Source organism: Cynocephalus volans, chromosome 10 (genome assembly GCF_027409185.1).
Source record: "Cynocephalus volans isolate mCynVol1 chromosome 10, mCynVol1.pri, whole genome shotgun sequence".
Classification (NCBI taxonomy): Eukaryota; Metazoa; Chordata; class Mammalia; order Dermoptera; family Cynocephalidae; genus Cynocephalus; species Cynocephalus volans.
The window spans coordinates 44,976,258-45,242,660 of record NC_084469.1 but is presented as its reverse complement, the minus strand read 5'-3'; the positions used below and the strand labels follow the sequence as shown (position 1 = coordinate 45,242,660).

The 266,403-nt window shown below is 47.3% G+C and overlaps 5 protein-coding genes, 2 long non-coding RNA genes, 3 other non-coding genes and 2 pseudogenes across 12 annotated transcripts; 5 read left to right on the top strand and 7 right to left on the bottom strand.

The window, feature by feature from the left end:
* The first annotated feature begins 9,752 nt into the window (after window positions 1-9,752).
* LOC134387365 (uncharacterized) lies at window positions 9,753-13,796 on the top strand. The gene is made up of 2 exons (XM_063109852.1): window positions 9,753-9,920; window positions 11,430-13,796. The coding sequence occupies exons 1-2, from the start codon at window positions 9,753-9,755 to the stop codon at window positions 13,794-13,796; spliced, it is 2,535 nt and encodes an 844-aa protein (XP_062965922.1).
* A 3,039-nt stretch (window positions 13,797-16,835) lies between these two features.
* On the top strand, window positions 16,836-17,700 carry LOC134389249 (uncharacterized). The gene is made up of 2 exons (XR_010024691.1): window positions 16,836-16,969; window positions 17,114-17,700. It is a non-coding gene; the product is annotated as an uncharacterized LOC134389249 (long non-coding RNA).
* Window positions 17,701-23,919: 6,219 nt separating this feature from the next.
* Window positions 23,920-31,941, top strand: ALDH3A1 (aldehyde dehydrogenase 3 family member A1). Its single transcript, XM_063111130.1, has 11 exons — window positions 23,920-23,932; window positions 26,326-26,492; window positions 26,873-27,104; window positions 27,971-28,056; window positions 28,301-28,509; window positions 29,295-29,412; window positions 29,705-29,846; window positions 30,427-30,593; window positions 31,005-31,104; window positions 31,538-31,668; window positions 31,761-31,941. The coding sequence occupies exons 2-11, from the start codon at window positions 26,331-26,333 to the stop codon at window positions 31,773-31,775; spliced, it is 1,362 nt and encodes a 453-aa protein (XP_062967200.1). The 5' UTR covers window positions 23,920-23,932; window positions 26,326-26,330; the 3' UTR covers window positions 31,776-31,941.
* A 1,868-nt stretch (window positions 31,942-33,809) lies between these two features.
* Window positions 33,810-34,836, bottom strand: LOC134386850 (uncharacterized). Its single transcript, XR_010024558.1, has 2 exons — window positions 34,678-34,836; window positions 33,810-34,054 (listed from the first exon to the last, which is right to left on the bottom strand). It is a non-coding gene; the product is annotated as an uncharacterized LOC134386850 (long non-coding RNA).
* Window positions 34,837-46,365: 11,529 nt separating this feature from the next.
* LOC134387364 (multidrug and toxin extrusion protein 2-like) lies at window positions 46,366-78,524 on the top strand (annotated as a pseudogene).
* A 1,431-nt stretch (window positions 78,525-79,955) lies between these two features.
* On the bottom strand, window positions 79,956-107,124 carry ALDH3A2 (aldehyde dehydrogenase 3 family member A2). 2 transcript variants are annotated; one of them, XM_063112175.1, is made up of 11 exons: window positions 106,772-107,124; window positions 104,989-105,220; window positions 104,136-104,221; window positions 100,605-100,813; window positions 99,290-99,407; window positions 97,166-97,307; window positions 95,004-95,170; window positions 93,458-93,557; window positions 87,033-87,268; window positions 85,980-86,104; window positions 79,956-81,794 (listed from the first exon to the last, which is right to left on the bottom strand). In XM_063112175.1, the coding sequence occupies exons 1-10, from the start codon at window positions 106,922-106,924 to the stop codon at window positions 86,021-86,023; spliced, it is 1,527 nt and encodes a 508-aa protein (XP_062968245.1). In that variant the 5' UTR covers window positions 106,925-107,124; the 3' UTR covers window positions 79,956-81,794; window positions 85,980-86,020. The 2 variants fall into 2 exon arrangements, with proteins under 2 accessions (XP_062968245.1, XP_062968246.1); XM_063112176.1 differs by lacking the exon at window positions 85,980-86,104 and having other exon boundaries at window positions 106,772-107,120.
* Window positions 107,125-115,569: 8,445 nt separating this feature from the next.
* Window positions 115,570-174,589, bottom strand: LOC134387363 (multidrug and toxin extrusion protein 2-like). The gene is given in 19 exon segments (XM_063109851.1): window positions 115,570-115,808; window positions 116,093-116,147; window positions 117,172-117,266; window positions 123,585-123,717; window positions 124,583-124,651; window positions 131,981-132,060; window positions 133,204-133,312; window positions 138,818-138,885; window positions 139,821-139,934; window positions 164,819-164,916; window positions 166,653-166,668; window positions 166,671-166,749; window positions 167,736-167,777; window positions 167,923-167,927; window positions 168,339-168,385; window positions 169,279-169,336; window positions 169,339-169,426; window positions 170,180-170,248; window positions 174,422-174,589. Coding segments are annotated over 19 exon segments (1,632 nt in total).
* LOC134389733 (U4 spliceosomal RNA) lies at window positions 130,109-130,220 on the bottom strand (annotated as a pseudogene).
* TRNAV-GAC (transfer RNA valine (anticodon GAC)) lies at window positions 132,875-132,947 on the top strand. Its single transcript has one exon. It is a non-coding gene; the product is annotated as a tRNA-Val (tRNA).
* Window positions 174,590-175,291: 702 nt separating the features above from the next.
* Window positions 175,292-203,543, bottom strand: SLC47A1 (solute carrier family 47 member 1). 2 transcript variants are annotated; one of them, XM_063110904.1, is made up of 17 exons: window positions 203,388-203,543; window positions 198,768-198,869; window positions 197,201-197,269; window positions 196,120-196,268; window positions 195,255-195,297; window positions 194,212-194,256; window positions 190,247-190,344; window positions 189,897-189,994; window positions 189,679-189,792; window positions 189,525-189,592; window positions 186,505-186,613; window positions 186,314-186,389; window positions 183,245-183,314; window positions 182,855-182,987; window positions 179,004-179,098; window positions 178,203-178,281; window positions 175,292-175,891 (listed from the first exon to the last, which is right to left on the bottom strand). In XM_063110904.1, the coding sequence occupies exons 1-17, from the start codon at window positions 203,487-203,489 to the stop codon at window positions 175,665-175,667; spliced, it is 1,677 nt and encodes a 558-aa protein (XP_062966974.1). In that variant the 5' UTR covers window positions 203,490-203,543; the 3' UTR covers window positions 175,292-175,664. The 2 variants fall into 2 exon arrangements, with proteins under 2 accessions (XP_062966974.1, XP_062966973.1); XM_063110903.1 differs by lacking the exon at window positions 189,525-189,592 and having other exon boundaries at window positions 189,593-189,792.
* Window positions 203,544-235,630: 32,087 nt separating this feature from the next.
* Window positions 235,631-235,702, bottom strand: TRNAW-CCA (transfer RNA tryptophan (anticodon CCA)). The gene has a single exon. It is a non-coding gene; the product is annotated as a tRNA-Trp (tRNA).
* Window positions 235,703-238,366: 2,664 nt separating this feature from the next.
* On the bottom strand, window positions 238,367-238,468 carry LOC134389797 (U6 spliceosomal RNA). Its single transcript, XR_010024769.1, has one exon. It is a non-coding gene; the product is annotated as a U6 spliceosomal RNA (small nuclear RNA).
* Window positions 238,469-266,403: the final 27,935 nt, after the last annotated feature.

Here is a 266,403-nt window from a genome sequence, read left to right as displayed (position 1 = left end):
AAGTTGAGTTGGAGACAGTGGGCATGAGGGCATTGAATGTGTGCCCCAAACCATGCATCTTGAAATGTCTGAGTCCCCTGCCTCCACTAGGTATGGCTACGGTGCCCTGTGGCAGCAATCCTGCGACTTCCCAGGGTGTCCAGGGAAGGACGGCATCTCTCCCTGCAGCTCTCCCACCTGCTGAGGCTTTCTCAGACTCTGTACTCAGCCATTGGGAATAGCTTCTCTCCTGGTACTCGTCTGAGAACATGAAGTTTAACAATCATGACACCCGATTTTGAGAATTTTAGTTGAAAGAAACAATATTCAGTGAAGACTGATAACTTATTTCCCATAGTCCTGTGTCCCCACCAAGAGTAATTAACAGGGCAACAGTGGCTTTGCCTTTTCTAGAGTCACCTCAGGAGGAGGTTACTGTTAGGACCAGGCCGCCCCCGTCTCCAAGGGTAATGTTTGTGTTGAACATGAGGGCAGTGACTCGATGCCTGGAACATCTCTGAGCTGATCTTAGTGGTTTGAGCACAGGCTTTGGAGGAAGACCTCAGCTTTCAATGTATTCTCCCTCCTTGTACTTTGGGGATTAAAGCAAGGTTGATGGACAGTCCTCTAGGAGGATTACTCGGCAGGGAGAACTTGATATCATTACACCATTGAAGTGCACGTCTTAGAAGCATCTGTGCTTACCTCTAGGTGGCCATAGACCATTTACTTCTGGGTTCTAGACCCTTGAGTCTGCAGCCATGCAGGCTCTTGGGTTCCTCCCGAGTTATCGTCTTATTTTTCAAAGCCCTTGTGATAATACTTTCTTTGGGGGTGAAGTCAAGATGGTATTTTTCTCACCTGAATCAGAGGAAACCACATCAGAAACGATCCACCTAAAAAAGCATTGCATGCAGGAAAACCATGACAATCAGCCTGAAAATCGCAGCATTTGTGCAAGAGGCAAAGCCAAACTGGCAAAGCATCAAAGGGAATTCAGTGATCAACCTACACTCACTGGAGAAAGGAGTGGAGGCTGAACCGCTGCTGCCAGTGCAGCCTCACACAGCGGCCAGCAGAGGCCAAGTGGGAGACGCGGCCACGCGTGGTGTGAGTGAGGCTGTGTCTGGTCTTTGTGCAGGTGGAATTAATCTGTGGGTTTTCCCCTTGTCGTAGAAGTCTTCCTTGCCCAGCTTTTAATTTGCCCTGAAGACCTTTTGTTGTCGTTGGGTGTGTTTTCTGCTAACAGCTCTCCAAAGGTGCCTCCTGGAGTGGGTCCGGGGCAGTGGAGGCTGTGTAGGTGCCGAAGCACTGAGTGCCAGGAGGGCTGTGGGCTCAGCTGTCCTCCATGCGTGGCATGGAGGCCCCTGTGAAGTGCGCACATGTGAGAGGTGCAGGGCGGGCCACCGCTGCTCTGAGACAGCCCTCCTTGTGTCACCAGGAAACACCAACTGAGCCCTTGGTCATTGAACCTGTGCCATGCCTCCTCTGGGGGTTTGCAACTAAATTTGGCAGCACAGCTTAGCGGTCCACTTGGTCTCAGACTCCAGCTCCAGCAGGTACGGCTTGTGTCTGTGGGCAGTTACCTGCCCTCTCGTGTCTGTCAGGTGGAGGAGAGTGGAAACAGTGACCGCGCTTCTGTCACCGCGCGTTTGTCTTGCGTTTGTCTGGGGCTAGGCCTGGGTTCAGGGCTCACTGGAACTGTGTGTGCTCTGGCTGGGCAGCTTCTGAAAGGACATGGTTCTTGTATAAAAGCCCCCTTTCCCCAGCTTACCCACCGGGCTTTCTTTAAAATGCCTTCTAGGTCAATTTGGCTGTTTTAATGAAATGTTGGTATCAGTCTAATTTTCATTAATCCATTTGATCTTCATGCGAGTCCTTACTTGTCTCATTTTGCAGATGGAAAAGGCAGACTTGGAGAGTGATTTCCCCGAGAGCAAAGCCACACGGCTGGATAGTGCTGGAAGCAGGCCCGCAGGCGCTGGCGGGCATTGCGGTGCGCAGTGAGCTGCCTCTGCAGGGAAGTGTCCTGCGCCAGCCCAGAGCCGCAGGCGACGCACCCTTAGAAACCCCAGATGTGCCTGTCACTCTCTTTTTGATGATGTATGGGAAGGGGAAGGAGCTTTGCGCTGTTTGGTGCCAGGTGCCTCCTGCTGGACCCGTCTTCTGCCCAACAGCAGGCGGCACAGTTTCAAGAAGCAGGTGAGGGAGCGGCTCTGAGTAGCCCCCCTGGGCCCAGCGCTGGAGCCCAGTAGCCACTGGTTTCAGAAACCATCCTGAATTCCCCATGCAGAGGGCTGCTGTGGCACATGAATAAACTCAAGCATGTGATTGGCCCACGTGGAAGGCTTCTGTTGGCTGGCTTGCTTGTTTTTACATCTGGCAGTGGGATTGAGTGGCAGGGAATTGTTGCAGGAGGTGGGAGAAGCCTGAATTCCACGTGTGCCGGGGACCTCCCCAGCCCTGCCACATCCTGGGGCCAGTTCCTTCACTGATGGCCGCAGACATAGACCCTTTCTCTAGTGGCACCTTTAGTACACCTGCCGTGGCTGTGTTCCCTCCTGCTCTCAACTCAGACTACCCAGCGTAGGGTTCAGTGCCTGCTGCCCTGGGCGGCCTGACTAGGGGAGTGGATTTGCAAGGCCTTGTCGTGGCCCTGCCACGTGCCCCTGTGCCGGCTGCCATGTGCCCCTGTGCCAGCTGCCACACGTACTGACTCAGCCTCCCTGGGCTTCGCTCTCCAGTCTGTAAAGCTGAGATGTCAGGTTTCTCGTGAGGGTTAAATGAACTGCTACGTGGAAGTGCACCCCACGGCTCACCTGTGTGCTCAGGAGCAGCCGCGGCAGAGGACGGCCCCAACCGAGGCTGCGCCCAGAGGGGACCTCTGGTTTTCCCCCTCCCTCAGTCACGTGCTGCTGCTTCCTTGTTGTCACATTTAACATTGAAATGTGCCAAATAACATTTCTGAGACAAATTGATCTTGAGCGTGTATGGTTTATTAACTCAGTAACAAAGGATCCAGCAGTGTGACAAAAAGGATGTGAGTTCAGAGCAGATGTGAGGACGGATGTGTTTGGGAAGCAGGACGCTTAGTACATAAGAAGCTTGTTGACAGGAAGCAGCTTGTTGGTAAAGGTCACAGTTCCCTTTTACATGGTCATAAAAATGTTATATGTGTTGTTACAGAGGGAGTCTGGGGCAGGATGGTCCAAGATACCAGGTGTATAGACCAGATTTGGCAAACTTTTTCTGTACAGCACCAAATAGTAAATATTTTAGGCTTTGAGGGCTGTGCAGTGTCTATTGCAGCCACTCAACTGTGCTGTTGGACCGTGAAAAGCAGCCACAGACACGTACATAATCAGATCTGGCTGTGTTCCAGTGAAACTTTACAGGCACTGAAATTTGAATTTCATACAATTTCCATGTGCTGTGAAATCTTCTTTTGACTTTTTCATCCATTTAGAAACATAAAAACCAGTCTTATGTGTCGAGTGTACAGCAGGCAGTGGACCAGACCTGGCACCAGGCAGTGGTTTGCCAGCCCCTGGCATGTGGACTAATAGCAGAAGAGACAGACGTCCAAGATACATCCCTGGCTGCACCCCGGAATCACACGTTCCTGCCCCGTTCAGTGTCATGTTGATCCAGTTAACATGTAGGTATGAAGTAGTGTCAGAAGCAGAGCACGGGACGACAAATTCTGTTTTTAAGCAGGATTTATTTATGAAACTGTTTGTAAACTTACACAGTGCAAATTTTGTCCAGTTAGTTTTGGAACATTTTTTGGAAACGATTTTGCTTTTCTCCTTGTTTGAGTGATCATGTGCTCTACCTTTAATCTTGCTGTGTGGTTTTGGGCAGATCACATCACCATCCTGAGCCTCAATTTTTTTCATCCATTAAAGAAGATAAGAGTACTTTCTAATACAATTTTTGTTGGGAAAACGCTCTTTGCACAATGTCTGGCACTTAATAAGTGCTCTATAAATGGTAGTTTTGCTTTTATTACTGAAGGTAAGTAGAGCCAGGCTCTCCCTCCTGGGCTCGGCTTCTTGCCCCTGTGCCTAGAGGCAGTGCCTGGAGCAGCTCCCAGAGGTGGAGTGAGCGTCAAGCCTGTCATTAGGCCGTGCCCTTCTCTCCAGCGGGGCTGACAGAGAACCGTGAGGCTGCTCCTCCATAAACATTTTAGCTTTATCCTCTTGATGTTTTTAAAATTGAAATAAATGTGCATCTTAACCCTCATGTATCTGTAAATTGAAGCAAGTAATTTCCTTTGAGGTCACGTCTCTGGAACCCCACGGCCACACACTCTGTTGGTGGCAGGCCCCTCCCCTGGGACTCATATCCCCACCTCGGTGCCTTCTCTGGGCTTGAAGAAGGAGCTTGAGCCAGAGCCCACCAGCCTGCCTGTCCCCCCTGGTGCTGCCCCCAGGGCTGAGACCCGACCTAGGTCCCGCCCCCAGCAGTGAGGCTTCCTGCCGTGTCTTGAACGGGAAGAGGAGGGACAGCAAGGTGACTTCTTCCCAAGGCGTTGCCATCATGGGTCTCATTGAGAGTCTGAGGAAGCCTTCAGAAAAGGCACAAGCTCACACAGACACAGCGTGAGCACTGCCCCCTTGGCACTCACCTTGTCCCAGGATGGGGACTCGCAGCTCCCAGAAGCCCATCTCCTTCCTAAGGGAAGCTGGAAGATGAGGTGAAGTGAGTCCCCATCACCCCTTTACCCCAAGGAAACTCCACTCTCCTGCCCCAAAGGTTCCTTGACCCCTCCTGGCGTTGGTTGGATCAGCCTTTGCCTGAGGATGCAGGTGCTGAGGACAGCCCTAGACAGGCCTTTGCAGGTGGGAAGACGAGGCTTCTGACCAACCAGGGCACAGAGGAAATCCCATTCGTTCCGAAAGAGGATGTAGGGGGAAAGCCTAGGACTTGCAGAAGGGGCCTGGGGTGAAGGGAGAGCTGCAGGACGTGCTGGAGGCAGCGCTCCTGCCGCCGGGAGGCGTGTCCCATGCCAGAGGCTGGTGATGCTCAGCCCTGAGTCCGGTCCTTCTCCGAGTTCATCCAGTGCGTTCAGAACTGACCGTTAAGCAGCTTCTATGTAATTGGCACTGTGCTAACCACGGGGGATAGAGCAATGCACAGAGGAGGCCTGCCTGCCCTCGTGGCCTGTGCACTTCAGATGGGACCATTGCGACGAATGCCACAGAAGAGAGGGGGGTGATTTATGAGGACTTGGATGGGGGAAAGGGACCAGTCAGGAAAGTCAGGAAAGGACAAGGGAGCACCACCAGGCTAAGGGAGGAGGGGAGAGTGTCCTAAGGGAGGGACTCGTGTGCGAAAGGCCCGTGGCAAGGGGATGAGCACCGGCGAAGGAGATAAGACGTAGTAAGGTCTCCCGCTGTCCCAGCACTGTCTTGCTCTCTGCGTGCAGTAATCAGTCTCTGAAACGATTTACTTTATATTTTTAATTGTTTACTATTCTAATCACCTCACTCAAGTGTCAGCTCTCTAAAGCCAGGAGCCTTACTGTCTTCTTGTGTCCCCAGCTCCTAGGATGGTGTCTGGCAAATAGTACGTGGGAAATGATGACGACAATCAGAATGGCTCACGTGCACTGTGTGCATTCTCTGTGCCAGCCACATTTCTCAGCATTTTACATATATGGACTCAGGGAAACTTCACAGCCACCCAGTGAGGACACTGGCCTCAGAGAGGCTAAGTAACTGGCCTAATTTCTTACAGGTGGGAAGTGCGGGAGCCAGGATTCTGACTCAGGCAGGCTTCCTCCAGAGCCCACAGTGTCCCAGCTGCAACTGAAGCCGATGAATTCTGCTTTGTGCATGTGCTGTTTTAAGCATCTCTGTGTAAATGCGAGCAAGAACATCCCACCCCATGACAGTACACAGGCTCTCAGCACTGTCACTGTGCTACTGAAGGTCAGTGGCTGGGCAGGGAGAGGGAGAGGTATGGGGCAGGTCATCTTACAGCCTTTAAGAGGTTTTAAGCAAGAGGTGTGGCCTGATCAGATTGGCAGGTGGGAGAAAAGATTCGAGGGGGTGCAAATGGAGGCAGGGAGACCACATGGAACTCATTCACATGAGAAAGATGGACAGTTTTAAGAGGTAATGAGGAGTTAAAATCAAGACGCCTTAGAGATGAATCAGATGTGGGAGTGCATCAGGTAGGGTTCTCAGTTGGTAGAAAGAGTGTATGAGTTAGTTTTTGCTGTGTAACAAAAAACCTTAATGGCTTAAAACATTAAACAGGTATTATTTTTCATAATTCTGTGGGCCAGTTAGGTAGTTCTTGTGGCCTGGCTGAGCATAGTCTGTGCTCAGTGGGCTAGAAGGGCCTCACTTGGGTTGCAGGTTTGCTTGATGTTTAGCTGGGGTATCAAGGATGACTTGGCACCTGTCTGTCATCATCCAGCAGGCTAGCCCAGCTTCATTTACATGGTGGTTTCCCAAGGGCAGTTGCAGAGCATTCACCAGACACAGGCACAAGAATTCTACAGCCTCTGCTTGAGTTGTATTTGCTAATGTCCCATCCACCAATGCAAGTCGCATGGCCAAGTCCAGATCTAGGAGGTGGAGAAGTACACCCCATCTCATGGTGGGACGTATGGCAAAAGACACATTACAGAGCTGTGTGCACACGGGGATGGGAGGGTTCCTGTGGCCACTTTGCAGTCTATCACAAATAGAAACAGCTCTGGCTATTTCTAGCAGACAGATTTAAGCAGAAAGAAATTTGGTGTTTTTTTTTTTTTAAGAAAAAAAGGTATTTGTAAAAGCAAATTTTTTGGAAGCCTCAAGAACTGGGGACAAAGGGGGGGATCAGAAATCAGGCTGCAGAACTGGAATAGGAGAGACATCATTGCATTGCAATGACGCTGTGTCCACCATCACTGGAGGAATTTGATCTTATGGAAACCTGCTATCAGGCAGGAAACCCCTGAGGTCCTCACTTCCTGGCTCCTCTTTTAAGGTCCAGTGTGGTTCTTTTGGATTGGTGGAGCTAGGTCACATGCGAGACCCTGTTTGCAAGGTGGGCAGAGCTTACAGCAGTGTGCCTAGCCGTTGCCTTTGTGTAGAGGGAGAAGAGGTCTTGAGTGAGGACACACATAGACACGTGGGCAGTGGGGAATGGCTTTGCTGATTGCCCAAGGGCTTAGAAGAAGCAAGACTGGAACATTGGTGTGGAGGAGATTTGGGAAGAGGCACGTGGATTACCTATGAAGTGGACACAGAGTATCGTATTTCATGTCAGTGCCCCACAGGGGCACTGGACAAGCCAGGTGGACAGGATGACCCATCCAGTGGTGGTCAACCAGCCTCCGTCCTTGGCCATCCCCGTGCTTGCACCATGAGCCCATAACAAGCTGGTGACAGAGTTGGAGGCTATCCGTGGACCGACCAGCAGGCTGATTTTGCTAATGCCCAATCTGCCAGCAGCAGAGACCAGTGCGGAATCCTCAATGTGCCACCATCTCTTGAGACCAGCCACACTGGTCCTCAGATGGTCCCGCAGAAGTGAGCAGCCAGGACCCCACTCAGCAGTGCACCCTTCTGTTGTCTCTCCTTCCCTGTGTTAGCCTAAAGAAAGAAACCGAGGCAAAAATATATAAAACCATAGGTTTATCTGGGCCGGGGTTGAAGACTGCAGCCCAGGAGCCACAAATTCAAGTTGCCCTGATTATGTACTCCACTCCTCAGCAGTTACAAATAGATTTTGAAAGGGAGAAAGGGAGCAGTTAGGGGACAGTTCCAGAGTTGTTTGCCAAGAACTTAACATTGGTTCACTAAAATATCATAAGCTACTATGGGCTACACATTGCTCTTTGCACCATAAACTCCAGGAACTTAGCCACAAATGAAGAGTGAGGGTCGCACTGTACAGCTCGTGAGGACATTTGGGTGATGTGTACCTGTTGATGGTGGCAGCTAGTCTGGACCCTATTGCCGAAATGTACATTTTTGGCAATTATTCTGCACACGGGTGAGGGGGTGTGACTGCAGCCCCATGCACACTGCTCTCTGGGCTGGATAAGTGTGGCAGGCCTCACATCGCTTAGGTTTCTCTGAGCTATGTTTCTCTCCCACTTGTCTCTCTCCTGCTCCTCTGGAACCACAGTCTCCAGTGAAGCCCACGCACAGCAGCCTTTAGCTTGGGCTCTGCTCGGAGGGACCCTGGGCCAAGACTGTGCTCTGTGTGCCCCCAGAGGGAGGGCTGAGGCTGCCGCACCTCTCTTCAGCAGCACCTTGGGGAGAACTTGTATATGTATCTGCTGATGCTTGAGGCATGTTCTAAATAGGCATCTGTCTGACACCTGAAAAATCAAATGGCCAAGAGTTCACATCCGCCAGCTGCTCCCAAACACTTTGTAGGGCCAGAAGGGCCTCGGGGGCCGGGGGCCTGGCAGTGAGAGCTGGGGCTCTGTCCAGTGCACCTGCTCGAGGGGTTGGTGTCAGGGGGCCTTGGCAGAAAAACGGGGGGGTGTCTGCTAGAGGCTAAAGGAGGAGCACAAAATGTGGTCTATATGGATAATGGAATATTATTTGACCTTAAAAAGTAAGGTAGTAGTGACACACACTACAACATGGGTGAGCCTCGAGGACATTATGCTGAGTGAAATAAGCCAGACACAGAAGAACAGGTATTGTGTGATCCCACTTAGGTCCCTAGAGCTGTCAAATCCGTAGAGACAGAATGGTGGCTGCCAGGGAGGGAGGGGATGGGGAGTTGGTGTTTAATGGGTGCAGGGTTTGCACTGGGGAAGATGAACAGGTTGTGGAGTTGGACGGTGGTGACGGCTGCACAACACTTTGGGCGTAGCTAATGTCACTGAACTGCACACTTAAAACTGGTAGGTGGCAAATTTTATGTACATTTTAATTCAAAAATAGGGAAAAAATAGGTATACACTGAAAAATAGGGCACTGATTTGCCAATGGTGGGTCCTTAGCTCCTGTGCAGACCCGACTGGTCCCCGACAGGCGTCATCAGTTAGGAGAGAACACAGCTTCTCTCATTCGCAGCGCTTTCATAGGAGAACAAACAGTCCAGACCGGCTCTGGGGTCAGGCAGGAGGAGGTGGCCGTGCTCCAGAGGCTCCCTCCCTGCCTCCGTGGGGCACAGTCCAGGTCCCTCTTACTGAGAGCACGCCGGGGCCAGGGACTCTGTACTCTGTGCCTTCCCTCTGAGTGTGCGGAGACCAAGGTCTGGTCGGCGGCTGCCGTGAGGCTCCTCTGCACTTGAACGGGCTCCGCCGGGCTGTCACCTGCAGTGGAACCGAGCACCACGCCTCTACCTCGAGGCAGAGTCCGGGTGTTGCTGCGTCTTGTCTGGGTTCCCCGGACGGGACGGGCCTGCCGCAGCCTCTTCCCCGACTTCTCTTGAGATGCCCCCATCGCCCCTCCACTGCCACCCGCCCCGCAGAGCTCCCCCGGCCTCCTCCTTCAGCGGCCGCCTCCCCTCACGGTCATCCCCCACCTGCTCCCCCACCTGCTCACCCTGTTCACATTCGTGTGTACCCCGCATTCTCCCCAGAAACCTGCTTACACACAAATGAGCAAAAAGTCAACAACCCCCCGCAGCCCCAGACACGATGTTAGCATTTCAGTTCATCTTGCCCAGATGATGTTTCTCCTGTGCGCACAAGATCTTTTACCAAAATGGGATTGTAGAAAACACACTATTTTAAAGCTCCTTTTCTGATCTATCTGTCTGTTGGAACATCTGCCCTTTGTCAAGGACACGAAGCCTTTGGTCGAATGCTGCACCTCATTCATTGCACCAGCCTGGTCCTGTCGGCTGCGGGCCGCCCCAGTTTTATGCTGACCTGGTTGAGGCTGGCAGTGAAGCTGCTCGTGCCTAAACAGGTCCCACTCTCTGCCTCTAAGTCCGGAGGCGCCCATCGCAGCACGCTCCACGTCTCACAGGCACCTCAAAATCTATGTTTTTCTCCTTTAAAAAAAACCAAATGTTTCTGGCATATAAAAATGTATACAGTATATTTAACAAACACCCGTGTTCCCTCCACCCAGCTGTAGAAATTAAATACATGAAAAGTCCTCTGTGCATCCCCCCCCCAGGCCGTGCTCCATCCTGCCCCCGCCCTCGTTACCGCTGCTTTGACCTCGGCCTGATCATTCTGCATCCCTGGCGCTCCCCAGGTCCAGCCTTGCACACACAAGGCTGGGGCTGCTGCACGGACCCAGGAGCACCTCCCCACTCTCGTGCTTCTCTAAGAGCCACCCCAGCCTGGCAGATCTGGTCCTCCCAGTTCCTGCGAGCCCCTGCCCTGCTCACTGCAGCCGCCTCTGCCTTCCCTGCTGGTGGGAGCCCCATGAGGACAAGGGCCACCTCTCCCTTTTGTTACCACTGTAGCTCCAGCACCACACCCAGTTAGGCTCAGTAAATGGCTGTAGTTGGATTTACTGTATTACTGGGGCAATGAATTTAGAAAAATTTTTTTAATTTTAATAAAACATATATAACAAAATTTACCATTTTCAGTGTACAGTTCAGTGCCACCAAATACATGCACATTGTTGTGTTACCCCATCACCATCATCCATCTCCAGAGCTTTTTCTTTTTTTTTTTGTCCTTTTTCGTGACCAGTAAGGGGATCACAACCCTTGGCTTGGTGTCGTCTGCACTGTGCTCAGCCAGTGAGCGCACTGGCCATCACTATATAGGATCCGAACCCACAGCGGGAGCACTGCTGCGCTCCCAGCGCCACACTCTCCCGAGTGAGCCACAGGGTCGGCCCATCTCCAGAGCTTTTTCATCTTCTCCAAATGAAACTTTGTACCCATTAAACATCACTCTACATTCTCTCCCCAGGCCTGGCAGCCACCGTTCTGCTTTTTACCTTTGTGAATTTGACTACCTCAAGTACCTCGTATAAGTGGAATCACAGAGTATTTGTAATGTGGTGACTGGCTTATTGCACTCAGCAATAATGTCCCCAAGGCTCGTCCATGTTGTTGCATGTGTCTGAATTGCCTTCCTCTTTAAGGCTGAATAGCGTTCCTTTATATGGATATTGTGAATGAGGCCAGCCACTCTGTAGGTACCTCAGTGGTCCTGAGAGCGGTTGCCAGTCCCTCTCCAGTATCACCAAGGATGGGCCCAGGCTAAATGGCTTGTGCTTCTGTCTGGGAAGCATGGACTCAGAGGACTCACCAAATCTCACCCCCCACCAAGGGTCTCAAGGCCTGAAAAGCCACCATCATCTTGGGTTCTGTACTCCCTTTGTGTGTTCTGGGCTCTTTGCTCCTGTGGGGACCCTTCCCAAGAGTAGGGGAAGAGAACTGGCTCTTCCATCTCTTCCAGCATTTCTCTGCCAAGTAAACAGAACACTAGAAACTGCAGAGTTTGTAAGAGTGGAGGGAGTCATGAGCCTAAGGAGGGGGGACCTTTTCCCTTCCTCTCCCCAACGCAGACGGACTCCCCGCCAGCGCAGACGGACTCCCCCCCAACGCAGACGGACTCCCCGCCAGCGCAGACGGACTCGCCCCCAACGCAGACGGACTCCCCCCCAACGCACAGGGACTCCCCGCCAACGCAGACGGACTCCCCCCCAGCGCAGACGGACTCCCCGCCAACGCAGAGGGACTCCCCGCCAACGCAGAGGGACTCGCCCCCAACGCAGAGGGACTCGCCCCCAACGCAGAGGGACTCGCCCCCAGCGCAGACGGTCTCCCCGCCAGCGCAGACGGTCTCCCCGCCAGCGCAGACGGTCTCCCCGCCAGCGCAGACGGACTCCCCCCCAGCGCAGACGGACTCCCCCCCAGCGCAGACGGACTCCCCCCCAGCGCAGACGGACTCCCCGCCAACGCAGAGGGACTCCCCGCCAACGCAGAGGGACTCGCCCCCAACGCAGAGGGACTCGCCCCCAACGCAGAGGGACTCGCCCCCAACGCAGACGGACTCCCCCCCAACGCAGAGGGACTCCCCCCCAACGCAGAGGGACTCCACGCCAACGCAGAGGGACTCGCCCCCAACGCAGAGGGACTCGCCCCCAACGCAGACGGACTCCCCCCCAGCGCAGAGGGACTCCCCCCCAGCGCAGAGGGACTCCCCCCCAACGCAGAGGGACTCCACGCCAACGCAGAGGGACTCGCCCCCAACGCAGACGGACTCGCCCCCAACGCAGACGGACTCCCCCCCAGCGCAGACGGACTCCCCCCCAGCGCAGACGGACTCCCCCCCAGCGCAGAGGGACTCCCCGCCAACGCAGAGGGACTCCGTGCCAACAACGCAGACGGACTCCCCCCCAACGCAGACGGACTCCCCCCCAACGCAGACGGACTCCCCGCCAACGCAGACGGACTCCCCGCCAGCGCAGACGGACTCCCCGCCAGCGCAGACGGACTCGCCCCCAGCGCAGACGGACTCGCCCCCAGCGCAGACGGACTCGCCCCCAACGCAGACGGACTCGCCCCCAACGCAGACGGACTCCCCCCCAACGCACAGGGACTCCCCGCCAACGCAGACGGACTCCCCCCCAGCGCAGAGGGACTCGCCCCCAACGCAGAGGGACTCGCCCCCAACGCAGACGGACTCCCCAGCAACGCAGACGGACTCCCCCCCAACGCAGACGGACTCCCCGCCAGCGCAGACGGACTCCCCGCCAGCGCAGACGGACTCCCCGCCAGCGCAGACGGACTCCCCCCCAGCGCAGACGGACTCCCCGCCAACGCAGACGGACTCCCCCCCAACGCAGACGGACTCCCCCCCAACGCAGAGGGACTCCCCCCCAACGCAGAGGGACTCCCCGCCAACGCAGAGGGACTCGCCCCCAACGCAGACGGACTCGCCCCCAACGCAGACGGACTCCCCCCCAACGCAGAGGGACTCCCCCCCAACGCAGAGGGACTCCCCCCCAACGCAGAGGGACTCCACGCCAACGCAGAGGGACTCGCCCCCAACGCAGAGGGACTCGCCCCCAACGCAGACGGACTCCCCCCCAGCGCAGACGGACTCCCCCCCAGCGCAGACGGACTCCCCCCCAGCGCAGAGGGACTCCCCCCCAACGCAGAGGGACTCCCCCCCAACGCAGAGGGACTCGCCCCCAACGCAGAGGGACTCGCCCCCAACGCAGACGGACTCCCCCCCAGCGCAGACGGACTCCCCCCCAGCGCAGACGGACTCCCCCCCAGCGCAGAGGGACTCCCCGCCAGCGCAGACGGACTCCCCCCCAACGCAGAGGGACTCCCCGCCAACGCAGAGGGACTCCGTGCCAACAACGCAGACGGACTCCCCAGCAACGCAGACGGACTCGCCCCCAACGCAGACGGACTCCCCCCCAACGCAGACGGACTCCCCAGCAACGCAGACGGACTCCCCGCCAACGCAGAGGGACTCGCCCCCAACGCAGAGGGACTCGCCCCCAACGCAGACGGACTCCCCCCCAGCGCAGACGGACTCCCCCCCAACGCAGACGGACTCCCCCCCAACGCAGACGGACTCCCCCCCAGCGCAGAGGGACTCCCCCCCAGCGCAGACGGACTCCCCGCCAACGCAGACGGACTCCCCCCCAGCGCAGACGGACTCCCCCCCAACGCAGAGGGACTCCCCGCCAACGCAGAGGGACTCCGTGCCAACAACGCAGACGGACTCCCCCCCAACGCAGACGGACTCGCCCCCAACGCAGACGGACTCCCCAGCAACGCAGACGGACTCCCCGCCAACGCAGACGGACTCCCCCAGCAATGCAGACGGACTCCCCGCCAACGCAGACGGACTCCCCCCCAGCGCAGACGGACTCCCCCACTACTCTAAGCCAACTGAGGGGACTCCAAGATAATCCCTTTTGGGGGTACCTGCAAGAAGGGGTGCATTTCTTTGCTGTTGGGGTATCCTCTTATGCAGGCGACTTGCTGAACTACCCCCCATGTCATCTGAGCTGGTCGAGCTAAAAAAAAATAAAAGGACAAGAAAAGCAAAAATCATAGAGAAACTGAAAGTCATAAGCCTGCCTGTATGAGTCGAGCAAAATGGTGGTTAAGTACGCAAAGAAAAGCTACTAGAATTGTAAGGAGATTTTCATTTTCAGGGGGAGATTTCAATACACATCTCGCCGCATGAGACAGACCAAGTAAATAAAAGGAAACGATATGGAGGACTAATCAATACATGTCATTTGGGAGGTGGAGATTCTTACATCCATAAACAGAAAACAGACATCTTAGGGCCGAGCCCGTGGCGCACTTGGTAGAGTGCTGCGCTGGGAGTGCAGCGACGCTCCCGCCGCGGTTTCGGATCCTATATAGGACTGACCGGTGCGGAAAAACGAGAAAAAAAAAAAAAAAAAAAAGAAAAGAAAACATACATCTTAGTCACATGTCCGTGGAATTGCTACAAAAGTTAATTATATGTTCGACCACAAGAAAACCTTAACCAATAGAGAAAAAAGCCATATTTTTATCATAATCTGATGATTGGTAATAAAGTGTGACCCGTAAAATATTAACTATCTGAAATTAAGAAACACTTCTAGAAAGCACTTGGATTAAAGAGGACTTCAAGAGGGAATTTAAGAACTATTGAGAAAGCATAAGCACACTCGATTCTCCAGCCCCTGGGACACAGCAGACCTGTATTCAAAGGGAAGTTCAAGACTTCCATGCCTTCTGTATGGAAATACACAGCCGAAAATGTAAGGACATAGTAGCCTAAATACCAGAATAACTAGGAGGAAGGAACTGACAAAGACAAAAACAGAAATCAATGAACTAGAAAATATACATTGACATTCACATTTATATCAGAAAGGACAAGCAACCGAACGCATAAGTTGGTCTTTCAAGCGCTCCACGAAGCAGAAAACCCTGAGCTCATCGTGACTTGCACTTTCGTTGGTAACGGAAAAAGGGGGTAGCAGAGACATCCGAGCTTAGGGACAAGGCGGGAGACATACAGCTTCAGGAGAGGTTCAAAGAATTCTGAGGAAACCACACTCAGTACTCTGGCCACAAGTGTGAAGGCCTGGAGGACGTGGATTTGGCAGAAGGGTGCCAGGTGGGTGCTGAGATTGGATTCCTCGGTGAAACCAGGCTCTTTGTCACTTACTAGCTCTGTGACTTTAGGCAAATAGCTTAGCCTCTCTGTACTTTAGTTCCTCATCTATAAAGTGGAGATAAGAATAGTTATTGCCTCTTGGGTAGTTGTGAGGATTAAATGAGTTAATACAGGGAAGGTGCTCAGAACAGTACCTGGCACACAGTGAAGACTAGGTAAGGGTGGTGTGGTTATTACCTGTTGGTACAACGGGCTCCCCATCTGCAAGAAAACAAACATGGACTTCCATCTCCATGCATAAAACAAATCCTGGATAGATTCAAAGTAAATAATAAAAACAATAAAAATCTTACAAGAAAATCCGAGAATTAGTGGAACACTATAGGGGCAGGGAAAAGCCACCTAATCCAAAGTAAAACCAAGAAAGTTCTATGTGGCCGTATGCGGTGCCTTCAAAAAAGTTGTGCAAGGATTTGTATTATCTTTTCATTCAACTCTTCCATGAACTTTTTGAGGTACCCTTATATAAAAACTTTTCTGCAGGGCCAACCCCGTGGCTCACTCAGGAGAGTGCAGCGCTGGGAGCACAGCAGCGCTCCTGCCACGGGTTCGGATCCTATATAGGGATGGCCGGTGCGCTCACTGGCTGAGTGCGGTGCAGGCGACACCAAGCCAAGGGTTGCGATCCCCTTACCGGTCACAAAAAAACAAAAAGGAAAAAAAAACTTTTCTACAGAAAAAGATAACATAAAGTTTGTGGACAAAGATTGAGGAAGGTACTAGTAATGCAGATAGCAAAGATAGTCAGAGAGCTCTTAAACACTGACGAGGAAAACACAAACCCAGCAAGAAACGGGAAAGGACGGCGGCTCCCGGAGCACAGGTGCAAAGTGCTGGTGCCTGTGTGAACAACGCTGCAGCTCACCGGGGTCAGGGAAACGTGGGCCAAAGAAACACCGGAGAGCACTTTGCTCTTAGGGGCAGCCTTTGTGCACCATCTGGAAACATCTATGAAAATTAAAAATGCAAACATTCCTGGGAATCTATTATGTAGAAGGAAAAGCATCAGTAAGTTCAAGGGAGTTTAGGGAGCATTGGTCAAAATCTGGAAGCAACGTGGTTTCCCATCAACAGGGACCGTGGTGGCCACGTGCATAGTCAACATCATGAATACTGACATCAAACTGCGTGAGAAAGAACAGGCACCGCCTGTGCGGCTGCCCTGGAGGGGCTGTCCCCACACACCCCTGTGTGGAACCAGCAGATGCAGAAACGTGTGTGGATGAGACCCCGTTTTTAAAACAGCGACAACTCCCAGTGTGTCCCATACGTTTTTGGTATTTTTCGTATATTATATAAGCATTGAGAAAAACAGGAGATTATTTGTGGGATGCTCCTATTAAGAAAGGGCGAGACAAATAAGTATGACAGAAAAAGACGGAGCTAAAAAATGTTTATCGTGTTTATGTGTGTTTGTGAATTACATTTGTGTGATTATTGTGAAGAAATAAAACTTGAAAACTTTTTAGAGTAAACGTTATATGTCGTGTGATGAGGGTGCATTCAATTTGTTTGTTATGATCCAGGGTGGGGCTTCCCAAACCCACAGCAGTGCCAAGCAAGCATGCCCAGGCCTGCCCTCCCGTGTGCCAGCTGTGACCCCTCCAGGGCGTGGCGGCTCTGCAGAAGCTCTGTGACTGGCTCCAGGCCAGGCAGTGATTCAGGCGGGCTCTGCCTGGGCTGGATGGGCCCGGGCATTCCTGCTGCCAGGTGGCTGGTGCCCAACTCACAGTGACTTGCACTTTCTTCTGCCCTGCCTGGAGGGTCGACTTAGCCAGGACGGCCTGGCACTGCACCTCCAGCCTTCTGCTCCGCTGGGCTGCCCTTGCCCTGACTCAGCCTGGGGTTTAAGACCTCGGAGCTCTGGCTTCCTAGGAGGGGCAAAGTCCGAGGGAGCAGGTGAGGACTGGGGACCCCTGCAGCAGCCTTGGGGGAGGCTCCCTCTTGCTCCCACTTACTCCCTGGGCTGCAAACCTGCGGCTTCGCTGCAGCAGATAAGGAGAGATGAAGAGGCCCCAGGACCCTTTCCTGTGTCTTCCCCAGAAGGTGCAGCTGCAGCAGGGAGGAGAAACCAAGTGGGGACCCCTTCTCGATAAAGCCCCCGAGAAACTTAGATGAAGGAGAGCTGTGGCATTGGTCCCCCCAAATTAAAAGTGCTTGAGGATCTGAGAACTGACCTCTCCAGTGAAGGAGCTGAGATTTACAACTAGCAACTGAGGAGGGAGTAAGAGAAGGCAAAACAAGACGTTACCCAAGTAATAGAGACAGCCACAAACCAGGCTCCTAGGATCGAATGCATCATCTTGACACGAACCCTTGAGATGTTTTTACAGGGACAAGGACTCAATCAAGTGTCCCAGCCCTTGGAATGTGCTGACCAGATGTGGAAGAAGGACCCCAGGCTGACGAGCCAGGAGAGTGCTAAGCAGAAGCCAGGGCCGACTCTTTGTCCTGTGCAGGCTGCTTGCACGTCCGCACCCCCTTCTGCTCTTCCCACCCACCAGTCTCTCCCTTAACCTTAAAAATCCTTGCTTGCAAGCTTTCAAAGAGCTCGGGTTCTTGTTCAGCATTAGCTGCCTGACTTCCAATTACTTGGCCTCGTAATTAAAGCCTAATTCCCCTCATTGCAACCTGGTCTCAGTATCTTCGCATTAGCTGCGTGTTGGGTGAACGGACCCAAGTTTGGTTCAGTTACAGAAGGAGCCCTGGGCATGGCCAGTTCTGCTGACTTCATGCCCCTCCAAGCAGGGGCTCTGTAAACAGTAGCTGGCTGACAAATATCAGTGTCCTCTTGCAGCTCACCCTTGGCCATTAAAGAGTTGTTGGCCAAGACCCCACCTGCTGAGTGCTGGGATTGGACAGGGCCCGGAAGGGTCCTCCCTAGGTCAGAAGCCACGTGCAGGTGGTGAAGCCGAGCCCGGCCCTGGGGCCGTAAGCCCCACCGTCAGTGTCTCGTCCTCAAGTTTATACTTGTACGTGAAGGACCCCCAGCCAGCCCAAGGGTGCTATAGTGGATTTCAGTGGGGAGGTGACACCCGTGGGTGGGAGGAGGAGGGATGGCTCACCAGGCAGTGGGAGGAGTAGAACGGAGGAGGAACCACTGATGGGGACCCGGCCCAGAGAGGATGTCTTTCCTGGGTCACACGGCCGGAGAGCCCGGGAGCCGGAGCCCATTTCACTCCACGCGATACATCCAAATGGGCTTTTAAAACAAGCTATTTTAGAAACTTTTAAATTTTAGGTCTACAGAAAAGCTGCAAAGACCAGCATGTCCCAGCATCCCATCCAGGACCCCACATCACATTTAGCTGTCACGTTTCCTCCTGGCTCGGACCTCCTTTGTTCCTGATGACCTCGACAGTTTTGAGGAGCACTGGTCAGGACTTTTGTAGAATGTCTCTCCGACGTGTGTGTCTGATGTTTCTGTCGTGGTTAGACTGGGGTTATGGGTTTGGGGGAGGAAGACGACAGAGGTCCTGCCTGCCTGTCAAGAATACACACGATGAACGTGACTCATCCCTGCTGATGGTCACCTGGTCAGCTGGGTGTGGTCCTGCTTGTTGGGTGTTTCCACTGGACAGTTACTCCTTTCCCTCCTGTGCGTACTGTCCCCTGTGAAAGGGGGTCACTGTGCCCAGCCCATGCCTGACGAGTGGAGCGTCAGGCTCCAGCTGGCTGATGGTGGGGGAGCTACAGAAAGTCTTTAAAATTATTCTGTACAGGAGGTTCCAAAAATTTTTTGAATTTGTTTTCCATTTTTTTAGAGTGAATACACTGAATATAATTGTAAATTTTTGTTTTTTATTTATTTATTTATTTATTTTTAAATTTTTTATTTTTTATTTTTTTTAATCTTTTTTCGTGACCGGCACTCAGCCGGTGAGTGCACCGGCCAGTCCTATATAGGATCCGAACCCGCGGCGGGAGCGTCGCTGGGCTCCCAGCGCCGTACTCTCCCGAGTGCGCCACGGGCTCGGCCCTTATAATGTAAATTTTTAAATAGCTTTATGGAGATATCATTAACATACTACACAATTCACCTATTTAAAGTGTAGAATTCAATGGTGGGGGTTTTTTTGGTTTTTTGGTTTTTCGTGCAACCACTGTCACAGTCTATTTTTCAACATTTTCATCTCCCCTAAAAGAAGCCTTAGACCCATCATTCACTCCCTGTCCTCTGCCCCCAACGCCTGCCCCACGCCGGGGAGTCGCTGCGCTACGGTCTCTATGGATTGGCCTTTCCTGGACATCTCACGTAAGGGAACCTGCCACGTGTGATCTGTGCGTGTGACTTCTTTCACTTGTCGTGCTGTTTCCAGGGTGCGCTTGTGTTGGAGCCGGTAGCAGTACTCTATTCCTTTTTAGGGCCGAGTACTGTCCCTCGCATGGTGAGGCCACATCCTGTCTATCCATTCATCAGTTGGTGGGCATTTGGGTTGTTTCCACTTTTTAGCTATTATGAATAATTCTGCTATGAACATTTGTGTACAAGTTTTTCATGGCCATGCACTTTCATTTCTCTTGGGCGTGTACTTAGCAATGGATTTGCTGGGTTACGTGGTAACTCTATGTATAACTCTTTGAGGAACTGCCAGACCATGTCCAAAGTGGCCACCCCATCTTACATAACCCCCAGCATAGCAGGAGGCTCCTGACTTCTCCACATCCTTGCCACCACTTGTGACTGTCTGTCTTTTTTACTGTGACAAGAATAGCTGCCAAGTCAATGGTACCAAAGCACCTTCTCCCTGCTTGCAAATGGCTGGGGGGCCCGGGTGTGGGAAGGCAGCTGGGGTGCGTGGGATGGGAACCAAGGCATCCCAGCAGTTGCCAGAACTGTCAGCGCCTCACCCACGGTGAGGGGGCACCTTGTGTGGTGGCCTCCTGCTTAGTGGCGGCTCCAGGAGGGACACCGGCCTGGACGTGGCTCATCTAGGATAGCAGCCCTTCCTGGTTATGTGATCTTTCTCCAAACGAATGACCATTAAGGCTCCACCTACTGGGGTCACCTGCCAGGCCTTCGCTCAGAGAGTTCTGTTCCTGAGCGTTCCCATCACGGACTCACAGATGGCCTCTGGCCACCACGAGAGGTGCTGCACGTGGGCTCTGTTCACCGTGCAGCTCGACATTTCTGGAGCGTGCCTCAGGGCTTTGTCACAGGCTTTGTTCTAATTCCAGGGGCTTCTCTCCTTCCCCTCAAAACTCACCTCTGACGCGGGGACGTTCAGCCCCCGCGTGGCATGGAACCCGAGCCCCTTCTCAGCCGGTTCTCCCGCAGCACGTTCTGGGTCTCTGGGTCTCTCCTGCCTCCCTCTCTCCAAACAGAAAGGAGAGATAATCCCCCAGACTCACTAAGTTTTTTCCCTTCTCCTCTTAAAAAAAAATAGTGGCTTTCCTCTCCCAACAGCTATTCCTAACCTAAATGTTCCTTGAAATTTAAGTAAACTCACTTTTCATCCATTCACTCAACACCCTTTTGCTAGCGTTAGGTGAATTTGCTGGCCATCATCTTGCTAGATGATTGATAATTTCACCTGGTCTTGGCTTAGACCACACCCGCACCCACTGGCATGATTTGGCACATTGGGCTAATTCTACGTCTTCTGAGGTCTTCCTATGGGTCAGCACTGTGCTAAGCGCAGGGGATACAGTACTGAACAAATGTTGGGACCACTGCCTTTGTGGAAATTCCAGTTAATGGAGGGACAAGAAGAGAAGAAAACCAATCAAAGCAGTCACACAAACGAAAATATGACTGCCAAATTGTGACAGGGTCCTGGAAGTAAGAAAGGTATTATTTTGGAAGGGAGAGATCAGGGAAGCTGAAATCTGAACAGTTAGCCAGGTGCAGAGTAGGAGAGAAAGTGTCCCAGGGTGCGAGAATGGCATGTGCAAAGGCCCTGTGGTAGGACGTCACCTGGCCCATTCGAGGAATGCTAGTGGACTGGGAAGTAATGAGAGTGGTGGGAGGGGTACAAAGCGAGGACAGGAGGCGGCCAGGAGCCAGGCCACGTGGAGACTCAAAGGCCACAGAAGCTTATTTCCTAAGGACAATAGAAAGCCACTGAAGGATGTTAATTAGGGGAGAAACAAACTGAGATCTTCATTGCACAAGCTTCCCTCTGGCAGCCATGTGGAGAAGGCATCATGGGAGGTGAGCAGGAGGAGGCGTGATGACAGTGGCCCAGGAGAGAGAGAGTGACATCCTGGGCTGGGATGAGGCGCTGGGGATAGAGTATCAGGGCTTGCAAAGATTGCAATCCGAAAGGCAGGTATCCGCAAGAGTTTCTGTTACATCCCAAGCATATGCAAGAACTGAAACTCTAACCCAAACCAAAACAAACAGGAAAAGATTTTGTTCTCCATAGATTTAATCTGCATCCAGGCTCCTTGCTCTGGCACTCCCACCGCTACTGCTCGCGACAACAGCCAGGCCACCTCGTGTTTCCATGGTGGCCACTGCACGCCGGGCACTGTGCTGCCCCTTCAGGCATTCCTTGCCACCCTGGCTTGCTCTTGCCACTTGCCTGCATGAAATTGACCTCAGAGGTTAGGGAGGTCAATTTCAGGTTGAAAGATGAAGGAAGACATAATACGGATGGAGGCGCCTTAGAAGCAGTGAAAACCGCAGCAGAGGTTTGAGGAAGGCGGGGAGGACCCCAGGACCAGAGAAGCAGGGGCTGGGGGCTCCTGTCAGCCTCTTCCCACTGGACCGTTTTTCAGATGAAGAAACAGCCACCCGGAGAAATGAAATAACTTGTCTACGGACACACAGCCCGTAGTGTTCAGCAGTCATTTCCACTGAACTGAAGAGGGGACTGAAGAATCCGACCTCAGCAGGGCCCGCGAGCGAGATGGTAAGCTGCCCGGAGCCACTGTCATGATGAGTCAGCTCCGCCCGGTCTCGGGCCCTGCATCCTGCCCTCTCCTCAAGATACAAGTCCCCAGGAGAGTTGGAGGCCTGGCGGGGGGCCCATGCCCACCCCCAGCTAGGCTGGAGCAGGGCATCTGGTTGACCACCTCGCCAAGTCTACCAGCAGAGGGGAAGGGGTCGTCTGCAGAGATAATCAGGTGCTCCCACCTGAAGACAGTGGGAGGCTGGCACGGCAGGCCTGGCCCATGCACCTGGTCTTCCCCATCTCGGGGGATGCCTCCCAGACCAGGCACCCAGGCACCATGCGTTTCTGTTCCTGAAATGTTTCCCATTCTGTCAGTCTTGTCTGGGGTCTTGTGATTTGTGGCGTGCATTGCTGAGAGCCGAGCTTTCGGTCTAGACCCCTCTAAGACTGTGCCTTATCCAGGGAATTCTCTAAAACAAAAAACATCAGACACATGTCTGCATGATAAGCTCCTCGGTGCCCCTCATCTCCACGGCACGCCTGGCCACAGACCTCCGTGAGCCCTCGCCCCAGAGCACCATCTGCCTCCTTACCCGTGTGCCGCAGCACACACACACCTCGTTAGTGACAAACTGCAGTGGACACGTGGCTCTGCTGCCTGCCTCTGCTGTTCCAAGCCCCCTTGCTGTTCCTCGTCTGCACGCCACCCACTCGGATCAGACAATGCTCCCCCCCATGGGACCCTCATCTGAGCGCCCCCAGCATCCTCTGCAGATGCTGTCTCACTCCAGTTTTCATATTGTTTTGAAATTTTCTGCTTATTCCATCATTCAGTAAATATTAGTTGAGCATCTGCTGTATGCCTGACACTAATCCAGGTACTGGGGATTGTGGCAGTGAACAAATTCTAGCTGCTGGTGGTGGGGGACAGGTAGCACACAACATAAGCAGACCCAGCAGGTCAGAGGGATGCAGATGCTCTGGAGGAGGAGGCAGATGATGACTGGGCTTGGGTGCTGTTTGACGTCACATTTGAGAAGAGCCATGTGGGTGGCGATACAGCTCAGGGCATTCCAGGTGAATGGAGGAAGGGGGCAAGAACACATCCTTAGGGGCTGGCGGCATCGTGCTGGGGACCTTGGGAGGCAGGGACGCATGGATGCTGGGAGGGCGGCTGCAGGCAGGTGGGGGCAGTGGAGGCGCCTGGCAGGGGGAGGCGGCAGCGCTGGCGGTGGAGGCAGAAGCGACCAGATGCATCGCTCCACGGCGGCCTCCTTCCCCACGGCGAGGTGCAGAGCAGGAGCCCAGCAAACAGCTGTTGAACGGCGGAAGAAGGGGCTTTGCAGATTCCTTCTTTCCCAAGCATCTCGGTTTCCTGGGTGACCACACAGAGGGAGATTCCAGGCGGTTCTCGCTGGACTCAGGCCTCTTCTCTGCTATTCAACAGGAGGGCAGATCCACACATCAGCAAAGAGCCCTGTGGAAAGCCCCCAGCCTGCAGCTCCCCGGGCTTGGGGTCTCTGCCTGCATGGGCCCTGGCAGCTGTGCATGAGGTGGGGGATGAGGACAGGCCCGTGCACGGTGACTTGTAGCTGCCCTGCTGCCGACTTTATGTAAGCAGGGCACTTGGAGAACAGCATCTGGCAACCAGTCTTGGGAAGTGTGCAGGCGCTGCATGCCACATTGAATCAATCAGCGGCCCCCACGCCCAGGGCAAAGACAGAGGCCCCTTTTGAAGACTGGCTGTGAGCCCTGCCCAAGCCTTCACACACACATTCTTGCATTTCAGAATAAAACAAAAGCAGACAACCTGGGACCTAATCCCCAAAACCCAGTCTGGAGGGAGCGGAGGTCCGGATCACGCTACACCCCACATTTGAATATTGTTTTTTGTCTTGTCACGCAAACTTCCTGGGCAGGGACTCCAAGGGCCAAGTGGGTGGGAAGGAGGGTCCTTAAATACATCCCTTGTGGCTCCTGCTTATTCCAGGAGCTCCAGCCACTGGCAGAAGCTGTGTCACAGGTACTCCCTGTCCCCCGTTCCTTATTTTTTTCTAGGCAGGAATATCTAGGTGGAGCCTGCACTTGGAGCAGGGGCCCTACGGGTCAGAGGTCCTCTGTGCATCTCTGAGGGCTGCTGGTCCCCACCCCCACGTGCACCATCTCCTGAGCCTCCTGCCGGGTGGGTGCCCTGGGGGTCCTACACCGCAGCTCTGCCATCCCCAGCACCAGGAGGTGGAGGTCCCGGGGATCCGTGGAGCGGGCGGACCAAGGTGGCTGTGGGCTGAGAGGCCTGACCGGCCATCAGACAAAGCTGAGCAGCTAAAGGCGTGGGTGCGATGGAGGCGGACACAGGCTCAAATCCTGACCATGCCACCTGCCAGCTGTGAGAACAGACACAGGGCGGGCAGTGCTTTTCGGTCTCGCTTTCCTCATCTGTAAATCGGATGCATAGCTGTTCCTCCTCTATGCATGGGGCTACTACAGAGTGTGTGAGGACGGACGGGGACGGGGATGGGGACGAGAACAGGCACTGCCCAGGCCTGCCCGGGCACAGCGTTACGCCTGCAGTAATCTTTCCACAGTTCTGGGAAGTGGCACTGCTGCTGGCTCCGTGTCACAGGGAGGCCCAGGAGGCCACAGTTCTGAGTGGTGATGCTGGGGTGCCACTCCCACCCCGCCTCCCTCCCTCAGCCCTTGAGCCACCTGCCTTGGAGGCTGCTGCCCTCGTTTGGCCACACAAGGCTTGGGAGGGAAGCGGGACCTTCCTGCAGGGCTGTGCGGCTGGGGTCGTGGTCAGCAGGACGGGCCTGGGTGCCAGCAGGGTCCCTCCCTCCTGTGCAGAAGGCCTGGGGCTGGGGGTCAGCACCATGGGGAGGGGAGGTGGTGGAAGGTACCAGAAACTACCTGCTGGAATTCAAGCAGGATCATATATCTACATATAGGTTTGTTATGGGATTTTTTTGCAAAATGGAAATAGCCTTATTTTTTCCCTCTGATGTTAAAAGTTATGCAATATCAGTAAGTGAGTTGAACGACTCTGGAAGGAGAGTCAGGAATTGGTAACGGTGCCGCTTTTGCAGAGCAGAACCTGACTGAGGATGGAGAAGGGAGGAAACTGACTTTTCACTGTGCTTCCTTTTGTATCTCTTAAGTTTTGTGCCATGAGCATGTACTGCCTGTTCAAAAATGTAACAAACATTTCAAAAATACAAGCTCATTGCAAAAAGTCAAACACTATGTAAGATGAAACCGTATATCTCCAATAATTCCCCCCGTCAATAGTCCCATCATGTGACAGCTACACTTTGGGTCTTGTCTGGCACGTGCGAGGACACACGGGTGGCACAAGCCTAGCACACCTGTTGTTCTGCTGTAGCCTGTTTTCTTATCCTGGGTCCCTGGGCCACATGTGGCATGAGAGCCCCGATGAATGTGCTGAATAACGCTCTGTCTCATCCCTGAGTCCTGGGCCACGACCCCCACACGGGCGCGTCTGAACTGTCCCCTCCTGACGGCCTTTGCGGTGTTTCCAATATTGCTCTGTTATATCTGAGGGCACTTCAAAAAGTCTGTAGAAAAATAGAATTCAAAGATAACACGGATCGGTCCGTGAGTTTTTTGAAGACCCTCATACAAACTGTGGTGACTTTCTTATTCGTGAATGTTAAGGATCGCCGTAATACTACAAACCGCTGAAATGGAGTGTGTCTCCTGTGTCACAGGACACAGGATTTCTCTGTGACAAATAGGATGGAAAGGCTTTTGCTAGATGCTGTCAAACTGCCCCCAGGAGAGCCGTGCTGATCTGCCAGTGCGGTTTCTTGTTCCAGGAGGAGGAATCGCCTCCACACTTCTGCACAGAAATCTGGAGCTCTGACATGCCACCTTTGCTGGCACTGGTCCGTGTCTCACAGGCGTGGCCCACGCTGATTTAAAAACAGCCTGGTTCGGTTCTGCCAGGTCGCCAGTGCTTTTGAGCTCAATGGTTGAGCGGAAAGGCTGTGCTGGTACTTTGGGGCTCGGTTTTCCTTAATCAGCGTGGGTGTGGGGTCCTGACCTGTGTTCAGCTGATCTAATCTGGAGAGGGCAGAGCTGGTGGGGCGTTTGCCTGGGAGCGTGTGGCCAGCTCTGCAGGCAGGTGGAGGCCGCGCTGGACTGCAGGGTGCCCTGCCCAGCACAGCGCCACCAACCACCCTCAGCCGTCACGCTCGGGATCGCGTGGTCGCTGCTTCCGGGCCCCCACTGCGGATGCCCGTCATCTGCTCAGGGTGACAGCCGGAGGGGCCCCGAGGTCCGAGTTAGGGAGCTGCCCAGAAGGCACCAGGCAGAAGCGGGGAGCTTCCCCGACGGCGAGCGGGTGCCCGGGCGCGCGCCCGTCCTCCTCCCGCGCTGCCAGGCGCTCTCTGTCCCCAGGCACCATGAGCAAGATCAGCGACGTGGTGAAGCGCGCCCGGGCCGCCTTCAACTCGGGCCGGAGCCGCCCGCTGCAGTTCCGGACGCAGCAGCTGGAGGCGCTGCGGCGCATGATCCGCGAGCGCGAGCAGGACATCGCGGGGGCGCTGGCCGCCGACCTGCACAAGGTGCCCCGCGCCCGCCCTCCCGGCTCGCTCGGGCAGGCTCCCCCCTGCACCCGCTGCTTCGAGGGGGTCTCCCGAGGGCTCCCTCCTGGGCTCACGTCTCATCCTGGCCCATAAGCGTTCCCAGACAACCCTTCCCGCGGTCCCCGCACCCCCTGGGGACCTCCCCTGCAGGGCCCCACCCAGGCCTGCAGCCCTCTGCGCTGGGGGCTCCCTCCGGCTCCTCAAACTCCGCACGGCCCACCCTGCCTGGCCCCGGTGGCGACGGCTCAGCTCTGCCCCCCACCCCGGGCTGGGCCCACAGTGAGCGGCGTCGGTCACCGGCACTGGGCCCCGGGCCCCCCGCCCCCGCCCCGCCGCTCACGCCAGCCGTGTCCCCGCAGAACGAGTGGAACGCCTACCACGAGGAGGTGGCCTACGCCGTGGAGGAGCTCGAGAACGCCATCAAGAAGCTCCCCGAGTGGGCCGAGGACAAGCCCGTGGAGAAGACGCCCCAGAGCCAGCAGGACGAGACCTTCATCCACTCGGAGCCCCTGGGCGTGGTCCTCGTCATTGGCACCTGGAACTACCCCTTCACCCTGGTCGTCCAGCCCATGGTGGGCGCCATCGCTGCAGGTGCTGTGGGCTCCGCTCCGGAGAGGGACTTGTGACTGAGCACTGCCCCTGTAGGAGGAGGGGGCCTGGGGTCGGGTGACGGTTTCATGAGTCTGTCCCAGGAGGCTGCCGGGACCAGACTATTCAGCCAGGCCTCCTGATGCTGGAGGCCCGCCAGGCTCAGGTGTCTGCCCGCCTGTCTCTCCCTGTGGGGAGCATGTGGGGCGGGAGCTGCTCTTGATGACATGTACCAGGGCTTTCTTACCAGGAGGGCCCGTGCTGCTCTCCCAACCAGGCCCAGAGACCTTCCCTCCTCTCCAACATCTCAGCAGCTGCAGGGGGCCGGGTGGCACAGCTCTAGCCAGCACGTGCCCCTGTGTGCGCCTGTGTGTGCTCCTGAGCTGTGTGCTCGCCTGCGTCCTCGTGTGCTCCTGCAGCACGTGTCCATGTGTGGGCCTGTGTGTGCTCCCGTGGCATGTGCTCGCCTGCGTCCTCGTGTGCTCCTGCAGCACGTGTCCATGTGTGGGCCTGTGTGTGCTCCCGTGGCATGTGCTCGCCTGCGTCCTCGTGTGCTCCTGCAGCACGTGTCCATGTGTGGGCCTGTGTGTGCTCCCGTGGCGTGTGCTCACCTGTGTCCTCGTGTGTGCTCCCACTGTGTGTGCCCCCACTGTGTGTGCCCCCACTGTGTGTGCCCCCACTGTGTGTGCTCCCACTGTGTGTGCCCATGTGTGGGCCTGTGTGTGCTCCTGAGCTGTGTGCCAGCAACTCTTCCATCCACTCTTCCAAGGACACAGCCCATGCAGGGGCGACTCCAGGCTTGCTCACTGGGAGGGCAGAGCCTTTGGGTGGGTAGCCTGGGAGTAGCCCTAACTCCACATGCTCTGCAGGGAATGCAGTGGTCCTCAAGCCCTCGGAGGTGAGTGAGAACATGGCGAGCCTGCTGGCCACCATCATCCCTCAGTACCTGGACAAGGTGAGGTGATCTCCAGGGCTCAGGGGTAACAGTGTGGGCAACTGGGTCTTCAGGAGTTAAGTGGTGAATTCTCACAGCAAGGGGCCAAGCCAGGGATGGGATCTGGGGCAGCCGCCAGCAGCTGTCCCCTCCCATTGGGGTGAGCAGAGCCCCTGAGCCAGAAAGGGGCCTGTTGCCCGCACACGCGTGCAGGAGTGGGGAAGGCCTCGCTCTTTGCTGAGCCTCCCCTCTACTTGCATGGAAGGATCTGTACCCGGTGATCAGCGGGGGTGTCCCTGAGACCACGGAGCTGCTCAAGGAGAGATTCGACCACATCTTGTACACGGGCAGCACGGCTGTGGGAAAGATCATCATGACGGCTGCTGCCAAGCACCTGACCCCCGTCACGCTGGAGCTGGGAGGAAAGAGCCCCTGCTACGTGGATAAGGACTGCGATCTGGAAGTGGCCTGCCGGTAAGGAGGCTCTGGGCTGTCTGGCTGCAGCAGCCATTCGTCTGTGCCATGAGCTGCCGCCCGCACAGCCTCCACCCTCATGGAGCCCGCAGTCCTGGGCAGAAGCCCCGTGGAGGGGTGGGGCGTGGAGTGCGGGACCACATAGAAGAGGCTTGGGGAAGTCCAGGAAGGCTTCCTGGAAGGAGAGAGGTCTAGGTTGAGCTCTGACTGCTGTGTGGCATCACTGGGGCAGTGGTGCTCCAAGCAGAGGCTGCAGGAAGAGCGAGTGTGGGAAGTGCAGGCCCTGGAGAACTTCACGTGTCCAGCCTCTGCCGGGGCAGGGGCTGATCTGAGATCTGGAGAAGGGCCACCGCTGTTCAGGGTCTGAGGGTCCGAGGGTCTGAGGTGGGACTCACATCTATACCTCCCGACCCTAGCCAGGGCTCTGGCCACCTCCATATACCCCGTGTGTGGCCCTCCAAGACTTGGGGGCGGGGGGTAGAAGTGACACCTGACCGTGCTGGGCCCTAGGAGTGCAATCAGGGGGACACAAAGGCAGCCCACCCCAGAAATTCGCCCCCATCATGAGGAGGTTAGGACACCATGGTCAGGGGCATGGATCTGCTCAGTCCAGTGTCTAGAAGCCAGTGGTTGCTTAGGAGGACTCACTGGGGGCAAGCTCAGGGCCTGTGCCGAGTCCTCCAGCACTAAGTCTGGACCCTGAGCAAAGGGAGTAAGACCAGAGGGGTGTCCCCAGGGAGCTCCCCATGCCTTGCAGAATGTCGTCCAATTTGGGATTTTCACAGACGCATTGCCTGGGGGAAATTCATGAACAGCGGCCAGACCTGTGTGGCCCCCGACTACATCCTCTGCGACCCCTCGATCCAGAAGCAAATTGTGGAGAATCTCAAAAAGTCAGTGAAAGTGAGTGTTGTCCCTCCTCCCCCAGGTGTGGTGAGTGTCTGGGGCACGAGGTGGGCGCGGCACCATGGCTGACTTCTAGGACTTTAGGAGATGCTGGATTTCTTTCCTTCTGTGCATAAAAGTAATACACACTCACTAGATAATTGGGAAAAGATTAAAAAGCATGAAGAAAGAAAAAAGCTCCAGCTAGAATCCTATCACGAAAAGGCAGTCACTGCTGACATGTGACTGCACAGCCTTTGGCCACGCAGCAGGTCCCATCTCAGCCTGAAGCCCCACGTCTTCTCCGCAGGAGTTCTATGGGGACGATGCCAGGAAGTCCCGTGACTATGGAAGGATCATTAGCGTCCAGCACTTCCAGAGAGTGATGGGCCTCATAGAGGGCCAGAAAGTCGCCTACGGGGGAACAGGGGACGCGACCACCCGCTACATAGGTACGTGCCCTCCCCTCAGGAGCACGGCCCGCCTGGCAGGGCTGCTGGTCCCAGCAAGTTCACAGAAAGTGAGCACGGATGCCCGCCAGCAGGTGCCACCGTGGGGTGCAAAGGCTCCCACCAGTGGGCCTGGGGTAGACGCTGGGGCCCTCGGCAGGCAGGGACTGGGAAGCCCCCTACCCCCAGGAGCCCTTCTCCCCACAGAGGCCCAGAGAGAGGGGCTTCATCTGTCCCCAACCTCTGCAGCGTCAGCAGGGCCATGAGAGCCCCAGATGTGCCCCGGCATGAGGGGCCCCCCGTGCCCAGGCTCGTGGGTCACCAGAGGAGGCCTGCGTTGCCCCCAGTTTGTTGGGGACAGTGAAGAGCTTCAGTGGATCTTGGGCCCCCCCAACGCAGTTTAAGCCACAGTTGTCCCCCGCCTGCCAGGATGGAGCCCCGGTTGCGGGTGGGGGCTGAGGCAGAGCTCTCGGGGCCTCGTCCCCGCGCCTTCTTGGGGCTGACACGGGCGTCTAGTCGCTCGCACGTGCCGGGCAGACGGTGTCCCCCGCAGCCACTGACGGTGGCTCGTCTCGCGCCTCAGCCCCCACCATCCTCACCGACGTGGACCCGCAGTCCCCGGTGATGCAGGAGGAGATCTTCGGGCCCGTGATGCCCATCGTGTGTGTGCGCAGCCTGGAGGAGGCCGTCCAGTTCATCACCCAGCGCGAGAAGCCCCTGGCGCTCTACGTGTTCTCCAACGACAGCAAGGTGGGCCCGGGGCCGCCTGCCCACTGGGGCCCTGGGACGTGCACCGCACGCGACAGGACCTAGAGTCCACGGCCGGGTTCGCACTGCAGCTCCACACTCATCAGCCTGGTGACCTTGGGCGAGTCCCTCAAGCTCTCTGAGCCCCTTTTGCCTCTAAGATCAGGACGGGGACATGACCTGAGAGCACTGAATGAGTGCCCGGCACCGCCATGGGGGTGGTGGCTGTTACTATTTCCTCACGTGCTGCCGAGGGCCACGTTATGGGTGGGGAGGACAAGAGACCCCGGCTGCGGCTGCACCCCCAGCAGCTTGTGTCCTTGTGGCTCTGGGACACGGCCCGGCAGGGTGGGAAGGGAGGCCCGGGCGTCCTGAGGGCGGGAGCCCGAGGCCAGCGGCTGGCTCTCGCTGCAGGTGGTCAAGAGGATGATCGCAGAGACATCGAGCGGCGGGATGGTGGCCAACGACGTCATCGTGCACGTCTCCGTCAACTCTCTGCCCTTTGGGGGCGTAGGTGAGCTCCCTGCCTCCCTCCAGGTGTCCCTAGGGCTGGGCACACTCACCCAGGGAATTCGGGAGGGGCAGAGGAGCCCGGGGCCCCAGACTCCCTGTGACCTGTCCTGTGGGGCTTCTGGCCTCTGCCTGCCCCGCATCAGCCACATCTAACTTGAGAGCCCTTTGGGTCCTAGGGACACCTGGTGCACCTGGCTTGTTTCATGGAGTCCTTGAGAGGGGCCACCCAGACCAGAGATCACACAGCCATTTGGTGGCATGGCTGGGGTTAGGCTCTTCCTCCGCACTCTCTGTTGTCCTTGGCATGGGTGCCCTGGCGGCCACCCCCAGGAGGCTCAGAAAAGGGGCACATGAGGGTTGTAGGCACAACCTGGGGTGGGCACTGTGTCTGTGGGTCTTGGGCCACCTGGGCCCTGAGCCGGCTCCTCCTGCAGGCGCCAGCGGCATGGGGTCCTACCACGGCAGGAAGAGCTTCGAGACCTTCTCTCACCGCCGCTCGTGCCTGCTGCGGTCTCTGCTGAACGACGAGGTCTACAAAGCCAGATACCCCCCCAGCCCGACCAAGGTGACAGCTGGGGACGGGGGGCTGCGGGAGACCGGGCTGCGCAGAGCAAGCGCTTGGCCTGGGCCTCACCTGCCCGCGTGTCCTTCCCACAGATGACCTGGCACTGAGGAGGGGCCACCCTGCCGGGCCCCCATGCTGAGCGCCGCTTCTGGAGCCCGGGCCCCAGCCCCCTGCTCCTCTGCCAACCCGAACTGGCCCCCGACCCCCAGGTGGACCTCGTGCCTCACCCCTCCGTGTCCCCAAACCTTGCTAGACACACAGAAACCAATAAAGTTCTGCAGCTCAGCACGTGGCGTGTGCGAAGCTCCTTCAGCCCTCACCCCGCCGGTCCAGCCCGGCCACTGTCCCTCGTCCTTTTAGACTTTGGGGTGTCAGCTCCATTTCTGGTGTGTCCAGCCGAGGAGAGACCGAGGAGGTGGAGCCTTGGTGACAAAGTGGCTCAGACACGGGAGGGCAGGGGTCACTCCATGAGACGGTGCCCTGGTCAGCACGATACCCCGGTGATCTCAGAGCCAGGGCGGTGCTGCCACCCGCAGTGCCCTCCTCGGCTTCTCGGGAAGTGGCTGGCCCAGGGCTCCCGCGTGGGGCTGAGGAGCCAGGACAGGCCGGTGAGGGCGTCCAAGGCAGCACATGGGTCTGTGTGACAGGTGGTCAGAGGGCCGAGGCGTTGGGGACAGGCTGGCCGAGCTGGGCCCACGCTGCCGGGGCTTCCTGCGCAGACCCTGCCCGTAGAAGCAAAGCCCGGGTGGCCGGGACCCGCCGTGAAAGCCATCAGCAGATGTGCTGGCCACCCGGCCGGGCCCCCGCCGGCAGCAGGTCTCCCCTCATCCTGGGTGGTTCCTGTCACCCAGCACCTCACACCTCATTCACAACCCCAAACACACAAAAGCAAATGAAACAGCCCTCAGCTGTTACCAGGGCCTCCCTCCCGCTGGCGAGGGGCACGGTGGACAGAGGGCACACTGCTCCTGTGGCTCGCCCGTTCCCATGCGCACCTGGGACTTCTGTTCAAATGGCCACATAGCTGGACAGTAACAAAAACACGATCTTGCTGCCCGCTCCCCCTCGCTTCTGCCTCATTTCTCTTCTCTCCTTCCCAGCGGGACTTATCTTTCTGTTCTAGAACAGCCTTCCCCCTTCCACCGCCCTCACCTCCAGCCTCGGGGCTGCTCCATCCAGGGCACCATCGGGTTCTGCAGGCGGGTCCCCCAGCCCCGGCCATGCTCTCCTCCCAACGCTCCCGTCTCTGGACCCCAGAGCTTCAGTCTCCTTCCTCCCCAGCTCTTGTGCCCAAGTGAGTCTCCAGCCCTGACCCTGAGCCCCTGGCTCATTGACCCAACTGCCTCCTTGACATGTGAGCGGGGATTTTAACAGGAGCTCAACGCGTATGTGCCCAAAGGAGGACCCTCGACTCCTCCAAGCCATTCCTTCCTAGTGGGCATCACCCTGCAGAGAGTTGCAGAAGCCGGACCCTCGTGGTCGTCCACGAGCCCCTTCCCTTCACAGCCATGACCTCAGCAAGCCCTGGGGAGCACCTTCGGCTGTCGTGAAAACGTGTCCAACTTCACATTTCCAGCCCTACCCCCAGTCTGAGCTTCCCACGTGGCCGTGGCCGTGGCCGTGGCCGTCTTTCTTGTGCTCTCACTCCCCCGTGGTTCATTCTTCACTGCACACCCAGGTGATATTCCTAAAACAATAATCAGGTCGTGCCACTGTAAGGGCAAAATTAAAATTTGAAATAAGAGGCTTAATTCTCCCTGCAGAAAATAAGGGAAAAAATTTCCCTTCCTTTTCTCAGAGGACTTACTTTGGAAAACTTGTAGGTTCCTTCTCTGTCTCTTTGAGATGTGTGTAAATCTTTTTATAAGTTAAACAAGTCTCTCATCAACTTCAAAGCCAGGAATGTCTCTCGAGGGCCTGGAGGTCATCTCTTTGAAATGCAAACATCTGGGCCGAGGGCACCCCCATCTCCCAGTCCGGGGAAGCCTGGCTTTCAGTGGGCTCCTCTCCCTGTTGCAGAACTGCCTCTTGTCATAAAGACAGGAGAAGTCTGGCTTTCCTCTGGATAAAGCCAATTAGCTAACACAGATGCTGACCCCAGCTAACAGGTAAAGTGAGTGTATTGGTTATTCCACAGACGGTGGCTTAAACAGCGGAAGTTTATTTTCTCACAGTTCTGGAGGCTGGAAGTCCAAGATCCAGGTGCGGGCAGGGCTGGTTTCTCCTGGGGGCTCTGGCTGAGGCCTGCAGATGGCCGTCTTCCCCTACATCCTCATGGTCCTCCCTCTAGCGGGCGCATCCTGGTATCTCTCTGTGGGTTCATGTCTCCTCTTCTTATAAGGACACCAGTCAGATTGGCCCAAGGCCCACTTACGTGACCTTACACCTGTTTAAAGAACCTATCTCCAAATCTAGGCACGTTCTCACGTGCTAGGGGTTAGGGCTTCAACATATGAGTGGGGGAAGAGGGGCCACAATTCAGCCCATATCAGTCAGGATGAACTATGTGTGACAAGTGACGTGGTCAAGTCCTCTTACTTGAGGACTGGTTGTTTATGTTGCACACGTGTGTACTGGGTTATACCCGTTTGGTTATGAGGAGGTGAGATGCAGATAGCGGGTGACGTGCACCGCGTTCTGGTTTAAGGCTTATTCAGTGACAAAGGTGCCCCTTCCTGCACCTGAGGAGAGGTTTCCTGGGTTGGGAGATTTTATTTTTAATTATATTTCCCCAGCATCGCCCTCGGTTTAAAATCTTCTGATGGCTTCCCATTGCACTTGGAATAAATCCTCAAGTCCATAAATTGCCCAGCAAGGTGCTGTGGGACGCGGGCCCCGCTGACTCCCCGCCCTCCGCCCGGCCACAGCCCCCGTCCAGCCCCGCGGCCACCCCCAAGCCGCTCCCTTCCCCGGAGCCCAGCAGCCTCTTCCCCCGGGGCTGGTCGTGGCTGCTTCTCACACCCTCAAGCTCAAGCCTCACCCCCTTTCCCCATTCACCCTCTCGCTTACCCGCCTTGTTTTCTTCCCCCTTGTTTATCTGTTCACTGCCCGTCTCGGCCCATTCATGCGTTTCCGCCCCATCCCAGAGGTTAGATCAGCAAGTGCTCCACGACCAGCGCTCCAGTAAACGAAGCGGTGAGTGAGTTGAAGCGGTGTCTGGTGTTTGTCACTCTGGTTTCCCAGCAGCCCTGTGCCTCCTCTCATCTGAAGTGGTGTTGTTTTACTTGATGACAAGTGTCACATGAGCCGATGGTGGGATAAAACAGCCCAGAAGTTTGACACCACATTAACGACAGACAGCATCCTGATGATGTGTCCTGATGTCCTCACCAGAGCCACTCTGGGCCTGTCCCAGGCTGCACAGACACCACTTTGATAAGTGACAGCTGCTCTCAGGCAGGGGGAGGAAGGAGGGAGCCGTGGCTGGCACCCACGGCCTTTGCTCCCTGCCCTGAGCCCCAACAGCCCCTGCAGTAGGAGCGTGAACCCGTTTACAGATGAGGAAGCCCGGGCTCGGGGAGTGAGGTCACTTGGCCAAGGTCTCACTGTGCCAGTCACAGGCACCGGGGCCCCGAGGCACTGCTCTTTCCTGACACCCTGTGGATCCTCAAAACCTTTGCATGTGAGCTGTCGAGAGAGCTGGAAACACAGCTCAGAGAAGAGGAGGCTCAGAGCTCCCGAGGACTTTCCCTGCGTGTTCCAGAGGCGAGAATCAGCGCGTGTGAGTAGAAATCGTAGTCGTCTCTCTCTCTGTCTTCCTCCTCCTCCTTTTTCTATTTATTATTATTATAACAGAATTTGCTATATAATCATCTATGTTATTCATTATGTCCCAAACCTGATCTGCTCTGGACTAATCCTATTTCTAAATTAGATTTGAACTCAAAAGAAAACAATAAAAAAACCTTGGTCAAGCACCAACACCGTGATTCAATCTTTTTCTTTCCATTACATGGATTAAGAAATGGGCTAGAAAAAAATATTTGCACAATTATCATTTATGCTTTCTAAATAATGGCTGTTGTCCAAAACATAAGTGGCCAAGAACTGTCACCACTCATAGTAACCAGGGGGGACTGGCTTACTGGGTTGCTGGGTTGCTCATCACAATCCAGGGCACACCGTGCACAGGGCAGAGGGATGCCTGTGACATCCCCGTCCACAGCTCCGTGGCCACAGCCTCAGCAAATCATCCTTCAGTCCCATTGTTTGGTGGCTTCTAGTGTTAGATTCTCAGAGTTTGAAAAACCGGTGTAATCACAGTCTCTTTCAGATCATAAACTAAAAGGCAAAGCTTCAATCCATAGAAGGCTCTTATCCTTGTTATGTTTGTGGATGCCCTTTATCTTTTGTTGTTATGTGACAGAAGGGAAGATTCCATCCACTTATCTGTTCATTCAACAAATATTTATTAAGTGGTGATGGGGATGATGGTGAAAGAAATGGACAAGGGCTGTACTTTTGAGGAGCTTGGATTGGAGTGTTTTAGTTAGTATAGGCTCGGTTATGCTGCAGTAACAAGTTAACCTCAAAATGCTGCTGTTTAACATAGCAAGAGATGGGTAGAGGTCTGTTTCACAAAGTCAATCAGAGACTGCCATCTTAATGCAGGGCTGGGGTTTCACCCAAGCAGGGGAAGGGAGAACTGGGAGGGTCCACCCCAGATCACCTCTGCACACACCCCAGTGGGTGACAGCAGGATGGCTTCTTCTCTGAGGCCCCTTCTTTCCCAGAGTTTCTCTGGAGTCCCCTTGACTGGCTTGGACTGACCGTCTGCACCGTGGGCGGTGTGGCCCACTTGTCCACTGAAGCCGCCGAGTCTCACACACGTGCATCTAAAGGACAGATTTGATTCTCACCTGGAACCCTGGCTCCAAGAGCGCCTGGGGAAGTGGTTCTCAGCTCTCCGGACTCTGCCGCACAGAAAGCTGCCGGCAGGACGTGGAAACGGCTGCCAAGAGCCGACTGACCACATCCAGCACTGTGAACATGGGTGGACAGCTCAGACCCTGGAGCCTGTTTCTTGATGTGCAGATTGGTTATAATATCAGTGCTGACCGTGTAGGGCTGGTGTGAGGGTTAAAGTAAATCACACAGGCAAAGCCCTCGGCACTGTGCTTAGCAAGGGCTAATTAATGTCAGTAATATTATTCGGACACTTCCTCCTTCTAGCTCTGTGGATCTCTGAGCCTGAACTCAGTCCTTATTAAGAAATAGACTCTGGAGGTCCCTCGGCTGGTGGAGAGTTTGCAGAAGGTTTAGGAAGAATGGCCCTGAGATGGGTGACCAAGACCCTCTGTCAGCCCCAGCCTCCCTGGACATGCCACTCTCTGGGCTCCTGCTGGCTGCTCAGTGGTGCCAGGCGACTGCTGACTCTCCAGCCAAGAGGGTTATGTAAGCTGCATCTTGTCCTTTGTTTGTAGGAAATTTTGAAAACACCAACTGGGCTTGGCCTAAGCTGCTTAATTCCTAAAGGCAACAGGAATTGTCTGGGCAGATAAGGCTGCCGCACGGGAAGCAGCTGCCCAGGCCCTGAGCCAGGTCTAATGGTGCAGGCAGCTCACTCTCATCACTAAGGTCTGGGACCGAAATGCTGGGGGAAGCCACGTACTCTTGGAGGCACAGCTTCCATCCATACTCACTGGGGGACTGGGCCCTGTGCCTCAGTTTCCCTGCTTGGCACTGAAGTTCTCTGCCATGATGGCAGCCCTCCACTCCACTAGAACTTGCCTCTGGGAGGCTCAGAATGATCTGGAGCTCATTCTGGGCTTCTGCCAACACTTTGGACGGGCCTCAGCCTCTCACACAGGGGAGGGTGGGAGGCTCCTCGGCCTGGGCAGGAAGGCGAGATCGCCTCCTCTCTGCTTTGACCCAAGCTTCTGAGTGGATGGACGGGGAGAAAGCTCCTTTTGTTTCCTCACATGACGCTGGGGTTGAGCAGGTGCTGAGGTGCTGAGCTCCTGAGCGACCACCGTGTCCCCCACATGGACTCTGCCCAGGCCTGGTCCCAGGGTGCTGGATTCACAGATCATCTTCCCTTTGAGACGGAGCCAGACACGATTTCACAAGTCATCACGTGACCCTCTGGGAAACAAATGTCTGTGCTGGTAACCACTGTGGTGAGAAAGACAACAGCCCTGTCTCCCGAGGCTGGCAGGCCTGACGGGGCTCACAGGGCTGGGGACGGGCGGAGACGGCAGCCACACCTTCCCCAGCTCTGGTAGGTGAGGGGGCGAGGCCAGAGAAGACCCCACCCCAGCTAGGTGCCCTGGCAGGAGGAGATAGGGCCTTCCTGAGCATTCTGACACTGAGTTCTTTTTCAGAAAATAGGCCAACAGTTGCTAGACAAACAGAAAACATTTTCTTTCTATTTCTGCTCCCAAACCTGTACTCAGTGTCACTAGGTTGGAGAGGCCACTGCCTGGGCTGCGTGCTGCTGCTCCTCCACCCCACGCCCACGGCAGACTCTCTCTTATGCAGAATCGTCAGAGGCCACCACACAGCACTGCAGGACAGCTTGACCAGTCGAGCAGAGCTGGCTGGCTGGAGAAAAGCCATCTGCCATCCCAGAGGTAGTAGAAAGAGCGTGCCTGTGGCATGTGCGACAGACCCAGCCTCGTATGTGGGCCTTGCCACCTTTCAGCAGTGTGACCTTGGGAAAGTACATACTGTCTTTCTCTGAGCTTTGGTTCCGTCATTTGTAAAATGGGAATTCGTGCATCTGCCTGAAAAGTTGCACACAACTGAATGAGGTGTGTCTAATGTTGCTGGTCAGGGTAGCACGTGATGGACACACCTGTCCATACATGGACTATTCCATGAACACAAGCACCCTACACTCTAGGCAAACATACGCTACAGGAAATTTGCAGGGACGAAAATGCCATGAGATGAGATAGAGTTTCCCTCGAATCATTTTCTCCTTCCTCCCCTTCTTCAAAAAGACTTGCTATGCAGCAAAATTTGTTATGCAGATTATTTAACCTACTTAAGAAAAGAAACCCAAGAACTTCTGCAGTGTCCACTGACATGTAAGCAATGTCTGGGCTTTTGACAAGCGAGTCTCATCTACTCTATGTCTTTCCAGCATTAAGAGTCAAGGACCCAGAATTTTAGGAAGAAAGAAAGAAAAAAGACCCTAACATCTAGTAAATGTCTACCATGTTCCAGACATTTCCATATATGTTAGCTCATCATTCAATACTCAATGTCAGGTTTAAAAATTTTTTTAATCGTGATAAAATACATGTAACATAAAATTTACCATCTTAACCATTTTTTTTTTTTTTTTTTTTTTTTGTCTTTTTCGTGACCGGCACTCAGCCAGTGAGGGCACCGGCCATACCTATATAGGATCCGAACCCGCGGCAGGAGCGTCACCGCGCTCCCAGCGCCACACTCTCCCGAGTGCACCACGGGCTCGGCCCCCATCTTAACCATTTGTAAGTGTACTGTTCAGTTGTGTTAAGTAATTCACACTGTTGTGCGGCCACCACCACCTTCCATCTCCAGAGCTTTTTTCAACTTGCAAAACTGAAGCTCTCTCCCCATTAAACAACTCCCCACCTCTCACCCTCCCCCAGCCCCTGGCAATCACCATGCTACTTTAGGGACCTCATATAAGTGGAATCACATAGTACTTGTCCTTCTGTGACTGGCTTATTTCACTTAGCATAATGTCCTCAGGATTCATCCATGTTGTAGTGTGTGTCAGAATTTCCTTCCTTTATTGGCTAAATAATATTTTATTGCATGTATATACCATATTTTGTTTATCCACTTATATGTTGACACTGGGGCTGTTTCCATATTTTGGCTACTGTGAATGCTGCTGCTATGAATGTGGGTGTACACATACCTGTCTGAGACCCTGCTTTCCACTCTTTGGGGCACACACCTAGAGGGAGAATTGCAAGATCATGTGGCAGTTCTACCTATGTCAGGTTTTATTAAAATGGAGGAACAAACTAAAGGAAATAAGTGACTTGCCCAAGGTCAACACAAGAATGTGGCAGAATCAGAATTTAATCCAAGTCTATCTGAGGTGAGCTGAAAATGATGTATTTCCTTTCTCCTATGAGCAGCCAGTTGGGTTAAACAGACAAATTACCTCATCAAAAGGTGTGCAGGTATGAGTGACAAGTGGAGGGTGTCCTCTTCCCCCAGGCTGACATGTGAACTGATGGGTCAAGAAGTTTCCTGCTAGCTGGTCTGAGAGCTCCCCTGCCTCCTGCTAGGTGGCCTGCCTCCCAAGCAAGGCCCATGTGGAAGGACAGTAAGGCCAGGGTTTGTTTAGTGGGTCAATATGAAGACAGTGAGATTGTGGGTGGGGAGAGAGCTGGAAGTGCAGACCTCCCCACAGGCCCCGCGTAGTCAGGGGTCAGGGGCTGCAAGGAATAGACGCCCACTCAAACCACCTCAGGTCTAGAAAATGAGGATGGAAGGACGGGGCAGCCATATCATAGGGAAGAGGATGAGCCAGGCCATGCAGTGACCAGAAATGAAAAGACAAAAAGACAGAAACACTGAATGAGAGAGAGAGAAAGAAAGAGGAGTCGGAAATCTGGAAGAGAATCAAGATGGTGGAATAGACAGTCCCCAGCATCACTCTCTCCCACATATCAACTAATTTACAACTATTGAAAAGCAACGACAGCCAAGCTGGGGCTGCTGGAGCTCAGAGGAAGAGGAGAAGGGACCTACCAAGTTCATGAAGACAGGAGAAGCCACAATGAGAGAAAGAAGGGACCACTCCAACCATTTCAGGCTGTGGCCGCTTCCAGGCTGGAGCTGCTGAGCAAACGGAGCAGGAGCTGGCAAAAGCCACAGCTGTGTCCTTCGGATGAAGTTGCTTGGAGGTGGCAGGGGAGAGGAGGACCTTGGTGGCCCTCAGGACAGCAAGACCACAAATAGGGTTCCTGTGGACCCACGCAGGAGTGAGGAGCCAGAACAGCTGAAAAAAGAGCCACTCAGAGGCTGGACAACGATGACCAAGCCACCATGGAAGTCCCCGGGCTCCTGGGGGGGCTCCCTAAGGAACTCAGCCATGCCCTCCCCAACCAGGCCAGCCCCACCTGCCTCCCTCCACCTCTGTTTCCCTCCCCCTCCCACTTCCCCCCACTGCTCTCCAACATCTTTTAATGTAAAAAAAATTAATAAATTAATTTTAAAAAAAGAAAGAAAGGGAAAGAAAGACTGGATGGATGAATGGCATGGTCCTGTCTCCCAGGAGGCGGCCACAGGCCTCCCAGCTCTGCCTCTCTCAGGGTCTGCTCTTTCTCCTTCCAAACTGGCCGCCCCCAGCCTCGTGCCTCCAAGCTCCTCCTGCTCGGGATTCCAGAAGCTTCTCCCGGCCTCCCTGGCTCCCAGGTGCCCGCTGAGCCACGCACACGGTGCCCGCCCACCCTCTTCTCACCAACCCTCCCACAAGGCCCGGGAGGGAGCCTCTGATTGGCCCAGCCCTGGCGGGGCAGCTGTGGCAGATACACTGGGGAAGCCCCGGCATGCAGGTGTCTGGGCAGGTGGTTCTCACCCAGCTGCACATGGGAAAGGCAGGTGCAACGAGTGCCTGGCGAAGCAATGCTTTTGGCGGGGGGTAGGCCTGGAGGGGGACACGAGGGGGCTATGGGGAGGCTAGTAAACTTCTGTTTCTTGATCTGTGTGCTGGTTCCCATGGTGCATTTAATTTGTGAAAATCCGTGGAGCTGTACATTTGGGATATATGTGCTTTTCTGTATGAATGATAGACTTCAATAATAAATTAAGAAAACAGGCAAAAATAGCTGTCTGGGCCCCTTTCAGATCAATTCAATCAGAATGTCTGGGGTGGGACCTGGGTAGTGGTATTTTTTCAGAAGCTTCCAGGTGACTCTAAAGTGCAGTCAAGGGTGGTGCAGGTTTAAACTCAAATTTTGTAATCCCATTCCCTTGCCAGAGATAGTGTGGGTGTATGTAATATTATGGGAAGTCTGCTGGTGGGCTTCTGGGAAAGTTATCTTGCTCCAAAAAGGGGTGCTAGAGAAAGAATTGAGCATGGACATTGTCACAGGGAGATGAGATATATGGTTGGGGCAGCTGCAGCCACCTTGCAGTCATGAGGAAAAAGCCCAAGGAAGTACAGATGAGCTGACCCACAACTCATTGTTGAGCTGCTGTTTCCAATCCTGGCTGATCCCTGGAAACATCCGGGGAATGCCTTAAAAATGCAGATGACTAGGCCACACCCCAGGCACACTTAAAAAAAAATCTCCCCAGGTGATTCTAGTGTGCAGTTTGCTTTGAGGTGGAAACATCGTCATACAACCACTGAATGGCTCGCTCCCTGCACCAGTACAATACATAAAGCCTACATTTTCCAGTTGTCCTGACACTTGGGCCTCCCTGACTCTGTCCCCACCTTTGCTGCATTGCTACGAAGGGCAGATGCCATGCACATGACAGTCCCCCTTTACTTCTTGCCCAGGACTTTCTTGGTGTGGATAGAAATACAGGCAGGATACGCTGATAGCACACCTTGGCCACCTCATGGCAGCAAGTTTAAGGAAAAACTTTACCCCCAGATCTAAGGAGTGAGTTGTTTCTTTTGCCATCTGTCTCACGATGTCCAAATCCCTGAGTTTCTTCTGGGCTGGAGTGGTTACATGGAAGAACCCCACAGGAGCCCTGCCAGCCCCAGCCCCACTCAGGCCCATGTGCCGAGAGGCCTGACCTCAGCTCCGACTCCTGTTCAAATCCAGAGGAAGCAGATGCTGTGGGAATGTCTCCCAGGCACGGGTGCAGGAGTCCCGCCCCCAGCTTCTGCAATTCCCTAAGTTTACACCTGAGGGGTCCCTGGGCAGAGCAGACAGGCCTCGGTGCGGTCGGACACGGTGGGGAGTGGAGGCGTAAGGTCCCTGGGCTCAAGCGCCTGCCCCTCACTAACCAGGGACTGCCACCCGTCCCTTCACCGCAGCCTCCTCAGCTGTGCCCCTTTGCAGCCCCTCAGGGTACCAAAGTCTGATGACCCCCCTGCCCCATCGTGGGGCATAGTCCCTCCAACCTCGCATCCCCCTCATTCAGGATACTGGTCTCGCCTTCTTGACCCAAGGCGGCTCCTGGAACAGTCCCAGGCACATGGGACGTACTCGATGCAAAATGCGCTCGTCGGCAAATGTCCCTCTGCAGGCTCACAGGACACATCCTGGTGCCTGAGGCAGGGAAAAAAAGACAACTTTCACCTCCTGAGGGTGCCTGGTTACATAAAGAAATGACAGAAATTTCTAAACCAGGAGGATGCAGGTGAGTGAGAGGCAAAGGAGAAGCCTGGGTTCCCAGGACCACCCCTGAGGCCTGGGGTGCTGGGGAGGAAGGCAGATGCGAGGGGCTCTCTCCCCGCCCTCCCTCCTTCCTGCTTCTGGAAGCTTCCTGTCTCCTGGAAGCTGCCAATCACGAGGGTGCCCGCTGGCTGCGGGAACATCCCAATGCCTGGGTCTGCCTTCTGCGGCCCTCTGCCAATGCAGCGCTCCCCTGCTCCCCAAGCTCACTGTCCCCGTGTCCCCCAGCACTGCCCTCTCCTGACCCACGGCTCCTCTCGGTTGGCTGGTCTGGGATGCCTCCACCCACCCAGTCTCTATCCTTCGGGGGCCCCCAGCATACCAGCAGGTCCCTGTGCTTTGAATCCAGCTCAGCCTGGGCAGGGACATAACCATCCTGACCCCACAAGTGAGCCTGCCCCTGCTGGGTCTGGAACCTTCCCTGATGCAACCCTCTGTGGGTTGTGCCACAAGCTAGAAGACCAGGCTGGGACAGCAAGCCCCAGGGATTTATGCCCCTCCCCTCCATGCCCCCAGCCAGGGGCAGGTGACAACAGTGCAGTGTCCTGTTCCCCTGGACATGTGGAGGGCCACTAGGCTCCTGAGCTGGGCTGTCCTGCATGCCAGCCTGTGACCCGCCCAGCCAGCCCACTCAGTGCACCCACAGCGGCCCAAGTCCAAATTCCAGGCCTCTCAGTCCAAGTTTCTACCACATGAAGTGAGGCGATGGGCTTCTTTCAGCCAGATGTTCAGGCTCGGGACAGCTGCGGGGCCTCCAGCGGGGCCGGGCGCTCGGGGGTGGCAACTCCTGCCCATGCGTGTGGCGAGGCGCAGAGACAACCTGTCCCCTGCCGTCCTGGCCGGCTCGCGGGGCAGCTGCTGGTCCACGTTCCATGTGTTTTTCCCAGACTAGAAAATCTATCTTTCCTTGTTATCTATCCTTGTCACCATCACTACACAGAGGTGACCTGGACGTGTGAAGAGCTTGCCTCAGCTTCCTCCTTTCTCCCATCTTTAGTAGCTTTATTGAGATACATTCACGTACCATATTCACTCTTTTCGAGTATACAATACATTTAGTACATTCACAGGTTTGTGCAACCATCATCACAATCAACTTTGGTGTAAGACCCGTGCACTTTGCACAAATCCCACACGCCACGGGTGGCTCACTTCACAAAGACCATAAGACAAGAGATGCTGCAATCAGGCAAGAGGTATTTTATTTTCCAGCTAGCTGGGGCCCTTTGCCTTTCGGAAAAGCGCCCCCCCCTTTACGTTGGAGTTTTTATACACTTTCTTTGGACAAAGACTTTATTCATGGTCAAGCTTAACAGGCTAGCACCCCGATAAGGGACTGTTCGATTTTTTTTTTTTTTACTCACTTGGGCTCTGCCAGGTGTCCTGAAGATAAGAGGGCTGGTTAGTCCTTGAGACTGGCTGGCCCCTGGAATGTGTGTCTAGTTCTGCTTTGACCTCTAAAAAGCTGCTTCACTTAAAATATCTTTAGATATGTTTTCCTCAATTTTAGTAAGTGCTTACAGGAATAATTTGTGCAGGTTAAGTTAAAGTTATACTGTGCAGGCTAAAGTTATACAGGCAACAGTGCAGGTTAAAGTTACATTTTTCTATTACAATTTCCTACATTTGGGACATGTTCATCACCCCCAGAGAAACACTAGACCCCTTAGCTGTCACCTCACTCTGCCCCATCCCCAGTCCCTGAATCGCTGTCTCCGTCTCCATGGGCTTGTCTGTTCTGGACATGTCATATACCTGGAATCATACACCGTGTGACCCTTCGCGTCCGGCCTCTTTCACTGAGGCTCCTCCACGTGCGCTCAGGACGTCATTCCTTTTTAAGGCTGATACACCCCATTGTGTTCATCCTTTTATCAGCTGATGGACTCTGCGGGTGTCTCCACTTTTTGGCTACTGTGAATAGCGCATTCTTTTTAAATTGAAACATAGTTGATTGTACATGTCTGTGGGGCACAGCATTGAATATCAGTACCTGTGTGTAAGATGTGATGCTCCCATCAGAATAATTAATATATTCAACACGACACAATGCAATCATTTTCTGTGGCTCTTTACCCGTTTCTTGCTAACCGCCCCCCGCCTTCTCTCCCTTTCCCACCTCTGGTGGCCTCAGTTCTATTCTCTCCTTCTGAAAGTTCAACATAACTAATCAATGCATTCTTGAACCAAAGTGAACCCATGTACTAGAGGAAGGCGTTTTCCTTAGAAACCTTCAGTAAATGCTATTCATTGTTATTGTTTTGTCTTCCATGCATAATAGACTTTACTTTTCGAGCAGTTTTAGGCACAGAAAGTATAGAGAGTTCCCATGTACCCCTCACTTCCCGGCCAGTTCCTCTATTACAGCAACTTGCATGAGGTGGAGCTTTTGTTGCAACTGACAACCCAGTATTGATACATTATCATCAACTAAGGTCCTAGTCTACACTGGGCCTCACTCTGGGTGCTGCACATTCTGTGGGTTTGGACAAACATATGCTGACCTGTGTCTGCTCTTGTAGTATCACATGGAGTAGTATCACTGCCCTAAAAACCCTCTGTGCTCTGCCTGCTCCTCCGTCCCTGCCCCAACCCCCGGCAACCCCTGGTCTTACCGTCTCCAGAGCTCTGCCTTCTCCAGAATGTCACAGAGCTGGAATCATACAGTGTGTAGCTTTTCAGGCTGGCTTCTCTCACTTAGCGGTGTGCATTTAAGTCTCCTCCACATCTTTTCATGGCTTGGTAGCTCATTTCTTTTTATCACTGGATAATATTCATTTTTATTCCTTGTAAACTTTTCCCCAGATGGAAAAGCCCCACTATCTTCTGGGCTTTGGGAGCCCTGGTACTTGGCAGGTATCATTTGGGGATCTTGTTGTCACTGCTGGGGTTTTGTCAGCTGGCTCTGTCCCTCCACTCTCCTGCAGGACTGGGAGTGCCTGATGTCATGTCAGGGACTGAGCCTCAGGCATTTCTCAGGGTCCAGGGCCTGGGCCTACAAGGTGCCCAGTGAGGCCTTGTGGGGCAGGGAGGGAGAAAAGCAGGGAGGGGTGAGGGGCAGAGGGAGGAGATGTTGGGGTGGAGGCAGAGACAGAGGGGAGCCGCTGCCAAGATCTAAGAGGCAGTGGAGCAGGGAGAACAGGCGGGCTGGTCAGCACTTGGCAGGAGACCTGGGGACCAGGCAGGAGGCGCACAGCTCAGTCCTCCCCAGCTGTCCTTTGCCCTGAAGCTGTGTGGAGCCAAGTGACCAGCAGGCCAGAGTCCCCACCCTCCTCTGGAGAATCAGCTGTTTTGCAGTCACAGGACAGCGCGGAGGGACGAGAGAGAGGACCGCTGGCCCCCGGGCTGGAGGTGCACGTCTCAGGGCATCCAAAGGGCAGTCGCGATGGCTGCAGGCCTGATGAAGTGTAACCAAGTGCGGAAAGGTGAACAGAGGCCCCAGCCCCGGAGTGCACGGCTGGGGTGTGTGGGGAGGTGGCGGAGGGGCCTGGTCATGGCTCTCCCTCCTCTTCCCCCTCGCCCTGCCTCCTGCCATTCCCAGGATTTTGTACCTTGGGGTCACTCTTCCCTGTGGGGGTCCTGGGCAGGCCTATGTCCCCTCGCCACTGAGTTCAGTGTCTTTATCTGCTGTCCCTCAGGGCAAGGCACAGGCAGCAGGGAGGATGGGAGACAGTGGGACAGGGAGACACAGAAAGGAGGAGGAGAGCGTGCAGTGGATTAAAGAAGCTGCAGATTCCTGGCCGCTCCATCCAGCAGTGGAGGCTGTAGGCCGGCTGCTTAGCTTGGCTGGTTAGACTGCAGCCTTGTAACCCCAAGGTTGTGGGTTCAGATCCCCAGACCGCCCCCTGCCAAAAAAACAAAGTGGGGACTGTTCCCCCTCCTGTTAAATCTGGGCAAGCCCGGTGGTCAGCTTTAGTCAACAGAACGAGGCAGAAGGGGTGTGGTGGCTTCCCAGGCTGGGTCCTACAGGTTCCCCTTGAGAGGTTCTGCACAGACAGGTGCAGATGCTCGTGTGCTGTCTCAGCCGAGCATCCAGTGGGCCCCCCGCGCAGCCTGTGAGCGAGCTTTGGGACGGCCAGCCTGGGTGAGCACTCGGCAGCTGCAGACCCAGCCGGACCAGTCAGCCCAGAGTCGTGATATAGATGAGACTGGATTTGGGACAGCAAGTTATGGGGGCGTGTATAATAGCACCAAGTTATGGGGTAATAGAACACAGAAGTAAGACACGCAGGTGATGGCCTTTGGGGGGCCACCATGCCCCTCTCCAGGTGGCTCCCAGCTCTCCTCCTTCCCCCCATTTCTACCTCCATTCCCATCACAGGCTGGGTTTGGAGCTGAGTCATCACGGGGCTCTCTGGGTAATCTGCGAGTGCACAGGTGCCCTGACAGCTCCCTTCCAGAGCACCGGCAAGAGCTGTGCCAGCGGCTGAGCTGGTGAGAGTGCGGCCCTCTCACCCCAAGGCCGTGGGCATGAACTGTGCCAGCCTGCCGTCCACCCTGTGGCATCACCCCACAACAGGTCCACCTGCTTCCACCAGGGAACCATGACTAACACAGAAATTGTCATAAGGGAGAAAATCATGGGCCACGTGCCCCCGGGAAATGAGGTGGCGCGGGAACAAGCTACCTGAGAAGGGAAGGTTCGGGAAGTCGTGGGGACTGGCTTTCACATTCCGAGGAACTCCCAGCCCCTGCTACCGAGAGGTGAGCTGCGGCTCCCTCGCCCCTGTGTGGCATCTGAGACCGCAGAGGACGCGGGGCTGGAGGCTGCTCCTCAGAGCACGGGGTGACTTGGAGGGAGGCCAGAGGCTGAAATCTCCACGTTCTTGTCCAGCCACGGGTGACTCGGGGCCCGTCTGCAGCTCTGCTCAGAGCCCATTTCAGCTTCCACTGGCTGAAATCCCCAAAAACCAAACCTGGAGGCCGAGTCTGCAGACTGCTGCCTGGTGGTGCCGACTGAATTTGCAGTCACCACATAAACGTAGGCATTCACTGGAAAAGTGACCCACACCACTTGTAAGTCATTACCTGGGAGGATCTGGAGCACTCAGAGAGCCCTGAAACCGCACACCTGGAGGAAGCCGCCCACGGGCCCACCTCTGCCCCAGGCAGTGGCCGCTGCCCAGGGTCGGACCCCGCCACAGGCCTGGGGACTGAAATTCTAAAAGGAGCTTGGGAGGGTGAAGTTTCATCCCGAAGAAAATGTAGGTGTGCAGTAGCTCATGTCACAAAAGTCCTGTGGACACCTGTGGGAGTGGATTTTGAAGAGGCTCAGACAAGCACTTGCCTCAGGAAGATGCCTGTGTCCAGCACCCTGAGAAACCTTGACCTCGAGCAGCGCCACCTTGCAGCAGGCGCCCTGCTCCTGTGCCCATCGCGCGGCTGCCACCAGTACCGCCGCTGCAGCGCTCACTGCCCGTGACAGGAGGGGGGCCACGGCAGACGACCACTCTCCCGCGTGCCCCATCAGGGAGCCCACCAAGGCTCAGGTCCCCTGGGTGAAGGAAAGCCTGTGGCCACACTTTCAGAAGAGGGAGCCGCAGCAGCTGGGAGCCGGCCGGGCGAGAAGGCCGTGGGAAGGCGCTGGGGTGAGGGCGCGGTGCCAGTGGCCTCCCACCGCAGGGCTGCAGCGGCGTCCCATCGGTGTTTGCTCCCTGCTGCTGTCCTGTCGTAACAACAGTCACAACGGTGATGACATGTCTTCTCTTTCCTCTTGCAGCCGGTAGTCAGATGCTATTCCATGCCCAGGCTGGAGAACCCTGTGATGGGCACTGAGCAGAGCAAGGGAAGGGTGCGCACGCCGGTGCGCCTGGTGCAGAGCCCGGTGCAGTGCCCGGTGCAGAGCCTGGTGCAGAACCCGGTGCAGCCTGCGGGAGCTCTGCGTGTGGAAAGGAGGTCGCATGGGGGGCGGGGGTGACGGCGGAACAGTGCCTGCCTTGGTTGCCTTTTGTCTTCACTCCTTTCCTTACGGACCTGCCCCTCCCGCCCTCCCCTGTGTCAGGGAATCCTGCTGGCCACTCCCTCACTGCAGGGGTGGACGTGGGAACTGGGCTGGGCAGACGGGAGTGCCGGGCAGTGCACCCCATGGCTGCTGGTCCTGCCTGCCCTCCTCCTGGCCCCTCTTCCTCCCTCCTCCTTCTTGGGGCTGAACTCACAACCCAAAGCCTGAGCCAGGACTGGGCCAGGAGACCGGGTAGCTGTGGGTCTCTCGTGTTGCCCATTGCCAGGCCAGCCCCGCACGAGAGGGCAGAGAGGAACCTGTGGGACACTGAGACACAGCCTCACTGGGCAAAATGCAGGGTGAGAGGGGGGAGCTGCTTTTCCAAGTGGGGCCACCCCTGACTCTCAGGGATGTTGCTGCAAGGGCTGGTGGGTGTGGGCAGGCGAGGGGACTCTTCCCAGGTATACCAGCTCTGGTCTCCAGTCCCAGGCCCCACTAGCACAAAATGACCAGGCCCCTGTCCCTCAGGAAGTGGCCCCTCCCAGGCACAGTAGGGCTCCGGGGGCCACTTGCCTGAAAGGAACAAGGGGTCTGCCACCACCTGCTCCATAGCCTCTGAGAAACGGGAGTCATCATGGGCTTATACCAGGCACAAGATGCCCAGGCCCCTGCTGCATCAGCCAGGCCTCCCCACACTTCTGCGCAGCCCCAGGAGCAAGCCCCAAACCTTCTGCTGACATCACAGTATGGCTCCCAGAGCCCAGGCCTCTGTTCTGTCCTCTGTGGGGCCGAGGCCAGTGGGCTGGGCGGCAGGACTGCAGTGCCCAGGGAGGCCGGGCACGTCCCACGGGTGAGCACAGCAGCCCCCCCTCCTGTGCCTTACTCTTTAGCCAGGCATTAAGTGACACGGCCGGCTGGGGTGGGCAGCTTGCAGGACAGAGCTGCCATGAGAGAACCTGTCGGGCTATATCACAGACTCCTCTGCCCTGTCCCGTGAAGGCTGCGAGTCAGGGAGTTGCAATCTGGCAGCCGATAGCCGGGTAGACACGCTTTGTTCCGACATGAGCTCTGCCGGCCAGTGGCTCAGAGCTGTTGTCTTTTATATCAAAAGTGCACAGTAATGACAACAAGCCAAGGAGTATGTGGGCACATGCGCAGTCACAGCATCTCACATAACACGTTTACAACGGACGTGCTGAATCATACCCAGCCGGATACGAGGTGAGGGGGCCTGACTATACAAACTCCATTTGCCTCACACCCACCACTTCAGTGTCCCTCACCGTACAATCAATCTGTGTATCTCAGATCTTCTGTGACGTTCCCTTAGCGAGGACAGCTGACCCTTGCATCCACAGGCCACAGCAGCAACACAAGCTGCAGCAACATGCCACCAAAACACAGGCGCTCCCTCCCAGGACACCTAATACCCATCTCCAGGAAGACGACATATTGGCCCCGCATTCCTGGAGGGGGTCTCAGTCATTTTTTGAGCAGCATGAATCTCACTGGTTAGTTGGTATAAAGCCTCAGTAACATTAGGGTGACAGTCAGGGATGATTTTCCATGGGAATCCTGCAGCCCAACTGGTGGGGAACTTGGTGCAGACCCAGCAAGCTGACACATGGGCCACATGAGCATACATATGTGCCCAGTCGACTATGGTGTTGGCAGCCACAAGACTATGGGCGAAAAGACAAAAGAGTTATTGGCACCAGTATAGGGAGTTCTCACCCCTCTGGCAAAATACATGCCAGTTTATCATCCTGAGAAAGGTGGTTGCAGGAACAGGTGTCTTACCTGGCTTACGACACCACCCATTATCAGCTAACACTGCTGGGTCTGTAGGTTCTACATGTACCAATATAGGGGACTCAGAACTGGCCATAATGAGAGTACAAATGTGCCCTTTAAGACAGAGCGTTTTTCTGTTCCGGGCGAAGTCACCTTTACGTGGGGAGGTCAAGTACTCGTCACCCAAGGTGACAGTTGTCAATCTCCTTACCCTCTCCCCTGGGGTCCCATTAGGCCTCCCCAGTGTACATGGGGGGCTTCTACTTTCCAAGGCCATTCCCATGGTACTGGCTGCCCTTGTCGTAAACAGGTTGGGCCAGAAAGAGGATACTTCCCTTCTTACCATATCCTGGCTTCAGGAGACCATCCTCGGCAGTAACGCGCGATTGGACAGGTGCCGTGGCTCCACGCGACAGAGCCTCCACCGGACAGGTCCCACCTTTCAGGGTCTCTGACTCACGATTCTGACTGTTGGCCACAACCGCTGTGCCCACCCCTTCAGAGAGGGGGGTTGGGTAGGTATTGTTAGTCCCTTTTTCAGAAGACCATTGTACCGTTCAGGCATTCCCGCTGCCTGGGGATGACATGGCACATGTAACTTCCACTGAATAGACAACTGGGAGGCCCACTTCATGTTCAGTAAAGTGGGTTGCATTATCACTATGACCAGGGCCTGACTGTACGTGGCTGCAAGGCTATTTAATGCCTTAATGGTGTTTACTTGGTCTGGGGCCTTACAGGGCCATATAAACAGAAGCCTGTAGCCATATCAATGGCTGTGAAGATGTACCTGAAGTTCTCTGATGTGGGGAGTGGTCCCCTAAAATCCACTTGCCATCGAGTCAGGGGCACCCTTCCTTGAGTTATCTGTCCATCGGTCTGCAGCAGCCGCTGGGGTGTGGACTCTCTTGAGCACATACTGGACAAGCACGACAGACACTCACTACATCTTCCCATTTTATAGGCAGGGCCCATCTTCGAGCCGCCATCCACGTGGTCTTGCAGCCAGCATGCTGCATTCGTCGATGTAACCACTGGGCTAGGTCAGCAGCTGGGGCTCTCTCCAGCATCATACCTTAGCCAGGGCATCAGCTTCGTCATTGCCTGGACTGGCTAAGGGAAAGTGTCCTGTGACATGGAAAAGAGTTACTTCTTTTGCCTGTCCTACTTCCCATAACTCTTGCCACATGGCTTGTCCCCACAGGGGTCAGTGGCCTACCATCCACCGCTGATATTTCCAAGTAGATATATGAAGGGTAAGACCCTTATATATGACCCAGCTGTCACTACAGAGGTGGTTATTGGCCCAGGCTCATTTTTTATCTCCATCTAAACTGCTCTCAATTCAGCCCAGTGGCTGCTTTGCCCTCTGCCATTTTCATACCATGTGGTATCTGTTGAGGGTTGGATGGCAACAGCCGTCCATGATGCTGAGGGGCCCATGCTACAGCCATCTGTATACCAGGCCTTCATGAGACGGTGTGGCCTCTACCTCCAAGGCTAGGGGTGGCGTCAAGGTCTCCTCCACTACTTTCACGGGTCCTAATTCAGTCTGTAACTCATTAAAAAGAGGACTTGTTGACACAGTGCTTCTCGTTCTATATATGCACCCCATTTGGACAGAGTGGGGGTTTAAGCTACATCCGTTTTGGGGGTGGTTGCCCATGTGTGCAACTAACCCAGCACGTGGTATGTCATCCTTACTAGGGCCTTGGCAGTTCCTGTGACAGCTTCAGTAGCCGTGAGGGCAGAATACACAGCTGCTGTTTCTCTATCGGGGAATAACACACTTCAGCGCCCTTCCAGAGCTGAGAACAGAATCCTATAGGTGTTCAGAATCAGTCTTATCTTTGCCACAAACCCCACTCTGATGCTTCTGGGGTTATATGCACATCTAGTTCAAAAGGCTTTGTGGGATCAGCCACTCGTAAAGCCTGTACTTGCTGTATTGCCCTGTTTGTAGCCCGATAAGCTTGTTCTACTTCCTCAGTCCAATCCCAGGGGGCTCCTTTCTTTGTCAGTGCATATAGTGGGCATGCCCTTTGGGCCATATGGGGTACAAAAGCTCTCCAATACCCCAATAGTCCTAAATATGTCTGCAGCTGAGCTACAGTTGTGAGCCGAGGGTATGCCTGTATCTTATCTATAATAGCTTCTGGGATGACTCATGTCTTACCCAACCAAACAATTCCCAAGAGTTTGGCAGACAGCCCAGATCCTTGCACTTCAGTTGTGTTCACCACCCACCCACATTGTGCCAAATGGCCTAGCACTGTTGGAGCTGCCTTGGTTAAATCTGTATCACAGGTTGGTAAGACATCATCAGTATAATGCAACATTGTAACCGTGCTGGGCCTAGTCCACTTGGCTAGGTCCCCAGCCACTAAACCATGACAAATAGTTGGGCTACGCAGATAACCTTGGGGCAGTACTTGAAAGGTCCACTGCCTCCCTTCCCAGGTGAAGGCAAACTGATCTTGTCTATCAGCCAAGATTGGGATGGAGAAAAAAGCATTTGCAAGATCCAATACATAATGATAAGTCCCCAGCTGAGTCGTCAGCTGATCCATCAAGTCATGAAGTGAAGGCATGGCTACATGCAAAGGAGGCACTACTTTGTTTAGTTCTCAGTAGTCTACAGTCATTCTCCAGGTACCATCAGGTTTTTTCCACTGGCCATACCAGAGCATTAAATGGGCTCTGAACTGGACGAATAATGCAAACTTTCTCTAACTCCAATATAGTGGCACCTATCTCTGCATGTCCTCCCGGTGGGCGATACTGCTTTACATTAACCACACGTCTCGGCTGGGGTAACATCTGTGGGTCATGTTTAGCATATCCCCACAACACAGGCTTTATCGTCTATATTTGTAGCTGAAACTCTCCAACTGTTGTTTGCAGGTGCAAACCATAAAGTACATCCATACCCAAGATGTATTCAGCTCCTGGGGATATATAAACAATATACACACGAGGGGGCAATCGTCCTGTGCTTAATGGCAGTGACACAGCTTTGACTTCAGTAGTATGTCCTCCATAGCCATCTATATGAACTGTGGCCCCTGGAAACTTATCTGGATTACCATATATCAGGCTACATTCTGTGCCCATATCCACCAATGCCAAAACACGCTGCACATTAGTCCCTGACCAATGTATTGCCAATTCAATGTGAGGCCTCCAGTCCTCACCTGCCCTCAAAAGATGAGTACCGTGGCCTGCTCCCTAACCAAACCAGAACATTTCATCTGCCTCCTCAGAAACAATAAAAAAATCCTGCAAGTCCACCAAGCACACTTTGCTACCTGTTTCTGGATGTTTAGTGAAATGCTGTTCAGGGAGCAATTGCTGCCACAAGGCAAACTGGACCGCATTTGGCTGCCGGTCAGTTTTCTTGCTATCACCCCCTGCTGCAAGCAAGTCAGGCCACATCTGCTTACGGCTGGTCCTGCTTGGTCCCCTCAGGATAAGATCCTGATCATTCCTTAGGGGTTGGGTCTTGGCCACCTTCCAGACCTTTTTTGCTATTCTCCTCTACTTCACCCAGGCTAGCTATCATGGTCATTACTTCATGTATACGACGACCAATGTATGGGACCGGTATGGCCATCAGTGACCCAAAGGATGTTGACGGGGCATTCTGCAGCACTGTGTTTCTCACGTTTCCTGAAAAACATTCATCGTCCGGGCCACGGGTGTTCACATTAACCATGGACTGCTGCATCCCCAGCTCCTGAATGATTTGGACCAGCCTGGCATACGTTTGCCACCTACTCACAATCTCGGGCAGTTCTCCGGCATTTGTCCACGTGGTCTGGATGGCTGCATTCACCCGTTCCATCAAGGAGTGGTCACCCTGTCTCGGTGCGTATCTGTGGCTATTCTGTAGCCACTGCCACAGGGGTGGGTGTGTGGTGATAGACGCTAACTTTTCCATCTCGTCACCAGAGCACATCACACTATCCACCCCTAGGTCCCACAACCACAGGAGCCAAGCAGCCAGGGGCTCACCCTGTTTCTGGCAAAACTGTTTCCCCAAGTCAACCAACTCAGCTTGAGAATAGGGGACATAAGTAGTAAATTGGGTCACTTGTGGGTTGCCTCCCAGTAGTCCACCTGGCCCCACAGGCTGCTCATGCTTCAATTTGTGATGCACAACAGGTCGTGCCAGGAAGAGAACAGTTTCCCCCAACTCACCATTGGGTTCACCATCATCCCTGGTGTTGAATGCAGCCGTGAGCCCTGGCTGTACTTCAGCCTCCAGAACGAGCCCCCGTGCTTCCAAATGTCTGCTTTCTGCTGCAAATCTCGAAGCCACGCCACTTCATGGAGTGCCTGGTCCATTATGACTCACAGTACAGTTAGTAACAGCTGGACCCTGGTCAACAGGAAAGCAGCCACCAGGTACCACATACTCAAGGGCACATTTCCTCCCCCTCCTGAGGGACCAGTGGCTCCCTTACCTGCTTGGAATCCTGCCGACTGCGCCAATTGTCAGGCTGGATCACAGACCCCTCTGCCCCATCCTGTGCAGGTCATGAGTTAGGTAGTTAAAAAAGATTCTGGCAGCTGATGGCAGGGTAGACATGCTTTACTCCGACACAAGCTCTGCTGGCCAGCAGTTCAGAGCCATAGTCTTTTATACCAAAAGCACACAATACTTGCAGTGAGTCAAGGAGCACATGGGCACACACGTGTAGTTACACACTCTTATATAACTTGTTTACAATGGATGTGCTGAATCCTACCCAGCCAGATATGAGATGAGGGTGCCTGACTATACCAACTCCACTTTCCTCACAGAGCCCTAGGCTGGGAATCGACGGCCTCCAGGATACGGTCCCCTCAATCCAAGTGGGCTGCTGCCCTGTCCTCTGCAGGCTAGTCCCCAGAGGCTTTGGGGCCAAGGCATGGACACTCTGCCCTTTTTGGACCCCTGGTAAGGAGGCAGGGCTGGAAGGCAGGCACGTGGGGGAGGCTGGAAGGCAGCTGATGTCCAGGCAGGACGCAGGGATGTGCTCACAGCCACTGACCCCAGAAACCATCTGTGTTGATGACTGGGCTGTGTCGGGCCACTGCCTGGAGCCTGGTGACAGCAGGATGGCTCCTCAGTGCCATCCCTGGACCATCCCCAGGGTGGTTGTGGGGCTTGACTGGGCTCAGCAGCAGGCAGCCCGACCCAGAAGGTGCAGGTGTGTTCTCATTTGGAACCCCATGGCAAGGCTGGGTAGAAAGATGGTGCCACAAAAGATGGGAAACACCCATGCCCACAGCCCATGGTCTCCCCCCCAGAGCCTTGACAGGGGAAGAAGGGGCCCACTGTGCCCATTTCATTTCCAAATGGAAAATAGGTTTATAAACATTTTTTTCTAACCAGAAAGAATAATAAATAGGTAGTCCCTGTAAAAGTTTCAGACAAAATTGAAAGTTACAAAGAAAAAAGAAATTTGTCTCTAATCCCACCAGCTGGAAATAGCCATTATTAAGGTATTGGTGTATTGAGCTCCTTTTTTTTTTTTTTTTTTTTTTTTTTTTTTTTTGCATATGGCCTGGCCAAATTGCTATTACACTAATAACAGTAAAAGCAGACCAAATACAGGGGTGACTGTGGCTGTAGACAGCAGGACAGGAGTGGGGACTCAGGTCTCCCAACGTCCTGCCCTGGCTCCCCCAGGTATGGCAGGTCTGCCCAGTGGCTGTAGGCATTGGTTAGAGGCCCCAGGGCTCCTGGAGAGACCCATCGGTGCAGGGCTGCACTGTGAGCAGTGCACGTGCCTGCGGGTGCCGGGCTCGGGGTCTGGCAGGTGGAGGCTGGGCTGAGCAGGCCAAAGTACAGAGTGTCCCTGAGGTGGCAGCAGGGATATACGGGGCCTGCTCTGACCCTGGCTGCCATCCTCTAGTTCCTGCTCAAGCTGCTGACCTTTATGATCTACATCATGAGAAGTGTTCTGTGGGCAACTGGGCAAGGTGGAGCTGGTGTCGGTGACCCTTGCAGTGGCTGTGAGGACTCAGCCTGGCCCTGCACCAGATGTTCTCTCCCTGGGCTCCCAGGTGGGCCTGTAGTCTGGTGGCCAGGTGGGGCCTGGAAGACACAGACCATGTGGCTGGACAGCTGAATTCACAGCTGGGACCTCAGGGCCAGAGATGGGGAAAGGCTGGCCCAGAGGCACACAGTCCTCAAGGGCAAAGTGGGAGGAAGAGGGTCTCTGGCCTGCTGCAGAGCAGAGCTGCCTCCACCACCAATTCCCTGCTGGGTGGCCTCCCCAGAGGCCCGACCAACCTGACCTCACCCCAGACAGATCCCCCCTCAGGCCTTGCCTGACAAACCTTTGTTTTCTCCTGTGTGCGGCTTCAGTTTGTCAATATCTATGAAGTAGGATTTGGTTTGTCCTTGGCATGTGACACCTTGATGTCCCAGGTAGGTGGGCCTCCTGGAGCTGGGCAGGAAGCTGGGCCAGGGCAGAGCCAAGCCCATGTGTGCTGCAGAAGCAGCGTGAGCAGGGAGTCCTCCGAAGGTTGCTTGGTGCCCTCCTAGATCTGGGAGCCTGTCAGCTGGGCCCTGGGCAGGGAGGGACAGTGCCCCTGCCCCACCTCCAAGGGCTGGATGCCTTCAGGGAAACAGACCCTCTTTGAAAGGGTCTGGGCCATGGAGGAGATGGGGGTGGAGACAGTCTCACCCCCAGGGGAAGTCACCAAATAGAGAAAAGCAGTTGGGACCCCAACGTTGCCTCACTCACCTGTTCACTCCTGTGTTCAGCTGCCTACATGCAGGCGTGTGTCAGAGGCCGAGGGGACACAGATGGGACCTCTCTGCCTGCAGGGGCCCACAGTCCTGCAGCCACTAAACAGTGGGGCCTTGGTGCTCCCTGCAGGTTTTGGCCTCACAGTGGACCTGGGATCCTGGCTGTCTCTTCCCAACAGATGACATGGCAAATGCTCAGAGCCCCATGTGCCTCTGCTGTAACAGGGGATCACTAACACCTTGCTGTTGGGCACAGTGGAGACAATGGTGGGCGGAGGTTGGCAGGGCCTGTTCCAGTCCAGAAGCAGGCTGCTGTGTGAGGGCACCTCAGGTCCTCTGGGGCACGTACGGCTGCCCGCCTGTGCTGGCACATGCTGCTGGAAGTCCAGGGCACGGTGGGGAGTGGGAAAAGAGTGGCCTGACAGGCAGCTGTTTTGCTGGCTTCGGGAGCTCCAAGAAGCAGCACGTGGGTGTCATCTTGCAGCGAGATGCTTGTCCTCAACACCCAGCACCTCCTGCTGTTCTTCAGGCAGGACCCGGCCATGTCCAGACACTGCTTGGCTCCTGCGGGGGAGTGGGGCCTGGCCAGGGCTTGTGAGGTCCTGGGAAACCCGGGCCAGGGAGGGAAACCCTAAGAAGCCCACCCTTGAGGTCCTGTGCCTCCCTCGGCCGCAAGTGCAGCAGCACCTGTCAAAGGTCCAGGGTTTGGTTTGGGGGGTTCTCCTGCATAGCATGCTGCTCCACCTGTGACCAGCAGGGGGCACTCAAACGGCCAGTTTTAATTCAGGAGGAAAGAACATGGGATTGCGTTTTACTTGCATTTCTGTCCTGGCACATAGCTGGAGCTTCATAGGTAGCTTTGAAGAAATGAAGGGTGTGCACTACCCCATATTCCAAAAAGGAGAAAGACGACTGAACCCATCTCTGATGAGTTACACAGTTTATTGTTAAATTTATGAGGGCATTTCTTTCTCGTTTTGTTCATTTTCTATATATGTACAGTTCCTTTGGTTATCTCTTGATAAGATACAAGCTTTTCTTCTTATAAACCACTTGTTACTCTGAATTTAAGTTTCCTAGTCACAAGGTCCCAGGCAGCTGGGTCCCTGGTGTCAGCCTCCCGGCACCCGGTAGCATTTGGTAGCAGTGACCCCCGATGCTGAGGTTTCACTGTCCCAGTCGAGATCTGCAGGGCTGGTGAGGTCACCCCTCAAACCTGGGTGCCCAGGACATCCTGGGCTGCAGCTCAGCCCCCGGTCCAGGAGGGCACGCCGAGAAGACCCTGCCTCTCCTGGGCCACGGCCTGGTCGGCTCTGCAGCTCCTTGCTTTCTTGCAGGGTAGCCCAGGACTACGTGCTGATTTTCATGCCAGGACTTGCGGTAGGTGCCCCAGTTGGCTGAGCATGGAGGAGGGTAGAGTTACATCCCCCCAAGTTCTGCCTTTCTGCTTTTCTACCCCATCTGCTGGGGAGGGGCACTAGCCCACAGTGATGTCCTGCCAGGCCATGAGGATGGTTGACAGGCAGGTGAGGAGATGCGATTCCAGTCGATACAAACTGAATTTTTTAAAAGTAGGATTTTTTTTCCTGATTCAAAAACTTCCTCAGAGAAAATGTGGAAAGCATGGGACAGAAAATTTTTAAATCACCTATGATTCTGCCACGCAGAGAAGAACATATGTTACTGCATCTTTCCACAATTATTCTATTCGCACAGACACACACATATTGCAACGGGGTCAGTGTGTGTGTATTGTATCATCATAATCTGCTGTTTCTCTTTAAAATACGTCCTTAGTCTCTTGATATGATTTGACAGCCTTCCATAAATTGATCCAACAGCTACCTATGACCCATAGGTACACCATAATTTATTAACCAATCCCTATTTATGACACTTACTATTATAAATGAGTTTATGATTAACATTCTTGTAGAAAAATCTCTGTGCTCATCTGTCATGATTTCCTTAAGATGCGTTATTGGAAGTGGAGTTGCTTGGTCGATGGCTTTTCACACATATTGCTGACCTGTGCCACTTTCCACCCCCTACCCCCCACAGCAAAAACCTCATTAGCATAGAGCATTGTTATTAAAAACGTTTTCCAATTAGAAATACATTGTTTTAACATTCATTTATTTTATTGCTAATGAAGTTGAACATTATTTCATGTGTTTATTGGTCATTTGTTTTTCTCCTGCGAATGGTCTATATCCTTTGCTTATTTTAGTGGTCAATCTTTTTCTAATTATTATAATTCTTCTTAGATAATATCTTAATCCCTCGTCATATGTCACAAACATTTTCCAGTTTGTCATTTGCCTCTTATTGTTTCAAAGTGTTTGATTTAAAGAATTTCGAATGTGTAGGTCAATCCTATCCCCTGCAACGTCTGTGATAAGCTTAAAAAGACTTAACCCACTTCAAGATTATATGAACATTTGCCTATATTTTTTTTGAACCCTTTCAGGGTTTCCATCTTTACCTTTACAGTGGTGATCCATCTAACTTAAAAATTTTCTAACACCAGTCATTGCATAGTCTCTCCTTTCTCTATTCATTTATTAAATACCAAATTAATAAGTACCACTTCTATCCTGGTCAGTTTCTGGCATTTGCAGCCTGTCCCTGTGATCTGCAGGTCAGTTCCAGAACCCAGCGCTACACTATTTGGGTTGTAGCTCAGTGGTTCCCGTTACCACCCAGTGGTGCTGGATGCCAGGCGGCCTGGCCAGACCAAGCTCATCTTCTGATACCAGGAGCCTTTAGTTTCCGTGGCACCAAGTGGCAGAGTTTCTGGGGAGGGGGCTGGGTGACAAATGGGCCAGAGTGAAGCCCAAGCTGGCTAGAGTGAGCCCAAGAGCGAGCCCAAGCTGGCAGGGTGTACCCAGCCACACCGGTCTCTCTGTAAGGACAGTGCCATGACCTCTTTGGGGCCTAGCCAGCTATGGATTTCTTCCATATCATGGAACCACCTGAAAGGGCTGCTCCTCCTCTGAGTCTTCCCTATAAACCATACTTTGACTCTCCATGCCCAGGTGATGGCATCTTGTCAAACAGGACCATGGGGCTGGGTTGGGAAAACAATGTGGTGTCTCCTCTGTCAAACAAAGCGAGGTCTGTTGCTTTGTCGCTTTGCCCCCCCATGGATTTGTCACTCCACTTCCCCTGGGTGACGGAGACACAAAGGATTACTCAAAGCCCATCTCTTCTGAGCAGTGAGAAGCCCCGAAGTGGTTAATCTCCCCCAGAACCCTCAAGTGAGAGGCAGCCCTTCCTTGGGAAATTAACCCCAAATTGGGGTTCTCTTCCTGCATTTATTTTCCAGACCAGGAAGTTACAGGAAGAGAACATAGGTGGGGTTATAGGTTAACAGTATAGGCTGGTAACTCTCAGTGAAACAAGCCAGATGACATTCCTGTAGACAATTCAGTGATCTTACAGCAATCTCTCAGTATCTTTACATAACAGTCAGTAACTAGTCTGTCCTTGAGCCAGCAACCTTGCTGTGCCACAAATCTTTATCTTACACCAGAGACTTATAGCCTGCAGGAAATTTCCAGTCCTCCGCAAGGTCAATATTTGAAACTGCAAGGCTTTGGAAAACCAGGCCCTGTGAAATACATTTGCTTTATAGTATATTCCACAGAGGTCCTTCCACAAAATGCTCCAGAACTTAACTACCTATAATAATAATAATAATAATAAATGAGTAATACTGCTTGCATAATGCTTGTCTGACACTCGGACTGTCTGCAGCACTTTGCAATGTTAACTTTACAACTCCTGCCACCCCCATGGGTCTCGCAGCTGCTCAGTAGAGACTGATCCTAGCCCCCTGCTGTTTCTGCCACACCCTCATCCAAGGCCACCCCCTCCAAATCCTTGTCTCCAGAATCCACAGCGCATGCCCTGTGGATTTGGGTTCTGGAGGGCCCTTCTGTGACCAGGCCCCTGGGTCATCTTCCTGATCTGATGGAGGCCTGGGTTCACACCAGAAGCCTGCCAAGCTCTGTACCCACATGCCTGCGAGCTGCAGTGTGCGTTCTCAGAGCAACACGTCTGCTCATTGCCCCAAGCCAGAGCAGGCCCCGAGGACCTCCCCTGTAGGAAGTGCTCGAGTACCTGTCCACATGGCCACGTGGGCCTCAGCCCCACCTGAGGGGTCCCAGGGATCTATGTCCTGGGAAAGAATATAGAATCTGTTCATGTTCGTCTGATTTTTTGGGGTCGTCATTTATTTGTTGTTTGTTTTGTTTTGCTTTTTATACAGAAGATTTTCTCTACAGTCTGCTGGCAAAATTTGCAGACTCAGGTACAAATCTCTGGCTAAAGGGGCAGCCCTTACCCCCAGCACACTGCCCAACTCACCCTCTCCCCACTGTCTATGAGCCACCTCCTGAAAAGGGTCACTTCCATGCTGTGTCCTGACCTCCGGCACAACACGCCAGCGGGAAGCTGCGTGTCCCAGCCTCTTCCACCCCCTGTGTGAGGACAGCTGAAGGGCAGGAGAGTGGTTCCCATTCCAATCCCTACATGTTGCTGGGTTTCCAACACTCCCTCAGTCCCACCTGCACCATCGCAAGGCCAGTTTTTAACTTATTTTAGGGGATCACCTGGCCCCAAGTCCTCAATGGTGTGGTGGGCAACTGTGTCAACCGGGTGGCCAACCATGCTCTGATTTCTGTGCTGAACCTGGGGGTCAGGTGAGCCGGGGGCTGTGGGATGGAGGGGAGTGGTCAGAGGACACTGCCTGCCAAGCTCCCCACACTATCCTGCCTGCACGGTCCAGATGCCAGGGGTCATGGGGAACTGGGGGAACCTGCTGGGCCTTCGGGTTCTGAGAGCACCCCCCAGCACCTCAGTTTTGACGCAGTCAGATGGGAGGGAAGCCACTCTGGGGTCAGCTTGTGGCACTTTTGTTCCTAGGGTGGTCCCGCCAGTGCCTGCAGGACTGGGCCCCTTCTCCCCAGCCATCCCCAGCCTGCTCGTGATGTGCATCGAGTGCTGGGCCTACGAGGTCGGGAACTTCCTCCCAGGATGGGCAGTTCCCCCCTTCCGGTTCCACAGGCCAGGACCCTGGGCACGGCTGGCAAGCTCGGCCTGGCCAGGGGTATATACCCGTCGCTCGCCCATCTCCCCGCCAGGCATTGAGTGCCCAGAAAGCAGGCCTGGGGCTCTGGGGCCTGGACTCCAGCACTGCCCAGCATGGACCAGGCAGGGGTGGGCGCCCATGGGAGGAGGCCGAATGACCTGGTGCACAGTGACCCGGGCTTGGGGTGTGTGGGGCCCCTGCCAGGCGCTTCCTATGTGCTCATTAGAGTGCTCAGAGCAGGGTCTCAAAACAGCCGAAAATCAGAAGGCGGGGCTGGAATGGCCCCAAGACATCTTCTAATCCAACCCCTGTCCCCACGTGCAAATGAGAAAACTGAGCCCCAGGAACAAGAGAAGCTGTCCAGAGTCACACAGCAATCAGTGGCGGGGCAGAGGCCAGACGCGGGCGGGCGGCGCCTGGTCCACTCTCCTTCCCTCCCTTTCCCCGCCCTGTGCACCGAGGAGCTTGTCTAGAAACACAACCCCCCAGGCAGCTTGCAGGGAGTTCCGCGAGGACCAGGCAGGATCTTCCCGGCCTGCTGACGGCCAAGCAGGAAGGGCTCGTTGCTGCTGTCACAAACCTGCTGCTCGAAATTGCTTGCCCTTTGTCCCAAAGCAGAACAGCACTATCAGCCCAGGTCTGGGCTCATAGGCACCTCTTCCCACAGGCCTGCTCAGTGCGGTGGAGCTCTCAGCCTCGCTGTCATCTACACATGACTTACACGGTGAGGCCTGGGGGTGTCATAGGAGGGGGGCGGGCTGTCACCCCAAAGACCTTCCAGACCTCCTGTGGCCACCCCACTCCAGCTCTGCTTGGCTTTTGCCAGGGCTCTCACACAGGTGCCCACAGCCCAGCCACCAAGGATTATATTTTACTCACAGATGTTAGATTTTTTTTGTTTTGTTTTAGCATTATTTAAGAATTGGGAGATTTCACATGATAATCTGGATTTTTGAATTTTCTCAAAAAATGGGACACCCATTTAGCAGCAGGCCTATGTTCCTGCACACTGCAGTTGGCCAGAGCTGGGTGACAGTGTCCCTGATGGAACCACGGACTCCTCCACCACAGTCCCCACTGCTCTGCCTTCTCTCCACAGAGACATGGGCTGTCATCTTTATGCTTGGCCCATGTCACTCGGGTATACATCTGCCTGGTCCTGGGGCATATCATTTGTGGCACCAGCCTTAAGCAAAGCAGTCACAAAAATCTATAGTTTGTAAGTTGCTTCTTATTTCTACAGATGGTTTCCAGTGAAATTTTCTTTTCCTTACAAGGAGCCTTTCTGGTTTACTTAGAACCACACTCACCTCTTTAAAATCCGTTTACTCATTTGACTTTGGCCCCACTGATTTCAGTGCAAGGCCTGCCTATGCCGACTCTGATGGAGTGGGTGGCAGCAGGACTAGTTGGTTCACTTAGGGAACCCCCGCCCCTCTCCCGGTCCCAGACTTCCCTGCCACCCTGGGGTCCATCCTGCCTTCCCGCTCTCTTCCCTCTTGGCCCAGGCTGGGGGGCTGCTCCACCTCCGGGCCTGGCCTCTCCCTGGCTCAGGACCCCCCATCCCAGAGCCTGCAGGGTAGCCCCACTGACAGCACCTTCTTACCTCATCCCAAATCCCCATGGGGCTCAGCATCACAGTCTGTGTCTGAGTGGGGACGGCACTGGGAGCTAAGGACACTGTGCAAGCAAAGTGATTGGCCATCTCGGGCGTGCTCTGCCTGGGTATGTGGGAGCCCTCTCCCGGGGGCCGTGGAACATTGGCATGAGTGTCGAGGGCCTGGGCCCCAGAAGGGCCCTGCACATTGGAGACTGGCCTCGGGAGCTGGAAGGTTTACCCTCAAACCTGCCATACCTGCCAAACCGAGCAGCCCCTGCTGCTGAGTTGACAACTGCCCCTCCCTGAGCTGCAAACATCTCTCCTGCCCACCTTTCCCCTTCCCTGATGCTGGGATTCTGGGACTCTCCTGGAAATAGTCTGGCTTCCACTGCTCACCCTAGATAAAAGCCTGACTCTTTCCAGCTGTCCAGGGTCCTCCACAAGCCTGGCCCTCCCGGCATCCCCACGAACTCGGGAGCTGCACATCCCACCCCTCAGGATGAACCACCGTGTCCCCTGACATCAGGGATCTGCTTTCTGAGACTGGCAGGTCCAGATGGGCTCCTCTGTGGATAGCAGTGGTTCTCAAGCTGTAGCCTGCATCAGGATCCCCTGGAGGGCCTCCCCCAGCAAAGTTTGACTCAGTAGGTCAGAGACAGGGTGTGAAAATCTGCATTTCTAACAAGTTACAGTGACGCCGCAGCTGCTGCTCCAGGGAGCCCACTCTGAGAAGCGCTGGTGAAAGCGTTTTCCATGTCACCCTCACTGCGTAGGAGACTGCAAAAGAGTATCTGATCCAAATGAGGGACTAGTGCAGGCGCCTCCGGGCCCAGGAGCAGAGGTCCCTAGGTGTGGAGGGCTGGGGTCTGTCAATGATGCTTCCTTTTGTCTCTTCCAGTTGGCACTTCACTTGTCATGGGCGTCCTGTTGGGTATCCTGAAAAATCAACTGGGGCATATTTTTACCAACGATGAGTAGGTAATCAGTTTTCCTCACTGATCTCTGGAAAATGTCAGAGTGGCTCCCAGCCAGTCCTCAGAGACTTGTCACTTTCCTGGTTTGGCAGTGGGTCCAAAAGAAGCAGGAATAGCCCAGGCTTGGCTCTCACTGGGAGGAAGCCAACACCTGCGTTGTCCGTCGTCCACTTGGCCACCCCAGCCAGGCTCTCACTTGCTTGATCATGGACAAGACGCTAATTTAAGGGCAGCACGAAATTGAGGGGGCTCTTCTGGAGTTTAAGATGCGGCCCATAAACACACAGAAAACTCATGGCTAGGAGTGCCAGTTACCTTTGCGTGGGGTAACCACGTGTATCCCACACAGGTTTTGGGGGTGGGGAAATAGAAAGGATATATAAATGGGTCTCTAAGGATATGGTCATGTCTTAGTGCTCCCCATGAATGTCCTTTCCCATCTGTTCTGCAGAGATGTCACTGTCCTGGTGGACCAGGTCCTGCCATTTATACCGTCTGTCAGCTACTCGGGGCTGCCTGTGTGAGCACCGCTCTGACCCACAGCCGGACTCCCCACCACGTGCTTCACGCTCACCTGCCCTCCCTGGGACCTCACAGGGCTGTGAGGATTAACTTGCTGATAAACGCAAAGGGCTAGCTGTATAGTAAATGCCCAAAGTATTTGCTGATATTAGTTCCATTATTATTCCAAGCAATGGCTCCCCTCCTCTTCTGCAATTCCCACAAGCCCAAGAGTGAGTGGAGGTTAACAAAATCAGAAATATGGCACCAGTGTAAACTCACAAATCTTTTCCTTTCTGATTCCTCGTGAGCTGGGGCATGGGCGCTGACTCTTGCCCCACATCCGTCAGGAGCTCAACAACAACCACACCCTGTCGCCAGAGCAGAGGGACATCTGTGAGGGAATGAGTCAAGCCAGGATACAGAAGGACCTGGATTTTCTGCTCCTTAATCATTAAAGGACAGGTCCCATTTAACACAGATTTGAATTATGTGAACTTTAAAAAGCAAAACAACCCCCCCCCCCAAACACTAAAGTCTCACTAAATAAACAGAACGTGAATTCATGTGACTCCTACTTTGCATATGGAGTCACGCAAATTCTTCAGGAATTGTGTAAAATCCTGCAGGTCTTCAGAGGCCTGTGCCCTCAGTAAGCAACAGAGAACGCCTGCACTCCAGGCCTTTCCTTGCCTGGGGAAAAACGCCTGTACAATAATTGTTATCAACTCACAAAAAGTAACCCGTGGAGAGAAATTATATTTATGGAGGATTTTTCCAAATGTCTCTGGGCACTCCATCCAGGTGCAATATTCTAGGATTTGCTTCTGAACCAAGCTGGGCAATCGGAAAGCACACTCGGGCCGCCTGTTCGCACGCTCAGCAGAACTGCGCTCTCTGGGCTCTTCTGGCATCATAATCATAGCCTTTATCAAGGAACATGAATGGAACTGTTTTATGAAGCCCATTATTGCTTCTGTCGTCGGATCTTGAGGAGCACACACTACTCATACGTCTTCTCTAGCCCTGGCTGAGGCGATCCCCGAGAAAATCCTCTCGCAGTTCGGGGCTGGGAAGAGCTGTGCGCTTCTCACGGCGCTCAGGGCACCCCTCTCACGGGCAGCACCCCCGCTGCTCACTTTGGCTACAAGAGACACAGAAGCAGATTTGCAGAGACATTCGTGTGGGGCCTGACGGCTTGTGCATCTGTATCCCATTGTCTTTCCTCCTGGCTCGTCTATTTCGCTTTTAATTTATGTTTTCCATGGACCGTATTTTTATTTTATATTTTGTACACCTTTATTGAATTATTGACATACCATAAAATCCATGTATTTTAAGTGCACAATTCAATAATTTTAAATAAATTTAGAGTTGTGCCACCATCACCACAATATAGTTTTAGACTATTTCCATCAGTGCCCTCCCAATTTCCTGGAGCCTGTTTTGCAGCCAATCCCTGCTCCTAACCCCTGCCCCAGGCAACCCACTGATTTGCTTTCTGTCTGTACAAACTGCCTTTTGTGAACATTTCATGTAAATGGAATCATACAATATGCAGTCTTGTGTGTCTGGCTTCTTCCAAGCAGCATAACATTTTTGAGGTGCCTCCATGTTATAGCATGTATCAGCAAATCATGCCTTTCTGTGGCCGACTAATGTCCATTTTTTGTTTATTCATTCTTCAGTTGATGGACATCTGGGTTGTTTCTAGCTGTGGCTATTATCAACAATGCTGTTTGGAACATTCACGTACAAATCTTTGTGTGGATGTTTGCCTTCATTTCTCTTGGTAGAGTCCTAACAGTTGAATTGTTGGGTTGAATGATGTATTTAACTTTTTCAGAAATTGCCAAACTGTTTTCCAAAGTGGTTGTACCGTTTTACATTCTCACCAGCAATATATAAGGACCCCAGTTTCCCTATTTCCTTGCCAATTCTTGGCATTGACATTAAAAAAACAAAATTAGTAGACTTTATTTTTAAGAGCAGTTTTAGATTTACAGAGAAACTGAGGAAAAAGTAAAGTCCCCATATACCTCCTCCCCCGCTCAGCTTCCCCTATTGTTTACATCTTGTATTAATGTGGTACACTTGTTACAACGGAACCAATATTGATAATTATTATTAACTAAAGGCCATAGCTTACAGCAGGGTTCACTCTGTGTGGTGCCTTCTCTGGGTTTCGACAAATGTGTAATGACACGCAGCCCCCGGTACAGAAGCACACGTAATAGTTTCGCTGCCCTGAAACCTGGTGCCCCTTCCCTAACCCTTGGCAACCGCTGTCTTCAGCTGTCTCTACATCTGTCTTCTCTAGAATGTCAAACATAGTACGACAGCCTGGCTTCCTTCCCTTGGCAAAGTGCACATAAAGTTCCTGCATGTCTTCTTACAGCTTGGTAGCTCATTTCTTTTTACCACCATGTCATACCTCATTGCATGGACATACCCATTTGTTTATCTACTGACTGGAGGACATCTTGGTTGCTCCACATTTGGGCAATTTATGAATAAAACTGCTATAAATATTCACGTGCAGGTTAAGTTTTCAACTCATTTGAGTAAATATGTGGGAGTGTGACAGCTGGATAGTATGGCAAGACTATGGTTAGCTTTGTAAGAAATTGCCAAACTGTCTTCCAAAGTACGAGAGGTCTTCAAAAAGTTCATGGAAAGATTTTTTTTTTAAATTCTATTTTTCCATGAACTTTCTGAAGTACCCTCATAGCTGTACCACTTTGCGTTCCCACCAGCAATGGACAAGAGTCCCTGAGCTCCACACCCTCGCCAGCATTTCCTCCTGCCAGTGGCTCGGGTCTTCGTCACTCTAACAGATGTAGCGGTATCTTGTTTTGATGTACAGTTCCCCAGTGACATATAATGCTGATCGTCTTTATGTTTATTTGCCATCCATGTACTTTCTTTGGTGAGGTGTCTTTCCAGATCTTTTGAGCAATTTAAAATTGGGTTGTTTTCTTATTGTTGAGTTTTAGAAGTTTTTTTGTGTACTTTGAATACCAGTCCTTTATCAGATCTGTGTTTTGCAAATATTTTTTCCAGTCTGTGGCTTGTCTTTTCATTCTCTTAACAGTGTCTTTCACAAAGAAGTTCTTAATTTTAATAAAGTCCAACTTATCAATTTTTTCTTTCATGATTCTGCTTTTGGTATTATATCTAAAAAGTCATCACCAAACCCAAGGTCCCCTAGATTTTCTGTTTTTTCTAGGAGTTTTACAGTTTTGCATTTAGGTCTATAATTTTAACTTTGGTAAAAGATGTAAGATCTATGTCTAGATTCATTTTTTTTTTAGATGTGAATGTCCAGGTGCTCCAGCACCATTTCTTGAAAAAACTATCCTTTCTCCATGGACTCGCCCTTGCTCCGCTGACAAAGCTCCGGTGACTCCATCTGTGTGGGTCTATGTCGGCTCTCTGTTCTGGTCCACTGATCTATTTGTCTGTTCTTTTGCCAGTACCACGCTGTCTTGATGATCGTAGCTTTATAGTAATTACTGAAGTAGGTCGTGTCACTCCTCCAACACTGTTTTTCTCCATTAATACTGTGCTGGTTATTTTTGGTCTTTTGCCTTTCCACATAAGCACAAAATAATTTGCTGAGATCGTTTCTCCTCTTTACTGCCGCTGTCCTAGAGGGAGGTACTGGTATGTCACTGTGGCTTTAATGTGCCTTCCTCTAATGACTACTGTTCAGCTCCTTTTTTGTGTGCTTCAGTGAAATGTCTATTCAAATCTTCTGCCCATTAAAAAAACTGGGTTAACTTGTTGTAATAGCTTGCTAAAGCTGCCATAACAATGTACTACAAACTGAGTGGCTTAAATAACAGAAATGTTCCATCTTACAGTTCTGGAGACCAGATGTCCTAAAGCAAGGTGTTGGAAGGGCCACACAAGGCACGAGGGAAAGATCTGTTCCAAGTCTCCCTTCCAACGTCTCGTAGCCTCTTGACTCATAGATGGCCGTCTTCCCTCTGTGGTTGTCTGTCTCTGTGTCCAAACTCCCCCTTTTTATAAGGACACCAGTCAGATTGGATGAGGACCCACCTTAATGACCTCATCTTAACTTGGTCATCTGCAAAGGCCTTATTTCCAAAACAGGTCACAGTCACAGGTTCTAGGGGTCAGAACTTCAACATCTTTCTGAGGGACAGAATTCAACCCATAACACTTGTTATTGAGTTGTAAGGGTTCTTTATCAGATATAGGATTACAAGTCCAGCCTGTTGCTTGCCTTTTAAGAAATTTTTTAGACGAAACTGATATTTATGGTGCACAATGTGATGTTTTGAAAAATGTATACATTGTGGAATGGCTAAATTAAGCTAATTAACATATACATTACCTAAGATACTTAGAGTTCTTTTGTGCTGAAAACTCTTAAAATATATTCTCTTAACAATTTTCAGATATACAATATATTAAAAATTTAGTCACCATGATGTACAATAGATCTCTCGAACTTACTCTTCCTAACTGAATCATTTTCTTAACGGTATCTTTTGAAATGCAAATGTTTTCACTTTTAATGTAGTCCAGTTTCTTAATTTCTTCTCCCTTATGACTTATGCTTTTGCTGTTGTATTTAAGAATTCTTTGCCTAACCCAAGGTCATAAAGTTTTCTTTTAGAAGTTTTATAGTTTAAGGTCTTTCTTACCCTTAAATTTATGATCTGAGTTCATCTTTGTGTATGGTACGAGGTAAAGGTCTAAGTTCATTTTTGCATATGGATATCAAATTGTCCCAGCACCATTTGTTGGGGCGTGAAAGGCTATCATCTCACCAGTGAATTTTCTTGACCCCTTTGCTGAAAATTAATTGACCACAAACGTGGTGGTTAATTTCTGGATTCACAATTTTGATTCACTGATTTCTATGTTTATCCTATGGCCGTACTACGCTGTCTTAATTACTGTAACTTCATAGTGGGTTTTGAAATCAGTTACTGTGAATGCTTCAAAATTTTTTTTCCAAAATTGCTTTGGCTCTTCTAGATCCTTTGCATTTCCATATGTGTTTTAAAAACAGCTTGTCAATTCCTACTAAAAAGCCTGTTGGAATTTTGAAAGAAATTGTGTTGAATCCATAGTATAAATCAATTTCAGGACAGTTGTTATCTTAACAATATTGAGGCCTCCAATCCACAGACATGGAAATCTCTTCAGTTATTTAGATCCTCTTTATCTCAGCGATGTTTTTATTTTAATTAAAAAAAATTTTTTTTAACAGCTGGCCAGTATAGGAATCTGAGCCCATGACCTTCGTGCTACAAGGCTGTGCTCCAACCAGCCATCCCCTTTTAAATTTCTGACACATTTGTACATATTTATGGGGTACTGTGGGATATTTCGATAAATGTATACAATGTGTAATGATCAAATCAGGTCAATCAATATCTTAAACATTTATCATCTTAAAAATTTATCATTTCTTTGTGTTGGGAACATCCAAAATCCTCTCTTCTGGCTAACGGGAAGTCTACAGCAAATCGTTAATTACAGTCACTCTACACTAGACCTTATCCCTCCTTTCTAGCTGTAACTTTGTATCCATTTACCAGTCTTTTCCTGTCGCTCCTCACCCTCCTTCTCAGCCTCTGGTCACCAACATTCTGCTCTTTATTTCCATGTTATCAACTTTCTCAGCTGGCACATATGAGTGAGAACATGCGGTATTTCTCTTTCTGTTCCTGGCTTATTTCACTTAACCACATAATGTCCTCCAAGCTCATCCATGTTGCTGTGAATGACAGGACTTCGTTCTTTTTTATGGCTGAGCAGTATTCCATTGTGTATTTATACCACATTTGCTTTATCCAGTCATCTGTTAATGGACACAAGTTGATTCCATATCTTGGCTACGGTAAACGTGGGATCTCCTGGATTGCTGGATTGTATGTAGTTCTATCATTACAGTTTTGTGAGGACCGTCCCTGCAGGAGGGTCCACTTTCCGCAGCGGCTGTACTAGTCCTACACTCCCAGCAGCAGTGTACACTCCCACCAGCAGTGCAGGGCGAGCCCCCTTCTCTGCATCCTCGCCAGCATTTGTTATCTTCTGTCTTTTTGATCACAGCCATTCTAACTGGGATGAGATATTATCTCATGTGGTTTTGATTAGCATTTCCCTGATGCTGAATGATGTTGAACATTTTCTCATGTGTCTGTTGGCCATCTGAGTGTCCTCTTTTGAGAAATGTCTATTCAGCTCATTTGCCTATTTTTGATTGGATTAGTTTTTATTTACTGATTTTTGGTGTTGGGTTGTTCCTTGTATATTCTGGATATTAATCCCTTGTCAGAGAGACAGTTTGGAAATATTTTCTCCCATTCTGCAGGCTGTCTCCTTACTCTGCTCATTATTTCCTTTGCTGTGCAGAGCATTTTAGTTTGATATAAGCCCATTTGTCTACTTTTGCTTTTGTTGCCAGTACTTTCAAGATCTTCCCCATAAAGTCTTTTCAACAATGTTTTATAGTCTTCAATGGACAAATCTTGCATTTCTTTTGTTCAGTTTATCCCAGGGGCCATCTGATTAGCTCAGTTGGTTAGAGCATGGTGCTGACACCACCAAGGTTTGATCCCTGTACCGGCCAGCCACCAAAAAAAAAAAAAAGAAAGAAAGAAAAAGTAAAATCATCCCAAAGTATTTTGCTCTTTTTGAGGTTATTGCAAACAGAATTTTCTTAATTTCATTTTTAGACTGTTCATAGCTAATTTGTAGAAAAACAACTCATTTTTTATCTTTTATCCTGTGACCTTATTAAACTTGCTGTAGTAGTTTTTTTGTGTGGGGGTTCCTTAAAATTTTCTACATATAGGATCATGTCATCTGTGAATAAAAAGTTTTACTTCTCCCTTTCCAAACTGGCTAGGACCTCCAGTCCAATGTCGAATACAAGTGGCAAGAGCAGACAGCTGTGCCTTGTTCCAGTGGTACACGGAGGGTATCCAAAGTAGTCAGCCTTTCAGTACTAAGTATGTCATCTGCAGGATTTCCATAAGTGTCCTTTATCGAGTTGAGGAAGAGCCCTTCTATTCCAAGTTTGTGGAGACATGTTCTCATGAACGGGGGTTGAATTTTGTAGAATGCTTTTTCTGCTTCTGTTGAAATAATCATGTGATTCTTGTCCTTTATTCTATTAATATGGTGTATTACATTGATTTTCAGATGTTATACCTTACATTCCTGGGATACACCCCTCCTGATCATGGCTTATATCTTTTCTATTTAACACTGAATTTGGCTTGCTAATATTTTGTTAAAGATTTTGAGTCTGTGTTCATGAGGAACATTTGGCTGTAATTTTAATTTTTTTCTTGGTCTGGCTTTGGTGTAAGGATAACACGGGCTTCACGGATGAGTTTGACAGTGTTCTTTCCTCCCATACTTTGAGTTTATGAAGGATTGGCATTATTTCTTCTTTACGTAGTTAATAAAATTCACCATTGAAGTCATCTGGGTCTGGGCTTTCCTTTGTCAGAAGATTTTAAGTTATTAATTCAGTACTCGCTATAGGTCTACGCAGACTTTCCATTTCTTGTTGAGTTTGTCTCAGGCATTTGCATCTTTCTAGGAACGTATTCACTTCAACTAAATTGTCAATTCTTTGGCATGAAGTTGCTCATAATATTCCCTTATAATCCTTTTTTTTATGGTCAGTAGTGAAGTTCCCTCTTTCATTCCTGATTTTAGTAATTTGTGTTTTACTTTATTTTCTTGGCCTCTGTTTACCAAGGTCAAATTGTTGGTGTTTGCCAATTTTATGGATCTTATCAAAAAACAAACTTTTGGTTTTATTGATTTTCTCTGGTGTTTATTTCAATGATATTTGCTCTAATATTTTATTATTCCCACCCTTCTGCTTTAATTAGGTATAGGTTGTTCTTCTTTCCTATTTCTTAGGATGGAATATTAGGTTATTGATTTGACCTTTTTTCCTTTCTGATATAAGCATTTAAAGCTATTCATTTCCCTCTAAGCACTGCTTTAGCTGCCTCTGATAAATTCTGACATGTTTTCTTTTCATTAAGTTCAAAATATTTTCAAATTTCTCTTGTGACTTATCCTTTGACCCATGGGTTTGGAAGTATATTTAAATTCCAAATACTTGGGTTTTTTCTCTCTGGTAGGCATCTCTAATTTAAGTCTGTTGTAGTGAGAGAACATACTTTGTATGAATTTACTTCTTAAAACCTATTGAGACTTGTCTCATGGCCTAGCATAGGTCTATCCTAGCGAATGTTGCATGTGACTTTTATCTGAGGATTGGTTGTTCAGTAACTTGCCTGAACTTATTCTGTGACTCCTGTCTCCACCCGTGCAGCTGCTGATGCAGCTGCTGATCTCTGCTCAGCTCTTTTTCCTGCTTTTATTTTTAAGCCTAGCTTCCTAGGCTTAAAATGTCCGCAGAGCTTAGTGTTCAGCCAATTATTGATCAGAGATTGTGCTCAAACACCTCTGACAGCTAGCAAGGCCTCCATTCTCTGCTGACGGATCCATGTGTGGGCTGGAGACACATTCTGCGTTCTGGCTATTTTCCATCTGCCCAGCTTTTCCTTGCTTCTGGGTCCTCTTGGTCTCTTCTGCCCACGTTCTGCCCAAGGGTATGTGTGGGAGGCTTAGACCTGCCGTGGTCTCAACTAAATGTATGCACAGCCCCCAGTCAACTTGGGATTCGTAGAGAACTTATCAACCCCCCAACCCCGAACTGTTTCACCGTATGGGACTCCCTGATAAATCCGTGTTTAGTCCACTGGTCCATGACTTCTCCCAAACACACTCACAACCTCAGCTAGCAGGGCCACTGGCCCTTCCTGTATGCCTGCCACTGAAATTGCCACCTCAACTCACAATGCTCTAAATCAGAGCTTCTCAATCTTGGCACTACTGGCATTTTGGACCAGACAATTCTTTGTTGTAAGGGGACTGCCTTGGGCAATGAAGGATGTTTAGCAACATCCCTGGTCTCTACCAACTAGACACCAGTAGCACCCTCCAGTTGGAACAATCAAAACCATCTCCAGATATTGCCAAATGTCCCTGGGGGCAAAATCATCCTCAGTGGAGAAATACTGGTCCTGTGCCCATAATTTGGAGAAGTCTTTTTTTTTAAACCAAAAAAGATGATCTCCTATGCTGTGATATATAATAAACAGAAATGTACACACTGTATCTCAAAGTTCAAAAGGCACACATCTCCTCTTTGCTCAAATGTGAAAAAGCAAACCACAAAATACGCCCCATCCCCTCATATGAACAAAACAAAAATAATCAAATATCTATTGGTCAATAGCGCTGACCGAGCATGAGCTGTGCCTGTAGTTCCTTAGTTCATTAGACCTGGGATCAAGTTGGGAGAATGAGACTAATTGAATAAAGCAAAGTGACAGATGAGACATGATCACAGACGGCAGTGGGCGAGGGCTGCCTGTCTCATGTGGAGTAAGACAACTCCTTCACTTGTCATGTGCGGTAGGCAGGATAATGGTCCCCAAAGGTATCCACATCCTAATCCTCAGAACCCATGAATGTCACACAGCAAATGGGACTTTGCAGATATGATTAAGTTAAGGATCTTGAGATGAAGAGACTATCTTGGATTATCTAGATGGGCCCAATGTAATCAAAAGGGTCCTTATAAGCGGGAGGCAAGGAAGGTCCGAGTCAGTGGTGATGTGAGGACGGAAGCAGAAGTTGGAGTGATGCAGGGCCATGAGCCAAGGAATGCAGAAGGGACCCTAGAAGCTGGAAAAAGCAGAGAAACGGGTTCTTCCCTAGGGTCTCCAAAAATAACCAGCCCTTGATTTTAGTGCAGTGACCTCCACAACTGAGAAGAAAACAACTGTGTTGTTTTAAGCCACTGTTTGCAGTAATTTGCTACAGCTGCCACAGGAAGCCAAACCACACCACCATATGGAGTCAGTCCAGCCTCCCAGACTAACCAGTGGCTTGGTCACCAATTCCACCTTCACCTCCCAGTGAGGCAGTAACGGTGCGCAGGGGAAGCCTGGGTGCTGCAGGGTTGTGCTCAAAACACAGCTACTTGTGTGTACACGGGCAAGTGGTCCGACCTCTCTGAGCATCTCCCCAGGGAAGAAAGGGAGATTAGAGCACCCATCGTAGTGTTTTGGGGATGGGAATCATGGGTACGTGGTGTGAGAAGTTGGGAGAGGCCTGGGGTGGTTGTCACTCTTCCCACTGTTACTTGTCTCCTACAGATCTCTGGCTGGACATGCAGGCCTGTGTCCTCCTGGCAGCTGGCACTTTTGCTGCCTACACTGCCTGGCTACACTGGAAGCTAGCTGCAGAGGAGGTGGGCGGGTCAGCAGCCCCTGACCATGAGACACACTCTGCACCTGGCCCAAGTAGGCAGTGACTGCTCAGCAGAGTGACTGCTCAGCTGGAAATGCTCAGAGCGCGTTAGGCCTTATTTAGCAGCAGCGGTCCATGGTATTAGCTGTGTATATGTGTGTGTGTGTGTCAGGGGTGTCACAGATGGGCCACCTAAGCATCAACAGTTGCTCCTGTCATTGTAATTAGCCAGTATGAGCAGCACGCTCTGTAGTTAAAAAGAGAAAAACAAAACCAAAAACCCTCCTTAGCCCCACCTGCAGAAAATCAAACAAAAGCAAAGAGTCAGACTAGTGCAAACCCAGATGAGCCCCAAGACTGTGCTTTGACTTTGGAAGAGGTAATAAAATCACCCTGCCCACTGTGCTCTTGGATGAACTTTTTAACCAGGGCAGGGTAGCCTTTGCTTCTCAGACATGGTAAAGACACAGCCCAGTGTGCAAGCAGAGCATGTAAGCAGTGTTCCCTCAAAGACCCTGAACACCATCAGGGTGTGATTTTTGCCTCTATGCACAGATGAAGACATTTTGGCACTTAAGACAACAGATAAATACAGATTTAAAATGACAACAATTAGAAAACCCATAACTATGAATATGTGGTTATATAATGGTTTAGCCTGCAATGTTTTAAAGGAAGGGGAAGCAAGGTGAACAGGGGGGCTGGCAGGCTGACCCAGGCGAGCTCTCTCCTTTAGGCTCAGAAACACGCAGGGCTGCAGCAGCAAGGAGCAGAGAGCACAGCTGCGAGGCCTGGGCCCCAAGGAAGTGGCTGTATCTTCTGTCATGGATGCTTCCGCTCTGGTACACACGTAAGTGTCAGTGGCACATTGCTCCTGACCGCTCTCTGGGTGCCCATGAGATAAGAAACAAAGCCCAAGCTGTTTTTCTTCCTACAACGTGAAAATGACGTCCTAAGTGCCAGGAAAACATCTCTTATCTGACATGCCCTGCCCCAGGGACTTTGCATCCTTGGCCTTGCGAGGCAGCCAGACATATTCCCATGCTGGGATGAGGAAGTGGGGCTGAAAGAGCTTGGGTACTTTCCCCAATGTCCCACCCTCACAAAGGCGAGATGGAAGGTCCAAGCATTACCCGTCAGACCCTAGAGCTCACCTTCTTACCACTGACCTCCACCCAGTACAGAAGGCCAGATCTTGGCATACAGCTGTCAGCTGAGTAGGTCAGCCTGGCTGCACTAACTGGCTGTTGGGGCACCTCCCCTGGGTAACTCTCTCCACCCCATCAGGCAAACAAGCACCTGTCTGGTTCACCCACCAACTGTCCACGTGATGAAGTGATGGCCTTGGCTTTGACCCACAGGGTTCCCTCCTGCCCCCAGGCCGGTAGTGAGTGCTAGGAGTGCATGGAATTAGCTCAAAGCCCTTACAGGTTATGTCTCCATGACTTCATCTCATCCTGCACTATCCCTTTGTATTAGTCTGTTTCTGTTGCTTTTAACAAAATACCTGAAACTGAATGATTTATAAAGAAAACGAAATTTATTGCTTACAGTTTTAGAGACTGGGAAGTCCAAAGTCCAGGGTACACACCTGGTGAAGGCTTTCTTTGGTGGTAACTTCGGTGAAGGCAGGTATCACATCGTGAAAATGGTGGAGCAGAGACCAACCTTCTCATTCAATCTCCTTTCAAAGCCCTCAGAACCACGCCCCTGACCACCATTTTTAATCCACTCACTAGGACATAGTCCTACAATCTAATCACCTCCCCAAGGCCTCACCTTTCTATTGTCATAACAGAATTTCCCACCATCCCAACAGTCACAGTTGGGGTTAAGTTTCTAATACACAAGACTAGGGGGGCACAATTCAAGCTTCAATGAGTTTGGGGAACATAATTCAATCCACTACACCCCTGAGCAGTGCAATAAAGAACCAGTCGATCAATACTCTAGGAGCATAAATTGTCACAAGAGTACAGTACGACATGATCAACTAAGGGTTCAATATGTGCTTTTGAAGTACTACATGTTATACTCGATGTGTCCTATGTTATCATAAGGATAGGCTCAGACAGGAACATTCCTCATCCGATCTTCGTAGTAAGCTTTATCTGTATGTCAAATTCAATAGTTTAAGATACTTTCCCACATATTTCCTTCTCTGGTCCTGCTTGCAAAGTACATCAGGCAGGTATTTTTCTATGGTGCAGGAATTTCTCTTGTAAGGCATAGAGGTTAATGACCAGTCATACAGTATAACAAATGCAGCCAGGTGGTTAACCTAGGCTTCCTGATTCTAAGTCACTCCCCCCTGTCCCCTGGACTACTGAGTTTGCTCCTTTTTGCTTCCATAGTGGCTACAGGTAGCTCCCCTGGCATTACCTTGACAATGTAATTGACTACATTGAGTACCGTGTGGACCTCTTCAGGACTCCAGAGGCAGCCCACACCCTTGCAGCTCCTGCCAGTGGACTGTCAGTGCAACAACTGGTCATCCGCCATGGGGTGGCTCTAGTGGCAGCATCAGCCACATTAATGGTGGGCTTGTTATCAGGGTCCTGACCACCAGGGACTAACAAAGAAGCTCGGAAACAGAAAGGAAGCCACACACAGTCAGCCCTTCAAAAGCACCAATGGGGTCCAGGGCAAGTGGACACTTTGGACCACTCTTCAAAAAAGGAACTTCAGCTGGCACCTTGTGGTGACATTCAGAGGTACTGAATAGTGCAGACAATTACGTTGTGGTCAAATTGTTTTTTTCTTCTCTGACTTGGATTGCTCTTTAGAAGACATCAACCAACTGGAAGAGTAAGAATCCTGGGATTGCCACTATTATTGAATAATGTAAATGGCTTCAAATGGGAGATTTTAAAGAAAACCAAATCACAAAAACCACTATTACATTAAAAATTACACATTTCCTAGGCACAGTCTGCTACCCAAGTCTGTTGTTAAAGCCTCTGAAAAGCTCCAAGAAAGGGGCCAGCGGGCCCTGTGCAAGTGACCCTGGTGGACCCCCTGCAGATGCTGTGAGACCCTGACCAGGGAAGGCAGCTGTCTGTGTACCTTTCTTCCCCCTTCCTCCAGTTCTTTCATTCCATCAGCATTTTCACTTATCGTAGACCTTGAGAAACACTTGTTTTTACCACACTTTTTCTTACAGTGGTGATATGATATAAAAAAGGGCAGCAAAACCAAGATTGTTTTGCCACACAGCCTCAGGATAGAATTCAATGGTGACCCAGATTCCCGGATGCTTTTCTTTGAAGCCTGGGCTTGGTGAACATCTTCGGACTCAATGGTGAATCAGGCCACACACAGCCACCAAAAATGGCTTCAGCATTTCTGGCTAGAAACGCATTCCCAAATGAAACTTATTTATCAATCGGGCAATAGGGAAAAAAGGATGCAGAGAGTGTAAACTCTTGTTCTGAAACGTCAACATGCTATGAATTCAGTTCCATGTTGTTTTCAATGTCCACAGTAACATTCCAGGCCTCCCTCACACAGGAAGGAAGAAGCCCTTATCCTGGCTGTGACGCAAATACCTTAGTGAGCTTCTACCACCCAAACAAAACAACTGGGTACAGCACACAGCAAAGTAATTAGTGAAGCAACTGTAGACTATGCCACTGTGTACCCAGGTGTGTTCCAAGGTTGACAGGTATTAAGGAAAAAGGATCCATGGTCCAGGAAGTTTGGGAAACCACACATATTAGCATTTCAAAGGTTCTACAGGACTTGGGTCCTTTACAATCCATTGGTATACAGGGTTGGCAGTGGAACCATTTTCTGGGTAAATTTTGTGGGATTGGCATTCAATGAATATGCTTACCAAACCACTTGTTTTAGATCAGCAAATGTGGGTAGGAGGATGCCTCTGGAAAAAACCTATTTACTATAACCACCAACACACACACACACAGAACAGAACGTAGTCTGAGAAAATCTTGTTGGCTAAGAATTTAAAATGAGAAGGCATGACAAAGAAAGTTGACAACTACCACCTTTAATAGATAAAAGCAAAAACAGATTTATAGTTGGAGAAAATTTATGATCAAAGGACTGTCTCCAGCAGGGCATATATGAGGTTCTACAGTAGGAATATTATTAAAATTTGTGCCAATTTTATAAAATATAATATATTCATTTTGGAGAATATATTAGCAGATGAAGCAATAATTTAGTTTAACTAGAAATTTTAATGTAAAATTTAATATACTAAATAAAAATCCCATATTGAAATTTTGTCTAACATTTTATTGATTGAAATATTACTAATTACTCTCATACTTAGAGCAACAGTTTAGGCAACTTTTTCCTAAACTAAGCTAGTGATTAATTCTTGATAACCTCATCCCATGATAAAGACATAATAATGAACAGCCTTAATGGAACAAATCATTAAACAAAATTGATTACACATTCTATCAAGTGAAGTGCATGCTCTCATTGACTGGGCTGAGCCTCTCTCCAAATCTGAGGAAGGGGAGCCCCTGCCACCAAGAGCTCAAGGTAAGCACAGGACGGCCCGGCAGGTAGTGCCACAATCCGCACAGGCTCCTCTTCTTTAGCACTTTCCCACTGGGCTCACAGACCTTCAAGTCCTGCCACATACAGCTCTGGTAAGAATAACTTCTCACTTGCTGAGATCCTCTTACCATCCTCCATCCCCTGCAGCCTCCATTCGACTGCGGTGACTTACAACGTTATTCTCCAAGCGATCCACATGCCTCTGCTCCATGAGCTTCTCAAGCCCCAAAGTCCTAATATCCAAGGCCTTTTCCGTGGGAGGAAATGGTTCCCCCACTTATTTAAGTTCTACAGGCTGAATTTACTCAGGGATTTCTCTGAACTTTAAAAAAGTGCAATTTACTTGCATTGTGCTACAGAAATAAGAAATGTAAAGATTTTTCCCTGAAGATCTAACTTGCAACTTTAGGATCCTGAGGAAGGATAAGTATTTTTATAAGTACTTTAATTACAGCATTTAAAAAATGACAGGTTTTTATAAGACGTAGAATTCCGTAACTCCAACACCATAAGAATGACAGATACTTGCATGAAATTGGCAACTATCTTCTGGGAAGCTCTAGGATTTGTGAGATGCTTTGAGTGGTATCAGTCACAAAAAGCATTTGTGGACAGCCACAACAGACTGTCACAAACCAAACATAACAGGATGGAGAATGGATGAGAAAGGATGAAGACCACTGGTCAGATGGCACATCTAACTAGAGGGCTGACTCCTGGAAGTCAAGCCCTCAGGTCTCAATAGATAAGGAGCAACTCCCCCGCCCCTGCCCTCCACCACGCACACAGTTTTCGTGCCCCAAACCTCAAAGAGAGTTGGGAAGATCTAACTTCACCTCTGGACTAGAGAGGACTGGTAGTAGCCCTGGGCAGTGTTGAGCTCTTGAAAGCTTCACAGAATGATGGCAGCAACAGGGACAGTAGTGGGGAGTCCCATGAACTGGAGTGAAGAAGTCACAAAGCAGGTTCTGAGGCTCCTTTACATGCCCAAGGAGTTTGGATTTAGCCTAACACATTTTCCTCCTCTAGCCCAAAGCTCTAAGACTTGGGTAAGCACAATCTAGAACGGGTTCTCTGAACATCCTTACCACTGGGGAATGTTGGGATTTGGTTGAAATGGCAAGTTTTATTAACGGCAGTGGCAATGATTTTTAGGTTTGATCATAGTTCATTCACATATTTTCTTACTGTTTTTGATAGAATTTAAAAAATTATTAGTTCTTTAACCATTTAACAGGGGAATAATTCAGTGGAGACAACCAAGAGGTTGAACAGGATCATTCTTCAGTAGTATCTAGCCTAGAGAGAAGAAAAAGGGATCCAGGTTACTCTGCTGCTTTAAAAACCCACCCACAACCAGCCTTGCAACATGAGCTCGGTACTGGAACTCTAACAAATACCTCCTGTCTTAAGAGACTCTAAAGCATTGTACAAAAAAGGCTGATACATCCCTAAGAAGCCTAATGTGATTTAAGCTGAAGATAAAGGATTATGCCGTTCCTCAAAAAACAACAACAACAAGACAGGTGGTGCAGGAGGCTGTATTCTGTCCAGTATCAACAAGATAATATCAGAGTGGAGACAGGAGTTGAAAATACTCATTTACTATCCTAGCACTGTAAGTAGGAAGCTGCGAAATTTGAAAACTGATACACAATCTTTGTTTCTAAAATTCAGAAGTAATAATGAGTTTAATCCAGACGTGCTGCTGCACCCTTGCAGTTGAAATGTCATGTTTAACTGTCGAAGGCCAATGACATTTATCAACTTTAACCTTTTATGTTTCTCAATCTTTTAAAACCCACACCCCTACAGTGCTTTCTGTAGATTATCAGCTTCATTGGAAGTTTACTTCATGTTCCTATGTTCCCAATCCATTCTAATTCTAGTAAGGCAAATTACTAAAACCAAATCCAAGCGTACAGCAAAATATGTAAACTCTTAAGTGCAGAAAAGCCATTTTGGAAAAATGTTTGCAATTACAATAAATAAAGATTCCTCAAGTAAATATACAGTATAGATTCAGAGTCACTTATTTAAAACGAAAGATTTGATTAAAAAAAAAAAAAGAGGATTAAAAACTCAGAGAGCAGAGAAACAGCAAAGAAGAAAAGAAAACCAAATCTTTACCTAGTCCCAGACCGAATCCAAAAACATATTAACAAATGCACCAGCTAATAGTAACAAGAACTGAGAGGGACAGCTGAAAATGGCCTGGGCAATCACTGAAGCCTGCTCCCTCACTGAACAGACGAGCAAGCTGAGGTCCAAGTCAGGGCTCAGCAAAGGCCTTGCCCGAAGTCATGCTTGAGTCAATAGCAGAGCCAGAAATCAAAGCCACATCTTCTCGTTCCCAGATAAAGGTATTTACACATTGCTGCTTCTCTAGGCCCTAACACAGAAATACCTGTCTGCTAAACCCTTCAGGGAACTCAGGCCTGCCTGGCACAGTGCCTCGCATCTGTGGGAGCCTTCTGGGGGATACGGCAACCCGGGGGGAGCACAGAATCAGCGTGGTCCTACATATTTGCCATGAGGCTGAAAAATTCTATCCTAATTAAGAAGGTGCATAGCAGGCTGAGGAACTGATGTCTTGGAAAAATAGCAAGATAATGACCCAAGACCCAAGAATGCCTTTGAACACATCTCCAGCCTCGGGAAGATGTAAAAGAGTAGAAAGCCCCTAAATTGCACACCATGCTTTCACTGACTATGTTTTCTACCAAGAATTCTGAAGTCAAACTTTAAAAAAAAAATCTAAACCAATCAAACAAAGCAACTCAGAGATTTTTAGAAGATTGTTCTCGAATTATGAAACAAAGAATTCAGTGTCTAAATGGTGACTGTAAGTCTGATATTAGTCAGCAGCACTTCCTCCAGGAGAGCTGAGTAGATGGGGAGGAGGAATGAAGTTCATGAGGCTATCCTTTTTCTAGAAATGATGTATGCTTCACCTACGCCCAGCTAAACCATTACCTCTGCACATTTCTCTTAGATTCTAACAGAGTTTGAATGTGTTGTCCCTGCCAAAACTCATATGGAAATCTGATCCCCAGTGTGACAGTGTTGGGAGCTGTTGGAGTCACAGGAGCAGATCCCTCATGAATGGATTAATGCTCTCCCTGTAGTGGGGGGAGTAATGAGTGAGTTTTCACTCTATTAGTTCCCACGAGAGCTGGTTGTTTAAAAGACCCTGGCACCTCCTCTCTCTCTCTTGCTTCCTCTTGCCACGTGATCTTGTACCCGCCGGCTGCCTGCTGCTTTCCACCATGAGTAGAAGCAGCCTGAGGCCCATGCCTCCCCTCTCTTTGCTCTCTCTGCTTCCCCCATCTTACAATGTGAGACCCCTGAGTCACTGTCACCACCACCAGATGGACTTTGGACTTCCCAGCCTCAGAATCTGTAAGCAATAAATTTCATTTTCTTCATAAATTACCCATTTCCAAGTATTTTGTTATTAGCAACAAAAATGGACTAAGACAGAAAATTGATACCAAGGAGTGGGATGTTGCTATACAGATATCTGAAAATATGGAAGCGGCTTTGGAACTGGGTAATAGGCAAAGGTTGGAGAAGTTTGGAGGACTTAGAAGAAGACAAAAAGATGAGAGAAAGTTTGGAACATTTTAGAGTTAAATGGTTAAATGGTTGTGAGCAGAATGTTAACAGAAATATGGACAGTAAAGGCCATGCTGATGATGAGATCTCAGATAGAAATGAGGAACTTATCGGGAATTGGACAAAAGATCAGGACCCTTGCTACACCATAGCAAGGAACTTGGCTGCATTGTGTCCATGCCCTTGGACTTTGTGGAAGGTGGAACTTAAGAGTTGTGAACCAGAATGTTTGGCAGAAGAAATTTCCAAGCAGCAAAGCATTAAGGAAGCTGCATGGTTACTTTTAAGAGCCTATACTGACTTATGGCAGAAAAGGCATGATGTAAAGCCAGAATTTAAAAGGAAAGCAGAGCATAAAGATTTCAAAAAATTGCAGTCTGGCCGTGTGGTAGAGAAGCACAGGGCAGGAGAAAAATGTAAGGGTGAAGCAGATAAACTGGTTGCTAAAGACGTTAGCTTGGCAGTGAGGCAGCCAGATGCTAATAGTCAAGACAATTGGAGAAAGACCCTGAAGGCATTTCAGAAGTCTGGAAGGGCGCCCCTCCCAACCCAGACCCAGAGGCCTAGAAAAACTGAGTTGTCCCGAAGAACAGACCTGGGGCGCAGCGGCCCTCAGGAACCTGCTTCCTGCATCCCAGCTGCTCTGGCTGGAGCAGCCCTGCCTCAAGCAGCCCCAAGTGTGGGTTCGTGCAGCAGCTCTGGAGAGTAGAAGCCTGAAACCTCAGTGGTGTCTAGCCTCCACCCAGATTTCAGAGGATGTATGGAAAAGCCTGGGTGCTCAGGCACAGACCTGCCGCAGTGGCGGAGCCACTGCAAAGGCCATCTACTAGAGCAATACAGAGCAGAAAAGTGGGGTCAGAGACTCCACAGAGAGCCCCGACTAGGGAAATGTCTAGTACCACCAAGATAGCAGGGCTGCTGCCAGGAGCCCAGGACTGTAAGGACACCAGCAACATGCAACGCAGGCCTGGAAAAGCTGCAGGCAGCAGGGCAGCAATGGGCTGCACCTGGCAGACCTGTGGGAATGAGGCTGCCCAAGGCTTTGGGGGCCCAGGATGCCCCATTGTGCCCAGGATGCAGGACTTGGAGTCAAAGAAGATTATTTTGGAGCTTTAAGACTTCATGTCTACCCTGCTAGGTTTCGGACTTGTTTGGGGCCTGTTTCTCCTTTCTTCTAGCCTATTCCTTCCCTTTGAAATGAGAATGTGTACCCAATGTCTGTTCCACCACTGTATCTTGGTAGTAGATAAATTTGCTTTTGATATTTACAGGTTCACAGCTGGGAGTATGGCCTTTGGTCTCAGATGAGACTTTGGACTTTCTGATCCCCAAAGTGACAGTGCTGGGAGCTGTTTTAGTCATGGTGGTGGATCCCTCATGAATGGATTGATGTTCTCCCTGAGTGGGAGGCAATGAGTGAGTTCTCACTCTTTCAGTTCCCAAGAGAGCTGGTTGTTTAAAAGACCCCGGCACCTCCTCTCTCTCTTGCTTCCTCTCGCCACATGATCTTGTACCCACTGGCTGCCTGCTGCTTTCCACCATGAGTAGAAGCAGCCTGAGGCCTGTGCCAGATGCAGCTGTCTCAGAATTATGAGCCAAATAAACTTCTTTTCTTCATAAATTACCCAGTCTCAGGTATTCTGTTATAGCAACAGAAAATGGACTAATACAGATTCCTAGCGACCCACCCTTTTAAAATTGTAGATAACACTCTGGTACTCTGGGCCAAGGTCCAATATGTCCAGAGTAGAGTAGGTTAAACATTCTTTTTTCATAACCCTCCAACTGTAGAAAAACAAACGACTATAGAAAACATACCCCAGTTTGGCCCATCTTACATATAGAAAGAAAACAAGGATCTCCTACCTCGCTCTTGAAAGACAGAGCTGGGTTTTGAAATCTGCTGTTCAGCACTGTTTACTGGACCAACGCAGACTGCGAACTACCAGAAAAATCAACAGGGCCTTTCTCCTCAGCACAGCTTGGTACTTCTGAGAAAACCCAAATGATTTCAAATGCAACCGGTATCTCTATTCCACCAACGCTGTGATACTGTAAGATGAGCCAACCCCCTGTCAAATCTTAAACACTATATAGATATAAACGCAGCTATTTCCATTACATGCACAATTCTTGCCTCTCTTCCAAGCCCATTCTTTGCTAGCGCTGTCAATATTTCCAAGGTATCTCCTCAGTTGGCTGGCTGAGGGCTCCAAGAACACAATCGTCTTTTTGCTTTCCATCTTAACTTCCACTGATTTCCTTCTGCATCCCAAAGATACACACAAGCTGCCTAGAGAAGGCAGCTATCATGGGGGTCTCTTTGCAAGCCCATCTCTATATCTAATCACCAAAGATAAGTCAACTAGGAGGAAAAACACTCAAGCCTAATAAAATATCCCTCACCAAAGTTGTTTCACCACCACCATCCACTACAGAATTCTCTCCTCCATTTCCATGGCATGCTGATTTCATGTGTGTTCAAGAACAAAACTGAAACAAACACCAACCCCAAAAGGATGAGAGGGTCAGACAACTCAGAGATCTGCAAGCAAGTTCTACCGTGTTTTAAACTCTTAGACCAGAGGTCGGCAAACTTTCTGTAATAATTTAGGCTTTGCAGGCCATTCAGTCTCTATTGCAACTGCCCCGCTCTGCCTTTACAGCAGGGAAGCAGCCACAGAGGACACGGAAGCAGGTGGGCGTGGCTGTGCTACAATCACCTCATTTACAAAATAGGCAGCTGGCCAGCAGGCTGTGGTTTGCCAACACTGTCTTAGACTCTAAAAGTTAATGCAGAATCTTGATAGAACTAATTTATAAAACTAAAGGAGGTGCTGAAAAAGGAGAAAAGAAATGCATCTGGCAGCCACTGGGGCAGGGCCTCAGACTAGCACTACACAAGGAATGAGGACTTACCTTGACAAGCACAGCTGCCACAATTCCCAGGAAAGTGAGCAACAGGAGACCTAGTTTTCCTTTGTTGAACCGTTTCAAGAGTAAAAACTTCCCCCAATCCACTTTTGACTGGCTGTTGGGAGGATATCTGAGTTTGTTAGCACCTTCTCTCTTTAAACTCTTTAATAAACAGGGACGTTGATGAGAAAAAGTATCGAAACTATGTTTTCCGTGATAGGTTCCCATCCCACTGGAACCTGAAATAAAGGGAACAGATAAAACAGGCTTCGCTGAAGATGACACAGGTTACTTCTCTGTCTAAACACTGACCTAGAAAACCCACATGCACTCCCTGCTGCCTGGGGTGCCCTCACTGAACTCCTCTGCCAGTGGAACGGTCTCTTTTCAGGAACTCCTTCCCAACATCTCCTGCAGAGTCCATCTCCCTGTCAAACAGGAAGCTTTCCAAGAGCAGGGCAAGGATTCACAGCTCTTCTAGGGTTGTGGCTCTCATTTATGCCACAGACTGTTCTAAGAGTTTAAACGCATTCTCTAAGATAATTCTACCACCACCCTACTGCATAAGGTATTATCAGCCCCATTTCCAGAGGAGGAAACGGAGCTCACAGGGTCAGTTAAGCTGCTCACGGTCTCCTGGGTGATTAAGTGGCAAAGCCAGAATGAGAACCTGGACGGGTCTGACTCTAAATGCTACATGTGCTCTTTCCCACCATTCCACGTGGCTTTATTTATCCACGGCTCCACTCAACCACTTGCTTCATCTAAGCCCCTAGAAAGTAAAGAAGATCAAGATGACAAGGTTATGCAGCTGGGTGATAATAAGCAAGAGTATTATCTGCCCTCTAAAAAGCCATGCTCTGTGACAGTTTTCATTTCTCTAATTCATTATGTACACAACAGACAGGTACAAAAGGGAAAAGTGTGTGCTGGGCAGAAAGAACAGCATGTGTACAGCACCGTGGTGTGAGGCACAGGTCAGTGGAGGCCAGGGGGTGGTTTACTGGGGCTGGGCTGCAGGAAGGGATCATTCAGGAAGCAGGCACAGTGTGAGAAGAGGCCCGAGGACAGAACCCCAAGAAACCCTGACAATGGGGGAAGGCAGAGGAAGAGAAGCCAGCCAAAGACATGAACAAGGTAGGGAAAACTGGGAAAAATAATGTATGAAAAGCTGAAGGAAGAAAAATTAGGTCAAAAAATACTTAAAAACAAAATGAAAATGAAAGATAAAGAATCAATATGGATCCAGGCCAGTGACAGAACCCAGCCTGATGCTTGGGGGGTCCTGGGAGACTGGGGCCAGGAAAGCACCACCCAGCCGCTGCCTACAACCAGATCATAGAAGATATTTATTAACTACACATATTTCTTTGAGTGTGTGACTTATTTGCTCATGTCCTTCACCAAATTCCAGCTTAGATTTTTCTAATTCATTTTTAAGAGTTCTCTTTGTAATAAGGATATTAATCTTTGTGTGTTTAAAATTTAAAAAAATAGAGAATAATGGTTACCAGAGGCTGGTAGGGGTGGGGGTGAGGCGGAAGATAAGGGACAAACCAATGGGGACAAACCTATGCTATCTACCCTAAGTGAATCATTGTGCAAGATACACACGCACTGAAACAATACCACACTGGACCCCACAAAATATAAATAAAATTGAAAAAAGAATCAATATGAAACTACAAAGTTCTATTGAAAGACATATGGAGTTATATAAATGAAGAGAGATAACACATTTCCATTAATACTTCACATTTTTCCCCCAGTTCTTTTCCTTTATTTTTATTTTACCATTAATGATTTTTTGTATTTCTGTGGTACCAGTTGTAATGTTTCCTTTTTCATTTCTGATTTGGGTCTTCTCTCTTTTTTTAGTTAGCCTAGCTAATGGCTTGTCTATTTTGTTTATCTTCTCAAAAAACAACTTTCTTTCATTAACCTTCTATATCAGTTCTGGGGTCTCTATTTCATTTAGTTCTACTTTAATCTTATTTTTCTTTCCATCTACTAATTTTGGGGGTGGATTATTCTTGTTTTCCTAATTCTTTGAGGTGTAGCTTTAGGTTGTTTATTTAAAATCTTTCTATTCTTTTGATATAAGCATTTATTATAGTAAACTTCTCTCTTAGTACCACTTTTGCAGTATTCCACAGGTTCTGGTATGATGTGTGTTTACTTTTGTTAGTTTCAAGAATTTTTTTTATTTCCTGTTTAATTTATTTTTGGATCCCATAGGTCATTCAGGAGCATGTTGTTTAATTTCCATGTATTTGTATAGCTTCCTCAGTTTCGCGTGTTATTGATTTCTAGTTTAATCTGTTGTGGTCTGAAATATACTTGAAATGACTTCATTTTTAAAAATTTATTCAGACTTGATTTGTGACCTAACACATGGTCTATCCTGGAGACTGTTCCATGTGCTGATGCGAAGAATGTATATTCTGTACTTGTTGGATGAAATGTTCTATAGATGTCAAGTTCAACTGGTCTGACGTGTAGTTTAAATTCTGATTCTCTGTTGATCTGTTGCCTAGATGATCTGTCCAGTGCTGACAGGGGGGTGTTCAGGTCCCCTACTATAATAATATTGTGGTGTATCTCTTTCTTTAGGACTAATAGTGTTTGTTTTATATGTCTGGTTGCTCCACTGTTGGGTATATACATTTCTGATTGTTATGTCTTCTTACTAGATAGATCCCTTTATCATTACATAGTAACATTGTCTCTTTTTATGGCTTTTGGTTTAAAGTCTATTTTATCAGATATAAGAATAGCTATGCCTGCTCATTTTTGGTTTGTGTGGCATATCTTTTTCCATCCCTTCACTATTGGTCTGTGTGTGTCTTTACTGAGTATAGACAGTATAAGGATAATTATTCCAAAAAATGATGCCAGCATAATTGGTTTAATCTTTGGGGAAAAAAATAAAGGAACTGCTTACATCGTGCAACATTCCAAAATAAACCCCATGATTAAATGTAAAAAAAAAAAAAAAAAATTAAAGGAAACGAGTACTTCAACAAATTCATGCAAAGATATGTATTATCTTTCAACTCTATTTTCCACCAACTTTCTGAAGTACCCTATTTATATAATGCTGAGTGAAGTAAGGAAGACTTTTCCAAACCTAATCTCAAATCAGAAACCATAAAAAAAGATCTCATAGGTTTGACTATATAAAAGTTTCAGATCATAGATTAAATTAAAAGACAAACTACAATCCAGAAAGAAACATTTGTTAAAGATATGACTGAAGATTAATTTTCTTACCTTTAAAAAGGCCACTTACATACCAATAAGGGAGAGGTGACTAAAGCAAAAATATCAAGTAAAGTACGTAAAGAGAACATTCATGAGAAAACTAACTAAAAAAGGTTCAACTTCACTAATAATCAAAGGAGTACAAATTAAAGTGAGACCCTTTTTTTGTCTAGCAATTTAGTAACAGAATAATCCAATACTGCGGATAAAAGGAAGAAGATACTCATATACTGTTCGAGGAACTATAAGATGGTACAAACTCTGCAAGGATACTTTGACAATGTACATCAAAAGCTTTAAAGATATGCATTTCTACCCAAAAACCTAAACTATATGCCCAAATATTAAAGTGTTTATGTCTTGAGGTTATTACATTTTTCCTTATAACTTTCTATAGTGTTGTTTGTTCAACTGTTTGCACTTTTTACCACCGAGTCATTATTGCTTTTAGAAGAAAAATTCATCTTGAGAAAAAAATGCCCTTTTAACACAGTAATTATACTTCTAGACCTTTTTCCTAAGGAAATAATCAGAGATTGCACAAAGACACATTACATAAGAAATAAAGTACCAAAAAATCTGAAATCATGAAAATTAATACTGGGAACTGGCTGTGTAAATGTGCCACCATTCACATGACGGAACAGTACACAGTTACTAAAACCATGACATGCAAGTATACTGATGGTAAAATTTCACACTACCTGTCACATACAGGATAGAAGAGAAAACATAATAGGATACCATTTTAAATAAAATATCCAGGTATCGGGAGGGGGGTAGGGAGAAGGGAGGGAGGTTTTGGTGATGGGGAGCATTAATCAGCTACAATGTATATCGACAAAATAAAATTAAAAAAAAAAAAAAAAAAAAAAAAAAACAGATCATGGGGAAACACTCAACAAAATCTATACTTCGAGAAACTCTGTAGGACAAATTTCTAGGTTACTTCTACAAATAAGTTGGGAGAGACAGACAGAGAGATGTAGAGTTTGAGAAGATAAAGAAAAGATGAAATGGAAAGTACAAAACTGACTAGATAATTGTTGGTTTTAGGAAATTATTAACAATTTTAGGTGTAGTAATGGTATTGTGATTACGTCTGTAAAATGAGCCTTTGTTGATATTTTTGGAAGAATTGGACAAAACTCAATATGGATAATTTATAAATATTAGTGTTAAATTTCCTAAATGGGGCCATGGAAGTGTGGCTGTTGGAGTGTAGAGAACGCCTTTGTCTTAGGAGATAGACGCTGAGGTGCTGAGGGTGAAGCGTCCTGACATGTGTAACTTACCTTCAGACGGTTCAGAAAAATGACATGTATCTGCATGTTTTAATTTTTTAATGAGATTTGGGAGGAAATATTCCTATCTTTAGAGATAAATAATAAAATGCTTTCAAATAAAATAGTATGATTTGCTTCAAAATAAAAAAAAAAAAATAAAAAAAAAAAAAAATAAAAAATAAAAAAAAAAAAAATATCCAGGTATCTACGTATATGTGTGCACACAGGGGTAAGACATATTAGGGTACTTCAAAAAGTTCATGGAAAGATTAGTATTATCTTTTAATTCTATTTTTCCACAAACTTTCTGAAGTGTCCTCATACACCAGTTATCTTTACATTGGTGGGGTTACAGGTAATTTAAATATTTATTCTTTAGGCTTTTCTATCTTTTCCAAGTTTTCTTAAATTAAAAAGCTGGTATTCCTTTTGCATTGGGGTCGGGGGGAAGGAATGGTTTGTTTTGTTCTGAAAAAGAGGGTATGGTTAATGATGCCAAATGCTACCTAATCAAGTAGGACAGAGACTGAACCCACATCACTTAGATCTGCAATTAGGGGGCACTGGTGATGTCTCAGGGAAGAATTACAGAGTCATTTGCTGCAGTAGCACAGTGGAGCCAGGATCCTGTGGAGTGAGCTGAGGAACTAGAGACAATGGTGTCTAAGCTAATCTTTTAAGAATTTGGGCTGTAAATCTATAGTTACTCCAGCCACAATACCAGGAGCCATCTTCTCTCGCATTCACACCCTGCCCCAATATCCACTCCATCAGCAAATCCTGCTGCTTTACCCCAAAACATCCCTTCTCTTCCCACTATCTTCTCGGCCACCACCCTAAGCCACCAAAGTCTGCAATCTGTGTCTGACAATATCCGCCAACTCGGCTTCTTCGGACCTGCCCCTCACATATGCCAGGCACTGTGCTGGGTACTAGCAGTACTTCTGTATCCTAGAAGGGACCCGTGGCAATCATGGGCAGCAGACCAGGGTTCCTTGGCCACGGGACAAGGTTTCCCTAACCAGGAACGGGTGGTACTGACAAACAGATTGGCCATTCCATCCATGGAATAATTTATTTACGCTATAAATATTACGAGGGGAGAAGATAAAGCAGTGGTTTTTAAGACAGTTGTTTTTATAGTTTGCTTTTTTTTTAAATGAGAATTTTAACACATTGGTTATTTTGTAATATGTCTATTACATGGTAGAGATGTCTACCACCTAGGTTCCAAAGGAGAAATAAAAAGCTGCATCAATCATCTGAGGCATGGGAGAAGGAGGCAGGTCATATGAATTTCTTCCTGCCCATCCTCTCTAGTACATGGGGACTCTCCCTATACTCAAACCACAAAACAAGGAGAGGTCGCTCCTCCCAACAGAAGGCTGGGGAACCAATGCAGGTAAGAACTGATTACCCCTTAATGTTACCTTGAGTAGAAAACAAAGAGACATTAGACATCCCTTCTGACTGCTGTCTGTTCCCTGACTTCTGAATCTTTTCAACACTACCTTGTTTTTAAAAGAGAGAGAGAGAGAAGTCTTACTAATTTTGAGATCTGATTCTTGGCTCCAAAATCTCCTAAATCTGGGAGAAGGACAAGAAAAAGTAAGCCAATGGAGTGAACAAAGCAATTGCAGCTGTGGTCAGTGCTACTGAGAACAGAAAGAGGATGACAGGACAGAGATTCACTCTGCGTTGGAGGTGAAGTGGAAAAACCACTTTCAACTGGGTGGCTGGGGAAGGCTTCTCTCAGGAGAGAACAATCATGCAGGAACCTGCAGAATATGCCAGCTATTTCCACAGCCTACACAAATGACTTGTGAAATGGCAGTGCTTTTGAAACAGCTACCATGAGCACAAGATAGCAATACTCACCCACTCCTCCAAAGGGCAAAGAACTGAGCATGAAGTGCATGATGACGTCATTGCCTGTGACACCACCACTGGATGTCGCATCAATCATCCATCTGATGAGCTATGGAGCAGACCAAAGGTGTCCAGGTTAGTAGCACTCGTACCCCTGTAGGGCCGTGTGCTCTAGGGACACATATCCAGGCTCTGTCAGCAGAGGAGCTGAACTGCGGTTAACTTAAGCAAACGTGTAACTAACTTCTCAGACACACATACAGCACATCAAGGGAGGCGGTCCTGAACCCCGGGCCTGTGCACTCACTTCCTGCCTAAAGTTGGACTCCCCCAAACAGCAACAAGAGGCTCTTTATAGGGGACAGTTCAGATGATATTCCAGTTTTTAAAAATTGTTATTTCTTGATCTCTGCTCTAAATTATAGCATATGATTAATAGATGTTATTTAGTCTTTATTAAATACAAAAAATATTTAAGATTTTAGATTTTGCATACACTTTTGAAGAAATAAATGGTTGGGTGGCCTAAGACCCAAAAAGGCACAATGACACCTGACTTGTAAATGTCATTTCACTTGGGTGCCAACAAGCCCTTCAGAGTTCTTCATGGAGAATATCAAGTCTGACTGTAGTGGCTTCAGGAGACCCACGGCTGTGAAGTTCTCCCCAGCAAGCGGCACCCTGGCCAGCAGATGTTAGGCTTCAGGGTTCCCACCCACCACATTATCTATGGTCATTTTAAATGTCAGACCACCACTGCTCTGTTAAGAACCTAGTCTTTATTGAGCCCCACATATGTGGTCTCACTTCAAGTATCTGTAGCTGTCTGTATCTCAATAGCATCGCAAGCTCCAGAAGTTACCATTGGAAGCTCTCCAGAATACATTTCGCTTATGAACTCCTTAGAACTGGACTCGTCCCATCTCCCACTTCTAGTTTTCTTGTTTCTTCAGAGAGCTCCTGAACCCACTTGCCCACCTTGAGGCCACTGTCCCTTAGCAGCAGCCAGTCACTCAGCAACACAAATGAGTGAACCACGCAGAAAGTGCCTGAGCTGCTCAACTGGGTGATACGGTTCCACCACTCTAACAATAAAGTAATGTAATTTAAGAAATTAAAATCCAAGCTATCACAACTGTTTACATAACAGTTTCAGAGGCCTCAGTCCTACACAGCCCCATCTTAGTGGCTGTGAATGCCATTTTGGTCACAGGGACAGGCTCTTACACAGCAATGCCCTGTGGATTACCATCAGAAAAGCATCTAATGTGGGTTCATATAAGTCTTCTAATTATACAGGAGGTGTTTGTGAGTCAAAAACCTTGTGACACTCACCCCTGAAGTTTCAAATTTAACTCCAGGGAGTAGGGAAAGGGATGAAGTGATAACCCCGGGGCCTCATTACCTTGATAACCCCAAGACAGCAATCTATGAATACAACTTTACTTGGTGGACTCTGATTTGATACAAAATAAACCATCGTTTGTCTTACAGCAAAGAAGGAACATGACTTATAAGTCACTTACGATAGTGAGCTGTTCTCTATAAAGCATACCTTATTGTTATGAGAAAATACATAGAGGGCCAAGGGCTTTTCACGTTCGTTTATGAAATTTATGGCTTCATCTGCATTTTTCACCGGCACTATTGGAAGAATTGGTCCAAAAATTTCTTCTTGCATTACCTTGGTTTCAGGGTCAACATCAGTAAGTACTGTTGGGGCTGAAAGAAAATGAACAGAATGAAAGTGACAATGATAAAGTAGAAGACAAAAATGCAAAACTCTCCTTGTACCTCTGTTTCACTGGGTCACCTACCCATCCCTTTCCCTCTCCCACACAAGTCATATCTACTGAAAAAAAAGTCATCAGAAAGTGGATGAACAGTGCAAATAGTCAATGTCTTCAAAGCATGTGCATCAGGGGATCCTTGTGCAAACCAAAAGAAAGACGCACACTTGAATATATCTTATTCACACTTAACGCTGTTCACTGTCATACGCGCATTTCACTGGAAGTTACATTTACATCTCTCTGTGGACAGGTCTTTCTGACAGCATAGATGGCTCCTCTGTGAATCAAATCAACACTATTTCTTCTTAATTCAAGTGCTTTCCTGCATGTTATTATCTCACTGCCCATTATTACAACTCTGTGAGACAGATTTCAAGATTCTTTAACCCTTCGTTGAGTGGTCCATCTACCATGGGGAAGGAGCACAAGAAAGAAAGATGAAACGGATGTGGAAGAAACTGTGTAGAGCGTTCCTGCGTCCACGCCAGTGTAAGTCACCAGTTGGCAGGACTCAAAAAAGACCATGTAAAAAAGACCAATCTTTTAGATTGTCAGCTAAAAGAGAAGATACCTGACAATAACAAGTTGGATCTTCTTTACCTTAGTTTCACCAAGGTTATCTTGGCAACATGGCTGAGGACAGCTCTTTGCAGCACCACTTCAGAGATATATATGCTGCTGCCCCAAACCCACTACACATGTCTCCCCTGGGTCAGAGAACTGACTTGGTTGTGGGGTCCACCCTCCTCTACGTAGTCATGTGCTCAGGTAAGGTGACCCTAGCTCCAGGTTAGGTGAAAATCCTAATGAGTATTACCTAATCATGATAGCCATTGTTTCGCCTATAAGTGGACATGGTTGACATGCTGAGGATGCAAGAATAGAAAGATGAAAGAATTGGGGGTTTTTGATGGTACTACTAGGCCACTAAATTATCCAGCCCGGGAGAACCTCAGGACTGCTCATTAAAAGAGAATAAACTTCTCCTTATTATTTAAATCTTTTAAGCTCTTTTTTTTTAAAGCCAAGGTCTCACTATATTGCCCTGGCTGGAGTGCAGTGGCTATGTACAAATGCAATCTCACTAGTAATCACCATGGGAGTTCTGACCTATTCCATTTCCAACCTGGGCCAGTTCACCCCTCCTTAAGTAAAGCTGGTGGTCTCCTGTCCCAGGAGGTCACTATACTGATGCCCAACTTAGTGCCAACACACGATTGGCACAGTACACTATAGTCCAGATCTCCTGGACTCAAGCAATCCTCCTGCCTCAGCCTCCTGAGTACCTGGGACTACAGACACACACTACAGGTCCAGCAAGTTTTGTTTTTTTAAAGTTGGATTTTCTGGTGACTTGCAGCATTATATCGGGTAAGAGGGGATGAATTAAGCTATTTGGGGCAGCTTCTTTGCCAACCAAAAGTGTAATTCTTCTGTAGCCTTATATGTTATTTTAGAAAAATGTGTTTAAAATTCAAAGTAATACATATTCAAGGCAAAATATAAAAAATTACAAAGAAGGTAAACAAGTTTCAAGCATGATAGGTCAAAACATTGTTTCTGGAACAGTACTGTCACTGGCTACCTGTGGAGCTACAGCAAAGCTACTTCCTTCTTTGCGCTGTTTTCCCAGCCATAAACTGGAGACAATTACATAAAGTTCTGTTCTGCTTCCCAGGGTTATTAGGAAGAAAAAATAACTAGATAATGTATGTATAAACATGTAAAATCAGGACAACAGACAGTATTAAATTTGTATACGTACACACATTTTTAAATAGTTTATAACAAAACCAGTATACCAGAAAGCAGTATTTAATAATTTAGTAAATACTATATATTTAACAATTTAGTGTCAATAAGTAATATCAGCAAAAGCTGCCAAACTGCCATCTTCCCACAGGAAAAGGTGAATTTCCATTACCTATGTAGCGTGTGGCCTCATCCATCTCCCCACCGAAAGCTATCTTTTGTCCTTCAAGCAAACTTAGTATCCTCTTAAAATGACGAAGATTGATGATCCTTTCATAATCAGGAGACTCTTTTATGTTTTCCCCATAAAATTCCTATTTAAAAAATAGGAGTATTTAATTATCACAAAAACCCATATTTTAATTTCTTTAATAAGTATAAAATCCACATGTGCCCAAATATCTATCTGGTTTTATATCCTCACAGAATCTAATACCTCGCATCCCCAGTACTTGAATGGTAGTATCGGGGTAGTAAGTTCTAGCTTTTTGTCAGATCAAGGACAAGAAAATAAAGTGTACACACACAGAGATCTACCATTTTCCATAGTTCCAGGGGGTTCCTACAGATCTCCTGCAGTCTACCCATGGGCCCTCCAGGGGTTGAATGTGGGAGCAGGTGTAAGGGAAGGAGTCTTGCTCTGTATCAGGGTTGCCCATTCATGCACACACAGGTTGTAGTTGCTCTCTTCCTGCAATAAGTTGTGTAGTTGCTGCAGAGACCCTATGGTTTGCAAAGCCTAAATTATTCACCATCTCACCCTATACTGATAAAGTTTGCTGACCTTTGCTCTATTTTGTTGTTTCATACCTTCTCTGGACTAATATTTCCACCAATCACAGATGATAGCAAAACCACTCAAAGTATCAAAGTACAGCTTTGGTAAATTACCAAAGTAAAAGAACCTCAATAATCATACAATCAATATTTATAATGTAAAACGAACACAAAACTACTCAATTGCTACATCGCTTCAAAGTCTGTGAGAGCGCTCAATTTAATCTCAAATCAAAATGAACACTGTTCACCCAAGAGCAATTCTCAAGTCTGGGTGGTAGAAATCACCCAGACAGCTTGGACCTGAAACGCATGGTCCAGGTCCCAACTCTTGCAGCTACCAACCGTAGTTTCCAATGCTGACTCCACCACAGAATCACCTGGGAGCCCAGACCAACTGAATCAAAATCTCTAGAGAGCTAAGAACTAGAAACTTGTCTTTAAATGGCTCCCTAGTGAATCTAACATGTAGCTAAGTCGACAACCACTGTGTTAGAGTATAAACGTCTCAAAGGAAGGCAGAGGGGCCCTTAATTCTTTGAAACTCAATTCATCAACATACTCAACTAGTAAGCACTTCTCTAATTTCCAAGTATTTTCAATCTCACAGGTGACATTAGCCACCATCCCCATCCCACAGTCCCTGAATCTGGCCAATTCTTTGCTTATGTTCTCCTTGTCTGGATCCGTCTGCAGTCCCACCACTAATGTCCCATTTCCACATCAAGACCGTAGCACCTCATTCCCAGTTACTCTGCCTGGAACACAAGGTGAACTCTCTCTCTAAACTTCCTGGTACACAATTTTCATTCCCTGATCATGCACGTTACTCTTTGATGTTCTTGATCCTTCCTTCTTGGGCTCAATTAACATTTGTTGAGTGAACAATGATTGTTCCAATAATTTTTTTCATCCAGAGGGCTTAGTGATCCCCTCCCACCACTGGACTCAGTCACACTGGTTATCCCATTCCTTCTTCCAATCTAAATCCTACATTTCCTTTAAGTCTCAGCTTAGGACACTACCATGCAGCCTTCCTTAGTCTCCTCACTGCAGATCTTTACTTGAAACACTCTGAAAGATTGATGACCATATAAAACACACACTATAAGTAGGTATTTAATTAACTCACTCCTCCAAACTACTGGCCTTCCCAGGCCCTCTACATACACAAGAACTGATAATCTTAATCAGCAATGGCCAAAGGGTCTCCAATTATACTTCAATTCAAACTGGCAACATTCTCTCAAAACCACATTTTTTTTTTTAAGTATTAGGCCACAACTAATCACCAACAAATCAACTAGACAGTTAAGTGGATTTAACACCAACCTAACCTTGTTCCCAGCAGATGTTATTGATGCACAGCACATTTTTAATTAACCAATAAGTTAATTCAGTCACATATGCTATTGGAATTTTACTGAGGGGAGGAGAGAACAGGGATGCTTCCTGCAAATAGTTAAACTGACTACTTATCTTATTGAAATCAATGGAAACAGATGTGTTGAACACAAACCTTCAAGGTTTCCTTAATCTTCTGCACGATTTGGTCCTGCAGGGATGCTTCACAGAGAATGTAGTCAGGAGCAATGCAGGTTTGACCACAATTCATATACTTCCCCCAGGTTATGCGTCTGAGGGGAAAAAACCCAGAAAAGCTATATAACTCTGTCAAATATTCATTTGTTATATACTTTTGTGTGGTTTGAATGTTTTGCAATGAGAATGGAGTCATATATTCACTTGGTAATCTTTATAAAAAATAAAAAACTCATCTCTAAATCAGTTGGTTGAAACTTAGAATGTATTTCCCAATGGAAGGAGAATATTCTAAGTAGCCGGAAAGTTCTCAAGCCAGCTCATGGGACACAGTACTTGGTAAGCAGTGAAGCCACTGCCTACTGCAGGAGAAAAGGAGAAACAGCCTCCCAACACCCTTTTCCCTCTCCCACTCCAGCCAAAATGACATCCAGGATGACAGGAGTTCAGTACAGACTCCACCTCTCCTGGTTGTGGCTTAGTTCCTGCTAGCAAGATGTTCAGGTATAAAGCAGGATGACAGCCAGCCTCTGAGACCACCCTCCTCTATGTGCAGCCCTTCCCCACTTTGGAAAACCCTTCCTCTGTATGAGCAGAAGCCCACAACCTCAACATTCACTAACTGAGGGTCTCCTGTTCTGCCAATTAGACTTCTACTTACGAAGCCAACCTGGAATGCTGACCTAACTCCCTACCTCCTCCTTTGCTCCCCATCTCTGAAGGCAGAAGAAAGCCACACCACCCAGAGCACAGAGTCAGTTCACTGTTTTGGCGCTTCCTGGTAGTAAAACCTGATTTAGCAGAGAGAACCTGAAACCTTTTATTTTCTAATTTCCAGATGGAAGATTCTATTCAAAGTAAAAAAGATGAGTAACACTGGCTTGGCAACAAAGGATCTCAGTTAAAAGATCAACATCATACCCTTTCAACTGGGAATTTAGATTTTATTAGGCACACACAATACTGTGAATTATCTACTTCCTGGATCACTGGCCAGCAGAACGTTAAAATTTCTTGCCAGATCTGTAATCTCGAAAACAGAAGAACTTTTTCAAAATTCCTAAGGACAACCACATGATGTCAGGGCTCATGGCTCAACATTTCTGACAGTGGCACCACGAGACAGTTTGTGAAAGAAATCTGTTACTCAAGAGGACATCAACCACCAAAGCTTAATGATATATCTTGGAGCCATAAGGCATAAGGATCAAGTGAGGAGGATAACACCAGCCTATTAGAAAAAGCTTCCACTGTGTTGTGAAAACCTCAGAAAACCAGACAGCCAGTCTCACCTGCAAACAATGTCGAGATCACAATCTTTATCAATGTAGCAAGGACTTTTCCCTCCCAGTTCAAGAGTCACAGGGGTCAGATGCTTGGCAGCAGCTTCCATGACGATTTTTCCTACTGCAGTGCTTCCCGTATAGAAAATGTGGTCAAATCGCTGCTTTAGAAGCTCCGTGGTTTCCTCAACCCCACCATTAATAACAACATACATGGCCTCAAAAAAAGAGAAACATAAACTCTTGTCTAACATCAGCAAATTTCTTCAACATAAATATGTAACATTCAGTAAAACCAGAACAAAATCAAGACCAGTCCCTGCGAGGGCTGGAAGAGGAGCTGACCAACGCCAAGTGGAGAGCACAGAATCTGCTGGCACGCAAGAACCATCAACCCACATGGAACTGATCCAGCGAGTACGTTTTCTACATGAGCTCAACAACGAAAGCACAAAAGAGAGCAAATGGTTGGACCTGACCATTTGACCAGGGAAATGCGTGAGATGGGTCCCTGCTACGTGTCTTAATCTGAATGTTCTCTTTCCACACAACACAGAGCAGGGCTTAGCCGATGATAGAAACCGAGTCCATGTCTCCCGAATGAATGGTAAACAACGCAGCAGCTGAAAGGTCTCACTTTTCAAGTATATATATTGATTAAATCTGGGCTCTGCCACTCACTAGCTTATGTGACCTTAAGCAAGCTAATGAACATCTCTGAGACTCAGTTTCCTCATCAGTTATTGGGAAAATTCATACGCACTGTGCTATTAATAGCAGCTATTCTGGATGATATTGGCAGTGGGTTTGGCATATATGGCTTTAATTATGTTGAGATACTTTCCCTCTATACCTAACTTATAGAGGGTCTTTGTCATGAATGAGTGCTGAACTTTATCAAATGCTTTTTCAGCATCTATAGAGATGATCATATGGTCCCTGTGTTTGTTTATTAATATGGTGTATCACATTTATTGATTTGCGTATGTTGAACCAACCTTGCATCCCTGGGATGAATCCCACTTGATCGTGATGAATAATTTTTCGTATGTGTTGCTGTATTCTGTTTGCTAGTATTTTAGTGAGGATTTTTGCATCTATATTCATCAAGGATATCGGCCTGTAGTTTTCTTTTTTGGTTATATCTTTACCTGGTTTTGGTATCAGGATGATGTTTGCTTCATAGAATGAGTTTGGGAGATTTGCGTCCATTTCAATCTTTTGGAATAGTTTGTAAAGAATCGGTGTCAATTCCTCTTTGAATGTTTGGTAAAATTCTGCTGTGAATCCATCTGGTCCTGGGCTTTTCTTTGTTGGGAGCCTTCTGATAACAGCTTCAATCTCCTTTATTGTTATTGGTCTGTTCAAATTTTCTATGTCTTCACGGTTCAGTTTTGGGAGCTTGTGTGTGTCCAGAAATTTATCCATTTCCTCCAGATTTTCAAATTTGTTGGCGTATAGTTGTTTATAGTAGTCTCGAATGATTCCTTGTATTTCAGATGAATCAGTTGTAATATCGCCTTTTTCATTTCTAATTTTTGTTATTTGAGTCTTCTCTCTTCTTTTTTTTGTTAGCCATGCTAATGGTTTGTCTATTTTATTTATCTTTTCAAAAAACCAACTTTTTGATTCGTTGATCTTTTGAATTGTTTTTTGGTTTTCAATTTCATTCAGTTCTGCTCTGATCTTAATGATTTCTTTCCGTCTGCTAACTTTAGGTTTGTTCTTGTTTTTCTAATTCTTTAAGGGAAGTGTTAGGTTGTTCACTTGCCATCTTTCTATTCTTCTGAAGTGAGCATTTAATGCAATAAATTTTCCCCTCAATACTGCTTTTGCAGTATCCCACAGGTTTTGGTCTGATGTATCATTGTTTTCATTAGTTTCAATAAACTTTTTGATTTCCTGCTTGATTTCTTCTTGGACCCATATGTCATTAAGTAGAATGCTGTTTAATTTCCATGTGTTTGTATAGTTTCCAGAGTTTTGTTTGTTATTAATTTCTAGTTTTAATCCATTGTGGTCTGAGAAGATACATGGGATAATTCCAATTTTTTTGAATTTATTGAGACTTGATTTGTGACCTAATATGTGATCTATCCTGGAGCATGATCTATGTTCTGATGAGAAGAATGAATATTCTGAGGTTGTTGGGTGGAATGTTCTGTAGATATCTGCCAATAGCAGCTATTCTAAAAAACAGAACACCGTGGATGATAACAGCATGAAAAGTAACAACAGAGAACAGATGGCAAGGAAGGAAGGCAGAGGGAGATGTTTAAAAGATTCTGAGGTGCGAGTATAAAGTAAAAGCTGGCTTGTGGATCTCATGTTTCCACTTGATCTCCTGCTCTTTGAAAGGCCAATTACTTCTCATTCACTTCATAGTTTAACTTCCCAACATATGTTTCAATTTTTAACTTTTCTGTGGCTTCACCTACAGAGCGTATGTGATTGATCCCCAACACGCTAACTAAAGCAGGTAGGGCATTATCATCCTCCCCATCTGGACAGAGTTGGCTGTTGAAGAATATATCCGTGGTAAGGGGTAAAAGCAGGACCTTAAATCTCCATCTTCTGGTTGCAAATCCTACTTAATCCATGACATCTCACTATCTTCCATTTCATCCCTCTGAATTGAATAATCACAGCTATTAGAACAACATAGTTCTGTGGGCTGCCTTTAACAGTGATAAGACAACAAAGAGAACAGTATTATTCCAAGAGCCAGAGTTAGCCTCGAGGCCATTATAAATTAATATGCGCAATACAGGTAGGACATTTTAAAGTTGCCTTCTGATGAAAGCTAAAGAAATACTATTCCCTGCAGCAACTGCATGTAGAACTCAGTCTCAATTTCACAGTGGCACCATAAACTTCTTCCCTAGGAGGGCACCGGGAACCCCCAATTCAGACAGAGATGAACCACTCCACAGTGGAGATCATTTTCTTTACTCAGCTTCTGATACTCTGAAATGTCAGCACTATATTCCAGAGTGAGGGTTCACTCTCTGATTCAGGAGGCCACTTCTTTCTGTAGTTTTTATGCCACGAAAATGTCCTTTATAAAAGTGCTTTTATACAATCACACAAAATTATATTCTCTTAGAACAAAAAGAGATTGGCAGTAACAAAAACATGCTAGTATCCAGCACAATACTAGTTCCTCACTGAATAATTCCCTGAATGAATAAAGCTAAAATCATATGTTAGCTCAAACAAGGATTAATCCAAAATGCCAAATGGTAGAAGATAATCTGCACATAGCAGGGGTTCCTATGATGCCATGGGCCTAAATATTTGATATATTGTATAACCACAATACCTGGGTTATTCCATAGCGTATTTTAACTTTTCTCTTTTTTCTTTTGCTGGCTGGTACAGGGATTCGAATCCTTAATTTCTTTTATTAAGCCAATCATTGGAGGCTTAAGGAAACCGCAAACAGATCCCCAGCCAGCGATGACCGGCATTAGCAAGAAAACCAAACGCGTGTCTCCCACAATAAACAGATGTGCTGAAGATGAGTCAAGACATTCTTACCTGGTCTAAATACTGAGGAAGGAGCTTAGCCAAGGTCTGGGCTGTATTTTCACTTAGTTCAGAAGGCTTGACAATCACAGCATTTCCTAAACAAAATAAAAAGCAGAAAAGAACTGTCTAATACTTGAGTAACTTTAACAGCTACCAAAACAGTGTTCATGTGGGGAATACAGGCTGGTATTCCAATTATCTCTGCAGCTCTTAATTCTGCTCTCCTTATAATGAGTGTAAGAGCTTGTCTCACTTTCTCTTCCTGTTCATTTTCTCCTCAAATGCTCACTCCTTAGTTCTTATCATGTTTAGTTCATTGATAACAGGCTCCATCAGTCTTTCCTACTCCTCCAGCTGTCTGTCACTTTTCTCCCACTTCTGCCCTTGGATCTTCATTTCTGCCCTGAATTGTTGGGCAAACAGGCTATGTCAACAAAAAGCTGTAGATCTGGATCCTGCAAAGTGAGAAATTAATCTCTTGGCATTTGCTATACACCCACGCTAGCATTATTTCCATAGCCTTTACTTGAACAAAGAAACTGGTCAGACAGTTTCCAAGGCCAGAGCCAGCAACTGAAACTGCATTAGAATATGGATGCCTGACTCCAATCTTCTGAGCCTGTCGACTCAGATGCCTTTACACCCTCACAGGTTCATGCCCCAGCTGCTTCAAAAGGATAGTCATGCAAATCTCCTCAGCAGCCCATTTAAAAAATATATCTGATATTTATAAATTCTCAATACACTGCCGGTGTAAACCACCAAAGTAAATGTATTTCATTAGTCTCTATCCTTAATTTACAACCAGTATGACAGAATAAACCCCTCTAAAAAGGTATGAAGGCATAAGCTGGCATCAGACCTGCAGCGATGGCTCCTACCAGCGGCTGAATGGTTAGAACAAAGGGGTAGTTCCAAGCTCCAATAATCAGTACGACTCCAAGAGGCTCTGGCTGAATATAAGCCTCATCCAGCATGGTGAACAGATTCTTCTTAACTGGTTTAGCAGTAACCCATTCAGGAAGATTCTCCAGCATAAGATCAATTTCCCCCAGGACAGTAATGACTTCCTGACTGTACGCATTGAATTCACTCTGTTATAAAAAAAATCACAGTTAACCTTGCACAATGAGTAGGACAGCCTTGGTACTCCAATGTCAAAACCTCGGGCCAGGTACGCTTGCAGTGATCACAACTGGCGTCCTCAGACTAGCTGATTTGTTATCCAGATTCCTTTTGCACTCTCCACACCCTCAAACAAGGACTTCCTATTTCCCTCTCTAATGTATTCAGTGCCTCTGAATCCTTCTCTACTGATCCAAGCCCTTTAAAATCAGGCTTAAACATTACCTCTTCCAGGAAGATTTCCCTGATTAATAATGTCCTGCCCTGATCACACTTTATATACCAAAGCAATTATGCTTTTGACCTGTATTTTAATATTTCACCCTTAATACTGTTTTATAACTACACTCACATTTTATATATTTATATTCTGTTTTCCAACCAACTTTAAAACCCTCAAGGGCAGGGAACTTATTGTATTTCTTTAGTAATCCTATATACACATACACTCATGCAAACATGTGATGCTCATAGAATTAATAAATGATTCACTGACATTTTTGAAATCTTAATTACCCCATCTTGTTTATTTAATATGGCAGCTCCTCTCTGAGGAAACTTTCGTGTCATTACTATTACTACTACTATTACTCCTTGAAATAATCTTTGATTTGGGGTACATGCAGAAGGAAGAATCACAAACCCAGAGCAAGGCCTTGTTACGCCTGAAATGTAAATAAAAAGTAAAAATAAGATGACAGCAATATTACTAGAAAGTATAATGGAATATATGCATATCCTAAACACTACTTAAAACCTTGCTAATCAAAGCGTGCTTCCGTCCTTCCAGAAGAGGCAGCATGAGGCTGGCACGTTAGCACACTCTGTTAGAGCATGTTTATGACACCAAAGTCAAGGGTTCGGATCTCCCATACAGGCCAACCACCAAAAACAAATAACAAAAAGAGGCAGCATGGTATCACCTGGGACCTGGTGAGAAACCACCCCAGACTTACTGAACCATAACATGCATTTTAACAAGATCCCCAAGTGATTATCAGAGCACTAGAGTTTGAGGAGCACTGACTTAAAAGTACACATTATCATGAAGGAAAATTTAAGTGCAACAACAATATCCCCCAAAACCTCTGTCTACAAGAAAAACCATAAACAAAGTTAAGAGAAGAAAAAGACCCGGGGAAAAATACCTGCAGTCTGTCAAACTGACAAACTACTGAAATCCAGAACATGCAGAGTCCCTACAAACCATAAGGAAACGGACCTTGCATGCAACAGAAAAATGGGCAAGAACGTGAGAGGCAGCTCGCAGAAGAAGAACTGCAGAGGCCAGGAAACGCACGCACTTCTGCTGTGCCCGCCCACACCCACAACGGGGACCGGCTGTAAGCGAGGTCGGAGGATCGCAGAAAATCGCGGCCTCTGTACTGCCGGAGATAACACTCCCACTGTGCTCGCGTCATCAGAAACAAAGATGAGATAAAAGGGCAAAGACGCCGGCGGAATGCGGTCGCCAAGTGGGACTGCGGCGGCCTGAGCCCGTCCCCTGCCGCCGCGCGCACCTTGCACAGGTCGGCGGCGATGGCCGCCAGGATGTCCTTCTCGCGTTCCTGCACCATTCTCCGCAGGGCCTCGAGCTGCTGCAGCCGGAACCGCAGAGGTCGCGACCGGCCGGACCGGAACGCCTGGCGGACCCGCTGGACTTCGCGCTCCATGGCCTGGTCCGGGCGAGAAAGATGAGGCCGGCGAGGCACCGCGGCGCGGGGGCGTGGCGGGCCGGACGGATGCGGACGGGCGCGGGAGGACGCCGCCTCCTTCCCCTCGCCTCCCCTCTCCTCCCCTCGCTCCTGGTGAGCCCCCACCGCAGACCGCGCGCCTCGTCTCACTCGTCGGCCACCGTCTCGCCCCGCTGCGGCCTCCGCGCCGGCCAAGTCCAACTGCCCCACCGCGGCGCCGCAGGGCTGGGCTCGACCCCGAGCCTCGCGGCTATTGGCCCGCGCGGTCCACGTGACCCCTCGGGCCGGACGCCTGCCCCGCCCACCCCGCGGGCGCTGACCGCAGGCGAGCGTGTGGTGCGTCGCGTCTGCGGCCGCGCAGGCTTGGTGTGCGGAGGTGGCGGGGAGGCTGGCGGAGCTGCGGGGAGGAGCCCGGTGGGGCTCGAGAAAGGGCCGCGGAGTCCGGGAGAAGCGGGCGGAGGCGCGGGGGGGGGGGGGGGGGGCGTGCCGCTGACGAGAGTCGGGCGCCGGCAGGGAGCGCCCCGACACCGACGGAACGCGGCCCACGCAAGGGGGTGGTCTGCCGCCTCCATTTTGTGGCTCTTCAGACGGGGCCGCACGGACGGTGCCCGCCGGACGGCCTGGGGCCGGGCTCCCCTGTCTGTGGAGAGTGGGCGCCAGAGCTCGCGCCGCCTCGGGCTCCGGCCTCGCGCCTCGGGCTCTCCTGGACCGCGGGCAGCCGGCGCCGCGGCGGGTCGGGCTGCGCTGGTGCGCGCGGGCGGCGCCGGGGAGAGCCGGGCCTCGTCTGTAGCGACGCTCGCACGGTGGGCATGGGCAGCAGGACGCAGACACTGTCATCGCCCGTCCTCTTACAAAGCTCTCCTTTGCGGCCTTCACCCCGCTAGCCACCATCCCACCTCCCCGGCCGCAGGCTCCACACACGCAGGCTTCCCCCTGCCTCCGACTCACCGCTCCAGTGGGAGATCGCGGCTCTCCTCGTACTCTACCCGCAGCGGAGGGCACAGCTGATCATTCCCGTTGTCTGGAAGCCTTTGCTTTTCCATCTCCCTGCACTCTTGTGGGTTTCCTTTGAGCTCACTGACTCGGTGCTCTGGGTTTGCCTCTGCTGGATTTCTCCCCGCCTCCCCGACCTCGTAAGTGTTCGGATGTCCTACTGCTCAGGCCTTGGTCCCTGCCTCATCTAATCCCGTGGATGGAGGTCGGAGAAGGCGCTAATCCCAACCTTTCCTCTGAACTCTAAAGGGTATATTCAACTATGTCTTTCATCTCCCTTTGAATTTGTGAAAGGCATCTTAAAGTCAGCTTTGAGTAGAACTTTTGGTTTATCCTCCTCCACCGAAAACACACAGTGCATTCTTCCTACAGCGTTCCCTATCTTGATAAATGGGACCATCCTTCGTCCCGTTTACTCAGGCCAGAGTCCTTGGACTCATCCTTGACTCTTCTCTCTGACCCTGTCTTCAGAATACATGTTGAATCCAAGCACTTCCACCCTACTTCAAACTGCTACCGGGAGGCAGCTCCAGGTTCTTGGTCTGTCCGTGAAAAGAAAAATCTTTCTCACAGAACTGACGAAAGGAAAGGAGGAGAAGGACAGAGAAACGGAACGTAATCGAGCTTTGTTATCAAGCGAAGTGCGCGGGCCTACAGCAAGGGAGAAACGCACGCCCCAGATTCTTAGGGGGAGGGTTCGTGTGCTGCTCTGGGCCGGGCTGTTCCTCTGTCAACCACAGGGGACGAATCTTCGGCTGTGGGGGAGAATCTAAGGTAATTAAGGCCTAATGAGGTAGTATCAGCTTCCTGTCATGCATCCTTGAGTTTCTGAAGTTGCCGGGGTCACTCTCTTAACTTTGGCTGATCCACTCTGAGTATTTATGAGCTGACTCCCTAGGGCATGTCCCTATTCTGCACAGCCTGAAAACCATAATCATTTTTCGCCTGAGCTATATGGTTATATATAGCAATGGCATCCTAATGGTCTCCTTTCTTGACTCTGTGAAGGTTATTTTTCTGTTATTTCTCGGTTCTGTATTTGCCTTCTTATACTCTGTACTGCAAAGGCCCAGCGTGTGTAAACCATAGTCCACAGGTTTACATGCCAGCTGGCTTCCCAGAAAATTCTGCCAGTAGGAGGCACTAACAGTAGATCAGAAGGCTGGAGGAGGAGAGTAACTTTCAGTCAATAGCGTGGCAGTTGCTGGCCATTTCTATAGTGAAAGTGGAAGTAGGATTATTCACTGTCTAGGAGTTCCTTCCATGGCCAACGTGGCACCTCCCTAGTAAACAGGATGACAGTGACAGCATCAGTGGCACAGGAGCTTGTACATCCCCATGTGTTCCAGCCAAGGGTATTTTTAGCAGCTTCTGATTTTGTCGCCCCATTCTTCCTCTTGACATGTATTACTCTTAAAATTCCATCTGCATAAATTAACTAGAGTGGTGTTTCTTTCATGACTGGATTCTGACCGATACACTTTGCTATAGCCTATTCTCCACCTGGCTGTCAGTGTCAGAAGGTACCCTGACCATTTTGGTCCCCTATTCAAAACTTCCCAACAGCCTCCTATCACATTAGAATAAAATCCAAAGCCCACAATGTATTCTACAAGTCTTGTATGCCTTGCCCTCTGGCTGCATCTCCAACCTCTTTTTGTAGGATTCTCCCACTTAGTGAGTTCTAGCCAGAGTGGCTTCCTTGCTGTTCATTGAGCACCCTAAGCACATTCCCACCCCAGTGCTTTTGCACTGTCTACTGTGCCTGGAGTGCCCAGCTAACTTTGACACTTAACTCAGTTTCTGCTTAAATGTCACCTCCTTGAAGAAGCTATCCCTGACCACCATGTCTAAAATATCAGTCTCTGCTACTCTCTGTTCCTTATCTCGTTTTATTTTTCTTAATAGTATAGATGTATCTATTTATTTGTTTATAGATGTATTTATTTATTTGTTTATGTCCCCACTGAAATGTCTTATAAAGCCAGGGACTTTGTCTTTCGTGTTCATTGTAATATTAGTATCTAGTATTAGTTCCATGTGTTAGTAATATGTAGAACTTGGCCCATAGTAGGTACTCAAATATATATTGAGTGAATGAATGGTACTCTGTTACATACTCTATTTTCAATGTCTTGGCAGTGTCCACTTTTGTGGCTTTCTCAAAATCCTGTAATTTGAGGCCTATTTCAGGAGATTCTTGGTAAAACAAGGAAATGGGCAAGACCATCAAACTCTTCTTCACCTTTACTTCTTCTTTGCCTGCTTTGGGCAAAAAAGAAAAAACAAAAAAGTCCACATGGAAATACTGTGGTTAAAGTTGGAAGACTGCAGGAGAGAAGTTGGGGGGAAAGGTAAACAGGCTTCTTACATTACAGGGAAAAGCAGTAGCCTCTAACACATTCCAGGTCTTTACATCAGCTCCATTAAGTAATTGAGGATTGGCTGTGCGTCGCAAGGCAGCGCTCTAATGGTGATCTTAGAACCATAGTAATGTTTAAATTAGCTCAAAGGTCGACCGCAGAATATAACCAATTATCTTTTTCATTGGATCTGAAAGACTGACAAGTTTTAAACTCTGAGCTAGCAAACATTATGTAAGGGAGTAAGTAAATTATGAATCATGCTACAGTTTTCAGTGTAAATAATGGACAGAATTCCAGTGTGAAATTGGAGCAGGAATCAGTATCATCTAAGGCAAGTTAATCTCTGGCTCTCAAAGCTCTGCCACTTCTGCTGAGAACAAGATGTGAGTATTTCTTCAAAAGAATGTATGGTGATTCCAGTGAAATAATTACCAGGAGTGTGACTGTCTACTGACTTTTGAACATTTCTTTACTGGAGAAATCAATTGATGGCATTTTGTTGGGCGTATTTAAAAACCACATCCAAATGCTTTAATAGAACAAGGTGAATATTTATGGAACTAAAGAGAGGAACTAGGTTAAAAAGGAACATAGTTAAAGTTGTAATTCTTTTACTACACCACATTTTGAATATGATATACTCATTGTTCTAAGTAGTTATGGGCCAGAAAAATCACCACTGCAGGACACAGGGCTATGGGGTGAGTCCTCACAAGCTACTTCTTTCAGGAAATGTGTAGACTATGGTAATTTTAGTATGCCTGCCCACTTAGCTTTTCCAACTCCCTTTTTCAGTTAAGAAAAAAAGGTTCCTCTATTATGAGTGATCCACTCCATAACCCCTCCGCACCACAGCCTCAGGGTTTCCTCATGAACCAGGCCCATCTACTCAGAGAATCAAATTTTCCTAGCCACAGTGTTTAATTCAGGAATGTGCAGGTGACCCAAACCTGACCATTCAGCCCTCCCTGGAACTTTTGTTAGAACTGTCGTGAAAGAGACGTGACGACATGATTTTCCCTATGAGATCACTAGCTATGTGGATGGTATAATCCTACAGTCACCTGTAGTTAATTTTCTGGCATCCGGAGGGAAATGACTCCCCGAGAATAAAGTCAATACGGAAGAAAGCAGAACTCAGAGTCAAAGTCCTGATAAGATTATCTGTGCTTGGTAAAAGCTTGAAGCTAAAAGTACGTCTAGACTTCATAGTTCCACAGCTAGTAAATTTCCAAACATTAGGGACCCAAAGTTTAAGCTGACTATTAGCCTCTTGCCACCAAAAGAGACTTGGTTATTATGAAGAGACTTGCCAAGTTTCACTCAATTCTGTTGTCCATGTCCTCAGATTAATTCCACTGTGGAGAGGAGGAGTTAAAACATCATAAAACTGTGAAAATATATCTAAAGCAGTGAATATATTCCTTGCAGCGGAACATAAATAAGGAGTAAATCATACCTTACTTTCTAGGAAACTAAATCAGGGGCAGAGGAAGAAAGAAGTCCTGGGAACACACACAGCCTTAGTCCCCCTGAGGTTGAGAGAATTAAGAGTCTATTTCACCCTTGCGTTTAAGAAAGCTCTCTCTGCTGACGACTGAAGAGATCAAAGGTCTAAACCTTGCGTATAGGCTACCATTTTTTTTGGTAATAAACATTATGTTTTTATCAGATATTACATAAATACAAAACAGTGTATATAGTGAATTATTTTGAAGTTAACCTCCCTGTGTATATGCCACGCAGAACATTACCAGCATCCCACCTGTACTCCCACCCAATCACTCCTACAGAATTTCTGGGTGAAAACAAATACATGCTTAACTTAAGTAGCTAAATAATTTTCTAATGAGTTTATACCAATTTATATTCCCCTCCAATAATGTATGACAGTCTAATAGCTGCACAGCCTCTCCAACACTTAATAACGCCAGTTTTTAAAAATTACTCATTCTGGTGGATGTGTAGTGATATCTCATTGTGATATTAACTTGCATTTTCCTGATGACTAACGATGATGGGTACCTTTTCGTATGCTTATTGACTATTTGCATATATTTCCATGGCTGAGAATAAGATTTTATGAAGGCATTTAAAACAACAAACCTGAACTGAAGCCTCAGACTGCCTTTGACGCCTGTCATAACTCTTACCACCCTCTTCTTGTCAGCCTTGTTCACAAACCAGTAACAGCCAGAAGAGAACAAACATAGGACGACAGGGACAGTACAGAGATGCACACACATATAACTCTAAGGAAAAAGAGAAGAAAAAGCTGCACAAAAGAAGCATTCAGATGTATAATTCTCACAATCTCTTAAGAGACTGAAATATAATCTTTGGGGGAAAAAAGCCCAAAGAAAGACTATGAGAGATTTAAGAATAGATGGTCAGACAATCAGAGAGGGTAAACAAGTCACCAAAACCCAGGAAAGAAATATGAGAAAAGATCACCTTAGCAGCGATGAAAGTCATATGAGAAACAAGAAAAGGTAAACAAGAGGTATAAAAAGAGAAGTTTGAGTCTGGCTGGTTAGAGGGTGGTATTATAACACTAAGGTCAAGGGTTCAAATCCCTGTACTGTCCCAGCTACCAAAAAAAAAAAAAAGTTTGGCAAGATGATATAAAGTGAAAAGGAGACAAATACTGTATGATTCAATTTAGATGATGTACCTAAAATAGTCAAATTCATAGAGACAGAAAGTAGTACAGTGGTTACCAAGGGCTCGGAGGAGCTGGGGAAGAGCTGGTGGGAGCAGTGAGTTACTGTTTAATGGATACAGTTTCCACTCAGAGTGATGAAAAGTTCTGGAGGTGGATAGTGGTGGTGGCTGCACGACAGTGCGAAAGTACGAAATGCCACGAAGTGTACATTTAAAAATGGTTAAAGTTGTAAATTTTGTTATGTGTATCTTACCACAAAAAATGAAATGGGAGAGAAAAACATGTAAAAATGATTTAAAAAATAGACGATTCCTCAACATGAGAAAAAGGCCATATATGAAAAACTGACAACATATATCATAATGGTGAAGGACTGAAAGCTTTCCTCAAGATCAAGATCAAGATAAGGGTGTCTGCTTTTGCCCCTTCTATTCAATATTCTTTTATTGAGCTGCTAGATTCTTTATGTTAAAAAAAGCCAGACTCAAAAGATCACATTGTATGATTCCTTCTATATGAAGCATCCAAAATAGATAAATTCATAGACACAGAAAGCAGATTAGTGGTTGCCAGGGACGGGGCGGGAGAGAGGGTTGGGGACTGACAGTTTCTGGGGTTTCTTATTGTGGTGATGAAAATGTCTTGGAGCTAGAGAGAGGTGGTAGTTGCATGACACTGTGAATGTGCTAAGTGCCACTGAGCTGTACACTTGGAAATGGCTATGTGTGTGTTACGTGAAATTTACCTCAAAAAATTCTATCTTTTTTTCTATAGTATCCTATTCTGTATCATGATTGCAATATTCTGTATTACCTCTCTGAAGGTACAAGCTTTGCTACAAACTCTGTTTCTTTCCAGTTGCTTTCCCATATAATGTCCTAAGTTGCTTGTTCACATTCAAGAGAAAGAGACAGGCTGAGGGAAGGGCTGGTCGCTTGGTGGGGCTTTGAACCATGAGCTCCACTCTAGGTCGTCTGCAGTCTTTGTGTGAGGGGGTACTCCATGTTGAGCTATTTTACCTGCCTGTAATCCTGCCGACTGGGCCAATTGTCAAGCTAGGGCTGGGTCTGGAGCTCACAGACCCCTCAAGCCCGTTGTCCTTCACATGCCACACTGGGTCCCCAGACCCCTCACACACTAGGCTGGGTCCCCAGGCCCCTCACATGCCAGGCTGGGTCCCCAGACCCCTCACACGTCAGGCTGGGTCACCAGACCCCTCACATGCAGATCTATGAGCTCAGTAACTGGCAAACAGCAGTAGGTTCGAGAGCATAGCTGCTTGCACAGGGGCCACCCAAGGCAGTCAAAAACGCCAGCCAAGTTGCGGCACCATGCATGCGCACTAACCCCACCCACATACAACTTATTTACAAAGAATGCACTGCACTACCCCCAACTGTGCCTAAGGCAAGGGGACCTGATTAAATTATTCTATTTTCCTGACACTCCATATTAGGATTTTTATTTATTTATTTATTTATTTATTTATTTAGGATTTTATTTTTGGGCTGGCCCAATTCCCTAGAAAACGCTTTAAAAATCTCCTGCTTGCAGAGTGAAGCCACCATAACTGCCAGCATTGTGGGAGTGGAGTAGCAAAAAGAACAGATTTATTCTGTAATTAATGTAAAAGATGCCACAAAAAATGTTAAAAGTCAAAAAACTAAGTTATCTTTTATATTGACTTTATAGCCCCAAATATTGCCAGACACATTTTCAATTTTAGGTTTATTTTATAAAAGCTTACATGGCAGTTCCTGAGACAGGACTTGAACAGGAGATTAATGTACACTCACTGACAAGATTAAGAACTGTAAGGAAAGTAAAAAAAGTTTAGTCAGGATCTCTTGCCTTATCTCTTTTACAAATGGGCAAGATTCAGCACATTCACTAGAAACAAGTTATAAAAGTAGCGTAACTGCGCATGTATGCCCATTTACTGATTCAGCATGTAGTTATGCACTTGGCTTGTGGCCGCTATTGTGTACTAAGATTATAAAGGTAACTGCTCTGAACTGCTGGTCAGCAGAGCACAGAGGGACAGCAGAGCATGGAGGGTCAGTGGAGTAGAGCCAGAGCTCATGTCTGAGAATAAAGCATGACTGTGAAGCTCATATCTGAAGAATGAAGTATGTCTACCTTGCATAAAGCTGCCAGAATCTTCTTTTAATTACCTGACTCACGACCTGCACAGGAAATGGTGGAAGGATCTGAGATCCAGCACCACAAGTACATTAACAGAAAATACAAACACAACTAGATCAGCAATAATATTTTATAGGACAACGATCCACTTTCCTAGAAGAAGAAAGATGGTCAATATTAGAGTAAAGAACATTTACAGCAGGGAAAATCATATTTACATATTTAGAAATCATGATAGAGTTAACCAAGAAAACTTTTCCTAAAATTAAAGCTCCTTTCTTGATATCCGTTAGGATAGTGGAGTCTCTTTGAATAATCAGGGAAACGTCACTGTTATCCTTTCCACCCACAGTTGAGAGTGAAAACACCATAAAAATAACAAGTCACCTCTCTTGCTTAACATATGTCATATAATGATCATTTCTACTTTGTAGACTGATGATAATTCTTCCATTTCAACCACGGTCATTGAAAACTCTTACTAAAATTCCTGCCAGAAAGGTAGCAACAGCAGCAGCTTAAGCCACTCCACGAGAGAAAATCAACTGTCTCACTGTCAAGACGTCCCCAATGGTGGGCACTGTATACTGGGTGTTTTCTTCCACTCCAACCAGTTGCATGTTCTGGTTCTCTGGTCTGATAATATCAGGCAAAATCACTCCATCCGTTACTTCTCTTTCCAGGATAGGCAGATCTGTTTGCAGACAACAATGTGGCATTTAGTTAGGTACCGGACTGGATAAAAGGCTATTACTGAAGTTTACATGAGAATACACTGTAAACAGTGACCACCAATTGTCAGTTAATATGTGAAATTATATTAAAAAACATTTCACAGTTGATCTTGCCAGTTATCAGGACTGAGGCACGTTTTACTGAGCAAAAAGCAGGACCTTATAAACTAAGCAACTCTGGCCATGTTAAGTTTCAGTCTTTGTAAGACAGAGATGAGCGGTGTGAGAGAATGGCCTCCATTACCTGTTGGGGTAGTTACAGTCTCTTTACTTCCTTTTAGCCCAGCTCGAACCTGTGCCTAAAAACAAGTGTCACATGAGTAAATCAAGTCAAGTTGATTTTTTGTCCATTATTAAAACTTCAGTCTAAAGCCACCGATGGAAATACTGCTAAAAGGTTACAACATACATTTGGCAGTCTTTCTTGGTCTGGAAAATGCCATACACCAAGAGAACATAACCCCAGAAAACCACTACTCTTCCCCGCAGTGATCAGCTCACAATAATAATATAAAACACTGCTTGTTGCCACAGTTACAGATTCAACATATTGCTTGTACTTGTGCTCTTTAGTGTTCCTAAACACAGCTAAAAGGACAGAGTCTAAAGGTGAATGGTGTTGTTATCTAACAGGTAGTTTATGCCCCAACTTAATCTGTATAGTCCCTGAATAAATCAAACTGAAGATATGAAAGACATAATACATCATGTTAGACAAATCCAAAGGGGTTTGAAACCTAAAGGGTTATCAAAGCGTAGATGGTGACAGTTGGTACACCTAAAGTCGTCCTCTTGTCTCCTTATTCACAACCCTCCCCTATGCCAACCACCCATCCGTCTCAGCTCAAGCCTCAACCCATGCAAAGAGCTCCCAATTCAACACACATGCTCACATTGGTCAAGATACTGACCCTCTCTCTGTGTGTTGTGGTTCTGCCCTCCAAGGACTTACCACAGATCACAGATATTTAACATTGTTTTTTAGTAAAAAAAGGAGAGAGCCAATTGGTGTAATTGGAAACAAACTACTATTTTTCTAAGACTATTACACCAAAATAGCACAATATTTTTTAACCTAATTCCCTTTTATACCCCCAAGATTCATTCCCTGTTAGTAGATTCTAAATTGACTCTATATTGAAAGGAAAATAGGCTGAAATATGATTTTCTTCTGCTTCCCCTCCCCCAAATTTTAGATGTATTTCATAATCCTCAGAGAGTCACGGTACCAACAGCATTTTTATCATTTGACTCTAACAGATTCCTTACCATGCCATGGGATCAAGTAAAGCCACATTTCTAAAATAACACACTGACTGTTACCTGCTCTGCAGCTCTATTGCAGTTTGTCCTCATGATGTGCACCAAATAGAAAAGGGCTTGAGAGAAGACACAAACTATCAATCCAGACCAGAGACCTGTGGGTATAAAATGAGTATCAGAATTTAGATTTTCTTCAGATCTGCTCCCATGATTATTAAAATTCTTCCCTAACTACTGTATCCACAGAGTAAAATTCTAGTGAAATTAACTTCCCTAAAATTTTAGATAACTATGGACCAGGGATTAGACTAAAGCCTACCACTGAGCTACTAATGGCAATCAACTAACCAATCAATCAACAATACAAAAACCTCCAAAATGGTTTGCTGCTTCATATGCTGCGTTAACAAATACCTACTGGCTCTTTTTGTGCCAGGTAGTGTTTTAAGTGCTGGAGACACAGAACCAAACAGGCGGACAAGGCTGGCACCCTTGTGGAGCTCATGTTCCAGGGGTGCAGGGACAAACAATAAACAAGTGAACAGACAGACACGGTGGCGGTGAGAGCAGTAAGTGGGGTGGCAGATGTCAGGCAGAGCCACGTGGTAGTGACCTGCTGACGAGAGTCCGAATGAGATGGCCAGGTGCTCCTTGAAGTGGGGACCTGAATGGTGCAGTCAGCTGTGGGAAGGCCCAGGGCAGGCACCATGGGCAGAGGGAAGGGCAAAGCCAGGCCCAGAGGAGGAAGCAGCTTGCAAGTTCGGGGAGCAGAATGGCCAGCTGGGAAGGAGCCCAGTGGCAGGGAGTGTGCAGGAGACGAGGTCGGAGGAGCAGGCCGCAGAGGGCAGAGGACATGCATGCAGTGGGAGGGTCCAAGGTTTATTCTAAGTCTAACGGGGACCAAGTGGAGAGTTTCAGACTGGTCTGTGTGTTTATGGGTGTGAGACCCAAATGTTTTCAAAAGCTCACTTTGAAAAAGATGACTCCAACTGCTATCTGGAAAAGATTACTGAGAATCCAAGAGGGCTCCATAAATGAATATATATATATGTAAACAATGCCTGTCTACTTATGAGAACAAACTATTTTAAACCATTTAAAAATGACCATTTATCTATCAACAATTTTACTGCAAAGCTAGCTGCTTAGGCTAGAGTAGGAACATGCTATAAATTGGGAATTAGTTTCCTAATTCATTCATAACTTGTCTGGAAGTCCTACACTGGCAAAAGTACTCCCACATTTCCTTCTGGCAATTAAACAAAAATTGGAATAACCTCTCCAGTTAAGTGATAGATGGATGGACAGTTCATACCCTTGACTGAGTGATTCCATTCCTAGGAATCGATCCTAAAGAAAAGTTCAGGAATGTTGTTAATAATTCATATACATTCATCACAACATAATTTATAGAAAGGAGCAATTTAAATGTCTACTCTTACAGAAGGATTAAATAAATGATGCAAGGAAATATTATACAGTTACTAAAAACCATGTTTTTATCAAGTACATGGGGGAAATTACATATTCAGTATAACCTCACATTTTTGAATGATAGAATAAACACTGGAATAAAACACATTGAAATCCTCAGCTTTTATAGCTGAGGAGTGAAATTATAGGTGATTTTAATTTTCTTCTTTATGTTTTTATGCATTTTAGATAATGTTCAATGAACACTTTCATAATTAAAAAACATTTGTTAACTTTTGTTCTTGAGGACATTATGTTAAGTGAAATACGTCAGACACAGAAAGACAAATACCACATGATCTCACTTATAGGTGGGATCTAAAAAAGTCAAACTCATAGAAGCAGAGAGTAGAATTGTGGATTCCAGGTGTTTGGGGAGAGGAGGATGGAGAGATGTTGATTAAAGGGTACAAATTTCAGTTAGAAGAAATGCATTCGGGATATCTACTGACCAACATGGTGACTATAGTTAATAACAATGCGTTGCATAATCGAAAATTGCTGAGAGTAGAATGGCCAACAGACACATGAAAAAATGCTGAACATAACTCTGCATCCGGGAAATGCAAATCAAAACCACTTTGAGATACCACCTCACTCCAGTTAGGATGGCTAATATCCAAAAGTCTGTGAATGATAAATGCTAGCAAGAATGCAGAGAAAAGGGAACCCTCCTACGCTGTTGATGGGACTGCAAAATGGTGCACCCTTCATGGAAAATGATATGGCGATTCCTCAAACAAATACAGGTAGATCTACCATATGACCCTGTGATTCCACTGCTGGGAATAGACCCAGAGGAATGGAAATCATCAAGTCGAAGGAATACCTGTTCCCCAATGTTTACTGCAGCACTATTTACTGTAGCCAAGAGCTGGAACCAGCCCAAATGTCCACCATCTGATGAGTAGATACGGAAAATGTGGTACATGTACACAATGGAATACTACTCTGCTATAAAAAAGAATGAAATACTACCATTTGCAAACATGGATGGACTTAGAGAAAATTATATTAAGTGAAACAAGTCAGGCACAGAAAGAGAAATGTCACATGTTCTCACTTATTTGTCAGAGCTATAAATAAATAAACACAAACAAATAAAGGTTGGGGTGGGGGAAGAAGACAGGATAACCACAAAAATTCCTTGAACTATTTAAGTCAAGTGAACAGATACAATGTGGGGGGATGGGAGGGGGTGGAGAGGAACAGGTAAAGGGGCATGAAAATCAAGTACAATGTATTTTGAGAAGTAAAATAAAAAATAAATAAATAAGTAAAAAGAAAATTGCTGAGAGTAGATTTTCAATGTTCTCACCACAAAAAATGGTAAGTATGTGAGGTAATTGTCATGTTAATTAGCTTGATTTAGCCATTTTACAATGTATGCATGTATGAAAACATCATGTTGTACACCATAGATATATACAATTTTTATTTGTCAATTTTAAAATGTTACTTAACGAATCTGAGCACTTATGCACAACAGCAGGAAACTAGTGAATAAAACTTAGTAAACGAAAAGGAAATCTGACATGTCACTTATTCTAAAGGAGCTTAAAATCTAATAGGGGAGTGGTTTTTTGGTCCTCCCCCCAGTTTTTTTTTTTTAAATAAAGTTGAATTGTAAAACCGCAGCAGCTTATTAACAGCAGGGACTACTGCTTTGATTACATGGTATTTCCTTAGTGTCTGATACAGAACTAGTACAGAAAAGACAGTAATAAATATCTGGCAGTTCTGTTCCCAGATAGAGAATGATGGATTCCAGTTTGAAATTGATCAAACACCCCAGGGCTCCCAGCCTGTACCAGTCATTACAAAGAGAGATGACATTGAGATGGTTACTCATTAAGCTGCCAAGTGACAACGTTTCCAAAAAGACAAGAAAAGAAACTAAACACCTACATTTGTGTGGACACAAGAAAGCTCTTCTGACAGCTACAAGATTAAAATTTCATAAAGAAATGGGGAGAGAATCAACATTTCTTACATGGTAAAAATATACTGGTTGGATACATAACGAAAGGAGCTATTTGAATACATACGACAGCATTCATTCAGTTCTCTACTTAGGTATTTTTAATAAAAAATAAAATTCATTGTTGCTAAAAGAAATCTATAGAAAATGAAGATGTGGACATACGTGCAAAGCACATATATGATAACGTCTCCCAAAAGCACATAATAAAATTTTCACAGTTCTATAAATTTAGAACCTCAATAAAAAGATGATTTTCTAAAAATATATAATTTATTCATAAGTCTAAACAGACTGATTTTCAGAAGAGAAACTGAGGAAGTTGTGAGAAGGATAAACTCCTCCAAAAAACAAAGTCACGCAGTTTCAAGGAAGAACTCTACTACACCTTTATAAAACAGATAATTCTTACAATGTTTAAATTGTCCTGGGGAATAGAAAAAGAAAAAAAAAAAATTACCTTTAGAAGTGAGTATAACATTAATATCATTAATATCAAAACCTAACAAAGATACACAGAAAACAAAACTACAGAAAAATCTTACCTGTAAATAACATTGCAAAATTGTTACATAAAATATTATCAAAAAAGAATCTAACAGCTCAATTAAAGAACAATATATCATCCTCAGGATAGTTAAACGTAAGGAAACCCATTAATATCATTTATGTTTATAATAGATGTAAGGACAAAAATGATAGGATCATTTCTAATGGCACTAAAAAGGCATTTGACAAAATGCTCAACCATTCAACCATTTTTGTTAGAGATATTCAATAAAATAGACTCTATGGTACTTCCTGAACATGGTTTTTAAAAAACTTGCACACATACATATTTATGGGTATGTGTGTGCATGTATTTCAGCCCAAATTCCAGCATGCTGTTTTGTAGAGAAACCCTGGAAGTGTTATTGCTAAAGTCATGAACAAAACAAGAATTTCCGCTATTACCACAACAAATTTTCACACTACTAGAAGCATTATGCAAGAAAAAGAAATTAGTGGTACAAAAGCTAGGAAAGAGAGAATTGATTCGCACATGATATGATTGTACCCCTGGAAAACCCATGAGAATACACTGAAGACAACTGTAAACAGAAAGAGGAATTCAGAATCGTAACAAGACACAGCATTCACATACAGTAATGAGCCTTCCTATATACAAATAACAAACACTGAGATTATATAATAGAAGGGAAGGGCTCATCTATAATAGCAACAAAAGGATAAAATTTCTAGAGATAAACTTATCAACAAACAGACAAAAGCTTTATGAGGAAAGTTACAAAACATGTGAGCAGAAACAAGCATTTTCAAAATGCTTATCTGATATTTGAACATAAAAGTTGGGAGTGTCAGAGCAGCGCCTGTTTCATGAAGGCGCAGATGGCCTCCAGGCACTGCACTGACTGGCAGATGGATTTCAGGGTCAACTCCCAAGTCTTTGGCAAGACTGCATTTACTGGAATGAAACCCAAGAGAAAGTAATTTCCCTGAAGAAGAAATGAGGTGTTTGTGAAAAAGAGAAGCTGCCTAAAGCTGCAGGAAAACAGATTCTGAATGTGAATACCTTACGGAGAGTGATAGATGATCAAGTTGACACAAAGTTACTGGACATGGTAAATGCTAAGATAAATGCTATTGCCATAGCTACACAAACTCTTAACTCTTCCTTCCTCGAGAGTGGAATAAACTCTTCCCAGATAGGAAGGATATGATAGAGACACAACTGGCTAGACTTGGCAGCGTGACTGGAACAGAGTTCTTGAGACTAGGTGACTGAAGCTGAAAGGGGGCAGCAAGGTGGCCAGGAGGCAGAGATGTTAGCACTTCATTTCTGAAATCCACCTGCCAGGAGAGCCTGGGGCAGCTGCAAACACAGTGCAGAGCTCAGGCATGCGGTGAGGCCCAGAGATGCAGATCCGCATGCCATCAGCACCTAGGAGCAAGGCGCTGAGACTTCCAAGGGGGAGTGTGCAGAATAAGAAAAGTGGAGGGGGCATCATCTCCTGGCCCTGGTGACCCAGAGTTCCAAGAGCAGAAAGTGGAGAAGGTGCCAAGAGCAAGAGAGGCATGACAACGGAGAGCAGAGGGTGTGAACTCACAGAGGATCTTTATATACCCAGACTCGAATACAGCACAGGGCCTGACACATGCAAAACATTGCTGTAAGAAATTAAAGGCCTATATATGTGGGAAAACATTCCGTATTCATGGGTTGGGAGACTTATTATTATTAAGATGGCAATACTCTCCAAAGCAATCTACAGATCTAGTGCAATCCTGATGATAATTCCAACAGCCTCTCATACAAAAATGGAAAAGCCAATCCTCAAATTCATATGGAATTGTGAGTGGCCCCAAACAATCAAAACAGAATTAAAAAAGAACAAAGTTGGAGGACCCACACTTCCTGATTTCAAAACTTACTGTAAAGCTACGGTAATCAAGACAGTGTGGCATAAGGGCAGACATATAGACCGAGGGAATAGAAGCGAGACTCCAGAAATAAACCCATACACCTACAGCCAGCTGACTTTTGACAAGGCTGCCAAGACCACTCCGTGGGGAAAGAAGTCTTTCCATCAAGTGCTGCTCACTTCATCGAGGTAATTCCACCTGTGTTCAGGTCTGAGCTGACACACTGCTACCTCCAGGAGTTCTGGAAAACCAGTTGGGCTTAGATGTTCCCCCAGCTCACCCAGAGCTGCAGAGCAGCCTGTCCTTCTCTTGCAGTATCAACCCAGAAGTAACTGCCTAACTGTAATTAGGCAATTAATTAATTAATTAATTGTAATTAATTAACTGTAATTATTTAATCTCGATCTCATCCTGGGGCAGGAGCAGCTGCACTTCCAGTGCCTTTGCACAGAGGAGGCACTGAATCAAGACTGGAGGAGAAAATAATTTTTCCTCTTCCACAGGGGCGACTTTCTAGTCAATTGCTTTACATCTCAAGCAGTTTATCTTCATTTGACAAGTGAGATTTGAAGTGAGTCACTAAGGAATCAAACACCTATTATTCCAAGTTTAGCAGTAAACATCAGGGATACTCCAATGGGAAAACCAAACACATAGTAACCAAGAGCATTCAAGACGGCACCAATCTTTTGTTTCCCTGTACCTCTCAGGACTCCACCACAGGTGCCCTAAGGAGAGGAAAATCTAAACTAACGTTGCAGTCATACAGCCATCATCATACCAAATTCAAATACTAACTACATTGATATCTCACACATTTGGATATGGCCAAATAGCTGTATCTCAAAATAGAGGTAGCACATTTATGTCATGTTAACACGACAACAACAATCGATAGCTTTCATCAGAAACCCATCAGGTAACATCATTTAAATCTCTTTTACCTTGACTATCTTGATTCTATCTTGACTATTTAAAAATATTTTGTAAAAGCCTATGTTAAAAAATATGTAGTGGTTTCACTGATGGTATCTCAGTAGAAATAAGTCTAGGGTCACATGTGAAAACATTAACGCAACTCTGGGTTTCTCTTCCACACTCTTCTCACCACAGCCAGTGTCCAATCGTGGCCACCAAATCTTCAGAGTGACATGGACACAGAGGAAGAAATTCCATGGGAAAAAAAACAAGATGACAAATGGGCCTAGAAATCATGACCTGAAGAACAATTGCTCAAGCTGGAGATAAGCCTCAAGCGATGGTTCTGGAGCACACAGAGGGGTCTTCCAATACCCACAAGCCACAGAAGATTGGCCTTGGAGGCTCAGGCAGAGGCCACCTCACACTGGCGTGGGCGGCACCCAGGCCTCAGCACCTGGGAAGGTCAGAGGAGGTGAGGACGCAGGGCTCTCCACCAGGACAGGCCTCACACCTGAAGCCACCTTCTTCTCAGATGGCTCAGACTGCTTGAAGCAGGAGCTCTCTCTTTTCAAAAATGAAATCGCAGACATCTAATATTTAATTAAAGAGCTTTTAAAAATTAAAAAAACTATTTGCTAGGTATACTTGAGTAGAATCACTCCAAATACTCACTGCAAGTGCATCAAACAGATGGAAGGGGGTGACAGCAGGCATCGCTCGGCTCACAGGGGGAGACCACGTCTCTGTGGGAGGAGAGGAGAGCGGTCAGGGGCCCGCAGACCACACTGCAGTAGGTCAAGCTGGCACAGTGCATTTCCTGTGGTCAGAGCAAGTGTGCACCAACACCTTACTAATTTAAATTTTATTACTGTGTAGAATTGAGGTTAAAAGGGACATGGTCTGGGCTGCCACTGTACAGGGTAATTCTTAAAGCTCCAATTCTGGGTATAGTGGCCTCTTGGTATTCACAGGGGATTGGTCCCAGGACCCATCGCGGATATCAAAACCCGCAGATGCTGGGCGATTCTTCAGTCCTGCAGACAGCCCCGTGGAACCCGCTGATAAGGGTACTGTATTTTTGATCAGCGGTTGGTTGAATCATCCGCAGTTAGGGAGGGCTGACTGTGTGTAACTGGGGGGCTGGAAAGAACAAGAAGTAGGTTTCCACCTGTGTATGGGAGTTGTCCTCTGTGTACGAGAGTCCTTCTCAGAAATGGGTTGAAGGCCAGTGTCGGGGATCCCCTGAACTCTGCTCGAGTTCTGCAGCAGAGGGGATGCTGGGGCTCTGGGAGGTACACAGTAGAGGCAGAGGGGACCAAAGACCTGCGGGATGGATCCAGTGTGGACGCAATACTTGCGACAGTCCACAGTACCTTCCCCGACGTGACAAGCTTCCTGCTTCGCTCCCATTCACCCTAAAGGGACAGAACCTGTAGTCACCCGTCTCGCTTAGGGGAGTGACTTTGAAACAGGAAAAAGTCTTTGACCCACAGGACAGCAAAGTCACCGAATATATGCACTATCTCCACTAATCAGCACAACAATGTGGTCCTTCATGCAAAAATACAAATGTTAAGCCAATGTCCACCAGACACTGAGGAAAATCAACAGCACACAAAAAGGAAAGACCAAAATAAGCATGCTGATACAAAAGAAAACAGAAAGAATGCAAGGCACACAAGAGAAAAAAATTTAATTATAATTACTATTCTCAGAGACATTCGTAAGCTAACAACAGTCAGTTAAGGAATAAGGGCAATTGGGAAAAAGATGATTTGAAATGAAAAATATAAATACTAAAATAAAACATATTATTTAAAGACCGGATAGTGAATGGATACAGCTAAAGACTAAATTTCAACTTGGAAGATAAAGTTGAGGAAATATCTCAAAACACACAGAAACAGAAGATGAGAGAAAAGAGATGTGTCAGATTAATTCATAAGTTCTATCATTTATCTAAAAAGAATTCCAAAAGAAGAGAGCAGGGTTGGCTGGTTGGCTCACTTGGTTAGAGCACAGTGCTGAGAACACCAAGGCTACAGGTTTGGATCCCTGTACTGACCAGCCACCAAAGGAAAATCCTCAAACAACAAAAAACAAAACAAAAGGAGAGAGCGGATAAAATGTATGGGAAAGAGTAATTTTTTAAAAAAGTAAATTTGCTAGAGCTAATGAAAAATCCAATGCTTCAGATTGAAAGTCTACAGTGTCAAGCAAAATAAAAGGAAAAAGATTCACCCATACCTAAGAACACCCAAGGACAAAAATAACATCTGAAAGATTTCTACAAAAAAAAATTTTCTCCTACAGAAGAATGAGAGACAAAGCAGCGTGAAAAGTGTCATCCAGCTGATGTCGTGGGAGACGGTGGAGTGGGCAGCTGAAAAATCAGTTTTCACCAAGGCAACTATTGAACTGGCAAGAAATGTCAGAATCAATTATTTTAGAACTCTGGAGTCCAGTCAAAACTTGCAGTGATAAGGGGAGTGCTTGATGAAGAAAGAGGCTGGTAGATGGTGGTGAATTTGGGCATTTCACATAACAGCTACCCTTTCCCATCTCCCAGTCCCACAACAGGCATCTACAGGGACAGCGGCCCCCATTTCTGGTGTGGCTTACGGGTGCCAGGTAGTGCAAGAAGGACCTGGTCCTCCAAAATCAAGGTCGTATGTTTTGATCTACCTGGAGGTTCACCTAGGGACTGGCAGAGAGGCTAAGGTGGTTTCCCAGGCAATGCCTGTCAAAAAATTTAAAGAGACAGAACTTAAACAAAACAAAACAAAACTTTCTTATTGGATCAAAGCATTTAAGGAAATCTATCAGGTCATTCACTCTTTGCAAAAACTAGTTTGAAAAGATTACTAAACAAATGAATGACTATAGCCCTCAACAAGTAAGAACAGCAATGCCAGGGGAAGGAAAATCTGATTTGCAGACTTATCACAATATTCAAAATGTCCAGTTCTCAACAAAAATTTCAAAGCATACAAAGAGGAAGTATGATCCATTCACAGGAAAATGGGAAATTGTCAAAAACTGGAAAATATTGTCAGAATCAATTTTTTTCAGAACTCTGGAAATTAACAAAAGCCTTGCAGTGACCTGGGGAGCACTTATTCAAGAAATGTGGCTGAATCTTGATAAAAACAGCAAGCTTCATGGTGTTTTAACTTATCTAGTATCATCCCCTTGCTCCAAGCTCAGTGGTAACCTTGAAAAACAACAGCCCATATTTCCAGGACTCGAGGAGAATGGGCTTAACTCTTTCAAAGCCACATTCCCAAAGAACAATTATTTCACAGACAGACCACCTGTCTGGTGGTTCCCTAGAAGACACCACTTGAAAGGCTGTCTTTATTTCACCTGATACAAACCTGCCCACTGCTAAAGTTGATCTCTGATGGATGTTTATTGAAAATATTTATAGGCAAATGCTTTAGTTGCTGCTGCCTGAGGCAAGGGATACCAGCTGGGGCAAATGATACACTAACCAAAAAGTTTTGTAGGAAAGACTGGGGAATGACATGCCTACAGGGGCTTTGAAAAGCTCTGACATACGCCTGGGAATCTAGAAGGCCATATGCATGCACAGGAGTGTGCACATGTTTTTTTTTTGTTGTTGTTGTTTGTTTTTTTTTCGTGACCGGCGCTCAGCCAGGGAGTGCACCGGTCATTCTTATATAGGATCCGAACCCGCGGCGGCGGGAGCGTCACCGCGCTGCTAGCGCAGCATGCTACCGAGTGCGCCACGGGCTCAGCCCGAGTGTGCACATGTTAATGAAAGACTAGGGAAGGCCTAAGCTCTCACCTCTGGCTGCTTAAGGCTCTGTGCAAGTAGGAAGTGAATGTTAAGGCTGAGTTGTAAACTGCCTTGCTGAGTATTGAAGGTGTTCCCCAAAAAGCACAGAGAGTCCCTTGGCAATGATTGGGAGATGTTTGGGATCCAGGCATTTAAGGAAGTCTTTGTCCAGTAATCAGCTGACCATTAAGCTAATGGAACAGAGACTCTAGTGGCCATACTTGATAAAGAATACAAACTTTACAGAATTCGTTCATAAAAGTTACTAAGCAAACAAGCAGCAAAAACAAAAACCCTGGGGAAGAGGAGAGTCTTATTTCTAGAACTGACACATTACAGTATTCAAAATGTTCAGTTTTTAACAAAAAAAAAAATTGAGTCATGCAAAGAAACAAGAAGGTATAGCCTATACATGGTGGGGGTGGGGGAAGCAATCAATAAAAATTGTCTCTGAGGAAGCCCAGACAATGTACTCACCAAAAAGACTTTAATTCAGCTATGTTAAATGTATATTCAAAGGGTTAAAGAGGTAAAGAAAAATCATGTCTAAAGAACTGAAGAGAAAGCATGAGAATAATGTCTCACTATATAGACACTATCAATATAGAGAAAATAAAAATCATGGAGGTGAAAGTATAATAACAGAAATGAAAAATTAACTAGAAGGGCTCAACAGTAGATTTGAGCTGGTAGAAGAAAGAATCAGCAAACTGAAAGAACTATTCAGATTATATAGTCTGAGGAACAGAAAGAAAAAAGAATTTAGAAAAATGAACACACATGTAGGGACCTAGGGAACAACATCAAGTATACCAACAACATATAAATAATGGGAGTCCTAGAAGTAAGGAGAGAAAGAAAGGGACAGAAAAAATATTTGAAGAAAGCATAGCTGAAAGCTCCCCAAATTTGATGAAAGACATGAACCTACACATCAAAGAAGCCCAGCAAACACCAAGTAGGATAAATTTGAGTAGGAGGCAAGAGTATTTGCTGAGAGTGATGTGGAAGGTGGTAGGGAGGGGTCAGTGGTTTGAGAAGAGTGGTGAAGGTTTAATATGGAGTGCAGAGACAGAAACTGAGATGACAAAAGAAAGGCAGGAAAGGCAGCACTGAGGGTCCAGTTGTGGTTGGTGGTCATAAGTTTCTAGTGGAACCAATATGCACTCTGGTGTGACTTAAACAAAAATGATCAGCTATTGGTACAGATGATGTGCAACTGGATTCCTCCAGGGTGGGGTTCTGCCATTTAGGAGAGTCAAAGGAATTTAGATTACTGGCAAGAGAGTTACTAAAATGATGGGTCATGGCACCTAAGCTACATGAGGGAAGTACAAGCAAGAATGTGGTGATGGACTGAGAAAGAGTACAAAGCCAGAGCTGTCAATTGACTAGAAGTCCCAAGTAGTTGAAGAATCCTCTTAAGTAGACATAGCTGTAAAAGCATGCTGGAAGGATTGGAGTTGTGGCCAACTGAAGGACTAGAGGTAGAATAGTTATATGTGATGAAAATGTCAAAAGTATGACCAGGGTGCATGTCCCTGAGATATGGCAGAGAAGGTTACTGGAGTGAGGACTCAGGCAAGGGATGGCTCGTCCATGTGGATGCTGAGTTTGCCCAGCATGCTGGTAGGGCTTGGGTGTAGAGAGGAAGACTGTAAGGTGCAGTTTTTTAGACAAAAGAGGATGAAATGGAGACATAAAAGTACGTATCACATGTACAGATGCCAGAAGCTGGAAAGGATAGGAAATACTGTGACTGACAGAACTAGAAACGAAAAATGTCAGGATGAGTAAAAAATGAAAAAACAAAGGTTAATGCATACCAATGTAGGACTTCGCCCTTGGGCTCGAGAGGACAACCACATGAGGGAAGGGTAAGGATGTTGTGCATGACCAGTGGCACGCTGGCAGTCAGCTCAGGTGACTTAGTGTGGTGTAGCCACCGAAAACCCAATACTTCACTAGAAGTTTATCAGATAGAATGAGACAGAATGGAAACAGTTCTGCTCTAAATGGTGTTGTTTGGACTAAGAACACCACCTTCAGGTTTATGGGAATTCAAGATGGTGGAGTCTCAAAGTCACATTCTTTGAGAAAGGGCTAAAGGAGTTACAGATGTTTACCATGAAGAGAAGACCCTGCAGAGCATCACCTTCAGACCTCTGTAGGGGTGTGACTGAGAAATGGACAGACTCTCCTTTAGGATCACAAGCACGACAACTGGTCTCAGTGGGTGAAGGACAGTGTTCTGAGAACCAAAGCTGCCTTTGAAGGTAGCAAGTTCCTCATCACTGATGTTATGAAAGTATAAGCTGGGCAACCTGGCAAGGATATTTTGGAGGAATCCTATTATCACATGGGTGATTACATCAAATAGCCTTTTAGATCCCTTTAATCTTAAGATTTTATCAAATTTAGAAAGTTTTTTCTTATTATTTCTTCAATTAGCAATAATCGCGCCTCGGATAAACCTCATTGGCTACGATACTGCCACTGCGCAAAGCTATTTCTTCAAAAATTTTTTCCATCCCTCCTCTGCTTTAGGAAGTCCATTCACATGCTTTTTAGGCCACTCAGCTCACTAATGTCTATTCTTTCTTTTCTTTCAGTCTTTTTTCTCTCTGCATTTCACTTAGGATATTTACTATTGCTGTATCTTTAAGTTCACTAATCTGCTGTTAATGTAATCCAATGTATTTTCATCAGACTGTTTTTCATCTCTAGAAGTTCAATTTTGTTTTGTTTTGTTTTTCTATTTTTGGTGTCTCACTTTAACGTGCTCATATTATCCTATACCTAATTGAAAATATGAAACATAGTTATAAAAACTGTTTTAATATCCCTGTGTACTAAATCTATCATCTCTTTCATTTCTGTATCAGTTTCAATTGATGTTTCTCTTTATTATGGATTTTAGTTTCTTACTTCTTCATATGCCTGGTGATTTTTAATTGTATGCCAGACATCGTGAATTTCACTTTGTTGGATACAGTGTATTCTTGTATTATTTTAAATACTCTTGAGCTTTGATGCAGTTAGGTTTCCTGGAAACAGTTTGACCCTTTTAAGGTTTGCTTTTAAGCTTTGTTAGGCAGGACTGGAGCACCCTTCATTTCTAAGGCTAATTTTCCTCCAGTACCAAGGCAAGACCCTTCCACCAGCTGACCCATGTATTATGAGGTTGTTTCATTCTGGCTGGTGGGAACACGAACTCTTTCCAGCTTTTTATGATTGTTCTACCTGCTCCTTTCAGGTGGTTTTCCCCGAGCCTCAAGTAGTATTCTCACATGCATGCAGGCTCAGTAGTCAGCTAAAGACTCCAGGGAGACCCTCTGCAGACCTCGAAGGTGCTCTGTGGAGCTCTCGCCCCTTGGGTCCCCTGCCTCATGGACTCTAGCCACATGGCCTCCCAGAGCTCCCAGCTGTATGTCCTCGACCCCGGGAGACAGAGGGGCTTTGCCAGTGTTCCCCCTTCCTGTGCTGTGGCCTGGACACTCCCTCCTCCTGAGCAGGGGCAATCACAGTGTTCCCTTCATTCATTTGTTTTCCTCTCAGGGATTATACTGTTCTGTGCTGTCTGTTGTCCAATGTCTGGAAACCATTTAAAAATTTTTTTTGGTTCAGTTTCTTAGTTGTTTGAGGCAAAAAGGTAAATTCAGTTCCTATTCCTCCATCTGCCCACCTCCTTCGTCCTAACATTTCATAAGAATACCTGTAGGCATTGGTCTAAAACCAGGGAGCTCAGATGAACCGAGGAGAGAACATCTGGACGTCATAAAACTGAACCGAGGCGATTGATGCAAATTACTGAAGGTTTTTCAAAAAGAGGACTTTTTTCTTAATATTTAAAAGATGGCTTATTATATCTAAATAATTAGGTGAGCACATAATTACACAAAATGAAAAACAATTTAACCCAAGATTGGGTCAGTCATTCATGAAAATACCGCCCAGAACGAATGGGGCGTGGATGCGGTCAGCGGGCCTGGACAGCGAGACGCCTTCTGGGATGCGGATATTCCACGTGCTTTCTCTGTGTAGCTCTGAGCAAAAAGAAAGTCCACCCAGGTTTGATGGATCCATGACGTGGCTGCTGGAGGAGCGGGGATGGTCCCCACTTGAGTGTTCCCACACAGCGCCGAGCTTCGCGTTCCAGGCACACAACAGGTTTTCCTCTGAGCAAAAATGCTACCCACCTCTCATGACTGGAAAAACAGGGTAAAGAGAAAAAGCATAAAACTCAAGACGCTTTTCTAGATGAGTACATACCTGTCACTGGTGAACACACAGGCAACCACGTCCTTCAAAGCCATGAGTAAAACTCCTACTGCAAGTGCACAAACACCTGGAAAATACAGACGTGGCAACAGCAGATGACAGTTCTCCAGAGGGAGAAACCCTGGGCTGACGTCTCATGAAGTATCGGTGTCAGTGGCTGAAGAAATGCAACGATGTAAATGCTCTTTATAGTATTTCTTCTTGTTGTCAACAAAAAGAACTAATGTCAGATGATTCTAAGGGAGACTCATAGAGAAAATGCTCAATAAGATGTCAATGTTTGCTATGATTTGAATGTTTTTGTCCTCTCCACAATTCATGTTGAAATTTAATCTCCAGTGCAACAGGACTGGGAGGTGACTGAGTCATAAGGGCTCTGCCCTCATGATGGGGTTAGGTGCCCTTAAAAAGGGGCTTGATGGACGGAGTGTGATCCCCTTTTCACCCTCTGCCACGTGAGGATGCAGCGTTCCTCCTGCTGGAGGATGCAGCACCTTAGAAGCAGAGAGCAGCCCCCTCCAGACAAAAAAACCTGTCAGCACCTTGTTTTTGCACTCCCCAGCCTCCAGAGCTGTGAGAAATAAATTTTTGGTCTTCACAAACGACCCAGTCTGTGGTATTCTGTCATAGCAGCACAATCGGAGAAAGACATCAATATAATCATAATCTTTCAACTGCTCAGATTCCAGAACATGGGAACTGCCAGAGGAGACAGTGGTCCAGGAACATGGAGAATGGGTCACTCAGAACATGCTCATAAAATAAGAATACACATGATAACAATTGCCTTTGAAATTATTTCCAGGGCCGGCCCGTGGCTCACTTGCGAGAGTGTGGTGCTGAAAACACCAAGCCAAGGGTTCAGATCCCTATACAGGGATGGCCGGTTAGCTCAGTTGGGAGAGCGTGGTGCTGACAACACCAAGTCAAGGGTTAAGATCCCCTTACCAGTCATCTTTTTTTTTTTTTAAAAGAAATTATTTCCATAGTACCAAGTGTAACATTATTTATTTGTTATACAATAAGACAAAATCATAATTAGAAATTTTTTTTAAAAAAAGAAACCTCAGTAAATGGGAAAGAGCGTAAAGAATAAAGGTTTTGTTGAGTTTGTAGACATGGCTTGGTTCCTGGGGAAGTTCTGACACCCATGTGCTCACTTGTTGCACCACACGCACATGGCGCCCGAGCACAGAGCTGCTTTCCTTGCCAGCACACAGGACGACAGGGGAGCAGGAGGTCTGGGCCTGCTCCGCATTCCTGGCCCGCAGAGCGTTGCCCACTTGCACACTGGCTGCCACACCAAAGCCAAGGGGCACCTGAGAATTGACAATCACAGACCACAATGAGAAATCCTGAAAATGAGAGTATTAGTGCCCTAAGGTCTAACTATATGGAAACTCTAAACAGACTCAAAGATCTGGTTTCCAGAACTGGTTCTATTATATCGTAGCCACGTGAGCGTGGACAAATGCTCAGACAGCCGGTTTCTTCCCAGGTGAAAAAGCCTAATGGCTGCCCTGGCTGCTCCTGGTATCAAAGGAATAGGAGCAGAACCTCTTAAGGAAGCTGGACTTGAGGGCAAAACACCTTTATTGGCTACAGATACACTCTCAAGACTGAATTCAACCTAGCTACATTCTACAAGATAAGATATAATTTATTATAAATATAAATAATCTGTAAAAACTAAATGAACCAAGTGAAAAAGCACTTAAGAACATGCCCAGCACACTGTAGGACCCCCATGAGGGTGGATGAAACGGGGCTCCATAATGACACCTCATTGATGGCAGGACGGACGCAGCATTCCAGGTGTCTGATTACCCAGTAAACTGAAATTGCCCCTTCAAATGCCAAAACTGTGTTTTAATGCTTGATTGTGGAAGTCTAAAGCTATAAGCTTCTTTGCTTCTCAGCCACCACCCGACCTTCGGGGTCCTCCTGATGCGGGGCTGCCCTCAGGGCTGTCTGGTGACTGGCTGTACACACGACCGTGGCCTTCGAGCGTGCCCGTGATGATCTGCACATCAGCTTTGACTTGTCATTCCTACCAGAAGCAGTGTCCTCCCAACAGCCTTCTAGTTTTTTTCTGTTTTGAGAACTAGCCCAAGTTGAGTTGATAAAAATATATATTAAATTGTTAAGATTAAGAACTTGAAAAACGACTGACTTGACTGTATAAAAATTTGTAAGACTTGTGTAACCAAGTATATAGAATTGGCTTCCAGTTCAAGGTCAATGACTGGCCCACATGCTTAACTCCCCTTCCTCCCAAAACACCATTGATGAAAAATAAATTTCCAGAAAATAAGTTCATTGATGCCCCTGAGAATACGCGAGCACATCAGCTTCTGGAAGAGGGAACACAGGCGGCATCGCCGACATCCGGGGGCCACAAGAAGCCACAACCCAGGATGCAAACATAAGGCCGATCACGATCCTGCTTCCCAGTGGAGCCCTGGGAGTCCTGAAGCTCCAGCGCATCCCCCAGGCAGTGAGGAAGGTGTCCAGGGACATGCACCCGAGAGCTACAGACAGAACAGCCCACCCAGACCTCCCTCAGACTCTGCACACAGAAGGGCTGGCCTAACACAGACAGGCCGTGTGTGAGCTCCCTGTGCGGTGTCAGTGCCCAGAACCAAGCCTTTCCTCTTCTGTCTCGGGGGACAGTGGGACATGAGGTCGGGGGGGGAGAGAGGTCAGGCTGCCTGCTCCTCACCCATAAACCCTCAAATGAAGCTGTCACTTGAAAGACACCACCTTTGTACTGAGCCCCCACTGGTCCTCTCCACTTAGGGGAGCAGTCTGTTGGAGGAAAATCTCCAAACAACAGGACAGGAGAGCCATGCCAGCCATTTATTTTATAAACCAATGTATTCATTCACTGTAAGCATAAAAGGATGAGTAAGATCACCAGAGCCTAGAGGGAGACTGAAGCACACATTTCATAAAAGGACCAAGATAAATAAAAGGCCAATTGTCCTGAGAGAAAACAAAATAGATGACTCAAGGAACATAAAAGAATGCTCAAAGTTTCGATTTAGTATGCTCAGGTATTTCAAAGATAATGCAGCATAAGACAAGAGCAGGCTCCTATGAACAAGGGACTGTAAAAGAAAGAGTTCGTGGAAGTAAAAGAAAACAGTGAGAAAAATGTGTCAGACACAACTGACAGAAAACTAATAACAGTGTTCTAGTTGTGAAGAGCTCTTATAAATTGCTAAGAAAAAGAATCCCACTAAACCCCAAAATGATAAATAGAAAAAGGACGTAAAGAAAATTAAAAGAAAAACATTAGTGATGTATAGTCAACATCACTAATAAAAAAAGAAAATTAGAATACCCATTTTTCATATATATTGAGTTAGCAAAGTTTTTTTTTTTTTTTTTTTGTGACCGGTAAGGGGATCGCAACCCTTAGCTTGGTATTGCCCGCACGGCGCTCAGCCAGTGAGCGAACCGGCCATCCCTATATGGGATCCGAACCTGTGGCCTCGGTGCTCCCAGCGCCGCACTCTCCCGAGTGAGCCATGGGGCCGGCCCAAAGATTTTTTAAAATACTCATTTTTGACAAGATTTTCTTTACCTGGGATTATATCCTCAAGGATCAAATTCTTTTTTTTTTTTAAAAGATGACCGGTAAGGGGATCTTAACCCTTGACTTGGTGTTGTCAGCACCACACTCAGCCAGTGAGCGAACCGGCCATCCCTATATGGGATCCGAACCCGGGGCCTTGGTGTTATCAGCACCGCACTCTCCCGAGTGAGCCACGGGCCAGCCCACTCAAGGATCAAATTCTATATGTAAAGATATTCATTAAAACAATACTTGCAATATTGAAAAACTGGACAAATAAAAAGTCTGATTATAGTGATTACACAGAGGCAAATCAGATTTTTAAACTGTTTTTAGAAAGTGCCATTAAAAACATAAAAAAATGCTTGTTTGATAATGTTAAGTGAAAAAAGAGCAGAGCAAAAAAGATTTAAAGTGGAGCAGGGGAGAGCTAACTTGACAGTCTGTCTTTAACCAGTAAAGTTAGTATGTTTTCCTTTAGTATCATTACACATTATTTGGGTTTAATTCTACCATGTGTTATTTATAATGCTTTCTTCTTGCTTTTTAAATCTATCTTCCTTAGTTTCATTGCCTTATGTTGGACTGATTGTGTTTTCTTAATTTCACTTTTGTTCCTTCCACTGGTTTAGAAATTATATATCCTAGTTCTCCTATTTCGGTTATTCCCCTTAAAATGTCAACATGCATACCTTATTTTAAAAATTCAAATCACTCTCTAGCTCCTACCCACTTCCCTGTCAATACCTAGATTGTTTTAACTGAGATAACCCTCTCCCAATCTTACCCCTTATTGCTGTGCAGTATTTTGTTCCCACCTCATTTTTGTACTGTGCACATTCGTCTCTGTTTAATCACCATTTTTTATTTACAGTCAACGCTAGTTTGGATTTGTCCACATTTACCAGTTTCTTTGTTCACCATTACGTGGACGTTGGTGTTTCTATGAAAATCTATGGGGCATCAGTGAAGGTCTGTGAATGGTGGTGTCTCTCAGTCTTTGCTGGAAAGTGTCCCTTTCAAGAGCAATAGCTTAGCTGGGTAAGGATTGACATTACTTTCTCAGCACATTGATGATATTATTTCACTGTCTTCTGGTTCTTATCATTGTGGCATGAGTTCTCCAACTTTCTTCTTTTTCAAAATCGCTCTGACTGTTCAGGGTCCCCGGCTTCTCCATATGAATTTTAGGATCAGCTTATCCAATCTGCAATAAAGTCCTGTTCAAAGTCTGATATGCATTGTATCGAATCTATAGATCAACTTGGGGGGGCGGGTACTGCCATGTTAACACTATGAAATCTTCCAATCCATGAACTTGGGAAATCTTTCCATTTATTTAGGTCTTCTTTCATTTCTTTCAGCAGTGTTTTGTAGTCTTCAATGTACAAGTCTTGCATTGCTTTGGTTGAATTTATTCCTACGTATTTTACTCTTTTTGATGCTGTGGTGAATGGGATTGTTTTCTTAATTTCATTTTCAGATCATTCATTGCCAGTGCATAGAAATATGGCTAATTTTTATGTATTTATCTTGTATTTTGCAACATTGCTGAGCTCATTTATTAGCTCTAGTAGTTTTAGTTTATTGTATATATGGATTCCTTAGGGTTTTCTATATAAAAGATAATGTCACCTGCAAATATAGTTCTACCTTTTCCTTTCAAATCTGGGTGCCTTTTATTTCTTTTTCTTAATTAATTGCACAGGCTAGAATCTCCAGTACAATGCTCATTAGATTTTTTAACATTAAGATTCATGTCTTACTTCAATCATCTCTTGTCAAATGTCTTTTAATACTGCATGCTCTCCAGTCCCCTTCTCTCTCCTGGGGGAATTCCTCCTAGATGTAGCATGACCTATATCCTTCATATGTCCCATCTCTTTACATGTCTTTGTTTTATTCTGGGGAATTTCCACAGATCTAGAGGTTCATTATTTGATTTTTCAGTTGCAGCTAATCTGCTGTTTAGCCTATCATGTATTAAATTTCAATGCCTATATTTTCAACTTGGTTCTTTTCCAAATATTCTATTGGTTTCAAATCCTTCTTTTATGTCTAATGATCTAAAATACTTTGACTCTGATTATGATACCATATCTCAAATTCCGAACTCCAATTTTTCTGTTTGTTGTGTCTGTTAACTCTTGCTCATGGTGAATCATTTCTTTGTATTTTATAATTGTTATTGTAAGCTCACCCCTAAGGGGGCTTGTTTTTTCCATGGGAGTAATGAAGAATTATTGCCTCACTGTTTCTAAAACAGAGAGACTGTGACAAGAAACAGAAAAGAGATGGTGGTTGCCAGGGGCTGGGGTAGTGGGTAACATGGAGTTACTGTTTAATGGGGACAGAGTTTCAGTTTTGCAAGATAAAAAGTTCTGGAGATGGAAGACGGTGATGGTTACATAACAGTGTTATCGTGCTTAACACTGCACTTAGAAATGATTAAGATGGTCAACTTTATGCTATGTGTATTTTACCACAGTTGAAAAAAAAAGGAAATCTGTGATGGGGCAGGTAGAAAAGCAGAAGCTCTGAACATAAAAGAGAAGTAGTAGATGGCTCCTGTTTATCAAACACCTATATGCAGGCCCTACTCCTGCCACTTAAAAACAGAAGCGAACCCCAAACCCTTCCTTCCCAGGCTGGCTCCTCTCATCCTTCAAGTCTCAGCTCGAACAGCAGCGCAGAAAGACCATTACCGCTCACCCTATCTAAAAGGTGTCTGCTTGTTTTTATGCATCTCAGACCCTTTTGTGCCTTCTTATGGTACTTATCATGTACGACATTCGCAGCACTCTTACTCATCTGTTTACTTGTTTATAACAGTCTCCCTACCAGGCGACAGACCACAGAGGGTAGGGGCTATTTCCAGCTCACTTGCCGTTGATCCTGGCACAAACTACATGCTGGCTGAATGCATATGCCAGGCATCCTGCTAAACTTTATGTGCATTATCATTTAATCTTCACCAGCAATGTGGATATTTTTCCCCCATTTTGTGTTTGAGGAAACTGAGGCTCAGAAAGATTAAGCAGCAAGCCCACATCACAGAGCTGGGGAGGGGCATGGCCAGGACTCAGCCCTACCCGTCTGGCCCCAGTCCAGGCTCCCCCGCCGTGCTGTGCTCTCTCTCTGTGCTCTCTGGTTCTCCCCCTCCTCATACATGCACAGCATGCTGACTGCATGCAATGACGATGGCCCAGCAGGGTTTATGCAGAAAAGGTGCCCAGATTCTTACCATGTAGGCCACAGAGGCTACTTCATAGATGATGGCCTGGGCTCCGAGCTCTGTCATGTTAATCAGTCCTGAAACGTTGGCACATACAGGCACACACAAAACACATCTCAAAAAGTGGATTAAAACAAACATTTTCCTTATGAAACCATAACTTATTTTAATGTAGGTGCAGCCAAGAACACCCCCAGAAGCACAGCCTGATGGCAGGATTCACCGCCTATGCTGAGGAGAACCCCGGACGTCTTTTCCCAGGGAGCTGCCAAGATCTCAGGCAGCTAAGCTGTGTGACACGGGATTGTTCTACAAGCCCCTACCCGATGAGGGAACAAAACATCAAGTTCAAAGTAGAAAAAAGTGAGGCTCCTAGAGTTGCAGGTTGTTCCCCGGTGACCTGGGGTCACACTGTGAGGGGAACACAGAGGGCAGCGGGACTCTGCACACTGTGCGAGGGTTGACGGCCACAGCAATGTCAGTTGTCACATCCTCTGCCCTGCTGTTTGCTGTTATTTTACTAGCAATAAGACAGCTAAGGTGAATGCCTATGACCAAAAAATTTATTACAAAATTATTACAAAATTACATTACTTACAAAATTATTGCCAACAGAAGCAGAGTCATGGCTAAAATGTAGCCAATCAGTCACTCTGTGTTTGTGAAAGTTTTTAAAAACTTGGCTTGATGGCTAGCAGAAGTCAGCTGCGGCACAGGATGCTCTGAGAGAGTCCTGAGACCGGGCTTGGGGTTCTGTCCTCCCACTCCATGACCTCTGGCAAACCTCTCACCAGGCCTCCCTTTCCTTGTTTACAAAATAAAGGGTGTGGCATAGAGCAAAAGCCCCACCCGACCTGAATGCTGTGTCTGGATGAGGCCTCACCCCTCCATGGAAAACCTCAGTGACAGCCTGATGCAACGGGAGGACAGAGAATCAACTGAGCTTTATGTAAAGCCCCTGAGTCGTGACTCACCAGGCTGCGGGCAGGCCTCTGCTGGGCTTCTGACAAACCTGCGAGAAAGGTCCCGATCTCAAAAATCCACCACTCGATGCACACCATGAACATACTGGGAACAGCCAGACACATGTAGGAGCCCCACTCCTGTAAGCAGTCCCCAGTCCAACCTAGACAACAGAGGAGAAAACAGGCGTTTGCGTTTCGACGGTATCTGATAACAACGATTCTATTTCACAAACCCGCCTCCTCCATGTTGCCAGAGACTAGCCATAACCTCAGTTCTCCAGCAAAATGTATCACAAAGATGTTAAACAGGACCAGAGCTTGAGATGGCAGGCACAAAGCTGGCAATACTTGGTTCAACTGAGGTATAGACATGCCCCGTCCCCCACCCAGTCCACTCCTGGGTATAAATGGCAAAGATATGCTGTGGGGTGTGGGAGACACCAAGGAGACCATCGCTAGGGAAATAGAGAAGTAAATTATAGTCGGTGCACATGACAGTTAAGAGCAAAACACTGGATGTGTATGTGGCAATATGGATAAACCTTAAAATACACAGTGCACATAGGCAACAAAAGTAAAAATAGATAAATTAGACCATATCAAAATGAAAAACTTCTACACATCAAAGGACACAATCAGCAGAGTGAAAAGGCAACCCATGCAATAGGAGAAAATATCTGCACATCATATGAGGATACTGAAAAAGTTCATGGAAAGATTTGTTATCTTTTCACTCTATTTTGCCATGAACTTTTGGAATTAATCTCATATATCTGATAAGCATATCATAATATCCCAAATGCATAAATAACACCTACAACTCAACAACAAAAGACAAATAACCTGATTAAATACTGGGCTAAGGACTTGAGTAGACATTTCTCCAAAGATGATATATAAACGGCCAACAAGTATAGGAAAAGGTGCTCAACATCACTAATCATTAGAGAAACGCAAGTCAAAACCACAATGAGGTATATCATGTCACACCCACTAGATGGCTACTATCAAAAAAGTGTTGCAAGGACGTGGAGAAATTGAAACCCTCACGCACTGTTGGTGGGAATATAAAATGGTGCAGCTGCTGTGGAAAGCAGTTTGATGGTTCCTGGAAAAATTAAAAATCGAATTACTATATAATTGAGTAATTCTACTTCTGGGTATATACCCAAGAGAATTGAAAGCAGGGTCTTGAAGCAATATTTGTACACCCATGATCATAGCAACATTATTCACATTAGCCAAAAGGTGGAAGTGACCAGTGTGTCCACTGATACACGAATGGAAAAACCAAATGTGGAACATAAATACAATGGAATATTATTAAGCCTTAAAAAGGAATGGAATTCTAGGGAGGGAGGTTTTGGTGATGGGGAGCATTAATCAGCTACAATGTATATCGACAAAATAAAATTTAAAAAATAAAAAATAAAAAAATAAAAAAATAAAAAAAAATAAAAAAAAAAAAAGCTTTGTGAAGTTTGTATACATCATACATATATATATATATTTGGTTTGGCATAAGCTACTATTGTAATTTTTCTTGGCTTTTTGTTAATTAAGAATTTTTTGAAGGAATGGTAACTTCTCAAGGATTATGAATAAACACATTTTTACATTAAAAAAAAAAAAAAAAAAGGAATGGAATTCTGACACATGCTACAACATGGATGAACCTCGAGGACATTATGCTAAGTGATTTCAATTATAGCAGGTATCAAGAATGGTCAAACTCAAAAATAAAAGGTAGAATAGTGGTTGCAAGGGGCTGGGGAGGAGGTAGAAATGAGAAGTTGTTTAATGGGCACACAGTTTCAGTTTTGCAAGATGAAAGAGCTCTGGAGATGGTGGTGTGATGGCTGCACAATGTGAATGAACTTAATGCCACTGCACTGTACAGTTTAAAATGGTTAAATGGTAAATTTTATGTTATGTGTCCTTTACCACAAACAGAAAACAAACAAAAAAAGAAAACATTATGCTCGGTCAGAGGTAAACCTTTTTCTATAAAGGACCTGCTGTGGTTTGAATGTCCCTGCCAAAATTCATGTTGAAATTTCACTGCCATTGTAACAATATTAAGAGGTAGGGCCTTTAGAGAGGTAGGACATCATCAGGGTGGCAGAGTAGACAGTCCCCAGCATCACCTTCCCTGAAAACTGAGCAATTTACAACTATTAAAAAGCAAAGACTGACAACCTGGGACCAGTGGGGCTCAGGACACCCACAGAGTTCATGAAGGTGGGAGAAGCCACAGCAAGACGGAGAAGGGACTGTGCTGACCATTTTGAGCCCCAGACACTTCAGGGCTGGCCCCTGTGAGAGGCAGGAAGAAGCTGCAGCATATGGAGCAGGAGACAGCAAAAGCCACAGCTGGGCCTTTTGTGTGAAGTGCCTGGAATCTGCAGTGGAGAAGAGGGCCTTGGAGTGCACCATACAAGCCCCTACGCCAGTGAGACCACTGACAGTGTTCCCACGGACCCACATAGTAGTGAGGGGCTGCAGCAGACCAAAGAAAGGAGCCACCCGGAGGCTGGTAAGTCATCACTAGGGACCAGTTCATACCCTGCCCCACAGGAAGCATCTGGAGTGTGAGGGGAGGCTGACCTGAAAGGGGAAAATTGGGGCACAGCGTGGGCAGCTGATCTGCCTTCTGATAGGTACAAGCCCGCTTGGTGGAAACTGGTCAAGGCCATAGAACTGCAGGGGCTGCAGTTTGCTGGAAAGACCCAGTCCCGGGCCATAATTTGCACACAATCTGGGTGTATCGGACCTCGCAAGACCTGGAAGTGATTAAAAGGCCAACAATTACAATCCAGTCTGCATAAAAATCCAGTCTGATTCTTCCATAGAGAATCAGCAGCAAAGCAGCAATTTTGCTCAACCACAAAGCTGAAGTTTTGGTCCCCACAGGAAGTTCCCTTTGGAATTAACCAAAGAACAACAAATGAGTTCCAGGGCAGAGTTTAAGTGGTGGTGGTAGTTAATAATCTAAAACAGAACTCAAAAAAACAAAAACAAAAAACCACAAAACCACAAACCAGAGACAAAGCTCTGATATTAACCCGAAAAGGTCTAACACTGCCAAAGAACACCTATAAAACTTGGAAGAGGTAGCAGTTTCTTCAATGCCCAGGCATTAATGTAAAGACACAAAGATTGAGAAAGAACAGAGAAATACGACACCAACAAAGGGTACGAAGCACCATCAACAGACCCAGAGGAACAGCAAATTTATGAAATGACAGAGAATTCAGAATAACCCTCTTCAGGACGTTCAGGAGTCACAAGAAAATACGGATAGAAAATTAAATGATATCTGGAAAACAATCCAGGAGTAGAACAAGAAACTTGACAAGGAAAATGAATCAATTAGAAAAAACCAAACAGAAATTGTAGAGATAAAGAATACATTATCTTGGCTGGCTGCTTAGTTCAGCTGGTTAAAGAATACATTACCTTAGGCCAGCTGGTTAGCTCACTTGGGTAGAGTGTGGTGTTATAACACCAAGGTCAAGGGTTTGGATCCCTGCACCAACCAGCCACCAAAAATAAATAAATAAATAATACATGATCTGAACTGAAAAACTCAATAAAAAGTTCTAACAGCAGACTTAATCGAACACAGAAAAGAATCAGTGAGCTTAAAGATAGAACATATGAAATTATCCAATCAGAGGAGCAAAAAGAAAAAACAGGAAAAAATGAAACAGAAATACTGCAAATATGGAACTCCCTCAAGCAAAATAACCTCTGCTAATTGGCATACCCAAAGGAGATGAAAAAGGAAGAGATGTAGAGAGCATTTTAAAGGAAATAATGGCTGATAATTTCCCTAATATGGAGAAAGATGACAGCATCCAGCTATAGGAAGCTCAGAGGTCACCAATCAAGTTCAATCCAAGGAGGAACACACCAAGGTACACCGTAATTAAATTACCAAAAACCAGAGACAAAGAAAGAATACTGAAAGCACCATGAGAAAAGAAACACATAACATTCAACAGAGCTCCAGTACCTCTCTCATTAGATTCCTCAGTAGAAACCCTACAGGCCAGAAGAGAATGGGACGACATATTCAGAGTGCTGAAGGAAAAAGATTATCAGCCAAGAATTCTGTATCCTGCAAAACTAACCTTTAGATATGAAGGAGAAATAAAGTCTTTCCCAGACAAACAAAAGGTAAGGGAATTCATCAACACTAGACCTACCTTACAAGAAATGCTAAAGTGGGTGCTTCAGTCTGAAAGAAGATGATGCTAAAGAGTAGCAAGAAAACATATGAAGGTACATAACTCATTAGTACAGTAAGTTCATAGACAACCTCAGAATACTCCAATGTTATAAGGGGGGTGAATAAACCACTGACATCCTTAGTATGAAAACTAAAGGGCAAATCTAACAAGACAGTAACATATAAAACAACCGTATAAGAGATAGGCAATATTAAAAGGCATAACTTGGAACAACAAAATATCAAAAAGTGGTGGTAGGGGGATGACACCAAAGTTAAGAGCTGGCTTTGTTTTTTTCTCTTTTCTTAGATATCAAAGTTAACTTGTTATTAGTGTAAAATAATGTGTTATAACTATACCATGCTTTTGTAAGCCTCAAGGTAACCATAACACAAAAACTTATAAAAGACATACTAAAAATAAATAGTGAGAAATCAAAATATACTGCTAGAGAAAACCACTCAATCACAAAGGAAGATGGTAAGACCAGGAAAAAGTAAAAAAGGACCTAAAAAATAACCAGAAAAAAAGTAACAGAATGACAGTAACAAAAGTCCCTATATATCAATAATAACCCTAAACATAAATTGATTCAATGCTCCAATTAAAAGACACATAGTGGCTGAATGAATTATAAATCAAGAACCAACAATATGCTGCCTACAAGATACTCACTTCACCTATAAAGACACACACCAACTGAAAGTGAAGGAATGGAAAAAGATATATCATGCAAATGGAAATCAAAAAAAGAGCAGGGGTAGATATACTTACATCACATGAAATAGACTTCAAGCCAAGGAAAGTAAAAAAAAGATAAGAAAGGTCATTATATAAAGGGATAAATTCAACAAGAGGATATAACAATTCTAAATATATCTGCATCCAACAATGGAGCACCCAGTTGTATAAAGGAATTACTGTTAGACCTAACAGGAGAAACAGACTCTAACACAATAACAGTTGAGGACTTTAATAACCCCAATTTCAGCAAAGGACAGATCATCCAGACAGAAAGTTAACCAGGAAACATCAGAATTAATCACAACTTTGGCTGATTGGACCTAATGGATATATAAAGAACATTTCATTCAATAGCTGCAGAATACATATTCTTCTCAGCAGGACATGGAACATTCTCTATACTAGACATATGTTAGGTCACAAAACAAATCTCAACAAATTTAAAAAATTGAAACCATATCAACTACCTTGTCTAACCACAATGGAATAAAGCTAAAGATCAACAACAAAGGGACACTAGAAAACATACAAATACATGGAAATTAAACAACATACGCCTAAACAACAAATGGGTCAAATAAGAAATCAAAAAGGATATTAAAAAATTCCTAGAGATAAATGAAAATGAAAACACAACACACCAGAACCTACAAGATACAGTAAAAGTAGTTGTAAGAGGGAAGTTTATAGCAATAATTGCTTATATCAAAAAAGAAGAAACACTTCAAATAAATAACCTAACATTACACCTTAAGGGACAGAAAAACAAGAACAAACCAAACCCAAAATCAGTAGAAGGAGAGAAATAACAAAGATCAGAAGAAATAAATGAATTAGAGATTCAAAAAACAATACAGAAGATTGATGAAACAAAGAGTTGGATTTTCAAAAAGACAAAAAAAAATTGATAAACCTTTAGCTAGACTAACAAAGAAAAAGAGAGAGGACTCAAAATCAGTAATGAAAAAGGAGACATTACAAATGATACCACAGAAATACAAAGGATCATAAGAGACTACTGCAAACAATTATATGCAAACAAACTGAAAAACCTAATAGAAATGCATAAATTCCTGGATACATACAACTTACCAAGGCTGAAACATTAAGAACTAGAAAACCTAAACAGACAATTACTCATGAGATTGAAGAAGTAATAAAAAGTCTCCCAACAAAGAAAATCCAAGGACCATGTGGCTTCACTACCAAACTCTACCAAACACTTAAAGAAGAGTGATACCAATTCTTCTCAAGCTCTTCCAAAAATTTGAAGAGGAAAGAATCCTTCCAAATTAATTCTATAAGGCCAGCATTACCCTCATACCCAAACCAGAAAAACATACAACAAAAAAAACTACAGACCAATATCCATAATGAACACAGATGCATAGATCCTCAACAAAATACCAGCAAACAGAATCCAACAACACATTAAAAAGATCACTTGCCATGATCAATGGGATTCATCACAGGGATGCAAGGATGGTTCAACATATGCAAATCAAGAAACATGATATATCACATCAACAGAATGAAGAAAAAAAACCCATATGATCATATGTCAATAGATGCACAAAAAAGCATTTGATAAAATTCAACACCCCTTCATGATAAAAACACTCAACAAAGTAGGTATAAAAGGAATGTACTTCAACACAGTAAAGCCCATAAATGACAAACCCACAGCTAATATTATACTGAATGAATAAAAATTGGACATTTTTCCTCTAAGATCTGGAACAAGACAAGGAAGCCACTTTCCCCACTCTTATTCAACATAGTACTAGAAGTTGCAGCCAGTACAATAAGACATGAGAAAGCAAAGAAAGGCATCCAAATCAGAAAGGAGGAAGTCAAACTATTCCTACCTGCAGATGACATGACCACATACATAGAAAACCCTAAAGACTCCATCAAAAAATTAACAGAACAAATAAATGAATTCAGTATAGTGTCAGGATACAAAATTAACACACAAAAATAAACAGACTTCCTATATGCCAAAAATGAAATAACCAAAGAAGAAACCAAGAAAGTAATTCCATTCACAATAGCTATCCAAATAATGAAATACCTAGGGATAAATTTAACCAAGGAGGTGAAAGACCCCTACAATGAAAACTACAAAACACTGGTGAAAAAATTTGAAGAAGACACAAATAAATGGAAAGACACCCCATATTCATGGGTTGGAAAAATTAACATCATCAAAATGTTCATATTACCCAAAGCAATCTACACATTCAACACAATCCCTATGGAAACACCAAAGGTATTCTTCACAGAAATAGAAAAAATGATCTTAAAATTTGTATGAAACCACAAAAGACCCAGTTTAAATAAAGTAATCTTGAACAAAATTGGAGGCATCACACTTCCTGACTCCAAAATATACTATAAAGCTATAATAACCAAAACAGTATGGTACTGGCATAAAAATAGACAAATAGACCAATGGAACAGAATAGAGAGCCCAGAAATAAACTCATGTACTTACAGCCAACTGATTTTCAACAAAGGTGCCAAGAACATACACTGGGGAAAGGACAGCCTCTTCAATAAATAGTGCTAGGAAAACTGGATATTCACATGCAGAAGATTGAAACTAGACCCCATCTCTCACCATATACACAAATCAACTCAAAATATATTAAACATCTAAATTTAAGACCCAAAACTATGAAATTACTGGAAGAAAACATAGGGGAAATGCTACACAAAATGGGAGTGGGCAGCACTTTTTTGAGAGAGACTACAAAGGCACAGACAACTAAAGCAAAAACACACAAATGGAACTACATCAAACTAAAAAGCTTCTGCAGAAAAAGGGACACTGTCAACAAAGTTAAGAGACAACCTACAGAATGAGAGAAAAGTGTTTTCAAACTATACATCAGACAACGGGCTAATATCCAGAATATAAGGAATTCAAAAAACTCAACAGTAAAAAAAATAATAATAATCTAAATAAAAAATGGGTAAAGGACCTGAACAGACATTTCTCAAAAGAAGACATACAAATGGCCAACAAGCACATGAAAAATGCTCAGAATCAGTAATCATCAGTGCAATTCAAATTAAAACCACAATGAGATATCATCTCACCCTAACCAGAGTGGCTGTTATCAACAAGACAAAAAATAAAAATGCTGGCAAGGATGCAGAGAAAAGGAAACCCTCCTACACTGCTGGTGGGACTGAAAACTGGTATAGCCTTTGCGGAAAACAGTATGGAGGTTCCTCAGGGAATTAAAAATAGATCTCTTGACAACCCAGCTATCCCTTTACTGGGTATAAACCAAAGGAAATTAAATTGATACATCAAAAAGACACCTGCACTCCCATGTTCCTCACAATGCTATTCACAACAGCCAAGAGATGGAAACAACCCAAATGCCCATCAACAGATGAATGGATGAAACACTGTGGTATATATACAGAAAGGGACACTATTCCGCTATCAAAAGAAATGATATCATACCATTTGAAGCAACATGGATGAAACTGGAAACCCTCATGTTAAGTAAGTCAGGAACAGAAAGACAAATACTGCATGAAATCACTCATATGTGGAATCTTAAAAAAAAAAAAAAAAAGTGGTTCTCATAGAAGTAGAGAGCAGGGTAATGGTTAGCAGAGGCCAGGAGGGGAGCGGGGGTGTCGGGGAGAAGTGGTGGACTAATAAGTACAAAACTGCTCTCTACCCTAAGTGAATCATAGTGCAGTATATGCAGGTATTGAAACAACACACTCTACCCCACAGAAACTTGCAAGTAAATGTTAAAATAAAAATAATTAATTAAAAAGAGATAGGTAAAGTAGAAAAAGAAATATATATATATGTTTAACGTGGGCCAGTGGCGTAATGTTCAGGGAGAGAGCTTTTCTAAGAAGGTTGAAAAGGGGAAGGCTATGCAGGGAGCTTGTTACCTTCTGTGAGGATTAACTGAGGAAATAACCGAGTTAAACAGCAAATTTGCACAACAGTAATGACCATTAAGCCATTTCAACTACAAGAGCTGCGCTAACAAAAATAAAGTAAAATAATAAAGAGGGGAGGAGGAAGGACTGGAGAGTAATGAAATGAACTATGCTCAAGTATTTAATATTCACATGTTCATATTTTCAAAATTCAGCTGGTTAACTCTCATTCAGATCTGACCTCGTCCACACCTCTAAAAAATGAGGGAACTAGAATTTCCCAAATATCTACAAATGAATCAGCCAAAGGACAGAACACAGGAATATGGGTGTGGGTGTCAGCTGGGTGTTCCCCATATTCCCCGGTCTGAAGGAGGAGTAAGTGCCGGAGACCAGCTCCGCAGGACTCGTTGGACCTGAATAGGTGGTGTGGATAGGATGGGGAAAAAAGAAAAAGGCGGACCACAAACGACTAGTGCAAGCGTGGACAACAACCACAAGAATCTTGCTTTATTTATATTTTTTACTTAACATTTTACATGATGATTTATCTTTTAATCAAAACATTTCTATTTCATCTCTATAGAAAAAGAAAAATTAGAATGTTCCAAAGCACTCACGCTGTGATAAAAGCACCCACTCATGCATCAATAGTTCACCCCAAAGCCTGCGGCTTGTGGCCAGGAAACCATACAACAGCAGCATGTTCAGCTTTAAAGAGCGTCAGACTTTTAGTTTGAACTGTAAACCTTAACCTTCTTAGCTTACAATTTAACCCCTTTTTAATCTTACTTATACTTACTACACTTAATTTTAATAACATTGATTAGTTATGTTTGACAATTTAATATTGCTTATACTCTATATTGATCATTTTAATTAAAATCAAAATCATGATGTTTATACCTTTTATTTCCCTGCCAATAGACTCTGGGAACAGCACAGGGGACAAAGTGAAAAGTTAAATGATCGTACTCCAACTAACAAAAACACAGTACATCATTCTTATTATTACTAGGGAAACAACATGTTCTTGGTAAGTCAAATGGAACTGTGGGAGTGGGGAAAACAAAGAAATCTGTAACTGGCTAATGATCAAATAATTGCAAACACCACAGCAGTCGGACACACCGTCTCCCTGTTGGATGTGGATAGAAATCCAACACAATAACTTCATTCTACACGTACAAGAGCATGACCACAGCCACAGTGGGTCCATGCACACATCACTAACGAGAAAAATTAATAACAAAATTAAATTGAACCAACCCATACCAGGAACATGCATCAAAAACACCTTTAGTACTGACAATGTCCTTTAAATAAACCCGTTAATTTTGATGTATTTTAACATGTCCTTTGAGAAACTCCAGGGAATTTCCCAAAGCCATACTAAGCCAAAAGTTTAGGCTGTTTAATTCTGGGAAGCCTTGCCAAGCAACCAAAGGTGAAAAAACAAGAACTTCCATGGAGCCGTGCCACACACACGGGACCCCCTTGCAAACAAGGGGCATCACTTCTCAGGCTCCCAGGCCGTTCCTTATAGTAGGACGGCTCTCGACAAGCAAGCACTGTGAGAAATGCCCTCACCCAGGGGGTCCGATCAAGATGGCAGAATAGACGGTTCCCAGCGTCACTCTCTCCCACAAATCAACCAAATTTACAACTTTAAAAATGTAACATCAGCCAAGCCGGGGCCGCTGGAGCTCAGGGGAAGAGGAGGAGAGACCTACGGAGTTCATGAAGGTGGGAGAAACTACAATGAGAGAAAGAAAAAGCTGCTCGGAGCGTTTCGGGCCACGGCTGCTTTAAGTCTCAAGCTGCTGAGTGCACAGAGCAGGAGCCGGCAGAAGCCGCAGCTGTGCCCTCCAGATGGAGTTACTTGGAGGTGGCAGGGGAGAAGAGGACTTTGGTGGCCCCCAGGACAGCAAGACCACTAATAGGGTTCCCGTGGACCCACGCAGGAGCAAGGAGCCAGAACAGCTAAAGAAAGGGAGCCATTCAGAGGCCAGTGAGTCATTGCAAGGGACCAGCGCAAGGCCAGTCCTATGGGAAGTGTTTGGAGCATGGGCAGTGGGGGAGACGTGCCCACCAGGGGAACACTGGGACACAGCAAGGACAGCCGATCTGCCCCCCAATCAGCGCAGGACCACTCAGAGGAGACTGGTCAGGAATGCAGAATTGCATGGGGTGCAGTTTGATGAAAAAACTCAGGCCCAGATCAGAGATTCTACAGAACCCAGATCCACCGAGTATCTGGAGAGCCAGAAGTACCTATAAGATCAACCATTAAACCCTGAGCTGCACAAAAAGCCTTTCCTAGGGAAACAGCAGCAAAGCAGCAATTTAAACAACCACACAGCTCAAGTACTGGTTCCCACAGGAAGTTCCCCTGTGTTAGAAGCAAAGGACAAAAAATTAGTTCTGGTCCAGGCACACCACCAGCACCTTGAGGGCTGCCTGGGAACTGGAGGCTTGGATCTGGGGACCAGACCCCACTCCCACTTCCGGGCAAACTACACCAGTTTCTCGGGGCCAGCCTGGGGACCTGAAGCATGGAGAAGGGGACTGGACCCCCCTCCCACAGCCAGGCACACCACGCCTGCACCTTGGGGCCTGCCCAGGGACCCGAGGTAAGGAGAAGGGGACTGGACCTCTCTCCCACAACCAGGCACAACATGCCAGCACCTCGGAGCCCACCCAGAGACCTGGGGCAAGGAGAAGGGGAATGGTCTTCTCTCCCACAGCCGGGCACACCACACCAGTACCTCAGGGCCCACCCAGGGACCCGAGGCAAGGAGAAGGGGACTGGACCTCTCTCCCACAACCAGGAACACCGTGCCAGCATCTCGGAGCCTGCCCAGCACAGAGGCATGCAGAAGGGGATTGGACCCTCCTCCCACACCTGGCACAAAATGCCAGCACTTCAGGGCCCACCTGGGTACCCGAGGCATAGAGAAAGGGACCAGACCCTCCTCCCACAACCAGGCACACTGTGCCAGTACCTCGGGGCCCACCCACGGACCTGGGACATGGAGAAGGGGACGGGACCCCTCTTCCACAACCAGGCACATGGCGCCAACGCCTTGGGGACTGCCCAGGGACCAGAGGTATGGAGAAGGGGACCAAACACACCCCACAACCAGGCACACTGCCAGTGCCAAGGAGCATGCCAAAAACAGCACCTCCATGTGGGTGGTCCACCACAACCAAAAATATGTATAGTCAATTATGATTCAATTTTTAAAAATTAATTAATTTAAAAAACCGTGAGCTAGAATTTTTTTTTTTTTTTATAAATTATCCAGTCTGTGGTATTCCTTTAAAGCAACAGCAAAGGGACTCAGAAAGGGCCAGATGGTAAATATTCTTATCTTTGCAGGTCAAATTATCTCTGTGGCAGCTTCTCAACCCTGCTCCAGCAGTGCAAGAGTAGCCTCAGGAAATGCATAAATGATTAGACATCACTGTGTTACAATAAAACCTTATTTACAAGAACAGGCTGCAGGCTGGATTTGGCTCATGGATTTATAACCTCTGTGCCAAGAGAAAAAGTTTATGGAAAAGAAAGAAGTCTATACTATAATTTGGTGAAGTAAATATAAACAAATACATAGACCAAAAAAACCAACCACATATTTTTCTAAGTTATGTATTAGAAGATGTACGTCCAACAGAGAGAGAGTGCCTTGAAAGAGGGGAATGGGACACTGTGACATGAACTGGGAGAGGGATGGTGTGGAATGACAACTTCGGTGTGCCGAGAGTCTGAGTGTAAGCTCAGCACTCTGCATCTGAGGCCCAGGACAGGAGAGGGAGGCAGGGAGAGGCAGGCACTGAAATCCAGGGAGGAATCTGCAACATAAGAGCAAAGAAAGGCCCCAAGAGCGACCTTGCAGTCCACTTCATTGGGAAGCAAGATGGGCTTCTCAGGGAAAAAGGAGCCTGAGACTCCACTGCATACCCCCAAATTTGGAGGTGAAGGTTTGAGGGAAGAATAACAGGAGAACCAATAAAGAATGAGCTCCATGGATTACCTGATGGCTCTGGATACTGAGAAGGGCAGGAGGTCAAAGCATAGGCCCCAGTGAGCAGGGGGTGTTGGGAGCCAGGAAAGCTCTGTCCCTCTTCTGTAAATAAAGACCAGAAACCTGCCTGCCAGCCTGAGTTATGGGCATAAGCAAGCCGCCTGTTCGAAGTCATGAGCAGAAAGGGTCACCATGCATAGGAGAGGGCCTGAACCTGATGTACAGTCATATGAGGACACCCTGAGCTAAGAAACTGGGTTTTGAACAGGTACATTTCATTAGGTCTGAGCAGCCACAACTCTTTAGAACATGGACAGGGCATGCAGGTGACTCACAAGGAAGACAAACTTTTCATAAGACAAGCTCACAGACAAAACCATAAAGCAGTCAGCCCAAACTAGAGTTTGACAAATGCTGGTAAGAATGAAGAGAAAAGGGAACTCTCCTACATTGCTGGTGGGAAGGTAAATTGGTACAGCCTTTGTGGAAAACAGTACAGAAGTTCCTCAGACAATTAAAAATAGATCTACCCAATGACCCAGCTGTCCTACCACTGAGTATATACTCAAAGGAAATGAAATCAGTGTATCAAAAAGACACCTGCACTCCCATGTTCATCACAGCACTATTCACAACAGCCAAGAGATAGAATCAACCTAAATGCCCATCAATGGATGAAAGGATAAAAACAACTGTGGTATATATACACAATGGAATATTACACATTTATAAAAAGAAATGATATTCCATCATGTGCAGCAACATAGATGGAACTGGAAACCATCATGTTGAGTGACATAAGTAAGGCACAGAAAGACAAATACTGCATGATATCACTTATATGTGGAATCTAAGAAAAACACCAAATTGTTCTCATTGAAATAGAGTAGACTAATGGTTACCAGAGGCTGGGAGGGTGGGTTTGGGGTAGGAGAAATGGTGAACTAGAAGGTACAAAACTGTGCTACCTACCCTAAGTGGATCATTGTGCAGTATATACATGTACTGAAACAACACACTGTACTCCACAAATATGTACAAGTAAATGTTAAAACAACAACAATAAACTAGAGTTTGAGTGGCAGGCATCAATCAGACACTGCTTAGTGAAATCAAGCACTGTATTTCAACACATCTAAGATGTCATTATGGGCCATAAAGAGTCTGATAACTAATTATGACACAGTATCTTAACACATCAATTGAAAGATGAATTCCAATTTTAGAAATATTCAAGTGTGAAAAAACATGAGTCTTAGAATCAACAAAATGCAAGTGTAGTGATACCTTCCATGACCCAGGATATAAACAGGTAATAAATCCAGTGCCAGGAAAGAAACTTCTCAAGTCCAACACATGAAAGATTTCACACCTGATGGAGTAGAAATAATAGGACAATCAAAGAAATTTTTAAAATAAAAATTCTTAAATGTACAAAAACAAGAGGGTCTTGAGATAAAGATACACAGATTTTAAAAGAACCAAGTAAAACCTGAGAAATGAAAAACCATAACTGTTGAAATTAAAAACAATAAATGAATCAGAAATTAGACAAAACAGAGCTTAAAGATAATTAGGCAGCCCCGTCCTCGCAGAAGCAGGCAAGAAGCAGAGCACACCCGGGGTCCTAGGCAGGAGCCAAGGGCAGCCCCCTCTGCCGATAAGCAGGCAAGAGAACACACCCAAAGTCCTAAGCAGGAGCCAAGGGCAGCTCCCTCCACCTGGAAGCAGGCAAGAGAACACACCTGAAGTCCTAGGCAGGAGCCAAGAGCATCCCCCTCTGCCCATAAACAGGCAAGAGAACACATCCGAAGTTCTAAGCAGGAGCCAAGGGCAGCCCCCTCCACCTGGAAGCAGGCAAGAGGCAGAGCACACCCAGGGTCCTAGGCAGAAGCCAAGGGCAGCATCCCCCACTCAGAAGCAGGCAGGGAGCATACAAAAAATATCACTTTTGCGTGTTGGCCCACCACAGCCACTGCCATAGACACAGCTGCTGCAAAAGTGACTTGATGCCACAGCAGTAGCTACAGCCGCCATGCAGGTGGCCCACCAAACACTCAACTGCATTGACACTAGGAGAGTCACTAACAAAGACCAGAGAAAGAAAAGGACGTCTCCTCAAAGCCCACTCCAAAGTAACAAAAGAAGCAACTGCTCTACCAGATGAACAGACATCAATGTACAGATAATAAAGATGTGAAACTCCAAGAAAATATGACACCACCAAAGGAATACAGTAATTCTCAAATACCAGACCCTATAGAGCAGGAAACCCTTGAAAGGACTGAAAAGGAATTCTGAGCAACAATCTCAGGAAACTCACTGAGATACGAGAAGACTCAAACAACATAATAAAATGAGGAGGAAAAATCCAGGATATGAAGGAGGAAATTTACAAAGAGATTAATTACCTTAAAAAAAGAATGTAGCAGAACCTGTGGAATGAAAGATTCACTCAACAAAATAAAAAACACAACCAATAGCTTAAGCAGCAGGCTAAAACAAGCAGAAGAAGGAATTTCTGATCTTGAAATGACCCAGGTGGACAAAAAAAGATAAAGACATATCAAGAAAATAATACTACAAACTAAAATCCCTTATAAATACAGATGAAAAATCCTCAAAAAAATGCTGGCAAACTGTATCCAGCAGCATATTAAAAGGCTTATACACCATGTCAAGTGGGAATTATTCCAGGAAAGCAAAAATGTTCAACATAAGAAAACCAATCCATGTAATAAACCACATTGATAGAAAGAAGGTGAAAACAATCACCTCAATTAATACAGAAAAAATGCATTTAACAAAATCTAACACCCTTTTAAGAATAAAACATTCAACAAACTAGCCACAGAGGAAACATTTTCAACTGGATAAAGAGCTTCTGTGAAAAACCAACAGGTAACATCATACTTGATGAAAGACTAAAAGTTTTATCCCTGAGATCAGAAATGAGACAAGCATGTCCACTTTTGCTACTTGTATTAAACAATATGCTGGAAGTCCAGCCAGAATAACAAAACAAGAAAAGAAAGCAAAGGCATCAAAATTGGAAAGGAAGAATTAAATCATCTCAATTTGCAAATCCTACCTATATAGAAATTCCCAACAAATCCACAGGAAAGCTACTACAGCTGAAAAATAAATTAAGCACAATTTCAGGGCATAAAATCAATGGAAAGAGACAAAAAGTAAATTAGAGATTTTGGCAGAGGAGGGCAGAGGGAGAGAGGGAAAAATGTAGAGTTATTGTTTAATGGATACAGAGTTTCTGTTTGGGTTGATGAAAATGTTTTGGAAATAGATTGTGATGATGGTTGCCTAACATTGTGAATGTACTTAATGCCACTGAACTGTACACTTAAAAATAGTTAAAATGGCAAATTTTCTGTTGAATACATATTTTACTGCAGCTAAAAAAAAAAGAATAATTTCAGTAAGATGGCAGAATAGGAGCTTTCTACCATCATCCTCAAAGCACTGCTTTTGACAACTACCTATGGAAGAGAGTACTTTTGTGGGAGTCTGGGAGTCCAGCAGAGAAGTTCCAGCACACTGAAGCAAAAAATCCAAGAAAAGATGCATTGAAGAGGGTATGAAGAACAGTTTCACTATATCTCTGTCATACCACCCTGAAGGCGGTACAACTCAGTACCAAGAAAGATACCCTTGGCCTGTGATTTCTCCCATGGGGGAAAATGACAGTAGAGTGAGTGAGCACCTGGCTCCCATAGCTGTATGTGACACTATCCAAGACACTAATTTCTTTCTCATTCCACTTAGAATACTGACGTGCAAGGCATTGCAGAGAGGTTGGGAGAAGCTGAGAGCTGGGAAGAGAGACTGCAGAACCCACTAACCACTCCACAGATTCCATCAGGAAGCCCACACATGAGCTGTTTGGGACATCCTCCCTGTGCCCCCCAATGGGCCCATGAGCACCCAAAACACTCCACAAACCTCACTCAGCACCCCCAGGCTGGCTATCTAAGTCCCCGTGGACTGCAAGTGCAAGTGTCACAGGTACACAGTAGCTTTGCTCTATGGGATTTGAAGAAGGCACAAAAACCTGAGCATTTCAGGGCATCACCCTAGGGAAAACAAACAGGAGACTTTCAGCACCAGGCCTGCATTGCAGGATCAAGAGAAGACATATAATTTTATGAATTCTCCCAAGAGGGAACAACAAGTGTGAAGTTGGCACCTCCATCGAAAAGATCTGAGAGAACCTCAGAATCCCTAGCCAGGCTGGTCGGTCAAGGCATTTCTCTCTCAAAGCCAGTAAGCAAAGACTGGAGAAGGTGGCTGCTTCTTCAAATGCAAAGACAGGAACCCCATATTTCTAGGAACACAAACAAAAATATCTAGGAAACATGGACTACCAAAGGAAAACAATAATATTCTAGTAACTAACCCCAACAAATGGAGGTCTACAAATTGCCTGACAAGGAATTCAAAATAATTGTTTTTTAAAAAGGTGAACCACCTAAAATAAAACACAGATAGACAACTCAGTGAAATCAGAAAAACAATGTCTGAACAAAATTAGAAGCTCAATAAAGAGGCAGAAATCATAAAGAAGAACCAAACAGAAATTCTGAAGCCTAAGCACACAATGAATGAAATTAAAAATTTAATGGAGAACATAAACAGCAAATGCAAGAATCTGTGAATTCAGACAGGTCATTTGAAAATATTCCATCAGAAGAGAAAAGAGAAAAAGGAAAAAAGAATGAAAAGGAAAGAAGAAAGCCTATGGATGTATGGGACACCATCATAAGAGCTAACTTTAATTCACATTATGGGAATTAAAGAAGGAAAAGACAGAGAGAAGGGAGCAGAAAGCTTATATAAAGAAATAATGGCTGAAAACTTCCCAAATCTGGGGAATAATATGGACAAACAGGTACATGAAGCTCAGCAGTCTTCAATCAGGTTAAACCCAAAGAAGACTTCACCAAGACACATTAAAATCAAACTATCAAAAATCAAAGAAAAAGAGAATTTTGAAAGCAGCAAGAGAAAATAGGCTTATCACACACAATGGAATCCCAACAAAGCTATTAGCGGATTTCTCAGCAGAAACTTTGCAGGCCACAGGAGAGTGGGATTATATATCCAAAGTGCAGAAAGAAAAAACTGCCAAGCAAGAATACTTTACTCAGAAAAGCTGTCCTTCAGAAATGAGGGATAGATAAAAACTTTCCCAGACAAACCAAATCTGAGGGAGTTAATCACCACTAAACCTATCTTACAAGAAATGCTAAAGGGAGTTCTTTAAACTGAGACAAAATGATGCTAATAAGTAACATGATAACATATGAAAGCATAAAATTCATTGGTAAATGTAAGTATATAAACTCAGAATACTCTAATCATCTAATAGTGGTGTATAAATCACTTAAGACTCTAGTATAAAGGTTAAAAGACAAAAATAGTAAAACTATAGCTACAATAATGTGTTAACAAATATAACAATTAAAAAAATATAAACAGTGACATAAAAATAACAAAATGGGGAAGTTAAAGTGTAGAGTTTTTGTATGCAATTGAAATTAGGCTGTTATAACTATAAGAGGTTTTATGTAAGCCTCATAGTAACAACAAAATGAAAACCTATAACAGAGAAACAAAGGCAGAGAGAAAGGAATCAAAGCATACCATGAGAGACGATCATCAGATCACAAAAGAAGACAGCAAGGGGGGAAGAAAGGAACAAAAGATCTACAAAACAGCCAGAGAACAATGAAAAAAATGGCAAAAGATGACCGTAGAGTTGGGACATAGACTACATGTTGCCTACAAAGAAAACACCTTACCTTTAAGGACAGACATAGACTGAAAGTGAAAGGATGAAAAAGATATTCCACACAAATATAAACCAAAAGAGAATGGGGTACTCATACAGACAAAATAGACTTTAAGTAAAAAACTGTAAAAAAAGACAAGGAAAGTCATTATAAAAAGATAAAGGGGTTTATTCACTAAGAGAATACAATAATTATAAATATATATGACCCAACACTAGATCACCTAAATATATAGAGCAAATATTAACAGATCTGTAGAGAAAAATAGACAGCAACACAATAAAAGTAGACCTCAGTACCCTACTTTCAACAATGAACAGAATACCCAGACAGAAAATCAATAAGGAAGCATTGGACTTGCACTACATTTCAGACTAAATAGACCTAGCAGATAAATACAGAACATTCCCATCCAACAGCAGCAGAGTACACATTCTTCTCAAGTGCACATGGAACATTCTCCAGGATAGATCACATGTCAGGCCATGAAACAAGTCTTACAAATTTCAAAAGGTTGAAATCATACCGAGCATCTCTTCTGACCACAATAGTAAGAAACTAGAAGTCAATAAAGGAGTAAAACTGGAAAGTTCACAAATTTGTGAAAATTAAATACAATTGTCCCTTGGTATCCATGAGAGATTGGTTCCAGAATCCCTCAATGATACCAAAATCTGAGGATGCCAAGTTCCAGATATAAAATAGCTTAGTATTTGCATGTAACCTATCCACATCCTCCCGAATACTTTAAATCATCTCTAGGTTACTTATCATACCTCATACAGTGCCTATACATCACTCATACACATGGATTCAACACAGTAGTTGGCAAGCAGCAAATTCAAGTTTTGCTTTTTTGGAACTTGGCGGAGTTTTTTTTTCCTGAATATTTTTAATTGGAGGTTGGTTGAAATCCACAGAAGCAGAACCCGTGGATACAGAGAACTGACTGTAACAGCCTCCCGAACAACCCATGGATACAGAGAACTGACTGTAACAGTCTCCCGAACAACCCATGGGCCAAGAAAGAAATCAAAAGGGAAATCAAAAAATACCTTGAGACAAATGAAAATAAAGACACAACATACCAATACATATAGGATACTGCAATAGCAGTTCTAAAAGGGATGTTTTTAGCTATAAATACCTATGTGAAGAAAGGTTTCAAATAAACAACCTAAACTTTATACCTCAAGTAACTAGAAAAGAGAAGATATAATCCCAAAGTTGGTACAAGGAGGGAAACCACAAAGATCACAGCAGAAATGAATGAAATAGACACTAGAAAAACAATAGAAATGATCAGTGAAACTAAGAGTTGGTTTTTTGAAAAGATAAACAAAATGGGCAATTCTTTAGATAGACTAAAAAAAAGAGAAGACTCGTAAAATCATAAAGGAAAGAGGAGACATTACAACTGGTACCACAGAAGTGCAAAACATCATGAGAGACTACTATGACCAATTATTTGCCAACAAGTTGAATAACTAAGAGGAAATGGAAATGGATAAATTCCTAAAAACATACAACCTACCAAGACTGAATCATGAAGAAACAGAAAATATGAACGGAACAACTGAAAATTGAATAAGAGAAGAAAATTGAGTCAATAATCGAAAATCTCTCGTCAAAGAAAAGCCCAGGGCCTGATGGCTTCACTGGTAAATTCTACTCTACACTTAAAGAAGAATTAATACCAATCTTTCTCAAATTCTTCCAAAAAATAGAAGTGCAGGGAACAGTTCCAAACTCTATTTTACAAGGCCAGCACTACCCTGATACCAAAGCCAGACAAGCACACTACAAAAAAAAAAAAAAAAAGAAAGAAAGAAAGAAAATTACAGGCCAATATCCCTAATGAACGTAGATGCAAAAATCCTCAACAAAATACTAGCAAACCAAATTCAACAGCACATTAAGAAGATAACACTCCCTGATGAAGTGGGATTTATCCCTGGATGCGAGGATTGCTCAACACATGCAAATCCACAAATGTGACACACCACATCAAAATGAAGGACAAAAAACCATATGACTATCTCAGTAATCCAGAAAAGATTTGACAAAATTCAACATCCTCTCATGATAAAAACTCTCAACAAATGAGGTATAGGAGGAATGTACCTCAAGACAATAAAGGCCATACAGAACAAGCCCACAGCTAACATTACAACCAATGGTGAAAAGATGGAAGCTTTTCGTCTAGGATCAGGAACAAGACAAGGATGCCCACTCTCACCACTTCTATTCAATATAGTACTGGCAGTCCTAGCCAGCACAATTAGAAGAAAGGAAAGGAGAGAAGAGGAAAGGAAAGAAAAGGCAACCAAATCAGAAAGGAAGAAGTGAAATTTTCTGTTTGCAGAAGACAGGATCTTATACTCACAAAACACTGAAGACTCTACCAAAAAACTGTTAGAACTAATAAATAAATTCAGTAAAATTGCAGGATACAAAACCAACATACAAAAATCATTTGTGTTTGTATATAGTAAATGAACTATCTGAAAAGAAATTAAGAGAACAATCTCATTTACAACAGAATCAAAAAGAATAAAATACTTAGGAATAAAATTAACCTAGGAGGTGAAATATCTTTATACTAAAAACTATAAAGCACTGATGAATAAAATTGAAAAAGACACAAAAAAATGGAAAGATATCCCATGTCTACGGGTAAGAAGAATCAATTTTGTTAAAATGCCCATACTACCCAAGGTGATCTACATTCAATACAATGCCTATCAAAATTCCAGTGACAATTTTCACAAATAGAAAAAACAATCCTAAAATTAGTATGGGATCACAAAAGACTCGGAATAGCCAAAGCAATCTTAAAAACAAAGAGTAAGACTGGTGGCATCACACTTCCTGATTTCAAATTCAAAACAGTATGGTAATAGAATGAAAACAGACATACAGACCAATGGAATAGAATAGAAAGCCCGGAAACAAGCCCACACATATATGGTCAATTAATCTTCAACTAGGCTCCAAGAATACACAATTGGGAAAGGATAGACTCTTCAGCAAATGGTGTTAGGAAAACTGGATATCCACATGCAAACATAAGTAAAATAAAATTGGATCCTTATTTTACGCCACACACAAAAATCAACTCAAAATGGATTAAAGACTTAAGTGTGAATTGAAACCATAAAACTCCCAGAAGAGAACATAGGGGAAAAGCTTCATGACACTGGTCTTAGAGCCTGTGACACCAAAAGCACAGAAAACAAAATAACAAGTGGGACTACATAAAATCAAAAAGCTGCTGCACAGCAGAGAAAACAACTAACAAAACGAGAAAGGCAAACTAAGGAATGGAAGAAAATATTTGTTAACCATATATCCTATGGGGGTTAATAGGTAAGGAATTCGTACAACTCAAATAAGCAAAAAAACAAACAACTTGATTAAAAAATGGGCAAAGACCTGAGTAGACATTTCTCAAAAGAAGACATACAAATTGGCCACCAGGCACACGAGAGGTGCTCAACATCACTAGTCACCAGGGAAGTGCAAATCAAAGCCACAGTGAAACATCACCTCATACCTGTTAGGATGGCTGTTATCAAAAACAAAAGATAAGTGTTGACAAGGATGTGGAGAAAAAGGAACGCTTGTACATTGTTAGTGGGAATGTGAAGTGGTAGAGCCAGCATAAAAACAGTTTGGAGGTTCCTCAAAAATTTAAAAGTAGTCAATCGAGATGGCAGAATAGATGGTCCCCTGCATCATTCTCTCCCACAATCAACCGATTTACAACTGTTAAAAAAGCAATGACAGCCAGGCTGGGGCCACTAGAGCTCAGGGGAAGAGGAGGAGAGACCTACAGAGTTCATGAAGGTGGGAGAAGCCATGATGAGGGAAATAGGGGACTGCTATGACTGTTTAGGGCCCCGACCACTTCAAGGCTGGCCCTGGTGAGCACACAGAGCAAGAGCTGGCAAAAGCTGCAGCTGTGCCCTTTGTGTGAAGTTTCTTGGAGGCTGCAGGGGCGAGGAGGGCCTTGGTGGTCCCTAGGCCAGGAAGACCACTAACATAGGACTGAGGGGCCATAACAACTGAATAAGCAGTGCCTCAGAGGCCAGTGAGTCACCACAAGGGACCAGTACCCATCCCATCCCATGGGAAGTGTTTGGAGTGTGGGCAGTGGGGGAGACTGGCCCACTGTGGGAACACTGGGGCACAGCATGGACAGCTGATCCGTCCCCCAATCAGCACAGGACCACTAGTAGAGACTGGTCAGGAATATAGAATTGCATGGAGTGCAGTTGCTGAAAAGACTCAGGCCTGGGCCAGAGTTTCTATACAACCCAGGTGTACCAGACCTCACAAGACCCGGAAGTGCTTACAAGGTCAATAATTAAAACCTGAGCTGCACAAAAAGCCTTCCCCAAGGAATCAGCAGCAAAGCAGCAATTTAGCTCAACCACAGGGCTCAAGTCCTGGTCTCCAGAGGAAATTCCCCCATGTTAGAAGTGACCAAAGGACAACAAATTAGTTCCAGCACAGAGTTTAAGTGGTGGGAACAACAAATAATCCAACACAGAACTGAAAGGAAAAACAAAATACCCACAGACCAAAGCCAAAGTTCTGATATTAACCAGTAAAGGTCTAACACTACCAAAGAAGACCTATAAAACCTAGAAGAGCTGGAAGCCCCCCAGGCTCCTGAGCCAGGTGAGGGGAGCCCAAGGTCCTCAGCCACGTCCCCCTGATGTCTGCATCCAGCCCAGCGACTACCACACTGTTGTTGGAAGCCCCCCATGCCCCTGGGTCAGGATGGAGGGTGCTGAGGGCCTCAGCCTCAATTCCCTGACGTCTGCATCCAGACTGGTGATGACTGCACCACTGCCAGAAGCCCCCTGGCCCCCAGGTTGGGGTGGCAGTAGGGCCAATGGCCTGTCATGCCCCCCCGATATCTGCATCCAGCCCAGTGACAACTGCACCATTGCTGGAAGTTCCCAGGTTCCTGAGCTGGGGCGGGGGGAGCCAAGGGCATCCCACCCTCTGCTACCAGGTCAGCAAAGGAGCTGGCTTTCAGCCAGCCTCCCCTGCACCTTTGTTTCCCTACTCCCCTCCCACTGCTCTGCAACATCTTTGAATATGCAAAAAAGAATAATAATAATAAATAAGTAAATTTAAATTAAAAAAAATTTAAGTAGAATTATATATCCAGAGGAAATAAAATCACTATCTTGAAGAGATATCTGCACCCCATGTTCACTGCAGCATTATCCACAGTAGCCAAGATATGGAAACAACCTACATTTCAATCGACGGATGAATGGATAAAGAAAATGTGTTGTACATGTGTACACATGCACGCGCGCGCGCACACACACACACACACACACACACAAAATGGAACATTATTCAGCCTTCAAAAAGAAGGAAATCCTGTCATTTGTGACATGTACAAACCTAGAGGACATTATGCTAAGTGAAGTAAGCCAGGTACAGAAAGACAAATACTGCATGATCTCACTCATACGCGGAATCTAGAACAGTCGAGCGGAAGGGTGGTTACTGGGGCCCAGGGTGAGGGAAGTGGGGAGAAGATATTGGTCAAAGGGTATAAACACTCAGTTACAAGACGAGGAAGTTCTGGAGACCTAATGTACGGCATGGTGAATATAGTTAATAATAATGTATGACATACCTGAAATTTGCTGAGAAGGTAGATCTTAAGTATTCTCGCCACACACAAAATAGGGTAACTACGGAAGGTGATGGACATGTTAAGTAGCTTAATACTGGGAGTCATCTCACAACGTGTATCAAAATACCACATTGTCCTTAAACATATACAAGTTTTATTTGTCAATTATACCTGGAAAAAAATAGGAAAAAAGCCCCTAATTTATTAAATTTACTAATGCATATTTAAATATTTAAGAGAATTTAGCTAAGTGGTAAGTGTTACTGATTGTTTACGAGAGTTCAATCCGTTCACTCGAGTTGATAAGACATTAATCAAATTTCTCTTTAACATAACAGGATGATTTGTAAAGAACTACTAGGACTTCGCATTTATAATATTAATTCTTAAAAACCGGTGCTACAAATACTCTTCTATAAACAAAAGCTGCCCTCATGGACATTAAAAAAAAAAAAAAAAAAAAAAACTCCTAATGACCCTGTAATTTTTTTATTTTTAGTAACTTAAACATTTTCTATAATTTTTAGATTTTCCAAAAGATAAAAGATAAAAACAAAACAAAACTCTGGGAAGAAGTCCAGAAATCAGAATCACATCTTTCTGAATAACAAACCACATAAGAATTCAGTGTCCCCATACCTGCCCAGGTGTCACCATGGATTCTTTTCCACCATACGTAAAGGAAAAGAAGAGCAGACAGAAAAAACTGCAAAGTGGGGTTGGCCCAGGCAGATCCTCTGAACGAGGAAAAGTAATGATTAGCCACGAGCATATTCCTTCCAAATAAAAATGAACAGAGCACCCTTGACAAGCTTTTGCTCTGTGGTAAGAATCACAGGTGTTAGTGGGGCCTGGAAAGCCTGGCCTGCCTTCTTTCCATATGCGGAACATAATGTATTTGTAGTAGACTGTTTTTCTTTCCACCAAGACTGAATTTTGTGGAAGAACTAAATGTTACTATTCCCCCACGGGAAAACAAAAGCACATAAAGATTTATCACCATTCCTTGTCCTAATAGCCCTAACCCATCAAATAAAATTTTAAGCACAGTTGGTTAAAAGAGATACGTCAGACAACGACTATGTTTAAAATAGCAGTCTAGATCACAGTAGTTTTGTCACCCAGGACTATAATAAATTTGTTTTCTATTAGAAAAATGACCTTAGAAGGGTTGGCTGGTTAGCTGAATTGGTCAGAGCATGGCCTTATAACACCAAGCTCAAGGTCTGGTTCCCCGTACTAGCCAGCTACACAAAAAAAAAAAAAAAAAAATGACCTTAGAGCACCTTCAGTAGGTGACATTTTATCACAACAAATAAAATGATGCCCCATTCTGGCACAGAGAGCCAGGAGCTCTCTTTTCTCTTGTCTATTTTTCCATTTCACTCCTCTGTCCTATCCTCATATTTTATCAATTATTAACCCATTTATTTATTAATCCATTCCTATATTTCTTCTTTTACTCCCCACCCCCAAGAGAAGCTTCTAAGAGCTGGTCTCTTAGGTGCACCTCACAGGGAAACCTGGGTGCGTGCCCGGGGGGTTGCGTGGATGCACTGGGCCTCCCGGGTGCCTGCTGGACTCGGCTCCCCACCGCTGAGACTTCTTTCAGCTTTCTGGCATGAGGAAGACGTTATAAATGGGTTTTTGCTGGTGTGTTCTTATGTTCCAATCTTCCACCATCCTTTAATCAATGGCTTTGAACAGTAACAAACAAATCTGTCACCATCCAGTACCCACATTACTGTGATGACCATTTTGCTGGCCAGTACAGGAGGGAAGCCTGGACCTTGGTGTGATCGGCACCCCGTTGTCACCAATTGGGCTAAGCGGCCAGCACCCACATTGTTAGTATGTGCATGAGTGTGCATGCACGCACACATGCACGCACGCACACACGCACTGCATATACCTGAAACAAAGTCTCATGGGAAACACCCCCTAAGTTAATGCATCTTATACTTTCTATTCTATCTCACTTTTTTCTATTTCATTCATATGATATTTCATTTTTTAAAAGTGTTGGTTATGATCCACTAAACTGATCTTCCTTGATAGACACACCGGCCTAAAGCTCCTGAAAACCGCTGGGTTCAGTGTGCACACGCTGGCACGGCCACTCTCTGGCTCCAGGCCCAGGCACCAGCGTCCACCTGCTGAGGACAGCCCATGCTGACAGTGCTCTCCTCGTGGGGCCCTCGGCTCCTCAAGCTTCATAAAGGAGGAATCCGGCTCAGTCTCTCCCTGCGGGCGTCCGCCCCACTCCGCCGTTGCTGGGGCTGCTGTCTCAGCCCTCACCCACGACAGAGCTCCCCTCCACGCTCTGACTGTCCCATGGGGCACCTGAACCTGCACCCTAGCTGTCTGTTCACCTGTCCGCGGTCCCCCCACTAGACCACTTCGCTCCGGCCCCAGGACACAGCGGGCACACAGTGGACACTCGCACTCGCCGAATGAATGGGTCGCCACTCACACCACTCCGAGGTCAGTGCGTACAGCAGGAGGGCGTTCATGCCCACGTTGATGACATTTGCCACGATCCCCATCATAACTTGGGGCATGATCATGCCCTGAAATCCCCAAATAGGAAAACACCAGCATTTTCAAACGCTAATTAGCTAGGTTGTCAAGTGAACCTTCAGAGTTAAATAGGCAACAATTTCAAATGACAGCAAAGTCACACAAGACTGGGACAACCAGGAGCTGAAACAGCCAGATATGTCACCTTCCTCGGTGCAGCTTCCAGCCAAACCAACCAGAAGTTTGTAGATGCTTCTGAACAACCTGGCGGTCACGGTTTCCACAACAGTAGCCGATGGCCCTCACATGAGGTGTAAAGGAAGCACCACCGGGGGTGGGACACTCTGGCCAAGGTGCTTAACCTCTTCACAGGGCTTCGGCCAGGGTCGAGCTGTCACATACAAGACCCAGCAATGCCTGCTTTGTAGCAGGTGTACAGAAAACGTCCACCCCTTTGTTTTACAGCACCATCACTCGTTTCTCTTGTGTATGCTGGCTACTCTGCACTAGTGCTCAGATAAGCATCCTCTTTAAGTAAAACTTCTATTTTTAAACAGGGAGCTGACTGCTATCAAAGCAGAATGGATTCGTTCCAGCTTCAACGGGCGGTGCCTTTATGTTCAGAGGCAAGCAGGCTGCCAGCGGCCAGGTGGAGCTCAGCCCCTTTCCTCCGCCTCTCCCCTTCCTTTGGTGCACTGAGGGCATGTGGATCCCCCACGCTTCCAGAAATGTGGTCACAGTAACTCTGGGCTCTCTTCCTCTAAAACAGAAGTATGGCAGCCACCCACAGAAGAGGTAAGAGGTGGAGTGACGGGGCTACAGAGAGAACCTAGAGGTGACCAAAAGGAACTGGATGGATTGGTGTGGGCATCTCTCCTGGGCCAGACAAAATCCATCTACAAGGCCCCACATCTCTCAGACAAAGAACCCTGGGGTAGAATTAGAGAGAAAAAAATGAGAATTACATTTATAGAAAATTCCCTAAGAATATTTACTATATATTTCCAGGATTATGAAGTAAAAATATTTTTAAAACCTATATCTGACTTTGTAAACACCTCGTCTGCAACTGGAACTGCTGCCTGTAAGATTAAACAGAAAAGCAAACACCTGTCATTCACATAAAAATATAATTTCTACAGTTTACTTCAGTTCTAGTTTTTAATAAGATACTTCCTCTTGATATGTGACTGCAAATTCAGAAAGCCAGACCCACACTGAACAAATGCTAGAATGCCAACTATTTGGAATTTTCCAGAGTGGATGAAAGATTTGCTCTCTGAAGAACTGACAGGCAAGTTCTAATTGGCTGAAACAGAAGCCACTGCCTTGACCTTTGGAAAGGTTCCGAGGGGCAGCACTCCCCAAACCCCAGACGATCCTAGGGAACATTCTGGTTAATTTGCAATCAGAAGTACCCACAGAATAAGGAATCAGAAAGGAAATTTCTTCCCCTCATCAGTGTTTGCATTTAGTTTACGCTGTTGGAGATCAGAGCAGTACAAGTTCTGAGAATCGGTGAGGTAGGCTCGGTAGGTCTGGGGAAGGCTCGAGACCTTCTGCACAAATAGCGCTATGACAAGTGAACAAAGAGGCAGGACAGCTGCGTCCCGCGGGAAACACGAGAGGAGCCTGCAACTCACAGGAAGAGCAGGAATAAAAATCATCACGTAAACTTGGGCCAGCCTGAAACAAACAACAGAAGTCTCCAGTTAATATTAAAGCAACTGCTGACCATCCTGTCTTCAAAGTGAACCCACAGAGTATCTCCCAAAACTGAAAACTAAAAATAATTGATATGGAAGAAACTTGATAACAACCTCAAGGGATGCTTTTTAAAAAAAAAAAAAAAAAAGATGACCGGTAAGGGGATCTCAACCCTTGACTTGGTGTTGTCAGCACCACGCTCAGCCAGTGAGCCAACCGGCCATCCCTATATGGGATCCGAACACCGTGGCCTTGGTGTTGTCAGCACCGCACTCTTCCCAGTGAGCCACGGGCCGGCCATAAGTGACGCTTTTTCTGCAACCTACTTTGTGTTACATTGGGCCTGCTAAACGTCTATGCTCTAAGGGGAAGACTCACAAGTTCACATTTTCGGGTCATTCTGATCATAAAATGTGGAAAGAACACAGACAAATAAACTAAAACTTGGACAAAATTCAGAAGCCCTTCGGGAGCATCAGGGCTACTGCATGGTGAGCAGGACAGCCTTCTAGAAGGAACCATGCACCCCAAGGACAACACCAGAGAGCACGCTGGGTGGTAAGTTTAAAAAAACAGCTCTAAAAACAAGTGACAGCCACTGTGTCACTCCTCTGCCTTTGTCAGGGGAACAACATTCTGTGCGTTCTCAAGACATCAAAAGGGAGGGACTCCGCGAAAGGGAGACGGGGCCATGACCACGATGTCCTGGTCGTGAGGATGTCTGATCGTCGTGGGTCAGGCAGCCCTGCGAGCCCAGGACTCTGGCCACAGTCACAGCTTCCATTTTTGAAAGGGTTCAAGTCCCGGTAGTTGGTGGAGGTGGTGACCAGGCAGCACCTGCTGTTCACCTCGTCCTGAAACTGCAGGCTGACCCGGACACTTCTGGGTCTTGCTTTAGGAGCAGGAGGATGCGCTCGATACTGATGAAGACGCCCAGCAGGGAAAGCAACACAGCATCAAAATGAGGATTCCTCGCTGAAGTATGATCCCCCGGCCTTTCAGGTTCTTGTCTCCAAAGGACTTGAGAAAACAAGTGCAAAGATAAAGGAGGCCACAGAGTCCCTGTGGCCTGGGCCATCCCCTGCCCACCACCGCTCCCCAGCCACCACTGTCCCTGCGGCACTTCACACACGTCCTGGGACAATCGGTCCTTGCTGCCGGGCACTGGACGTGGAGGGTACTGGCAGCAGCGACTGAAGCTCAAAAGTGAACAGGGGGTGGAGACAGAGGCTGTCAGAGAGGCTGTGCCCCGGGAGAGGGCTGGCGCGTGCACGTGGGGCCGGGAAGGAAAACACACCCCGTGGGCTGAGAAGACAGGCAGCAAGGTCGGGGGCGCCGAGGGAGTGTTCTTGCAAGTGGGGACTGCCAAGGGGGTTAAGGACAGCCACGTGCTCCCCTGAGGCCTGAAGGAGACCAGGCCCAGTGGGAAGGGGGTCAGGACCAGGAGTGCAAAGAGCATTTTCAAACAGCTGAATTGAAGGAGTGGAGAGAGAGGGGGAAACAGGAGGGAGAGAGAGACAGAGCGGGGAGGAAGTGGGGGGAAGGCAGGGTGCTGGGTAAGCGAGGATGGTTTTGGAGTGGGGGTATCAGACAGGGACAACAAGGACAACGCAGCCCCAAGCAGATGACAACAAGAGGACAGAATCGTGATGCTGACCCTGCGCTGCATTTGACAAACAAGAGGCAGGGAGAGGGCGGGAGGACGTCCCCCAGGCGGTTTCTATTGTAAAACGTAATTGCCAAAAAAGGGCTGCGGGGGAGGGCGATCCTCACCTGAGACATTAGCGTGTCACACGCAGAGGCTAAGCCAGTTCCAGCTGAAATCCCAGTAACACTCACCACCTGCAAGAAACAGCAGACCAGGTGCGGCAGACGTTCAGGGGACCTGGCCAGAAGCGCGTCACTGTCAAACAGCTGCCTTTACACGAAGGAGCTGCGACAAGCTCCTCTCTGAAGAGCAACTCACACAAGTGTACGCTTGTTCTATATTCCAGATCAGACGGTGTCCACATCTGTCCTTATCAATTGAACAAAAATGTACCTTCTGACTAAAGGACCATACTCACCCTGTGTCAACCGGGGAAACTTAAAACCTAGTTTTCCTTAAACAACTTAGCACGGTACCATTTCTATACTTAAAAGTTAAGTTGTGGTTAATAGCCAGAGGCAATGCCTCTGATCTGCAGTAGGATGTGCATTTAATAACAACAGCAAACGTTTACTGAGCACATACAATGTGCCAGGCACTGTCCTAAGCCCTTCACGTACACGGTGCTACAGTCACTCTTCCCATTTGGGGGGTAATCTGTGTCACAGAAAGTTTATGTCACTCGCCCTGCTTACTCAGATGGCGTGAACTGAGATGTGTGTCTCCAGACCCCAGGCTTTAGTTTTCCAGTGAGGAGCAGGACTACATTTTTGCCACCCTCTGGATGGGACCTTGCCTGGGCCCCATCAACCAAGGGCAGGAGAGTAACCTGCAGGTATGGGGCAGGGCCTCAGTGTGCCCTGTGCAACAGAGCAGGGGAGGAAAAAGCACCAGGGGGAGGGTCTGAAGACCCTCGTCTGCATCCTCAGGTGAGTTATCCCCTCCACTGACCAAGACTCTGGCCTGGTAACCACAAACGCTAGCCCCCGGGAGCTCAGACAGAGCACCCAATGGTCACCCCACCAGGCAAGGGCCTCGATGTAAACCCAACCAGGGGGTCATGGCACAGGGAGGACAGGATGTGATGAGCCAGCACCACGACACTGAATTCCATGCCGGGGCAGCAGCATCACTAACGCCCCCCAAACAGCTCAGCCTTCCAGAAGAGAGAAAGGTGAGGCATGTCAGTTTCTGAAAAGTTTTGTCTTTTAAAGAAAAGCCACATGCAAGAGCGTGCTTTTGTAAACAGCCTGACTTTGGTTGGCTCGGGACGTTATTCTCCTCCACAGCTCGAGGTTCACCCCGGGGCCAAGTCAGCTCTGGCCATCGCAAGCCTTGGCCAAGCTGAGCTCTGACGTCGTGCCTCTCGCTTACAATGAATGACATTATAAAGAAAGATGGTACAAAAATTGCTACTGTGGCTGCCTATCCAGGACACCAGCCTCTGAACCTGAGTGTCCAGTATTTGAGAATCGACAAATTATCTCTGTGTCTTAGTATCAAGAAAGGTTGTCCTCCTGCTGAATAAATGGTTCAGTGAAACCTGCTAAGAACCGCACAAGCACAGAGCTTGGAGGAGAACGTGCGGCCCATCTGGTGCCAACGCTTCCCTGGCATGAGTCTTTTTCAATCATGTTCTTCGACCCAGTCCTACCAGCCAGTTATTTATCCTTATGTAGTGAACACGTTTCTGTAAACCAGCTCCAATTCTTTGTGGAACAAGGTGGGGTACAAATAAATGTTCTTTTATTCAAAAAAACAAACACTTCTGTAAATCCTTTCATACTATATGGAATTTTTCATAAAGTAGAAAGTTTTGAAATGTATCTGGCTTTCATAAATAAGGTTATCTTGAAATTGAGTCTACTGTCTTCCTAGCAGTTAGTTACAATTTAACCTTGATTAAAAGCAAAGTATCACCACCCATTTGCCAAAGGTAGATGAGCAGAGGCCCCTTATCTAGAACCTTCTCTACAGAAATTCCCATCTTTGGAACACACGAACCCTCCCACATACCATCTTCAGGCCCTCCTATATAATTTTGGACTTGTATTTACTCTATTCCTGCTATTTTTTACATCGAAAACTAGGAAATCTTTCCCACCCTCTTATTATTGGGGGAAAAACAGAACGAGGGAAGGAAATCACCACAAACCACATATAAAATCTTGATTTTTTTCCCCCGAGATATGTTTTTTTTTAATTTAATGAAATAAATCAAAGAACAGAAGTCACTGGACTTTTTTAAAATACATAATTGTAATGTTTTAAAACCTCACCACATTACAGAACAAAAAAGCATAAAGGGGGTGGGACTGAAGGAGAGGAAAAAAAATAAAATCAGGAGATGCCCAGGTGAGAGCTGGCTCGGACGGCAGCACACCTGAGCTGTGTGTTTCCCTGAGATATTTGGTTGAGCCAGATCTGTGCCAGGAACCAAGCTTGGCAAAAAATGAATATGGGCTGGCAGATCAGTGAGAGAGAAATGCAGATAGAGAACGTCGCAGAGACAGAGAACATGGGCCCAGCATGGCAAGGCCCTGCCTGAGGGGGCACGGTGCGCTGGGGCACCGTGCCAAGGAGGGTCTGGGGCGGCCCGCTGCAGGAGGGCAGGAAGGACGAAGGCCAGGACAGTGGTAGTGGGAAACAAGAAAGGGAGTGATTTTAAGGAATGGGAAATAACCTCGGCGGGGCTTGCTGCCAATGGAGATCTGGGGTATTAAAGAAAAAGAGGGGATGTCTAGGGGCCTCCCGGGGAGTAGCTCCAGACTCTGAGTTGGGGAGTCCCCCGTCAGACACATGAGCTGGAAGCCCAGGTCAAGGATGGGGGTGGAGATCTGGGAGATGGCAACAAATAGGGGACATTTAAAACAGAAGGGACCAGCCAGACCCCCTCCCCACAAAAAATACACAAGAAAGGGGAGGGGAGAAAAAGAGTCACAACGATCAGAGACATAGCAGGACAGCCCCCCGGCCACGTTCCCAGGGTGAGTGGCCCACGGAGGTGGTAAGGGCGAGCCCTCTGGAGGTGGCAGAGGGGGGGAGGGGGTCACTGAGGACTTGGACAGAGCAGGTTAAATGGGGTAGGGGGAGAAGAGAGGCCAGACTGCGATGGGGAGGAAAGGGAATGAAGACATAACGTCAACTTTCTGGAAAAGAGCACAGGTGGCAAGAGGCCCTGGACAGGGGGCCCAGTTGGACAGGGGGCCCGGGTAGACAGGGCCCTGGAAGTCGGTGAGATGGAGGGAGGTGGCACTCACACCCCAGGATCACAGCAGAGACGGGAGAGGAGACGAGGGTGGCCCGTGACCGAGCTCGCTCGATGACTGGACCCTAGGTGTCACCAACGGGGAAGCCTGCAGGGCGGTCTACCTGAAGGGCTGTCCTGAAAGGCCAACTGGGCAGCAGTGGTTGAGAAGTGGGAGAGGAAGAGGTGGGCTCCCATCCTAGGCCCTGTGGGGACACAGCAGGAAATGCCCCTGCAATCCCAGATCATCACCCCCACGTGACTAGAAGCACAATGTGCACCATGCAGGGACCAGCTCATTTTCCTGCAGGGGACGCTGCAACAACCGTGTATGTAGAGCCCCTCTCCCATCTCAACCCTTTCTAGAGGCCCAACCTAAACTTTCAAAGGAAGCAGAAATGTCTCTTACCCCAAGTTAGTTCACCCACCAAGTAACAGGACTGTAAATAAAATGCCTTATCCCACAGAGCAAGGTCTTCTCCAGCCTGGAGCTGAATAAACCTCTGTGGCCCTCCGTGATCCCAGGGCACACACCCGCCTCATAGGACAACAGCAGGGGCATTTTCTGAGAATGGGGAAAACCACCTGCCACTAGCAGGAGTGTTTCTCACCTTGTCTGAAAGCCTAGATGAAATGCAAGAGAGCAACTTTCCACTACATCACTCACAGATACCCAGGGACAAAAGACTTCAAGGTGGCGTAATTTCAATCCACGGCCCAATGACGAAATAGTGCAACCTTAACCAACCGTGCAATTCAGCTCATGGTGGACAACCGCGATGACCTAAAAGTGTATTGATTTGATTTCATCAGAGAAAAAAACGCAGTTCTCTAAGTTTTGATAGGTACACAAATTGTATCTACTTGCTACTAGCTCCTTGCAAGACCTGGTGCCACTGTGATTAGAGCTCACCTGGGAACGGGATGGGTTTAGAGTGGAGGAAACACGTTCCCTAAGTATTGATACGACCTCTTTCAAGTGTAGAGATCAGGTCATGACAACCGGCAGGTCAGGCCCAGACCCTGTAAAGCTGTATCACGTGTAAGGCGTGATGCGACTCAAACGCTGAGGCTCTTCCGTGTGGTCAGCTCAGACGAGAAGGTAAAACTGAGCACCTGCCGAGACCGCAAGGGTCACAGCGTCCAGCTCCACTTTGCCCAGATGTCCACAGAGCATGGAACTGACGGTGCTGATGAGAAAGATCATCAGCTGCGCAGGGAACTGCGGGGACAGAGAGGACAGCGGGTTTGCACCATGCTGAGCCCCGTGGGGACAGACCAGCTCCATGCCGGGCTGGGGAGGGGACCTCCAGGGTGGCTGGACACAGCTCCTGGCGGGGACGGGGACCCGGCTCTGGAACCCCCTGCCTGTGTGGCCTCCTGACCTGCCGCTGGGCACCCCCAGGATCGCACCAGGCGAGAGAAAGAGCAGGGAGTGTGAGAAGCTTCTGGAAGGCGAGGCCATGCGATGAGGAGGGGAACGGAGATGGGGCGTGAGGCCCCCAACGAAGCTGAGGCCGCCTCCGCCAGCAGGCCTGACCTGGAGGGCCGCGTTCCGTGTCAGCCTTTATCTGAGTCTGTCCCTGGAGAGAGAGCCTCCATTTGTGGACCTGAGCAGAGTCTATCTCTGGGCAGCAGTTAGGGGGTCTTTGTTCCCAGTAGCTGACTTTCCTGATTTTGTTCATTATCTGTTCTTCCAGGGCGGGGGCCGTGACTCGCTCGCTGTGTCCAGCCTAGCACAGAGCGTGCTTAGTGTGCACTGAGGGTGCACCGCACCCCGGAAGGTCACTACTTCGTCTAAGGCCTTTACTGAAGCTATACACACCACCCCCACCAGGAATTTTCAGTACTTGTTTGGATTTTCACAGCTCCAAAGACTATTTCCCAGTGCCCACAGTGCCTGAGATCCGGACCCCACCCCAAATGAAGATTAGCAAGTGCCCTTTGCCGGTTGAATAATACTCTAAGACACAAGGAAAGACATATTGTAAAATATATTTTAAATAATTCAAACAGTAAGAATCCTTGAGCACTGAGTATATGGGTTTGTGTCCAGAACACAGTAGGCAGAAGCTCAATCCAAGCCATCTATCAATGCAGTCGGCACACAGTGGTCCTTGGCTGAGACAGTGGCTGATGAGTTATTACTCAGATGTCCTCTCTCAGACATTGTCTTGGACCAGAATACAGTGTTTACTTTAGTTCCTTTTCTCCATTAGAAAAATGTTATCTTTGAACTCCCAGTTCTTGAACTCCATGGGCACGGCTGAGTGTCATTAGCTGAGGATGAACTGCCGCTGCTGGGCCTCTGAATTATTTGTAATCTCAAAAGTATCACCTGACCTGACTCTCGTGTCACCACATCACTGAACTGGGACGTATAATCTCACTAAGATCCCCACCAGCAAGATGAAAGCGACCCCTAGAAACAGGAGCCCTCGCCGCAGCAGCAGCTGCTTCCCGGACAACTGAGCGCTGCCCTCCAGGTGGACCTGCGACGCCTCGTCCTGGCACATCTGCTGATCCACCTGAGCCTTGTCCTTTTCTCCAGCATCTCTCATTAAAATGCCTCCACGGTTTTCAGGGCCCACTGGAGGGAGAAAGGAGCTTAGTTAGCCGCTTAGAAGGAATTTTTCTCCATCTGCATAAAAGGTGATGGGTACCTGTGCTGACGGCTGGGAGAAAGCGCATCCAGGAAGCAGTGGCTACAGCCCAGGAATAAAAGCATCCCTATCTCAGAGTCCCCAAGAGCTCTCCCACAAACGCTGCCTGTCCTCCTGCTGTCGCCTGGCTGCTCCAGGGAGCTCTGCCCCAGAGCTGGAGAGAGAAGGCAGCTCTCTGAGTTAACATTCACAGGGAACTTGTTCAAGGGGCCAACGCCCACCCCATGTAATAAGCATCTCAAAGAGAACAAAGCAAACAGAAGGAGGAAAAGCTACGAAATAATTCAAGGGCATCCACAGAACGGAAGAAACATGCGGGTCTCCACAGGCAGGGTCTAAGCACCAGCAGGGTAACGACTCACACCTAGACTTGGTCTCATGACACTTCAGAATAGTAGGAGTAATGGTAGGACATAACGATAACAGGACAATAAGCGAAAAGCTTCTCAAGAGAAAAATAAAGGCACTAACAGGACAAGAATGAGATTGGCATCTGACTTCCTAATAAGCATAAGTGGGTATCAGGAACGCTACGATGACCTCAGAGCTCTGCGAGAGGGTAATTGTGACCAGCTCATGCTCACAACATGTTGAGCCTGTGTTCTCAGTGCTCAATTCTCACAACAAATAGAGTGGAGCAAGCACCGTTATTACCCTGATTTTACAAATCAGGGAAACCTGCACTTAGACCAACCTTCCTCTGAAGATAATTATAAAATCTGAATGAAGGAAATTAAAAATATCACTTTGAAGGGTCAGGGAGCTACCGATGTAGTGAATCACAGAAGGCAAGATGTAGAGGAAGCTAAACACCCGGAGGGGTGAGCCCAGCCTTTGGGGCTAGTTTTGCCCTGAGGGTTCCCCATCTGCAACATGTGGCTAATTGGCTGTGCAGTGCTCTGGGGACTTCAGTATCTATTGAGTGGGGTCCTGGTACACCTCTCCATACTGGGAAGGGCCGCATCCAATAATTCGGCGTGCACCAGCAGTAGCAGCCAGCCCTCCCTGGCGGCGGCACGCCTCCGGGGCAGCCGCAGGATCCAGAAACCTCCATTTCTGAAACTGCCCTGGACTGCTTGTAACCCTAAACAGGTTATAACTGAAGCAAAAGAAAATCTTCTGAGGATAGCCAACACTGTTGTAGCCCTGGAATTACTTCTGCTGTGGATTGAATGTCCCCTCAAAACTCACCGAAGCTTAGTCCCCATTGTAACAGTGTTCAGAGGGTGAGAAATCCACTCATGTATTTGAAAGGTGGGGCCTTTAAGAGGTGGTTAGATTGTGAAGACTGTGCCTTCCTGAATGGATTGATCCATTCATGGTGTAATGGGCATGGTTCTGACGGCTTTTATAAGGACAGCAAGTGAGAAGGTCAGCTCTCTCTTGCTCAGCCAATTCTCACCATGTGACACCCTGGTCACCATGGAACTCTAGAGAGCTCCCACCAAGAAGAAGACCCCCCACCAGATGCGCCCCCTGGACTGTGGACTTCCCAGCCTCCAAAACTGTTAAGAAATCCATTTCATTTCTTTATAAGTTACCCAGTTTCAGGTATTATAAGCAGCAGGAATGGCCTTACATCTACAAACCATTTTCAAATACAAAGTCTGGAACATAATCAAAGAAACCCAGACACACAGCACAGGAGACTGCACCACAAGAATGGGAACTGGCAGAAACAGCAGAACTAACCACTGACTGCAATTGAGCCACTCTGTGAAGCCAAAGGGTGCACCCGGTGAAGCGCACGCCTGACTGCCCGGGACTGGAGTGTGGGCAACTGCTGAACTGACAGAAGAGCAACCAGCACCCCAGCTGATGTCCATCAGAAGTAACAGCCCAAACAGCAGCCCCTTACAGCCCACACACATTTGCCTGATGAACAGCAGAGACCTCATTCAGACAAACATACAAATGTCAGTTTCCAAGATAAGGCTGAAGTGCAGGGTCACCAAGTGCTGGTGATGTCTGTAGAGCTCTTGCAGACGTACCACAAGTTAGCAGAGGACTGGGGACCTTCAGTCATCTATAGCGGTGTGTTAATGTGTGGAATTAAAGCAAACAAGTGTCAAGTCAGTTTGCCTCAAATTGGGTGTTACTTGGCTTTATCACTTGCTTCTGAAACATTCTTGCCCTTATTTAAAGGGGAGCTCACAGCAGTAAATGTAGTTTACGACAAATCGCCCCTGCAGTGCCCCCTAGACATGCGTGTCCAAGAGCTGGGGAGTTGCATCGTACCTGTGCGAAGGGCGTCCTGAGGGAGAGCAGAACTCCCATTCTGGGTCCTATTTACTTTCAAATTGGCATGTATTTGAGCCTAGAAGATGAAACTCAAAGTCAGTCCACGAGGCTTTGCAATTGTGTTAAGACATTTTACTTGACCCTTGGTTGAGGAAATGCCAAGCCATTTTCCTTCACTGACATGTCAAGGTGAAGCTTCTCTAATTCAAGGTATGGAATCATCTTTCATAAAGATCAAAAGGGGGTCAGTGGGTGGCAGGAGGCTCGAATGGGAACAGCACAGCGTGAGGGAGGACACAGGGGTCAAGGTCATATAGAATTCTCCCTTCTTTGCACTTCATCTCTCTCTCTCTCTTTTTTTTTTTTTTTTTTGCAGCTGGCCGGAATGGGGGTCTGAACCGTCTCCTTCTACCACCTATGTCCAGACCCCACATTGACCCTAGAAAGTTGAAGAGAAGGACGCACACAAAAAATCTTAATGGAATGTTTGGGGATCATAAAAGATACTAAAGTGAATTAGCTGCGCCCCCTTCTCTCCAGCCCCTCTTGGTACCTGAGTGGCCGCCCAGCCTGAGCTGCGAGGAAACAGGAGCCCCTGACGCCCATTCAGCGACTAAGCAAAGGGGGCGGGTAAAACCAGGACCACCCGGCCCTGCACATCTGAATGAGTCCAGCTACAGCAACAGCCACAATGGAAACAAAGAACCTTCCAAAACTAAGGGCAAGAGCCAAACCAGGTGCAGTTGCTGTTTGCTTCCTACGAGCAGAGCCTTCGCCAGGTTCCATGAGCACAGTTACCTTTTCACAGGCTTTTGTCCAGTTCAGCCGAGCAATAAAGCCAAGAAAACACACGGCTTGAGAGATTATACAGATGATGATCCCTGACCACAGACCTAGAAACGGAAATATTTTTTAATGGAGGTTAATTTGGGGGAAAACCAGCCACCCCCGGGGAGCCCGTTTCTCCTACATCACGTCTGTCAGCCGTACTGAGAATCTGCTTTCACGGCTGAGACAGAGCCCGCAGCGGGCCGGGGACCTCTACCCAGCTCTCGCCTGTCCCAGAAGATCGTAATGACTACACTGCAGCCCAGGCGTGTCATAGGCTCTACCGCCTCGGCTGCGTAAGTGCACTCTGTGACGTCTGCACAACAGCAAACTCACCTCAGGACACATTTCTCAGAAAGGATCCCCGTCATTAAGTGACTCATGACTGCCTTTCTGCCCTATTTTCCTCAAAAGGGGGGCCTGACATTTTTTTAAAAAGCAGAAGTCCCCAGCCATGTGAAGTTGCAACGCTCCCTCCCTCCGAGCTTCCTGCCCGGCCTTAACCTGCTTTGAGCACAGGCTTGGCTGGAAGCCCCCAGGGCAGGGTTATGCACCTGGACATGGGTACAGAACAGCAGAGGAGGGGCTGAGTGGGACTGCAGGAAGGCAGAAGCCTCGCAGACCTCAAACCACCGTACAGGTTCCCCCCATAAGCCCACACAGGGCACAGAAGGAGACCCCAAATGATGAGGGAGGTTTTGTCAACAGTGAACTAAAGGCAAAATCAAAAGCTCTACCGATAGCCGTGAGAGACTGAATATACAGACGGACGATGGCCAGATCATATAGAAAAACAGAGCTCCCATCCACAACTGCAGCAACCGGCTCAAGACACCAACCCCTTGTCTCAATAAACAACTCACGTGCCAGCCTCCTAGAAATTAGACTTGCAGGAGGCAAGATTGCTGTCTCTAGTTACAATGCAGGACGCTAAACAGTAACTTCTGTAACAGCCCCAAATGGCCAGGACTCGATTAATAACTGACAGCTTGCCTAATGTGGGGGACTTCCAACCAGAGAAAGTAAAACATGTACCCCTAACCAATCACACAGGATGCCCCCCTCCAGTCAACCACCTCCAGCTTCCTCAGGCCCGCAGCCTCCAAGCAGGGCACACCTGAAGCCCTCCTTTTCTCCGCCATAAAGCTTTCCCACTCTGCCTGCCTTTGAGTCTATGCCACAACGCAAGTGACGGAGGCTGGCTCCTCGCTATAGCAAGCTCAGAATAGTCTCTGCTTGTCTCTCTTGTTTGATCTTGGCTTATTTCCACAGCCGTCCAGACCTAGGTAAGGGTTCAGGTGTCTAGACTGGGTTTGTGGTGTTAGAGTTTTGGGTGGCCAGACTCAGTGCGTGGTTTACTGCTCTGCTCTTTGGTACCAACCACTCTCATATTACATTTTTCAGGAACAGTCGGCCCGCTCTTTACAGTAGTAAAGTTGGTGACCACCTGCTACTCCTATAATGGGTTTGTTAAAGCAGGCTGCTGGCTTCCTCCTTCAAATCTATTGTTCCCAGGACACAAAAACTGTAAGCTCTTCCTACCCATCTTAAAGAGAAAAGAACCAGCTATGTCCAGCTATAAGCTGAAAGTTATGAATTAGATTTGCAGTAGTTTCACCATACATCATTTAAAAGATTTCTGTTTAATTTATTCTAGGAACCACAAACAGGAATATTAGAATCCCTTGGGTGAGGCCCAGGAATCTGTACACTGAAAAGCCTCCCAAAGAGTTCTGATGGCCTCTATGATTTGCTGGAGTGCTCCTGAGGACGTGCCACATTCCGATGCCCTCCGGACACCTTGTGCAGGTGTACTGCACACCCTACCAGAGGGGACACAAGGCTCAAACCCATTCGTGCTGCGCTTTTTTCTAAGAGGCGGGTGGACAATTGACTGCAATAGTCTCACCTCTCCAGAGTCCCCAACATTTCTTTTAAGTGATTCTCAGCAACCTCTACTTTGCACATAGTAGGTTTGCTTTTCAATGAATGAGTGAGCCCAGTATAGCACTTGGGGCACAGAAGGATCTGTATTTTAAAGTAGATTCCTCTTCTTAAAAACTTGAACTCATAGAAGTAGAAAGTAGAATGATGGTCACCAGAGGCTGGGGCTGGGGGTGGGGTGAGGAGCGTGGGGACTCACTGATCAAAGGGCACAAAATTTCGGACAGACAGGAGGAGCAAGTTTTGAGATCTGTTGCACAGCAGCGTGACTGATTGTCAATAACAATATATCGTATGCAGGTACTACTCGACCTACAATGGGATTAAGTCCCAACAACCCCACTGTAAACTGAAAATATCACGAGTCAAGTGAATTTCAACTGTCTCACCATAAAAAAATAAGTAATTGAGGTGAGGAACATGTTAATTAGCTTGATCTAGTCATCCCTCAGGGAATACATATATCAAAACATCACACTGTACTCCATAAATGTATAAAATTATGATTTGTCAATTAAAAGTAGTATTAATAAAAATATAGTACATATAATATAAATAAAAAATATAATATAAAAAAGAGAATGTAAAGTATCTCCTTAATATTTTATATTGATTGCATGTTGCAATAATAATATTTTGGATATATTGTGTAAAATAAAATATGTTACTCAAAAAAACCAGACTCCTCTAACATATTTCTATTAGCTATGTTCTTGGCAAATCTAAAATATGAAAATGCCAGAAATTCAGCTAAATAATTTTCTGCACTGTGACGCAAACCCAATGAACTTTGGCAATTCCATTATTTGAACATCTCCTGTATTTTTAATTAAAATATTATTAAACTTGAGGGCTGGTGGGTTAGCTCAGTTGGTCACAGCACTGTGTTATAATGGCAAGGTTGAGGGCTCCGATCCCCTTACCAGCCAGCTGCCAAAAAAAAGTAATTAGATTAAATAGTATTAAACTTGAGAAAAATGTACAACTTAATGGTACATACTGGACCAGAAGTTCCCTGTAGGTATCTGATAAGCACTGGCCACCTCTGAGCCCCCAAAGTACTGATGGGCTAAGACGAATTAAGTCAGTCACTGCTTCACCCCAGAGATAACATTCAGGTTTCAGTATAATCATGCATTAACTGCCAATGTAGTCCAAATCATTATTTTAGAAATTGAAGCTGGGCAGTCGTTTATTTCCCTACTTTTAAAAATGATTCGCTCTGGTAATGTTAGATCCTGTGAATTAAGTTCTTTCCTCCAAGTGTAGTAAGGTGATAGTGAAGCCCCACCCACCCACCTTCCCTGTGTACTGTCCATCACTCGCGTGCCCTTATCTCGTGGCTCAGACTGCACCAGGGGGGAGGTGGGGCGTGTTGCCCTCCCTGAGGCCACATGAGGGCGTTGCGCTAGGGTGGATCTGCTGCCAGGAGCCCCAGCCACGCCTTCCCTGCCTTGCCCCAAACACTCCAGAATGCCAGGTGCAGGATGGGGTGCGGGATGGCGTCAGCCCTGCAGACTCACACTTAAGGTCTCCCTGCACTAGAGCTGTCACTAAAAGAACAGGTCCACAAAAGGGATGTTTCCGAATGCTTCTTCGGTGGTCCCTGCTGTCACCTCCTTTGAAGAAGTGATGACTCAGTGCTGGGACATGAATAGAAGGGGCATCTTGTCGTGCTCAAGCGTGTCACTGTGGAAGATCGCCCATAGGGCATAGCGAGCAGCGTGACCACAGGGCCTGGGGCCCCTGGCCAGAGCTGTAGACAACGTCCTCTCCTCTCCCTGCTCCCTCTGACAAGGCACAGAATGAATGTGGGAAAGCTCAAGTTCCAAAGTCTCCACGTGCTTGTCCTGGGCCCTGGGAAGGTTAAGGCTTACCAATCACTCCAAGCTTGGTAGCAAACATCAGCGCGATCCCGATGGGGAGACCGACCACATAATACCCAATGGCATTAACGATGGCTCCAACCTTCTGATTCCCAGTTCCCCTCAGAATGCCACTGCTCGTGCACTGCGGGCAGACAACATTCTGGTCAGTGAGAACTACGCTAGTGCTTCCAAAAGACTCCCATCCCCTGAGCACGTACCATTCATAGGCCTCTGACCTAAAAACCCATGACCATGTAATAGTACTCTTTTAAACTGAATACGATTTCAATATTCAGTATTACCACCTACCCTCGCCCCTCTTCTCAGTAGAAATTTACCATCGCCAGAAGAAATACATCATAAAAGTGCGTAAGGGAATAAATAGTGCATAATACTTACAGCAAGACTTTCGAAGAGGTGGGATACAGCATAGATGGGAATCACCTGAGCCACCAGAGTGATGATGTCTCTGTTAGGAAATAAGAGCACATGGTCACTAGCAAGAGGCAAACGTGTGGCTCCGAGGTGATGGGGCCCTGCTTCTGCCGCAGCTCAGCGAGGCTCGGCCCTCACAGGTGACCGATGCACACGGGCATCGCAGCCTGCTCAGGGACACTTCTGCTCCTGCGTGGCCTGTAGAGGAAGCCAACTGCACACTGTATCTCACAACTTTTTTTTTTAAACATACAGATTTAACTTTATTTCCTCATTTTAATTCAAAGCTTGATTTTATAAAACACAAAAAACATTTTTAGGAGTTCTTTATCGCAGGAAATTAAACAGTAGAAATATCCATATCTGCATAGGTTCAAGTTATATAAATTAAAATCAAATAATTGAGGGGCCGGCCCGTGGCTCACTTGGGAGAGCGTGGTGCTGACAACACCAAGTCAAGGGTTAAGACCCCCTTACCGTTCATCTTTTAGGAAAAAAAAAAAATCAAATAATTGGAAATGTATTCAATACGGAACTATACAATAAAATAAATGGCAAAAGAACCCGGTAGAGCAGTATTTCATTACTTACAGATTATTATTAGTTACTTTCAGGACCTAAACAAAGATTTTGAATATTCAGATTTCTTTTGCTGTATTTTATGTTTCAGTATCTCCCTACCTACACTCTGAGTCAAGTTACTTAATCAAAATGTCTGATTTAGGAAAGCATTTAGCTTTATAGCCCAAGTTTTTCCATCTACAGTGACCTCCTTCAAGGAAAGTGACAGTACAATGCTGATGAAATCTGCTGGTTCCTTTTGAAAAATGTGCAGTAAATTCATTATGTCAACCTATGGTAAGTCAAACAGTTACCAAAAAAAATGGAACAATTACACACAGTTCAGTAAAGTATAATGTTGGTTTTCTTCATCTAAATATTAACCAGTGAAATAAAACTTATCAACTAAGTTGACTTGGTTTCAGGAAAACCGTCTTTGAGAACTACGATCCATTATCTTCCTCACTGACAGGGATTTGCAGGTGCCACGCTGTTCGCTTGGTGACTGTCGTAGCAAATGCATGAAGACAGACTCGCTCAGAATGGGCTGTGAGCTGTGGTTCCGACTCTGCTCATTTTCCAGGTGCACCCAATGCTTTGTCTGGGTAAATTAGCAGATCAGGTGAACAGGAAACTTCCAACACAGCAGAAGCGTCGCCATCGCTGTCTGCCACTGAACAGTTTCTTCCTAGACAGCTTTCTGAGGCTTTCCCTGGTGCAGTGTCATATTTTGCAGTCTTGTCACAGTATCAAATTGACGTCTTTCCAGGTCCTCACCACTTTTAATATTTGAGATGATTGCCACCAGGTTCTGAACCAAATACCTGGATGACCAATCTTTAATTGTTCCACCACATCATTAGGTATTTTGTGAGCTTGTGATCAGTCATAACGAGCAAGGTGAGTCCATATTTTTGCACTAAAGTTTCACGCTGATGTAAAATGCTGTTGATGCCAAATGAGAAGAACTGGGCCACGACTCTGGCACTCCCGCGCAGGTGACAACCTGCTATTGGGACAGCTGCAGCGCCACGGCCAGGCCCACGACTGCCACGGCTCCCATGGCAGCTCCCGTGGCAGCTCCCTCCTAAACGTGTCCTCTCACAATTTTTAGAAAAACTGTGAGCATAGTCCATTTGATCAACGTAGGCAAATCAAATTATCTGGTAACTGCCCACCCCCCAAAATAAAGTCTGGATCATGTTTTCATCCGTCCTTTAACATGATTGCATAGGCCAACTCTCAATGTCTCTCGGTTTGTCTGAGTTAAGCTCAACATAAAAGGAGCTAAGGTTCTCTCAACAGCACCACGGTCGGCAAGCTGTGGGGGCCATAAGCTCATTCTGTGGGGTTATCCCTGGTTCTGAGAAACAGGCCCTACCCCCTAAAGCTGGAGACTTGGATTTTAATGACCACATGTCAAGGAAGACGAGAAAAATGCTGCCACCAACCTGGAGAGGTGAAAAATTCATCATACTGTTGAGTGAGTCTAGTCATTAATAAACCTAGAACATTGTCTGGCAATTAATATTTGTTGAATGAATGAACCAATAGGAAATCCGGCACTGAATAAGACGATCGCTTCTTCCCCCTGCCGCCAAAAGGACGGAGATATTGTTCTTTTCATAATATTTTATTGTGTTTTTGAAGAGGTAACATACGGAAGTGGTTAGAAGAAATCACACAGTGTGATGAGAACAGCATAGTGAGGAAAGTGTTGTGGCCGCTCTGTTCTCAGTCCAGCCCATCCCATCGCAACCCCTTCCAGGTAACAATGCTCAGTAATTTCTGTACCTGTCTAGTGCTTATGAAAATACAAGCAAATTCAAATGTATATTCTTAATTTCCCCTGCTATATTCTATCATTTTATACAAGCATTCTCTCTATTCTACACCTTGCCTTTTTCACCTAATACATGCAGCTACAGTCAAGTGTCACTCAGCAACGGGGATCCCTTCTAAAAAATGCCTCGTTAGGCGATGTTGTCATTGTGTGAACGTCACAGAGTGCACCTGCACACACCTGGGCTCTATGGTATAGTCGTTGTAATCTCATGGGGCTACTGTCGTATACACAGTCCCTTGTTGAGGCAAACATCATTATGTGGTACATGACTGTACTACAAACCAGGCAGTTTGGCAGATACAGAGATGCCAAGACAATTCTTGTCATGGAGAACACAGTAATTAACTGAAAATATAATCGATGGTACCAAAAAGGGTTTTTTAAAATACAAGTGTTCTCAGCACCAGAGGCATAATATCGTCACCAGCGCCCATCCAACTGGCCGTCTAGATTATAAATCAGTTCCTGCTTCCAACCGGTTCTCCCCAGGTAACATCAGTGGAGTTTCTGATCTTGCACGTGGCTCAGACCCCCTCCCCAAGGGCCCCTCTGCCCATGATAGTGTCTACCCAACTTCACCATCCTTCATCACCGACTTTGCATGCCAAGGAAATCCCCACACTCACCGGTCCGTAGTGAAAATGTACGCCACAAAGTCCTTACAGCTCAACAGCAGGACACAGATGGCCACGGCAAAGAGCTCTGGAGGTAAAACGCAGAAGGAACAACAAGTGACCGAGGGTCCGCAGGAAGCACGAGGACCAGGGTCCCATGAGGGAGACCGCACTGCAGGCCTGGGACAGCCGGGTCTAAGCACCTGTGACCAGCAGGGCCACCACGGAGGACTTCCTTGCCTGCTCGATGTTCCCCGCACCCAGCGCGTTTCCCACGCGGACACCCGCAGCCACGCTGAAGCCCGTGGGGACCTGAACAGAAAGGAAACCTACGGTCACAAAACCGAGAGGCAGCTCCTCCCTCACACCCCCTGGCGAACCTGGTCCTAAAGGTTACGAAAAGACTAACTTGCATCGTCCCCTTTGTCTGGCGGGGGGCCCCCGGGGGAGGATGCCCATCGCAGGCTGCGCTTCCCTGCAGAAGTCCCAGGTCTGCAGCAGGACGACCCCCGACAATCGCGTCCCTCCTCTGGGTGTGAGGGATGGACTGCCAGGAGCCCACGCTAGTCTGTCATGAAAGACCACCAAGGGATCAAGTTTGGAAGACAGGAGTGGTACCAAAGGAATTACGGGCAGCAGCACCCCATTGCGGTTAGGAGTGGAGATTCTGCAGCCAGACAGCCTGGGTTCAAATCCCAGCACAGCCACTCAGCTGTGTGACCTGAGCAACTTACTTGCCTGTCTAGCCCTCCGTTGTTCTGAACCTAGAAAAGGGGGATAGTAATAGAATCTACCTCCTGGGGTCACTGTGGGTTTAATGAGTCCACACATACTAACTGCTTAGAATAGTGCCCCACATGCAGTGATTGCTCAATAAAGACCTGTCATTACTATGCTCTATACATTTACCACTTGAGAAATTAATATTAATAAATAAAAAAGATCCATCACTCACCTAAAACATGAATGTTGCATTACAATCAGGATGGCTAAGGACAGGGTTAAAGAAAATCTGGTACAGAGGAACGTAGAAGAAATAAAGGATACAGTCCCTTCCTGAAGCTCACCAGTATGGACGAACATGGATATCTCCCAACAAATTAGTCCTTCAGTACAAATTATTTCTCCATAGTCACAGGACAGAGAGCAACCAAAGTTACTACCACCATTGAGAGGACAAATCAAACTCATGTGCTCCTGATATGATGTCCTGAGAAGCACGCAGCTGCACTTCTGTGGCTTTTCTGCCGAAAATGTATCTTTTTATGAGGAAATACCAACTACAATGGCCTGAGAGAAATTCTATGTAGAGAGGCCTATAGTCTATGAGGGATATTACTAGAACAATTGATGGTATTTGAATACGGTCTGTGTAGACAGACAGACAGAGCAGGTGGGGCAAATGTAAACAACTGGTGATTGTGAGGAAAGGGTATTTATGCTTCTTTTGATTAGGAAGAAATGCAAATATAAATTCTTACAGCCAGTTGGAAAGCCCATGCAAACATGCAAAAGGCTTAAAATTGTACCTAAGTTTCACTTTTAGGATTTTTTTTGGTCCTTTCCTTCACAGTTACTTTTGTTGACATTAATTTGTACATATTTGTGGGGTGCGGTGTGTTGTTTCGATACATGCATATACTGCACATAGATTTGTACCCACTAATCCAATGCTTTCCCTGCCCCCACCCTGCCCCCTAGGCCTGCGGTAACCATTATTCTACTCTCCACTTCTACAAGAACTATTTTTTTTAGATTCCACCTATGAGTGAGATCATGTCTTTCTGTGCCTGGCTGACTTCACTGAACTTGACGGTTTCCAGTTCCACCCATGTCACTGCAAATGAGAGGATATCATTGCTTTTTATAGCTGAATAGCATTCCACTGTGTATGTATACACAGGGTTTTTTTTTTAATGCATTCATCTGTTGATGGGCACTTAGGTTGATTCCATCTCTTGACTATTTGTGGATAGTGCAGCAATGAAACTTGTAGGAATTTATCTTAAAGAAATTATCAAACAAGTATACAGAAATATTTGTCCTAGGATGCTCACTGAGGTGTTGTTAATAATAGTGAAACGTTGGAAATAAGCTAAAGATTCAATAACAGGAGATAGGTTTAAAATTATACTACATACAATGGAATACTACGAACCATTAAGCATTTTGATTTAGATACAGTTACTGAATTTGCCAAAATATAAAATGTATAAAATATAAGTGTTGAAATGAAAAATACAAGTTAAAAAACTCTGCCAAGGATAGGAAAAAACAAATAAAACAATATTGGTCCTCAAGAGAATGATTTCTAAAGAAAACAGGAAATGTGTAGTTCGTGTACTTTTTAAATATAACCAACATCAAGGGGGAAAATCTAAGCACTAATACGACACGTGGTGCAAAAGCACATCTCTGGCTTTAGTCTCTTTCCACATCACAAACTCCCTTTTCTGTCTTTAATTTTACATTTCTAAAGTGGCACATGCTAGAGAAGACAGCCCTGCAGAATTTCCAGTTGATGTTTTTTCATTAAAACAAAGTCAAAGGAAAGCCTCTAAGGACTGGGTTTCTTCTCTAGCTGATCAGAATTTCCTTCCTTTTCAAGGCTGAATAATATTCCACGGTGTGCATACACCAACATCTTGTTTATCCATTCACCCCTGATGGACACGTGGCTTGCTTCCACCTTTGGGCTATTGTGAATAAGGCTTCTATGAACGCTGTGCAAATATCTATTCAAGACCCTGCTTTCAGTTCTTTTGGGTGTCTACCCGAGAGAGCTCCCAGAGTGTCTGAGGGGCTTCAGGAGCAGGAGGAGCTGGGCAAGGTGAGATCTAAGCAGCTTGGTATCTACTGCAGGTGCTCAGCTCATGCCTCCACTATGCCACCCACCTGGCCCCTGAAGGAATGCATGTGGTGACAACTGAGAAGGATTCCAAATGTGTGGAAATAAAGTCAAATATTTCAGATTTGAACTGTGAGGAGATGGAGAACTAGCAGATCATTTGGCGTTTCTGCCCAACCCCACTTCAGTTCACAGGGAAGAGCCAACCATATAAAAGGGACTCTCCCAGACCCCGGAATGAGACTTTACTTCTGTCAGTCATTTCACAAATCAGTACTTAATGTTACAAATGCCTGTGCTCATCTGTGAGACTCTCGGAACATCAAGCAAGAGAAACATCTAGCATCTCCGCACAACCAGCTCTCAGACACCCACCATGTACGCAATGAGGGCGAGTTCGTACAGGACGGACTGGGCTCCCAGCTCCACCATGCCGAGGGTACCTGGGGAAGAGAGACAGAGCACGCCTTGCTTTCAGACAGGGCCCCACGTTCCCACCAGCCGTGTTGCTGTCCGTCCTCATACAGACCGCTCAGGAAGCTTCCAATCTCGTAGGCCCACCACTCGATGCACAGCATGAGCATGCCAGGGATGGCCAGGTGCAGGAAGGAGGCCCAGTCCTGCAGGCACTCGAGGGACCACCCTGCAGGCAGAACACACACGTTTCCAGGGTACCCGGCCATCGGGCTGGAGCTCAACCCCAGATAAAACCCATGTCCAAGCTGGAAGACAAAAGGCAGTCTTTACCTCCCCAGGTAGCTTGATGCAGCTTTCTTGCAAGGATGTAGAGGAAGAGGAGGATAGCCAGGGTGAACTGGGAGATGGTATTTGCCAGTGCAGAACCCCTGGAAAGGATGGGCCTGGTGAGGGGAGGTGCCCAGCCATCCTCTCCACACTTCGCTCAGCACAAAGGGCCGCAGTCCATGCCTTGCTGTGCCATTTCCAGCAGGCCCCCCCATCCCCCACGGTGTTTTCCAGAGTGGTGCAAGGAGACCATCCCGGACGCAACAACCAACTACGGGGCCCTCTCCTCTCCCTGCTGGGGAAGCCACATGCAAGACGTCCCTTCTCCCTGTGCCAGAGCAGGCTGGACTCACATCACCCCAAGGTGCAGTTGATAGAGAAACAGATAGTTGGCGAGGGCATTGACAATGTTGGCAGCGACTCCAGTTATGACCTGGGGCAGGACGATTCCCTGGAACAAGGAGACACCACATGCCATACCTGAGATCCACCTTTTCTGCCATTTTCTGCTCTACCTGGACTGCCGGGCACAGCAGGGGATGTGACCGGGGGCCACATCCTCACTGCTCCCCCCGCCCCCCCTTCTCCCTTTGAGGCATCAAGAGTGAAGTTCTTTTTTTTTTTTTTTTTTTTTTTTTTTGTCTTTTTTGTGACCAGCGCTCACACCGGCCATTGCTATATAGGATCCGAACCCGCGGCGGGAGCGTCGCCGCGCTCCCAGCGCCGCACTCTCCCTAGTGCGCCACGGGCTCGGCCCAAGAGTGAAGTTCTGACCACAGAGGGACCTGCAGAAACCGGAAAGCAGCAGAGAGGGTGGGAGAGGAACGGCTGTCTGCAGAGGTGCAAGCACTGGCGGGGGTTAAAAGGCTCCAACAAGTCATTTTCGATGGTGGCAGAAAATACAATATCTTCTCAACCAAAATTACAATTCAAAAATTGACCTAAGAAGATCTTGCAAAACTTGAGTGTCTTTCTGGAGTGTGGAACAGATTCCATCATCTCTGACTTTCCTAAGTACAGGGGTAGGAGAAACATCCCAGCTGTTGGGAATCACAAGCTAAGACTTAGGGCATGAAGGTGTTGTGGGGGAGATGGCACAGAGGGATCCAAGACCGGCGTCAGCGTTGCAGTTTTGCAGCTCTTTGTTCGGGGTCACAGCACCTTTTTGCTTGCAAGCAAGGAGAGCACTGGGCAGTGAAGACTCCTAGATCAGGGTCTCCCCAAACAAAGGAAACAGGCGTCTCACATAGCCAAAATTCCCGCCCTAACTTCCTGGACAAGTTCCCATTTAGGTCCTCTTATGTAAATGAGGGATGTAGTCCTACTAATTCGTACTGGCTGATTATGTGACACAGTCCATTGGTCAGCTCTGGAGCCTAATTTGCATCCAGACCTCACGGTGGTGTGAGACTGTTGCTGTCTCCTATTAGCACATGGATACAGGCACGTGCAGGAAGCAGGGAAGGCAAGTTGCAAGAGCCACAGTTTGCTATTAAGACAGATAAGCATAAAATTTCTAAAATGGTTTCTCAAGCAGTAAAAAAAAAAAGGGAAAGGTTTAACAACTAGAGAATTCCCTGAAACAAAAGTAAATCACGTCAGGCAAAGGAAGGAGACACCTGTCCTACCACACATCAGGATAGGATAGCAGATGCTGAAAAAGTCAGCCGCAAAGGGAAGAGGAAACACTATTTCTCCCAAGGTCATGCTGACCCTGAAAAGTGTCCCTACACCCCTTTTGTTGAATGACTACTGCCTTCTTACTCACTGAGAAACTTTGCTCTGAAAGTCACACACTGCAAGAAATTTTGCTGTTTGAAATCATATCAGTAGAAAGTAAATATCCCACTCTTGCCCAGAGGATTAAAGTCACTTTAACACAAAAAAGCAGCCTGTGTTTCCAGCCCAGGTGCAGAGCCTCACAAGTTCCTGGTTGTGGCATTCGACATCCACGTACCTTCTACATCCACCTTGGCTTTGCAGTTTCCAAGAGGAGAGGACGTGGGTCCACACTGCAGGCCAGATCTGCTGCTGACCACTCCTCCTGCCTGCCCTGCTTGGAGACCACAAAGCCATGGCTTCAGCTCAGTCTCGCTTCAACCCCACACTTCTCCAGAGTCCTGTGATAACCCCTCCTCCTCTGTCTGGTGGGACATGCCACGGCTCCCCTGGTCTCTCAGTGCAATGGGTCGATAAACCCGCTGCAAACCCAATCCGACTACAGGTTTGTCTCTGGTGGTGTTGGACTGATGGGGCCAGGGCAAGAGTCTTGGCCAGCGACTTAACATGGGCCACTTGTTTGCAGGAGACCCTGGCTCGCTTTTGGAGGGGAGTTCATGATCAGTGGTTGTACAAGCAGCAGCGTGGTGTTGGGCTGACCCAGAGAAGGCTGGCAGCAGGGAGACTAGTTAGGATCCCACTGAAATGACCCAGAGGACAAAGGACAAGAAGTGAATTCGGGCAGTGGCACAGAGGACGGAGAGAGGAGCAGTAGGAGCCTGCAGGACCAGGTGACTGACTGCATGTGGCAGTGGAGAAAAGGTGGAGTCACAGACTGGGCAGAGCCTGCCCAAGACAGGTTCCTGGGAGAGAAGGTGGCTCATGGAGCTGGAGTGCAGGCTGGCGGGACCACAGCCATGGGACCACACGAGGCCAGGTTTGCGACACACCTGGGACTCATGCAGGCAGCTGAAGCACGTTTGGAGGTTAGAGAGAAGTATGGGCATCACAACGAGAGAGAGAAACTGAGGCCAGGCAAGGAGACAGCCTCCCTCACAGTAAGGCTGGATGAACCCCACAGTCACTTCCTGTCCCAAGGTCCTCGCTGTCCCACCTGAGAACCCATCCCCCAGGCTTCACCTGCTTCTCTCCCCCCACCCCCTTTCCAAGGGGATTAACTTTCTCCAAAACTCTAGCTGCTTCTGTCTTGCTCCACACTCAGCTAATGGTCAGGCTGTCCTCCCAGGGAAGGGCCCCCAAGGTGGGACCTTGGGATTAAAGAGCAACCTCTTGCTGTCCTGTGGTCCCTGCAGCCCCTCCCCCCATGTCATTCTACAAAACCCGCCACCATCGCACCGCCCGCCGCCCACAGGGCTGCCCTTTCTTCACCACAGACCCCAGCAGCTTTGCTTTGGACCATGTCCATAACTCTCACCTCCTCCCCTGCCCATTGGTGTGTTTCTCACAAACTGAAGTCCCCAGCAGATAATACGAAGGCCATCTTCCACTGCGTCCCCACCACTGCGGTGGCCTGACCAGGCTCCTGCTGCCCCTGCCATGCGGGATGCCCCCTCCCTCCCCATCTTGGAAACCCTACATGTCCTCTGTAACCCAGTGCCAACCTCCAGCCCCTTGACTCGTGGCTCCCGCTTCTAGGCCTTTCCCTGTGCCTCAGGGTGTTGGGGAGAGGGCTTTGCTGTCCTTTCCAGATCAAATGAGAACCCGACGTTAAGAACCCCACAGCGGCTGGGAGGTGGCCCTGCCCCGCACAGGATCACAGACCGAAGGCAGACGGCCCGGAGCCCAGAAATGCCAGCCTCCTTCCCTCTACTCTACAGCTATTTCAAGTATATAATTCTAACCCTAATAAAGATTCAAGATACTCTTGTTAATAGGGTACTATCTAAATTTCAAGAGCATTAAACAGGTGGGACATGTCCTCCCTTCCTTTTCCCCTCCCTGTCCCACATGCCTGGAAAGCCTGCCTGTGTGACCGTGACCCACTGCCAGGTGTCCCTCTATACCTGGACTCACATGGAAGGAAGTGCACAGTCCCACATAGCCCGCATCGTGCATCCACGCCTACCCGTCAGGGCAACCGCCCTGGGGGCCTCTGACTGTGTCCGTCACCGCAGTGAAGAGTCTGGCTGACGTGAGGTGCCTCGCCATGCCAGCAAGCGCTCGCGTCCCCACCGAGGGAAGCGGCCCCGCAGACACAGCTGAGCAGGGCGGCCGGCTCCCTGGCGCCCTCCCCGGGGAGCCAAGGCGCGCACCCTGGCTCCAGGGAGCTGTGCTACACACACAGCCAAAGAACACAGCGGCTTGAATCCCGCCCTGCCAGTGACAATATTTCCAAGTGGGAACTGGATAGGAATGTTCCAGAGCCAAAACTAATGTATTCTCTCCTTGATATCACTTAACAAACTCCCGAACGTCAAAGTCTTGTGTACACAACACCAAAAAACAGCTTCCCGTGGCTGCCGGGGGGGAAGCTCCCTCCACCCTGGTCTCCCTGAGCCCTGAGAATTCTCAGGGGCCCAATTCCAGAAAGGCACGAACTCCCATTAGCCTCCCCAAAGAAAAGGCCAGTCCGCATTACCTGGTTGAGCAGGTATTTAACTTGTAACGTATACAGAAAGGTTGCCTACAAGAGAACAAGAGACAAGGGTTAACGTCTCGGCCTGGCCGCACGGCAGCAGCTGGTAGCCACGGCTGGTCTGTGCCATGACCATGGCCTGGCTGCCCTCTGCTGCCAAGTGCCGCACCGAGGCTGCCATCTGAGGACGGGGCGGGGCCGGGGTGTTCATGGCCGAGGTGTTTCACACATCTCCTTTACGGATAAGCGTGATCCAAACAACTCATCTGGCAAAAGGAAGTGCAGTTTCCTTGGGTGCACGGCCAGGACTCTGCTGGGGACGCTGAGATGTGAAGGAAGCCTCTGGACAAGCTCTAAGCAGGTGCCTCCATGTAGACTAGGCTATGGTCCTGTTGGGGGACCTAATCCAATAGGACCCAGTGCCCTTATAAGATTAGAGACAGCAGGACTGTGATCACACACAGGGACGCCCATGTGAAGAGGCAGCACAGGGAGGCTCAGAGGAGACCAGCCCTGAGGACAGTTTGACCTTGGACTTCCAGCTTCCAGAGCTGTGAGAAAATAAATGTCTGTGGTTTAAGCCCCCAGCCTGTGGTATCGTGTTGTGGCAGCCCCAGCAGACTAGTTCAGCGACACTCTCCAGCTGAATAACACCTGGCTTCGACTGTTCACTGACCACACGCTCCTGTGTCAAACATTAACACACACTTAGCGTTCTGTGAGACCACCTCCAGCAAAGGACAAAGTCTAAGGTCCAAAGTGATGCCCTCAGGGGTTCTGAGATGGTTAAGACTTTAGCCCCCCCCCCACACACACACACATCTGAACTCTCCGCAGAGGATCCTGGAAGTCCCTCCCCTACAGGAATTCAAGACAGTGGCCTCCTGGAGGCAAATGTTTGTTACGTCCTTAAGGAGCATAACTAAGGAGCCAGTGTCACATGGATGGTCAGCTGAGACAGAGCCAATGCACTGGGCTCACAGATACCACAGCTGCCTTTCACCAAAGGACCCGGGAAGGGGACCTCTCAACCCCTGACGACTTACAGGAAGCGCTGGAATGAAGATCGTGACATAGGTCTGAGTGAGCCTAGAGAGTGAGAAAAACACAAGCGGTGATAGCGGCCCATTTCCAGGGAAAGACAGGCAGAATAAAATAATTAAAACTGCCTTTGGCTTTCTTGGCTCTTTCTAAATGAATGGGCCTAAGCTGCTGGAGCAAATAACCCAAATTACCTTTCTTGGTTTTTCCAATCCTTCGTGTTTGTTTTAGGTTAGGACAGGGTTTTCAGCTCAGCACTATGGCTGGATAGTCCTCTGCGGTAGGAGCTGTCCTGTAAGTTTCACAGCTTTCCTGGCTTCTGCCAGCGGCAACCCCCCACGCCCCAACGCTACCAGTTGTGATAACCAGAAATGTCTTCAAGACACTGCCAGATGTCCCCTGGGTTCAGAGCCACTGGTTTAGGGCAAGGACTTTTCAAAGGTCTTAATCAATTAAACCAGCAACTCTCAAATTGCAGCACATTGGAATCATGTAGGGAGCTTTGAAAAAGATCCTGATGCCCAGGCCTCTCCCTGAACCAATTAAAACAGAATCCAGGGTGGCGGGGACCAGAGGCATGGGTGTGATTTTAAAAGCGCCCAGGTTATTTTAATACCAACCAGGGTCAATCTATGAACAAACACCACAAACTACCATCCCACGAGGAAGATGCTTCTCTGGGACTCACTTGGGAGAGGAGGGGTCTAGATCATAGGGGCCAGGTGTGGACACAGGCAGCTGGGAAAAGCTGAACCCATCTTGGTGTACAGCCTTGTGCCTGGCCTTCGTAATTCCCAGCTGCTGAACTGGATGGGACAATCTTTCTGCCAGGATGGATGCGCAGTCCCACCACGACATGCCCTGTCTCACCTGGACACGGCCGGGTCCTGCCTGAAGAGGAGCAGTAGGTGCTGGGTGTTGAGGAAGAGCGCCCAGCAGGGGAAGCAGCAGAGCAGCAGGACCAGCATGCTCCGCTGCAAGATGACGCCCACGTGCTTCAGGTTCTGGCTCCCGTAGGTCTGGGTGCACACAGCCCGGACAAGCCCGTTAGCACAGGCATGGCACCCCTGCTGCCCCCCAACATCTCCCAATCATGCTTCATAAAGAAACAGGTGCCCCCAGCAGCCGTGCTATAATCTCTAGGTAGGAGGGCACCGAAGGTCTGGGAGATGAGTGGTTCTGGAACTCGGATGCCCTGTAGAAACACCTGGGAACACTTCAGACACTCTGTGTGGGCCACTAAAGAGATCCTGGATTTAACTGGTCCAGGGCAGGACCCAGATATCAATCATTCTTAAGGGCTCCCCATGTGATTCTAACATGCTGTCAGGGTTGTATGACTTGGAAACTAGTTAAAATGTGAATTCTTGGGCCCCACTCCAGACCTCCTAAAGCAGACACTGTGGGAGTGGGTCTGTGGGGTGCTGCACCAGCTCCTACTGTCTTACAAAAGCCAAATGATGCACTTCTCTTCCAGTGCCCTGTTCAGGGACATCTCTGTGGCAACTTGAAATCAGCCATAGAGGTAGTAGTTACACTACTGGAATTGGCAAACGCTACAAGTCAGAACCTTTCCCTCCTCCCCCTGTCATGCTTGTTAAACGTTTACGGGCATGCACCTGGGTGGGGCCCAGCACCCTGTGTTTGAACAAGCCTGCCAGGAAGAAGCCCAGGACTATCCCCAAATCAGGCATGTGGTGAGCGGTGGTGTAAATGCAGTGTACGGCACATGCAGATAAACACTAGTTCACAGGCTGAAAGGAACCCAGCCACGTTTCAAAGAAAGCAGGCAAGGAGAGCTGGATCGACGGCCGACTCAGCAGTGCAGGTGCTTGCTGGGTGAACGTCCGCGTCTGTGCACAGGGCTCTCCCGCTTGCCAATGAGGTTCTTCCATCTACACTCAGAGAAGATGTCCCGGGTCACTGTGAGAGTGTGACCAGTTCCACTTACCTGGGAGATGAGGGTGTCGCAAGCAGAAGATAAGCCAAATCCCACTGAAATACCAGTAACATTGATAATCTGGAAAAAACCCCGGGATAAGGCCACACAGAGTTAGAGGAGGAAAGGAAGGCAGTCTCCTGTCTGCCTCAGTCACAGCCCGCGAGCTGCCCCTTCAGCACTGACAAGTCACTTTAACTGCCCCTGCTCAGGATCAGCTGGGCCAGCTTAAAAGACATATCCAAGTTCAGAGAGGGAAGAAAAGTCTAGGCCACGGGTTATCACCCAGACTTTTTCTTAAGCCTTAGTCCTTTCGATCTCCAATTTCAGGGGATCAGGAACATTTCCTAGAGTTACGCGGTGTGGCGCAGTAGCAGAGAGTCCACTTGCTGAAAACCAAGTGTGGCCCGTGTCACAGCCTGCAGGGCACTGGACGTGCAGACGCGTGTAGTCCAGGCTTTTCAGGTGTACTTGCCTTCACAGGGTCACCTGGGGAGATCTGGGAAGCCCAGGGCAGTGACTCCCAAACCAGAGTGGCACTGCAGGGTGTCTGCTGCTCTCGCCCTCTGGACCCTGCCGCCTCCACCTGAGTCTGCCTACAGTGACGTACCCATGGACAGCAGCCCAAACCGGGCCCAGCCCAGAAGCACTGCTTTGATAAGTTCTTGTCCACACCCTGCAATTCCTTGGCCAAAAAAAGAATCTGCCTGAGGCTTGCTGAATGCCTTTCGGTTTTCCTCAAATTTCCAAATACTTAAAAATGAAAAGGATAATTAACCTTGGGGTTGTCCATGTTTCTGTTTCCCCCTGGAGGCAAAATTAAGTCATCCGTATATACTTGGTCCAGGGCAGGAGGAAAGCGGAGGGGAGTTTGGGAGAACAGGGACCCGCACCCTGCTGAGGGCCTCTGGATCCAGTTCTCTAGAGATACCTACCGGCCAAACCAAACAAATCGGAGGGGCCCTTTGGCCTTGCATGGCCGGTTAACCCCTGGCAGAAATCAATGACATATCTCTGGTTTTGGGGGTTCACATCTAGGACACAGAGAGGATTTGGGGCTTCTCCTGATTTTAGGTTTGGACACTAGGACCTAGACTTTCATCTTCCAGTTCCACTTCCAGATCAAGACTCTCAGTAAGACAGAAAATGGACGGGGATGGAGTGTGGGGGAGTCGGTTTCTTCTGATGAAGTCAAACTTCACCTCCCCTTCTACGATTCTCTTCTCCCAAGATGTGGGACCAAGAGCAGGAACCAGAGCTCCATGGATTACAAGCTAGATGATGTGGTAGACAGAACAATGTCCCCCCAACGTGTCCCCATCCTAATTCCCAGAACCCAGGGACCTTTGAGGTTACACGGCAAGGGAGAATTAAGTGTGTGGACAGAATTAAGGTTGCGGCCCTGCCGGCATCTTGATTTTAGCCCCATGAAACCCATTTTGGACTTCTGACCTCCAGCACTGTAAGAGAATACATTTGTGTGGTTTTAAACCACTGGACTGTGGTGATTTGTTACAGCACAGGAGGAAACCACTCCAGACAGCTTTCATAAGCCCATGGTGGAAAGTCCAGTATATACCGCGATGGCGAGTGTGACAGCATCCAGTTCCAGCTTGCCAAGGTGGCCACAGAACACGGAGCTTATGAAACTGATCAGGAACACCATCAGCTGGGCCAGGAACTGGGAAGAGAGGGAAACAGGAGGCGAGGTGAGGTGACCATCTGGTCAAAAGCGACGGAACGCCAGTTTCAGCAAGCCTCTGCTACCTTGCACAGGCAGATGTACAATGTCTGGGGGGCATCTTGAAATATGAAAACGTTTACTTGCAAGCACTGGGTCAGAATCACGTTTTTGAGAACTTTCTAGCCTTTCTGGTCTATTTTTCACTTCAGTTTCTCATACCATAGATCACATTAAATGTCCTCTGAAATTTTCAGAAGCTGCCTTCTAGAATAACCCCCTTCTTCTCCCAGATCCCTAGTGAGGAATGAAGAGAAAACAGCCAATGAACTTGCTCCAGGCTGTAAGAAATTCCAGGGCAGGAGGAGCCAAGGTAGCAATGAGATCATCCGACCCTGGAATCTCAAAGTGAAACATTACTGACTGAGCACCTTTAATTCTTTGGAGCCTCAGCTATAAGGGCATATTCAGCTTCTGGAACATTCAGCCATTCTTTCTCAAAATTCCAGCAACAACTATGAATTGCTCCACAATGCTTTAGCTGCAGGACCGGATAGTTAGCTTATTTCTTGAGGTTAATGTAAAACCACCTCTAGCCTCCCACCTGCCAGACCCAGGCAGTACAGTATCTCTCTTGGAAAAGCCCCTCTCCCCTGGGAAGCTTCTGTGGTCCAAGAGGAGGGTTCATCTGGCCCCGCTCTCTAGCAGGAGTGGACAGGTGCCGAAGGATTTATTGCCTCCAGTGTCTGCCCCAAGGGATCCCTTCCCAAAGCTCATGCCCCTGGAATGGTGAGGCTTGCTGCTAGTCCAGCTGGCAGTGCCGCCTCTCACAGCTTCCAGGGAAGCGGGCACCTCTGTGCAGAGCTCAGGCCAGAGTCTCTCTTTCTTGGGCTCCAATGACATGGTTTCTAGTGCTCACCTCCATAGGCCCACATACAACCCATCTGCCAGTGCTGTACCCACCTTAAAATTGCTACAGCAGGACCCAATAAGGCCCCATGCTGTGACAGTTTGGATGACCACACTCTTTCCTTCCCCAGAATCCGTATCTGGGAGAGACAGTTTTCAACTCCTGTGATGGCCCAGACCTTCAAACATGAAAGGCCTGTTCCCAACCCTGGGGGTGTGTGCATGTGTGTGCGCTTTAGGGGACGTGCCTTTCTTGCATCAACACCCAAACTGTGGCCCAGGTACCTCTCTTACGACCACAGACGCCAGGTGTGAGTGTACTCTCCAACTCCTGTTCCTGTGACTGAACAAAAGGAATATTTATGGAATGTGCTGTGTAAGTGAGCCAAAGAAGGAGAGAAGAAGGGAACGGAAGTCGGGGGAGGGGTGTAAATAAAAAGGTTGACACGGAAAACCCAATTCTGTAGAATCTAAACCTAGAGGCAGTGGACCACCATAGGCTATACCAGGGGACAGTGCCATGATTTAGGAGATGTCCTTACAGAAAGTCTCTGTGGTTTCATTCAGTGGAGCTTGGTGTCTCTTTAAATTGCGAATTCAAATACCTCTGAAGACAATGGGGTCCCTTTTATTTGTAAACTCAGCATCACTTCCAAATCTTTTCAGATCACCATCCTTTAAGCGTTCACACACGTAAACCATTACAAATGGTGCGTCCACAAAAGCCGTCCTGTCCTTTCCCACAGAATATCATGTTTCCACTCCACAGTTCCCAGTCTCCCTGCAAGCCACTTGTAAGCTGTTTTTCATGGCTTCACGTGAAAACATATTCAGTCTCCCCTATCATCAGGCCTTTGGAGTGTTTCCCAGATTTTGCTATTACAAATCGTATTGCTCTGAACATCTTTCTCACTTGGGTGGGGGACAGGGTATTTTCTTAGGGTTAGCGCCTAGTCCAAGGTTGGGAATAGTTAGATATCTCTTATACAAAAGGCCAGGAAGTTGAGCTGAGTTACACCAATCCATGTGAGAGACACCTTCAATGTCAACGCCAGCTAAAACAGTTTCTTTGGGAGGGCTGCTGCAACTTTGCTGGGGTTATGGCAATAACCTGGGCTGACTGTCCGAATCGGGCAGCCAAATGCAGCCAGCCCACCCTGTGCTGTAATCCCAGGAGGACCACACCGCTAAAGTTCAGATTTGCTAGCTTCTTGTCAGATCCTGGCTTCAAAGCGCTTTGCGTGAACTCCTGGCCACAGACTGTCACCTAGGGAGATTGTTTCAAATGCCTGTGCTCTGGCCCAACTCAAGAGACTGACTCAGGAGGCCCATGGGGCCGAGGAATCTGCGTTCCAACATATCGTCCACCTCTACCACACACACCCCCAGTCAAGATGCCACACTTGGAGAATGCTCTAGACTCTTTAAACGATGCCATCTCAAGGCATGTTGCTGTGCCCAAGGAATTAACCCATTTTGGACGAAGGTTGAGACATCTAAGGATGTCTCAATGGCTGCTGTCTGAACAACAGCCTAAACTGGCAGTGACTCGGGTAGAGCCAAACGCACAATAGACTTTGGTGGCTCTGTGCAGAGCATTTTGGGCAACATGAGCTGAAGAGGGGAGGATGCACTTGGAAGTGTACTGGTCCAGGCTCGGGCAGTGAAAGTGGAGATGCAAAGAAGTGGATCCCTGAGAGACTCTGAGGGCACAAAACCCCAGGCCTTGGTGAGGATGAGTTGGAAGAGTCGATGGGGGGTGGGGGGACCTGGACCCCTCCCAGGTTTCCTCGGTCCAGCTGCTGCCATTCGCCCCAGAGGAACAGTCTTCCCTTGGAGGTCTTCCTCACCTTTGGCCGAGATCAATCTCTAGCAACCTTCTGTATGTCGCTGACCACTCCCTGCTAAGCATTTCCCTGCAGCAAAGCTTGATGGGACAGTATCACCCACCATTCAAGGGGCAGGGTTAACAGCAGAGGCCTGGAAGGGAGATGGTGAATGAGGGAGAGAAAATCGCAGAGAGGAGCCAGACCAGGGCTCCCACCCATTTCATGGTGGAGCCTTGGAGAAGAAAGTATTGGACATTGAGCACAAGAAAAGAAGACAGTGGTTTCCTCCTACCCTGTGCCCCTCGGGAAATAGAAAACTCACAGGAGGTGGGAACAGAGATGGGGAAAGGCCCAGAGGGCCCCCACACACCATTCATAAGAGACGACACAGGTGCCAGAGCTCGACAGTCTCATTTTCGCAAAGCAGTCCGAGACACGTGCACAAAGGACTGCAAGAGAAATTCCCAAACTACCTCCAGGTAGTGAGATTTCAGAGTCTGCCCCTTTTGCTGGTCTTGGTTTTCTATTTTTCTACAACGGGTAAGTATTACACCTGTAACAAACGCAATCATGTACATATTTATGCCCACGTGCACACACAAGCAGAAGGGCAGGGGCTGTGCGCCAGCCCAGTGCTCCTCCTCAGAGGCAGTGGAGGCCCTGCACGAAGGGGATCGGGCTAATGGAAGGGACTGGGTCTCAGAAAGCTGCCCTGTTCGTTTTTTGTAGTATTAGAGTAACAACAGCCTTACAAAGCCCATTCTCACAGCAGCTCTGCGAGAGTGTGCGGGCCAAAGCACACATTATTATCCTCATTTCACGGCTGCATTACTGGAGACTGCAGGAGGTAAAGTGACTGCTCAGAGTCACACAGCTCTTCCCCCCACACCGTGGAGAGCAAAGCAGGGAACTGAACCCAGGTCCCAAGGTTGCAACCACCAGTGCTCTGGCGTCTGGAGGGAGCCTCGCAATCGGGTTTCATCTCATGCCTTGTCTCTGGCATTACCCCTGCTGCCCTGCACACCACAGTGGGTGTCACCATACCGCACAAACGACGGCGCAACCACGCCAGGGGTCACGACACCTGCCCACCTTAGCCTGCACAGGTGAGGAATATCTACCCCGTGGCCCCAAACTAACTCACACTAGCTGCTTCCTGTCTGGCGAAGTGGCCCTGCTGTCCTTGGGCTTGAAAACCACCCCAACCGCCAGAAGAACATGCATAGGGTTATACTTTTGTGGTTTTAGGGGTTTTTCAAACCCACATTCATTTAAAGAGACAAGGCATGAAAAGTCCTAACCTAATGATAAAAAAAAAAAAAATCCCACAGTTAAAAACAGCTCAGCCGCAGAAAGAACCACATGAAAAACTCTCTTTTTAACACGATTATCGGCGGGGAGGGGAGCGGGGTACAGGATGCCTCTGGTGTCCTCTGCAGAGGCGACTCCGGGGCTGAGAAACGCTCCTGGAGATCCAGATCCGAGACGACCACCCGTCGCCCCCGCGCGCTTCAGGACTGAGGCATCCGAGCTCCCGAGCTCTGCCGCCGGTTTTCAAAACCCCAAACCCGCTCCCCGGGGCTCCGGAGCTCAGCTCGCTGGACTCAACGCCCAGAAGAGGCGCCGGTGCAGCCGCTTCAGACGCGCGGGTCCCCGCTCCCCGGGGCGCCTAACGCGGGGGGCGGCCGCGCGCCAGCTCGCTCTGTCCCCTACCCCCGTCCGAGTCACCCGCGGCGACCAGGGGCCGGGAGCGGCCTCTGACCGAGGCCCCCTGACTCACCGAGGGACCCGCCAGGACCAGCAGCGCCGGCAGCTCCTCCCGGAGGTCGGACAGCAGCCGGCAGCGCGGCCCGCGGCCCGGGGTGGCGTCCGGAGCCTCCATGTGCCGGGCACTGTGCCGGCGCGCAGCGCGGGGGCCCGCGGCGGGGACCGAGCCCGGCCACCCCCGCGCAGTCCCCGCCCCGGGCCGCCCGCCCCCTGCCCGCCCCCTGCCCGGAGGCGGCGGGGCCCCGGCTGAGCGCGTCGCCGGCCGGTCTGCGACCTCGGGCGCGCCACCGGGGGACTCCGGCGCTTTAGCCACAGCTGGGCCCGGACCCCAGGGCTCGCCCCGGCTCGGCGCCTCCCCGGGGGGCTTCGAGCCGGACCCGGCCGGCGGCCAGCGCTGCTGCTAGTCGCTCTGCCGATTGCGCCCGGGACACGCTTTGGTGACAGGCTGGACTGTGCCTGCTCCTTCTCTCCCCGCGGGGAACTCAGTGCCAGGGGAGAGCGACAAGCTCGCGTTTTCCCAGCAGCACAGTTGTCGTTCGCTGGGCTTTGGGGCTGTCATCCGGCAGCCTGATGCGGGGGAACGCGACGCTGTGAGCACCAGGACACCGCGGTGCAGGAGGCACCTGCCGCCTCCTGCCCGGGAGAGCACGGCAGCCTGCTTGCCTCCCAGAGCCTCAGTTTCCTCGTCTGTAAACTCGACGTAATAGTGACATCGCCGGTTGTGCAGGCTCCGAGTGTGCAGGTGGAGGCCCTGAGCCAGGACCCCGTCCCTCAGCCTGGCACACAGTCATTGCCCAACAGATGTCAGTCACCAGGGCAAGGGCGATCTCTGTAATAGTCACAACTCCTTTTGTTTTAAGTGATTCAACTTAAGCAGAGAAAATGGAAAACAGAAATTTGGGGGCTCACACAACCAGGAAGTTTGGACTTAAAAAACCAAGATCAGCGTTCCCCTTCCCTGTCCTCTCGGTTTGTGATTCTCCCTTTGGTTTCATTCTTTCTGGCAGGCAGCCTTTCCCTGCCTGTGCAGGTGACAGTGGCCTCCCGCAGGACCTTCGTTCTTGCTGTCTTGGGTGGAATCCAGAAAAGGGACATTAGGTGAGAATTAAGAAATTTGAATGAAGTATGGGCTTTGGTTCGCAGTAATTTGTCAGTATCAATTCATTTCCTGAAAGTTATTGTTTAAATACTATCAGAGAACCTCCTCCAGTTGCTGGAGCAAGGAGCCAAACAGTTCAACTCTTGGCTGCAGGCAAAACCAACATGGAATTTGGGATTTTTGTAACACTGAAGTTTTCACCTGCAGAGCAACTCTTGCAGCTTTTAATTGTCATCTGGTGGCTCCATTTAACAGGGAATAAAATGTATGTGAAACTGTTTGACCTGTCTCTATGTTTGGGGTCCTCAAATTTTCGTTTCATTGTGATGAAAAGAAACAAAGCTAAGGGCACTGAGACCACAGCGCAGGCAGATCCCCAAAACAACGCCTAGGAATAATTTTAATATGAAATATAAAAACTTATGAACTTTAGTCAAGATTTGAGTTAGTTAGGGGCACGAGATGTTCTTCAAGATGGCCAGTCTTTTCCAATTAATATCTCAGGTTTTAGTCCACTTCAACATATTCAATTCTTTTAAAAATTAATAGAATGATTCTAAAAGTATTTGAAAGTGTAAACAGTCAAGACTATGAAAAAAATTCTGAAAAAGGAAAGCAGTGAGGAAAGGAGTAGCTCTGTTGGCTGATAAACAGGTTTTAAAACAATGTACAGTGTAAGGCCAACGTACAGGTAGTGTAAGGCCAGACCACAGATCAAGGGAACAGCAGGCAGCCAAGACAGAGAATGTGTCGCAGGCCTTAGCTGTCATTTGGATGTAACACGTGTTGAAGGGCCCCTGGAACCAAAGAAGGAAAGCATGACCTCATACCTGGTTGTGAAAAAAACTGCCGGACTTGGAAAGTGTTGGCATTGGCACTGGCACTGCATTTTATCTGCAGGTTTGTTCAGAAAGAATGCGCCTCACTAAAGTGCTGAGTGTTCCAGTTCAATCACATCCCAAGTCCAGTCGGTCTCGCACTCCCCCAGATGAGCAGCGTATTGATTTTACTGATGACTTGAGATAAATAGTCAGTATTGTGTTCACATGTGGCTCTTAACTTGCTAGGAGATATTTTTAAAATCATGTATTGAAATTGAATTTTATCTTTTTGGGGGTCAGTATTAGTTGAAATGATTATGTCTTTTTTTTCCTTTTAGGATATTAATTTAAGTTCATCATAGATTTCCTAAAGTTTAACCATCACTGATTCCTGGAATAAATTTCCCTCAATCATAGGGGGCTGTTCTGTTAGCTCCGCTGGTTACAGCACAGCCTTATAACACCAAGGTCACAGGTTTGGATCTCTGCACCAGCCAGCCACCTCCGCCCCAAAAAGATCTTAGTGTTGTATAATTGGTATATGTTGATGGATTTATTGCTAATATTTTACTCAGTATCTTTATATCTGTGTTCACAGGTGTGACTCTTTTGTATATATAAGACAGACATGCTCTCTGTCTTTGTCCAACTTAGGCTATCAAGGTCACATAAAATCTTGTAGAGTCAGTTGTGAAGCTATCTTTATGCTCTGTAATCACTCAAATACCGTAAGAATGAACTGTTCCTTAAAGGTTTGAAGGAACTCACCTAGAAGATCATCTATGCCTTTGCGGGGAGATGTATTTTGTTTAAAGACAAGATGGGGAGCAGGAAGAAAAAAGAAAGTTAGAGGGCTGGCCTGTGGCTCACTTGGGAGAGTGCGGTGCTGATAACACCAAGGCCAAAGGTTCGGATCCTATATAGGGATGGCCAGTTGCTCACTTGGGAGAGCGTGGTGCTGACAACACCAAGTCAAGGGTTAAGATCCCCTTACCGGTCATCTTTTTTAAAAAAAGGAAAGTTAGAAAGTTTTCTATTTCTTCTGAAGTTGCAGGTCCATTCAGGTTTTCTACCTCTACATGAATCAATTTTGGTTACTTATGATAAATGTTTATAGATTGTTGCTGTGACAAATTACCATAAATGAGTGGCTTAGAATAACACAAATGTATTATCCTATAGAGGTCAGAAGGCTGAAATGGGTTTTGCGGGACTGCATTCCTGCTGGAAGCTCTGGGGAGGTCCATCTCCTCGCCTTCTCCTTGGCTCGTGGCCTCCTCCCACACCTCCAGAGTGCACCCCTCCAACCTCAGCTCAGTCATCCCATCTCCTTTCCCTGACTTTGACCCTCTGGACCTCCTCTTATGAGGACCTTGGAGATTCCATTGGGCCCACCTGATAATCCAGGATAATTTTGGCATCTCAAGATCCTTAACTTAATCACAGCCACAAAGTCCCTTTGCCACATAAGGTCACATATTCACAGGTGCCAGGGCTTAGGACATCTTGGGGAGCCATTATGCTCCATCTCACACTCACCGTGTTCTCAACGCATCTCTGGCTTTCCTGTGTTTTTTATTCTGATTAACCTTTCATTTTACAGTGGGCACTCTCTCAGAAAGGATATGCAGCATGTGCTCTCCGAGTCTTTGCACGTCACCATGTTTTACATAGTCTGATGTTGTTACCGACAGGCCAGGCTCAGCTGCCCTCTCACGTTAAACAAATGACCTGAAAGTCCAAAAGTTGTTGCAAGGATTGGAAGGTTTATTCAGATTACCAGTACTCAACTAAATGTCTAACCAAGCAAACAAACAAAGAGAACAAAGGAGCAGTGGGGTCCAGTTTAGCCTAGGCCCAATCGGCGGGGCCAACCTATTCCATTATTGATAAAAGCAGTTCTCCCCACTGTTTTCAACATCAAGAAGAAAAGTATCGACTAGATTAAATCAGAGAAACAAAGCATAGCCAGGAGCCCTCCAGGCTGCACCTTTACAGAACAGAAGAGGGCTCAGAAAATCAGAAACAAAGTGTCCAGGTAGGCTAAGGCCTGGAATCCTTACAGCATCAATTGTCTAGCTCTTAATCCTGTTCGTGACGCCAATTGTAAAGCTACTCGACCACGCCAGTTGTGGTGCTCTTTTACCTTCTGGTAATCCTGCAGCAAATGGGCCGATTGTCAAGCTAAGGCTGGGTCTGGAGCCCACAGACCCCTCAAGCCCATTCACAGATTGGGTCACAAACCCTTCACATCCCCCGCTGGGTCCCCAGAACCCTCACACCCCAGGCTGTGTCACCAGACCCCTTCACACAGGTCTATGAGCTAGGCAACCAGCCAAAAGTTCCTTGGAAGCCGTAGGTTTGGAAAAGCATGGTTGCACCAGCTGGATGCCAGAGGCACACACCCACCCGCCTGCTTAACTAAAAGACTCTCTCCCTCTCTTTCTCTCTCTCTAAAGAACACAAGAATAGCAACAAAACAAAAAAGATACATTGGCGCACATGCGCACTAACTCCACACATGCACACACCATTTGCTTACAAAGGATGTTCTAAAACCACACCCAACTGGACCTGAGGCAAGGGCCCTGACCAAACTGTTCTATTTTCCCAACAATCCACCATTTGGGATCCTCGCAGTACAATCTATTTGTACTTGTTCAGAATCTTCTGGGATGGTCCTTTAGTGAGAATAAATAACCCTTACATTTACATACTACACATTCCATCCCAGTCCCAAAAGTCTTTAGCTTGCTCCAGCACCAACTCAAAAGTCCAAACTCCAAAGTCTCCTCTGACACCAAAAGCAAAAGTCCTTCCAGCCGTGAACCTGTAAAGAGTCAAAAACAAGTTTATCTACTTCCAAGGTACAGTGGAACAGACATTGGGTACACATTCCCATTCCAAAAGGGAGGGATAGAAAGGAAAACAGTACCCAAACAAATCCAAAACCCAAACAGGGAAAATATTAAGCACACTGGGGCACCTGGACCCCTAAAGCATTGGGCAACCTCGCTCCTACAGCTCCGCCAAGTGCAGCCCATTGAGCTGCCCTGGTGCCTGTGGCTTTTCCAAGCTAGCGCTGCACGCTGCCAGCAGCCCCATGGATCTGGGCTCCTGGTGGCAGTCCCGCCATCCTGGCTCCACTAGACATCTCCTCAGTGGGGGTTCTCTGTGGGGGCTCCAACTCCACTTTTTGGCTCCACATTGCTTCATAGAAGACCTCTGCGGTGGCTCCACCCCTGCAGCAGGTCTCCACATGAGTCCCCCAGCTTATATGTCTTCCGAAATATAGGTGGAGGCTGCCACACTTCCACTGCTGTCACATACTCCTGGCCTGCAAACTTTTTTTTTTTTTTTTTTTTTTTTTCTTTTTCGTGACCGGCACTCAGCCAGTGAGTGCACCGGCCATTCCTATATAGGATCCGAACCCGCGGCCGCTGGGAGCGTCGCCGCGCTCCCAGCGAAGCACCCTCCCGAGTGCGCCACAGGCTCGGCCCTGGCCTGCAAACTTAACACAATGGGAATGCCGCCAAGGATTTTGGGTTTGTTTTTTTTTTCTTCGGAGGTGCTGAGGCAGGATTACTCCAGCGAGAGCGGCTGGGATGCAGGGAGCAGTTTGCCAAGGGCAATGACACCTCAGGTCAGCCCTCCAGGACAACACAGCCCTTCTAGGATGGGAGGGGCGTTCTCCCAAACTTCTCAAATGCTCTCAGGGCCTTTTCATTGTCTGAGTCATTAATATCTCGCTGCCTCACCGCCAAGATAATGTCTTTCGCAAACAGTTTATCTGTTTCACCCTTGCATTTTTCTCCGGCTTTCGAATTACCTCAATCAGCTCGGCTTACACCAGCTGCTCACTCAGTCTCAGGCAGTTTTTTGCAGCATTCACGCACAGTTCAAACAGCTGCGGGCCGGCCCCGTGGCGCACTCGGGAGAGTGCAGCACTTGGGAGCGCAGCGGCGCTCCCGCCACGGGTTCAGATCCTATATAGGGATGGCCGGTGCACTCACTGGCTGAGCGCGGTGCGGGCGACACCACGCCAAGGGTTGCCATCCCCTTACCGGTCACAAAAAGACAAAAAAAATAAAAAAATAAAACAGCTGCATTCGCCCAGTCCATCAGGGAGTGGCTGCCCCGCCCTTGTGCATATCTGCAGCTCTTTTGTAACTGCTGCCACCAAGACAGGCAAGTAGTAATGGAGACAAACTTTTCCACATTTTCACCAGGTGAAAACATGCTCGAAATTCTGCAGTGGCACCCATCCTCGGGTCATCTGCCCATCTGCATGTGGCACTCTTTTCTCGTGTTTTATGGCACCCGGCTGGCCATCAGGTTTAAGTGGCACCCTCCGAGCCTTTTGACTTCAGACAATCATGACATGCGTTTACTACATAGTCTCTAAAGCACGTTACACCATCCACCCCTAGATCTCATAGCTGCAGCAGCCAGGAGCTATCCCTGTTTCTGCTGCTTTACTGTCTCAATTTCTCGTGCACAACAGGTTGTGCCTGGAGAGGCACAGTTCCCCCTAACTCACCACTGGGTTGGTCGTCTTCCCTGGTGTGAGAGACAGGAGTAGCCAGTCGCTGCCCATCATCCTCCAGGACATTTATCCATGCTTCTAACAACTCTGCTTTCTGCCGCAAATCTCAATCAGTTTGCAGCATAGTTAACAGCAGCCAGGCTCCAGCCAGCAGAAAAATGGCCACCAGGCACCACACGCTCAAGGATAGCCATATTTCCTCCTTCTTCCAAGGGTTTTTAGCTTCTGTACCTGCTCAGAATCCTGTCACAGAATATGCCAAATGCCACGCTACTGCTAATGTCTGGAATCGTCACCATCACCAATTGTAGCACCCTCAATCCTGTTCATGACACCAATTGTAAAGCTACTTGACCACACCAGTTGTGGTGCTCTTTTACCTGCTGGTAATCCTGCAGCAACTGGGCCAATCGTTGAGCTAAAGCTGGGTCTGGAGCCCACAGACCCCTTAAGCCCATTCACAGACTGGATCACAATCCCTTCACATGCTAGGCTGGGTCCCCAGACCCTTTCACACAGGTATATGAGCTAGGTAACTGGCCAAAAAGTCCCTGAAAGCTGTAGGTTTGGAAAAGCATGGCTGCACCAGGCAGACACCCAAGGCAAACACCTGCCCACCTGTTTCACTAAATATCTGTGTGTGTGTGTGTGTGTGTGTGTGTGTGTGTCTCTAAAGAACAGAAGAATAGCAACAAAACTAAAAAGATACATTGGCACACATGCTCACTATCTACACACACACACACACACACACACACACACACACACAATTTGCTTACAAAGAATTTGCTAAAACCACACCCAACTAGCCTGAGGCAAGGACCCTGACCAAACTATTCTATTTTCCCAACAGAAAGCATAGCCAGGAGCCCTCCAGAGTGCACCTATACAGAAGTGGATACAATCCAACCAAACAGCGGAAGAGGGCTGAGAAAATCAGAGAAAGGTAAAGAGAATAAAGCATTACTTTGTCAGAAGTTAGGCCAGGGACTTCAGGAGAGACTTACAAGCAGCAGAGACATGAGAGCAGAATAGTCCCAGTGGCCACTTGCCCCTTGCATCTAGAGTCTTCTCTGGTGTCCAAAGCTTTCCAATTTTTGCCAGTGATTAAATTAGGCCCTTGGATTCCAAAGTCATAAAAATAAACAATGTACCCAACAGTAAAGCAAGCAATGGCTTTATTAAAAGAGGAGATAGACTTATGCATAAGGGGGGTGGCAGCAGTAAAGCTAGCCTCCAAGGGGAGCTGTTCAGGGTCTTTTATAGGGAAAGGAGTTAAGGGGTATAGGCCAGTGTCACTGGAGATGGTCCATTCTGTTCTTCCTGGTTGCATCATGGGTGCATGCTCAGTGGGTTGAAGATGGCAGTGGTATTCATCTTTGTCACCCCAGGAGGGTCATCATAGCAGTCACCTTGATGCTTTGTGCACAGATGGGTATTCCTAAAGGGGTCTTAAGGTTAATCTGTAACTTTTATTATTACGGTAGAACAAGCCTTGGGGAGGGGTTTTGCAACTGAGTAAATATCTGTTTCCTCTCTTATCTCAGTCTGTTTTGTCAGGGCAGCCCATGGGGTAATCATTTGCCCTGTGCAGTCTCATGACTGTGGAATGGAAAAGTAACAAAGTGTCCTCTGCAGGGAAAATGGAGTCAGTATGGTTCACAGGCCCAGCCTTACTCTGTTTCAATATTTCTAGCGTTATGTATTACAGATGAAAAGTTCAGTGCCTCTCTGACTCTCTTCTTACTGTGGGGAACTGTGGCGGCCATTGTGGTTAATTCTGAAAGAAAGCGAGCTGAGATGCCGGGTACCATTCAAGCTTTATTAAAGAAAGAAATCTGCCAGGCTGTGCAGCCCAGGGCTGCCCTGAAAAGGGGACAGCACCAGGTGTGGGGGTGGTAGAGCTTATATTGGTATGTTGGCACCAAGGGCTGGGTGATACCATCACGGAGGGGCATTATGCTAATGTGGATCGGTGTGGAGAACTACGTTCTTGCGGAAGCAAAAGGGGTTTCTGTTTAAGTCAGGAGGCTTCTCGTAAAGGGAAGAGGGGAGGGGTTTAGTGCTGGAGTGGAAGACAAGACCAGCAGCTATTTCGTGCTTATTGTGTGCACAACAGCGCAGGTCACATCCAAGATCCATCACCCTTCAGATGTGTATTAGTCTGTTTGTTTCTGTTACTTATAACAAAATACCTGAAACTAGCTAGTTTATAAGAAAAGGAGATTTACTGCTTACAGTTTTGGAGGCTGAGAAGTCTACAGTCCAGGGAACACATCTGGTGAGGGTCTTTTTGGTGGTGCCTTTACAGCAGGGGTCACATGGTAAGAATGGCAGAACAGAGAGAGACTCTCATGTGCTCTTCTTGGAAAGCCCTCAGAACCACGCCCCGACCACCATTATTAATCCATTCACTACAGCGTGGTCCTGCAATCAAATCACCTCTTCAAGGTCCCACCTTTCAATTACCATATGCTGCAGATAGACTGGTTGCTAAAGACATTAGCATGGCTATAAGGCAGCCAGATGCTAATAGTCAAGACAGTGGGAGAACGGCCCTGAAGGCATTTCAGAAGCCTGGGAGGGTGCCCCTCCCATCACAGACCAGGAGGCATAGGAGGCCCAAGATGTTCAGGAGGACAGACCTGGGGTGCAGTGGCCCTCGGGAACCTGCTCCCTGCATCCCAGCTGCTCTGGCTGGAGCAGCCCTGCCTCAAGCAGCCACAAGTGTGGTTCATGCAGCAGCTGTGGAGAGCAGAAGCCTGAAACCTGGGTGGCATCCAACTGGTGTTAAGTCTGCAGACCAGCAGAACATGAGAGCAGTGAAGGCATGGCAGCCTCCACCCAGATTCCAGAGGATGTATGGAAAAGCCTGGGTGCCCAGGTAGAGACCTGCCACAAGGGCAGAGCCACTGCAGAGGCCATCTGCTAGAGCAATGCTGAGCCAGAAGCTGGGGTCAGAGCCCCCACAGAGAGCCCCCACCAGGGAAATGTCTAGTACAGCCAAGACAGTGGGGCTACCACCAGAACCCCAGAACTGTAGGGCTGGTGGTAATGTGCAATACAAGCCTGGAAAAGTCTCAGTGGGGCTGCCCAAGGCTTTGGGGGCCCAGATGCCCCACTGCGCCCAGGATACAGGACTGGAGTCAAAGAAGTTTATTTTGGAGTTTTAAGATTTAATGTCTGCCCTGCTGGGTTTTGGACTTGTTTGGGGCCTGTTTCTCCTTTTTTCTGGCCTATTCCTCCCTTTTGGAATGAGAATGTGTACCCAATGTCTGTTCCACCTCTATATCTTAAAAATAGATAAATATGTTTTTGATTTTTACAGGTTTGCTGCTGGAAAGTGTTTTGCCTTTGGTCTCACATGTGACTTTGGACTTTGGACTTTTCAGTTGGTGCTGGAACAAGCTAAGATTTTCGGGACTGTTGTGATATAATGATTGTATTTTGTACGTGAGACTGACATGAATTTTGCGGGGTCAGGTATGGAATGATAGAGTTTGGATGTGTTGTTCCCCCAAAAGTCGAGTGGAAATCTGATCCCCAATGTGGCAGTGTTGGGAGCGGTTTGAGTCACAGGGGCGGATCCTTCATGAATGGATTAATGCTGTCCCTGGGGGTGGGGAGAGTGAATGTGTCCTTGCTCTCCTAGTTCTCAGGAGAGCTGGCCTGTGCCAGATGCAGCTGTCCCAGAATCATCAACCAAATAAACCTCTTTTCTTTATAAATTACCCAGTTTCAGGTATTCTGTTATAGCAGCACAAAAATGGACTAATACACCATTATAGGATTTCCCACCCTCAACATTTACAGTGGGAATTAGGCTTCAAATATATGGATTTTGGGGGACTCAATTCTGTGACTGCCCAAGGAGGAAGCCAGTGTCGGAAAAGGGCAAAGACAAGAGAACCAGACATGAAAGGAAGCCGGGGGCTGGGGGAGGGAGGGCTACAGCGAGCTTAAAAAGAAAACTGTGTTTCAAATTTCTATCACTGGTAAGAAAGGGAAAGGCTTTTTATAATTTACATGGACAGAAAAAGAACCAACTTTTTAAATTTTATTTTAAATTTTGCCCACAAGTCATAAAGGAAAACACAGAACTCAAAACTAACTAGTTGGTTGTGAAACAGAGTAAGGCTGGGCCTGTGAACCAAACTGACTCCATTTTCCCTGCAGAGGACACTTTGTTACTTTTCCATTCCTCAGTCATGAGACCTCAGGGCACACGATTACCTCATGGCCCACCCTGATAAAACAGACTGAGATAAGAGGGGAACAGATATTTACTGAGTTGCAAAACCCCACCCCAAGGCTCGTTTACAGTAATTGTAAAAATTAAGCTACAAATTAACTTTAAGACCCCTTTAGGAATTCCCTCATGAACAGAAAGCTTCAAGGCCACCACTACAATGACCCTCCTGGGGTGACGATGATGTACACCACCACCATCTTGGACCTACTGAGCAGGCGCAAGGGCCAAAGCCCTAAATGAGCATGCACGTGTGACAAAGCCAAGAAGAGCAGAACAGACCACCTCCAGTGACGCTGGCCTGATCTCCTTAACTCCTTTCCCTATAAAAGACCCTGAACAGCTCCCCTCGGGGGGCTAGACTTACTGTCGCTACCCCCCTTATGCATAAGTCTATCTCCTCTTTTAATAAAGCCATTGCTTGCTTTACTGTTGGGTACATTGTTTATTTTTATGACTTTGGAATCCGAGAGCCTAATTTAATCACTGGCAAAAATTGGAAAGCTTTGGACACCAGAAAAGACTCCAGCTGCAAGAGGCAAGTGGCCACTGGGACTGTTTTGCTCCCATGTCTCTGCTGTTGGTAAGTCTTCCCTGTAGTCTCTGGCCTAACTTCTGACAAGGCAATGCTTTATTCTCTTCTACTCTCCTTTTCAGCCTTTTCTTCCCTGACTGCCAGAGACTTCTGGTCAAGATGGCAGAATAGACGGTCCCTAGCATCACTCTCTCCCACAAATCAACAAATTTACAGCTATAAAAAAGCAATGACAGCCAAGCTGGAGATGCTAGAGCTCAGGGGAAGAGGAGGAGAGACCTCCGGAGTTCACAAAGGCAGAAGCCACGACAAGAAAAAGAAAAAACCTCTCTGACCATTTCAAGCCCCGGCTGCTTCGAGGATGGAGCTGCTGAGTGCTTGGAGCAGGAGCTGGCAAAAGCCACAGCTGCACCCTTGAGATGAAGTTGCTTGGAGGCAGCATTCCTATCCTCCACATAGGAATGAGGAGCCAGAACAAGTGAAAAAAAGGAGCCACTCAGAAGCTGGTGAGTCAAAGCAAGGGACCAGCACAGGGCCCATCCCATGGGAAGTGTTTGCAGCACCGTGGTGGGGGAAACAGGCCCACTGGGAAAACACCAGGACACAGCAAGGACAGCAGATCTGCACCCCAACCAGCATAGGACCACTCACAGGAGACTGGTCAGGAATATAGAATTGCATGGGGTGAAGTTTGATGAGAACACTCAGGCCTAGACCAGAGTTCCCACACAACCCAGGTGTACTGGATCTCTTGAGAGCCAGAAGTACCTATAAAGTCAACCATTAAAACCTGAGCTGCACAAAAAGCTTTCCCCAGGGAATCGGCAGCAAAGCAGCAATTTAGATCAACCACAAGGCTCAAGTACTGGTCCCCACAGGAAGTTCCCCAACTTTAGAAGTAAGCAAAGGACAGCAAATTAGTTCCAGTGCAGAGTTTAAGTGGTGGGAACAGCAAATAATCCAACACAGAACTGAAAGTAAAAACAAAGTATCCACAACCAAAGACAAAGTTTGATATGAACTAGTAAAGGTCTCATTTCACCAAAGAACACCTATAACACCTAGATGGACCAGAAGTCCCCTGGGCTACCGAGCCAGAAAGGTGGGAGGGCCAGGGGCCTCAGCAATGCCCTTGACAAAGGTGGGGGATGAGGGCCTTGGCCATGCCCCCCCAACACACACAGCCAGCCCAGCAGCAACCACCGAGCTGCTGCAGGAAGCACCCCAGGCCTCCTGTTTTGGGGTGGTGGGGGGCCTCGGGCCTCGGCCACACCTCCCCAGCACATGCAGCCACCCCAGCAACTACCACCAAGCACAAGAAGGGCCCCACGTTCCCGAGCAGGGATGGTGGGGGGCAAGGGCTTTTGCTACACCCCCCTGACATCTGCACCCAGCCCAGCAATGTCCAAGCCACCACTGGAAGCCCCCCAGTCTCCCCTACGGGAATGAGGGGGGTGCCACAGGCCTCAATCCCACCCCTCCTACTTCCTCCATCCCATTTCCTTCTCCTTTCCCCCTCCCCCTCCCTCCCAACTGCTCTGCAACAACATCCTAAAATGTAAAAAATAATATTAATAAAATTACATTTAAAAATTATTTTTTTAAAAAACATTTTTTTAAAAAAGTGACTGCCAGACAGCTACAGCTTAAACGGCTCTCAACCTGTGAGAAGCTGGTCCCTCTGCCCGGCAGCGGCGTGTCCCGATGGGTGACAAGCAGAGGTGGGAAGGCCAGTCCCGCAGCGTGAAGGTCTTGCTTGGGCAGGTTCCCCCTGACAGGGGCTTCATGACAGTGGTGGGGATTCAGTCCCACGCGTGTGGTGACTGCAAGTCCGGAAGCCACTAAAATCCTCTTTTCTTTCTCTGATTTTCTGAGCCCTCATCTGCTGTTTGGTTGGATCGTATCCGCTACTACGTAGGTGCACCCTGGAGGGCTCCTGGCTGTGCTTTGTTTCTCTGATTTAAATCTAGTTGGTACTTTTCTTTTTCATGCCGACAACAGTGGGGACAACTGCTTTTATCAATGACTGTGTCAGCAGAACAGGTTGGCCCTGCTGATTGGGACTAGGCTAAACTGGACCCCACCACTCCTCTTTTCTCTTTGTTTGTTTGCTTGGTTAGACATTTAGTTGGGTACCGGTAATCTGAATGAACCTTCCAATCCTTGCACCAACTTTTGGACTTTCAGGTCATTTGTTTAGTGAGAGAAGGCAGCCGAGCCTGGCCTGTCGGGAACAACTGAGCTGCAGATATCGAAGGTCCGATCTAAGGAGAAAAAAAAACACTTTTCTTACTGAGTGATTTGAGCTCATATTTCTGTACAAACAATAAAAACAAAACTGAGGGTCCCAGGGAATATCAAGACCCCAAGATAAACAAACAAACAGGCAAACAACAACCCCCTGACAACCAGAATCCCCGACGTCCACCACCCAGCAGAGACCTCCAAATGGTCAGATGATAAAAACCCCGCTGATGGGAACATAGGTGGCTCTACACAAATCAGAACCCAAACCAGAAACAGACTTGGCCAAAACCCAGACATGCTCTGGAAAGCAAGCAGCAACAGAGCCAGCAAACACAGAACACAGGACGGGCGAGCTGCGGCTGTGCTGCCTCGGGCCGTCCGTCCCCGCCAGGCCGGCAAGTGACTCTGCGGTGCAGCCGCCTCGTGCGCTCGGTAGATAAGTGCCTCCGGGCACTGCGGGGACCCTTCAGCTGTGGGAGGAAGACCCAGAGAGTGGTGAGTTTTAGACAAGAGAATGCCATCTGCAAAACGGTTGCAAGATGAGACTTTTTTGAAGGGACCGAAAAGACAAACAAGGTCACTAAATCTGTCTGTTCATGATGTGGAAAGAAAAAAAAAGTGAATTTTTCACATGAAAGTCATATCCATAAGGGTCATAACCCATCTGTATTAGCCTGTTTTCTGTTGCTTATAGCAGAATACCTGAAACTGGGAACTTTATAGGAAAGGGAAATTTATTTCTTACAGTTTGGAGGCTGTGATGTCCACAGTCCGGGGGTGCACCTGGTGGGGGCCTTTTCCCGGCTGGGAGCTCTCTACAGGGTCCCGTGGTGATGCCGGGTGTCACATGGCGAGGACAGCAACAGCAATGTTAAGTGCACACTTTCTCCCCTTATAAAGCCCCCAGTCCACACCCGTAATGACCCATTAAACCATTAGCCCATTACTCCATGAATTGATTAATCTGTTCATGAGGGGAGCGTTCTCAGTGATCCAATCACCTCTTGAAGGCCCCACCTCTCAAATACCATATTGGGGATTAAGTTCTTCATGAGTTTTGGAGGGGACAACCATTCAGACCATAGCCCCATCTTCAGATATCAATGTTACAAAAGCCAGGGAGAAGGATTTTAGGTCAGGGAATCAAGAACTTACAGAAACAACTCCAGTTTCATTGGCTTGGAATACCAGAAGTTGACAGTGACCTGGTTTTTTTGTTTGATTTGCTTCATCTGGTCCAAAATGCATGGTTTGCAATTTTCTCCTAGTGGTGAGATGTGATACACGCACACACTCACCAAGGTAGCATCCAGTCCAAAGCGTCAGCTTCATTTCCACAAAAGGAACTGAAATCATAGTCCTGAGGGTCGCAGCTCTTGGCCCAGTGTGAATAGGGGTATCCAACTGGTTGCTGAGGGACGCATCCTAACTACACCAAAGCTTTTTTTTCTCTTCATGAACAGCTGATTGATATTCTCTTTATCCTTGGAATTTAGATATTCTGCTGGATTTTGTCTTCCCTCCATTTTTCCTGGCTCTGCTGGGCCCTTTATCTGCAAATTCATGTGCTTCCTCCACCCCACGAAATGGTCTTCACTGACTGGCAAACAGCCACCAACAGAGTAACTAACTCACCAAAGTCTTCACAACTCAAATGCCTCTGAATCCAAGTCTCTTATGTTGTTCACAATGTCACAGTATAGTTTTCTCTTGGGTTTTGTAAGGGCGAGCAAACTTTTTAGCTGATTTGGGTGCTACTTTATAATTTGAATAAAATGTTTTAAGCATCAATGATGCATTGAAGTAACTATGCTCTAACCAACTGAGCTATCCAGCCAGGCTAACTGTGTCCGTTTAAAATTTGCCTACAGCCCATATGAATTTAGGTCCCCATATGGTCTCAGTCCTGCTCAATCCAACATGGTCACCCTATCATCTAAGATTAAAATTAGAAAGGTTGAACCCTAGCTCGTTCAGAGTGGGAATACCAGCATCCTTCTCCACAATATCTCCAAAAAGGCCTGTGGTGGTGGGTTGGGGAATGTGTACTGCAGTTGATTTAGGCTAATTCCACCCCTCAAAGCTGAGGACGGAGTACAGGCTATGTCATGGGAAGGGGGTGAGAGGGAGAAATGCACAAAAAAATAATTTTGGACTTCAGTCCAGCACATAAGAAACTTAGAAGTCACCACTCAGTCCTAACAAGTGAAAAGCTGGACGAACTGAAAAATCAACAGTTCTTACATCTGTCAGTCAAAGAGTGAGGTCACAGGGCCAATCACTGCCCCCAAATAGGAGAGACAGGCAAGCAGATGCAGAGAATCACAACCTACTGGAGCAGAAGCTTGTGTGAGAATAGATGTCAGGGTAGGGAAACCTGAACAGCAATTGGCAAATCATGGAGGCTCAGTGTGGACAATTCTGAGAGCCAAAAACGCCCCAAGGACCCAGTCACTGGGGTCCCCCCACACTGTTGTCAGTTTTACATCCAGGAGCCCAACCTGGTTCCTACAGTGAATGTCAGAGAAAAATCTCCTTCTGTTTTTGGCAGGGGGATAAGAGGGTGGGGAGGAGCCATTTTTAAAATTCCAGAGCATTCTGTTCTTCTGAACAAGGCCTGCCCTCAGGAGAAACTAGTTAATCAGAGCCTAACCTGCTGAGGTTTTATCAGAACTTAACTGACCTGGGGGAAAGGAGATACTAACTCCAGCCCACTTTAGCCATCCTGTCCTGCCGACAGGGGCACTGAGAAGCATGGGTGACGTTCACTGTCCAGGGCACAAGTTCCCTGAAAGACTGAGGCCCAGTCATAGGACTGTAAGACACTTCCCCTCCCCAGACCTCACTACCACATTACTAAAGACCTATTTACCACACTTCCTTTTCCCTGGTACATCATGTCTACTTCTCAACCAAAGATTACAAGGCATACTAAAAGGAAAAGACACAGTTTGCAGAAACTTAGCGAGCAGCAGAACTAGAGTCTGATATGGCAGGAATGTTAGAATTGACAGACCAGGAACTTTAAAGAACTATGATTAAGGGCCGACCCTATGGCTCACTCAGGAGACTGCAGCACTGGGAGTGTAGTGGCACTGGGAGTACCGAGGCCGCGGGTTCAGATCCTATATAGGGATGGCCGGTGTGCTCACTGGCTGAGCGTGGTACGGGCAACACCAAGCCATGGGTTACGATCCCCTTACCGGTCACAAAACAAAACAAAACAAAAACTATGATTAATATGCTAAAGGATTTAATGGAAAAAGTAGATAACATGCAAAACAGATAGGTAATGTAAGCAGAGAGATGGAAATTCTAAGAAAGAATCAAAAAGAAATAGTACAGATCAAAACCACTGTAACAGAACTGAGGAATGCCCTAAGGGGCTCACTAGTAGACTGGGATGGCTGAAGAAGGAATCTCTGAGCTTGAGGATATGACAATGGAAACCCCCAAAACTGAAGCAAAAAGAAAAAAGACTGGAAAACAACAACAACAAAACAGAAGAGAATATCCAAGAACAGTGGGACAACAACAAAAGATGTAACAATGAGTAATGGGAGCATGAAAAAGAAAGAAAGAAACAGAAGCAATATTTGAAATAAGAATGACTGAGAATTTCCCCAAATTGATGTGAGACCCCAGCTTACAGATCCAGGAAACTCAAAGAACACCAAGCAGGATATATGCCCCCCCACCAAGTCACACCTGGGCATATCATGTTCAAACTTCAGAAAACTCAGTATAAAGAAAAACAATACTGAAAGAAGGCAGAAGAAGAAAGAAAAAAAAAAAAACCCAAAACCTTGAGAGTAGAGGAGAAAAAGTAAGAATCACATCTGACTTTGTTTTAGTCTGTTTGTGTTGCTATAACAGAAATACCCGAGACTGGGTAATATGTAAAGAAAAGAGGTTTATATGGCTCACAATTCTGTGACAGCTGTATCTGGCACGGGCCTCAGGCTGCTTCTACTCATAGTGGAAAGTGGCAGGGAGCTGGCGACAGGAAGCAAGAGAGAGAGGGGGTAGGTGCCAGGGTCTTTCAAACAACCAGCTCTCATGGGAACTAATAGAGTGGGAACTCACTCATTACTCCCCCACCTAGGGAGAGCATTAATCTATTCATGAGGGATCCGCCCCCATGACTCGGACAGCTTCCAAGACTGTCACAGTGGGGATCAGATTTCTGCATGAGTTTTGGGGGGACAACATATCCAAACTCTATCAGACTTCTCCTCAGAAACCATGCAAGCAAGAAGAGAAGGGAGAAAAGTATTTAAAGTGTTAAGAGAGAAAAAAACCCACCAACCCATAGAATTCTATACCCTGCAAAAATATTCTTCAAAAGTGAAAGAGAAAAAAAGATTTCTCAAAAAAATTTTTTTTGAGGGAATTTGTTGCTAGTAGGCCTGCCTTGCAAGAAATGTTAAAAGAAGTTCTTCAGAGAGAAGTAAAAAATATAGGTCAAAAACTCAGATCTACATAAAGAAAGGAAGAATATTGGAAAAGGAATATGTGAAAGTAAAATAAAAACTAGAGAGTTCTGGTCAAGATGGTGGAATAGATGGTCCCCAGCATCACTCTCTCACTCTCTCACAGAAACCAACCAATTTACAATTATAAAAATATAACAGCCATGGAGCTGGCTGAGGGGCTGCTGGAGCTGAGGGGAAGAGGAGGAGAGACCTATGGAGTTCATGAAGGCAGGAGAAGCCACGGTGAGAGAAAGAAAAAACTGCTCAGAGTGTTTTGGGCTGAGGCTCCTTTAACACTGGAACTGCTGAGTGCACAGAGCAGGAGCAGGCAGAAGCTGCCACTGTGCCCTTCAGATGGAGTTGCTTGGAAGCAGCAGGGGAGAAGAGGACCTTGGCAGCCCCCAGGACAGCAAGACCACTAATAGGGTTCCCGTGGACCCACGCAGGAGTGAGGAGCCAGAACAGCTGAAAAAGGGGAGCCATTCAGAGGCTGGTGAGTCATTGCAAGGGACCAGTGCAGGGCCCATCCCATGGCAAGTGTTTGGAACACGGGCAGTGGGAGAGACAGGCCCACCGGGAGAACACTGGGACACAGCAAGGACAGCCGATCTGCCCCCCAATCAGCACGGGACCACTCAGAGGAGACTAGTCGGGAATGCAGAATTACATGGGGTACAGTTTGATGAAAAAACTCAGGCCCAGATCATAGTTTCTACACAACCCAGATCCACCAGTTCTCTGGAGAGCTGGAAGTACCTATAAGGTCAACCATTAAACCCTGAGCTGCACAAAAAGCCTTCCCTAGGGAAACTGCAGCAAAGCAGCAATTTAGCTCAACCACAGAGCTCAAGTACTGGTTCCTGCAGGAAGTTCCTCTGTTTTAGAAGTAAACAAAGGACAAAAAATTAGTTCTGGCCCAGGCACACCACCAGTGCCTCAGGGCCCCACCCAGGGGCCCAGGGTATTGAGCCAGGGACTGGACCCCCCTCCCACAACCAGGCACACTGTGCCAGCACCTCAGGGCCCAACCAGTGACCTAAGGCATGGAGAAGGGGACTGGACACCCCTCCCACAGCCAGGCACACCACACCAGCACCTTGGGGCCCACCCAGTGATCCGAGGCTGGAGTCGGGGACTGGACCCCCCTCTCACAACCAGGCACACCATGCCAGCACCTTAGGGCCTGCCCAGGGACCCAAGGCATGGAGAAGAGGACTGGACCCCCCTCCCACAACCAGGCAAACTGCCAGTGTCTCAGGACCCCACTGGGGGTCTGGGGTATGGAGCCAGGAACCAAACCTTCCTCCACAACCAGGCACACTGCCAGTGTCTTGGGGCCCCAAATGGGGACTTCAGGCATGGATCTGGGGACCGGACCCCCCCCTCCCACAACCAGGCACACCACATGAGTGCCTCAGGGCCTGCCTGGGGACCTGAGGCATGGAGTCAGGGACCAGATACACCCCACAACCAGGCATACTGCCAGTGCCAAGGAGCATGCCCAAAACATCACCTCCATGTGGTTGGCCCACCACAGCCACCACAATAACCATGGCTGCTGTGAAAGTGGCTAGACACCACAACCACCACGCAGATGGTCCATCAGCCACTGGAGTGCATTGACACAAGGAGAGTCACCAGCATAGAAAAAGAAAAGAAGAGGATGTCTCTCTCCACAAAACCCATTTCAGAGTGACAGAAGCAGCATCTGCTCTATGACACTATTGGGGGACCTGATCACACCTCTCAGCATTGGACAGATCATCTAGGCAACAAATCAACAGAGTAACCATTATTCTTTCAGAAGGAGAGAAGAAAGCTAGGGTAATTAAAGCGGGGAGGAAAGAGGGAGAGGGGGATGGGGAGAGATTGGACAAAGGGCATAAAGAATAATTACGATTTGTAATAGTATATATGCTAGTAATATTGATTTGATCAACATATCTCAATGTGGAACCCCCAAAATGTGTATAATCAATTTTGATTCAATAAAATTTTTTTAAAAAAGAAATTTATCTTAAGAATATAACGCAAAGTATGAAAAAAACTGTATACAAGTATATTCATCTACCCCAGACAATAAAGAGGTATTTCAATAGAATAATTCCAAAAACCAAAAAAAAAAAGTTTTAAAAAGAAACATAGTTGTTGTGCTAACAAAAGAGAGAAAATGGAATCACATAAAATGCTTAATTAAAACCATAAAAGACCAAAAAAATGTAGAAGACAAAAATAGGAACAAAGAACAGGGGCAACAAATAGAAAACAGTAACAAATATGGTAGGTATTAATCCAGTTATATCAATAATCACTTTTAAAATCAATGGTCTAAATACGCCAATTAAAAGACAGATTGTCAGAGTGGACCAAAAAATAAGACGCACCTATGTTGTATAAAAGAAACCCATTTTAAATATAAAGACACATATAGAGTAAATGTAAAGGGATGGAGAAAGATGTATTAACCTAATCAAAAGAAAGCAGAGTTACTATATCAAAGTCAGACAGAGCAGACTACAGAGCAAGGAAAGTTATCAGGGATAAAGGGGCGTTATGTAGTGAAAAAGGGGTTAGTGCTCCAAGACGTAGTAATCCTTAATGTGTATGAGCCTAACAACAAAGCGTCTAACTACATGAGGCAACTGCAAGGAGAAATAGGTGAATTTGCTATCATAGCTGGAGACTGCAACACCTCTCTATCATAAACAGATCAATGGCAGAAAATCAGTGAGGACACAGCTGAATTCAATAGCACCCTCAATCTACTGGATGTAGTGGACATCTCTAGGCTACTTTATCCAACAGCAGCAGATTACATATTCTTCTCAAGCTCACATGGAACATTCACCTAGGCAGACCACCTTCTGGACCATAAAACACACCTCAGCAAATTTAGAAGAATAGAAACCACACAAAGTATGCACTCAGACCACAATGGAATTAAATGAGAAATCAATAACAGAAAGACAGCTGGAAAGATCTCAAAATATTTGGAGATTAAACAACACACTTCTAAATAACACATGAGCCAAAGAAGAAAATTCAAGAAAATTTTTAAAATATGTTAAATCAAATAAAAATAAACTTATCAAAATTTGTGGAGTGCACCAAAATCAATGCTTACAGGGAAATTTATAGCTTTGAAAGCATGTATTAGAAAAGAGAAAGATCTAAAACCAATCATCTAAGCTCCCACCTTAGGAAACTAGAAAAAGAAGAGCAAAGTAAATCCAAAATAAGCAGAAGAAAAGAAATTATTAAAATTCGAGATGAAATTGAAAACAGGAAATCAATAGAAAAAAATTGATGAAACCAAAAACTGGTTCTTTGAAAAGAAAAATCATTGTGGTTCCGTTAGCATGGAATGAGAGCAGAATGGGCACAGAGCAGGCAGCCAAGAGTGAGGGCTTTTAGCAGCATTGGAGCGGGTTGCATGGTGGCCCCCAAAGAGATATGTTTATATTCTAACATCTGGAACTTGTGAACGTGACCTTATTTGGAAACTGTGTCTCTGAAGATGCAATTAAGTTTAAGGATCTCAAAATGAAATCATTCTGGGTTATCCAAGTGGGCCCTAAACCCAATGACAAGTGTCCTTTTAAGAAACAGAAGAGGAGAAGATGCAGACAGAAGAGAAGTCCTTACGAAGAAAGAGGTGGGGCCACAAGCCAAGGAACACCCAGAGCCACCAGAAGCTGGAAGAGACAAAAAAGGATCCTCCCCAAAGCCTTTGGAAGAGTCTTTATCTTGCTGACACCTTGACTTCAGACTCTGGCCTCCAGGACTGTGAGAACAAACTTATGTTGCTTTAAGTCACCACATTTGTAGAATTTGTTATGGTGGCCTTAGGGAACTAACACAAGTGTAGATTCATTTTGCCTGCTTTCTACTTCATGTAAATGGAATTATATAGCACACGTGTTTTGTGTATGGTTTCTTTCACCCAACATTATCTCAACTGTGAGAGTTATCTTCATTCACATGTGTAGTTGTAGTTTGTTAATTGTCATTACAGTACAGTAATCCACTGTGTGAATATGCCCACCTACAGTGCAAGAAAGGCCTGTGTGCTGCGCTTCCTCATCAACAGTACTTTCCCTTTTAGCCATTCTAATGTGTGCGTGTGTGTGTGCGCGCTCACGCAGGAGTAATAGTAGTATTGTATTGTGCTTTTAATTTGCATTTCCCTGAGGACTAATAAGGTTAATCATATTCTCATACACACACACACATTCACACACATATATTTTGGCCACTTGAATATCTTCTTTTTGAATTGTAAACTCAAATCTTCTGTGCATTTTTCTATTGGATTGGCTAAATGTTGCCTGTTTTTCTATTGATGGTAGGAGTTCTTTAAGTATTTTGAGTAGGAATCCTTCATGGAATGTGCATGTAGCAAGTATGAACTACTGTTCTAAGTTGCTTCTTATGCTCTCAATTTCTTTTAGTAAATTTGATGACTTTAAAGGCCAAGATTCATAGCTTAAGGGAGCTAAAATTCTACAAAAAAAGGAAGATGATGCCTTCCCAGATAACGTGCAATTCCACACCACTTGGATTTTCAGCACCTGAGGGCAGGAGGATTTTGTACTGACTTGGGAGAAGTTTGAAGAGGATTAAAACATTGCATTTGCAAAACCTTTGTAGGAGCACTTCCTGTGCTCCATCCCTCCAGTCCAGAAAGTTCTGCATGGGTAGGAAGGCAGCTAGGAGTCATATGAGGGAGTGTGTTTGCAAGAATCACAAGGACCTCGGATGCTATGGCATCACTGGGGAAGAGGGTTTGTTTGGCCACACCTGTGAGTGCTTCTGTGGATGATGGGTTACGCCAGACTAAAAATAATATCAAAGACCTTGGAGGAACCACCTTTCAGGGATCTGGGTATTGTTTGTACAATGAAAGAGAGTCCCCAGAAGCATTTTTATTCCTATCTTTCTATTTGTGTCTGTCCCCAGGAATACTAATAATGACAACCATACTGATATAATACCTTTGCACATTATCTCTATCTTATGTAATGACATTTCCTTTTTGTAATATCGTTAACTGTGCCATGTTCCAGGGCTGTACTAAGTGCTTTCAGCCATTAGCTCATGGTCCTCACAACAATCCTAGAGGGAATTATTGCTCTTTGCTCAGATGGGGTAGTTCAGGTTCAAATGGTTGAGTAACTTGCCCAAGGCTAAATGGCTGATAAGTGACAGAGAGGGACTGGAAATTACTTCTGCCTGACTCCAGAGACAGAGCAGGAGTAAGTCATAATTTAATATCAGATCATTAAGAGACAGGAACATGCAACTTAGTAGACTTGCTCACCACTCACCCAGCAAATGCATGGGAGGTCCTGCTGTCCCCAGAACAAAACGTTAAAAATGGATAAATTCCATATTTTTAGATGGGAGGGGTCAGAAATGAAGAACCATCAGGAGCAGCCCAGCCCCTAGAATCAACAAAATTTCTGTATTTCCAGTCATTCTGGTTGTTTGGTTCTTCCTCTAAGGTGCCTCAATCAATCTTATAAGGAACAGTACAGCAGGACTTCTCCAGCTGTAGCTGCCTGCGAGTCACCCACAGATCTTGTTCAAATGCAGCTTCAAGGAACTGATGTTCTAGATACTCAAGTAACAGTGCTGTGCTAATACCAATTATGCTAATAATTCAATTCCAAAGAAAAATTAACAGACTTTGAAGGTGTCAGGAAATGAGACATTTTAATTTCAAATTTATTTTTGTATTTTTGCGGCAAGAAGTATGATAGGGTGGTAAGTAAAAGAATTTCAGCAAATGTGTAATATATGATCATAAACTTATGCGGGAAGAAATGGAAATACAAAGAGAAAAAAGAAAGATTCAAAATTTCTGACTGTAAAAAAGAGCTTGTTCTTGCATGTTGGGAAAATAGAATAGCTTGGTCAGGACCCTCGCCTCAGGTCCAGTTGGGTGCGGTTCAGCATCCTTTGTAAGCAAATTGTGTGTGTGTTAGTGCGCATGCGTGCCAATGTATCTTTTTAGTTTTGTTGCTATTCTTGTGTTCTTTGGAGAGAGAGAGAGAGAGGTAGTTTGAGTGAAGCAGGCAGGCAGACATCAGCCTTGGGTGTCTGCCTGGCGCAGCCATGCTTTCCAACATATGGCTGCAAGGACCTTTTGGCTGGTTACCTAGCTCAAAGACATGTGTGTAAGGGGTCTGGTGACCCAGCCTGGCATGTGAAGGGTTTGTGACTCAGTCTGTGAACCGGCTTAAGGGGTCTGGGAATACCAGACCCAGTCCTAGCTCAACAATTGGCCCAGTCAGCAGGATTACTGGCAGGTAAAAGAGCCCGACAACTGGTGGAGTCGGGGAGCTAGACAATTGGTATCATGAAAAGATTAAGAGCACTACAATTGGTGATGTCGACAGGATTCCAGACATTAGTCTTGCCATACCACGGCAATTGGCATAGTCTGCAACAGGACTCTGAGCAGGTACAGGAGCTGAAAACCCTTGGAAGAAGGAGGAAATGTGGCTACTTGTGAATATGCTGCGCCCTATGGCCACCGTCCTGTTGACCAGGATCTGGTTGTTGCACAGTATACTGCAAGGCAGCATAGACCAGGCACCATGGCAGAAAACCCCTTGGGAAGGGGAGGAAATGTGGCTACCCTTGAGCATGTGGTGCCCGGTGGCCACTTTTCTGCTGACGGGAGGGTAGCTGCTGCTCACTACATTGCAAACTGATCGAGATTCGTGGCAGAAAGCAGAGTCCTTGGAAGCATGGATGAATTGTCCTGGAGGATGACATGCAGTGACTGGCCACTCCTGCCTTTCACACCAGGGAAGACAACCAACCCAGTGGTGAGTTGTGAAAACCATGTGTCTCCAGGCATGACCTGTCGTGCCCAAGAAATTGAGACAGTAAAGCAGCAGAAACAGGGAGAAGAGCCCCTGGTGGCTGCAATTGTGAGATCTAGGGGTGGATGTTGTAACGTGTTCTAGATAGCAAACGGACGTTGCATTTGTCCGAAGGCAAAAGGCTCAGAGGGTGCCACTTAAACCCGACGGCCAGCTGGGTGCCGTAAAACCTGAGAAAAGAGTGCCACATGCAGATGGGCAGATGACCCAAGGATGGGTGCCACTGCAGAATTTCAAGTATGTTTTCACCTGGTGAAAAGGTGGAAAAGTTAGTTTCCATTACTACATGCCTGTCTCTGAGGCAGTGGCTGCAGAATGGCTGCAGATATGCAAAGAGGCAGGGCAGCCACTCCTTGATGGACTGGGTGAATGCAGCTGTTTGAACTGTGTGGGCGAATGCTGCAAAACTGCCTGAGACTGAGTGAGTAGCTGGTGTAAGCCGAGCTGATTGAAGTAATTCAAAAGCCAGAATGTGAAAGCAGAGAGCTGGAGAAAAATGCAAGGGTGAAGCAGATAAACTGTTTGCTAAAGACATTATCTTGGCAGTGAGGCAGCCAGATGCTAATAGTGGAGACAGTGAGAGGAAAGCCCTGAGGGCATTTGAGAAGTTTGGGAGAGCGCCCCTCCCATCCTAGAAGGACTGAGTCGTGCTGGAGGACAGACCGGAGGTGTCACTGCCCTCGGCAAACCGCTCCCTGCATCCCAGCTGCTCCGGCTGGAGTAATCCTGCCTCAGCACCTCAGAAGTAAAAAAGCTGAAAACCTTGGTGGCGTTCACTTGTGTTAAGTTTGCAGGCCAGCAGTATGTGAGAGCAGTGGAGGCGTGGCAGCCTCCACCTGGATTTCAGAAGATGTATGAAAAAGTTGGGGGACTCAAGCAGAGACCTCCTGCAGGGGCAGAGCCACTGCAGAGGTCATCTATGGAGCAATGTGGAGCATAAAAGTGGGGCTGGAGCCCCCACAGAGAACCCCCACTGAGGAGATGTCTAGTGGAGCCAGGATGATGGGACTGCCACCAGGAGCCCAGAACCCTGGGCTGCTGGCAGTGTACAGCGCCAGCCTGGAAAAGCTGCTGGCACCAGGGCAACGCAATGGGCTGCACTTGGCGGAGCTGTAGGAGCAAGGTTACCCAATGCTTTAGGGGTCCAGGTGCCCCAGTGTGCTTAACATTTGCCCTGTTTGGGTTTTGGATTTGTTTGGGGACTGTTTTCCTTTCTATCCCTCCCTTTTGGAATGGGAATGTGTACCCAATGTCTGTCCCACTGTATCTTGGAAGTAGATAAACTTGTTTTTGACTCTTTACAGGTTCACGGCTGGAAGGACTTTTGCTTTTGGTCTCAGAGGAGACTTTGGACTTTTAAGTTGCTGCTGGAGCAAGCTAAGACTTTTGGGACTGGGATGGAATGTGTAATATGTGATTGTAAGGGTCATTTATCCTCACTAAGGGAACGTCGCAGAAGAGATACTGAACAGTAGATTGTACGGTGAGGACTCTAAAGGAGTGGATCGTTGGGAAAATAGAAGAGTTTGGTCAAGGCCCTTGCCTCAGGTCCAGTTGGGTGTGGTTTGGCATCCTTTGTAAGCAAATGGTGTGTGTGTGTGTGTGTGTGTGTGTGTTGTGTAGTTAGTGCCCGTGTGTGTGTGTGTGTGTGTGTGTGTGTGTGTTGTGTAGTTAGTGCCCGTGTGTGTGTGTGTGTGTGTGTGTGTTGTGTAGTTAGTGCCCATGCACGCCAATGTATTTTTAGTTTTGTTGCTATTCTTGTGTTCTTTGGGGGAGGGGAGAGAGAGAGAGGTAGTCTGAGTGAAGCAGGCAGGTGGACGTCAACCTCGGGCGTCCGCCCAGCACAGCTATGCTTTCCAACCTACGGCTCCAAGGAACTTTGAGCCGGTTGCCTAGCTCATAGACATGTGTGTAAGGGGTCTGGGGACCCAGCCTGGCGTGTGAGGGGTCTGGGGACCCAACCTGGCGTGTGAGGGGTCTGGGGACCCAGCCTGGCGTGTGAGGGGTCTGGGGACCCAGCCTGGCGTGTGAGAGGTCTGGGGACCCAGCCTGGCATGTGAAGGGTTTGTGACCCTGTCTGTGAACAGGCTTGAGGGGTCTGGGAGTACCAGACCCAGCCTTCGCTCGACATTGCATTTTTTAAATGGATGACAGTATCAAATTATTGCTGTGTTCATACTTCATCAGATATATTTAAAGGAATGAGGTAACTTTTATTTTTAAAGGTTTTTGCAATATGGCAGCCCTTGCAACTATTTTTAATTATGGTGAAAATATTATATGCCCGCTTGAAAAATGTGCAAGGAATATGTAGTTTTCCCGAAATTCTTTTAGGGGTTACTCTAGCCAGGAAGTTTGTTAACACTCTGCTACAGGAAGAAGACGTTCCCATTGAGCGCCCAGTGTTTCCTGGGTTTGGTACCCTCTGCCATTGCACTGAGTTCTTGCTTTTAAGAAGGCAACGCTGTCCTTTCCTGGGTTCTCTCCGTTCCCAGCTGTGGTCAGAATGCCCCTACCTGGGAGGTCCCCACAAGAGCGAGGCTGCCCTTCATCCCCTCTGCACCTGGACCTGTCACGGGTTCGAATGATCCGTTCACAGCACACAGAGCGCAGAATCACTGGGTCAGAGAGTCTTGGAGCTGGGCAACTTCACAACAGGCGCTCAGTCTAAGCTCTGGACTCTACAGTCTTCTTTGGCTAATTAGCCGAATGTGGAATTTCTCAGCCTTGGGAATGTTCATAATCCCGGAAGGTACCACAACCACAGCGCCGGTATCCGCGGTGTCTGCCGTGTGCCAGGCAGGGTTGGAAGCACGCTCCATAAATCCACACACCGAGTTCTCCCGTTTGCCCTGAGAGTGGGACCCGTCATTGCTCTCATTTTACACATGAGGAAGTCAGGCACTGAGGTCACACGACTAATCAGGGGGCAAAGTCAGGAATTAGAACCAGGCCCTCCCTCTGCAGGTTGGTACCCCTCCTCTATGCTTTACTGGTCATTGCATAAAAATGAGAAAACACAGGCAAAAAGACAGAAAATAATCCTCCATTGTCTTGCCCCCGAGGTAATCGCCCTAAGGTTTTGGGTGTTCCTTCCAGTCCTGCGTGTGAGCGAGCGTGGGGGGTGTCTACTGTTCCGTCTGTTTTATACAGATGAGATCTGCCAGTTCTGTCATCTGCTCTGCACTCTTAAAAATACACGCAGGTTCCTCTTGATCACTTTTTGTCTCTGTTCTCAGCCCCCGTCAGTTGTGTGTATTCCCTGGAGTATGAAGTAGGCCGAGATGACTTGGTTTCTTTCTGACATTCAGCTTCTAGAGTTTTCTCTCCTAAGGGCAGCTCAGGGAAATGAGGTTACTCAGGCCCAGCCAGACAGTGTCCCCCAGGGCTGAAGTCACCCCTGAGGAAGGCTGCCCCTCCTCTGAGCTGGGGGTTTTCCGTGCTGAGCATCACAGTCAGATGGCGTGTGGGAGGCAGCAGAAGGCATTTTCCAGACCTTGGCTCGGGCTGTTTCATTCTCCCAGCTCTGGCGGTGTGTATGTGGTCTTTAGCGCATTGGAGGGGCAGATGCTGATAGGAACATTCTCAGTTCTGAAGCCCAAGCTTATTTCACCTCACTGGTGCCAAGGATGACAGTGTGTGGACATGAGTCCCTCTGGAGGGCCATGCTGGGTGCTTTGAGCACATCGCAGTCTAACCTTGAACCAGGAGTCCCGCAGTGCAGGGGCCTCACCACACACATCCTTTTGGGGAACGCCCTGCCTGGGGAGTCCAGGAGGGTGCAACACCCTGGGGCCAGTGAGGACTGGGTGTGTTGCCCCTGGAGGCCTGCAGACCTCATTGCAGGCAGTGGTGACCAGCACCTGGGGACGAGAGAGCCCTCTGGAGAGAGTCATTTGATAGGAGTTGTGAGCTTTTGACCAGGCCACAGTTTGCAGTGACCCTGTAGGGAGGCAGCTGGGGATACGCTCTGAGAAACTAAATATACTGATGGGCAATGGCCAGACCATGTATAAAAACAGAACGCTGACCCACATCCTGCAGCAACCAACCCACCATCTTCGGTATCCAGCCCAGGAAAGTGCCTCATAGAAAGTCAGGCCACTACCTCTAGCGACAATCCAAGAAGCCCAACAATACCAAAACCAATATCGATACCAATACCAATAACCCCTGTAACAATGAGTCCCAAATAGCCAGCACTTGATTAGTAACTGAAAGCTTTCTTAATTTTTGTCCCTGATTCCAACTTAGAAACCCAGAGAAAGCCAAACATGCGCCCCTAACCACTCACACAGGATGCCCGCTCCTGGTGAGCCGCTGCCAGCTCCCCCAGGCCCACAGGGCACCCCCGCAGTCCGGGCACCCCTGCAGTCAGGGCACCCCCGCAGTCAGGGCACCCCTGCATTCCGGGCACCCCTGCAGTCCGGGCACCCCTGCAGTCCGGGCACCCCTGCAGTCAGGGCACCCCCACAGTCAGGGCACCCCTGCAGTCTGGGCACCCCCGCAGTCTGGGCACCCCTGCATTCCGGGCACCCCTGCAGTCAGGGCACCCCCGCAGTCAGGGCACCCCCGCAGTCAGGGCACCCCCGCAGTCCGGGCACCCCTGCAGTCTGGGCACCCCTGCAGTCCGGGCACCCCTGCAGTCTGGGATCATCTTCCTTCTCCCTGAAGCACATCCATTAGGCAATCCATCGGGGAGGGATATTAGCGATACCATTTGTTTGAAAATGTCTCTATTCTTTTTTTTTTTTTTAAAGATGACTGGTAAGGGGATCTTAACCCTTGACTTGGTGTTGTCAGCACCACGCTCTCCTGAGTGAGCGAACCGGCCATCCCTATATAGGATCCGAACCTGTGGCCTTGGTGTTATCAGCACCACGCTCTCCCAAGTGAGCCACGGGCCAGCCCTGAAAATGTCTCTATTCTTGAAAGAGGATTTTACAAATACATAATTTTAAGTTGCAGTTATTTTCTTTGAGCACTTTGGAATTATCAGTACACCTTTCCTAGTTCTCATGGTTACTGCTGATAATTCTGCTTCAGTTTAATTGTTATTTTTTTGTAGGTAAATTTTTTTCTCTTCTGACTGTTTTAAAAATCTTTATTTTCTGTATCATGCAGTTCCCTTATGCTGTACGTAGGTGTGGATTTCTTTTTCTAATCATGTCATATCATGCATGGGATATACTGTACTCCTTGAGAATGAAGGCTCATGCTTTGTATCAACTCTGGAAAATTATTAGCCATCATCTCTTCAAATATTACCTCTTCCTTGATGTCTGTACAGTCTTCTTCAGAGAACTCCGTTTAGGCTTAGATTAGACTTTTTCATTCTATTTTCTTTATCTCGATACTTTTCATATTTTCTATCTCCTTGTCTCTTTATCTGCCTTCTGTGTAATTTCTTAAATTCTATCTTTATATTAGTTATCTATTGCTGCATAACAAATTACCCCCCCCCAAAACATAGCATCTTAAGTCATCAAACATTTTTATCTCACACTGTTTCTGAAGGTCATTAATTTGCGTGCGGCTTAGCTGGTTGGTTCCGGTTCACGGTCTCTCCTGAGAGCGTCACCAAGGTGTTGGCTGGGGCTGCCTCATCTGAAAGCCTGACCGGGGCTTACTCATGTGGCTCCTGGCTGGAGGCTTCAGTTCTTCATCAAGTGAAAGTTCCTGTAGGACTTCATGCATGTTCTCACAGCAGGCAGCTGGCTTTCCCCAGGGCGAGCGATCCAGACGGCAAGCAAGCAGAATGCCACCAAGCCTTTTATGACCTAGTCTCCAAGTCATGCCCCATAACTTCTAGTCATTAAGTCTAGTCCACACTCCAAGCAAAGAGGATTAGGCCCCACCTTTTACTTATTTTATTTATTTTTTTAACAGATGACCAGTAAGGGGATCTTAACCCTTGACTTGGTGTTGTCAGCACCTCACTCTCCCAAGTGAGCTAACCGGCCATCCTTATATAGGGATCTGAACTGGCCTTGGTGTTATCAGCACCACATCCCAAGTGAGTCATGGCCAGCCCTAGGCGCCACCTTTTAAAGGGAGTGTCAAAGAATTTGTGGACACATTTGAATCATCACAGTATTCCATTTCATTTATTCTTTTTTCCAGCTCTGTCTAATCTGTTGTTTAATATACCCATTGTTTCCAATTTCATATATTAAATCTAGGTTTTTTAGTTACTTAAGACTTACCTGGTCATTTTTATTATCTCTTGTTCTGTGATCAAGTTTTTGGTCCCCCCCCCCCTTTTTTTTAAAGATGAAATATATCCATTGTGTGTTCTGTGTCTGATAATCCCCGTCCTGTGTCTGGAGTCTGTGGATCTGATTCTGCTGTTTTTGCTGTTACTCACTTATAAGGTCTTTTCTGTTATTTATTTTCTTTTAAAATTTACTGTGAGTAAATTTTGACTGGGATTTCATATGTGGGAAAGCCAGCAGGCCTGTTGTGAGGGTGTATTTCTTTCAGAGGGAACTCACCTCCATTTCTGCCAGCATGCTGTGAGGTCCACTAACCTGGGAAACTAATTTCTTGGCTTGGGGACTTTGGACCACGATGGTGGAGTGAATTCAGACGTGAAGCCCATATGTGATGACAATAGACCCTATGAACTCTCTAACCAGATCTAACAAGTGTTAACAATTTGACTATTATTTATTAAAGAGAAGAAAAGTAAGACTCTGCCTCCGTCTCTTCCTCTTCGTTCCCCAGAGGTAACCACTATCCTAGAGTCGGTCTGTATAATTCTTATCCATATTTTAATACGGCTACATATTAAGGATTTATTTATAACATACACAGTATGGTTTAAACAGTGTTTTTAAGCATATACAGTGTTTTCTTAACATGTACAGTGTTTAAAATTTTTATACAACTTTCTTTCTTTATGCAACTTACAGAGATTAAAACTATTAACAGAGACTACCGAAGGCAGTGAGTGGGTGACAATCCAAGCGTGACAGAAGTGACACCAGAGGCACCATCACTGAGAAACTGGGAGTCCCTTAAAGCGCGGCCCAGAGAAAACAGAAGTTCAAGGCCAGCACGGAGGAGACACGCATCCGAAGACCCCAGCCCTGCCCAGAGGGGACAGGCCATGTCCGGGGCGCGGGAGGCCAGGTCCGGGGACGGGCTCCGGTGACTCAGGGGCGGGGGGCGGGGCGTGGCCTTGCGGGGCGGGGGCGCCACCTGCCGGTCCCCAGGAGGAAGCGCCGCCTCGCGGTCGCGCGTTTCCATTCCCAGTGACAGGAAAAAACGAGCAGGGCTGCGAGCCGCGTTGGGGGGACAGCAGACGCGACAGGAGGCCCCCGTCCCTGTTGACGACTTCCGCTCCGCTCGCCCGGTTCCCGTACAGTTGGCGAAGAAAAAAGCCGGCCTGACCCCGACGTGACTTGAACACGCAACCTTCTGATCTGGAGTCAGACGCGCTACCATTGCGCCACGAGGTCGCAGCGAGCGGGGCCTCTGCGCCGCTAAAGGCTTCGCTCGGCCTCCGGCCCGCGGCTCGGAGCGCCCGGGACCGCCTGCCCCCGGCCCGCGCCCGCGCCCAGATCGAGCCTCGCTCCCCGCGGACGCCGGCCGGGCCTGAGCTGCGGCGCCGCCGCGGGCACGGGGGACACGCGCGGGCCGCGCCCTCAGCCCGGAAACGGCCTGAGAAACGAGCACGTTCATTTTTTAACTATAGAAGCAAACGTGTTACGGAAAGTCAGGACAGTGTCGGGGAGAACATTGGAAAGATCGGAAATCCCGCCGTCCCGAGATGACCGCCACGTCTCCCTGTGCTGCGCGTCCTCGGCTTCGGGGCTCCCGTGTGCGCCGGGCACGTGGTGACCTTTCCACGGACGGACCGCGCTGCAGGAGGCCGAGTGCGAAGGCTCGGGTGTCCGGCACCAGGGCCCGGAAAGACGACCTTAGCCTCCCCCTCCCGGTCACCTCAAACTCATCCTTCAGGTGGGTGTATGTGGCACATGACATTCTGTACATCTTTTCACTTGTTACATTGCCCATATATTTGAGTTAATGCTTTTTACTAACTGATTTTTTTTTTTTTAAGATGACCGGTCAGCGGATCTTAACCCTTGGCTTGGTGTTGTCAGCACCACGCTCTCCCAAGTGAGCCAACCGGACATCCCTACATGGGATCCGAACCCGTGGCCTTGGTGTTATCAGCACCGCACTCTCCCGAGTGAGCCACGGGCCGGCCCTCTACTAAAGTCATTTTAAGCAGCTCGTTTTCCACTTGGTGGGAATCTTAAATCCCTACTTTTGGACAGTACTTTTTTCTTCCTGCTAAATAAGAAAGATAAAACTATTAAATACATGAGTGAAGAAACTCAAGCTTAAAAATCCATTAAATAAGAAAGGTAAAGGACTATTCTGGTCCGTTTAAGAACATGGAGCATCAATCTTAATTCAATAAATACAACACTCAGAGGGCCTGATGCCTTTTAGAGAAGGAAAGATCTGGAACGAGCCAGTCTTCAGTCTTTGCAGAAAGAAAGGAGGAACCATGTGTGGGGCTCCAGTGAAGCCTGCAGCGGGGAGGGGTGTCTGCTACCAGACGCCAGAGCTTCTGAGGGCTCCCCAGGCCACCGCTGGCATGTCAAACAGGAAGGGAGTCTGGCAGTTTTTGTGTTTGTGCCCAGATATGAGTAGTAGGAATTCGGGATTGACTGTGAGTCCTCAGGTGGCTGCCCCCAGGCTGTCAGAAAAGTGGGGACCAGAAGGCGCTATCTCTGCGCAGGGAGGTAATTGCTGGTTCCATCCGCAGGTGGCCAGAGACATAAGTCACCTCCTTTTTGCTTTTGATGACCCAGGTGGGGGGAAGGAGTGGGGGAGCTGGGGAGAGGTGTGTTGGATTCAAGTTCAGGCTGGTCACTTTCAGACTCCCTTCTCCCCTTTGAAGCGCTCCATTCACGGCCACACAGCGAAGTCACTATGAGGGCCGGTGCCGCCACCACAGAGCTCAAGAATCCGGAATCTACTGGAAGGAGTGCCTCATATTCAAGGAGAGACCAGTGCTACTCTATTCTTAACCCCCTGCTCAGATTTGGGGATACACCTGTGATGTCCTGGCCCCTTTTCTCCTGAGATGTAAACCAAAAACTACCTTTTGCTCTAGGATATGAGCATGCCAATAAACTACAGGTGTGGTGATGTGATCAAATGAAGGGATTGGAGCAGGTGACTCCTGCAGATGAACAACTCCTGCAGAGTCCCTTTAAAGACTAGAATTGTGCGAGGAAGGGGTTAAAGTATAATACCTTCCACATTGAGAAGGTACTTTGAGACCAAAGAAGGAAGTGGGCAGGTCCATTCAGTAATCAGGTATTCATTAATGGGAGTGACTTACAAACAGTGTGGAATCGGATGCTCTAGCTCTCTCAGGTCAGACAATGTTTATATAGCAAAAGCCCGTTACTGAAAATAACTTCAAGGAAACAACTTAAGAAAATCAAGTTGATAACATTATTCACCAGGTGTCTTGTGATCCACGAGGCAAGGGGTCTTGTGATGTTAATACTCAGACCACTTACACCACCTGCTCTAATAAATCATTCACTCCCAGAAACCCATGTCCCTTTTAAGAGCTTGTCCAAAGGGCCATGTATAAACTGTCAAGGAAACAGAGGAATAAGGTCAAGCAGGAGTCAACATGGTGGATGAGTTACAAAGTGATGTTACTTTTGTTCACCTTCTAAAAAGAATGCTACTTACTAGGGCAAGGACTAGGGGCAGTGAGGCAGGCCTACAGTTGTGCTGGGTCGAATCTAGTCTTATTTAAAACTTTGATACCTTCTTCATCAGGGATTTTTGCATTCATTTTTATTTTTAGAAATATTGCATTATTCTCAATACATCCTGACTGCTGAGTTTTTTGGTGGCCCCTTGAATCCTGCGCTGGGAGAGTGCTCACTGCTCACCCTCCTCCAGGCCCTGCTACCCGCTGCAGTTCTGCTGCTGCCCAGAAATGGTAAAGAACTGCTACCTTATTTTAAAACTTGTATATGGAAATACTAAACCATATTTTAAAAATTATTTTTATTTTCAATTGACACATAATAATTGTACATATTTATGGGTACAGTGTGATGTTTTGATACACATATACTAAAAATATGGAACCCTTCATGAATTTGCAAGTCATCCTTGGTCAAGGACCATGCTAATATTCTCTATATCATTCCAGTTTTAGTTGTGCTGCCAGAGAGCACCAAACCTTATGTTTTTTAACCTTCTGTAGAATATAGAAACTTCCAAAATTAAGAACAGTGTCCAATTAACAAATACAAAAAAAAAGGATAATTACCAACATTGGCAAGGGTGTGAGGAAGTTGATATCCTCATGCAAGACTGGAAAAGAACAGAAATTAGTACTAGCTTTTTGGATTGTAATGTGACAAATGTTTTTTAAGTGCTTTTGTCCAAGCATTTTCTCTCCTAGAGAATGTGTACTGAAGAAACAGTTAAAGATGAATGCAAAGATGTACCTTCCAAGATTTTCATCAAAACTGCATTTATAATAACAAAGCACTGGAGCCACCTTGAGTTCTACTGTACAAGTTCAGTCTGGCTGAACTACAACAAGGGAGTGATGCAGGGCGCTGATGTCAGTGATCTCTTGCCCTTTTGAGTGAACGTCCGAGGCTACTGGAATGAAGGGGTGTGGAGGTGTGAAATAACAGAAGGAGGGATGCAGGGATGACGCGGAGGGGCTGCCCCATCATGGAGGAAAACACAGTATGGCTTCTCAGTCTCTGCTAAGTTTAACCAAATATATTCCTTACTTGGCTCCTGTTTCCTAAAGGGCTGAAACTGTTCCAACTCCCCAAAGCCCATTGGAGATGTCCTCTGTCTTTCAGATTTACACATTCGTTAGGTGAAAAATTCCAAGCAGGAAGTGAACCCCAAGGGGAAAGCATGCTGCCACTGGAGTAGGTTTGGGGAACGGCCTCACGATTGCAGGCTGGGTTCTTCAGATCTACTGAGGCAGTGAGTGTGTCTGCGGAATAACACATGTGAGAGGAGATGGGGGCAGCCCATTGGGAGGGGGGCTGTCAGGCTGATGTACACCTGATCCAGTCTCTGCCAGCTGGTGGGGAGTTCTGAGAAAGAAATCCTATGTCCCATGACAATGGCTCCCTATGCCACCACCTTGCTCAGTCACAGGCCAGGGGGATGGTGACATTGGCTTGAAAGCTGAGGTGGGCAAAGGCTGACAGCTGGAGGTTGTCCGCTAGCTGCCCTCCTGTGGCTAGGTAGCAAGTTCTTCCTTGGAGGAGGATCTGAGGGGTGTGTCTGGGGTCTGTCACAGCACGCAATACACATTCCATTTCCCCCCACTTGTTTTTTATCCATCCCTACTGTCCTGCTTCAAGCCCAAGTCTCAACTGTGAGTGAATCAAATCCATAGATGATTCCAGATTCTAGCAGCAAAGTCTCTGGATTGGCTTCTCCTGCTCTCCCCCTCCCTGCTAACCTCCTTCCTGACAGATATGCAACGTAAGGGAAAGAAAACTAATTTCTGTTTCACATTGTGCACTGTAACAGAAAATCCTTCTTCTAAGTCCCAAGAACAGCTTCAAAGGGAAAACACCATTGAAACTGATGGAACATTTTCAATTTTCTTGAGAAATACTGGGAGCCGGTGTGGCTTCCTTCGGAGCTTCAGTCAGAAGGCAGATCCCCCCTAAACTGCAACCTCTGGATTAACTGACCAAAAAGGCCACTCCAACGTCTGTGATAAGGAGAGCAAAGTGTTGTCTGGCTGCTACGTAGAGGTAAAAAATGCAGATTTGGGAGTTTGTGAACTTTAGGCATTTAGATTTTTATGATGATATTGTTTGATGTCAGGTTTTTATTCTTTGTGTTGTGCCTCAAAACCCTTAATAGGAAAGAAACCCTCTCTGAAAATAGGAAAATCCAAAGGAATACAAGTGGAAACAATTGCTCCATCTTTCCCTCTGTCCTTCCCCCTGCCACCTTTTTCTTTCTTTTTTTTTTTTGCAGCTGGTATTTTTGAGGACATGGTTCAGGTTCGGTTTAAACCTACGAAAAGTTGGCCAGGTCAGGGCCTGAATATCTTCCAGTGGTCTGTCTGATTAGGAGCCTGCCACATACGTTCAGTAGTCTGAAAAGACAGGAGCAGTTTTACATTGGAGAAATGGAATGCTGGGAGCAGAAAGTTCTACGTCTGTTGGGGTAACAGCTGTGGTTGCAGCTAGCAAGGGACAAAGGTCCCCTGTAGCCAGTCCCTATGTGAAAATAAATGTGACTTTTTTGCCCTGTGTGACAATTTTGGCTGAACTTGTCTCTGGAGATGTTTTTCATCCTAGAGATCCAGGCCCAGTACTTTACTAAACCTGAAGGCCATGCTTCCTAGGGTGCACAGAACGCAGCTGATGGTGAGTGGGGGCTGCATGCAGAGTGAGGCCTCAGTGGCAGACAGAACTTTGAGATTCCATCCACAGTGAGATGGAAATGATGCTGTCTTTTTTGGAACAAAAACAGCTGTCCTCCAAGCTGGTGTATGATTTTAACTGTAAAGGGGAGAGCCTTGTCCTTATTGTTATCAGAATTTAATTATGGACTCAAAATGTCTTCAGCAATATAGGTAAGAAAAGTCTCGCCAGAAAGTTCACCAAAGTGATTGGTGTCAAGAAGACAAGGGCTTGAGTCTAGTCATTGCTACCTATTAGCTGTGTGACTTTGAACAGGTCACCCAATTTTTCTTTGCTAGTTTCCTTGACTCTAAAATGTGTAAAATATAACCAATCTCAAAGAGTTGTTGTAAAGATTAAGGAAAGTATTGTATGGAAATGGGTTCCAAGAGAACAATTTTTGGTTTCCTAATATTTAGTGTGACTGCTAGGCATCCATGGACATTTCACAATTTAGAACTTCAGGGGTACAGAGCTGACCAAGGCTGCAGGGGTGAGGTATATCATTTAATTCTAGCTTCTCTCCAAGCATGAATAGTAACTAAGTTTGCTGTTCATACTTCTGGTGGAGTCACATATGTCCCAAGACAACCATGGTGCGGGGGGCCTCCTTTTCATGAGTTAAAGGTACTTTCTTGTCTGTTGGTTTTCTATCTCTCATTTCTCCTCTAATACATGTTTGTTCTTTCTCTGATTAGACCCTATAGAGTCCAACCTAATCACTCTAATTGCATGCTCAGCATAGCCAGACTGTGCAAACTTCTTGTGATACTGGACGGATGTGTAAATTGGGGAGTCATCACTGCAAAATGATTCACAGACCTACTCTGAGTGGTATGGAAACTCGGATCTTTATTTCATCAATGACTTTTTTACTGAGGACCTCCTGTATCCCTCGTGCTGAATTTTACATCCATTACTTCATTTAATCTTCACAGCTGATCTGTTCTTGAATTCTCTCACTGTACAGCTTCTTTGATGGTCTTTGTTTTCCTCCATTCTTTCTTATATAGAATAAGTTCCTTTGAAGAGCCTTTTACTGGTTTTTTCTGCCGTTAGATTTTTCTGCTTTGGGCTTCCATTCACATGTTGACAGTATTATAAGGGCTCTGGCATCTTGGTGGAGATGTTTCTGAACGTGTTTAATCTGGAGTTCAGCCCACTGATATCTTCTCTTGCTGAAGGGAAGTGTTCCTAAGAATAAAATAGTAATAATTATAGGCTCCCCAAACACTTCAGGACATTCTGGCCCAGGACTTAGGCCCCCACGTCCCTCAGGAGACAATCCAGGGGTTCTTCAAGGGAAAGAGCTTCACTCTCCACACCAACAGGACCTGGGGTTCTCCTAAGCCCTGTTTTAAGGTTCTTATGATTCTCGGCCGGCATGAGGTCAACCGTGCAGCCTCTGTGCGCCCGCCCAACGGTCTTTCCTCCCTCCTGTTCTGAGGCCCAGCCCAGCCCTATGCTCTGCTGTCTTCGTTTTCCTCTGCAGGGCACAGCCCTCATGTATTCCCTATTCCTCCACGTCAGGGTGTTCGATGGCTGTTTCCGAGGTTCCACGGGCTTCAGACTACATTTGCTTCCGAGGCTCTAAGGTCGTCCCGCCGAGCTGGCGGCATCGCCTCGCATGGATCAGAGGCGCCGCGCCGCGTCCGCCCTTCCCCCGCACGTCGGCTCCCGGAGGCCGCCCTCCACACCCGGCCACCTGGACCCGCTGGACACGGCTGCGAGGGAGTGTCCCCCTGTCCGGGGCCCCGATGTGAGACGGGCGAGGCGGGGCGGGAACCCCGAGACCTGCGTCTGAGCCTGGGACCCAGGCGACCCTGGACAGGCGAGGGCGGCCCCCGCGGCGGGGCGGACAAGAGACCCGGCGGAGCCTCCGGCGCGTGCACTTCCGGGTCAGGCCGTGGAGCCGGCGCTTGAGCCCCTCCCCGCCCCGCCCCTCCCAGCCAATCCCGACTGAGGCTCCGCGTGCGCCCCAATGGGTTGTCTGTGATGTCACACCGGCGCCGCCCACGTGCTCCGTCCTACTTCCGGCTCGTGGCCACAGTCCATCCCCACCGCTCCGTCCTCCTCCTGCCCCTGCACTCGGTGCTCTGGAGAACCAGGTGTCGCACGCTTCACGGAGACATAATTAGGGTGAGGGACAATCCACCCAAGGTTAACCGGCCGGTTGGAAGAGAAGAAACGTCCCTAACCTGCTGCGCTGTCTCAGGGGCGCCGCGTCCGAGAGGCCCGCGCGCAGAGTAGCCTGAGCGCGGGAGCCCCGGCAGGAGAAGGGGCTTGGGTCTCCTGGTGGGGACCCTGGCTGCTCCTAGCGCCTCTCACTCTGCCCCGTCCAAAGCCCCGGTCATTTTATGGTGACCCTAACAACCCTAACTGCTGTGCAGCCCAGCGCTGTCCCCACCACACCTCCCCCACAGAAAGGGCCGAGAATGACATCCTAGACTTCAAGTTCAGATGTCATGAACAAGAACAGGGGAGACAGCCCCGAGGTGAGAAGCAGGTGCTGGGGAGTAGTGGTCTGGGGTCCAGGACACACATGCCTGTCTCTGGGGTGAGGGTGGATGGGGAAAATAAAATGTCCACAATTTAAAATAATCTTTGTATATTTTAATATAGGATTTGTATAGTAATGTAGAACAATAAATATCACAAGGTGGAAATTTCTCACAAACTAAACACAGGAACAAAACGAAACATAAAGCTTATGTATATGTTACCAAGATCTTTACAATAAATTATAGTGTCCGATACCATCATAGCAAGTTTGTATGAAAAACCACTAATGGGAATCTGTCATGTAGGTCTTTAATCTCACACTTAAGGATTTCAAAACTTACTACAAAGCAATACTGAGACCCTGTGGTACTGGTGTAAGGATAGACATATAGATCAATGGGACAGAATGGAGAGTCCAGAAATAAACTCATGTGTCTATGGTCAACTGGTTTTCAACAGGGGTGCGAAGTCCTTTCAATGGAGAATGAATAGTCTCTTCAACAATCGGTACGGGGACATCTGGAAATCTACTTGCAAGAGAGTCAAGTTGAACACCCACCTCCTGCCTTATACAAAAACTAAGTCAAAATAGGTTAAAGACCAAAACTATAATCCTTTTAGAAGAAAACACAGAGGTAAATCTTTGTGACCTTGGATTTCTCAATGGATTCTTAGATATGACACCAAAAGCACATGCAAGAAAAAAGAAAAAAATAGATGAATTGGACTTCATCAAAATTAAAAACTTTTGTGCTTCAATGAACACTATCAATAAAGTGAAAAGACAACCCACATGAAGGGGAAAATATTTGCAAATCATATACCTGTCAAGGAACTTGTATCTAGAGTATATAAAGAACTCTAACAATTGGCTAATAAAAAGACAGACAACCACATTTTTAAACGGACAGAAGATGTGAATAGACATTTCCCCCAAAGAAGATATATGTCCAAACGCACGGGAAAAGATGCTCAACGTCAATTGAAATGCAAATCCAAACCACAATAAGGTGCTACTTTATACCCACTAGGATGAGTACAGTCAAAAAACAAACAAGTGTTGGCAAGAAATTAAGGAAATGTTAAGAAATGACACCCTGAATGTAAAATGTTGCAGCCCCTTTGGAAAACAATCTGGCAGTTCCCAAACCAAACATAGTGACCCAGTAATTCCACTCAGATTATACCGCAGAGAATTGAAAACGTGCGTGCACACAAAAATTTGTGCGCTGCCATTCGTGGTACCATTATTCACCATAGCCAAAGGTGGAAACAACCCAAATGTTCATCAGCCGATGAACTGGTGAACAGGATGTGGTCTATCCATACTATGTAATATTCAGCCGTTAAAAGGAATGACGTGCTGATAGATGCTACAATGCAGATAAACCTTGAAAACATTATGCAAATGAAGAAGGTGGTCACAAATGACCATATGTTGTATGATTCCATTTATACGAAAGTCCAGAATAGGCAAATCTGTAGAGACAGAAAGTAGAGTAGTGGTGCCTAGAGCTGCAGTGGGGATGGGGGACTTGAGGGTGATAGCCAGAGGTTACAAGGTTTCTATTTGAGGTGTCGGAATGTTGCATAATTGGTTGTGGTGATGGTTGCACCACTCTGTGAATATATTAAAATCCATTGAATGTGCACTTTACCTTGACATGTATTCTACCTTAATAAAGTTGTGACATGAGGGCCGGCCCGTGGCTCACTCTGGAGAGTGTGGCGCTGATGGCACCCAAGGCCACGGGTTCGGATCCCTACATAGGGATGGCCGGTTGGCTCACTTGGGAGAGCGTGGTGCTGACAACACCAAGTCAAGGGTTACGATCCGCTTACCGGTCATCTTTTAAAAAAAATAAAAATAAAAAAGTTGTGACACGACCTAGAACCAGTAGGGTCCTGCTGAACCAGGTCACCAGTTGTCTGTCACACTTAAAGCATGCCTGCCTTCCGTCCTCTGCTACTGTCTCCTTCCCACACCTCCACTTACCCGGGACCTCTCTTCAGGGTCCGTGGAGATCGGTTCACTCCCGCTCCCTTTTTCCTGCTCCAGCAGCCCAGGTTCAACTCCCTTTCTCCTCTCTTAGAATAACGTTGTAGAAACAAGGTCTCATTTGGTTCTTAACTAAGTCCTATTTCCATCTCCCTCATATTGATGTTCAGGTCACAGGCGACAGTCCATGGCCCCCTCCTGAGGGCTGCAGACACACGAGTCAGGACAGCGTCAGCGCTCAGTGTGAGGCCATCGGGTGGGAAGAAGCGTGCGAGGGACGGACGTGGCCAGGGAGGGGAGAGGCCACCACAGAGCAGGCAGGATGGCCACTGGGTTCTCCAGGACGTGAGTGTTAGGAATTCTGGAATTCAGCCCCCGTGACCCCGAGGAAGAGTGTGGAGGTCAGCAGGACAGGCTGGAAGAGTGAGGGGGCCATGGGCCCTACCCCGGACCCCCCTCCTCCTCCCCACCTTCGGGGGCCCCACCGCTCCTCCTCCCCCCACGCCCCCCAGGCAGGCCTGTCCTCGCTGCATGGTTGACACTCTGTCCCACCCTGGCACCTCCATGTCTTTGCTCGCTCTCTCTCGTCCTTGTCATGTTATCTCTTCTCGTCCAGGCTTGTGGTTTGTCTCGTGCAACAGTAAGTGGCAACTCCATTAGGATGAGAACAGTGTCTCAGCCGTTTTTGATGACCCGTGGCTCTCAGCATGGCCTTGCGCACGGAAAGCCAGTTCTCAATATTTGCTGATTGAAGCACCTCACAAATTCACCAGGACAAACAGGGCCATGTGCAGAGTGGGGACTTGGTTCATCCGGCCACTCAATGTTCATTCGTCACCTTTTATGCACAGGTATGGTCACCGGTGTGGCTGCTGAGACCACTACTCTGAACAAAACGGACAAAAATATTCGTCCTCATGGCACTTAAATTTTAGTGATGAATGTTTTCCCCACGTGTGCAACAAATGAGACAAGGGAGGTTCCCCCAGAGCAGTTAAGACCATAACTAATCAAGGCAACATCGTGTCTTAGGGTAGGACATTACAGGTGGTTGTTATCCGATTAGCCACCAGGGGGCACTCCAGGCATGGGGGGCAGTGGGGGATGGGGGATCCTGTGTCTGATTCTAACGCCTGAAATTGGTACCCAGAATTTTGAGTTCACCAGCCCAGAGCCTCAGACAGGAAGGTCTGCCACTTCTGGCATTTCCTTCAGGTGAGCACGAGCAAGGTTCACATATTTGCTTGGGGAGGGATTTCTGTTATAGTAGTCTATAAATTTTCCTGGTATTTGAAATTTTTGAAATCAGATAAAAGTAATGGACTCTCCATGTATTGCTGGGCCCTCCAATCTTCAGCCCCTGCCAGAGCTCCCAGCCACCCATGGTGCTGCTGGGTCCAGCAGCTCTGGCCACATCCTGCTCTGGGGACTGCTCCTGCCAGTCCCTCTGGCCCAGAGCATCCTGCATCACCAAAGCACCTCAGCTCCAGAGGAGCAGTTCAGAGATTAACCCACTTCAGTATGGAAGGTTTTTTGGTTTTGTTTTTGTTTTCTTTTTCACTAATTGAGACACTAAGAAATGTCTTTTGATGGAAAAAATGCGTCATTGTCATTTTCTACTAGATCCCTCAAACCCATCCCCTAACTTAGTCTGAAGTCAAATGACTGTTTTCTGGAAAGCTTCAAACATCTCAAGATGAGTCTCCGCAGATTCTCTCCCAATTTTTTGAACTGTCCAGTCTTTGAAAGTGACTCTCTGGGAAGGGGGGAGACATGAGTGTCTACAGGAAGCCCTGCCGAGAGGCCAGTAAGCTGGCTCTGCGGTCTCCTCCCGCACCCTAAATCATCCCAGGGCCCAGACAACTGAGGACACACCGACACCCCACAGCCCACTGGAATCATTCAAACCAGCAAACCCTTAGCCTACTTACCTTGCCTGGCCCATTCCTTCCAGTGACAAGCCCAATGAAGCCCTCTTGGCCATGCTTTCCCCTCACTCCTCCTGCCTCGGACCAACCCCAGTGCTCCCGCATGTGGCCCCGCGTGGTGTGGCATGTTCCCTCCTCCTGGGACTGTAAGTAATGGACTTTTTCAATACCAGTTGTCTCCTGATCTGTTGGCCTCACCATACCTGAATAAAAGCAAAATCCCAGGTACATTTAAGAACATTGAGCATCATGGGATCTTTGGAGCTGGACACTGGGGGGAAGCAGTGTTGGATCCCCTCTGGAGCTTGCAGAGAGAGGTGACTCCAGAGCTTCAAGTGACTAGAGAGAGCACAGGGGGAAAGACACCCCATCTTCACTTGAAACATTACTAATTGGGTGATGTTGACTCACAGACTGTTAGGCGCAGAATGAGCCCCAGAATGGAGTTAATCTCTTTATTTGCATATGGGGAAAATGAGGCTCAGAGGGGAAGAGGTATAGCAATGTTCACGCTGTGAGTCACAAAGTCAGTCTTGCTGCCTCTCTCCAAACTGCTCATCGCCTAAGCCCAGGCTAAAGGTGACATGGGAAAGCCAGTCCCCTTTCTTCGCCCCACAGAAGCTTGGGAGCTAATCCCAATGTTGTATCCCTATATGGGGAACCAGAGATGATGGGGTAAGAAAGCCCAACAACCCTGACTCTGCCCAAGCCATGATCAGGACCAAAGAACACAGTAGAAGCGTGAGTCACTAATGCCAGAGGCTGCTTTTCTGGAGTGCCCAACCTCACTGTGCGGTGGAAAGTACTTGGTCTCCAACTGCTATGAGGACTCCACCAAAAGACATGCACAAAGATGTTCCCAGCAGCTTTATTCATAATGTCCCTGAGCTAGAAATATCCCAGGTTTCCATTAACAGGAGAATGGAGAGCAACTGTGGTCATCTATATTATGGAGTACTACTCAGCAATAAAAAAGTACTGCCGATACATGCGACAACCTTACGCCCAGTGGAGGAAGCCTTGCCCAACAGAACATACTGCATGATTCCACAGAGCTGAAGTTCTACAACAGGAGAAGCTTACGCAGAGTGGAAGAACATCAGAACGGTGGTGGTCTTTGTGGGGACAGGGCCTTACCCAGATGAGAAGGAAGCCACAGAACCCAAGCAGCATGGACACGGCCAGACGGAGGCTCGGGGTGCGCCTGGTTGGGCTGTTACCGCCAGAGGAGGAGGAAGGCTTCGTGCTGGCTCCTCCACGAAGAAACTGTCATGTGCACCCACGTGCTCATACAGTCCGCTTAGGCCCAGAGGACGAGCAGGAAATGAGGCTGAGCAGGGAGCATGCAATTCCCTCCTCTGCACGCCCAGAACGTCTCGTCCTCGTGCTCACGAGGGCTCTGGGTTTTGTCCCAAGGTTTTACTTAGATTTTCTTCTCTGGCTTGTGTCACGTGCAGTCAACACATGTCACGTTGCAGCTTCCTCAAGTGTCCGTCCTGCTGACTCCCCCCCCTTCTCATTTGGGATCATAAGAGACACAGACCTTTTCCCACCTGGTAAGGAGCTGGCCCTGGACCACCTGGCACCTGCCGCTCCGCCCAGGTGTTCTGCCCACCGGTTCTGCGCCCCGTGGGGTCTCACGCTTCCCTCTATCGCCGTCCGCCAGAGCCCCAGGCTTTCCGGGACTTCCCACGACACTGACGAGGGTCCCGAGCCCACGACGTTGCTCTTTCTGCCACGTGCTTCCCTTCGGCCTGAGCTACGAGACTCCGGATTCTGGTGTCGCCCCCCGCCCCCCCAGCCCGAGGGGGCTCCGCTCGGTGTCTTTGTCCCTTCCGCTGCCTCAAGGATGAGGAAGGTAGATGTGGGTGGTCCGGGGGGACCCGCGCACACACCTGAGACCCGGTGGGGGGCTCCGAGGAGTGGACCGCAGTGTCCGGCCTCGCAACAGGCTTCTGTGCCCGCCGCCCGCGGGCCCCAGCCACAGCCCCCGCGGGCGAGTCCCCCCAGGGGCCCAGAGTCCTTTCTGCTACATCCCACCGACTGTCCACCCCGTCCAGTCACGAGATGATCCAGTTCACTGGTGAACTTATTGGAGCTCAGAGAGGGTGACCTGTCCAGGGTCACACTGCCACCTGGAAGCGGGACGGGTCCTTGAGCCCAGTGTTCCCAGCCGGGAAAGCAGCAGGTGCCCTGGAACCCCAACCCTGGCAAAGCCCCGCCCCTCACGCGCTGAGTGTGGTTTCCATGGTGACGGTAAACAAGACTCAACTTCTTAATTCGTTCATTAACTCGTTATTTCCCATTAGTGTGGCAAACATTTCTTTCTGTCGACCCTTTGTGGGCCTTTATTACAGTGGGGTTTTTCTGTCTGATTTTTCCTTGATTTTGGCTTTTATTTGGGCAGCAGTAATTGACTCTTCTTATTTAGGCCTGTATTAGCCCGTTTTGTGCTGCTATAACAAAACACGTGTGTGGGGAAATACAGAAAATGGCCAGAGCTCCTCAGATGTTCAGAGTCTCGCCGAGCAGCTGATGCAAACGTGCACGTGCGTCCGGGCGCCCTTTGTTATTGTCAATGTGATTGCGCATGTGCACCCGGGTGTTTTGATTTATGGACTTACGTGAAAGGGACTAAGGGCTCTGATCCGCCAAGCTTCTGGAGACGCTCCAGCAAGCCATCAGGGCGGCTGCTCCTAGCTCTGAATAAAGCCTATTATTTCTTCACCTGCGGCTCCAAGGACCTTTTCCTATCACCTAGCTCAGACCTGCGTGTGCAGAGTTTGTGACCCAGTCTGGACAATGGGCTTGAGGGGTTGGTTGGTGAGCCCTAGCCCTAGCTTTACAACGTGGAACTGGGTAATTGATAAAGAAAATGAAGTTTATTTGCTTACAGTTTCTGAGGCTGGGAAATCCAAAGTCCATCTGTTGGTGGTGACAGTGACCCAGGGTTCTCACACTGCAAGGTGGTGGAAGCATAGAGAGCAGAGAGAGAGACAGACAGACTCTCTGTTCTTCTTTTAAAGCCCTCAGAACCACACCCCTGACCACCATTTTTAATCCATTCACTACTGCAGGGTCCTACAATCCAATCACCTCTTCAAAGCTCATGGTATGATTAGTGAACATTGTCCCCACGGAACAAATCAAGAATTAATGAGAACTGAAGAGTTTGTCATACGCGGGGAACCTGAGCCCTCTCTGTGTTCCCACAGGGAGTTCCTTGATGGGATCTGTGTGTGGAAAGCAGGGGACAGAGTCATAAAACAAACGTCTGCATGTGTCTCTCTGCAAGTGTCACTCACCATGAATGACCCACCCAAGGCCTATGCAGTTCCTTCCCCTCCACAGTCTATGGCTGGCTGCCTGAAAGTGAAATGAGCCAGAGTGCATCATGTCTGCACCCCAAGAGGCATAACGAGGTGGCTTTGGAGCTGACTGACCTGAATGTGAGCCACCATCTGTCACTGGCCCTCATATGTGGGTCCAGGGAGTGTCTCAATCTAACTCCCTCATTCTCACCATCTATATAGAAAGAGGAAGAAGATGGAGCCTGTCGACCTAAAAAGAAACTGAAGCAAAAAACATACAGGAAGGATTTATTGAGCCATTAGAAAGATTGCAACTGGGGGACGCATGGTCAGGTCACCCTGAGGAATGCGCCCTGAAGAGGCCAGCAGCGCTCAGCACTTTACAATCACAGGAGGTGGATGGGTCACAGGAGAGAGGGAAGGGCAGCTCACCTGATTACTTTGTCAGGTTTTCTATCGGTTGTATGTGACGTATAGATTTGGGATTATTATTAGGTTACATCCTACATGGAGGGATCTAGGGTAAGAGTCATAAGGAGCATTCTAGGTTATTTTATGGCTTTCTGGTGCCATTAAGTCTGCTTCTAGTTAAAATGGTCTTATGGTAACATTTTCCAGGACAGGTGGACATGACTATTGACTTATCCCAAACCTCCCAAGACACTATAATTCAGCTGCCCTGGCCAGAGCAGGGTTTTCTTTTGGGGGGGGTGGTTATCAAGCCTGACTCATAGGGCCACCTGGGGTTAGTGTGGGACCCAACGAAGCACCCAGAACAATACCTGTGCTCTGTTAGCTTTTAAAAGAGACACTCCAATATTTAGTACAACCCCGAGTGGGTCTTAGACTCACAATTTGCCAAATGGGACCTTTCCCTCTCTGCTAATTTGGCCTCAGCTCTTCACTTGGAGGTGCCATTTGTGGGTCTGTCCATGTTCGTCCATCTTTCTCTTTTCAGTGGGGAGGAGGCTCTTGAACTGGCTTGACCAGGCTGCGCAGGGGTGTGTGGAACGGGGCTGAGGCTTTCCCGAGGGAAGCAGGCGTGGGGGGAGGACGCGTCACAGACCTGGGAGCTGAGTGGCGAAAGCCTGCGTGGAGCCCAGAGCGTGGCAGCAGCGCGGTGCTGGGCCCACCCTCCACGGCGGTGAGTCAAAACCACCCCTCTGGGCCTCAGTCCTTATGGCTTCACAACCACGTTTGAACTGTGAACACCAAGATAATCTGCTTAGCATCCTCCTCTGTGCTGGCCACCCCCAAGGAAGACATAAAGTGAAATGTCACCCTCTACATCTGATTTTCGAATGGTGTCTGGGTAGAGGGGTTTCACTGGCACCACTTTCTCAGGTACCCTGAAATTTTAAACCACAGCCTAGGGGAGGCTTCTGTAGTGGAAGAAAACCCTTAGAGGAGAGAGACCTGAGCTTGTATTACAAGTTCCAACTTTTGCAGGAGCTTCCAGCTTCAGAATGTCTGCATTTGAATGGATAAAATCAGCTTGTCTTAGGAACATCGGCAACAATTTACTCTTCAATGGTGAGCTGGGCTCCTTGTGGGGTCCACCAGAAACCATGCACAGGTAACTTAGAGAACAGTTAGAGCCTGTTCTGGGAATCCTCACTAAACTATCATCACAGCATTCCATCTGAGCTCAGAAGCATCCTGAGGGATGTCAAAAACAGTAAAGTAGCCCCCCTTATCCGCTGAGGATATGTTCCAAGACCCCCAGTGGATGTCTGAAACTATGGGTAGTACCTAACCCTACATATACTATGTTTTTTCCTATACATACTTATCTATGGTAAAGCTTAATTTATAAATTAGGCACAGAAAGAGATTAATAACAATAATTATAAAATAGAACAATTATAACAATAAGCCAGCATTACTATTCTTGTGCTTTGTTTTATTATTAATATCATTTGAGGGCAATTTTTTTGGGGGGGGGTTGGCTGGCTGGTAGGGGATCCAAACCCTTGACCTTGGTGTTATCACCACCGTGCTCTACCAAGTGAGCTAACCAGCCAGCCCTGGAAGGCAATTTTTTCTTGGCACATAATAATTGTACATATTTATGGGGTACTTTGTGATATTTTGATACATGTAGACAATGTGTAATGATCAAATCAAGTTAATTAACATACCCGTCATCTCTAACATTTATCATTTTTTTTGTGTTGGGAACATTCAGAACCCTCTGTTCTAGCTAACTGCAAATATACCATAAATTGTTGTTCATTGGAGTCACCCTACAGCGCTGCAGAAAGGACACCAGATCTCACTCCTCCTATCAGCTGTGGGGCCAATTATGACATAAAATAAGGGTTATTTGAATGAAGGCACAGCAGTACCCCAGTCAATCTGATAACCAAGATGGCAACTAAGTGACTAATGAGTGGGTGGTGCGGACAGCATGGATCTGCTGGAAAAGGGATGACTCACTTCCCAGGGCAGGACCGAGCAGGATGGTGCAAGATCTCATCATGCTACTTAGAATGGGGTGCAGTTCAATATGTATAAATTGTTTATTTCTGGGATTTTCCATTTAATATTTTCAGAGTGCAACTGACCACAGATAACTGAAATCTCAGAGCGGGAAACTGTGGACAAGGGGGGACTACTGTATGTGGATGATGTGCTGGTGAGCAATGCAAAACTGCTACTTTGGCTTTGTTAGAAGTCCTTGCCTCACAGGGGCTGAAGACCTCACCAGACAAGTTGCAATATTGCCAAACTTGCATATTTAGAGCACTTTTCACTGAATGCCACAAGTATTATAATCTAGGAGTTAGCCAGTTTTACAGATAAAATGACCTACAACAAAAATAAAAAAGAATTCAGACATTTTGGGGACTAGTAGGATATTTTCCACAGTGGATTCCATCTTTTCCAGAGTAGGTAAATACCTCTGATGGAGCAATTGCATGATACTCCAGACCCTCTGACTTGATCCCTAGAATCCCTAGGGAGCCCTAGAGGCTTCTGAATTATATCTTCTCTCCCCAAGCTGCAAGGATTCCAAATTATGATCTGCCACATGATTTGCCATGAAAATAAAGGCACTGGTAGCAGAACTTAATTCAAAAGTCGGCATTAGACTCTAGACCAATAGCGCAGTTCTCAGTTCTGTGGATGCCTCTGAGCTGTGGCAGGAGCACCATAGTCATTGAAAGGGCCCCCACACCTTTACTTCAGGTAAAAAACCAAACTGTTTTCTGACTCTCACGCTCACCACTTAGCACATCTCTTCACTTCTGACACCACATGTCCCACACTAAGCAATTCTGCAGAAGCCACCAACTGGATGTCCTTCTCAATTCTGACACTGTCTACCCGGGGATAGCATCAGATCCCACAGGTTAAGGGCTCAGTTCCACAAGACAGCTCCCCCCCAATTCAGACACAAATCATAAGTAGTAAGTTGTCACCTGGATTTCTGACTGACTGGCTATAAATCAGGGCTCCCACTACCCTCTTCTTAGATTTGATTAATTTGCTAGAATGGCTCACAGAGCTCAGGGAAATATTTACTTATGTTTGCTGGTTTATTATATTAATAGATGATGTTATAAAGGATGTAGATGAACAGCCAGATGGAGGAGACAGATGCATATGGCATGGACACGGAGCTCTCAGTGCCTGCCACCTTCCAGGTACCTCCAGAAGCTCTTCTTCAGCAATCTGGAAGCTCTTCAAACACTGTCCTTTTTGTTTGTTTGTTTGCTTCTTTGTTTGGCAGCTGGCCAGTACAGGGATCTGAACCATCGACCTTGGTGTTATAACACTGCACTGTCACCAACTGAGCTAATCAGCAGCCTCTTTGGGGTTTTTATGGATGCTTCATTACTTAGACATGACTGATAAATCACTGGCCATTGGGGATCAACTCGACCTTCAGCCCTTCTCTGCTCCCCAGCGCTGGGGGGTGGGGCTGAAAGTTCCAACCCTCTAATCACAAGGTTGGTTACCCTGGCAATCAGCCCCTATCCTGGGGGGGCTTATCCTTATCCTGGGGGGTCCATCCTTAGGGACCCCCTAACTGTCAGTCATTCATCAGCATACAAAAAGACACATCACTTCAGAGATTCCAAGGGTTTTAGGAGCTGGTATGCTAGAAACCAGGGACAAAGACTAAATATACATTTCTTCTTATAAATCACACAAAGGTCACAGGGTTATTGACTTATTTTCATGTCCCATGTGCTGTGACAGATATTTTACAAGTGCATAAGGCCCAGCATTTGTAGGTACACCATCAGACTAGCTGTGAACAAGCATTTCGAAGACTATCCAATCCCAATATTGGGCTTGGGAAATGCAGTCTCCAAAACCTGGCTAGTCTCTCACCAGACCTTGATCAAATAGATGACCATGACAGTAAAATGGTAATAAGAGAAGATGCTAGGCCCCAACGTGAATTATCTGACATTTCTGTTCAAAATTCAGTTTTGATCATATTTACTGATGGGTCATACACTGGGATGCAAATAGCCAACTTAAGGTTTCCTGTGCTGAGGTAGCTGCCCATGAAATCTTGGAGCTTATGACAAGCCAGGTTCATCAAGAGCAGTGACTAGGGCTACCGTTCTCAGTCCAGGACTTGAAAGGCATCTACGTACTGATAGTAAATGCATGTTTAGGGTCTATTGGGCAACAGGGCAGACTTGTGCTGGAGAACTTTTGCATATTGCTTGTCAAGAACTTGCTTTAACTATTCACCATTGGTATGACATGTTTAAAGGTTTTTCCCCAGGTCATATACTGCACTGATTTTTTAAAAATTCATCCCATTGTAACTGCGATTATTGCTTTTGCAATGGACTGAATGTTTGTCTTCCCAAAATTCATATATTGAAAACTTAAGCCCTAAGGTGATGGTATTATGAGGTGGGGACTTTGGGAGGTGATTAGGTGTACCCTATGTTTGTCCCACCATTGTATCTGGGAAGTAGATAACTTGTTTGGAATTTCACAGATGGGACTTTGAATTTTGGACTTTGGAGTTGAAACAATTAAGACTTTGGGCATGAAATGAATGTATTTGCATGTGAAAAAGACATGAGTTTTAGGGGGCCAGGGGCAGAATGTACTGGATTGAATTATGACCTCCAAAACTCACTGAAGCTTGAATTACGTCCCCCAAGTTTTATGTACTAGACACTTGGCCCCACTGTGACTGTTAAGAGGGTGGGAAATCCTATTGTGGTAATTGGAAGGTGGAGCCTTGAAGAGGTGATTAGATTGAAGATCATGCCATAGTGAATGGATTAATAATGGTGGTCATTGGTGTTGTTGGCAGGGCTTTAAGAGGACAGTGAATGAGGAGTTAGGCTGTCTCTGCTCTGCCATTTCACAATGTGATATCCTGAGTCACTGAAGTTACCACCAAGACCCTTGCCAGATGTTATCCCAGGATTTTGGACTTCCCAGACTCTGAAACTGTAAGAAATAAATTTTGTTTTCTTTATAAATCACCCAGTTGCAGGTATTTTGTTATAAGCAACAGAAACAGACCAATGCATTACATTATGAGGACATAGACCTCATGAACGGGATTAGTGCCCTTCCAAAAGAGACCCCAGAGAGAGCCTATAACTGAACAGGATCCATTGCCTGATACACAGCAAGCCTAATACTGACACCAGTCTATGCAGCAGAGAAAGGTTTATTTGCAAGGCTGACAAATGAGAAGATGGTGTGGAGTATACCAACATTTATAAAGCAAATGTATTTCACAGGGCCTAGCTCCCAAAGCCCTGTAGTTTCACGTTTAGCCTAACCCTTTGGAATTACATATAGAAATATTAACCTTGCAAAAGACAGGAAACTTTCCCCAGGCTAGAGTCTCTGGTATAGATGAGGAACTGTGGCACAGCAAGGTTGCTGGCTCAAAGACAGACAAGTTACTTGATTGATATGTAAACATACTGGGGAAGCTGCTGTAGGGAAAGAGAATGTTCGCTAAGATCAAGCTTTTGTTGGTGGATTGACTTATCCTTTTGAAAATTGCATTATGGAATGTCACTTTGCTTATTTCAGTGATGTTACTAGTTTTCCATTTGTTAGCCATAATTCTGCCGATGTCCTTATGTCTTTGTAATGGTTAAATCAACTGAATTTTCTTGTAAAGCTTCCTTGTCTTTACAATAAAAGGGAGAGGCTAATTTTGGAAGTGGCTGACACATTCAGTTTTGCCCTCACAATGGAGAAATTACTGAAGTGCAGTCCATCCAGGCCTCGATGCATACATAGTGCTTGAGTAATCACGTAATTCTCTTCTTCATATCTGTTACACAAGAAAAGTGGTGTAATGAGATGGTAGGAAAAAAATCTCAAATTCCCCTCCTGACAGTGGAAAAGAAAGGATATTTATGGGGAAGTAATTAGGAGTAGTGTGGGTGTGAGGAAAATGGAGTCGGTATAGTCAGGCCCCCTTGCCTCATATCCAGCTGGGTGTGGTTCTGCACATCCGTTGTAAACAAGTTATATAAGACGCTGTGACTGTGTGTGCATGCCCGTGTACTCCTTGGCTTCTTGCCATTGTTGTGTACTTTTGGTATGAGAGACTGTGGTTCTGAACTGCTGGCTGGCAGAGCTTGTGTCAGAATAAAGCACATCCATCCTGTTGTTGGCCACCAAAATATTTTTTCAGCTACCTGACTCACAACCTGCAAAGGATGGGGCAGAGGGGTGTGTGATCCAGCATGACAATTGACGTAGTCGGCAGGATTCTGAGCAGGTAAGGGAGCCACTAGCCACTCAGGAGAGGGAGGAAATGTGGCTGCCCTTGAGTATGTGGTACCCAGTGGCTGCTTTCCTGTTGACCAGGGTCTGGCTGTTGCTCATTGTACTACAAACACAGGACCAGGTACTCCATGAAGTTGTGTGGCTTTGAGATTTGCAGCAGAAAGCAAACTTGTTGGAAGCACAGGTACTTGTTCTGGAGACTGAAGTACAGCAACAGGTCACTCCTGCTTTTGACACAGGGGAAGATGATGAAACCAATGGTGAGTGGGGTGAGATTGTGCGTCCCCTGGCACAACCTATTATGAATCAGAAACTGAAGTATAAACAGCTCATGGGACCAGGCAGACAACTGGTAGGCAACCCACAAGTGACCCTATTTACTACTTCTGTCCCCTATACTCAAGATGAGTTGGCTGACTTGGGGAAACAGTTTCCACAGAAACAGGGTGAACCCCTAGCTGCTTGGCTCCTGTGGTTGTGGGACCTAGGGGTGGATAGTGTGATGTGCTCTGGTGATGAGATGGAAAAGTTAGCATCTATCACCACACACCCATCCCTGTGGCAGTGGCTACAGAATAGCCACAGATACGCACTGAGACAGGGTGACCACTCCTTGATGGAATGGGTGAATGCAGCCATCCAGGCCACGTGGACAAATGCTGGAGAACTGCCCGAGATTGTGAGTAGGTGGCAAATGTATGCCAGGCTGGTCCAAATCATTCAGGAGCTGGGGATGCAGCAGTCCATGGTTAATGTGAACACCTGTGGCCTGGACAATGAATGTTTTATAGGCAGCATGAGAGACATAGTGCTGAAAAATGCTCCATCAATGTCCTTTGGGTCACTGGTGGCCATACTGGCCCCATACATTGGTCATCCTATACATGAAGTAATGACCATGATGGCCAGTCTGGGTGAGGTAGAGGGGAGGTGCCAAAGGGGGTCTGAAAGGTGGTGAAGACCAAGTCCCCAAGAAATGCTAAGACTGTTGCCCCGAAGGGACCGAGCAAGACCAGCCATATGCAGATGTGGTTTGACTTGCTTATGGCAGGAATTGATAGGGAAAAGTCAACCAGCAACCAAATGTGGTCCTATTCACCTTGTGGCAACAGTTGTGCCCTGAACAGTGTTACACCAAACTTCCCAAAGAGGCAATGACAAGGTACACCCAGTGAATTTAAAAGACTTTTTGGCTACTTCCACAGAGGCAGACGGACTGTTCTGATTAGGGAGCAGGCCGAGGTGCTCATCTCTTGGGGGCAGATGAGGACCAGAGGCCTCACATTGAACTGGAAATACATTGGTCAGAGACAAATGAACAGCGAGTGTTAGCGTTGGTGGATACTGGTGCAGAGTGTGGCCTGATATATGGCAACCCAGGTAAGGTTCTGGGGGCCACAGTGGATGTCGATGGCTGTGGAGGACAGTCTATTAAATTCAAAGTTGTGTCTTTGCTGCTGGGCATAGGATGATTGCCCCCCATGTATGTACTGTGTGCGTATCCCCAGTTGCTGAATACATCTTGGATATAGATGTACTTTATGGATTACACCTGCAAACAGTGGTTGGAGAATTCCAGCTGTGGGTATGGACAGTAAAGCCTGTGTTGTGGGGAAATGCTAAACATGACCCACAAGTGTTACCCAAGTCAAGACGTGTAGTCAATGTGAAACAGTATTGCCTGCCGGGAGGACATGAGGAGATAGGTGCCACTATATTGGAGTTAGAAAAGGTTGGTATTATTTGTACTGCACATAGCCCATTTAACGCCCCAGTATGGCCAATGAAAAAGCCAGATGGGACCTGGAGGATGACTGTGGAGTATCAGGAACTGAACAAAGTAGCGCCTCCTTTGCATGTGGCTGTGCCTTCGGTTCACGACTTGATGGATCAGCTGACTCAGCTAGGAACTAATCATTATGTACTGGACCTTGCAAGTGCTTTTTCCTCTATCCTGATCTTGGCTGTTAGCCTAGATCAATTTGCCTTCACCTGGGTAGGAAGGCAATGGACTTTTCAAGTGTTGCCCCAAGGCTACCTGCATAGCCCAAACATCTGTCATGGTTTAGTGGCTGGGGACCTAGCCAAGTGGACTAGGCCCAGCATGGTTACAATGTTTCATTACATAGATAATGTCTTACTAACCTCTGATTCTCTTGCAGATTTAACCAAGGCAGCTCCAACACTGCTAGGTCATTTGGAACAATATGAGTGGGCTGTATATTAGGGTCTTACCCTTTGGATATCCACTTGGAAATATCACCGGTGGATGGTAGGCCACCGACCCCTATAGGGACAAGCCATGTGGCAAGAGTTATGGGAATTAGGACACAAGAAGGAAGTAACTCTTTTCCATGTCACAGGAAACTTCCCCTTAGTGAGTCCAGGCAATGATGAAGCCAATGACTTGGCTGAGATAAGATGCTGGAAAGAGAGCCCGCTGCTGATGTGGCCCCGTGGTTACATCGATGAATGCAGCACGCTGGCTGCAAGACCATGTGGTCAATGGCTCAAAAGTGCAACCTGCCCATAAAATGGGAAGATGTAGTAAATGCATGTTGCATTTTTCTGGTGTGCACTCAAGAGAGTCCATACCCCCAATGGGTGCCACATACCAATGGGCAAATAACCCATAGAAGGGTGCCTCTGACTCGATGGCAAGTGGGTTTTGTTGGACCACTGCCAAGGTCAGAGAATTTCAGGTACATCTTCACAGCCATTGATACAACTACTGGTCTTCTGTTTGTATGGCCCTGTAAGGCCCCAGGCCAAGTAAGCACTATCAAGGCATTCAATAACCTTACAGACAAGTATGGTCAGCCCCTGGTCATAGAGAGTGATAAGGGAACCCACTTTACTGGACGTGAAGTACAGAAGAGTGCTTCCCAGTTGTCTATTCAGTGGAAATTACATGTACCATATCATCCCCAGGCAGTGGGAATGACTGAATGGTAGAATGGTCTTCTGAAAAAGAGACTAAGGCTCTCTGCCCAACCCCTATCCCTAGAGGGGTGGACATGGCAGTTATGGCCAACAGTCAGGATCTTAAATGAGAGACCCTGTGAGGGTGTGCCCACTCCAATGGAGGCTCTTTTGCATAGAGCTGCAGTACCTATTCCTGCAACCATTCTTTCCAGGTTGGTAAGCTGGCATGTATTCTGCTGGAGGGATGAGAACTCCCTCTATTGGCGCCAATAACTTTTTTGTCTTTTTGCCCATAGTATGTGGCTGCCAACACCATAGTCAACTGGGCACATACGTATGCACTGAGTTTCCTACCAGTGTGGTTGCAGGATTCCTATGGGAAATCATCCAAATGACGACTGCTAACTGGACCTGGCCTGAGCAGAATGTTGTGTGTATATGCCTGACTATCATCATAATTGTGAGAAATGCCCTCACCTGTCCAACACCAAAGGATGGACACAGAGACGTGAGGTAAAGTGAAGCAAGACTTTAATTACAGCCTTACAAGTTTCAGGTGTCTTAAGGGCAGGCACATGGAAAAAGGCTGTAGCAAGCAATTTATTCCCTAGTACACAAGTCCCTCCTCCCAGTTCCTCATTGGCTGAGTACTAGGGGGTGCCCAATCTTCCCAGATGGTGCCTAAAATTTATTACCCCAATTTATTACCCCTTTGTAAGAAAAAAAAATTTTTTTTGTCTGAGGACTCAGGCCAAGTTCTCAAAAAAGGCCTGCTAAAACCCTGTGAAAGGAGAAACACCAGGAAATGAAGAAAACAATAGGGGCTAGTAACTAATTACCATCTCAGGGAGAGCTCTGTCTGTTCAATGACCTGCCAGGAATGGCTGGACCAGTCAGACAACTTTCAGGCTAGCCCTGAATCAGTTAAAACACCCTCAGATAAGTCATTTCTGAAAATGAATAACTTATTTTCTTACAATTGTTAATCAGGCTTTGCAGCAATTAACCAGTGAGAGTCATGTTGTCCAAAAATGACTGGAGATCCCTTGCAGGAATGGTGGGCCAATATGTCATCTTCCTGGAGGTGGATGTTAGCTGTACTGGGAGGAAGCACCTGTGTTTTGGTGGCATGTTGCTGCAGCCTATATTGCTGCTATGGATGCAAGGGTCAGCCATCCTTGCTAAGGGGACATCATGGAAGATCTCAGATGCATAGATTATATGGCGAGAGACCTTGGAAGGTGTGGGGTGTGAGGAAACTGGAGTCAGTATAGTCAGGCTCCCTCACCTCATATCTGGCTGGGTATGATCTAGCACATCCATTGTAAACAGGTTATATAAGAATGGTGTAACTGTGTGCCCATATACTCCTTGGCTCATTGCCATTGTTGTGTCCTTTTGGTATAAGAGACAGTGGCTCTGAAAAGCTGGCCAGCAGAGCCCACATCAGAATAAAGCATGTCCATCCTGTTATCAGCCACCAGAATCTTTTTCCAACTACCTGACTCATGACCTGCACAGGATGGGGCAGAGGGGTCTCCAGCCCAACAGTGAGGCATGGAGAATTGTGACTGGTTAAAGGGTTTGAGGGAGATCTTCAGTGATCTGCACAAGCACAAGTCATCTGCATGTCTCTGCATAGGTTGCATGTTCAAAAAATGGCAGTGTCAGCATGATCTGGAGGTGGAGTTTTCGGCCCTCTGACATGAGACATTTTTGGTCACTGATGCCACCCATTGGACCTTCATGCAGGCTCAGGAGAGAGGTCTTCATGCTCAACCAGTTTAGCCCCATTTGTGCTGGGCCAAGACAACTCCAACAGTCCTGCAAAACACCTTAGGCAAACAACTCATGACATCTGTGCCAGAGGCGTTATCTCAAAAGGTAGATAGGAAGAAACAGTGAGAGGTTAGTTATGGAAATTTACTGAGAGAATGCACAACTTAAACAGGGAATAAATTTTAACTGAAAAGTCACCAGTGACAATCCCTTTGCCCTTGCACCATGTGAGGTCACAGTGAGAAGATGGTGATCTATGAGGAAACACACCCTCATCAGACATGGAATATGCTGACGTCTTGATCTTGGGCTTCCAGCATCCAGACTGTGAGCAATAAATTTGCTGTTTTTAAGCCGGTCTATGGTGTTTTTGTTATAACAGCCTGGATGGGCTAAGACAGCTTTGCTTTACTGTGGGCTTGCTGAATATTTAAGTGACTGCAAACTTCCCAGAAAAAGATAAAAACAGCAATGGATATCATTAGTAAATTGGAGTGGTACTATAAAAAAGTAACAGAGGAAGTTGTAGGGGCAAATAAAAATAAGACATAATTTTTCTTGTTTCCAAAAGGAAAAAGAGATCTTTTCTCCCCCTCTCTTGTCTTGGAGCATTTCCTTGAGAAAACTTGTATTTGTAAATCCTTTTCTGTTCCTTTGATACCTATGCAGATCTTTTTAAAGGTTAAATAAACCTTTTACCAGAAGTAAAAGCCAGGATTGTTTTTCTGAAAAGCCTGGGAGCCCCCTCTTTTAAGTGTAAATATCAAGGAAGACAGCGCCCCACCCCCACCCCACCCCACCCCCGTGTCTGGGAGCTTAGCCTAGGTGCCGTGACTGGCTGCTTGTCATAGAGACACAAGATGGCTTATTTTTCCTTCAGAAAAAGGCAATTAAGTAGCACAGATGGCCACCCCAATTACCAGATGAATTTAGGGTGAACTATGAAATCATAGGTAGCTAACGATGCTGTGGAGTTGTGTCCCCTGAGGACAAGTCCTCACATATGAGAATATGCATGCAGTGGATTGTACCTGAAATAGGGAGGGATTTCTTTTCTCTTTGTAGTCGCATTAGCAGATTCCTTGTGATGTATCCTGGTCTGGTTTAATGCTCATTCAATAACAGAACTATTTTCTTTCTTTTCCACATGTGTGGAGAGCATGTTCTGGGTTGGTGGGAGATTTTATTTAAATGTTTTTTTCTCACTAGCACAAGGTCTGCCTTCCAAATTATGGTAGGTGACAGTTTTAGCAAATGCTTTGTCTGACATAAAATGGGTCCAACAGTGCACTTCCTTATTGTCCCCCATCCAACCAGTGACATTTTAGGTGTTTGTTACAGCATCATCCCATTTCAAAACATGCTTCTGTGTTAGTCGGGGTGGGGTAGGCCATGGACAGTAATAAACCAACTAGATGTCTCGTTCAGGTAGTGCAGCAAAAGTTTATCTCCTGCTCCTGGCGTGGTTTAATGCAGGTCAGTGGAGTCGGGGGCTCCTGTTCCAGGCAGGCAAAGGGCTTCAGGATACAAGTCCCTTTGATCTTGTGGTGCTGCCACGTTCAACAATAAGAACTGAAGAATAAGTCACCGAATCTCTCACCCAGGAACTTGTTCCAAGAGAATCTTGGGATTGATGACCCTCAACAGGTCATAGAAAGAAACCAGCCAGACTTCAATGTGCTACTGAGACCTTGGTGTGTTAGTTCATTTCTGTGGCTTATAACAAAATGCCTGGAACTAGGTAATTTGTAAAGAAAACAAAATTTATTTCTCGTAGTTTTAGAGGCTGAGAAGTCCAAAGTCTAGGGAACACATCTGGTGAGGGCCTTGGTAGTGGTGACAGTGACCTAGGGGTCTCACATGGCAGCAAATGGTGGAGCAGAGAGAGAGATTAACATCTCACGTGCTCTTCTTTTAAAGCCCCAAGAACCTTGCCCCTGACCACCATTATTAATCCATTCACTGCAGCACGATCCTACAATCTAATCACCTCTTCAAGGCCCCACCTTTCAATTACCATAATAGGGTTTCCCACTGTAGGGTAAATGCTGGACATAGCCCTATTCCCCCTCCCTGTGCATACCAGAGCTCCCCCCCACCCCCCGCCAGGAAACTACCCCTGGCCAAGGTAGTCACCCAAGGAAAGTCATGTCCCCTTTAAGACAAATGGAAAACTGGAGGAAGCAGGGACCCTAAGTAAATGAATTAGCACACTAGTGCTAAAACACTCTGGTGCCAGGAGAGCAATGAATAGATTAACTTATCTCCTTAGCTAGATCTCCCACCCACACTCTGAGTAATGTGATCTGGGTGAGGGTCTGCATGTAAGCACGCAAATGATTTACACCCCTACTTTGATCTGTTCACTACATAACTGTTGTGTGTACCCTGTGGTGGCCTGGATATCTAGCCGGCCATCCATAGTCAGAAACTCCTGTAAGTCTGGGCCGGCCTCGTGGCTCACTCAGGAGAGTGCAGTGCTGATAACACCAAGGCCACGGGTTCGGATCCTATATAGGGATGGCCAGTTAGCTCACTTGGGAGAGCGTGGTGCTGACAACAGCAAGTCAAGGGTTAAGATCCCCTTACCGGTCATCTTTTTTTTTAAAAAAAAAAAAAAGAAAGAAACTCCTGTAAGTCTAATAAACTGATGTCCCTACCTATTGAAATACTGGGTGAGTTCTTTGGAATGGGCAAATAGTACATGAGTGCCCTCTCAGATATGGGGCTCCCATGATACAATTGGTACAGGTGGCAGCTATTCCAGGGAAACTCCCTATTGAAGCAGCCACAGGAGATACAGAGGGTATGGGAGGAATGCTGCAGGGGGATATACTTGTGTGGGCCACTGGTTCAAAGTGGTCCGATATTACCAGCTTGGCAAATAGCATGTGAGTATAGGGACACCTGCAAAACAGGCAGGACTGCTGGAGGTGTTTAAGGTAGTTGAAAAAAGAGGAGATATTCAAAGGAAAAAAGAATACAAGGCCATTGCTGTGGTAATAGCATGGCCTGTCCTCTGCAGTCTCAGGCTAATGACTGAGAAGGAAATTAAGTTGCAAAATCAAGGACAAAGATTAAAGGAAGAATTAAGATTAGAAAGAGAGGCTCATTTAACTCAGGCTGATAGCAAGGACACGATAGTGCATCAGTTGGGCCAAGCTACTGACCAGCTACATGATTTGGCATGCCATTTTGCAAAAATAAAAGGAAAGAGGCTGCTGTGTGCTAAGATCTACATGGTAATTTCAAACCCAGAGTGGAATCCTGAAAAATGGGAGCCCACTTCTGACACCAATACCTCAGATAAAGAAGATGAGAAATTCCAGGCAGAGGTAATCAAGGAAGCAGGAAACCTTCAGGCTAGACCAGTAATAATATAAAAGCTTAAGACTAGGCAAGAACAACCAGAAGGACAAAATACCCAAGATTTACCTCCTCTGCTAAAATATATGCATACAAGCACCTGCTCTTACACTTTGGCAGAGCTGGTAGAACTGGCTACTAAGTTTTGGCAGAAAGGGAGAGAAAGCATTCCCAGGTGGCATCTCCATTTGTGGGACATGGGGCTGATGGCATAATATTGTCAGGGGATGAGCTGGCAAAAATGGCATTGGTCACCAATCATCCCTCACTCTGGCAGAGCATTTACAGAGCCGGACAATATGATGAAAATGCCTCCCTATTGACTTGGATCACAGCAGGCTGCTGTGCCACATGGCATGATGAAGGGAGTATCCCAGGAGTGCCCCTCAGAGGTCTACTATGGAGGAGTTGCAGGGATTCTTTAGGGAACTGGGTATGAGACATGCTATTTACCAAGACCCCTTCCATGGTCTGGACTTGGTGCAATTTACTGGAGGAATAAAAGACAGGGTTATATAGTCAGCTCCCAGTAGCTGCTATGGAATGCTGGCATCCTTTCTGTCACCCCTAGTAGGGCAATCAGTTCAAAGGGTGGCACAAGCCATAGCTGATCTATGGGAAACTGAAATTACACGACAAAAGAAAGGGATTTGCAAGGTAAGGGAAGCCACATCTAAAGGGAAAAGAGGGGAAAGGGGAGATCAGAAAGAACCAGTGAAAGTCACTATAAAAGAGTTGTGGGTGGGCCTAACTAAGGCAGGTGTTGGTCCCCCGAAATAGATAAGCAGCCAAATACGACATTGCTTAAACTGTGGCAACAGCTGCCCAAAGAGAAACGGTTCCAGCCCCTGCCAGAAAAGCAGCTAGAGGCGTGGCTGATAAGGGGATGCGCTCCGTTAGCGGGAGAGCAGGCAGAACCAACGCTGGAGGAATTCATGACATCACCGTCTACAGGGGGCCTCTTCAGCTCACCCCACGTGGAGCCGAGTGCTCCTCTAGAGGAAGACAAGACAGATTTCATGTTCCCTTGCTCCCAAGTCTAGGGGTGGCGCCAAGGGATGGAGACTATGCAAGCCGCCCCTGCTGACTGGAGGCCCCATGCTGATCTCGCTATACACTCGTCTCCACGGAACATACAAAGGGTGACTGCCTTGG

Bases quoted from the DNA above. Each gene is read 5' to 3' on its own strand.
- ALDH3A1 (XM_063111130.1), top strand. From the start codon at position 26,331: ATGAGCAAGATCAGCGACGTGGTGAAGCGCGCCCGGGCCGCCTTCAAC. The intron at 28,057-28,300 runs GTGAGGTGATCT...CTTGCATGGAAG, and splicing joins TCCCTCAGTACCTGGACAAG to GATCTGTACCCGGTGATCAG. The intron at 30,594-31,004 runs GTGGGCCCGGGG...CTCTCGCTGCAG, and splicing joins TGTTCTCCAACGACAGCAAG to GTGGTCAAGAGGATGATCGC.
- SLC47A1 (XM_063110903.1), bottom strand. From the start codon at position 203,489: ATGGAGGCTCCGGACGCCACCCCGGGCCGCGGGCCGCGCTGCCGGCTG. The intron at 189,995-190,246 runs GTGAGTCCAGCC...CATCCTTTCCAG, and splicing joins CAACTGCACCTTGGGGTGAT to GGGTTCTGCACTGGCAAATA. The intron at 178,282-179,003 runs GTAACTGTGCTC...TTCATCTTCTAG, and splicing joins GGACAAAAGCCTGTGAAAAG to GCTCAAATACATGCCAATTT.
- LOC134387365 (XM_063109852.1), top strand. From the start codon at position 9,753: ATGCTGCACCTCATTCATTGCACCAGCCTGGTCCTGTCGGCTGCGGGC. The intron at 9,921-11,429 runs GCACCTCAAAAT...TCCCCAACGCAG, and splicing joins GCACGCTCCACGTCTCACAG to ACGGACTCCCCGCCAGCGCA.
- ALDH3A2 (XM_063112175.1), bottom strand. From the start codon at position 106,924: ATGGAGCGCGAAGTCCAGCGGGTCCGCCAGGCGTTCCGGTCCGGCCGG. The intron at 99,408-100,604 runs GTGAGACTGGCT...TTTTCCCCTCAG, and splicing joins GATCTCGACATTGTTTGCAG to ACGCATAACCTGGGGGAAGT. The intron at 86,105-87,032 runs GTAAGTCCTCAT...GGGTTTTCTCAG, and splicing joins TGGCAGCTGTGCTTGTCAAG to AAGTACCAAGCTGTGCTGAG.